The sequence below is a fragment of the Siniperca chuatsi genome, linkage group LG23 (assembly GCF_020085105.1).
Source record: "Siniperca chuatsi isolate FFG_IHB_CAS linkage group LG23, ASM2008510v1, whole genome shotgun sequence".
In the NCBI taxonomy this organism is placed as follows: Eukaryota; Metazoa; Chordata; class Actinopteri; order Centrarchiformes; family Sinipercidae; genus Siniperca; species Siniperca chuatsi.
In genome coordinates this window covers 16,787,184-17,052,822 of record NC_058064.1, presented here as the reverse complement: position 1 = coordinate 17,052,822, position 265,639 = coordinate 16,787,184, and the positions used below count along the sequence as shown (strand labels likewise).

General features: G+C 40.7%; 7 protein-coding genes, 1 long non-coding RNA gene and 16 other non-coding genes across 36 annotated transcripts in view; 21 read left to right on the top strand and 3 right to left on the bottom strand.

The window, feature by feature from the left end:
• The window catches only part of hcfc2 (host cell factor C2), an 11,948-nt gene extending 8,385 nt beyond the window's left edge, over positions 1-3,563 (top strand). For both annotated transcript variants that reach the window (XM_044187051.1, XM_044187052.1), the window contains exons 7-17: positions 1-69; positions 178-387; positions 622-686; positions 951-1,071; positions 1,370-1,426; positions 1,525-1,580; positions 1,656-1,799; positions 1,951-2,136; positions 2,307-2,604; positions 2,727-2,799; positions 2,894-3,563. The exon at positions 1-69 is cut by the window's left edge and continues 162 nt beyond it. In XM_044187051.1, coding sequence (XP_044042986.1) covers positions 1-69; positions 178-387; positions 622-686; positions 951-1,071; positions 1,370-1,426; positions 1,525-1,580; positions 1,656-1,799; positions 1,951-2,136; positions 2,307-2,604; positions 2,727-2,799; positions 2,894-2,903 — 1,289 coding nt within the window. In that variant the 3' untranslated portion in view covers positions 2,904-3,563. The remainder of the gene's footprint in view (positions 70-177; positions 388-621; positions 687-950; positions 1,072-1,369; positions 1,427-1,524; positions 1,581-1,655; positions 1,800-1,950; positions 2,137-2,306; positions 2,605-2,726; positions 2,800-2,893) is intronic.
• A 1,913-nt stretch (positions 3,564-5,476) lies between these two features.
• Positions 5,477-16,981, top strand: cep83 (centrosomal protein 83). Of its 5 annotated transcripts, none has more exons than XM_044187054.1 (16): positions 5,477-5,608; positions 7,225-7,416; positions 7,620-7,770; positions 7,956-8,048; positions 8,775-8,906; positions 9,040-9,291; positions 9,496-9,627; positions 12,029-12,143; positions 12,480-12,624; positions 12,887-13,036; positions 13,642-13,717; positions 14,518-14,675; positions 14,811-14,940; positions 15,035-15,138; positions 15,472-15,661; positions 16,386-16,981. In XM_044187054.1, the coding sequence occupies exons 1-16, from the start codon at positions 5,544-5,546 to the stop codon at positions 16,521-16,523; spliced, it is 2,223 nt and encodes a 740-aa protein (XP_044042989.1). In that variant the 5' UTR covers positions 5,477-5,543; the 3' UTR covers positions 16,524-16,981. The 5 variants fall into 5 exon arrangements, with proteins under 5 accessions (XP_044042989.1, XP_044042992.1, XP_044042990.1 ...); XM_044187057.1 differs by having other exon boundaries at positions 5,593-5,617; XM_044187055.1 differs by lacking the exon at positions 5,477-5,608 and adding an exon at positions 5,881-6,037.
• On the bottom strand, positions 16,881-44,666 carry plxnc1 (plexin C1). Of its 3 annotated transcripts, XM_044187049.1 has the most exons (32): positions 43,139-44,664; positions 41,717-41,839; positions 39,456-39,590; positions 39,260-39,360; positions 39,075-39,183; positions 38,821-38,986; positions 38,507-38,609; positions 37,683-37,758; positions 36,793-36,834; positions 36,530-36,663; positions 34,915-35,094; positions 32,103-32,211; positions 31,790-31,969; positions 31,541-31,708; positions 31,238-31,340; positions 31,010-31,111; positions 30,810-30,913; positions 30,652-30,693; positions 30,441-30,565; positions 29,711-29,909; positions 27,369-27,515; positions 23,831-23,999; positions 23,316-23,416; positions 22,255-22,330; positions 21,778-21,812; positions 21,520-21,615; positions 20,927-21,090; positions 20,598-20,745; positions 20,264-20,404; positions 20,102-20,176; positions 18,791-18,920; positions 18,315-18,491 (listed from the first exon to the last, which is right to left on the bottom strand). In XM_044187049.1, the coding sequence occupies exons 1-31, from the start codon at positions 44,153-44,155 to the stop codon at positions 18,816-18,818; spliced, it is 4,575 nt and encodes a 1,524-aa protein (XP_044042984.1). In that variant the 5' UTR covers positions 44,156-44,664; the 3' UTR covers positions 18,315-18,491; positions 18,791-18,815. The 3 variants fall into 3 exon arrangements, with proteins under 3 accessions (XP_044042983.1, XP_044042985.1, XP_044042984.1); XM_044187048.1 differs by having other exon boundaries at positions 16,881-18,920; XM_044187050.1 differs by lacking the exon at positions 34,915-35,094 and having other exon boundaries at positions 16,881-18,920; positions 43,139-44,666.
• A 1,783-nt stretch (positions 44,667-46,449) lies between these two features.
• Positions 46,450-59,023, top strand: LOC122871492 (plexin-C1-like). Its single transcript, XM_044186668.1, has 16 exons — positions 46,450-47,744; positions 48,376-48,498; positions 50,011-50,145; positions 50,241-50,341; positions 50,418-50,526; positions 50,615-50,780; positions 50,998-51,100; positions 51,857-51,932; positions 52,970-53,011; positions 53,141-53,274; positions 54,197-54,376; positions 56,194-56,302; positions 56,446-56,625; positions 56,707-56,874; positions 57,134-57,233; positions 57,918-59,023. The coding sequence occupies exons 1-16, from the start codon at positions 46,749-46,751 to the stop codon at positions 57,974-57,976; spliced, it is 2,781 nt and encodes a 926-aa protein (XP_044042603.1). The 5' UTR covers positions 46,450-46,748; the 3' UTR covers positions 57,977-59,023.
• Positions 59,024-62,227: 3,204 nt separating this feature from the next.
• rerg (RAS-like, estrogen-regulated, growth inhibitor) lies at positions 62,228-102,753 on the top strand. 5 transcript variants are annotated; one of them, XM_044186614.1, is made up of 5 exons: positions 62,228-62,540; positions 70,493-70,636; positions 91,976-92,032; positions 99,107-99,180; positions 101,325-102,753. In XM_044186614.1, the coding sequence occupies exons 2-5, from the start codon at positions 70,576-70,578 to the stop codon at positions 101,733-101,735; spliced, it is 603 nt and encodes a 200-aa protein (XP_044042549.1). In that variant the 5' UTR covers positions 62,228-62,540; positions 70,493-70,575; the 3' UTR covers positions 101,736-102,753. The 5 variants fall into 5 exon arrangements, with proteins under 5 accessions (XP_044042549.1, XP_044042548.1, XP_044042547.1 ...); XM_044186613.1 differs by having other exon boundaries at positions 62,228-62,576; XM_044186612.1 differs by having other exon boundaries at positions 62,243-62,397.
• Positions 102,754-103,864: 1,111 nt separating this feature from the next.
• On the bottom strand, positions 103,865-109,673 carry LOC122871459. The gene is made up of 2 exons (XR_006376873.1): positions 109,358-109,673; positions 103,865-104,082 (listed from the first exon to the last, which is right to left on the bottom strand). It is a non-coding gene; the product is annotated as an uncharacterized LOC122871459 (long non-coding RNA).
• Positions 109,674-113,390: 3,717 nt separating this feature from the next.
• LOC122871213 (synapsin-3-like) lies at positions 113,391-259,787 on the bottom strand. Its single transcript, XM_044186031.1, has 14 exons — positions 259,648-259,787; positions 245,303-245,772; positions 207,673-207,730; positions 194,660-194,751; positions 178,784-178,940; positions 176,547-176,636; positions 136,965-137,027; positions 130,893-131,035; positions 129,476-129,550; positions 129,130-129,232; positions 121,786-121,917; positions 120,147-120,165; positions 119,879-120,035; positions 113,391-119,395 (listed from the first exon to the last, which is right to left on the bottom strand). The coding sequence occupies exons 2-14, from the start codon at positions 245,707-245,709 to the stop codon at positions 119,272-119,274; spliced, it is 1,620 nt and encodes a 539-aa protein (XP_044041966.1). The 5' UTR covers positions 245,710-245,772; positions 259,648-259,787; the 3' UTR covers positions 113,391-119,271.
• On the top strand, positions 157,836-175,317 carry LOC122871214 (metalloproteinase inhibitor 3-like). Of its 2 annotated transcripts, XM_044186033.1 has the most exons (6): positions 157,836-158,213; positions 166,929-167,011; positions 168,266-168,377; positions 171,440-171,561; positions 172,463-172,579; positions 173,952-174,150. In XM_044186033.1, the coding sequence occupies exons 1-5, from the start codon at positions 158,084-158,086 to the stop codon at positions 172,535-172,537; spliced, it is 522 nt and encodes a 173-aa protein (XP_044041968.1). In that variant the 5' UTR covers positions 157,836-158,083; the 3' UTR covers positions 172,538-172,579; positions 173,952-174,150. The 2 variants fall into 2 exon arrangements, with proteins under 2 accessions (XP_044041968.1, XP_044041967.1); XM_044186032.1 differs by lacking the exon at positions 172,463-172,579 and having other exon boundaries at positions 157,916-158,213; positions 173,952-175,317.
• Positions 211,359-211,441, top strand: trnal-cag. Its single transcript has one exon. It is a non-coding gene; the product is annotated as a tRNA-Leu (tRNA).
• trnaq-cug lies at positions 221,575-221,646 on the top strand. The gene has a single exon. It is a non-coding gene; the product is annotated as a tRNA-Gln (tRNA).
• trnaq-cug lies at positions 223,451-223,522 on the top strand. Its single transcript has one exon. It is a non-coding gene; the product is annotated as a tRNA-Gln (tRNA).
• On the top strand, positions 225,425-225,496 carry trnaq-cug. The gene has a single exon. It is a non-coding gene; the product is annotated as a tRNA-Gln (tRNA).
• trnal-cag lies at positions 225,722-225,804 on the top strand. Its single transcript has one exon. It is a non-coding gene; the product is annotated as a tRNA-Leu (tRNA).
• Positions 227,415-227,486, top strand: trnaq-cug. The gene has a single exon. It is a non-coding gene; the product is annotated as a tRNA-Gln (tRNA).
• On the top strand, positions 227,702-227,784 carry trnal-cag. The gene has a single exon. It is a non-coding gene; the product is annotated as a tRNA-Leu (tRNA).
• trnaq-cug lies at positions 229,660-229,731 on the top strand. The gene has a single exon. It is a non-coding gene; the product is annotated as a tRNA-Gln (tRNA).
• Positions 229,957-230,039, top strand: trnal-cag. The gene has a single exon. It is a non-coding gene; the product is annotated as a tRNA-Leu (tRNA).
• trnaq-cug lies at positions 231,647-231,718 on the top strand. Its single transcript has one exon. It is a non-coding gene; the product is annotated as a tRNA-Gln (tRNA).
• trnal-cag lies at positions 231,934-232,016 on the top strand. Its single transcript has one exon. It is a non-coding gene; the product is annotated as a tRNA-Leu (tRNA).
• Positions 233,623-233,694, top strand: trnaq-cug. Its single transcript has one exon. It is a non-coding gene; the product is annotated as a tRNA-Gln (tRNA).
• Positions 233,909-233,990, top strand: trnal-cag. The gene has a single exon. It is a non-coding gene; the product is annotated as a tRNA-Leu (tRNA).
• Positions 234,637-234,708, top strand: trnaq-cug. The gene has a single exon. It is a non-coding gene; the product is annotated as a tRNA-Gln (tRNA).
• Positions 234,925-235,007, top strand: trnal-cag. Its single transcript has one exon. It is a non-coding gene; the product is annotated as a tRNA-Leu (tRNA).
• trnaq-cug lies at positions 235,654-235,725 on the top strand. The gene has a single exon. It is a non-coding gene; the product is annotated as a tRNA-Gln (tRNA).
• Positions 259,788-265,639: the final 5,852 nt, after the last annotated feature.

Below are 265,639 nucleotides of genomic sequence, written 5' to 3'. Positions count from 1 at the left end.
GCCGTGATGGATACTGCAAGAGCTGGAACTACCAGGTGTGCTGCAAGGACCTCTGGTACCTGGAGACAGGTGAGATCTGAGAGTGAGCTGTTAACAGCAGCTTTAAGTGATTAGTCATCGAAGTCTTGTTGATTTAGATTTTTGGACTCAGTGTAATATTCTGTATTCTGTCCTCAGACCGACCAGCCACCCCAGAGGCAGTGTTACTCATCAAGTCCACAGTCAGCATGCTTCATGTGGCGTGGCGCCCCCTGGCGGCAGCAGACTGCTACATCCTTCAGATCCAGCCTGTGTATCCTCCCAGCACTGCAGCCGGTCATCCACCAGCCAAACCAGTCGATCCAACTAGAACAGATGGGCTTCAGGGGAAGGAGGAAGCCTCTGCGGGTAAGGAGAGTGCACATATTCAGTTATCTCCTCAGTGAGGGCAGTGGACACAGCAAAAAAACATGGAAGAGTTGAAGAAGAAAAAATAGAGGTTACTAAACAAGCAGTTTCACCGCCTGACAAAATACATTAATGAGAAAAAAATAACCTATATCATGTTTCTCAGGGTGGGAAACATTACATAACGACATTTCTGGCACTACAGTGACATTTTGCTTAACTCTCCTTTCTCAGGTGTCCAGTCCCTTCAACTTCAAACTGAAGGAAACAGTAATAAAGAAGCGAAAGCATCAGCTCAGGTAGATGTAACTTACTTTACATGCTTGAATCTGTAACTAAAGATAATTTCTGCAGTAAACAAGAGAAGTTCTGCAAAAGAACTAGAAAAGTTTTTAATTGATCAAAGTTAGTAATACTGCAATGTGAAGGAACCCTGCCAGTTAGCACAGTTAAAAATTCACTGTAGTTTGGTGCTATTTTATGCACTGTTTTGTTTGTACCTTACTCTAGCAACGCTCCCTATTTAGAACAAATAACTCTTTCATTTTCTCCCTGAATTTCAGGATGCTTCAGCACAGCAGGAAGCTACAGTAAAATCATCCAATGGCTCAGCAGAGACCCTAACAGAAGGAGGGAGGGGCACTGGGAGAGCGACAGAGAAGGACTCTGATACAAAATGCTGCAGTAAGTTTTGTTGCCAAGTGACTGAATGCTGGATTACCGACAATGATTGTTGTGCTTCCACAAATGTAATTGTTAGGGACAATAAAATATGCAGTAGGTATGTTTGAAGTAACAAAGCTGCATCAGTTTGCATCATCATTTCCCACACAGCGTTAGGGAAACAACACACAGCAAGCTTTTACTCTAGAGCAACAGTCTGAACTGCCCTCATCGTCTTGTCCTCTCACTCCAGCTTTATGTTACTGCAGTTTCTCAGCTTTGGTTCTGAGCTTTTGCGCTCTCTGTGTGTCGGTTGTAGGTACTGGACAGGAGACACCAGCAACAGAGGTCAGCAGCTCAGCTCCGCACCAGCCAGGTAATGATGATGCTCGAGCTCAAACGTCAGTGATAAACCAGACTGCAGCAGGTTGCAGATTTGTGAAGCTCACTGTGGACGTTCCTTTGCTTTTACAGAGAAACAGCCTGTTTCAGCGGACAAGACAACAGATTTATACGCCCACACACACCAGGTCCGATACCGCACAGTAATTATTAGCTGTTTCGCTCGGCTTGGTCTGAACTAGACTATAAACTCTCACCTCCAGGTCAAGCAGAATCCAGAGGAAGCAGTGTGGTTTGATGTTGGCGTGTTCAAAACACTCTTCTCGGAAGTCAGCCACTACTTTCTACCTGCTGACAGTGACCAGGCGACCGCAGCCATCAGCAGCCGGCCCCCAAATACTAAAGAGGTTTAAAAATAAAAGTGTTCATCACATGGCTGTAATTTTTTATTCATGAAAGACCGTTTTTACTGTTATTTAATACATAGTGGGGTATTAATTCTCCATGAAGATGCCATTCAACCCTGTCCTGTGCTCATTGTTCTTGTTCTTCCTCCAGAGGAAGCTGCCAGGGCCTCAGGACTACCAGGGCAGAGAGAAGCAGGAGCTGGTTCCAGGTCAGACCTACAGGTTCAGAGTTGCAGGCATCAACTTCCTTGGCCAGGGAGACTTCAGCCCAGTCAGCGAGTTCAAGACCTGCCAACCTGGTTTCCCTGGAGCTCCCTCTGCTGTCAAAATTACCAAGGTGACATATCAAGGATATTCAGACACTGAAAGCAAGGAAATGTGATAAATCATCTGAGGAACATGGGGAAAATCAGTTAGTTTAGATCGTTTTCAGACTGAAAAACTGTTGAGAAATGAAGTTAGAGCTGCCGTCTTCATATTCCCTCTAATACTCCTTTTTCTGCACAGGCCAACGATTCGGTCCACATCACGTGGGAGGCTCCCCCCTCTCCATCAGGCCGGATCCTGGAGTACTCCATGTACATGGCTGTGAGGAAGAGCCGCTCCACCAGCACTGAGCGTCTGGGTCAGATGGCCTTCATCAGGATTTACCGCGGCACCAAGACATCTTGCTCGGTCAACTCCACCCACCTGGACAACGCCCACATCGACTGCTCCGCCTCCAACCGACCAGCTGTCGTGTTCCGCATAGCTGCTAAGAATGAGCAGGGCTACGGCCCAGCGACGCAGATCCGCTGGATTCAAGGTGGAGGAGCTCAAGTTTTTTATTTTTATTTTTTTTATAAAGTTTCTGCTCATTTGTCACATTAAATTAGTTTTTGTGGACAGATGCCAACTTGATTCCACCACCTGTTTCTGTCTTTTTAGATCCCAGTAAGTTGCGAGCATCTGCATCCAAAGCAGACAACAGTGCAGAGGCTGACCAGGATGCTGCTGACAGGTAACCAGAGTGACCTCTCATGATTTCTGTTCGTGTTCACTTTCTAAATTGGAATTTTTATTGAATTGTCTCTTAAATTTCTTTTTTCTTGCAGCTCCAGCTGAACATGTTTGGACCCAAGAAATCGAGTTTTGGAAAAGACAATATGTGCTCTCAGGAAGTTGCCGATGTACGCCACTCAGACGTTGTATATTTCCTAGATAGTTTTGTTAATTTATTTTTTTTATGTATTTAATAATATGTGATATGATGTAGACCAAACTACAGGTATGATTTCAGATGTAAACCCAAGAGCTTTTCATCAGCCACTGGTGCTTTATACAGCATGTCATGGTTTTGAATGAAACACAGGTGGTAAGTTGTTTTCAGGACCAGTGTACATCCGAAAGAAAATCTATTTTAGCGTGGACCACTTTTAATATCCTATCGACTCAGTGAGTTTATGAAATACCAATGATCTCTACAGTGGAATGTAATTGTTGTTTTATAATCAGATCGTTTACTATGATTCTGGTTTGGTTTGAGATCTTTAACGTGTGTTGTCACTGTATGTTACTACAAACATTTTCTGTATACATTACATTTCTGCATCACATTTGTTAGTTTATGATTTTGTTGCATTTCTTTTATTGTCGTTATTATCACCGGATTGTTTGAAGTTACAAGTTTAAGCAAAAAAAAGTCAGCCCTAAATCAAAAACTGACGCACTACTAATGTATCTGATATTAATTAAAGGTATCAATAATGCCAGATATTACATGAAGAGATTTGCGTATTGTATTATTATTCTCTTCCCTCTCCATCACATCTGGACTCAGATTATTACAGGCTTTTATAACTCGCGTGGTGAAGGAACACGTGCAGAGCTTACCATCCAGACCTCAAATCATTGAGACCAGAAGATGAAGATAAGGGTAAACTTTTATCGATCCCTGTGAGCAATCTTTATTGTCCCCAAGAGGGAATTCACTTCACAGCACTGCATATTCTGTGCCTCACTGATTATCATTTTAGATGCAGTGTGTGTGTAATGGAGTGTAATGGAATTTGTTCTCATTGGGGACAAATTAAATTGTTAATGGGTCTCGCCCATGGGTCAACACAGCATAATAATGGAACAGATACTTCGGTAAGCATGGTTTGCCATTTGGTCCAAACCGCACTTTGTCTGTGATAGTGCAGCCTGTCTTTCCCCACTGCTTTTTCCTCTGCTGTTGCTCTTGTCTGCAGTTCCTGCAAATCCGCTGTAGGTGTCAGAGGTTCATTAGTTAATGCAACACATTGAGTTTCTCTGCAGCAACCACAGCTCAAACAATTTGGCAGCCCAGCTGCTACAGAGTCAAACTTGCTGTAAAAATAGCTCACTGGTCTCAGTCTCCCCCCTTGTTCTTGTAGTAGCACAGAAGTCATGAACCCACTTGTTCTTTCTCTTCTAATTTGTCTCTTAATATCTCTATCTGTCTGAGAGAGAAGCTGCCGGTTGGTGGAAACCCAAATCCTTTTACCCAGATGTCCAGCTGGTCAATGCTGTGCTTACCATAACTGGTAATCATGTAGTTTATATTAGGGGATTTCAACTTGGGTGATAGCAGATTTGATTTTTCATTCTCAGAAGTTTTGTGATTGTTAGAATCCATATTTATTCTTTAACCCAGATTCTCTAACTACAATAAGTCTCTTTGTGCTCAATATTTTGGCTGGATTCTTAGGAGCGCTTCTGCCACTGTTAAGAGGAGAGAAAGGGACCTTAGGGCTGGCTGCTAGGGAAAAGTCAGATAGTTTACACTCACTTGAGAAAGAAAAAAGGACCCTTCAGTGCCTCTAAGAGCGGGCTGTTGTATTGTCTTCTCAGATGATCTATTTGGCATCCACGCCTTTTACTTACTGTTTCTTTTTTCACACATTCACTCTTTCATGCATCCGTTAATACACTCAAACGCATCAATATTTTCACACGTATCACTGTTTAGTTACTTCACACGACACACCCCAGGTCACCACTCACTCCCCCCCCACGTCTCCACCTTCCATGCCGGGGAGGTTGAGGTACAGAGTCCCAGACTCGAGCCGTGCACGGTCTTAACCTGCCGCTCCGAGCGCCCAAGTCCTCTCACAAGGAGTGAAAACACCGACAGCGCCAAACTGTAGTGGCAATTCTGCAGAATAAAGAAACACTCAAGGCAACCACTTGTCTTTCTGTAGGTTTACTTCAAGCGTCTGCAGACGGACTCAACAGCAGCAAAACACACATCAGTGTAATCAGCTCTGAATGAGTCCAGAGGGAAAGGATCATCAGTTATTTATCCAGTCTTCAGGGTCAGGCTCCTCAGCCCGGGGAGAAGAGTGTCCCTGAAGTCTGCATACAACAGTCAATAGGATGTTTTATAGTTCCATCTCATCATTATCAGTGTACTGTTCTCATCACGCAGTCCAAACAATCATACACAGATCAGTTATTGACGTCAAACAGTTATGTATAGCATCTGTATGTTATTATATAATCGTGTATGTTATACAATCATGCAGTCCGTTTGTTCTTGCCATTACAAGAGTAATTATTGAGAAGTGCAAGTGTATCATCTGAGTAATTGTAGTAGGTAATGGTGACCAGCTGATAGTGTGTAATCAGTGATTTTAGTAGTTGTCGGCGGAGCTTTTCCTCAGCATTCTTGGCTGGCTGTTCAGACAGCTGGTGGGTGTCCAGCTGTGGACTGACCTCCATCAACAGTATGCACCTGATTAGATGCACGTTGGTCCCTGGAGCTTTGCCCGGTTTGCCTCTACTCAGCTGATTTCCATATGCATGAAGTGAGCAGGGTGTGTTGGTTTTTGGGTTGGTATAACAGGGCATTTTTTTCTCATATCTGTGCAATGGAACACACGGTAAAATATATGCATACGCTCACTTTGCTACTTAATATTAGTAACCATTAATTAGTCGTATATGGATAAATAAATATAAAGTTAAAGTATATGTTGAACATATTCAGTCAATATGTAGAGAATTGTTACTAAAGCAGTTACATAGTTACTATGGTAACGTTGGGTAGTTATAAACTGTGTGGTAATATCAATGTGTAGACATCAAGTATGAAAATTGCCTTTTCAACGAGAGAAATGCACTTTGGGAAATATTCCCCATGATCCCACAGTTTGTAGTTTACAGATTAGCTAGCTAGCGCTGGCTAGAAAAGCAAATTGAAAGCAGGGAAGAAAGCAGTCCCAGTTGAACAGGAGGTAAGTGGCTTTTAGTAGCCAAGTGCGTAAAGTAAATGGCAGTGTGGTTTAACAATACTTTATGGGGTCGCAATTCGTTGCTTGAAACCCAAATGTGCGCCGGGTTGTACATAACGTTAGCCATGGTAGCAAGCTAAATTCAGTTGCGCTAACGTTAACTAACTCCAAGTTGCTGCTAAAGTTAGCTTGCCTGTAGCTAGCCGTTTAGCTTACCGCATCGCTCAGAATTTTGTCTGAATCGTAGTAGTTAGTTGTTTGCATTTTGATTGAGGAAACCTGACCGCGTCATGTTAATGGCGTTTAAAGTATATTGCCCCGAGAGTGTCCGATAACGGACGCACTAAAGTAGCTAGCTGGCTAGTTAGCATATTAAGTCGCGGGACACAGAGCGCGACATTTAAACCATCAATGCTTTTGACAAACTTGAGACGTCAGTTTGCAGTGATAACTCCTGAATCATAATCAGTCCGTAGACAATCTAAGGATATTATGAATTGTAAGCACAATTGTTGACCCACAGGTTAAACTTAATGTGTGTATCTAGTGTAGAGTAACGCTACTAAGCTAGTTTGTATTTGAAGGGAGAGCGACATCAACAAACCTCATCCAGTGCTCATTGACTTAAATAGTCTGGTTTTGTTTTCTAACAGCAAGATATATTTCTGGATGTTTGAGTCGCTATATGAAACTACAATTTGTGCAGTGAAGATAGCATTTTGAAGTTAATTGTTGTGTTAATTTATTCAGACCGAGTGACATTGGTCTGAAGATTGCCTCAGAGATTGGATGCTTGATGTTAAGTGGCTAAAGTGGTTTAGTAGTTGCAATCACAGACTCGGGGTATCCACAGCAGAGCCAGCAGCCAGGGAGTGGCGCTAACTAATCACTTGAGATTGATTCATTGCCTTGCCTTGACTGCTAAGAGGTTGTGATTTTAACAAGTAGCTGGGGGACTCTTCTCAAAGCCACCATGGTAACTAACTGACAACATAGCCAAGCCTATTTTTTCCCTCTTAAAGCACCTCACCACACTTACAGAGAGTGCAGGCAATTTTCCTCACTGTTAAAGAACAAAGGGCTTGCAGACAACCCCTATTCCTTTTTTCGCATACAGACACAGCAGTTCCTTTTTGCTTAGTTTACCCAGCTTTTCTTTATGTCCTCCTGTCTCTGACTCTTTCCTGCAGAGGTGAGATGATGCAGTCGACCCCTCTCCTCCCAAACCTGGAGCCTGGGATGGGGAAGTCTGCAGCCATGCTGGGGTTGTCTGCTGGGTTGGGGGGAGCAGAGATGGAGCTGCAGAAGATGCTAATCGATGAGAGGATGAAGTGCGAAAACCACAGGACCAACTACCAGACACTAAAGGCTGAACACACCAGGTACAGCTAAATCTGTTTTAATATGAACTTTTTTTAATCCTTTGGCAGTCCTTGTTTTTTTGTGTCATGTTGTGTATGAATTATGAGGGAACATACTGAATCAAACCCTGAAGAGATTCAGCCTTCACAGTTTCCCATGTGGTTCAGGTATCTGTTGGTACTTCACTGTGCTCAGTCTCAGCCCTGGCATCTTTTTTTTGTAGCTTGCAGGATGAGTTTACCCGGGCGCAGGGTGAACTGAAGCGCCTGCTGAGTGACAGACAGGCTCAGCAGGAGAAACTGCAGCTGCTGTTGGCTGAGCTCCGAGGAGAGCTGCTGGACAAAACCAGGGAGCTGGAGGAGCTTCGGCTGCAGGTAAACCAAACTCGAGAAGAAGAAAATCTCACACAACAAAACTTGTGGGAATGGAAACACATTCACAGATCTGGTGTGGCTGAGATTTTTGTTTTAATTTTTTAAATTGCCTCTGCAACTAAACTTGGACTGACTTTCTGGATGCAAATGTGTGTGTGTGTGTGTGTGTGTGTGTGTGTGACCAGGTGATGACCCCTCAGCGGCTGGAGTTACTCAGAGCTCAGGTGCAGCAGGAGATGGAGGCTCCAGTCAGAGAGAGGTTCAATAAACTAGAGGAGGTCAGTCAGTCTGTCTGTTTCTGTATCACAGGTCAGTAATATGTGACATCAGTTTTCTTTGTATTAACAGCAACTACTGACTGCAGTACCTGTGAGAGAGAACACTGGTGTCAGTGATAGTTACTCCCCGTTTACTTCTATTTTATGTCAGTTTGCAATTCCCCCTGTCATTATGTAATGCATGCAGATGAAATCATATTTTTCAACATTTTTACAATCTAAACTTAGTAGTGTTAAACCTAGCTTGACACGAATGGTTGTCCTGCCTAACAAAGATGCTCTAAATGAAAAGAAATGGATGTACTAATCGATTTTCAAGTGATTAATTCCTTGGGGAAACTTAAATTACTTTCCGTGGGAGTCAATGTGATTGACGGGAAGTCGTACATCGCTATGAAAACACTAAGCAGTGAAATAATGCTAACACAGAATGTTCCTTCATGTTTGCTGTTATGGATTATGTCACCATATGGAATAACGCACATGAATAAACAGCAGCAAATGGCTTCTGCTGAAGAAGGAAGTATTATCCTTTAATACCTGCTGCAAATTGGCGTTAGCAGCTGTGACTCTTAAATCCATAACAACGGTCAAGAGATTAGCATTGATTGACATTTGAAAGTCTGTGCTTTCAAGGGAATAGCAGCTCATTTCCATTGTGTCTGCCTGATTGCTCCCTCTCCTCACTGATTTGGGGTTAACGTGTGTATTTGTGGTTCTTTTTAGGAGACAGAGAAATACAGGTCAGAGTACAACAAGCTGCGGTATGAGTTCACCTTTCTCAAGTCCCAGTTTGACCACCAGAGAGAAGAACATGCTCGTATACTGGAGGAGAGGAGGATCCGCTATGAAGCAGAGGTAGGTTTGTTGTTTGGTTGGTCAACATTTTGGTTGTTTACGCTTTTCAGTTGAATTCTAGTGTGATATCAAATTGTTGTTATTCACTGGTAAAAATAGATGCTAATTTAAATGTCCCCCTTCCTGTTGTCAGATGTCTCGTCTGGAGAAGGATAGGGAGGACCTGGTGGCACAGTACCAGGGTTCAGACCCCCTGCGGGATGGGAAACGAGTGGAGGCTCTGCTGAGGGAGAAAGCCCAGTTCCACCTGCGCCTGAAGGGCCTGGAGGCAGAGGTGGCTGAGCTGCGCGCCCAGAAAGAAAACTCGGGCCAGCAGGCCGAGAACATCCAACGCATCCAGATCAGACAACTAACAGAGTCTCAGGCTGCAGTGAAGTCTCTGGAGGTGAGACAGCAGCAGTCCTGTTGTCATCTAACTCGACTTGGGATTCGATTTAAATTGCACTTTCTTCTGCTTTTGTCTGCTTCATGTTTTTCTTTTTTGCTGCAGCAATTATTAACCCTACCCACAGGATGATCACATTTCGTCTTGCATTACGATTTTGCTATAAATGGTATTGTTGGATCTGATTGGTTGTTGGTGTGACAGGCGGAGCGTCAGTCGTTGCGTCTGCAGCTGGAGCGGATGGAGAGTGAGCTTCACCTGACCCATGAGCAGAACAGCCAGCTCACAGGACGACTGCACAAAGCTGAGAGAGAGGTCAACTCCCTCACCTGCCAGGTATGCTGCTCTGTGACCTCTTACCCCGACCTCTGAGATTTATCGACCGTAATATCATGAGTATACACGAGACATTACCGAGCACTGTCTGGGCTTCTATGCCAGGTTAAGTGAAAAGGTTATGATGTGTCAAGCTGGTAAAGTTTGCCAATGATGAAGAAAAATGTAAACCCTTTTATCTATCCAGGTTTTGTTTACCTCCATGTATTCTTATTTTTATCAGAATCAGAAATACTTTATTGATCCCCGAGGGGAAACTGTTTCGTTACAGCTTCTCACTATCATGTCAGTGCACACAGGAATAGAAGTACTAAGCAAATCAAAATATAATACACTATAATACAGCTAAGATGAATTAAGTGCAAAGTGGATATAACTATAAAAGCTAAAATAAGTGTAAGTACCAAAGTTGATTTAGAGGTTAAGTACGTACGCTATAATACAATGTAATAATATAAGTAATAGTGCAATAATGAGTACTGTCAAATGAGGTGTAGCAGATTAACCGGATTATTAGACGGTGGATATTGCACAGCAGTAATAGAAGTATGCATAAATATAAATAACTTAAACTGAAAACAGATTATATTGCACCGGAGTATTAAACAGAGAATTTTGCATTCCAATTATGTCAAGTATTGCAGAGATGTTAATGATCCAATGTCCGGCTTAATGACTTACGGTCATACAGACTAACACTTAGAGGGAGGAGTTAAAAAGTTTGATGGCCACAGGCAGGAATGACTTCCTGTGGCGCTCTGTGGTGCATTTTGGGGGGATGAGTCTTCCGCTGAAGGTACTCCTTTGTTTGACCAGCACGTCATGGAGTGGGTGGGAGATGTTGTCCAAGATGGCATGTAGTTTGGCCAGCATCCTCCTCTCTGAGTCCAGCTCCACCCACACAATGTCATCGGCCTTACGGATCAGTTTGTTGAGTCTGTTAGTGTCCGCTACCCTCAACCTGCTGCCCCAGCATGCAACAGCATACCGGATAGCACTGGCCACTACAGACTCCTAAAACATCTTCAGCATTGTCCAGCAGATGTTGAAGGACCTCAGCCTCCTCAGAAAATAGAGGCGGCTCTGGCCCTTCCTGTAAAGAGCTTGAGTGTTCTTAGCCCAGTCCAGTTTATTGTCCATGTGTACTCCCAGGTACTTGTAATCCTCTACAATGTCCACACTGACCCCCTGGATGGAAACCGGGGTCACTGGTGCCTTGGCCCTTCGTTAGGTCTACAACCAGCTCCTTAGACTTTGTCGCATTGAGCTGCAGATGGTTCTGCTCACACCATGAGACAAAGTTCCCCACCACAGCCCTATACTCAGACTCACCACCGCTGATACATCCCACCACAGCAGAGTCATCAGAAAACTTCTGAAGGTGGCAGGACTCTGTGTGGTAGCTGTCTGTGGTGTAGATGGTGAAGAGGAAGGGAGAGAGGACAGTCCCCTGAGGGGCCCCAGTGTTGCTGACCACGCTGTCCGACACACAGTGCTGCAGACGCACATGCTGTGGTCTGCCAGTCAGGTAGTCCACAATCCAGGACATGAGGGGGGCATCCACCTGCGTTGCTGCCAGCTTCTCCCCCAGCAGGGCTGGCTGGATGGTGTTGCAAGCACTGGAGAAGTCAAAAAACATGATCCTCACCGTGCTTGCCAGCTTGTCCAGGTGGGTGTAGATGCGGTTCAGCAGGAAGATGATGGCGTCCTCAACTCCCAGCTGGGGCTGGTAGGCGAACTGAAGGGGGTGTTGAATCTGTTAAAGAACAGATGAAGTTCGCTGGCCCTGTCCAAGCTGCCTTCAACTCCTCTGCAGTGATGCTCTTCATGCCGCTCCAGACCTCGCTCATGTTGTTCTGCTGGAGTTTCCACTCCAGCTTCCTCTTGTACTTCTCCTTGACCTCCCTTAGGTTGGCCTGGATTGCCCTCATCTCCTCCCTATTACCATCAGTAAAGGCCCTCCTCTTGGCATTCAGGATGTCTTTGATGTCCTTTGTTATCCACAGTTTATTTGGATAACAATGGACCATCTTAGTTGGGACATTGCAGTCCACACAGAAGTTAATGTAGCCAGTGATGCACTCAGTGAGCCCATCAATGTCCTCTCCATGAGGCTCACAGAGTACATCCCAGTTTGTCACCTCAAAACATCCCTGCAGTGTCTCATAGGCCTCCTCTGACCATCTACTCACTGTCCTTGTGGTCGCAGGCTGCCTTTTAACCACAGGCACATAGCAGGGTTTGAGGTGAACCAGTGTTTTATGGTTATGAATTGTGCCTAAAATCCATCCAAATCTGGTTGAATTTTTAGAGATACTTTATGCATCTAATTTCTCACTGGTGTGAAACTTGAAACAAAAAAAGATAAATGATCTAATTTCTGGGTTTTACTGGTTCTCAGATTGAAAGCCTGAAGCATTCACATAAACTGGAGGTGGCCAGCATCAAACTGGAGTGTGCCCGCTCTAAAGGGGAGTTGGAGAGGGAGAGAGACACACTGCAGGGGCAGATTGACGGTATGGATCTCGTGCACACACACAAAACACTCGTCTCTCTCTGCAGTGAGAAATGGGCCGAGCTCTTTGCTTTCTGTTTCTGTCTCTATATTTCAGTTTTTCTCTTTCTCTTAACTACCTTTTGATTTTGTATTCAGTCCTTGGATGGATGTTAGTCATCTATCTCTCCCTCTAGTCAGTTATTTTATTTAACAAAAAAATCAACTGATCCAGACCTTCACGTCTCTCAAAGCACGGATTATATGTATCATTTGTTTCAAAGAAGAATACAGAATACTTGTAACTTTTGTGTTTCCCCATCACCCTCTGATTCTCATGGTAACTCGTGTGTCTCAGGTCTGCAGGCAGATGTTGAGGTGTTGAAGGCTGCGGTGGAGCGACACAAGGAAGTTCTGGTGGAGAAAGAGAGGGAGATGGTAAGGAAGGTGCAGTCCGCCCGCGAGGAGGAGGTCCGCAAAACTGCAGCCTTGCACGAGGAAAAGTGAGAATCACCTTAGTTTTATTTCAGTCACTGATATCAGTCATCTGCTGGTAGTTTTGCAGTTTAAATTAAAAGAAGTTTGAGTCCCTGGAAAAGATGGGAAGATACAGGAGCTGTTTGTTCTGTCCTTCACAGGCGTTGATTGGTACAAAATCAAAAAGATAATTTCTGTGTTACCACTGTGCAACTCATCTTCTTCTGTTAGTGTTACTGCTAGTGTACATTTCATTTTAGAGGATTTTCTATTGCTTTATGTTGTTAGGTTGGAGCTGGAGAACCGTCTCGCTGCTCTGGAACAGCAGAGGGCGCTGCAGGAAGCTGCAGATCACGCCCAGTCAGAGGAATGGGAGGAGCGTCTTCGTAGCACCCAACAAGGAGAGGAGTCAGCCCGCAGGGAACTGCAAAACCTGAGGTCAGCGTTGTACTGAATGTTGTTACTACAGCTGCCTTAGTCCGAGGAGAAAAACGGTCACAGCTAGCAGACATCAACGTGCTTATTTTTGATGCAATATCCACCATTGTTATCTGCTATATCTTAGCTAAGTGGTGATATTATACTTACCTATAGGTTCAGTTATCTTTTTAAATAAAAAAAATAATTGCACGTGGAGGCCACAGTTTATTTACTGAAACACATTTAGATGAAAGGAAACTTTGATGACTGGTATATGCAGTGCATTATCTCAAACTGTCTGTGGTTGACTGTGTTACATGGCCTCTCAGTTTCTGTTCTCATACAAACATTTCATGGTCAACTGCTCGAAATAATGGTGTGAAGATTAGACTGGCCCAGCTTGTGATGCTTTCTCTACCAGTTTGTCATCATTTAGTGAAAATTACAGCACAGTAATCTTTGAAGTTTGGTGTGTGATTCCCATTTGTGGACGACAAAAGGGAGAAATAATAAAATGAACAACCAGAGAAAGAGCTTTTCATTGTGATGCCATGTAATTTAATCTTTATACTCTTGAAGGAAATCCAGTGCCCTCATTAATGAAACTGTTTGGTGTCTTACAGAACCAAACTACAGCAGCAAAGCTCACAGATTGAGGAGCTTGAGAGACAGAAAGCGGAGATCACTGACCTACAGCAGGTAAGTCAACATCAACTAGCAGGATTTATTACAGCAGCTAGACTTATTTTACGGAATTGGAGGAGTCCACATAGACTACAATACACTGGGGTGGCTGAGGATGATTGCTGACTGCTTCTTTTGAGAGCATGATATGTTCATTTGCACTCCAGTACTATGTAGTGAATACTGCAATAACTCATCTACTGCACTGTTAACTATTTCCATAAATTGCACTAATTTATATTCATTGCACTGCTGTTCTGCCCAGTCTAATAATATATGATATCAGTATACTTCTGTTTATAGTAATGCCATCTGTATATAATGTCCATGGTACCACTTGTAAAATATCTTCATAATACTGCTCTACCCTGCATTTCTGCACACACTTTCTATCCTTCACTTGCTTATTGCACTTCTGGTTAGACCTAAACTGCATTTCATTGCCTTGTACTTGTACATGTGTAATGACAATAAAGTTGACTCTCATCTAAAAATAGCCAGAGTCAATGATACCAAAGGGACATTTAACCAGGTCTGGAATAATTTCCTGTTATACATTAAGAGTGTAGAGCCTTGATAGAAGAAGGCTGTTGTACAACAATGGAACAGTAAGATTTTAAGGGTTCTGTCCTAGTGGTTGTCTTATTTGTTTTTGATTTTGTTTATTATTTTGTTAATTTCTGTACATTTTCATGCCTCTATAGGAATGTTGCACTTTGTATATGATGGAAATGAATAAAAACTTAAATGGGGAAAAATCCAGGGGAGTTTGTATACCTGAAATAAATGTGATTTTTGTTTGTTTGACCCAACAGCAGAACCAGGAACTGGGTGTCCAGCTGGGGACGCTGTCTCACTCTGAAAGTGACCTGATGGAGACAAACCAGCGACTGAGAGAAACACTGGACAGAGTCAGGGAGGAGCTGAGGATGGCCCGAGCCCAGGCTGAGAGGTGCCAACACGAGGCAGAGAGGTACATCCGCTGCTCTGTCTTCAAATAAATCTGCAACATTTAAAAAGAGCAAACTACTCAATTAAAACACTGTTTCCTTCCCCTTTTTCTTCTCTCCGTGTGTGTTTTTTTTTCTTTTTTTTCTTCTTCCTCCAGGCTGGTGGAGAACCGTCAGGTGGAGTGGTTGGAGGAGAAACACAAGCTGCAGGAGCGAGATGCTGGGCTGCAGCAGAAATACTCTCAGGCCAAAGAAAAACTGCAGAGGGCAGCAGTGGCCCAGAAGAAGGTACGGCTGCTCCTTACGTCACAAATTTCAGCAGACTGTGAAAATGCATAATAACACTCTCTAATTGCTAAAAGTTTGTGTGTATGTTGTACAGAGGAAAATGCTGACAGAAAACAAAGAGAAGAGACTGCAGGAGAAGATCCAGCTGCTGGAGGCCAAGATAGAGGAGATGGAACTGGAAGCTGCTGCAGCCAAGAAGTAAACTTCAACGCTCTCATTTTATGAATGAAATAATACAGTTAAGTTAACCTGCCAGGAGCTGCTACTTCACTGCTCAAACCTGTTTTTCATTTTTATATGACATTTCTTGTAGGAAATGAGGCCCTGTGTGAAATATTCAACTAACTTAAAAGTTCAGTTGCTCATAAAGTGGATCTTTTTGTCCCCTAATATTAGACATTAACCATCCCTACAGGATAAGTTAGGAAACTACAAGGGAGCCAGTTATAGGCCTGCTTGAAAGCTGTCAGTTAGGGTGGAAAGTGGTCTAATTTCAAACACCAAACTTTAGCTTCTTTCGTCTCTGTCCAGACGTTCATCTTTCTCAGAGGAGCAAGCTCAACTCAGCAGACGGTTGAAGGAGCTGCAGCGACGACACAACGAGTTTCGACGCCTCCTATTGGGCGGCCAGGTTCCCTATAGTACTGGCCCCGCCTTCCTGACCTCCTCACCCACCCCCTTCCTCCTCCTGGGGTCTGAGGGGCTGTTACCCAACATACCAGTAAGCATAACTAGCAGTGAACAGAACGTTTTGCCTGTACTGTAGCTGAATGATAACACTGTGTAAATAGTTAAATAGCCACGAAAAAAAACAGTTAAAAAGGTAAAATTCCATCATAGAAAAGTCACAGAAACCAAGTTCTACACCCACAGGAAGTAGTCTAGAATGCAGTGCAGTTAACACAAGTCGAGTTTTGAGGAAATGAAATTCCCCACTCTCTTCATACACACACAAAACCCCCAGCTGAATGCAACAAGCTCACACCTCTGCGGGTTGTTAAAGGGCATTCCTTAAAATGTCAAGTCACTAACTGAAGCAGCCGTTTTCATACATGTTATGTATTGTGTGGCCCTTCTGAAGATCAGATATCACAAACAAACCCACATGGCAGAGGTTGAATGGTAAACAGCGGTGAAGCCGCATGCATGTGTGAAATACAAATTGATTGACCAAGGTGTGTGTGTGTACATGTACTTGCTACATAGTGAGGACTGGAACATGTTTTTTTTTTACCTAGAGTGAGTAACCCTAAGTTCCTAACCCTTAAAACTTGGTTTTAGACTTATAGTTGTGATGGTTAGGGTAAGGGGCTAGGGAATGCATTACATCAATGACTGTCCTTACTAGGACGTGTGTGGAAGAGAGCGGTAGGGAGAAGCATTAATGTAGCAAATAAGGCTGTGGTAACATCTGCTTGTCTTTCCCTTTTCCCTCCGTGCTGCAGGAGGAGCAGCATCAGAGGGAGCTGTCTCTGCTCCGTCGGAGGCTGGAGGACCTGGAAAGCGCCCAGCAGCAGCAGCTGGAGGAACTGGGATCTCTGGTGCACAGGGACCGGGACCCCACTCCCCAGCCTGACCTCTGACCTCTGACCCCCCCCCCACTACTTCCCATTGGACATTTGAAATACAGAATGAGGTGGTGTCGTGTTTGTCACATCAAGGACACTAGTGTTTTTATAAAAAAAATAGAAGCATTATTTATTGCTGTATTTCCACGCGAAAGGATTTTGTCAGCATTTGCATGTCTTTCCAATGTAATTTGAAATACTGCAGCACCTTTTTTTTATTATTTGAATTTTTTTTTTAGTACCCGTGACGTCCTCAGGGTTCGTTTTGTATTGAGATGTTTGTTGTTTACACACATTTGCTCTTAAGCCACTCTGGGGGAAAAAGTCTTTACACAGATGAGTCGATACAGAGGTTTAAGACACTACAGGCTGTGAATTGCACAATGTTTATACAGACTGTTGATGTCATTTCCGACAAGTTTTACTTGAATTGTATTGAAACAATAATGATTTACAGAGAAACTTTTTTCTGATATCTGTGGTTTTGACTTTGTGTTTGGCATCTTGAGTTATGGTCATAACAGTTAATGAAAAACAACCACTCTATTAATTGAACAGATTTGTTGCCACACTATACTGTGAAAATGCAGTATTGAACTAAATGTCCAGACACAAAACCGGTCAACAGATGTGTGACATACAGTTACAAAACTGCAGTAAAAGGGTCCTTTTAATATAAGCTACTGACGGTGGTATGTGCGTCACGTAAGCATCTTGCTTACGTGGCCATTTTACTGCCAAAAATGTCCCAGGATTCCAGCAGAGTTTCCAATAGACCTTTTTTGTTACGTCAGGGCAGAAAACCCTGAGAAGGCATTTTATCATAACACAAAAACTCCCCACTGACTCATGAAATTACTGCCAGGGTTAGCAGCTCCTTTCAGCTTCTCTGAAACTGCTTCTTAACTTAGTACCTCATCTCCATCTTAGTGGGGCATGATAAAATCTCCTCGGTCCTCTCCTGACAGCTTTCGTAAGAGTTTTCCTCTCACCATGTCTTTCATAGTTAAGGTATATACAGTGGGTACGGAAAGTATTCAGACCCCTTTAAAATTTTTTACTCTTTGTTTCATTGCAGCCATTTGCTAAAATCAAAAAAGTTCATTTTATTTTTCATTAATGTACACTCAGCACCCCATCTTGACAGAAAAAAACATAGAAATTTTTGCAAATTTATTAAAAAAAGAAAAACTGAAATATCACATGGTCATAAGTATTCAGACCTTTTGCTGTGACACTCATATTTAACTCACATGCTGTCCATTTCTTCTGATCCTCCTTGAGATGGTTCTACTCCTTCATTGGAGTCCAGCTGTGTTTAATTAAACTGATTGGACTTGATTAGGAAAGGCACACACCTGTCTATATAAGACCGTACAGCTCACAGTGCATGTCAGAGCAAACGAGAATCATGAGGTCGAAGGAACTGCCCACGGAGCTTAGCGTCAGAATTGTGGCAAGGCACGGCTCTGGCCAAGGTACAAAATAATTTCTGCAGCACTCAAGGTTCCTAAGAGCACAGTGCCTTTATGGCAGAGTGGCCCCGCGGAAGCCTGCATAGAGTTTGCCAAAAAACACACGAAGGACTCCCAGACTATGAGAAATAAGATCCTCTGGTCTGATGAGACCAAGATTGAACTTTTTGGCGTTAATTTTAAGCGGTGTGTGTGGAGAAAACCAGGCACTGCTCATCACCTGCCCAATACAATCCCAACAGTGAAACATGGTGGTGGCAGCATCATGTATGGGGGTGTTTTTCAGCTGCAGGGACAGGACGACTGGTTGCGATGGAAGGAAAGATGAATGCGGCCAAGTACAGAGATATCCTGGAAGAAAACCTCTTCCAGAGTGCTCAGGACTTCAGATTGGGCCGAAGGTTCACCTTCCAACAAGACAATGACCCTAAGCACACAGCTAAAATAACAAAGGAGTTGCTTCGGAAAATGGCTGTTCACCATCTAACCTGACGGAACTGGAAAGGATCTGCAAGGAAGAATGGCAGAGGATCCCCAAATCCAGGTGTGAAAAACTTGTTGCATCATTCCCAAGAAGACTCATGGCTGTTCTAGCTCAAAAGGGTGCTTCTACTCAATACTGAGCAAAGGGTCTGAATACTTAGGATTTCTGAATACTTATGAAATTTCTACATTTATTTTTTTTTTTTTCTGTCAAGATGGGGTGCTGAGTGTACATTGAGAAATAAAATGAACTTTTTTGATTTTAGCAAATGGCTGCAATGAAACAAAGTGAAACATTTAAAGGGGTCTGAATACTTTCCGTACCTACTGTAAATGAAGGGATGGTAGTTCAGTTCCAGGAGCAGCTTTTGAGTCCATCAAACAAGTTTTTAACATGATACAGTTGCTCCGTCAGTTCAGTAGGGGCTCCGTTTTGGTCCAGCTTCTCTTTGATCTGTAGAAAAGGCAAAAGCACCCAACAGAGTTATTGTAAGGCATTTTACAGGTAAATTAAAAATAAACTTTTTACTAGAATCTAGTCATAATCCTGTCAGTGGCATGAGATAGAGTCCAGGCACACCTTCCAATTCAAAGTGTCAGTCTATGTCATGAAAATGCTCATTTAAGCTTCTCTAGAAGACTTCAAAAACATTCAGCTTAAGCCTTTTACTGTGGTACTGTGCTGTTGAATGTTCATAAAAACAACCGGTTGGATTCTTTGAGCTTATTAGATAATGCTGCTTGTTTATAAAGCGGAATTATCATCCTAGGAATTCTCTGTAAAGACCCTAGTATTAGGTGTATTAGCCCTGTCATCTTAAGAATGCAGAGATATTGAAAACAAGTTAAATTCATCAGATAGTTTTGAAAAAGTGCCGTTGTGCATACGAGAACAGGAAATGACTGATAAATGAAGTAAAGGGAAATCAGAAGGTTCAAAATCTTATTTCCTCCACACCCGGTGTCTCATGTGACTGGCTGTTGCTGTTAATATCTTCTCAGATGTGCCTCCAAGAAGGGTAAGCTAGGACCAGTTGTGGTGCTCATGAAGCATAAATACATTTCTAATCTTATGACCGTACATCTTTCAACACCACATATTGTGATGCATATGATCCGATTTGACTTATGATTTCCATGTCAGCCTGAACATCTGCGTCTGTTCACACAGCAGCTAAAAGTTTCCTGGTTTAGATGTGTGGTCACCCACACACCACACAGACCTGATGATTTGCAGTTGGTGTGGAAAGCAAAAGACTCCTTTTTTAGCCCTCCCAATTCCAGTCTGAGACGTGATATTTATTTATTTCTTTTAATGACAAAATCGGACCCAAAATCAGACAACTTTTTATTTAGTGGTGACACTGAAATTTGTCAGTCTGTCACCCACAGCAGCTTTACTGAGGGGCATCAACATGGGTGACAGCGAGTGTTCACACTATTTACTAAACAAAACCAGGCGTGGCATCTCCAACATCATCATCAGTTCATATTGGCATCATCTAAGGCTTTCATTCTCCATTAAAAATCTAAAAACATCCAGTGATTTGGAACTAAACATGAAAACCTAACAGCAGTACCATGAAGGTAAAAAGGAAATGTGTGTGAGCTCGTCTCAAGATGAAAAGAACTGACCTCTGTGAAGTATCGCTGGATGAATTTGTAGAGCTCTCTGAGAGCTGCAGCTTCATTGAACTCGTTTTCATGTTTCTGAAATGAAAACAAACTCATCCATTCTCTGCTGGTCATCACAGTGCCACTTTTTTTTTAAAGATTCTGTACTGAAATGGACGTTACCTTTGACTCCTCCTGCAGGAAGTCCTTGAATTCGGAGTCTGTGATTGGAGACTGGTCTCTGATCTGCTTGTAGTAAGCCTTTACTTCCTGTTTGAACTTGGGAATGTCTTTGGCATAGAGGAGCTTGTTGGTTGGTGCATGCTGGAACACAATATTCAAAGGTATTTTTGCGTTCAGAAGTGCAAAACTCCTGTGGGTAGATGCATGATTTTGCTTTCACATTAGGGTTGATCCACTGTTGGTTCCATCTCTGCCTACTGTCTCAACAAACAAAGGAAAACTGGACTTCTTATACTTCTTCCTGCAATAATACATTTTGAGATTTGGACTTTACCTTCCCCAGTTGGGTCTCACTAAGAGAAAAGGAGTCCATGAAGGCCTGAGCGATGACAGACAGGCAGCCGTCCAAATTTGGAGTCTTCTCAATGTCGAAAACAAACTGGGGGTTTTTCAGGATGTTGACCCAGAAGCGCAGAGGCAAACTGGTAACGGCATGACAGTTACCAGGGAAGAAAAACAGGTTTTTAAGATTTGAACTTCAGCTTGGTCAAGGTCATATAAACCACTGCACTAGCATCCCTAATATACATCATACATCTTATTTATTCTGACTTTTTTTTTTTTTTCCCTCTGTCCACAGAGCTTTTGATGTCCCAGCCGTACCTGTTGGTCTTCCAGATGTGCCGGACATCTGGGTCGGTGATCTTCATGTTGTCTGCCTGAGTGTCCAGGAAGTCAAAGAAGTATTTGACAGCGTGCGTGGCTCTGCCGTGCGGAAGCCCCCAGATAGATCTGAACAGGTTCTCCACAAATGAATGCACTGCCACCTTGAAGAGAAAGAACAAGGTCGTGTTCTGCTGTCCCTCATAGTTCAGAGCAGTGAAAAGAAAAACAGTACACTGAAATACTAATGTTAAAGCAGTTGAAGGCAGAGAGCCGCAGAAGTGATATTTCAAGTTTCAAATTTAGTTTGAATGCCCTCCCCTCTGTAATTATATATAGCCCCACTCTCACCAGAACTCTCTGCACTGTCAAGTATTTATTTCCTCTCTTTAAAAAAAAAAAAGGACAGAGCCAGAGCTGCTGCTGCTCTGGCAACCTGCTGCTTATGCCGCACCTCCTGTGTAGACATGGTTAACAAAAATAGCATGCTTCCTCTGCAGGTGGTAAAAAATAAAGATGTAAGAGACAGTTTCTAGTTCTGCTAGTGTTGGTGTGTGTTAAAGTAGAATGAGGCATTGCGACTGGTTCCTTGCCTTGGTGGAGAGCAGCTTGGTGAGTTGCACTTCCTTCAGTTTTAACTTCTTCCTCTCTGGGTTCTTTCTGTGATCCTCGGCAACGTCAGGATCAATCTGCAGAAAAGAAACGAATCATTAAACAACCATTACATCAGTCAACCTCAATTTCTGTTATAATATTCAGTGATATCCATAAGTATGTGTAGTGATTAAAATGTTCCTGGCTTATAAACTGATTTGATGATTCACCTCTGCAAACATAAAACACAAACTTACCAAGTGGAAGTATTTTCCAGAGAAGTTCTCATCATCTAAAAAGGGGGAAAACAACAACCAGAAATCAACTGTGATCATTAGCAGAAATAATCAACTTCTTCTGCCATCTAGCATTTAGTTTAGGTGGTTCCAAATGTATTACAAAAGGTAAATATGCAACCGTTTTCAAAGATGGTGGATGAAAGTGTTGCACTTTACAGCTGGGATGTTAGCCAGTCTGCTATATTGTGTGTGTGTTTCTAAAAAAAACCGCTCAACCCAGTCAACATGTCAACACGTGTAATCTCAACTCAAGGTCCACCTGCTGGCTGTTTCTGAGCTTTCATCTCAAGATCTTCTGACTCGTGTCAAGTCATATCACGGGAACATGGTTTTCCATTTGCTGACCAACTCTTGTTAAAAAAAGCAAATAGGCATATTTCCCCAAACCAGTTCTTTAAGTGTAAAGTAAACAGTGTTTTCCTTCTCAGCTCTTACCCTTCAGGCTTCCCTGCGGACTCAGAGGAGGATGAGTTTTCCTAGAAAGCACTTTGATTGTCGCTCCATCAGGAACCTACAGTACAAACAGACCATCAAACAGAAAGGTTAATAAATGACATGAATTTGATTTTCAGAAACTTCATAGAAATTTCACAAAAATTTCACAGAATTGGAAACACTTATGTATTGTTTCTTGCTTGAGTAATCATGTGTAACAAAGGTTTTTTTTTTTTTTTTTTAAATTGCAGTTTGGCTTTGTAATACGGCCAACACAGTCCAGGCCATCACACAACTCATGTGTTGTTGTGTCTTTCCCAGGCTCTGATGGGACTCTGATAGATGGCAGACACATAGCACAAAAAAGACGCCATGATCCCATTAAGAAGCCATTATGAGCCACTCTTCCTCCAGTACGTTTTTCTTTTATATAAAAACTCTCGTCAGCTTTATTGACAAAGTGACATGGAGAAAAGCTTCTGAGAAGCTGGACACTGACTCAGTATGTCCAAATTCAATTATACAGGAAGCAATGAGTCTAAACTTAACAGCAAATGATGTAAAGTACATTTTTGAGTCGAGTCCCCAAACAACTGTGTTCAGCACTGACGTCACATTATCTGCCTTTTGGTATAACACCTCACAGACCACCTGGGTCTATAATGGGGTTTTGTGTGTGTATGTGCTGTGTCACCTTTTTGTTGTTCTTACATTTATAACAGCTACGCATCGCTGCTATTTGGGTTCTCCAGCATGTGAAACTATGAAGGCTTTTCCTGTCCGATTAAAGCTGTCGACGTTCAAAATATTAAAAGGGAGGTATTTGCAATGAGGGGTTTGTTATTTACGTTTTGAAACCAGTTTCTGTCAAGCCGTCATGCAAATATTATATGACAGAAAATACCTGTATGCATGCCTGTAGGCGGACAAAGCAACAATAATATTCTAAGTGAGAGGAGGGGAGTTGTGCTAACTGACACAGGCTCAGCTCTGCTCCCCTGCATGTTGTAGTGGCCATGTTTCTGTTTCAGCGTTTTTTTTTTAATACTCCCATTTCTCACCTTGTAGTGCTCGAGTGTGTTGAGCATCGTCACCTCCCCGATAACCTCCGAGCTCGCATCCACTTCCTTAAGAGGAACAAACGATCCATCCTTCTCATACTCTGGTGGGAAAATGTGACCAAGTTATGGTTAAACAGCGTGACAAGTCTTTTTTTTAAGACAGAAATCTTGAAAAATGGGTCACAGAGACATAGTTTGAGTTTGAGAGGCTTAGTAATTTCCTAAGACAGCTGGGCACTGTAGTTTGAGCCATTTTTGGGAACCATTTTCAGCCGCAGATTGTGTGTTCATGGCAATAAGGAACATGTCAACCAGTGCATCATGTGGCTCATTGATGTATTTTTTTAATAGTTTTTGGACAACAATGGAGCTCTGTGGCAATGAGGAAGAAATAGATCAGGCTTCAACTACCTAGACGAGACTTGTTAGTAGGATCAGGTCATTGTTGGTTTTGATCTTTAGTGTAATCTCAGTATTTAAAGACACGGGACTAAAGAGACTGGGCCGGTACTTACCGATACTAACGTGCCTGAGGGGGGTGTTGAAAGGGAAACCAAACTTGGCCTTGAAGGTGGACAGGATTTTCTCTTTGACTTGCTCTACTGTGTCACAGCTGAGAGCGTTGACCTCCAGAGGCTCGCTGACCTCTCCGTCACTGCCCACTGTAAAGAGCACCTTCAGCTTCTGTAGACAACAGACAGGACAAAATTGACATGTTATTGTATTTGCTAATTGCCGGCAATAATAATCACGAGATCTTTACAGCCAGCCAGATTTTAAACAACTCTCTCTAAATTTGTGTCCTAAATTCCATCAGTCATTCATGAGCTTACGTACACACTCAGATAGATGGTAGAATCTATGCTAGTGCATGTGTGAATGGTGATAAAAGCTTCCCAAACCAACACATGCACACAGCTACTTGCATGCATACTTGTCAAAAAACCACCTAAATAACCACTAATGCTAACCTCAGTTTTCCCATAATGCAGATGATAACCCAACCAAAGCCTCATCGAAACAACAGTAGTTTCATATACTAATACAAGAATCTTTTAGGTAAGGTGTGTTTAATGAAAGGCTTTTAAAGTAGTGCTGTACGAGTGATTGTATCAGTTTCCATCTTATCTCTTTTCTGCAATTTTGCGGCCATGGCATGCAAAGGCTAATGGATGGCAAGGAGCAGTAAAGTGAGATGGTTGTTAGATTAGATCAAACGCAGCAGAGAGAAGGAAATGTAAAGGAAGAGGAAAGAGAGAGTGAGGTGTTACTTTAGAAGCGTACTGGGGATAATCTAACAGATACATCGCTGTTGCAGGTTTGTAGACATTTGCAGTTTGTGTTCATGTGTTGACTACTGCAAATGTACATTTATGTGCTAGAATCTGAATAACATGAAGTATTTGCAGGTAGCACATGTACAAAAATGTCCCATAAGTGTCTGGCTGTGCGTTAGTAGCCGTTTGTCTTGTCAAATTACAAACGCATGTAGCTAGCATAATGTTAAACATTAGATATTGAATGTGAAATACAAGACGTTTGGCAGGATTACTGTTGCAATTAGCATGTTTCTTAAAACATGTAGAGACTAAAATATTACTACATAAGCAACAATCAAAGTTAGAATTTGGAACATCTTTAGGTATTATTCATTAAGAGTTTAACACGCTAAAAAGAAAAAGCTGATCTGCTTCATCAGGACTGTGAAAGTGAGGTTTAATCAGATTTGATCGACAGTTGCCTGGCAACATAATCAAAACAACTCAACGTCAGATACTCGTTCAAATATTGCTAACATTCTGATTGGTGCACAGAAATATGTGACATCACCTTTTTTCAGCGGAGACCTGCCCACTCCAAACTAAACACACAACTAACTTTGGAAGTAATTTTGTGTTTATGAAGGACCCCATCGTCAAATCAACATATACGTGTATCATCATCATCATCACCATATGTATTAATCAGGTCCATTGAATGCACCTTTAACCCACATTTGACCTTGTCATATGAGACTGATATCATTATTTACAGACTCCAGCAACTGTAGTTCCATAAAACTTAACTGTCAAACCCACAGAATTACAAAGAATTTGATTCTAGAAGTACAAAATAAAGTTCTGCTTCAGTTTCAGGTCTCTGTGCATGCCAACTCATGCTTGGCCACTCACTCGTATTTTCCTGCTCTCTCAGTTTTAATGATATTTAAAATGCTTTATTAAATTAATTTAAAATTATGTGTCGTACCCCTATGCTGTATCTGACTTGCATTGAATGGGGTCAAAAAGAGACACCTGCTCATGTGCCTGTAAGTGCAAACATACAGTATGTATACTGTATGTCAGCTTCCATCTAATACTTTAGATTCATTTTCTCTCATTTAATGCAATGGTTCCCAATATTTGCTACACAAAATTACATTAATTTTTTTCAGGCATTCCTCTAATCTTAATATAATATTACCTCTTCAGGCCTCTAAAAATTACTACTAGATTTAGTTTTACTTTCTGGTTGACTCACTCATAACACATAGACATGCGACTTTCGATAATGGGTCACAAGTTGACATTGCTTCATTTTAAGGGTTCACAAGCCCAAAAGGTTGAAAAGGAAAAAAGGTAAATCCTGTTATCCACTTGTCTCAGCTTAACGTGTATTTTTGTTCTTTTTTTTTTTAGCAACTCAATGTATTTTTTTCATTTCCATGCTAATAATACCCAAATTATAAAACAACCAAGACTAAACTACCTACGTCTGCATCTAGTGTCAGGAACTTCTCTATCTAGCTCTGAGGAGTAGGGTGTGTTCAAATGAAGCTTGTTCTAACAGTTTTGTGGGTTCACTGATGTGTTTAATCTGAGAAATGCTGAGATGTTCCTCTTCCTTGAATTAGGTGTTTTCATCAAGAGTCTGACTGCGAGTAGCTGCTTCCTTAAACAGATTTTGTCACAGATACAAATGTGATGTATTTTAGGGGTTCTCTTCATCAGAAGCAGCACTTCACTCTAAATGAAAGCGTGTATGCTCTCTTTCTTTTGGCTATTGGCTCCTACATCTGGGGGACATGTAACATTTGATTATTATTTAACAAAATCTTGTTTTTTCGTCCGAAGCATATATGCCAGTGAACTACTTTGGTTGAGCAAGTATTCAGTAAAAAAAAACCTTCAACACTGTGGGCATCTTCTTGTGCAAAGGATAGCTACTGATCAACCCAAGACTTTCTCAATATTTAGTTTCCTTTCAACATACTGAACAAATCTCTCATTGCTGTAGCCAAACATTTTTCACTTAATGTTTCACAGCAAGCAGATATTTCCTGCCAGTGGGATGAGATGGTACTGTTTTTCAGTTTCACTTGTGTTACCAAGGTCCTTGAAACTATGTCACAAACAGAAGCTATCAACTCCACTTGATAAGTCTGAGGTGGATAAACTGAATTTACCACAACAAAATAACTGTTTAGTAATCTGAGAGGGAACTAGTTTAGAACTTCTCTGTTGTGCAACATCTAGGAAATACATTTTTCAACATGCAGTAAATAAAGCCATGGCTTTGCATCTTCAAAAGGGCATTTAGATACATGGAGGAAGTGGTTTAGTAACAACTGGTGCGCACTCACAAGCTGCCTCTGTACTCATTGTGGCAAACAACCTTCATATACACACAATGAGGATGTTGTGTAAAATCAGTGTGAAAAAAAATCTGACCCACAATTTGGAAATGTAAATCATAGCATTATTTTTTGATAACGAAGTGTGTGTACTGGAAGATTGGGGGTACGGTGTATTTAAGTACAGTTTTGTGCTTTCCAAACTAACAGACTAAAAAAAAGAACTAAGAATTGGGAAGTGTTAATGATTACTTCCACATTACAAGGACAACTGACTAAACCTGTGACATACGCAAATGTACCATGCATAGTTTGTTTGGTAGTCATTCCATGAATGTGAAGTAAGTAAACCATCACACACGAAATTACCTCTTGTTTGGACTCAGAGCATTTGCAAACTTGAGATGTAAAAAGTGTGTGTGTGTTGTGTGTGTGTGTACCAGGGAGCTGAAGTCTTGAGCCTGCCACAGCAGCCAGTCCTCGCTGAGTGTGTACAGAGCTTTCTCTGTCACGCAGTCCACGGGCCCTTTTGCGGTCTGCTGCGCGAGAGCGCTAACCATCAGGAACAGGTGCTGGCCAACACTTTCCTGCACAAAACCAGAAACAGGAGCTCGCTCAGATGCTGTGGCAACTTTGTGGAAAGTTTAGTTTTTGACACTTTTGTATTTGGTTCAATCTGGTTTATACTTCCCAGTGACAAATGAGGCAGGGCTTGTGAACCAAAATTGAGTGTTAGACGCTGCCAGAATTTAGTAGTGACACACACATTTATGAACAAGAATCAGTTTGTACACATTGTAAGAGTCAAGTAAAAATACTGAATTGTGAACTACATACAGTATATAGGTAACATGAATAACTCCTCTGAGTGCATGATAGCTATACGGAGCTAATGTGCATAACCATGGTAATGTTTCCTTTAGATAAAGCTGTTATTAGGTACGTGGGCAGAGGTGGTTTAGAGTGGATAAGATGTGGTTTATCAAATGGGTTAAAGGGAAAATTCTGCATTTTTATGTGGATGTCCAGTCAGTGTTGATGGCAAATGTAGTCAATTGAAGCAATAAATTCCTCAGTGACGGCTGTATTGACAGAGAAAACAGAGTTCGCCAAATAGCTCTGCTGCATCCAGCGCTGTCATTTGACAGGACAGTGACATCGTTTGAGGCTAGGAAAAACTACAGGCTACTTCAGCTTGGAGTTCTAGTCTGCCTGCGGTGGGGGTTGGTTTAGAAACGGTTATTGTTATGATATTCACGGTAGAAGTGCAGACTCGGCAAGATTTGTTGTTATACGCGCAATGCATCTTAGTACATGTAGGAGAACTCAGCTGTGTGTCACGGGGTTAACATTTCACCTATTGATTGATCGACATCAGAGTGTATAGATCGACTATACATGCCTTGTTGCCACAACGGTGGCTTCTGGCCACTGAGGGACAGTCGGCTCACAACTATCATACCGAGGAGACTTACAGCTGGTTTTCTGGTTTTCCCTCTGATGTCCTCTGGCTGCTCTGCCTCAATTCTCTGTGATTTAATGAGTTTACCAACGAACAGATAGCTTCACTTGTTGCTAACTGTAACGTTAGCTGCCCTCAGCTAGTTAGCCGTGCAGCTGTGGTCTGATTACCTGACTCTCCCCGGAGGAGTGGGAGCTCGGAGCAACAGCGGTCCAAAGCACCTGTACTACAGGAGTAAACAGTGACACTCCCCCGGTGCTAACCGCTATAATAATTTTAGTATTATTTTTGGTGCATTTAATAGAATATACATTTATTTATTGAATCATTTATTTATTTCTTATTTTTGATTTTGGCAGTTCCGGTCGTCCTTTAGGCAAGAAATCCAAAGGAAAAAAAAATGCATAGCATATTTGAAGGACAAAAAGCAGATACTTTCATGTGCTCGGCTAAAAGGTTTATCCAAACAGTCCTCTTGCACTCCAGGAGTCATTTATCATGTAAATTGGGAAAGGCAGCCTTTCAACACTTGGATTCTGGTGCATGATCTCACACGATTGTGAGTTTAAGGCTGTGTTTGGAATCGCATACTAATGTACCATTCATACTAAGTATTATGTCAAATTGAGTATGTAGTGCGTTCCAACTGCACAATATGTGGATTTTGCGTACGTAAGAAATGCCCGGATGTATACTAGATTAGCAAGAACTTCTGGAGTGTGCGCCGTGAGTTTACTGGACATACTCAACCGCCCCAAAATGCATTGCATCTCTTCCGACAGCGCAATGGCGATCATGTGATGCAGCCACATGACTGTCTTGCTTGAGTATACTTACATACACTTGCATACTGATTGAATATGTAGTAGGCAGTACGTTAGTATGCGATTTCAAACACAGCATAAGAGTCTACAGCCATGATAGTGGCTCTGTGAGGCTGTCCATAGGTACTTTGAGCTAAATGCTAATGTCAACATGCTAACATTTGCTAATCAGCACTAAACACAAAGTACAGCTGAGGCTGATGGGGATGTCAATAGTTTTCAGGTATTTGGTCATAAACCAAAATTCGAGAAATTAAAATTTTAACATGGCAAAATTTGGACCTGATGACATGAAAAATCATGGGATCATTAAAGTTATTACAATTCATCTTGAGGAGAACATTAAAACGTCACGTCATGTAGTAGATGTTGAGATATTTCACTGGATACTTGAAAACCAAAGTTGTTAAGTTTCATCCTCTGGGCACCATGAATGTCTGTACAAAATTTCAAAGACAAGCAAGCAAAGACTAAAAGAGATGTAAGAGCAACTGACCCGGAGGAAGCCATAAAGGCAGATGGACATCCAGTTGGTCAGCAGTTTCTCCACAGTGGACTCGGTGCGTCGTAGCAGCAGTTTGGGCTGAGTGTTGCTGCTCTGATGCATGAGTGCCCTCAACAGATCCTCCATTACCTCGGTCAGGTATGATAAGTTGTTGTGGAGCGCTACGGTCAGTAATGACGCCAACGTACACCTGGAAGAGAGTAGATAAAAGGTGAGGAGAAAGAAGTAGCCAAGAACAGGATACAGGGCGGAACTAATCGGCACATTCAATTTTTACTTTTCAAGTCAATTTTATTTATATAGCGCCAATTCATAACAGAGGTTATCTCATTGCACTTTTCCAATAGAGCAGGTCTAAACCATACTCTTTATAATATTAATCAGTATTAATCAATAATGAAATGCATCGTTAGTTGCAGCCCTAACTGACATGAGTAAGCAACTGACAAGAAAATGAGTCATTAAAAAAAAAGACCCAAGGATGAAAGTGAAGGTGAATAAAATAGGATACACTAGAAGAAACCATGATAGGCAAGAATGGAACAACAATAATAACAAAACTGAAACTGAAGATAAAGAATATACAAGAGCAGACAAAAATAAAGTAAGTAATACCAGACCACAAAGGACGGTAGAAAAGTTAACGAGAGCCAGTAAGTCAGACACAAAATAGAATTTATCACAATGTATATACAATACACAGTAAACATCATAAACGCACTTGTCTTTGATGGTGAAGCTCTTCTGCTCCTCCAGAGCGTGCACCATAGATGTGAGGAAGAGCTGGTCCTGGATCAGCCTGGACAAGCCCTGGCAACACTCATCGAGCTGCACCTTCACCGCATCCTGATTTCAGGTCAGATACAACAGCAAATCACTGACAGGGTTACAAAGGGGTACCAACATCAATAACAGCTGGTGTCAAACCTTACCTGACCAATGTCTTTGATACACTCTGACATCAAAGATTCACTCTGAAAAACAATACCAAAAAGGTAGCTTTGATAATGTTATAATTAATATTTGGTCATAATTTACAGCACAAGTTTGTCAGGTATGAACATTTGCTTTCTTTCCAGCTCTACTGTACCTGTGAAAAAAAGATTCTGGAGGCAAAGTGCTTGTAGTCCAGGAAAGGAATCGCTCCAACATTTTCCATCAGGTCAGCTTTCTCTGTCTGCAGATCCACAAAACCTGTGGAGGACCGTTGCTTTTGTGGTCAATACTCAATACATGGGCTTTTAACCTTACCACTACACTACAGATGCATTGGGAAAATGTGTGACTGACCTTGTCTAATGTCATTCCTGATGTCGAGCTCCAGGTCTTCCATGAGCTTGTTCATCTTAACAGTGAGCTGCTTCTGTTTGCTTCGATAGACTATCGCCACCACTGAAAGACAAAACCAAGCAGACAAGAATTTTCCAAATAAAAATAGAAAACTGACCTGTATGTGTTTTTGAGGCTGGTGGTGGAACAAAATGGGTGAAATCACTTTACCCTACTTTGTGTACATACCAACAATAATGAATGGTATCAGCAGAAGGACAAGCAGCATCAGAAGGAACAGATATAATAAAGACCCAAGGTCCAGTGTTACTGTCTTGTCTCCATACATTATCTGTAAATAAGCAATAATCACAGTATATTTGAAAGGAATTTACAGAGCACAAATACATGTTTACTACTTGAAAAAAGTTAACTATTGCGTGGCAATATACTTCTGTGGACTTTGACATATTTGGTACTACACTGCACTGCAGTAACTACTATCACAATAAAGTATTGTCTAGCTTGGTGCAGTTTGAATAAAATATTTACCATTAACTGCTGAAACTTAGCGTCGGGTGTCCTTTGAATCTCACAGATGAAAAAGTCAGTCTCGTTACTGGTTTCTTTGGTTTCCATGATGCAGGGGAACTGTTTTCCTTCCTGAACGCCCCACACTGACAGCTCTGCTGTGGTCATCTCCAGTTTGTCTGCCTTTTTCTGAAACGACAACAGAAACAAACAAACTTTTCTGTATTCATGTTCTATATTTGTGCATGTGTGCTAAAAAATGTGCATTACCTGTATGGTGATGCGGACATCATCCCCCGTCCTTGTGGACGTGAAGCTAGTGAACTCGGGTTCTGGATAGTAGGTTATTGCTGTGGAGCAGGCCAAGGTTTCATTGGCTACTTTCAGAGACACAGTGCTTGTAAAAATCCCTCGAGTATTTCCAGCTGCAGGTGTGTCATAGGTGAGATTCTGCAGTGAAAACATTGTGTTATATATAATATTATACAATCTGTGTGGCATAGCATGACATGGTGAACTCAGCAATGTGATGTGGCATGATTAAAGAAAGATAACAATACATTGCGTGTGTCTACAGACCCACCTGATAGTTGCAGCTTCTGGGAAGTCTGACTTCCTGTGGGGCGTGGCTGTGTATGACCCCTTCCACAAACTCCAGGTGGGATCCCATGAGTGTGACCTTCCTCTTCCCACTACAGGACACAGAGCAGCAGCCAATCAGAGAAGAGGCAATTTAATACAGATTCAATACCAGAGAAAGCATATTCTTACCATGGTAGCCTAATGTGATGCTAAAAACACACATGTGGCTACCACTTGTGAATTTTATATAAGGCTTACCTACATATGAGAATATAAGTCATTAAAATCATTTCGAATCATCCTGTGATGATCATGAACATCCTGTCATGACAACTCGATTGTTGAGATATTCTGCTCAGGACCAAAGTGTTCGGCAGACTGAAAGACCAACCAGTATTGCTTTCTGAGGCCCTGCAGCTAACAGGGCAAAAACTAGTATACTGCTGACTAGCGCCCTAGTTCCTTCAAGAACTCGCATCAAGGCTGCATGAGCACAATGAAGGGAGCACCTTGAGTGACAAACCACCACGCTGGAAACTGCAATGTTGTCGCTTTGAGTAAGGACTGAGTTTCAGTGCAATGGCAGGGTGCTAAAATGCTAACATTGTGAAAAAAGCTCTGTTCTTCTTACACTCCTTCAACATGGTGTGACCAGCGATAACCACTCCAAAAATGTACAAGCAACAGAAAACCATAAAATATGCCAATAAGATCAAGTTCAGGGTAAACTGGCAATACTTACTCACCTCTTTATTGTTACATAATGGTGACAAATTAATGCCTATGGCCTTGTGATTATTTGACTTTTTATGCGTATTCTCTGGCTATATGTACATAAATTATAAAACTCTAAAGTATCTTGACTGTTGTATCTTTTACCGCTGTTGCTTGTTAAAAGGTGCAAAAACAAAGGCAGAAGTGACACTTTGAGTTGCTGGAACTAAAAAGGGAAGTGGTCATATTGTGAAAGACATTTCTTTTGGGAAGTAGCTGTCTTTCCTCAAAAGATGACCATCAACCTGTAACTGTTCCTCAGTTACTAACATTGTTCTCAAGAATAAGTCTCTATTGAAATTAATGACAAAGCACTGGGGGAGATCCAAAAATAGCCTTTCCACTGCCCTGTCTGATAGCGTGAGTGACAACATTGTGTTTTTCTATAATTAAAACCACATTTCCTGTCAACCCATGTTGCCTCATGACACCTCTCTATTGAAAGGGGCTGCAGAAGCTGATCCCAGTTATGGTCTTGTTTGTTCATAATCATTATTCTGCTTTCTCAGTAATGATTCGTTATGATTTATTGATGGTAGCATGCTACATGTGTCACTTTAAATTCATTGTCTATATAGAGATATCTCTCATATAGCAATGTAATAGAAAACTTTGTCCTTCACACTCCGCGGGTGGTCTCATCCTTCAAGCTCGGGTCCTCTACCAGAGGCCTGGGAGCTTGAGGGTTCTGCGCAGTATCTTTGCTGTTCCTAGTACTGCACTTTTCTGTACTGCGATGTCTGGTGTTCTTCCAGGGATCTGCTGTAGCCACTCCTCCAGTTTGGGGGTCACTGCCCCGAGTGCTCCGATGACCACGGGCACCACTGTCGCCTTCACCTTCCAGGCCTTCTCCAGCTCTTCTCTGAGCCAACGGTATTTCTCTAGTTTCTCATGCTCCTTTTTCCTGATGTTGCCATCACTTGGTATTGCCACGTCAACCACAACGGCTTTCCTCTGCTGTTTGTCCACCACCACGATGTCTGGTTAGTTCGCCATTACCATTCTGTCAGTCTGGATCTGGAAGTCCCACAGGATCTTGGCTCGGTCATTCTCTACCACCTTTGGAGGTGTTTCCCACTTTGACCTCGGGGTTTCCAGTCCATACTCAGTGCAGATGTTCCTGTACACTATGCCAGCCACTTGGTTATGGCGCTCCATGTATGCTTTTCCTGCCAGCATCTTACACCCTGCAGTTATGTGCTGGATTGTCTCAGGGGCCTCTTTGCACAGCCTACACCTTGGGTCTTGTCTGGTGTGGTAGATCTGGGCCTCTATTGCTCTGGTGCTCAGGGCCTGCTCCTGTGCAGCCATGATGAGTGCCTCTGTGCTGTCCTTCAGTCCGGCCTGCTCTAGCCATTGGTAGGATTTCTTGATATCAGCCACTTCAGTTATGTTCCGGTGGTACATGTAGGGGTTTGTCCTCCCATGATGGTCCCTCCTCCAGCACCTCTTCCTCTGTTCCCCATTGCCTGAGACATTCATTGAGCACGTCATCTGTTGGGGCCTTATCTTTGATGTACTTGTGGATCTTGGATGTTTCATCCTGGATAGTGGCTCTCACACTCACTAGTCCACGGCCGCCTTCCTTACGGCTAGCGTACAGTATCAGGGTGCTGGATTTGGGATAGACCCCTCCATTCTTGGTGACGAGCTATCGTGTCTTAACGTCTGTGGTCTGTATCTCTTCCTTTAGCCACCTTATTATTCCTGCAGGGTATCTGATGACTGGCAGGGCGTAGCTGTTTATATATATATATATATATATATATATATATATATATATATATATATATATATATATGTATATATATGTATATATATATATATATATATATATATATATATATATATATGTATATATATATATATAGTAGATAAATAGATAGACGTAAAATCTGAATGAGATCAGATTTCACATCATCACGGCCATCACATTATTCTTGGAAAGAAGTTGACCCAGTCATGTCTTATTTGATCTTTTTCCATCAGTCTGTATGCTAGTGTTGGGAATATAAAAATGCCAACCCATCCAGTCCTACCTGATCCAGGTGCTGCTGGGTGCAATGTTGGTGCAGGATGGTGATGACTGGTAGGTGATTTCAGCGTTGCCATGGCAACTACCATCTGGGAGGAGAACACATACTTTGACCACGCCTTTATTATCAGCACTGGGAATGTGGAACGTCAGATTCACACCAGTATTGTTCCATACAGGAGATCTGACCAGAGCACACAGGATGACACACAGAGAGAGAGAAACCAGTCAGTCTCACTGAGAGCAAGACTCACTTTTTAACACAGGGAACTAGTTAAAAACAGCATAACAACAATAATATGCAAACAACCTGAAAGCAGCCGGAGGCATAGCAGCAAAATCTGCCTCAATATAATCAAACATCAGTTTAAACTCACCAAGATGGTGTTTCATAAGCTTAACACATCCGAATGGTAATTCTACTGTTATTACAAAATATCTAAACACTAGCAAAAGATCGAATGGAGAATGCCTTTAACATAGCAAACAGCAAAACATCCATCCATCCATCCATCTTCTTCCGCTTATCCGGGGCCGGGTCGCGGGGGCAGCAGTCTAAGCAGGGACTCCCAGACTTCCTTCGCCCCAGACACTTCCTCCAGCTCCTCCGGGGGGATCCCGAGGCGTTCCCAGGCCAGCCGAGAGACATAGTCCCTCCAGCGTGTCCTGGGTCTTCCCCGGGGCCGCCTCCCGGTGGGACATGCCCAGAACACCTCCCGAGGGAGGCGTCCAGGAGGCATCCGGATCAGATGCCCTAGCCACCTCAGCTGGCTCCTCTCGACGTGGAGGAGCAGCGGCTCTACTCCGAGCTCCCCCCGTGTGACTGAGCTCCTCACCCTATCTCTAAGGGAGCGCCCAGCCACTCGGCGGAGGAAGCCCATTTCGGCCGCTTGTATCCGCGATCTTGTCCTTTCGGTCACTACCCAAAGCTCATGACCATAGGTGAGGGCAGGAGCGTAGATTGACCGGTAAATCGAGAGCTTTGTCTTTCGACTCAGCTCCTTCTTTACCACAACAAAACATTTGTGCCTAAAATCTGGGAAAAATTCTAAACAACTCTAAAGCAAGTCTATCAAGTCAAATCCTTCAAACATTACTGAAGAGATTCTGAATTAGCATAAATTCCTCAATCGCTAAAGCAGAAGCCCACTCAGCTTTAGTTTCAAGTTGACGCCCAGATACCAAAAGGTCTGTCTGAGCAACGAACACATGTCAGTTTTGAGGCTTACCTAAAGCTAAAAACGGGGCAGCTGACAAAACAGCAGCTACTCCGTTGACAATGAATGGGTTTCTGACTTGCTGTAACACCAAACTGAAGTTTAGAATATAGATTTGCTAGCATGCGTCAACCACAACGTGGGCCTCATTATAGGCTAGTGGAAGTACTTATGCAAAACCCTCTCACACAATCTCCCTGATTCTGTCTGAACCATAAATCCAGTTTCTGGCTTCAGGAAAGAGCGGTGCACACACAGTCCTGACTGGACAGTCACTGAAAGTATTGAGAGAACTGGCAATACTGTCAAATTGCAGAATATGTCAGTTTGTGATATGGGTGGCATTTCCCTATAATAATTGATAGCGGATGGATAATCTTAGTGGCCCACAAAGTGACTCACTCTTGTGGCGTGCAGTCCAGGTCCGCCTGGATCCTGACTCTGGTCACATCACTGAGGTTATGACCGGACAACACTGCGTGATTTCTGCCATGGAAAGACACGACGCTGGGACTGATGGAGGAGATCTCGGGTCTCTGACAGTAAAACACACAAAGATAATCAGTTTTAATGTGTTACCTTCTACTGACGTTTTAATCCCTGCTGAATGTGAATGCGCTGAGCATCAGGGAAGAATGTGTGTGAGAATTGAGGTTCAGACTCACAGAAAAGTTCATCCCTGACTCCATCATTTGGCAAACACTGTGCTGCAGGCGGAAGGGAGGGGAAGAAATGAAGCAGGTTTACATGACATTCGATTTTAAAAACAAAGGTACTATTAGAGTTGATTCAGGACCTGTTCCAGCTAACGGGAGCTTAGCTCAAAAACTGGAGACAGTAGAAAGCAGCCAGCCTGAGGTATATTCCAACAACTATAATGCTGTCTCTTATTTACATGTTGTGTGTGTTTTTTTTATCATGTGCAGAAACAGAAAATGAGATGTTTTGGTCTAACGAGCAGTTAGCTTAGCTACTGATCAGCAACAGCTGGGCCCAGTGAAGTGCACTCAGCAACTCATCCTGTCCTCATAGCGAAGCAGACAGCAGGGCGGGGAGTCAGCTGGTGACTAGCCTGCTAACGTTAGCTAAGACACAACATGTAAATAAGATTGTTTTGGTGTTGCCTTAAGGCGTTTCTTTTTGTAACTTTGATGGAAGCAAGCAAGTTTCGTCTTCTTTCCCCTTTCTGTTCTAAGCTAGGCTATATCCAGGCTAGGCTAGGCTAAGTAAATAAGAGAATTTCCCAAAATGTATTTCTTTAACATACAGATAACAAAAAATGAATATGTAAAGTTCCGAGCATTATAAATATATTTACAATAAAACTAAACAGATAAAGTGAATCTTTGCATGACTGAAGAAATTAATGTTTGGTATTCTTGAGAAAGGAATAAATTAGGAGTCTAGGATGAAAATTATAGCGGAATCAACTAATTTGCTAATTGCTCCAGTAGCTAACATGAATTATGTTGTTTTATACCTTATCTTGTTAAACATTTGTTGCTGGCAGGTGCAGAGTGTTAGATAAATACATAAAAAAAACATGCATAATTACATTCCCCACTCCCCGATTTCCCCAGGAACAGCCGTTTGTGCTCCAGCCACATCCAGCCTCGATACACTGCCGACACCTGAAGAGAAAACTAATGTTATCACCTATTGTTGTTGATAACACTTGGAAATGAATCATAATGACTTGATACAACACAAAGACCACAAGATAGTAATACTGTATATTCTTCCTGATGATGAAACACGACCATTGCCACCCATGTTGAATGAATGAGGCTAAGTGGAGGGATAAAAATGGGCTTAGTGCTCAAAATGTTTTGAAATCCTTTTTATCAATAATTGTTTTGAATCTTTCGCACAGCTGACAGATACATTTGGTATACCCAGGACCCATTTTTCTTTACATACAAGTCAAACATTTTGTGCATCGCCTTATAGGCTACCTCAGTTCCTGGAGAAACCCCCTCATTACCCTGTAGACACATTTCTGTCTTTAAGGCTCAGTGTCAGTTCTGTATTCTCTCATCTCAAACATAAGCTGCTCCCTCATGCCAACTATTAAACTGCACGGGAACAGGACCTAGATTTGAATTGTTGATGACATTTGCGACTTGCCCCTTAGCAAGATACACTCCTCTACTATGTATATGCGTGCGCCACGCACTTATACAGTTCAAAGTAGTACATTGTACTCATAGTTCCAAAACAAAACCAGCTAGAATTAACTCTGAGGTGGATCCTATCTATGACCTGATCATTTCATCAGTGATGCATCTGACTTTTTAAACTCTTTCAGCTCCATCTTCTATCGTTTATGTTAGAAATGATCTGTCTACTGAGATTTCTTGAAAATGGCAGTGGACTTACAGGACAGAAGTTGGCTGTCCCCTGATGTCAGGGCAGTTGGATATCTTCGGTTGTTCCAACAATTGTGTCGACCCAAGTCTAATCCTAACTGTGGCACGCAGGCCTGTTAAGTGAAAGTTATACAGTGAATGTTACAGCCTTGGTCATAATTTCCAGCAATGCACACGTTTTTATGCGATGTAACAATATAAAACGTGAGACGACACAGATTTGTCAATTTGAGAATTTTGTATCTGATACGATTCTTGTCATAGTGTGAAGGTCCTTGATTGTCAGGGATTTAATTATTATTATATTTAGCAAACATCACTGACCTTCAGCAGGAAGTGTGGCATTTGTAAGAATGCAGGTGCATTGTGGGAACTGTGGAGGAGGGCTTGTCCTGCTACAAAGCTCACTGGAGCTTGCAGAGAATTGACAGGCGAAGTTAGCCCGAGCCTTCAGGCCCACAGTCAGGTGTGTCTGGATGTTAAGTGTGATCTGAGAAATGTCGGGACGCGAGTGTTGAAAAGACAAATAACTGACAGTCACAACTGCTTCTAATTAAAAGCTTGTACGTAATCTGTACCTGGCCAGTGCTGTCCTTTACAACTTTGTAGGAAACCATTTTCTGTTGACGGGAATCATCAGGAATGGACAACCAGTCTGAATCTTGGCAGTCATCTTCGAATGTGCAACTAGGAAGAGAAAATGATGTTTTAACCAAGTTTAGAATTGTCTGAAGGTGTCAACAGCAGGTGTTGTTCCCCTGACCTTCTTTTAGAGCCGCACCAGACACAGTATGGATCCTGTGCAGACCAACAGTCCTGCACATTTGTGTATGTGCTGCACTTTGACACAGGTACGCGCTTCATCTAGAACAAAACACAAACGTTCAACAACACTTTGAAAGCATAGCTTACATAAGACATTGTAAATTCAAAAGTTTATACATGTACAATTCACTTACCTGGTTTCGAAATGGCACGTACACATGTTTACGGTCCACTTGATCCAGATGTATTTTGGGGAACACTTGGCGGTCGTCATTGGCCCTGTACAGCACCCTGGGACAGGTGGTGCGATAGTTCATGTCCACAGCAAGCTGACAACAAGAATGCAGCTTTGTTATGTTTCTGAGAGACCGAGCTGCTCTGCTGGTAGATATCAAAGGTTAAGGTTTAATGGGTGGATAACACTAGAATTACCGCCCGCGGTTGTATGCCTCCACCAACCAGTCAAGTTGCAGTTTACATCCACGTCTGTCCAGACTCATAATGTATGTAGAGAATACTTGGAAGGAATTGAATAAAAAGGTATAAAGTGTATTTTTGGCTAAATGGAAGTTATCACTATATTGATGATACATATGTATAATTCCATTAAATAGACATTGTTGAACTTATTTAATGAAGGATTATCATAGATGTATTGGCTAAACAGGTGCACATGTACTTGATTACTATGTGAAGACAGATTCTTATAGAGTATAGCTACACAAAATGTGGTGCTTTTGTTTTTTCCTGGCATTTTTAGATGCGAAACCTCTCTGCGGGCTGTAGGTGAAACTTACTCACTCGCTCACTCACAGGATCACGATTAGCTTTGTTGTTTGCAGTCACTGCTGCTGGGTCCGGTCTCAAAACCATCTGCATGTACGACTGTCTTTACTAATTCCTCAAAATAGAATGTGACAAAGGGTATTATGTACCAGTGTATTAGACAAGGCCTGTATGGACAACATAATGGGGAAATCAGTTGCTGTAGCAATCAGTGGCTGTGGTGATTCTGTAGAGGTAGAGTTGCATTTCCTGGTATTTCTGTGGTTCAGGCATCTCTTAGAGGTCAAGCCATTCAGTCCTAATGAGGACGCTGTGTTGACCTCTGACACCAGCACAGAAGTGTGTTGGAAACTCCATGCTGGTATTTCTGTCACTATGTCCACATCATGTCACTTGCACTGTGTTGCCTCACTGTACTACTACTACAAAACGCAAGATGTGTTGCAACTGTATCTTGTGCTGCTCAGGGTAAGTGTTTACGCAGAAGTGCCATGGTGATGCCTACAGCATCTCCCTCTTCAGATTCACCAGGGTATGTTCTGGAGTTTTTGAGGTTCCTTCACTTTCCCCACTTAGTGAGTTTCCCTCCTCTGGAGATCACCTGTCTGCACAGCTGGACCTAATTTCCCCAGTCAGTCTCAGTGTATATGGAGGGCAGCTTTTTGTCAGCCGATTTTGCCGTGTTGCTGTAGAATTGAAGCTGCTTTTGCTTGCTTGAGCTTGTGGCCAGTCGTCTGTGTTTGACTTGCATCTTGCCTCAGTGCCTGCCCTCCTGCCTCAGACCCCCTGTTGATCTGTTTGCCTGTTGACTGACTAATATTTTAAGTAAAGCTTCCTTGAACTCTGCCTGCCTTCTCAGAATATCTGCATTTGACCTTTGCTTCTGGTGAACTGTGACAGGAAATTCATCTTAGATGTTAGAGGTCTATGTGTTAGTTAGTTACAGGTCAGCACCTCGTCCACAGCTGCAACATCTCGCTAGAAACACTAGACACTTTGCGAAATTAAACTTGTGAAAGTAAACTGAGCATGAAAGAGCCTGTTGTGTCCAGCAGAGGGTTACTGTGGTGTGCTCCAAGACTTGTGTTCAATTCTTTAATCATGTGATTGAGCATGTATGAGGAGTCTCTGCAGAAAATGAATTGTTGTATCAAGGAGACGGAAAGAAGACGGAGGATGATGTGACGGAGAAGTGGCAGAGGAAATAAAGAAGCGGGTGACAGGACGCTGGTCAGTATCAACCAAAAGTAATGCAACAAACTGGACATTATTTTTCAGGCTCAACTAAGAAGAGTTCCAGACTGAAATGTCAATTTGCCAACGCCTCCTGCACTTATGCACGTCAAATAAAATCACATTATGGTTCCAATTTAAAGTTGTAATGGAAGCTTTTTAGAGCCTCTTCCTTCCTGCACTTGTTCAAGAAATAAATACTATGAGGTTTTTGCCATTCAATCTTACTAGGTGTATAGTCTGACACTGCCAATCGGCTAGTGAAAAATCTACTTTTCCAAGTCACAGTGTCTTTATGTTAATGTAGATACTAGTTAAATAATAGAACTAAACAGAGAGCCCTTGGTGCATGCTACCGCCTGTGTTGTTGAAGTACTGATTCTAAGTAAATATCATTCTTTCCTAATAATTGATGCATATCACTTTTTATACACACCTTAATGAGCTGCCCATCTCCCGTCCCAATGAAGAAAACCATCCAGGCCTTGTGTCTCACTGCCAGCACAGAGCTCATGTAGTTCTGCCTGAAGAGCACCGTCTTCGGCTTCAGAGTCTTTGGCTGAGAGACAAACACGTGGATCATCAGGTATTAATGGCTTCTTGAAGAGTAGAGCTTTGAAGCACTGAGGGTACTTGAAATAGCCTATCATTACTAAAAGCTCAATTAACGGCGTTGTTAGGTCAGTGGGCCATGACTTATAGTGAGTCACGTTGGTTGATTTTTTTGTTCCTTCATTGTGCCTTTGAATATGACATGCAACAGGGAAGCGCTGGCACATGCATTGCATAGCGTCAGCTAAAACAATGATGGGGCACACATCCCATTCAATATTATTTCTGTTTACATTCATCTATCACGCCCAATGACTGAAGCTCCAGTCCACCCAGCTAGTTTGCGTACCATAAATAACGCTTAATATGATTAACCTGACTTTGGATTTTACTCGGCCACAATTCAAGAAAATGAAATCAGTGCCACTTAACAAATAATGCTAAACAAACAGAATTTGTTAAATTAAACACTGAATTGGCAGTTAGGTACCAACAACTATATTTGCCATACTGCTAGTCTACACCTTGTTTCCAGCTAACAGCATCTCATTAAGTATATCTACAGTATGGATAACTAATATGCTGATAGTGAATTCATATCTGTGTAAGTGACAGGAGTGTGCAGTGACACTAACTGACATTTTCTTTATTTTGTCACCATCTCTGTAGCAGCCATCTCATAAACTGACCTCTCACCTTTTGAAGACATAAAATGCTGCTTTGATTGTGTAATAAGCCAGGCTTCAGTCAGCAAAACCTAGTCCCTTCCTCTAATACGCTAAGATTGCTCTTTGAAATAACTTTGACTCCTTATGTTTGTGTTAAATTATATTGTGGAAATGGTTGAGATTATGTAGAAACTTCTCTGGGGAAAAACTTCTAATCATTAATCATGATTTAATAGGGTATTTAGTCTCAAATTCTTATTTTATTTGAGTTTCCTTGCATTATTTTTCTAGCTTGTTAGAAATGTGCTCGTTCATTTCACTCTTAAAGCACTTTCTAAACTGTTATTAGAATATGAAATATATATTATATTATTATTAGTAGGTCTAATAATATGTTGTCAGGTGTCTTACAGCTGAAGTAAAATTGAAGTTTTCTGTATTGAATCCCAACATTAGATTGTTCCAACGCAGAGGAAACATTTTGTCTGTGAGGTGAAATCAGCCCATCTGATGTGTGTCTACTTTTGTGACTTTGTGGCAGCACAGAGTGATGAAGCGGTCTGCCTTTCACTGTTAACAGGTGGAAACAACAATATCCGATCACTCAGAAAACGTTTATTTATAATACAACGACCCACCGGCAGTGTTGCCTTGTCAGAACAGACGCTGCAGAAGTCTGGATCCGTATCGGCCTCTCCGGTGAGATCAGGGCTGATGTCAAACACTACCAGCTCGGTGTTGGTTTGTCCTCCGTCCACACTGAACACGCCGCTCCAGAGCACCGGCGGCCCACCCGGGATCACCGAGGAGGCCAGGAGTCTGCTGCCTTTACCAGCACCCTCAGAGATACTGAGAGTCGCGCCCCGCAGAGACTTCAGAGTCTGGGCTTTGCCTGTTTGTCCCTCGAGCCATATGAGACGGACTTTGTTGCTTTTGTCTTCTGAGGGCAGGTTGGAGAAAAGATAAATGATTAAACTGATCTGAAATCCATCCACAAACTCCACATGACCGTCACCTTCACGTTTGATCGCAGCGCCAGAAGACTCGCCAGTAGAGGAAAATATCGATCCGCTCTGATTGTTATTCGTATTATAAAGGTTCACCGCATCTAAATCAGAGATGCAGCTGGTCTTTGTGGACTTGTCTTCGGGTTGCTGTACAGCAGCCAGAATGTAAGTCTCGGTCCGGATCCGAGTCTTCACATCCACCAGGAAGCCGACGGACGCGCTGCTGTGCACTCCGGGCCCCACCTGGATGGGCTCCCTGTACAGCACATTGGAAATGTTCTTCGGGTCCAGCAGCTCGCAGTAGCCGCACTTGATCACACCGCAGCTGATCAGAGTGCCATTCTGAACAAACGGCAGCAAGATGTTGACACTGAAAGTTGCGTTCCACTCATCCGTCTCAGAAACCCGGTAAAACTGCGCGTCGTCTGACTGAGGCCCACCTTTCCAGATTCCTCTCTGGGTCAGACTCTGGACCAGAGTCAGGTCGTGGCTCAGCTGGTACAGCTTCTCCTCTGTAGCGATGTAAACCGTGTTGTTGGCCACGGCGAAGTGGCGGATATCTCCACTGAAGTGAAAGCCTCCACCCTCTTCCAGGCACCGGGCCGGTTCTCCCCAGAGAATGAACAACAGACCAGACAGCAGGATCATCTTCTTGCAGCGGTGGCAGCAAAGCGCTCACACACTGACGGTCTTCATGGCACTCCGCTCCCCGACACAGTGTCACTGGAGTCGTGCGTAAAAGCGCAGTGCGCCTCTGTTGAAAAGAGAAGTGCTGAAAGTAGGAGGAAACGCGCCCAGCGAAACCGAAAACTAACAGACTACCAGCATGATGAAATCCACCTCAAGAAGAACCAAAAGCCGTGGTGCGGAGGGCGAGGACATTTACGACCCTATTCATCAACTACGCGAGTGAATCGATTCTCAATAAGGCAGCAGAGACTTCTGATTGGCAGCTATCCGGATATGAGAATGGTCCCTACCCATCGTTACAAGAGATCTGACAGTGATTTGCATGGCACGTTTGATGCTCCTCCAGCATCTACAAGTCACTGAACACCCCCGTTTTAGGTGAGAGTCACAAATAAACCTAAAACGGAAAAACCTAACACGGCAGCGGCGGATGGCCGCCCATCATTGAGTCTGGTTCTGCTCGAGGTTTCTGCCTCTTAAAGGAAGTTTTTCCTTGCCACTGTCGCCAAATGCTTGCTTATGGGATTTGTTGGGTCTTTGTAAATAATATTATAAAGAGTACGGTCTAGACCTGCTCTATAGGAAAAGTGCAATGAGATAACTTCTGTTGTGAATTGGCGCTTTATAAATAAAACTGAATTGAAAATAGGCTTCAGTATGATTGCGTGTCGGCTGCAGAGAGCTCAGAGGAAATACAGTAAATGATGCCTCCCCATTTCCCTCAACAAATAGGACATTGGACCGTCTGGTGTCGTTGGTGAGCTGCATCCAGCTGACAGAATCCTGACAAAGGGTTATCTCTGGGTTTATGTGACTGTTTAATGCGCTTCAATAGTGTTTTCATCTCATGAATAAGCAGAGGGCATGTCCACTGACCCCTCCAAACCAGCAGTAACAGGTAACCAGCATTTAAAACTGCAATATGCAACTTTGTGCATGTTCAAACGGCAGAAAGCAAAGATGATCTCTATGACACAGTAGAGGGTGTTGGTTGCGTAAGCCCAAGCTTAAGACCTCCTATTAATAAAGAACTGTAGTTGCTTGAATGTGTTTGCAGTCACCACAGATAGTCCGGTATGAACTGGAGGAGAAGATGTCCTCAAATGGTGCTTTATTAACAGCCACACACATATAATGCAGCCACTCTGTATTAGACTATATTGGTTCAGATCTGTGAATTAACGTGGTTTCTGCAACATAAAAAGTAGGAATAACATGTAATAATTATCATACTAATCATGCAATTTACCACCAGTCCACCTGCATGAAACGGCTATATAACTACACTGAACAGAAATGTACATTTAAATGATGTGAACAGTAAGCAAACAGATAGCTTACTCAGTTATGAAAGCAAAGTTACTGCACTGAGGCCTTTTGAGTTGTAGCTGAGTTGAGCCACACATACAATAAATACATGAGGAGTGCACACAGAGCGCACGGACTTAAAGTTATTAATTTTAACAGGCTGGAAATAACAACAGTAATATTCTCAAACCTCCCAACAGAGTTATTTGTTAGGGCTTACAGTCTCATGGAAGCACAGGATTTCTCAGTCCACTAAAGTCTTGGAAAGGAAATAAAATATATATAAATCCTGCCAACGAGGCAAACCGCTTTAATGTGGTGAACTATCAGCAACACCGACTGACTGCTGCAGAGCGTGAAGCTGGAAAACTGGATACAGCAGTTATTGGTGTCCTTCCCTGATTGGCCAAGAACTTAATTGGTACTTAACTCCACGTGGTGGTGCAGAAATAAACCTACTGAAACAGGCTTTTCTATTTGTCCACAAGGAGGCGCTCAAGGATTATTTAAAGGGCCTAATGACCTTCTAACAATCTCTAACGCCTGGCTGACATCTAGTGTCAGCTATAGGAACTTCAGTCACAGAGTATGAAAACATGTCAGATTGTATTTTCAAATGATCGATTATGATTCAAAATATATCCAAAGTGACCAGTATACCCCCCCGCCTCATATGAACACTCATAAACCTAAAACTCAAAACCTAACACGGCAGCGGCGGAGGGCCGCCCACCTTTGAGTCTGGTTCTGTCCGAGGTTCTGCCTCTTAAAGGAGGTTTTTTCTTGCCACTGTCGCCAAATGCTTGCTCATGGTGAGATTTGTTGGGTCTCTGTAAATAATATTATAAACAGTACGGTCTAGACCTGCTCTGTAGGAAAAGTGCAATGAGATAACTTCTGTTGTGAATTGGCGCTTTATAAATAAAACTGAATTGAATATTCAGCCTCACGATGAATTAGCCCGAAACTATAGATTTTGTTCCAAAGCGCACTACAAGTTAAATCACCCTACCGAGCCGGAATGTCAGCCTCGGACGCGGACGTCAAAACCGCAAACTTTCATTATTACTATTAAAATTAATTACAGATAGTTTTCGCTTCCGCGATGTGCACGCTCTTCTCTGCACATTTCAACGGAGGCGCACTGCGCTTTTACGCACGACTCCAGTGACACTGTGTCGGGGAGCGGAGTGCCATGAAGACCGTCAGTGTGTGAGCGCTTTGCTGCCACCGCTGCAAGAAGATGATCCTGCTGCCTGGTCTGTTGTTCATTCTCTGGGGAGAACCGGCTCGGTGCCTGGAAGAGGGTGGAGGCTTTCAATTCAGTGGAGATATCCGCCACTTCGCCGTGGCCAACAACACGGTTTACATCGCTACAGAGGAGAAGCTGTACCAGCTGAGCCACGACCTGACTCTGGTCCAGAGTCTGACCCAGAGAGGAATCTGGAAAGGTGGGCCTCAGTCAGACGACGCGCAGTTTTACCGGGTTTCTGAGACGGATGAGTGGAACGCAACTTTCAGTGTCAACATCTTGCTGCCGTTTGTTCAGAATGGCACTCTGATCAGCTGCGGTGTGATCAAGTGCGGCTACTGCGAGCTGCTGGACCCGAAGAACATTTCCAATGTGCTGTACAGGGAGCACATCCAGGTGGGGCCCGGAGTGCACAGCAGCGCGTCCGTCGGCTTCCTGGTGGATGTAAAGACTCGGACCCGGACCGAGACTTACATTCTGACTGCCGTACAGTCCACAGAGTCCAGCTGCTTCTATAATTTAAATACGGTGAACCTTTATAATACGAATAACGATCAGAGAGGATCGATATTTTCCTCAGCTGGCGAGTCTTCTGGCGCTGCGATCAAACGTGAAGGTCATGTGGAGTTTGTGGATGGATTTCAGATCAGTTTAATCATTTATCTTTTCTCCAACCTGCCCTCAGAAGACAAAAGCAACAAAGTCCGTCTCATATGGCTCGAGGGACAAACAGGCAAAGCCCAGACTCTGAAGTCTCTGCGGGGCGCGACTCTCAGTATCTCTGAGGGTGCTGGTAAAGGCAGCAGACTCCTGGCCTCCTCGGTGATCCCGGGTGGGCCGCCGGTGCTCTGGAGCGGCGTGTTCAGTGTGGACGGAGAACAAACCAACACCGAGCTGGTAGTGTTTGACATCAGCCCTGATCTCACCGGAGAGGCCGATACGGATCCAGACTTCTGCAGCGTCTGTTCTGACAAGGCAACACCGCCGGTGGGTCCTGATTTTGTTCTCATCTTGAAAGTTCTAGCAAGTTATAATAATAAAAACCTAATGAACCTTGTTTGACTTATGGAGTTAAAGTAAACGTAAGACTATATTATACTATCCTATTAGATTAAATGACATCATTAAGGTTTTTCCCCACTGCAACGTGTGTGATTAAAGCCAGTTCTTGGTGCTCTATTTGTTTTCTGTGGGGACACAAACTCAAAGATTCCCATAATGTCAATTAATTCAAACTACGGAGACAAACAGTTATAAAATGTAGTTCTCTAAAAGCTCATTTAATAAAGCTTGTTTACTTCTTACAAAACAGTTTCATGGCTAAAAGAAAGGAGAGGTCAAATTAGTTGATGCTTTTTACTTTGAACTGTGGAGACACAAAAATAATGATCAACTGACAGTTACATATCACAGGATATTAACTGATTAAATATCATTAGTCATGACTAAGGTGTGTAGACATACTTAATTATGTAATATAGCAACACACATCTAATTAAACTTTGAGCAGTGATATTTTAATATGAAGTGCTCTCAATACCTCAAAGTTCTTCACTTCAGAATTCCATAAACACCATTTGGATCTGAAAGTGATAATAAATGTGTGTTTGTCTCTCAGCCAAAGACTCTGAAGCCGAAGACGGTGCTCTTCAGGCAGAACTACATGAGCTCTGTGCTGGCAGTGAGACACAAGGCCTGGATGGTTTTCTTCATTGGGACGGAAGATGGGCAGCTCATTAAGGTGTGTATAAAAAGTGATATGCATCAATTATTAGGAAAAAATGATATTTACTTAGAATCAGTACTTCAACAACACAGGCGGTAGCATGCACCAAGGGCTCTCTGTTTAGTTCTATTATTTAACTAGTATCTACATTAACATAAAGACACTGTGACTTGGAAAAGTAGATTTTTCACTAGCCGATTGGCAGTGTCAGACTATACACCTAGTAAGATTGAATGGCAAAAACCTCATAGTATTTATTTCTTGAACAAGTGTAGGAAGGAAGAGGCTCTAAAAAGCTTCCATTACAACTTTAAATTGGAACCATAATGTGATTTTATTTGATGTGCATAAGTGCAGGAGGCGTTGGCAAATTGACATTTCAGTCTGGAACTCTTCTTAGTTGAGCCTGAAAAATAACGTCCAGTTTCTTGCATTACTTTTGGCTGATACTGACCAGCTTCCAGTCACCCGCTTCTTTATTTCCTCTGCCACTTCTCCGTCACATCATCCTCCGTCTTCTTTCCGTCTCCTTGATACAACAATTCACTTTCTGCAGAGACTCCTCATACATGCTCAATCACATGATTAAAGAATTGAACACAAGTCTTGGAGCACACCACAGTAACCCTCTGCTGGACACAACAGGCTCTTTCATGCTCAGTTTACTTTCACAAGTTTAATTTCGCAAAGTGTCTAGTGTTTCTAGCGAGATGTTGCAGCTGTGGACGAGGTGCTGACCTGTAACTAACTAACACATAGACCTCTAACATCTAAGATGAATTTCCTGTCACAGTTCACCAGAAGCAAAGGTCAAATGCAGATATTCTGAGAAGGCAGGCAGAGTTCAAGGAAGCTTTACTTAAAATATTAGTCAGTCAACAGGCAAACAGATCAACAGGGGGTCTGAGGCAGGAGGGCAGGCACTGAGGCAAGATGCAAGTCAAACACAGACGACTGGCAACAAGCTCAAGCAGGCAAAAGCAGCTTCAATTCTACAGCAACACGGCAAAATCGGCTGACAAAAAGCTGCCCTCCATATACACTGAGACTGACTGGGGAAATTAGGTCCTACAGCCCGCAGAGAGGTTTCGCATCTAAAAATGCCAGGAAAAAACAAAAGCACCACATTTTGTGTAGCTATACTCTATAAGAATCTGTCTTCACATAGTAATCAAGTACATGTGCACCTGTTTAGCCAATACATCTATGATAATCCTTCATTAAATAAGTTCAACAATGTCTATTTAATGGAATTATACATATGTATCATCAATATAGTGATAACTTCCATTTAGCCAAAAAATACACTTTATACCTTTTTATTCAATTCCTTCCAAGTATTCACTACATACATTATGAGTCTGGACAGACGTGGATGTAAACTGCAACTTGACTGGTTGGTGGAGGCATACAACCGCGGGGCGGTAATTCTAGTGTTATCCACCCATTAAACCTTAACCTTTGATATCTACCAGCAGAGCAGCTCGGTCTCTCAGAAACATAACAAAGCTGCATTCTTGTTGTCAGCTTGCTGTGGACATGAACTATCGCACCACCTGTCCCAGGGTGCTGTACAGGGCCAATGACGACCGCCAAGTGTTCCCCAAAATACATCTGGATCAAGTGGACCGTAAACATGTGTACGTGCCATTTCGAAACCAGGTAAGTGAATTGTACATGTATAAACTTTTGAATTTACAATGTCTTATGTAAGCTATGCTTTCAAAGTGTTGTTGAACGTTTGTGTTTTGTTCTAGATGAAGCGCGTACCTGTGTCAAAGTGCAGCACATACACAAATGTGCAGGACTGTTGGTCTGCACAGGATCCATACTGTGTCTGGTGCGGCTCTAAAAGAAGGTCAGGGGAACAACACCTGCTGTTGACACCTTCAGACAATTCTAAACTTGGTTAAAACATCACTTTCTCTTCCTAGTTGCACATTCGAAGATGACTGCCAAGATTCAGACTGGTTGTCCATTCCTGATGATTCCCGTCAACAGAAAATGGTTTCCTACAAAGTTGTAAAGGACAGCACTGGCCAGGTACAGATTACGTACAAGCTTTTAATTAGAAGCAGTTGTGACTGTCAGTTATTTGTCTTTTCAACACTCGCGTCCCGACATTTCTCAGATCACACTTAACATCCAGACACACCTGACTGTGGGCCTGAAGGCTCGGGCTAACTTCGCCTGTCAATTCTCTGCAAGCTCCAGTGAGCTTTGTAGCAGGACAAGCCCTCCTCCACAGTTCCCACAATGCACCTGCATCCTTCAGAATGCCACACTTCCTGCTGAAGGTCAGTGATGTTTGCTAAATATAATAATCCAGTGAATTAAATCCCTGACAATCAAGGACCTTCACACTATGACAAGAATCGTATCAGATACAAAATTCTCAAATTGACAAATCTGTGTCGTCTCACGTTTTATATTGTTACATCGCATAAAAACGTGTGCATTGCTGGAAATTATGACCAAGGCTGTAACATTCACTGTATAACTTTCACTTAACAGGCCTGCGTGCCACAGTTAGGATTAGACTTGGGTCGACACAATTGTTGGAACAACCTAAGATATCCAACTGCCCTGACATCAGGGGACGGCCAACTTCTGTCCTGTAAGTCCACTGCCATTTTCAAGAAATCTCAGTAGACAGATCATTTCTAACATAAACGATAGAAGATGGAGCTGAAAGAGTTTAAAAAGTCAGATGCATCACTGATGAAATGATCAGGTCATAGATAGGATCCACCTCAGAGTTAATTCTAGCTGGTTTTGTTTTGGAACTATGAGTACAATGTACTACTTTGAACTGTATAAGTGCGTGGCGCACGCATATACATAGTAGAGGAGTGTATCTTGCTAAGGGGCAAGTCGCAAATGTCATCAACAATTCAAATCTAGGTCCTGTTCCCGTGCAGTTTAATAGTTGGCATGAGGGAGCAGCTTATGTTTGAGATGAGAGAATACAGAACTGACACTGAGCCTTAAAGACAGAAATGTGTCTACAGGGTAATGAGGGGGTTTCTCCAGGAACTGAGGTAGCCTATAAGGCGATGCACAAAATGTTTGCGATCTTTACTTGTAAGTAAAGAAAAATGGGTCCTGGGTATACCAAATGTATCTGTCAGCTGTGCGAAAGATTCAAAACAATTATTGATAAAAAGGATTTCAAAACATTTTGAGCACTAAGCCCATTTTTATCCCTCCACTTAGCCTCATTCATTCAACATGGGTGGCAATGGTCGTGTTTCATCATCAGGAAGAATATACAGTATTACTATCTTGTGGTCTTTGTGTTGTATCAAGTCATTATGATTCATTTCCAAGTGTTATCAACAACAATAGGTGATAACATTAGTTTTCTCTTCAGGTGTCGGCAGTGTATCGAGGCTGGATGTGGCTGGAGCACAAACGGCTGTTCCTGGGGAAATCGGGGAGTGGGGAATGTAATTATGCATGTTTTTTTATGTATTTATCTAACATAGGCTTTCCCAGACTTCATGCATGCTGTACATACATGCTATGTTTCCAAGTGCTACATTTGAACATCAGTGCAACACACCACATTCATTTAGAGACATTTTTTAAAATTGAAGACTACGAACGACACAGAACAGAGCTCTGAATTTCAAATATTTGTTATTACTAGTTACCAAGAATTGTTTCAACAGACTGTCAGCTCTGCACCTGCCAGCAACAAATGTTTAACAAGATAAGGTATACAACAACATAATTCATGTTAGCTACTGGAGCAATTAGCAAATTAGTTGATTCCGCTATAATTTGTATCCTAGACTCCTAATTTATTCCTTTCTCAAGAATACCAAACAGTCATTTCTTCAGTCATGCAAAGATTCACTTTATCTGTTTAGTTTTATTGTAAATATATTAATAATGCTCGGAACTTTACATATTCAATTTTTGTTATCTGTATGTTAAAGAAATACATTTTGGGAAATTCTCTTTTTTACTTAGCCTAGCCTAGCCTGGATATAGCCTAGCTTAGAACAAAAGGGGAAAGAAGACGAAACTTGCTTGCTTCCATCAAAGTTACAAAAAGAAACGCCTTAAGGCAACACCAAAACAATCTTATTTACATGTTGTGTCTTAGCTAACGTTAGCAGGCTAGTCACCAGCTGACTCCCCGCCCTGCTGTCTGCTTCGCTATGAGGACAGGATGAGTTGCTGAGTGCACTTCACTGGGCCCAGCTGTTGCTGTTGCTAAGCTAACTGCTCGTTGGACCAAAACGTCTCATTTTCTGTTTCTGCACATGTTAAAAAAACACACACAACATGTAAATAAGAGACAGCATTATAGTTGTTGGAATATACCTCAGGCTGGCTGCTTTCTACTGTCTCCAGTTTTTGAGCTAAACTCCCGTTAGCTGGAACAGGTCCTGAATCAACTCTAATAGTACCTTTGTTTTTAAAATCGAATGTCATGTAAACCTGTTTTATTTCTTCCCCTCCCTTCCGCCTGCAGCACAGTGTTTGCCAAATGATGGAGTCAGGGATGAACTTTTCTGTGAGTCTGAACCTCAATTCTCACACACATTCTTCCCTGATGCTCACCGCATTCACATTCAGTAGAGATTAAAACGTCAGTAGAAGGTAACACATTAAAACTGATTATCTTTGTGTGTTCTACTGTCAGAGACCCGAGATCTCCTCCATCAGTCCCAGCGTCGTGTCTTTCCATGGCAGAAATCACGCAGTGTTGTCCGGTCATAACCTCAGTGATGTGACCAGAGTCAGGATCCAGGCGGACCTGGACTGCACGCCACAAGAGTGAGTCACTTTGTGGGCCACTAAGATTATCCATCCACTGTCAATTATTATAGGGAAATGCCACCCATATCACAAACTGACATATTCTGCAATTTGACAGTATTGCCAGTTCTCTCAATACTTTCAGTGACTGTCCAGTCAGGACTGTGTGTGCACCACTCTTTCCTGAAGCCAGAAACTGGATTTGTGGTGTAAAATATGGTTCAGACAGAATCAGGGAGATTGTGTGTGAGGGTTTTGCATAAGTACTTCCACTAGCCTATAATGAGGCCCACGTTGTGGTTGACGCATGCTAGCAAATCTATATTCTAAACTTCAGTTTGGTGTTACAGCAAGTCAGAAACCCATTCATTGTCAACGGAGTAGCTGCTGTTTTACCAGCTGCCCCGTTTTTAGCTTTAGGTAAGCCTCAAAACTGACATGTGTTCGTTGCTCAGACAGACCTTTTGGTATCTGAGCGTCAACTTGAAACTAAAGCTGAGTGGGCTTCTGCTTTAGCGATTGAGGAATTCATGCTAATTCAGAATCTCTTCAGTAATGTTTGAAGGATTTGACTTGATAGACTTGCTTTAGAGTTGTTTAGAATTTTTCCCAGATTTTAGGCACAAATGTTTTGCTGTTTGCTATGTTAAAGGCATTCTCCATTTGATCTTTTGCTAGTGTTTAGATATTTTGTAATAACAGTAGAATTACCATTCGGATGTGTTAAGCTTATGAAACACCATCTTGGTGAGTTTAAACTGATGTTTGATTATATTGAGGCAGATTTTGCTGCTATGCCTCCGGCTGCTTTCAGGTTGTTTGCATATTATTGTTGTTTTGATGTTTTTAACTAGTTCCCTGCGTTAAAAAGTGAGTCTTGCTCTCAGTGAGACTGACTGGTTTCTCTCTCTCTGTGTGTCATCCTGTGTGCTCTGGTCAGATCTCCTGTATGGAACAACACTGGTGTGAATCTGACGTTCCACATTCCCAGTGCTGATAATAAAGGCGTGGTCAAAGTACGTGTTCTCCTCCCAGATGGTAGTTGCCATGGCAATGCTGAAATCACCTACCAGTCATCACCATCCTGCACCAACATTGCACCCAGCAGCACCTGGATCAGGTAGGACTGGATGGGTTGGCATTTTTATATTCCCAACACTAGCATACAGACTGATGGAAAAAGATCAAATAAGACATGACTGGGTCAACTTCTTTCCAAGAATAATGTGATGACTGTGATGACCGTTATGACGTGAAATCTGATCTCATTCAGATACAGTATTTCCAGCAGCTACCATGCTGCAGAAAATGCTTCAACAAACTAAAACTCGTTAACATTATGCTTGGTGTCAACTTTCCACACTGCTGATGTAGTCTCTCTCTCTCTCTCTGTCTCTCTGTCTCTCTCTCTGTCTCTCTCTCTCTCTCTCTCTTTCTATATATATATATATATATATATATATATATACGTACACGCAGTGAAACAAGATACGAGGAACAGAGCTTTCTTTTAATTTAGCATTTTGTCAATGTGTTTAACAAGAACTGTTTATCGTGGTGACTTCTTTCTCACATTATTTAAAATGTAAAAAGTTTAGCAGGTTTAGTCAAGTCAGCCCTCAAGTGCCAAGTGGAGGAGCTTAAAAATATTAAAACTATTAGCAAGTGCTGAGCTCCATTGGAGCTGGAACAAGAAAAGCCTTTATTATATTCAATGAATTTAAAGTGACACATGTAGCATGCTACCATCAATAAATCATAACCGAATCATTACTGAGAAAGCAGAATAATGATTATGAACAAACAAGACCATCACTGGGATCAGCTTCCGCAGCCCCTTTCAATAGAGAGGTGTTATGAGGCAACACGGGTTGACAGGAAATGTGGTTTTAATTAAAAACACAATGTTGTCACTCACGCTATCAGACAGGGCAGTGGAAAGGCTATTTTTGGATCCCCAGTGCTTCGTCACTAACTTCAATAGAGACTTATTCTTGAGAACAATGTTAGTAACTGAGGAACAGTTACAGGTTGATGGTCATCTTTTGAGGAAAGACAGCTACTTCCCAAAAGAAATGTCTTTCACAATATGACCACTTCCCTTTTTAGTTCCAGCAACTCAAAGTGTCACTTCTGCCTTTGTTTTTGCACCTTTTAACAAGCAACAGCGGTAAAAGATACAACAGTCAGGATACTTTAGAGTTTTATAATTTATGTACATATAGCCAGAGAATACGCATAAAAAGTCAAATAATCACAAGGCCATAGGCATTAATTTGTCACCATTATGTAACAATAAAGAGGTGAGTAAGTATTGCCAGTTTACCCTGAACTTGATCTTATTGGCATATTTTATGGTTTTCTGTTGCTTGTACATTTTTGGAGTGGTTATCGCTGGTCACACCATGTTGAAGGAGTGTAAGAAGAACAGAGCTTTTTCACAATGTTAGCATTTTAGCACCCTGCCATTGCACTGAAACTCAGTCCTTAATCAAAGCGACAACATTGCAGTTTCCAGCGTGGTGGTTTGTCACTCAAGGTGCTCCTTCATTGTGCTCATGCAGCCTTGATGCGAGTTCTTGAAGGAACTAGGGCGCTAGTCAGCAGTATACTAGTTTTTGCCCTGTTAGCTGCAGGGCCTCAGAAAGCAATACTGGTTGGTCTTTCAGTCTGCCGAACACTTTGGTCCTGAGCAGAATATCTCAACAATCGAGTTGTCATGACAGGATGTTCATGATCATCACAGGATGATTCGAAATGATTTTAATGACTTATATTCTCATATGTAGGTAAGCCTTATATAAAATTCACAAGTGGTAGCCACATGTGTGTTTTTAGCATCACATTAGGCTACCATGGTAAGAAAATGCTTTCTCTGGTATTGAATCTGTATTAAATTGCCTCTTCTCTGATTGGCTGTTGCTCTGTGTCCTGTAGTGGGAAGAGGAAGGTCATACTCATGGGATCCCACCTGGAGTTTGTGGAAGGGGTCATACACAGCCACGCCCCGCAGGAAGTCAGACTTCCCAGAAGCAGCAACTATCAGGTGGGTCTGTAGACACACGCAATGTATTGTTATCTTTCTTTAATCATGCCACATCACATCACATCACGTTGCTGAGTTCACCATGTCATGCTATGCCACACAGATTGTATAATATTATATATAACACAATGTTTTCACTGCAGAATCTCACCTATGACACACCTGCAGCTGGAAATACTCGAGGGATTTTTACAAGCACTGTGTCTCTGAAAGTAGCCAATGAAACCTTGGCCTGCTCCACAGCAATAACCTACTATCCAGAACCCGAGTTCACTAGCTTCACGTCCACAAGGACGGGGGATGATGTCCGCATCACCATACAGGTAATGCACATTTTTTAGCACACATGCACAAATATAGAACACGAATACAGGAAAGGCTGTTTGTTTCTGTTGTCGTTTCAGAAAAAGGCAGACAAACTGGAGATGACCACAGCAGAGCTGTCAGTGTGGGGCGTTCAGGAAGGAAAACAGTTCCCCTGCATCATGGAAACCAAAGAAACCAGTAACGAGACTGACTTTTTCATCTGTGAGATTCAAAGGACACCCGACGCTAAGTTTCAGCAGTTAATGGTAAATATTTTATTCAAACTGCACCAAGCTAGACAATACTTTATTGTGATAGTAAGCAGGACAAAGGTGGGTCATAGCACCAAATTACAGTAAATCACAGCAAAGTATACTAGTTTTCATGCAATGGCTTTCAAATTGTGCTGTTTACTTTAAAGTAATATTCATACATACAGTAAATATATTTTTGATCCACTGTTCTGGTGAGACGTTCCACTGTAAAATTCCTTTTTTTAATAGCAGTGCCATTATTGTTTTCCAGATAACATATGGTGACAAGGCAGTAACCCTAGGGCCTCCATCTTTATTAGATCAGGTCCTTCTGATACTGCGTATTGTGCTGATACCCTGTATTATTGTTGGTAAGTACACTTGACAGGAAGTGATTTTGGTCCAGTCAGTGTTGTCTCTCTGATATATACAGTGAAGTCTACATTTATCATCATATACATCAATGCAATCATTTCGACACCTGCTGTTTATATGAAAACCTGAACTTTAATTTATTTTAACAAGTTTCTCTTTAGATTTCATATCATTGTGTATGATTATGGTAAAGGATTGTTTTCTACTACTTTCAATAGAATCTAGGCATCCCATGGTGGTAAAAATACAAACTGAGAAGCTTTTCCACTCTGACAGTGACAGGTGTAGTACTGGAAGGAGGACTCCAAAGTATAAAGAGTAGAAACAGTCTTTACTGTCTAATGGCAGGAGGCAATACGATTCTGCAATTAAAGCCTACGGGCTGAGGCAGTTAGTCAGCAGACAAAACAAGCAGAGGGTTGACAGAACAAAATGCAACACAAGCACAAGACTGGAGCAATAAGGCAATAGGATATACTGTAGATGATGTCAGAAATATTGTCAAGATGTTGAATATCAATCCAAAATATCATCTATTGGCAGCTTCAAGCCAAAATCACTGGTATTAGCCTTAAAAACCCATCCAGGTCAAACATAAGATCTTTTTCTTTCCATTGCCGTTTTATGGATTCACTTCTATTTGTCTGTCTGGTTTAAATCAGTATCTGTTTGTTTTTCAGTGTTGGTGGTTATCTATCGATGGCAAAAGAAGCTCACTGCTGGGATGAACATGCTCTGACCATTAGGCGAAACCTGGCTACTCTTCTTCTAAAGCAACAGGCCATTAATGTCATAATGCACGACCTAAGGACCCAAATGCAGAACACAGGAAAGTGGAGAACTGGATAGTAGTGACAGTTTTTATTATAATACGGCAAGCAATGACAGGTTGACAAGAGCTCTTCCAGAGCGGGCGAGTCTGGTGTAGTCCGCTGTAGCCAGTAGTGACGTTAGTAGTCCACAGGACGGAGACGGTGAGTGTAGGTGGAGGAGTGTAGTGTGAGAGGACATATAGACCATATAAGCCTGTCTGTACCCTGTAATTATGTCATATGTGTGTACCCAGTGTCATTTATGTCTGGGTTCCCCCTAAATGCAGATTTGTTACCCCCTTATTCCTTGTCCTTCTTCGCTTGTACCCAGTGATAAGTACCCAGTCTGTTTCTTTCAGTGGCAAATCATTTACACTGTCATTTGCGTGCTGTAATCTAAAGCTTTACTGAAAGTCTCAGTACTGAGAAAGGCCTTGAACTCATCTTCCAGCAGCTTACTTCAGATGACTGAGAAAAGCAAGTGGATGGTTTAACATGTATTCAAGCCCTAGCAAGGCAACATGTACAATCACTGAAGGCTATTCTTTGCAAAGTTTGTGTGACTGTCATACAGGTGAAATACCTGTGCTCCAGTGTCCTGTGCTGCTAAGGCCACCCTGGGCGAGATTTATGCTCACCTGCAGAAGGCCATGGATGACAGGCTGTGCCCTGGTGATTAAGGTGTCTGAGTCCAACAGCTTCATCCAGCAGCAGGCCAGTCTGGCCCAAGACACCATGGTGCAGAACCGCCACCCCGGTCGTATAACGGCTCATTTAAGACACCATGGACACAACATGCTGCAGAAACTTACCACCACAGCACATACCCAAAACACTGGAAAGAGACGGTCCCAGAACAACACAGAGAATTGCTGAAAAGCTTAACACATGTACCTTGGCAAGTGACTGTAATTACTGTATATCAGTGTCAATGTGAACTGAATAAATGTCTTTCATGAATTGGATAAAACAAATGAGAGACTCACGTTCCTCAACCACAACACAAGATGACTTGAAGGTTTTATTGGATTTTTTTTTTTTACCAGAAAATGGATATGTTAAGACACTCTAACAGTGCCATTTGCTTGATGATCAGTTTGAAAGTTGCTGGGAGGTTTTAGTTTGATTATGTGAAACTGTCAAGGTCAGAGTATAAGTAAACCAGATTAGGTGAAAAGGAGTGTCTTAGCATTTTACTGGTTGAGCTGGTAGATAGATGTGATTCTAGTTAGACAAGAGAATGGCTTCATACAATAGTGTCTTTTTTAACGACTATTGTACAGGCAGATCAAGTCTGAGGTCTGAAGAGGTAAAAAAAATAAATAAATAATATATATACAGATCTGTTACTCTATACTCCAACACATACAGATATACTGTAGGTATTATAAATGCTACAATGTAGCAACAAGCATAAAACCTAAGGATTAAAAACTAACAACAGACACATAGTGAAATTATGGAAGCCCATTTCTGCCAATGTGATAAAAAAAGATCCTGTGAGTCATTATGAGAAACTTTATTGAAATAATGAGTTAGTACCTCAAAATAACGACTTAGTACCTCAAAATAATGACTTAGCATCTCATTATAATGACTTACAGGATCTTTTTTTTTAACGAACGAACTGATAATTAATGAATCCTTAATAGGTAGTTAGTGAATAACACAGAATGGAGGACTTTATAGTTGATAATAATGATTTGCTAGAGAACTGACTGGGATATACTATATTAATGAATCATCAGGTAATGATTACTTCATAAATATCTGTGAATTGATCATACTGACCACTTTCTTCATGAGTCGTTCCTGATTAACTCTGAACCAGCCAGTGAATGGAACAAAACTAGTAACGACTCATTCATGACTAATTACTTCAACAGTAGTTACTGTTTTTGGGTCCCCTAAAGTAAAGTGGAGCATCATACTGAGTAGTTACTAAGTAAGTAGTCCCTCGTTACTTCATCATTATCATACAATTACTTACTCTTTTTGTGTCATCATACTGAGTGCTTACTGAGTACTGAATCATTACTTAATTATTACCTCTCCATTAGTAAAACATTTTAGCAATAAGCGAGAAAGTGTGGGATTTCCTTTCATTGTTTTCAGATACAAGAACAGCCACTATACACACATTTGGTTCCACAACTATTTATTTATCTGCAGGAGACATGGGACGATGGCTGCTGTTGGTCGCAGGAGTAAACACACTGGTCTCTGCAGCCTGCAGTTCAGTGTGCCCGCCTGTTTCATCTGAACAACACGCTGGAAAAAAACAACAACATTTTTTCACTGAAACCAAGGGCACAATCCAACACAAATCCAACACCACCTAGTATAGTACTATAATACACCCATAAAGAACGCAACATAACAGTAGGCTAATAGGCTACAAGGGGCCCCGCCTATTAACAAGCCAAATAAGTGAAATACAGTCAACCATCAACACATAGCTACTCAGCTACTAAATATGGAAAAAATGGATTTGTTTTTCACTCACCATTGACTTCTTTATGAGGAAAGTGTTACTCCTTGCAGAGGTCCCCTTGCTGAATTCATCTGATTACATCCAGGTTCCTATTTCGTGGTGACAGTTCAGTACAGCAACATGGTTCATTAAGGTGCCACAGGCCTGGAAATGACCTTTCTGAACTGCAGGATGTTACAGGGACAGTCAGTGCCAGTTTCACTAATTTGGTGGCAGACATGTGCTTGGCCTTTTCCGTGGGTGTTTGGGCCCTGAAGCACCCACGGAATCACGCCTGACTCGCTGGTAGTGATGTAGCTACAGATAATTAGCACCTGAATCTGCAGCTCCCCTCAGCTTTACAGAGCTTTATAGTTTCAACTCATTGTTTAGCTGACCCGCCGTAACTTCACTTTGGTTCTTTGGTTCTCTCTCACGGCTCTCATAGTGTCATAGCAGGCAGCTGTTTTCAGAGAAAAAGCTCTAAGAAAAGCTACTGTAAGCTACCTGCTCAGCTCCAAACGGCAGACAGACAAAGTTAGAGCTGGTGAACACGGTAGAGCATTTAGCAGATAAAGAGCCAAATATTTCCCTCAGGAGTTGGTAGACCAAACGCAGTGCTAAAAAAGACTGAATGTTGGACTTACATTCATCAGGTGACCAGGAACACCACTCCAAATGAAAGATGATGTGCTCTGTAACTGCTGGATGTGTAAATAAACAACTTTTTGCCAACAAGTTCGCCATAACAACTTAGAAGGTGATAATATGTCAGTGTTGTGTTCAAAACTTGTTTCTGCTGCCCCTAAGTGGCCAAAAAAAATTCTGTTATTATTCTAGCTTGTTTCTTCACCATTTTCAGTACATTATCACACTACTAGACTCCAAACTGTGGTGTCACTACCATACACTGTTTATAGTTTGTGATCGCTCTGATCAATATTTTTTTATTATGGCCGAGTGCAGGTACTTTGAACGAAACTTGATGTGACCATGGCTTAACAGGTGCAACAAAACTAATCAAGGTCAGAAAGATGTCAATCAAGCACAGTCTGGACACACCCACACAGCAGAGGTCTCAGACAAAATAAGTGAAAATACCAGTGTGGCTGGACCATAGGAGTTAAAGGCCAGTTTGTTTTTACAGTTTTCTAAATCAGAATAATCATTTTAAATTTGTAAATCGGTGGCTGCTTCACTGACAATAAACGCAGTGTGGCGCTATAAGTACATAAAGTCATAAATACATTTTAATTTAAACCACATTTAGGAGCAAGAACTCAGAAAAACCTGATTAGTTTATAAAATAATTTAGCCGATGATCATTTTCATTGACTTCAAGAAGTCAAATTCCTATTCAACTTTAGAAACAGCAGCACTCGATAACTTTAGCATTTTTGACTAAACGTTCTGGTCATCATGTTCTCTCTCTGAGTTATTGAACATCAAAGTTTTTAGCCTTCCTGAAGTTTGAAGATGAAAAAAAAACTGCTTTTCACAAAATATAATCAAACCTCAGTCTCAGCAATTTATAGTCAGATCTTTGAATTAAGGTACAATGTGACGTTTAAATGGGCGGATTCCCCTTTATAAACCCGGAGCTTGCGCTGTCGCTTCTTGCCACTAGAGGTCGCTGTCATCCCTCAGTGTGGAGATGCAGCGGCACGCAGCAGCAGCTGCCCGGTCACAGGCAGCAGAGTGTCGGGAACTCCAGCAGCTCCGCTCCGTATATTTCTACTGACTCTCCGTCTTAGGGATTCATTCATCTCAGTCATAGCTGCTGCTCGGTCTGTCCGAACGGGATCTGTCCATCCAGCTGTATATCTCTCTCCTTCCATCCAGCGCTGCGCTGCGTCCGCATCTGCATCTGGGAAGGTCAGACACATCATTTTTAATCAGCGGACCTGACAACTTAAAAAAAACCCCACCTCTCTTCCTAATCAGCGTTTCATCACCGGGACATTATTACTGCATTGGGCTGTCGCTGGTGAGTCTTCCTGCCGGTGTTTTCATGTGAGGTGCGTCCCCCCCGGAGACAGCACTGCAACACTGAGGTGTGGAGATGATCAAACCTGTTGTCAGGCCAGGGGATTTCATATTTTAGCTGTCTCTCATGACATAAAAGGATATTTCTATGATATTTGGGGGACATTCTTCATCTGACTTTAAATGGACATTATCTTGCTTGATGTTCAGTTATCCTACATTCTACAGTGTCTCCGTTGTCTTTGCTTTCTTTAAGATAAACAGTACTGTAGCATTTTTAAAGTTGGACAAATCTTTGGGCTGTTAAATGGGAACACATAGAGTTTTCTGTAATACAATCCCAAGAGTGTATCTCCAGTTCGATCTTCATGAATAGGCAGTTTTATCTTTCCTTGCTGCTTGATCTCCCTCCACCTTCCCCTACTGGGTTCGAGGAAGTAACTGGCATTCATGAGCAGCTCCAAGTGTTGCATAATGGCCCACACCACAATGCGATTTAGGGTCAGTCAGCTCATCCTATACAGCTTGCCAAACTGGTAGTCCAGGGGACTCCCGGGGGTCCCGAAGAAGGTTGTGGAAGGGATGTCAGCAAAAATGAAGATGGTTTTGATATCACTGTTGTTTCTTTGACTTAAAATCAGCACGAGGAGGGAATGAAGGCTAGAAAAGATTACAGACATCCTCGAAAACAAGTTACAGCAACCCTCAGCTGACATGCACATATCAAGATAAAGTGCATCTAGTATAAAGCACAATTCTGAGGTACTTGTACTTCCAACTCCACTTACTAGTTACTTTGTAAATTAAGATTTTACATAGAAAATATACGATCATCTTAAAAAATGATGCAATTTTATAGATAAACTATAGGCTATACAACTGTAAAGTAGTTAAATCATCTCCACTCTGACAAACTACAACATTATAATGCTGTTAACACATTAATGCAAATATAACCGTAATACAATAATATAATAATTGCAATAATATAATGCTCTGGATGGGGCCATTTTGCATAATAAATACTTCTTTTGATACTTTAAAGGTACCCTGCGGAGATCTGAGTGCTACTAGCTGTGAGTTGTGTGCTGTGTGTTTTTATGAGTGGGTCACTGCTTTGTTTGTGTTGTGCTAAGAAACACTGAATGTAAATATAACTTGTTTGTTTACAAGAACTCCACAGGGCACCTTTAACTACATTTTGATGCCAATACTCCTAAAATTTTGAATAGAGGACTTTTACTTGTAAGATTTTACAAATTGGCATTTTGAAACTATAGCTTATTTTCTTTCCTCCGACAGTACTGAAAGACAAAATCTTCTCAGACAGGAGTGCCTTGCATTGAAAAGTTTTAATGAAACAGGGCCAGAGTGGTTCAAAGTCTATCAGTGTGAGGGCTTTTTTCTAGTTTTAGTAGGTATTTTAGACTAGTACTTACTTTACTTTTAAATGACTAAAATATAATTTGTTCTGTTTGAATAAGACATTGTAGCATTAGTTTCTCAGTGCACCAGCTCACTGTATGTATTTTGATGACAGGCCTGTGGTTTGCAGTCTTTCTATAGCCTGTGGTGCTGCCGGTCTCCTCCCATGGTTTGGAGCTCAGAGGTCTGTAATCTCCCTGAACCACAGCACCACCACCCAGATTCATTTCTCAGGGTAAAAATGACACAAAACCCAGCTGGGCACACAGCAGGAAAAAATATACACATGCCCAGTTTGACAGTTTGGATGGGGTTCCTGTAGAGCAGAGATCCATGGGTAAAAAAAAAGTGTGGATACTAGACAGAGGGCATCAGGTTCATTGGTGCATGCTCGATCCATGACCCTCGATCTCATGTATTTCAGGGTCATTTAAAAGGTAATTTTTTTCTTTCCCAACAGTAACTGACAACAGTTTTAGTCACAGAAACACTTCAGCTATGTAGACATTAAAGTAGTTCAACGTGATGAAAATAAATCTAAAGACACAGTAGAATGTCACATTCATTCAATTTTAAACACAAAATCAGCCTGACTCCTTTTTGTTTGATGTTTACATCGTTGGTACTGTACCCTTTGGCTTCAGTCTGAAAAGCAGAACCAGTTTTTACTTTGCCAGTCATATAGCAAGTTAGCTTTTACGTGGCACAGTTGAAACTGGTTTTCAGTCTGTACTGTAGCAGTGGTTACTGATTTGTGTCCTGGGTTCTTTCTGTATACGTTTGTCTTGTGCTTCTTTTGTAACACTGTAGTTACTACTTTTGATTTGTGTTTGTTGTAGCAATGTAGTTTGTACTAGTTGTTTTGAATGTGTCATTGTGACGATATGAGTAGGTGTACACACAAATTGTTCTTGTGGATCAGACTGGTTGTTTTGAATTTTTGCAATAGTCTGACTCATATTAATGTGCAGAGAGAGATACAGAGAGACAGCTAGTCTAGTATAATGATGCGTCGCACTTGGATTATTCCTTTATCGGAGACCTCACTGAAGGCCTTCTTCTTAAAGCTGCTATAATCAATATTTTCATATTAACAATGGATCAAATGATTATGTTTATGTGGAAGTGGTGGCTGTTGAGAAGCACCCACAGAAAATTCTCACCTGACTCTGTTGCTCCTCTCAGCTCTACAAAGCATTTTAGCATCTTTCAGCTCATTGTTTTGATTTTACGTCCCAAAACGTTACTGTTTTGGTTCACCGCTCTCATCAGGCCTGTTTCTAGCCGCAGCAGGCAGCAGTTTTCAGAGAAAAAGCTTTCAAAACCCACTGTACACTACCTGCCTAGCATGAAACGGCAGACAGACAAAGTTAGCGACTAGCTGGTGAACATAGCGGAGCACAGCAGCTAAAGAGCCAGATATTTCTCTCAGGAGTTAGTAAAGTTAAGTTGCAGCTCTACAGTCAGCTAAGAAGATCAAACTCAGTTTGATTGCGGTTTTAGAAGCGGTTTCGTGTTGCAATAAGAATATATGCTTTGAAGTTGTTGGTAGGTGATGTTTTCACTTTTGATTGACCTACACTAACAGTTTCTCCCTGATTCCAGTCTTTGTGCTAAGCTCAGTTAAACCCGTCATGGTGATTCTATCTCTGTACTGGATGAAAAGGTGGCAAATAAGCATGCCAGTGTTTCCCAAAATGCTGGATTGCTCCTTTAAATGCATGACCCGCCACTGGTGTACAGTATTTTCTGTCTTGTATCTCTTTAGCAACCTATTTACTTTCAGAAACATTTGCCTTTTAATATAATATTCTTATAACAATGTAGTTGGTCCTTTTGTTCTTTGGTTGATACTGTGGCACTGTGGTGAGTTATTTTTGTCTTGGACCAGTATGGACAATACAGTCACAATGTAACCATTTCTTGTTGTCTTGGGTGCGTGTGTTGTAGCACTGTAGTTGGCACATTTTATTGTAGAATTTGCTCTCTGTCCTCAAGTACGAAGTCCCAGATGTGTTGAGTTTAGCAGCCTCACTGATGCTGTTTATCCTGTGACTTCTGTAACTTGACTGATGTGTGTGAGGGTGCGTGTATGAGGGAGAGCGTCAGGATGATGGGTGGAGTGGGTGGAGGCCATAAATGGGAAAATGTGAAGAAGAATGACTGTGTCGGTGGGGAGACACTGCTATGTGTTCCTCTTCTTCGTGTCTCACTGGTGTTTCCCTGCTGCAGCGTGGGAGAGCGAGGGAACACTGCGGTGGTGTGTGTCTGCTTACAGTAATGTGTGCGGGATGTAAAACAGATAGAAAGCAAGAACGTAAATGCGAGAAACGAGGAGGGGAGACAGCTGCACAATGTCCGTTGTAATAGAAAATCCAAGCTGTTTATGTGGGTTGCTACCACTCCATTCATATTCTTTTTCCATTCTACACAATGTATTCCAAAGAAACGACTGAAGACATTCCCTCCACTCTTTCTCTCCTATAAGGTGATTTAACCTCAAACCCTATCTTTCTGTTATATTGCTGTTTACCCTTGTGGCTGTCTGTGCAATTGTTGCAAAAACCCTGTGCATGCATGGACCTACTGATTTTAGAGCTAAACATGAAAACAGATTCAGCAGTTGGTAGCAGTTGGTCGTTCATTTCTAATCCATATGCAGTGGCCATTAGTTACTACGGTTTCGAGGCTTCATCTGACCAGCAGCAAAGGAGTAGATGAGAATCGTCTGAGATGTGGGTGCGATTCGGGAACACACAACTATATGTTTTGGACCTGTCCGCAGCTGGAGATTATTGTATGGGTTTTTAAAAAAGGAATGGTTCGTCATTTAGGGAAATCCGCTAATTCGCTTTCTTGCCAAAGGTTAGATGAGAAAGTAGATATGACTCTCATGTGTATTTGCTAAACATGAAGCTACAACCAGCAGCCGGTTAGCTTAGCTTAGCATAAAGACTCGAAACGGGGAGAAGCAGCTACCCTGGTTCTGTTCAAAAGTAATAAAATCTGCCTACACCTGATTAATACGTTATATCTCGTTTGCTTAATCTGTACAAAAAACTGTATCCATCCATCCATCAAATCAAAATTGATTTATTGATTTATTGATTGATTTATGGCTGCTGGAGGGCTTTGTCTCTTCAACGTAAAGACATTGTTTTGGGGATCTTGCTGAAATGAGGAAATGGAGAACTTAAAGATTACAGCTAACCAAGCTTTTCGACAACTGATTTACCTCAGGTGGAAAAAGACTGTATCACCATCTCATAAATGTTCAAAACACCTCAAACTAAACAGGAAAGAGGGAACAAAATGTTACTGTTGTCACTGTTATTACCATTACAACATCACTTCAATATCACACACTGTTTTGACCGTGCTGTCTGGCTTGCAGTCCACATTAATAATGATAAAAACAATAATATTTAAAGACTTTGACGGCTGCCACGATGACCCTTGCTGAGAGAGAGACACAGAGATGGATGATCGACCTCCACTTGAGCTGCACCAAGTGGCACACAGCCACACCATATATGGGCGTGTGTGTGTTTGTACAAAAGGGAAACGGTTAGCTTAAACGCTGAGTGTGTGTGTGTGTGTGCGTGTGCGCTGCAGTGGATGAGGAAGGAAAGCGCTGGAAGTTTGCCACTTCATAACTTCAGCCAGTGTGAAGCTGGCTAACATGTTTCTGGCACTGACACACACACAAACACATTTTTCAGCTTTTATTTATCCAGACGGGGTGTACTGAACGTCTGTTTTCAGTTTTCTTCCATTTTTCTTGCTATATCTCATTTCAACCAAAAGAGACTAACAGAGGGATGAGTGAAGAGATTTTCTCGTGCGGTTTAATATACATAACAGCCACCGATGATAGATCACTTCACAAACATGGCTGACATACTTCAGCAGGCTATATATTGGTTCTCACAACTGCCAGAAATGTTTGGAAGCCAGTTTTCTGTCACCTTTGATCACTATTGAGTGTTTCATTATAGTGTGTAACACAATACAATGAACAGTTTAGGAATTACTGTTAGCTTTGGATAGCCAGATATTGTTTTGTGCCCCTTGATCACATTCGATTTTTTTTGTCGTGTAGTTGTTTAACAAGAGAAACAGAAAGATGTGTTTATATATATCATATGATATGAAAAACCATTAAATGCCCGTGAATGGTCAGACAGTTTGAGCCAATAGATATTTGGACTTGCCAAAACACATTAGTATGAAAAGTTCATATCTCCAAATTTTTTTTTCAGAAGTCCAAATCCACAAAGACTTTTCAGAAGAGGGTATCACTCTTTAAATGATGAACCATTAGCATCATGTTTTCAACAATGATGGCACGACATTGTCTGTTCACCTGCACTTCGATGCATTGCACGCACAATCTGACATTCTGATGGATGCAGATTCTGGCAGGTGATCAGTTTTAGTACTGTAAGATTAAAGTGCCGCCTTTGACACTGGAGACCATAACGTGCTAACTGACAGGCTGAAGCTTGGTGAAGTAGCGGGTACTTGTAGGGCTAGTTGATAAACTACTGTTGCTGGCGATCTAACATGCCAGTCAGCACGTAACTCCCTGTGAAACCACACCTTGTTGTTTTTACATTTCTGTTTTTGTACAGATTAAACAAACACAAGTTGTAACCTTATTTGCAGACATTGGAGTCTTGTCGTCAAAGTCAGGTTGCTAGACAACCAGTGGCGACACCAGGAAGTGACTGCATCCGGCCATGAATTAACCACAATGTCAGGTTTTTACCCTTCAGTTTTTGTATGGATTAAACAAACGAGATATAACATCTTAATTAGTGAGCTTCAGAGCTGGGGATTGAGCTAGGCTAGCTGTTTCCCACTGTTTTCAGTCTTTATGCTAAGCTAACCAGCTGCTGGCTGTAGCTTCATATTTACCGTACAAAAATAAGAGTGGTATCAATCTTCTCATCTAACTCTCGGCAAGAACGCAATAAGTGTATTTCACCAAATGTCCGGCAACTATTCCTTTGAATGCAAAAAAACAATGTGCCATTTTGTTTCAGTATGGACAGTGATTGGCTGGCCACATCGCTGTAATGCAACACATACAGAAAAGCAGAGCAAAGTTTTTGTTGAATTTTAAATAATAGTCAATGACAAATGACACTTTGACTTGTGGTTGTCACTGTGTTTCAGCTGCATTATGGGTCAGGTCGCCATGGATGATGACATACATCTCTACTGCTGTATTCTTGTCAGGAAGTATAACAACACAAGCCCCAGCCTTGTGTGTTTGTTGTTGTATTATCTCAGTCAGCATTGCTGCCACTTGGAAATGAACCATTCTTGAGCCATCCCAGGATTCCTCTGGAATCATTCCGATTTTAGATTTCAATTAGATTCTGGCTGTTTGCTTGTTTTGGGTTAAAAGTTGGAAGAGCAGCCAGGAGAAAAACAGAGTGTGTGGGGCAGAAGTTTAGAATTAATTACCCGGTGTGATAACTTTACAGTGGGTTGTTTTCTCATTAAACAGACCTGTGCTTGGTTGTTTTAACGGGCTGCAGTTTTCCTTTTGAATGCATGACTTCAGCTCTGCGCTCTTTCTCGTTCTTTCACATCTCTTACACACCTGCATGAAAAATCCCAGTTAGGAGGTCAACAACTCCCAAAAACGGATCGACACCGCAGTCTCTGTACTACATACTGCTCACTTTGGTATTTAAAGCTGAGGCCTTATTGATTTGTGATCTTTCTACGTCTTCTCTCTTGTGGATGAGCAGCTGTTCGCCTTCAGCTGATCAAATCTCTGCAGCCAGCAGACGACAGCAGCAGGGATACAGCGTGTGTTTCATCTGCAGCATTTACTTTGATGGACATACTGTGTATGTACTTCAAAGCGCAGCACAGTTGCACGTGACAGGGTGGGTGCTGTTATTAAAGTAAAATAAGTGGATCTTTTTTTTTGTGGTTTTCACACAGCAGACTGGTATGCGTCTGTTCCACATTACTGTGCACATGTAGAAATGCCCAGACATAATTTCATTAATCACTTAAGTCTCAAAAATGTAAACCGAAAAAATATAACAAAAACATGCTTGACTGCACTACAAGTAATGTTGCGCTGAAATCAGTACAAAAATATATTAGTAAGAATATACTTTTCTGATATGAGATATTCAGATATAAGATTTTTAATTATAATTTCAATATGAATCAATATTGAATTAGCCCTTCATTTGTACTGCAACTTCACAAACACTATTGTCTTTTGAAGTAACATGAATGTCATGTCTCCTGAGTTGAGAATCAAACTTAAAAGGGACGTCATTTTCCCTGGGAAGCGTATTTCGAGCTCTACATAGTCATATTTGAGGTGATACATATTCATACTGGTGGGACTCCCAGAGACAATGTATTTGATTGGCTGTGACTGAAACTCCCCTCAGTCTCCTTTCTGATACCGTCTTCCTTCCTTCGACCTTCAAGAAATATCAAGTTGTTGAGAATATCAAGTTCAAAACAATCAAGTTGTTAGCAAATGCATTGTAACGTATTGTCCCACATGTTTCCTCAGACGCTGCTTCCTGCTGTGTGGACGCGAGGATGGATGGCTGACCTCGGAGATCACTGATTGGTTCGCTGATCTTCGCTGCTGCCATGGCCAAAAGCCCGGAGGTGAAGCTGGCCGTCTTCGGCAGAGCTGGGGTGGGCAAGTCAGGTAAACTGCTGGAGTGTTTGTGTGTGTGTGTGTGTATTTATCACTTGCAGGTCCTCACAAAGGTGTCTCTCAATCTTTTGATGAAGTATTCTGATATTTTTGTGTGTGTTTGTGTTTATAGTTGTGCAGGTCATAATTGACAGGTAATTTTTTATTCTGTTCATTCAAAGATCCAAATACTAGAAGAAAGACGCCTTTGACTGGAAACAGGCTGATTTGACAGATTTGTACTCTTTATTTGCTTAGAGGCAACATTTAAAAGGCTTAAAGTTGGCTGCCTGGTACCTGCAGGTTTCATGGAGTGTGTTTTACCTCTTTCTGCCTCATTTATGTTGCCACTGTTCGTCTCACCGTGACCTCTGATTTCTAATGTTTTCCTCCGTCATCCTGTCAGTATTTTTATACTCTCCATTATTTCTCCTCTTACTCAGTTTGTTTGCGTAGTCAACATTACAGTAGGAGGTTGTTTTTGGTCTGGCTTAAATATCTTCACTCCCACAGATAAGTTAGCTGAGTCATTATCATTTGGTTTCAGCATTTTTCTATAAGCTGCTGCAGCTCGGCCTCAGCTGGCACCCTGTATGTTTTCTCCAGTAGCTAACACGGTAACACACACCATATGTTTCCTGCCGGCTTCAAATCAAGACAGATTGCTTCTGCGTAGGAATCAGCTGTTGGAAAACATGCTTCGGGATCACTTCCATGTTAAAGGAGGCCATTAAAATGCTTGAGGATGTTACCTTAAGTACTGTACTGAAAAGTATAATGACTGAGGAGTTCATAACCTTCAGCTGAAAGGAGTGTGGTTGTAAAACACGGCTGACGGTATCTTGTTCAGGAAACGGAGACCTTAAAGATCCAATCTGCAACTTCTTTCCTTGAACTCAGAAGCGTACTGTTAGCCCTGACCATCTCCTAATGAAATGCTCCCCCCCCAAAAAACTGTCACTCATCTTGATGAATTGTCATCTGCCCCTGATCTTTCATCATTGCTGTCATTTCTTCTCTCCCTGCCCCCCAGCTTTTACTGTGACTTTCTGCTCTGTGGCTGCTAACCTCATGTTCTCACAGCAGCAGAAACGCCACTCAAAATAATCACTGCTGATGATTTTTTAGCAAAAATATAGAAGCGGATAACCAGTTGAGGGTGCACTACATTGCATCTTACTTTTCAGGTATAAAGCCAGGTCATGGGCTGATATAGCCCCATCTGTGACCTCCATACGTGGTTGATTTGGTCACATAGCATTTCCTATACAAACCTTAGGGGAAAACTCAACACGTAACCTTTTAACCTGTTATCAGCGGGGTACATCTTCAAATGGATTTACATTTTATCATTCCTGGCAGACAGTAGACATCTGTGGGATCATAAAAATACATTTGAAGATGCAATCTGAAGATAGATAACAGGTTAAGCAAGACTAAAAGTCTACAGCCATGCTAGCAGCTCTGTGAGGCTGCACAGTGATGCACTGAGCTAAATGCTAATGTCAGCATCTTAACATACTCACAATGACAATGCCAACATGCTGATGTTTAGCAGGCATAATGTTTATTATGTTCACCATCATAGTTTAGCTTGCTAACATTTGCTAATTAGTACTAAACACAAAGTACAGCTGAGGGTGATGTAATCTCACCAGTTTTGCAGTCATAAAAGAAAGTATTGGACAAATTAAAATTTCGACCTGATGATGGGGCGGCATGAAAAGTCAGGGTATCACCATAGTCATTACAGTTCATCCTCAGGGGAAAATGAATGTCGAGAAAATAGTTGAGATATTTCAGTCTGGACTGGCTGACCAACGGACCCACTGACGTTTCCATCCCTACAGCCATGCTGATATCATGGCAAAAAAAAGGTTTCACTTTTCCCTTAAGCTATCTGCAGGTTTCATGGACTATATATAGGTCACAAACTGGGCTGATAGAGAGAGTCGTACTTAAAACAGGGAGTTTCAGACAGTTGTTGTCATGTCTTTGTTTCCTGACCTGATGTCTGGGCTGAAGGCAGTGAAGAACAGAGAAAATTAACTGACAAGCCTCAAGTCAAACGAGGATGTCGATATTCCAGTTCTCAACGTACTTGTGGTCTAGTTCTGGTGATAAACTTGTTATTTGCTTGCTGGAAAACACTCTTCAGTACCAACTGCCTCCCTTTTCACGTGGACATTTGATTTTCACGTGGACACTTGATTCTCACAGCTCTGCGGTTGCACGCAGACGCATGCCTCCCTTTGCTCTTTTTAATGCACAAAAACAGACACACAGCGGGATAGTAGTCATTGTTGTCACATCTGAAGCTACATGTAGCCCCGGTGATCCCTTCAACAATGAACGGCTCTCATCTAAACATAGCCCTTTAGTGGAAGCCCACAGATGCTAATGAATCAGCCTTCTTCTCAATGGGCAAACATCAGGACTCGGGCCGTAAAATACACTCCCACTTCATGCACAATATGAGAGGAGGAAAAAAAACAATGATGTTTAACAAATTTCACATGATGTTTTGAACCTCCTGTTGTGTTGGAGTGAGCTCCTTTGTAGTTGATAAATCTTTGTTTACTGTACTTCCATTTCAGCTAGAGAAGTTATATGCCTTGTATCTAAGCATTTAGAGCCTGTTCTAAACAAGGCCGCAGTTCAACCTCCCACCTGCCTACCCAGCTGAAGTGTCCCTGAGCAAGACACTTCCTGCTAGTTCTCTATCTGACCTCTGACCTCCTCATGTAGGAGGTGCTAGATAGGACTACTGTAATAAGTACAGTCTCATTACATTTTATCAAATAGAGCTAGATAGTGCTGAGAGGACTTGTTGATTAATCTGTTAGCCAACCGGCACAAAGTTCATCCACAACAGTGGTGATAATCGATTAATCAACTAAAAAAATGCTGCTTTTGAGCAGAAGCTGTTTGTTCCCCAGCTGGATGGGAAAAAAAATGCGTTCCCAACGAGTGGGAGCAGCCCTGCTGGGTGTCTTGGCGCGTTGGGGGTTTGCTGGGCCCTTCGTGATGTCTGAGCTGGACTCCTACAGAGCGATCCAGCCCTAATAAAGACCAGAGTGTATTAACTTAAGTGTGGCTGTTCTTGCCTTTTGCAGTCTCTTGGTTTATTGACTCAGCGGAGGGAAACTGGGCTTAGGAAATAAGATAAATTTGTCCAATTACTGTACCTCCGACTTGGTTCCTTCTAAACACACAAACATGTTTACACAAGCACAACCACACACAATGAGTTGATCCCATAAAATAAAGTACTCACTGTCAGGGTTTTGAGGACTAAATTGAGTAAATACTCGTCTTTTTGTCCCATGACCATATCTGTAATATTTTTTATTTGATTCTATTATTGATGCGTATATGAGAAAAAAAAAACAGCAGCAGATGATTTACTAGTTTGTGCTGTACTGCAGAGATCCAGACTCAGTGTCTGAGCTTGGAGCCACTCTCTCCCTCTTTGTCTTTGCTTTCAGCACCTCTGAGTGCTTGAAAATATACAATAATGATAAGTGTTCTTGCTGTTTTACCAGAATCTTTCTGACATTATTCTTGCAGAAAAATCAGTTTTGATAATGGTGATTCGTTCAAAAACAAAAACAGAAAATGTTTGCATGTCCATATAAACATTTATGAAGGTAAATGTGTTATTATTCAGCAATGGATCAAATGACTACATATAATGTGGGAGGTGTCGCTCATAGTGACAAACGTACAGAGAATTATAGGCCAATTCTGCAAAAATGTTTTAGCGTCTTTCAGCTCTTTTTTAAGTTTTACGGCCCGCAACTTTACTGTTTTGAGTCACTCTCACCGCTTTCATCAACTTTGTTTCGGCAGGCAGCTGTTTTCACAAAAAAGCTCTATTGTACCCTACCTGTCCAGCACCAAAAAGCAGACAGACAATGGTAGCGATGCGCAGGTGAGCATAGTGGAGCAGTAAGCAGCTAAACAGCCAGATGTTTCCCTCAGGAGTTAGTGGAGACCAAAAACAGAGCTAAAAGGAGAGTGAATATTGGACTTACATTCATCAGGGGGTCAGAGACACGACTCAAACTGAATGCTAATGTTCCTGCCGCTAGCTGACGATCAGTGGAACAACATGAAGCCAGCGTCAGGAGGTAGTGTTCCAAACTGGGACCTACTCGTAAAAACACACACAAAATATAGTGGTGACTTTGTGCAAACTATTAATTCATAATAAAAGAAACTTACAGAAAATGTTAGTCACTACCTGACTTTCATCAAATGATATGAATAAAATCTGGCTGTTTATTGCTGTGAAAACACTGGCACACATACACATTCACAAACAGTGAATAATGTGCTTCGAAAGATGGATGGATGCTCTTTTGGGAAATCAACTTTATGGGGTGCGAAGCGCCAGCTCGTAAAACATCTCGTCTCGTCGCTCCTCAAACATTCCGCCTCCCCTCAGCCTGTCTGACGGCCAGAAAGCAGAACAATAACAAAGGAGCAGGCCAACATGTGTCTGCCTCAAAAAATACTACTGTTTACCATCTCCAACGCCGGGAAGGGACCATGAATCAGCCTAATGTACATGTGAGTCTGGAGCATGATGTGAACAGTCATTCAGAGGGCAGGCAGGCGAGACAAAGCCACAAAAACAACAACAACAATAACACTAGACAGACTGACAGCTACTGTGTTGGACTGAGAAGTGACGCTGACATTCCTAAAATCTGTGTTTTTATTTGATTTGAATCGCCATCTTAGGTGTTGACCATTACTGTGGTTCTTCTGCAATCCACTCACACCAAACAAACTGTATCAGCTGATGTCTTCCTGAAATTAAATTGGGAACAAAGACTTGTTTTCTTGCTGGACGAAAATCAAGTGAAGGTCATATTCCTTCACCGTGAAAGCAGTAAGTGACAGAAGCACCAGTTGGATCAGCCTTTTTCCCCCTGTTCATCACATAAAAGGTTCTAGTCAAGTCTCCTCTGTCTAGTCCTTAGCTGCAGGGGAAACACATTACTTTCATTTAACCTCTGCGCTCCTTATTTGCATTTTTCCTGTCCATGAGTCACTGTTGTGTCACGGCAGTTAGAAAGAAACAAGACATTTAATATGAAAATGGCTTAGATTATTAGTCTAAAGACTTTCTGGCTGAGGAGCCTACAGTATGTGAGATAACATTACAACAAGGTCGAGTTTTTTATTTTTATTTATTTTTTGGTAGACGCTTTATTTATAATTTGGATTTTACATCCAATCTCTTCAGTCCCCTACCCCCTCCTCCCACCACCAGACCATGCCTAGACAAATCCCCGAGGCTCTTTAGAGTGGTGTACAGTAAAATAAAGTGAAAGATAGATCAAAGTATAATAAAATATACAAGGGAACTTTCCCTACAGTCACAACGAGTGTTAAAGGTTCACCAAATACCACTGACACTCACTAATCACACACAGGACAGGACATTATCTCGGGAGGTAATAAAATATTTAAAATTGTATAAAATTGTATTGTATTATGGACCTCAAATTCTTTTTCATGTAATACAGTCTATGAAGAGGACAATGTACAAGATAACAGCATGTCTCTAAATTATTTTGACAATATTACATCGTGAGCTCACGATAATGACTTTGAAATAGGTTTCCTGCTGAAAGATCAAATCACTGTTGCAGTGATCATGCTGCTTTCAAAATCAACTTCCTGTGATGCCTGCTGGAGGAAATGAAAGTCCTGGAAAGTAATTAAATAACACCCATCAGGCTTTCTGCACGTAGCTCCTCGCTCTGCACCGCCGAGCAATTAACAGGACGCAAAGGCACGATGCTCATCCTGCTGCTCAGGTTTCCAGGCACATCTTTGGCCTTTGACAGCTGAGAGATCCCACAGCTGTGAGGCTGGCTGGCTGTTTGACTCCCCTGATTACATTCTCTGGACTCTGAGCAGCCATAAGGTATGACTCATTGATTGCATTATGCTGTGTCACAAGTGCTCTAATCAGCGTGTCAGAGGTAGATTTGAGTCTTTTAGATACAGTATGAGATCTGAAAAGGTTCACGAGTGGCTTTCAGAGCTGCTGGAGTGATGTGAATGTTCTGATTAGGGGTGTGTCTGCTGTACAGAATGTTAAGTGACTTTTGTGTACTTGAGTGTGTTACATATGACATTACCAAACTTTAAACTTCATTCTTTTAAATTTTGTTTATTTGTTCAGTTTGGGTTGAGTTCAGAGCTCACGGCATCTTACTGCTGTGTGGGTGAAAAGTCAAGTAGGCCTTGGCAACAGTACAACCATACCCAGGTGTGTAAATGAAGAACACTAGATTTTGCCAAATTACCAAAAGTTTCAGGGCTATGTTGTGTTGTTGCGGGGAAGCTTTGGATGTGTGTTATCTTTGCGACAGACAGGGAAATAAAACGCTTTGGGGAAGTATTTTCGGGATGGGAAAGAAATTTGTTGGGATTAGGAAAGACAGGAACCTGCTGAAGCGAGACAAAGAAGTTATAAGTTGTTAATTCTTCACACAAGTGTTCACAGAGTTTTATCCAAGCTGCCTGTAATACAGAGAAAGAGACGTAGAGGACATCAAGTTCAGGTGTCAGTGTTTTTGAGCCTTGGATGGCATTTACAGTACATGTAGCTGTGTTTGTAGTGCTTCTTTCCATAAATAATCCCTTCCTTGGTTTTATATTGGGGGACAAAAATTGATGATTATGCATGATCGACAATAAGTAATAACACAAACCCAAGCAAGGAGGGAAAAATAAGTTTTTCACATTAAAGCTGCACTAACTAACTCTCACTGCTCTCATCAACTTTGTTTTGGCAACAGGCAGCTGTTTTCACAAAAAAATCTATGTTAATGTTGTCTTACAGATTGTTCTGCTGCCCCCAAGGGGCCCAAAAAAACCCAAAAACTTCTTTAATTGAATTCCATTAAAATATGTCCCACCCTCTTTTACATTCAATCAGCTGTGGCTACTGGCTTCTGGCATGACAGGGGGCCAGTGCCTCTCCCTTTAGTCACTAGTGTAAGAAAGAAGAGCACTGACTCATTGATTTTCCTAATTAGGTGTATTCTAAAATGGTAGCATTAAGCCTGTTACTATACATCAACATTAGCATGATGTACAGAAGCCAGTGGAGACAAATGGATGATTAAGCTGCCAGTGTCTTTCCCTTTGATCAGGTTAAGTTAATCTCTAACAGAAAACAGTGAATTTGATTAAGAAAGAATTGATTCAATCCTGATACATACAGCTGCATGAGTACTGAATGCTTTAATGTATCTCAGATGTATCAGATTATGATCTACATCACCTCTCTCTCTTACAGTAATGAACTCATCTGAATGATTAGAGGTTGGGGGCGAGCAGCATCTTAAGCATGTTAATTTAGCGTTAAAAATGAACACTAAAATGAGAAATTATCATTGGGCAATTGCAATTCTTCAGGCAGCTATAAGAACACATAAAAAATGAATTAAGACAACAAAGTAATACTGATTCTGTATTTGCTCAAAGAAAATTGGTGTCAATGTGAGCACATGCTCTTGACAACCGATTAAAGAAGTCATAATGAAAATAAATAGTTTTGCACCTTGGCAGGGTGTTCATGTTATATAATAATTTCTTCAGAAATTGAATGCCAAAAACGTACCTCTCATTCTGGTTATTCTCAAAATGAATGATGCTGATATCAGTTTTGATGAGTGTAAGCTACTAGTGTAAAGATTTTTTAGCTCTGCGAGGATTGACCGACATTGCGTGGATGGCAATGCCGGTCTGTCTGGCGGTCGGTCCACCACTTTGGTCCAGACCAGAGTTGCCAAGTCTGCTTATAATACGCAACTTTGGGCTTCTTCTTTTTTTAAATCGCTTGAAAAAAATCACGGGTTGCAGATTGCATTTTTTTGAGCTTGTAACAATGTTTACATTAGTGGTTGCTGTTTTCCCCAATGCATTGATTGTTGACACTGTCTACTCACAGACTTACAAATAAAATCAGTGCTGCGGTGTAATTCGCCATCCCACAAATCCCCACGTCAACCTATCCCCTCCTCCTCTCATTGGAGAAAAATCTGTCATGTCAGTCATGTTTTTGCTTTTCAAACTCAGAGTGGTTTCATTTTAATATGTTGCAGGCTCTTTTATCGAGCCTGTTTACACTGAAGCTGTAACAGGGCAAGTTATATTAATATTGGGCTTGTCTTGGGGCTTGTTTTTGAAGCTGCGGTTGCTTATTTGTCTGAAATATCTCAAGAACTATTGGATGGATTCCCATTAAATTTGTAACAGAGAAAGAATTCTAATGATTTTGGTGATCCCTTGAGTTTTCCTCTACTACAACCATGATACTGTCATTTTTGGTTCAGAGAGAAATCTCTCAACAACTAGATGGTTTGCATCAAAGTTTGTAGAGACATTCGTGTCCTTCAGAATGAATTGTAATCACGTTGGGGTTCCTCTGGCTTTTCGTCCAGTGCCCCCATGAGGTCAAATTTTTATTTTGTCCAGTACTTTGGTTTATGACCTACCTGCTAAACTAATAACATTCTCTTCTTCCTTAGCTGTATGATGTGTTAGCAAATGTTAGCATACTAACACACTAGTAACATGCTAAACATGGTGAACATTACCTGCTAAACATCAACATGTTAGCATTGTCATTGTGGGCGTCTGAGCATACTGACATTATCATTTAGCTCAAAGCACCGCTGTGCCCAAGTATAGTTTTACGAAACCACTAGGACGAGTGAGTTCAGACAGAAAGCAAAGCAAGTTTTCACCTTCGTCAGTCGTGCAAATTTGACCACTGGACCACTTGTGTAATCTGTGTTAATCTGCCCCAAACAGCCAATGTAATGTACGAACTGTCCAGACGTTAGCTGTAAACTAGCTAGCAACTGACTGAACTCAGAACTCACCTGGAACTTTGTTTCTTTTTGTTTCCTTTTTTCTCCAGTCTCCCTCCTTTTAGCTTTGGTCTCTGTATGTTTATAAAGTAATGCTCGGTTCATAAAGCCCAAAGCGAGATTTTTTATCTGAAGTTAAAACATTTTCAACTTTTCAACCTTTTCGTGTCAATTCGCATACACTTGTGTATTTTTATTTACTTTATATGCAAATGTTAGTTAATGCAATCATTGACTAACATTTGCTTTGTTACTGTACATAACTATTTATAGTTTTTGAGAGACATGTATGACCCGTGAACAAATGCCTGAATTGCATCTTTTAATTTCACCTACAACAATACATCTAACTAAGGGGCAGAACCTTTTGGACGGCAGGTAGACGCAGTCAGTCCATCTGTTACTGCAGCCTAACAGCTCTGAGACTTCATTAAAGGGGGGTATGCGATTCTAATCCAATACACGTCTTTTTGTCAAATTCAGCGAATATCTCCTCACGGTCCGCTAGCTGTCCGTTCTGTGTGTGCGCTGAAAAAAGGTCCGGTGTTTGTCCACAGCCCTGGCTCTGTAAATGGGAAACAAACAAAGTGACTCGGACCGAGCCACACAACACTATTCCAGCCATGATTTGTGTTTCAGGTAACATTAAATGACTCCCCCACGGACATTCAGCTTACTTTCTAGTTTGCCAAGATATGCTGTTGTTGTGATGTTAGCTGTAGTAGCAGGAGAGTTGTGAGTATCGCTGTCTGGAGCTGCTGTGCTGGCTCTGGGAAACCGTCTCGTCCTCTCTGGCTGTTAGCTTCGCAGCAGCAACTGTAGGGACAGTTTGCAAACCCACAACCTAGCTAACGTTAGTTACATTACTTGCTGTGTCGTTGTTCGCTCTGTATTTGTCATGGTATTGGATTTCTCCAGAATCGCATACCCCACCTTTAAATTGTCAGAGAACCTGAATTCCCTCGGCATGCCCACACTCTGTTCGTCTTTCTCCATCCTCCTCCACTTCTTCCTCTCCCGAACGCATTATCTGCTGCCTGGAGCTTGCTTTTGTCCTCAGAAAGGAACAGGGTGTCTCCATTCACCTTATCTGTTTGAGCTCTTTGAAGGCCATCTGCCTGTTTCGGTGTACAAACCTCCCCTCTCAGTGTTCGCTCTGCACACACACATTTAGCTAAAGACAGGATTTATTTCTGGAGAGAAGCTCCTGATAGCCAATGTTCTGTGCCTCTAGTCAGTATAAATATCAGCAAATGAATCCATCTTCCCTTGACACACACAAAGATGTTTGTAGTAGACCCATAAAGGGAAATGGCTGTGTCACAGGAAGGTGGGCTTCTTGAGTGGTTGTGCTTATTTCTACTGTTAAAATTATTTTTAGAGCACACCTCCGACTCTCCTCAGCCTCCACATATTGTCCGTTCCCCACCCGTGTACTCTGCCGCTGTCCTCGGGCCGGTGTGTGAGTCATCGCTGGTTATTTCCCTCCTTGCTTTTAACAACCTTACTCTCTGGAGATTAGCAGCGCTTTTAAAATTTCATGATAAATCCATTAAGTTGTTTTTTGCTTCTGAAGACGCATTATCAGCCAAGGTTCAGGTTAATGTTTAATATTCAGGGCCACTTTCAGCGACATTTGATTCATTTAACACTGTTCCCTCCCACCTCAAACCGTTTCTGTTTTTCTTTGTTCATTAGATCAGTTATGTAACACTTTCTGCTTTCCTGTTAATCATCTCCAAACTTTAATTTAAAGCTCTGCTCTGCATACACTTTCTGTCCACATTACAACAAACTGAGCTGCAAAACCAGGGTCCAGGGACTGTCCTCACATAAACAAAGGACAACATTGGTCAAATGCCTGTGCAAAACCTCTTAAGGGGAATTTATAATTGTGCGTTAAGGGGTTACGGTGTAGTTTGGTTTAGTTTATATATATATATATATATATATATATATATATATATATATATATATATATATATATATATACACACGTCATATGTGTTTTGGAAGGCACTGACAAACTAACTATTTTATTGTTTAATTTGGATCAGTCTTGGATGCATCCTAGACACTACCTCCTTTCTCCTTTATTTTAAATAGTGAGTAAGATTTTGTAATGTCAATCCAGGCTTTGTTTTTCAAATTTGTGCCTTCAGGACAATAAATTTCAAATACTTCCTACACAACTTCACATGTTCAGTTTACCAGAAGCACAATTAACTAAATTGTTAAAATCTGATCAAAAGGTCACATTTTGATCAGATTTTAACAATGGCTATTAGGTTTCATAGAAAGGGTAAAAACCAGTAAAAAATTTGATTTTCTAAGCCCATATTTGACTTCCATGAATACACGATTGACAAAATGTCCACAGTGATGATGTGAAAGTTTCCTTTTAAACTCTGCAGTGCTTACTGTAGTCACAGTGTGGACAAGGCCATTGTATAAACGCCGTAATACCCAGGTTGACAGTCTTCATGATGAAAATAGGTCTTTCCCTTTTTCTCAGCTGTTCCTTGTACACAGTGTGTCACCTTTATGTGTGTAATCACAGTGTAGATCGCTCTCTAAGGTGTGGTTGCCCTCATCTGCCTCACATATGGCTGTGGATGAATAGCGCTGTGGTGCTATTGTTAGAGACTAAATTAAAGGGATGAATGTGGTGTTACAATCTTCACGCCCTTCCTGTTTTAACCCCACAACTGCGAGCTTCTGTCCTTTTGCATCTTCAGAGATGTGAAATCAAAGCCTCTCTGGTGTCCCATTTTACAGAGCCGCGGGGCCCTGAGGTGAATGACTGCCTCTCTCTCTGCCATTGTGCGTTAATGGAGCTCGTCCAAAGTGGAGCGGAGGGGAGTTCCTCTGACCTTTACTGTCATTCAACGTGAACTTGATACATACAGTGACTGGCTGTGTTCAAACAAAGAGACATCCATCTTCATAGTGCTAAGGCAAAGTGCATTCAACCAGAGGTGTATTGAAAAGTTGGAGCACTGTATAAGGCAGATTAATGCTTCTCAGTGGGTGGACAAAAAAACGTTGAGTGAATCAGCAGTGCAAAAACTGGTTGCATGACAATCAGTATTTGTCACGCTCCAATACAAGTGGTCTGTCACAGCTCTCATGCTTAGCTTCAACTTGTTTGTTTGCTTTTTGTGTTGTGAAAAAGGATGAAATTTTAATGTTAGCATTAGCATGTTCGCAAACAACTGCCTATTTACACATACAGCAGGCACGTAGAGCCACGTTAGCATTCATTTGAGTCATGTTTCTGGTGACCTGACTGATGTAAGTCCACTATATAATATTTGGCTCTTCAGCAGCTAAATGCCCCTCTTCACCAGCTAGTTTCTAACTTTGTCTGCCTGCCGTGCTGCTGAGCAGGTAGTGTGCAGTATGTTTATTAGAGCTTTTTGTGATACTAAAAAAGCTGCCTGCTCTGGGTGGAAACAAGGTTAATGGGAGCAGTGAGATTGAACCAAAACAGTAGAGCTGTGGGCTGTAAAACCAAAACAATGAGCTGAAAGATGCTAAAACCCTCCCTTGAGCTGAGAGGAAGTCCAAAGTCAGGTAATAATTCTCTGCTTCTTTTACATTATCATCATCATCATCATTTTTATCATATATATACAATATTAAGTGCAACTTTATCAGTATCATACATGTCTTTAATTATACATATAAATGTTTATCTAGAAGGCAATATGAATTCCTATAACAGGGCTCTGTTAATTGTCTACCAATCTGTCAACACAATGCAAAGATTATCTTTCGGCCTTACCAACATTACCAGCGTAATTACACCGCTCATGATTGCAGCTAATCCCTCTGCATTAGAGATTTATAGAGGAAACGATTTAATGGCTCAGGAGAGTAAAACACTGCGCCTGGTTTAATTGCAGTTTGATTTATTATGAGAACTTGGCTTGAGGCGGCAAAACCAATCTAGCTGCCAAAATGCCATCTTGTGACGCAGGGAATGTGTTCACTGCACAACAAATGTAAATGGTAGGCTGTCTGCCAGCCACACACTGGAGGCTGCTCACACTGATATTATGAGAGATGTATTAATTTTCACTGCTGGTGTTCTCCTGGGCAACACTGGATGATTTATGATTCTTTGAAGTTTCAGAAAGCAATTAGCTAGTATGTTGACTACAGCTTAAGTGGTAACTCATTTGGTCTATTTTGGACAGGTAGGAAAATTGGCAAGTGGGGGATTGAAAGAGGTTCATACAAAACCCCTCAGCGATCTAGGGTTGTTCATTTAAAACATGTAATTTACTTATTGTTTACAAAAATAGGCCTAATTATTAATTATCCCATAGCTAATTACTAATTAAGCATGGCAGAACATGGAAAGCTGGTCTATTATTCTCAGAAGAGCAGTTGCACTGATTAGGCCCCACATCTCATTAATTTAAATGGTGTATGATAGCCAGGAATCTGCAAACCTCAGTAACTAATGAGTTTACGAGCATGGAGACGAAAAGTAATGAGTCCTTCTGATAATTGGCCAGCTGTAACCTGATCTGGAGACCAAGACAGATGATAAGATTTCTCATTACTGGTTTGGTATTTTGGGAAAAGATATTCTTCCTCAAGGATGCAAGTTACTCTTCTGGTCAGTGTGAACGGCAAAAATCTGCATTTTTTTCAATTCCCATCTGGATCACATGGATAATCAAATTCCTGAGGCGTAAGCAGCATGGAAAGCAATGACTCACAACAAAGGAGAGCAAAGCAGATAGCTGATTGCTCAGTTGACCATTTGCTCCCCCTTTAGTTACTGTGGCTACGGTTGTCAAGCTTTCCATTCTCACATGGCTCATATGCAGTTTATAATGATAACGGTGGCAAATGTATCACTCACAATTAGTAATTTATAAAACAAAGGGTCCTTGATTTCAGACAGAGGTACACAAAAATATGGTGTTGAAAGACTGAGGATAAAGCTGCACGCCCCAGACACACAGTCAGCATCGTCACCGTCTGATGATTCATGCAGAAGACATGGAAATAAACAGCATTGTTATTGCTGTGTAGCGGCATACTAGTCGTCCTAGTATTACAAGTATGATAAGGAAAATGTATGATCAGACTTTGTATTTTCAAGCAGTATGTTTTTACCAAAATGTTCTTTTTCATTGCTCAATTCTAGTGCTTTTGATTAGCTTAAAAAGGTCCTAAAAGTTTTGTTACATGTTTGATTTTGTCAGAACTTTGTGCTTTGTCTGCTGCATCTCTTCTCATCTGTTCAAAACTACTGTTTGGCTCAAAAGCTAAATTCCCCTGAACCCCAGCTCGCACAGAGTGAAATATTTGTTCCCAACTGGCCCAGACAGTGACGCCATCACTCGAGGGAGATGACATGTTTACTGTTGCCTTGTGTGTTATTGTTACTCTGCTCACTTTAGACTTCCCACATCCCTTCTTATGGGGTATTGGTTAAATGCTAAAATAAATATGAATGGAACCTGATTGGCGAGCTGTAATCTGATCTGGAAAGGGGCTGGGATGATAAGATGTCTGACTTGATCTCATTTATATTTGGCAGGAGACAGAGAGATTGAATATGTCTCCTGGCCCTCCCAGAAGTCCCTTTTCCACAGACATACATACATACTTACAGTGAAAAATACGGTTTGTGTCTATCCAGCAGTTCCAGAGAGGCTTGGTGTTGGTGGTTTGGGATGTAGATGTGCCCCAGAGAGGGCCTGGTGGTGAAAGGATCTCTGGGAAAGCTCTGAGACTGGGAACAGTGGCCTGACCTCCTGTTCAGGAAGTGGTTTGGGTGCTTTTGTAGCTAATTTGTCTGCCTGTTTCGAGCATCAGGGCTGTCACTTCTCGGTGCGTGTGAAGAAACACTCCCACAATACAATAATGTATATGTGTATTTACACACACTTCATTAGACACTATCATTCAGACACGGACACAAATGTAAAAATGGGTTTCCATCTGCTTTATCTTGCAAGAAATGACAAAACAAGGAGAATGTGCTGCTGCCGGTTTTTCATCCTTCCTTGGTAACAACTTTCTCCTGTGTGTATCGTTTGGTTAACATCATGTTGATTGGCTAATTATCCTTCAGTGGTGAAGCTTGAGCTTTGACAAAACTGGCTCTGCAATGCTGCAGGACTAAAATGCACTAAAATTAACTTGCAGGAAATCACAAATCAATAATTGCTGCACAAAGTGGTGCAATCTATAAGCCTGTTCTCAACATCTCTGGTAATAAGTGGTGAGGATATTGATTAGAACTGAGGGCCTGCATCAAAAATAGTAATTTCGGAGTCATTTAAGCAGTAGTAGAGTCTTACTTGACATAATTGGAACAAAAAAAAGTTGTGTAAGATTTTGTTTTAATGGTGGAAGGTTCCTGTTAATTGTCGTATTTCAACCCCTTAGTCTTTTACAAGCATTTGGGGCCACATTGTGTGTACATTATAGCCTCTAGTCTGCCAACACAGCAGCAGGACAGCGATTGTCTGCATTTCTTCTGACAGAAATGCAATGAAACCTCAGAAACAGCTCGTCTGGTTAATGATTCACCTCTCTTCTATTCATGTAAAACATGAGAGAAAACGCCAGCAGAGGAGCAAATTTACAACAAGTCTGATGACATCAATAATCATTCTAAATCAAATACAAGATTGAAATTTATGTACAACAGACTTTTTTTTCTTGATTATTTTTATGAGGTTTATTTTTATTTTTATTTCCTGCATTCTTAATATTTCTGAGCTCTCATGAGCTTAATAGAGATGAAGTTATTCATATAGTCAATGTGAACGTCCAGTGCATATACAGTATAAATATGAATCAAGCATCAAATGTATGTACGCTGCAATAAACAGGGTGTTTTCCATCAATACTGATGATGATAGAATCATTTTTATTCTACATCATGACTGGATTTAGTTACTGACTCATTTAATTATGTAGAATAATTAACTGAGTTTTCTTGATGCCAGTTAATCAAAATTGGTATTTTTCAATTACAGATAGGGAAAAATCTAAATTTAGCTTTAGTTTTAGCTAAGCCTATCCGCACCTATCTCACAGCTAGCTTTCGCTTAATGTAATAAACGCTCTTGATTAAGCTGTCTATAGCTGACTGTCTCTCTGGCAGACAGCTTCTACAGCCACAGGTTAGGTGAGCAGCAACAGCGCAGTCACTGCAGTTTGGTTTTTAGTTCAGTTTTGTAATTACTACAAAGTTGAAATGCTCACAAAAATTACACCATTCTATGGCACAATTTCTATACAGTAAATCAGATTCACTGCATTTGCCTTTGTTTTCAATTAAATACTGGTTCTTCTTTTCTTCTGCTGTCTGATTTTTCAGTCAGACCCAGTCTAACCATCCCCGTCTTAACTGCACCGCTGGCCTGTATGACATGAACTGACATGAACTGAACACAGTAGGTACAACGCTGGGAGAGGTCTACTTGTCAGCCAGTAAAGAGGTGTTTTTGTGGCCGAAGGGAACCAAAGAGCCGTGGGTGTCCGTCTGATGGCCTTGGGGAATCAATAGAGACTGTTCAATGAGTAACACAGCGCCAGCTCAGAACAGGGCCATGGGCGCCGCTAATTGCTCTTGCTTTGTTTGCAATTAGTCCAACATTCTGCTGCTAATGTGATTAGGTCACTTTGGACAAAAGCGGCTTTTGGCAAACACCTCCCGTGGATGATGTGTTTGACGCAAATCTGAAAACTCGGCACTCCTCCCTCCATCCACTCAGAGCGGCCCTGTGAAGTCTGGGCTGGAGAATTTGATAAAATCAGATCCTTTTTTTTTTTTACTCAGACTTCAGCTGCAGTATTTGTTGGGAAATATCAAGTTGTGGAAAACCAGCTTGCAGCTTTATAATGTGAGAAACGCACCAGCCCATCTCCAGAAGGCGACGGGGGTATTGATTTTGTCAACATGACAGATGCCAGTTAACATTTTTCAAACAGCCATAAGTAGCACACTGTATGTGTTGGAGGCGACACTGCCATGTTGGAGGAGTAACATTAGGGAATAAACACAACAGCGGCTCCTCCTCCACCCCAATTTTTACCCTAACACTGTACAAAATGTAGGGGTTTTGTGATAAAGATGCCTTAATGTCATCATTCCTCCATTGTGCCAATTAGCCACTGACAGTGCCAATTAGCCACTGACAATGACAAGTTAAAAGTAGGGGTTATTTCATTTTAAAATATAGTTTCCTGTCAGTTGCCAGGTGATGAAATCTACTGCTTGTGCACGGTGTCAGTGCCACAGGAGACCTGTCAGTACAGCGTGCTTGTCAAAGTGCCTCTCCTCAGCTCCCTTCCTGATACTGTATTGACACCTGCTACCTAAACAGACACCTGCTACTTAAACAGTAAACTCTTATCAACAAACATGAAGGAATGTCAAGCTGCATCCAAATCAGGGATTATTCAAGCTGCTACTGAGCACATCAAACTGATGTCCACATGAAAGAACACTTGGGAGTCTTGAGGGCTTTAAAGTGAGACTGTAACTTTTGAAAGAAACAAGACATTCTTCCTTTTACAAATGAAACGTTGGGTTCATAATAGTTTTGCAGCTACAGCCTTAACATGGTCTGGTATGACCAGTAGCTTATGGTGGCGAATGTTAGCTAATACTAGTGAACTTAAAGCTGCTATAATCAATATCGCTGTATTGTTAACAATAGATCAAATTACTATGTGTAATGTGAAAGTGCAGCTGGACGTGTAAATTGGCAACTGTTGGCTAACACGATGTGCTTAATAAAAAAGAATAATGAATGCAGATTTAAGTCAGATGTTACTGTATAACAGACAGTGGGGTTTCCTGATTTTATGTCTCTTTTATACTTGTGCTACTGTCACATGTTGCTTGAGCTGAGAGCACTGGGTTTTATTTTCATTTATAAAGCAAAGACTGTCTACCACCATTTATCGTTCATCAATTGTAGGTCATCTGACACACTTCAGTTTTGGTACTTTTGCACCCTTTTTAACTGCACTCTGATCTGCAATGTGTGGATGGAAAGCATTTATTCCTGCTCAGCTGTTTTTTTCATGATAGCGATGACGTTTTGAATGAACAAATCTTTTATGCCACGTCTCAACGCAGTCTTTCAAAAATAATTAATGTGCTACAGTAAATAAGGGGAGTTGCAAAGTTTTAAATGTGTGGCTCAATTTTAATCAATATAATCAATTAAACTGAAAAAAAGAAGAACAACAAAACTGGTGCTATGAGATTTCCACAGCAGAGATATGTACAGTATGACCTTGACAGGTGCAAAGAGGCTTCATTTTTATTTTATTTTATCAGCACTGTTATCAGCTTTCCTCTCCCTGCACACAGTCAGTGGTCTGCTCAGCATGGTGATACAGTGCATATTATTCCCCCTGCAAACCTTAAGTAAATCTGGGCCACAGTGTCCATATTGACATACATTAACAAAGGCTCCTCTCTTCCATGTGTACATTTCTTCGAGTGGCAGTGAAAAGCAGGAGATACAGTTACCTCTAATGAGAAAAGGACTTCACACCCCATTGGTTGTTCTGTCTGCCTGGAATCCAGGCCGCTGTAGCAGAAACACCACGAAATAAAGAGAAATTCAGCTCCGAACAGGAGAGGTAAATGTGCCTGGAGAAGAAACGTGCGCGTCAGTCTGCTTTCTCAAAAGCATGACAAATGATCTGCTGCTGTTCTGCTTTCATTGCTTTCAGGGAGTAACTGAAAGTTGCATGACACACTCTTCCTTTGCCTGAAAACACACTAAGTGTATTAGGAAAGAAAGGGAAATGTGGTTTACTGAGGAACGAAATCAACAAAACAGGGTTACAAGAAAAAAAAAGCTATATGTAACATGAAAACCCCTGCCTGACGCTCTGTACATGTTGAATTGACTCTATTCACTGGGCTCATGCTAATGAACAGGCAAACTGATGTTACATTGTGAAGTAAAAGAAATGTTTTGGCTGATAAAAAGAGACTAGGGTGAAGCTTTCCACAGCTACTCCATATGTGCGAATGACAAATTGAAACATTTGAGCACTGGACTCTCAGTCATCATCAAACACTGCCCTGAGCTCAAAGGCTGGACTTGAGTTCTTTGGGAGCGTAATGAAACGTGGCAGCGACACTCTGGCCAACATAATAGGTTTTCTTCCCCTTCCTTGTCGTGGCTAATTATGAGCGGAAAACAGGCCTGGCCAAGATGGATGTTTTTTTCCCCCAGTACAAAGGCAAAGCTGTTTCCTCATTGTCTCTTTTCTATAAGCAGCAGCTCAGTCAGTTGACATGAGGACACAGATACACGCCTGGACTCAAGTGGACCACTCAGGCCTATTGGGAGTCACTCAGGCACATGACAGCTCCTGCAGTGAAGCGGATTGAAAGTGTGAACGCTTGCTTGTTGGCGTGTTTTAGCAAACAATTAACAAAAAGGAAAAAAAAGGGTTCCTATATAAAAGTCTGGAAAGTGTGTTTATTCACATATTGCGTGGGCAAACAGGTGTGCAAAATAAAATTTTTACCAATCGTCTTCTTTCTACGTGGTTGTTGGGTCAACAGATGGCACAATGTCACGTTTGCCTTTTGGGAAGTTAAAGTGAGACTATGTAACTTCTGAAAGATAAAATAGAAAATTGTTCCTCTTACAAATTAAAAGTTGAATTCATGAGCAATGAAACGCACCCTTGCCCATCTCGATACACTCAGGGGCTTTGCTGCTACTGCCTTACTTGGTCTAATATGACCAGTAGCCAGTATGCTTCCACAGAAGAGCTTGTCGGATGGTCGAACAGATTCGGAAACCCCCTCCACACACACCTTTCAGACATCAGAACACTATGAATGCCTTCCAGGAGAGACTGTCTGAAAATGTGACAGAGTTAGACATTTTGTGAAAATAGCTTATTTGCTCTGTGAGATGTGAGATGAGATGAATACCTCTGGGCTTTATCTATGGAGCTAAAGCCAGGAGGCAGTTAGCCTAGCTTAGCATAAGAGCTGGAAAGAGGGGGAAACAGCTAGCCTGGCTCTGTCCAAAGTTAAAAAATCTACCTACCAGCACCTCTAAAGCTCATTAACTAATATGTTATATCTCAGTTGTTCATTCTGTACATAAACAAAAATGCTAGCTGTTTCCCCCTGCTTCCACTCTTTATGCTAAGCTAAGTGCCTCCTGACTCTACCTCCATGTTTCATGCACAGACATGAGTGTGGTATCAATCTCTTCATCTCACTCTTGTAAGACAGCTAATGAGTGTATTTCCCAACTATTCCATTAACTTACTAACATTGCTTTAACTTTTATAGAGTTTACTTTCTCTAGAAAAGACATTAATAAATAGCTGCATTAAGCTAACCACCTGCTTGCTTATGCTTGTGAAGCATCATATTAGGTAGCCTTTTATAATAGGTTGTTTCCTGATCTTGCTGGGAGTACATTTCCACTCTCCTAGAGGACAAAGAGGCTCAGTGGCATCATGCCTTCCCATTAATCCAACTAAACGGAGAAACGCTGCAGCAGCAGCAGCAGAACAGAGGCACACACCTCCTGCAGTGACTTCCTGGGGGGGTGAAGGGGACCATGATGCTTACTGTCTTAATTGGATATCATTGTATTGCTCAGTTGTGAAGTACAGAGGATGACAATATTATAGTAAACATCAGAGAAGGTTTGTGTGGACAAATCTAATACAGTGTGGATCTTGGCTTCTAGATGAAACAGGCCAAGTGCTGCTGGGAGCATCACAGCCCTAGTCCACATTTCAAATCGTTGTTTACAGGTACTTTTACTCTAACAAACAGCACACCGACTGTTTGGTTTGTATCTCTGTGAGGTACACGGGTAATGGCCTCCTACTTCTGTCTAAATGAAGGAGATCAACATTTCCATGTGGCTGATTACTTGTTGATGGTAAACCATTAAGAGAGTGAGTAACTGGCCTTCGGGCCATGTTGTTTTTTAAAATTTATGATGAAGGCTGATGCTGTAAAGAGCTGGCTAACTATCCCTTATAAGAGAAGCAGCTAATGATGAACTTCGAGAGCCGATGTTTCATCCTGAAGGAGCTCTTTTTTTAAATTAGCATTTAGATGAGAAGTGCATTAAGGTGGTTTCGATCTTGTGGCCTCTTGGTGGTTATCCACAGCTGATTAGCTATTGAAATAGACATGTTGTCAGTGGATGTGCATATTAGGACTGCAGCCTGATATAATCAGCACTATTATTAACTGATGGTCACGCACTTCGAGTTTATTTTTCATGTAGTGAAATCCACACTCAAGACACAATATGCAGTGTAACAAAATCCTATAATTCTACATAAATTCAACTGAACATATTCTGGAAACCATGAAAACTAACTAAACTAAGTTTTTCTTGTGCTGTTTTCATATTCTGAACATGTTATTATCTGTTGTTCTCTGCAGCCTTGGTGGTGAGATTCCTGACTAGACGCTTCATCTGGGAGTACGACCCGACACTTGGTAAGACAACAAGATATCGGTTTCTATCACTACTATTACTATGACCACTGGCACTACCATTACTACTGCTGCTGTCCCTTTTTCTATGACTACTGCAATGATAACTGCAGCAGTACTACTGCTGTTGCCATCAATACTACGTACCGCTACTACTGCTGCTGAAACCACTACTGGAACTATTACCACCTTTATTCATTTTTCTGTTAACATTTTTGTATCCATATCAGAGTCAAAGTAATAGTTTGACAATACTTGCTCTCTTGCAGAGTTAGATGAGAAGATACTGTAGATACCACTCTCATGTTTGTCCGCTAAATATGAAGCTAACACCGGCAGCCAGTTAGCTTAGTTTAGCATATAGGCTGGAAGCAGGGGGAAACAGCTAGCTTGGCTATCCTTCTACCAGCACCTCTATAGCTCACTAATTATTGTGTTATCTCGTTTTCTGTACATAGCCAAAGTGTAAAAATGTCAACTGGTGGTTTTATGGGAAGTTTTATGGCTGAAAATATTTCCTTTTTCAGGCACAATGGTTTCCTAAAATCTCTGCTGGCCCGGAAAGTAATAGTTTCAGCGCACAAGTCCTCATTAAGCCTCAAATTGATGTTTTTAAACTGCACACATTAAACAAACAAGACATGACAAGTTAATTAATGAGCTGTAGAGGTGTTGGTGTTTTTATTTTTTATTTTTTTGACATCATTGGATAGAGCCAGGCAAGCTGTTTTCCCTTGCTTCTACCCTTTATGCTAAGTTAAGCTAATCACCTGCTGGCTGTAGCTTAATATAGTGTGAAGATATGAGAGTGGTATCAATCTTCTCATCTAACTCTTCCCAAGAGAGCGAATAAGTGTATTTCCATAACTATTCCTTTACGGATTTATATACAAATACCTATTCTCTGATTCTCTGAAGAGTACCAAACGGTGTAAAAACAAGGACCAATATCAGGATAAAATGTTTTGGTTATTTCAAAAGCACAACATGATGCAACCAGGTTTAATGCAGAAGAGGGTTTTTTTCTGCCCTCCTCAGTGCATAATATAGAATTTACTTTTTTATTCACTGATGCAGATTTAGCCAGTTCCCCACGCTGTAATTACATGGCACATAGACCCATCTCCTCAGTAAGGTGCTTTTCATTTCCTGGATGTACACTGCTGTCAGGACCTCTGGATTGCTCACATGGTGCTCTCTTCAATACAATGCCTTTTTATGATGTGCAGCAGCTCGGTAGAGCGTAATTACCGGAATAAACAGACCACACTTGGGAGTACATTCTCTCTTTTTTTTTAAATCAATCACCCCTTCATGTAACGATGTGATGATCGCAATCTCATAGCCATTACACCCTCTGCTTCACATCACAACATACTGTGTGGCTGGGAGATTGTTGAAATACTTTTAGCTGCTAGGGCGACGACACAGGAACACTCATTTTCGAGGTACTGAATGACTTGTTTTTGTTTGGAATTTTAGGGCAGAACACAGACACCTGTTATTAACATGTTATAAGTAATAACGACATTTATTTTCTTTCCTCAGAATATAGCACAACAATAATAACCTAGATAGCTTTTGTGTAATAGCTGTAGTGTATTGTTTACTGTGCGTACCAGCTTAAACTTCAAGTAGTGTACATGGTTTAGCACACACACACACACAAAAAGCAGAAAGAAGCTGCCTCCGTGGTTACCACAAGAGTTGGTGTCACAACCAAGAAAGCAGAGCTTGAGGTGCATAATGGTACTAACAGCACCGTTAGAGGGTGTCTGTGACAAATCTGTCTGCCCGGCTGAAATTACCCATGAAGTGGTCGAAACGTTATTAAAAACCTATTATGGGCACATCGCACAGGTGGGGGGTGTGCAGGCAGAGTGCTGGTCTTAAAAACGCAGGATTACTGCCAGAACGTGGGCTTCACTTCATCTATCTCAATATGCCTTCCAGTGTCTACAGCTCACCATTCATCTCCATTTATTATCTACCTATTTATTTGGATCAGGGTTGTAAACAAGCTCAGATGTTCTTTTCTACGATGAGGAATCACTGGTGTTCCCAGGCCTGCTGGGGAAATGTAGTCCTTTCAGTGCAGGGCTAGGCGATCATGTGCCATGGACGGTTTTGTTTTTGTAGAATTTCATTCCAACAAAAGGCAATGCCAGATTTAGCTGATTAGCACATTTTCATTGATACTTTGCACAGGATTGCTCCAGCATGTCCTGGGTCTGTCCGAGCAGAGGTGTCTCGTACACCTCTAAAGGCAAGCACAAAATGGGGAATGGGTAGCAAGGGCAAATAGTAAGATATGTCTGTGTTATGAGAAATTCAGGACAAACTGTTGCTGGGTCCTTGAACCAGATCATCTACAGGTTCCTGTTCTTTTAAAACACTCTGGGTGAGAGCATCAGCTAAAAGCTTAATGCATAAAGGCTGAAATGACAAAGAAACTGGAATGCACATTTTGAATCTAGCAACAAAAGCAAGTCAGGTTTATTGATATTGTTAGACATCTACTAATTGACAGATAGAATAGACACTATCTGACATTGTGTATTTCTATTATTATTGGTAGTTGGAAACAGACTGGATCAGTTGTGTGTAAGTGACAACTAAGCGCTCTCCGAAAAGTCTCTGATGGTATGAAAGTTATGTGGAGTGCTTCACTGACAGGTGTCTCAGAGACCAAATTTACATTTGGAGGCTCCAGTGACTGCCGAGGTTGGATCTAGTCCAAATCCAAACAAAAATCCAGGGATCAAACGTTCTTTCAGACACCTGTGGGTGACTTCACTGACACTACGTCGGCAAAGAAGGAAGATAATGTGGTAAAGTGTGTGATTCAACTAGTTTGTTTTTAGTTTGTTAATTTTCTCATTTCTGCCCTTATTCAAACTCTAATCTATCAGGCACGTCTCATCAAACGGTGGCATCCACATGAAAATGTGAACAAGTAACAAGATTACACTTCAATCATCTGCTGACTCTGGCGTCTGTTTTGGGCTGGTACTAGCAGATACTGCAAGTGTGCACACACTCCCCAGATATCATAAGATGACCCGCTGGATCTAATTCGCTGTAGCACTATGGGAAACAGTAGCTGTTGAGAATGCAGATGCCCACTATATTGCAACAGTCATTTCTGTCCCTGCACACCATCCAGTTACAGAATCTAATATCCTTTGGCACACAGAAATGAACTCTGAGCTACTTCAACTGTGGTTTGGCATCACAACAGCAACAGTGCTTAATATTGTATCGCATATTGCAGAGGGAATTTCTAGTGTGAACATTTAGGAAATAAAGTGCTGTAGAGCAAAACATTTTTTTCTGGGTATTGGAGCAGTTTAGGGCAGCATGCGTCAAAGAGCTATATCAACAAACTTCTGTTTCCAGTTTTGACACTTTAAGTCTGGCGTGTCACTTTCTCTTTCTACCTTCTGCCAAAACAGCCTTCAGGCAGTTTAAATTATGAGGGATGAATTGCTTGCTGCCAGGAAAAGTACTGCTTTTGTTTCTCTCCATGACCTTTAGATTGGATGGTGGGGCTGGTTAAATCATCCCGGCCCTGCCCCCCTGTCAGTGCATTTAGCAGCAAATACACGGAGGGGTGGACGTGGACAGATTGGGCGCTGTTTGCAGCTGACAGTGATGACTGCTGAAATAGGCTGTCCCACGGGTCACTGTGTGAGACTCTGGTTCTCCTCCTGACAGATGCTCCTCATGCCTCCAGCCAAACATCTATAAATCACCACTCAACTTCCGCCTCTGGCTATCTGTGTCATTTCATTTACGTCACAGGATGCAGTTTATCCCCCAGAGAGGTGCGCACACCTGGGAAACGGGGACACACACACACACACACACACACACGCGAGCAGAGACTGGAGCAACAACAAGCTTCGAATCTGCTATTTTAAACTCTCTTTTCAATGAGAATCTGAATCTTTGTGACAGGTTTTTACTATTGTTTGTGGTTTTGAGTTTTTGATCTTATCACTAAGCTTTTTGACTACAGCTGGTACCAATCTAGCAATTGAGTCATGAAGGGAAAAAGGTCATTTAAAAGTTTTAGAATTAATTCAGAGTTCATTGTTAGACAATTAGATTTGCCTCCTCATATTAACGATTTAATATTCATTAAATACTTAAATCTTTAAAATTCAGTGGGTGGTCATAAGTTTAAATATAATTTATTGAAGTTAATAGTATATACATTTACAATGAACTGTCTTATGGCTTACAACATAAAACATAAATATTGTAAAAGCCTAAAATGTCCTTTCATTGCTAAGATGTTAGCTTAGATGTGTTAACAACAAGACACAGATGTTACCTGACCAGATGTTAGTTAACCAGCTAATAAAAATATGTCTAAGTTTTGTTGAGATGGACATCTGCTCATAGAGCTGATGGCAACATGGCTGCCACAGAGGCAGGGTTTACATCTCCTGAGAAGCCCTTTGTTATAGTGCTGGCTAAAAACTAACAAACGATTCTTTTATTGCGTGTTCGATTCGTTCCAGGCCTGCACTGGTACGTACTGCCTCCAGGATATAGCCATATGCTCGCACTCTAAAGTCCGACACTGACAAAAGCTCTCGCTTTCTCGGCTTTTATGTTACCAAACTACCTGCCAGTCACACAAATGGAAGCATTACAACTTTACAAACTCAGTACTGTGTGACAAAGTTAAGCTTGCTTTAAAAGGCACAGTTCACCCCAAAATGAAAAATACATATTTTCCCTCTTACCTGTGGTGCTATTTATCCATCAAGATTGTTTTGGTGTGAGTTGCTGAGTTTTGGAGATATCGGCCGTAGAGATGTCTGACTTTTTTAAATATAATGGGACTATATGGAACTTGGCTTGTGGTGCTCAAAGCGCCAAAAAAAATAACTTAAAAAAACTCAACAGCAATGTCTCTTTCCAGAAATCATGACCCGGTTACTCCACAGATTTGTTGTGAGCAGTTTCATGTAGGAACTTTAATCAGTGCAGGTAGTAACTGACTGAGACATGTTTTCCCTCGGGGCTTACCGTAGCTGTACACGCTTGCTGCTGAGACTGTTCAGTGCTACAAACGTATACTTGATTTGACCTGATTCAACTTGGCTGCTGCTGATACTAGCTCTTGTACATACCATGGATGTATTATTAGAACTGGATACGGCGCCGCTGCTCAGCCTTGCTTCCAGTTTTTTCCAAAAAACCCAAAATTCCTGCATCCCAAAAAGCATTTTCCCCATAGGCCACCGTTATAAAAGAGAAATCTGTAAACCTGTTGACAGGACATCTCAAACTGCAAACAATGACTCGTTTATGACTCTTTCTATTATGAATTTTTGATCAGTGGAGGTTTTACATTTGTAAAACTTTCCTCGAGCCGAGAAAAGCGATTTAAAAATCCGTGACGTCATCACAATGTAAAGTCTAAAAAACTGCATACCCCGGAAGTAAACCTGGAAGCTAGAACCTGTCTTTGGCGTATGCGCCAGGTGTGCAATTGTCATTGGATTGAATAAGCGCCATCTTGGGGTCCGGTATCCAGTTCTAATAATACATTCATGGTGCATACTCGCTGCCCTCTACACTTCCTGTACATGCTGAACTGCAGCCGTATGCTGAAGAATAACGAAGAGACATGTCAGTTCTTATTTCTGCTGCTGTCATGAAACAGCAATGAATTTTAAACAGAAAAATTTAAAAGCGATGGGAGGAACAAGACGGAAGTCTGTTGATTTCTTTTAATGTAGATTTCTTGACTTGCTAAGCTTTCTAATATTCTCCCTTCACAAAAGAACCATGCATCAAGAAATAGCAGAGCAGACAGGACATGAGTCACAAGCTGGAAGCAATTGTAACTATATTCACAAAATCAAAGAGCTGGCTTAAGCCCTCTGGTTGAGATGATGGCAAAATCCAGCAGAATCTCTCCTTTACAAGGAGGGTTTCAGAGGCTTCAGTGCTCTCTGCGAGGTGTTTACACAGATGGGATTTTTACAAGGGGGCAATTCAGGAGATAATTCCTGTGCTGTCCGAGGTGGAATGAAAGGTCACGGTCATAGTTCAAACCTGTGTTCCTGTGCCAGGAATAAGAAGCTCTTATCCTCTTAAACCAGCTATAGGTGAAGCTCAGGTCGTTTCAGGTCATTGCAGGGCTCAGGCACCAGCCAGTAACCAGGAAGGAAAATGGAAACGTGATGTCCTTTTTAAACAATGCAGTGTCTGTCTGAGCCAGGCCGAAGCCAGCGTTTCTCCTTGTTTTGACCTCTAACAGAAGCTCCCCGCTTTAAAGCGCTTAATCAGTGACTCCAGTATAACATCACACGTAGGTCTCTGACATGTTTCAAAGCCTTTGGTCTGGCTGTATCACGCTGGGCACCAGGTAGCAAAGGACACGCAGGCAGTGCGGAGGGCAAAGTCATTCAAGCAGAGCAGTGAAGTCATGCTTGCATTAGCTGATCAGCTGTAGCAATGCATCATCTGGTCAGCTACCAGCTGATTAGTAACACCCAATCACATTCATAATTTCCACTGACTTCTAGCCTGGCTGTGGACTCTTATTCTTGTTGTTATTGTCGACTTGCTAAGATGTAATGTTCATTTATGTTTACAGCTATCTCTGTATCTGTACCATAGTGTGTTATGTGGGGACATTTGTTCTTCCAGCAGAATCCTTGTAGCTGCTCCAACTCTTTGAGAGCTCCCTCAAAGAGCAGAGCAAAACCCAAGCTTACGTTAACAATGCTTACCAATATTATAGAAGATAAGATTAGATAAGATGCAAACGTTTGGTATGTAAAAGTCTTGCACACAGTAATCATCAATTTTAATGTGTGATCATTTGAATCATTCATAAAAATAGTAGGCGGAATTATAGTCACCGTTTCAACAGTGATGACTTATTGTCCACACATTTCAAAAGTCTTCGTAGTGTTATGTAATTTAGTAACTCAAACAACTCCCATGTTAGGAGCCATGTGTCACCATTCTCAATTGATGATTCACATCGGATTGAATTTCTAAAAACTGCATTAACTCTTTTTTTTTGTGTGTGTGTGTGTTTTACAGAATCAACATATCGTCATCAAGCCAACATTGACGATGAGGTTGTCACCATGGAGATTCTGGACACTGCAGGGCAGGTGAGACAAATTATCCCTGTCCCGAATCCACTTTTGTGTCAGACATTTGTCAGAAATATATAGACCTTTAGTAGTTTACATGTTTGTGTACTGTAAGTGTATGAACAAAGTGAAGTATCTGCCAACACAACTGATTTAATGATGCTGTGCATCCAGAGATGTAATGGATGTAAATTAAAATGACCTGAAGTACAGTTAAAGAGGTTCTTTCATTAGACCCCCTTCCTGGTAAATGCCTGCATATTTCAAACTCTATGCCCCGAGTTTGTAACACAGACTAAATAGTCTCAGGTCTAATTCTGTCTCAAGAAATTCCGTGAGTTACCAAACATTTGGTCATTTTAAATAAGTATTATGTTGTTCCCAGTGAAAAGAATAGAAAACAAAATGAAACTCATTTTCTATATTACTGAAAAGGTTAGATGATGAATAAATAATTAAAAATGAACACACATGCATTTTCAGAAGTCACAATGGACATGTATGCAGCTGCCATGCACTGCAAAAACAATCCATACTTTCAAACATTCAGTTGAGTATTGAAATTTAAACATTTATTCTTCTTAAAAAAAGTGAGATGGCTCCAATTGTTTCTAATGCAAAATCAACATGAATGCTTGGGTATCACCGTGCCCTTACTGCCTTTTCTTGGAGATATTTGACGCTTATTTTGCAAAGACACTTGTTTGAAGAATTGTATGAGTGGATATGAGACTGAATGGCACTTTAAGATGGTAATTTCCTGCAGTCTGACAGAAGCATTGCAGGATCCTGGCCATGAGGGAGAGCTTGAGTAAGTCCTCTGGCTGAAGATAAATATGCTGCAGTGCTGCGTAGGTGTTCTGTTGGCAGCTGATTTCCCCAGCGACACCTCAGCCAAGTCATCTCTCTCTCAGCGCACTGTAGTCTATTTTCAGGATGAGGTCTGGATGTTTCCAGACATGGCTGCGTCAGATTTCAGGCCACTCCTCACTCTGACTGTATCAAAGCATTGTGCTAACTCTATCATGATTTGTGGAGGTGAAGTCTTCATGGTAGCTCATAAATTCAGAGTTCAAAAGTCGGACATGTATACAAACGTCAAACTTTCTTGTCTCTCCTCTGGAGGGATGTGGTATGTGGAAGTGTCCCCTATCAATAACTGCGAGATCAGGATCTGTGTGCCTCCCTCCAGTCAGGTTACGATTTAAAGTCTGCCACATGACCAGTTAAGTCCTGTTATAACTGGACGGACTGTTTCTGCTTCAACATGATCAAACTGGAAGCACATGCCTGAATGTTCACGTTCCTGAGACGGCTGCAGAATTAAATTTCTGTTTAAGCAGGTGTGGCAGAGAGCAAGAGTCAGGAACTGAAGCCAAATGCTTCTCCATGAAGAAACTAGATGTGTTACATACGCTAACATGGCTGAAAACTGCCAAGGCTCAATCTTTTTTTTTAAATGTAAAAAAAAAAGGAATAGAAAGATGAAGTGTGGGTTGACTGAAAATTCTGGCTTCAAACTGTCACCTAAGCAAGAACAATTAAATTTTTTTTTTTTTTCTTGACAACTGGATGATTTTTGACTTGTTTTGAAAAGGTTCTGATCATAAAATTTAAAAGACTAGTTCTATATTTTGGGAAATTTACTTTGCTGAGAGTCACATAAGAAGGTCGATACCACTCCGATTCTGTATGGTAAAAATGAAACAAGCTAGCATCCGGTTAACTTAGCACAAAGACTGGAAACAGGTAGCCTGACTGCCCAAAGGTAACATAATCCAGCACCTCAAAGCTCACTAATTGTCACGGTATATGTCTTTCATATCTTGTTAATTTTTATCACAGCAAAAACAGTTTTACAGAGTAAGTCAATGCTCCCAGGCAAGAAATAGTCCGGCACATAAAAACCCCCGTAAAAACCACAACTTGACGATTTTACACTTCATTTTGTACAGATTGAATCAATGAGATATAGGGAATATAGTGATTAGTGAATTTTATTTTATTTCCTTTGAATAGAGCCAGGCTCGCTGTTTCCCCCTGTTTCCAGTCTTTATGCTAAGCTAAGCTAACTGGCTGCAGCTTCGAACTATTCCTTTAAGAATCTTCAAAATTGGAGTTACAATTAAGTTTAATACCAATTTCTTTTGTCTTCATCCCAGGAGGACATCCAGCAGAAGGAGGGCCACATGCGTTGGGGGGACGGATTTGTCATAGTGTATGACATCACAGACCGGGGAAGCTTTGAGGAGATAGCGCCACTCCGAAGTCTCCTAGAGGAGGTGAAGAAGCCGAAAAATGTCCCTCTGGTCCTTGTGGGCAACAAGTCCGATCTGGATCACGTCCGGCAGGTGGGCACAGAGGAAGGCGAGCGGCTGGCTGCTGAAATGGCGTGTGCCTTCTACGAATGTTCAGCATGTGCCAATGAGGGTGGCGCCGTGGCCGAGGCTTTCCATGAGCTGTGCCGTGAGGTGAGGCGCCGCAAGGCTGTGCAGGGCAAGGCCAGACGCCGCAGCTCCACCACACACGTCAAACAGGCCATCAACAAGATGCTGACCAAGATCAGCAGCTAGGGAAGAGCCAGACTACTGTCCTTAGACACAAGAAATGTACATTTTCTCATGTAAATGTTTCAAGCAATTATTGGCTCAGAAATGGACTGATTTATGTGGAATATGTTATGAATACTTATTCTCTGATCATTTTCCATCAACAATGCTCCCAAGTGCAATACCTTGTCCTTCTGGAAGAGGTAAACGATGATGTCATGCTCATTTGGATCAAAATAATTCTGGATACTGGTGATATGAGATGTTTCATGATGAATCACTGATATGGTGAGGTTCTCAACTTTTTTCTTTCTAACTCTCTTTAAATCAATAAATAAGCCAGATGGTAGTCTGAAAATGATGCATGCAAGCTGTCCTATTTAGCATGCAAAGAATCCAAGCATTTATTGACGTCAAACGGGAAGATTCGTAGTTTCCTCCCTGTATCTTGTCTGTAGGGGGATATTGTGATGTGCTTCGGCCCTCGTGTGTAACTGTTCTGTCAGCGGTGGTCAAAGAAAAATAAGATCAGAGAACTATTAGATAAAAGTAGATCCACTGATCATCCCCCATGTGAACCGTAGAAAAATACCCAGAGTTGTCAATACCTGTCCTTCAAACAAACCTAAAATCCACAATGTTCTGTTGACATTAAATGTTCTGCAGTGGTTCCCTGTGTTTGTCCACAACATGTGTACACGAGATCTTCTCCTGAAGGAACCAAAGCACAGGTTCAAGGCTCATGAGAGAACATTTTTGCTGTTTTCTCTAAACCTACAAAAGGAAACAGTCGCCATCCATCCCAACATGTCACATTCCAGGGATGTTCTTCATGGCTGTAATTTTAATACTGTAAACTACAGTACGTATGACATGGTACACTGCCTTAAGCACTGCTGTGTCTTAGGTGTGTACAGAACCCAAAGGCATCTACATACTGTAAGTGTTGAAATGTAATATGTTTTTTTTCTTTACGTATGTGACCTTGTATCATCAAAACAACCAGCTGAGCACTTGTAATTAAAAACTGAGATATATCCCACCAGTTTGTCTCTTTATGAGTCCATATGTTTGCCTGACATCAATGTAAGTGTCATCGCCGGGTGCAGGATGTTCCACAGAAGCACTTAGCGGTGTACAAAGTTTCAAATAATAACCATTGTGATTGATATGGACGCCTTCAGCCAGACCATCAAATGTCACATGTACATAGTGACAGTATCCAGACGCGCAGAACAGTGACTGTTTAACATCAAATTTATATCCAAGTCCTAAAAATCATTTGCAACATAGGGTTCATCTGGCTTTGTAAGGCATATGCCAATATTTTGTGCCAATGTTCATGTTTTAAATCTCAACCTTTTTCCTTCTGCATGTAAAATTATTCAACAAAACTTAAGTGCACAAAAATAAAAGAAAAAAGTAAAATATCCTGTCAGACAACACAGGCTAAGAGCTGACATTAGTGAAAAGTGTTACCACATAATTTGGGGGTGCTCAGTGATTTGATGGTTTAATAGGTAAATAGAATTTGGTGTCTGTGTAAGTTTCGTTTTCGTGAGGAATAGTGTTTAAGCCTAATCATTATTTTCAGTCTAATCAAATGAAACAACCTGAAAAGTGGAAATCATCCTTTGGCTGAACTGTTTATTATATACCGTACGGTTCAGCATGGTGGTATTTAGAGACAATGGGCCCCTGGGCACACAGACATATAAAAGGCCCCCCTTCTTCTACCAAAGCACCGTACCCATGCGCCATTTGCAGTCATTTTACATATTTTCCAACCTGATTTGCAGGTTAACCCTACTGTAACTCTAAAGTTCTGGTTGAAACTGCACCTGAATTTCAGTGTTTTGTTCACGCTGCAGAAGTGGAGAGGTTTTCTAACTTCTCTCCAAATCTTAATGGCCACAACAGATCCACACTGAAACTCTTCTCTGCAAATATACACAAAATTATAGGAAACTATTAAAGGAAACTTGTGTTGTAGGTCATATTTTGTTAAAGTAGAACTACTCAGCTGTCAAACATATTCAAATTACTTCAGTAACTGAATTAACTAAAATACAATAAAAATCAATGTCAGATCAAACTTGATATTGGCAAATTTAAAAGACCAGGAGCAAAAAACAGGATCTGGACATCTCTGCTCTTGACTGAGCCCTTGGCTTTTTCTTTTTTCTTTTTCTAACGTTAATAACTTCAGTCACTTCAGTCTGTTGCTTTGGGGGTCCCCGACCGCTTGGACTCCTGTGTCTGTGCCCGGTATGCCCGTTCAATAATCCCTCCATGAGCTGCAGTCTCACAAGCAGAAAAGGGTGAGAACCATTGATGTAGGTCAGCACATCTTACTGTTTTCAGCATGGGTCTGAAACACACACACACACACACACACACACACACACACACACACAAACAGATATTCTGTCAGAAATACAACAGAAGAGCAACTAGTGTATCTGTTTTTAGCACAACCAAACAAACTTGCATCGCTTTTATGAAGTCAGTCAATAATAATTACACCTGCGATCTGATTTCAGTTCTGACAGTGTAAAGAGGGTGAAGAGTAAACAGTGAGGTTATCAATACGATAAAATTGTGCTGGATTACATGCATGTACCATTTTCCTGTGAATTCCTTGTGCCCAGGCAATCTGAATGCACTACAGGAATGGCGGACTCCGCCACTACCAATACAACCTAAACGATATAGAGAAATAATTACTGAATGTAAATACATTGAAAAAAATGCAAAACCATAAATAGTTTCAGAAATGGGGTTACATTTCATGAAAACCTTAAGGATTATAACTTCAACTGAAATTAATTGAAATTATTTCTGACAAAGAGGTCTGTAGGTGGCCTACAAATACCACTTATAGAACTACAGTATTTCTAACTCCCATCAATCATTCCTTTTGTAATGAATCAAAACATCCATGTTGCAAATAATTCCCTGTACACGCTATACATGCTGATTTATACACACACTCTCTCTCTCTCTCTCTCTCTCTCTCTCTCTCTCTCACACACACACACACACACACACACACACACACACACATCTCAGAGGAAAAGTTTCCTTCTCATGTTATAGTCACTGATAATACTGGGTGGATTCTTGATACTGTTGCAGCTCACCATTTCAGCAGTCCAGCAGCATTTTCTGGCCAATATGGATGTCAAAATATAAACCTCCTTTTCATTTTTATTGCATTGAGAGCTGAAATTAAAACATATTCACGCAAACTCTCTCTTACTTTCCTATTTAGTAGCCAAGAAAATTAAATCCGTTACCAACTTCTGACACAGTACTGTATTAAAAAGGGAAACCTCCCACTAAATACACCCTATTACTTCAAATAGATTGCTGGCTCAGGGAGAGGATACACAAACAAAAACTGCTTTCTTTAGTTTGGGTGAAGCAGAAAGGAATGGCCCAGCTATCTGGCAGATAATTACTAGAGGCAAAAATCCCATAATAACCAGGGAAAGGAGCCAGAGTGCTCCTCCTCATCCTGACCAGCTGGAGACTGTAAAGGACAGTTCCAGGTTTTGCCATCACTGTAATATGAATTCTGACTGTTTAAAGATGCTTTAAAACTAGCTGTGCTCCCCTTCAGTTCCAAACAGCACATAAAAAACCCGTCTAATTTAGTTAGTTGAGATGATGGATGTGGTGAGATTGTTGTATTTTTACTTCTGACACTGACACACAGGCTGGTGGGCGGGTCGATCAGCTCCAATCACCATCCAGCAGTTTTGAATGCTGCTGGAACTTTGACCTTCAGCTGTACTGGCCAGAGGGTCATTCTCCAGATTTGATGCCCCAGGTGGCCAATAGTCTCTGTAGACTTTAGTGTGTGCTGTGCAACCACATGGCCGAGAGTGCACACAGACACACATTATTTCTCTGCAGCATTAGCGGAAATATCCAGACACAACATTTGAATCAGACAAAAAAAAGTTTTGAGCAAGCAAAATCTCTGAAAACCAGCTTTTTTTTGTGGTGGACACAATGCGATAATTGCATACCTCACTATTTCACGTTTTCTGTGATTGAGTTTGAAGCATTAATTGATTTTTTTGGCCACTAGGTATCTAATATTTACTCTCCTTTCAGCTCTGTTTTGATCTCCACCAACTCCTGAGGAAAATATCTGGCTCTTTAGCTGCTAAATGCTCCACTATGTTCACCAGCTAGCTGCTAACCTTGTCTGTCATTTGCTGCTGGCAGCTGGAAATTAGATATTTTTAATATAAAAATATCGATTAGTGCAGCTTTAATATCAACATTTTTCGATTAAATGATCATATATGAAAAAATAAAAGTTACTTGGATATAAGTAACTGAGTATGAGTATGTGTATGGCCTTCACTGGTCACGCTGTCTTGCTATGGTTGGAGAGAGACGTGTTTAAGACACCCCAGAAGGGAGGGGGCTGGGGTGTGTAACCTCTCTGCAATTTCCTGTCATGCTGTGATGCTGTTGGTGATAAGTGGGGTCGTGAGTTCGAGGCGCTGTGGGCCCACTTGCCAATCTCCATCGCTCTGAAGAAAGACAAACACATGGTGGCTTTGTTGGAAAGGGCGACTGCAATGGGTAAAAGACACTCTATTCAGACAGGGGGGGAGAGATAAGGAAATCACTGAGGGGGAATGAATGAAGGTTGAAGAAGATTGATCCCACACAGTTCTCACTGCCAGCAGGGTCTGCTTCTGGGTTGATGGGACGCAAGCGCTGCTGAGCACGAAGATGTGTGACTGCAACTTGCCTGGGTTTGAGTTCACACAGTTCTCATCTCTGACATCAATATAAGGTAGATGGGAGGAGGGAGCAGAGGAGGAGATGAGATATCCAGGGCGTGAGTGCCATGCTCGGTGAAACTTCACGGCAGGCCCAGGAGGAAATATTTCCCCCCTGTGGCTGTAATTTGGCTCTCTGTGCATCACTGTGCTATAGACACGTTGATGCCATTTTTGTTGGTGGAATTATCAAAATCAAATACAATTAAATCACCTGCTGCCTCTTGGATGGTTAGATACTCCTGTCTGCATATACACGTGTAAATATGTTCATAACTGTTTGAGTACAATTCTGCGTAGACTGTACTATCTGGCCACACAGCGTTGCTCAGTGTCATGGAATTGTAGGTGTTCAATTTTCCATTTTTTTTTTCCGGAGCACTTCATGGACTTAGCATAAAAGTTGAGTTTCAGAGTTCATTCTTGACCTTGGAAACAGAAGATGACAAAACAATCTCACCTCATCTGCTGATGAAGGTCATGTAATGTGGTCAAAAGCTCCCTAAGAGCTACTAAATAGTGATATGGTCAAAAGGTCCAGAAGAACTTTGAATGGACCTTGAGGCGAGCATATTTCTGATTTTTGTGTGTTATTTTTTTTTTCAATCCGTTACCCATCACTGCCAGTTTAAAGTCCTTGAACTGAGAACCCACTGTTTATAACCCAGCTAGGGGAAAATATAACACTCTTGGAAAGGACGTGACTCTCTGGTGGTGCTACTAACATCTCTGGAGGGAAACAAATTTCTCAGAGCGAAAATAATTCCCATATCCCTGGGATATGGGAATTATTGAGGCTGATATCCCCATACATCCTGTTTAGACATGCAATAATGGGGAAAATTAGCTCTACAGTGATTTTGGCACACTCGTAAATAAGCATGTGACGACATTTTGAGTGTCAGGCAGAATAACTGAGATAAAAACACAGCAGAAGGTAATTTATTGTAAAATCAATAAAAGTGATTTTGGATATTCACGTGTACTGTATGTTTATTTGTTGTGAACTCATTTGGCAGCAGACACGTTTTCGAGACCCTCTTAATTGAAATTTTCCATTTTAAGGAAGAGCAGGGGAAAAATAGAAAGGAAAGCATCAGAGTTTCATAGGAGAGGAAATGAAAGGCCTCCACAGAGGGCTAACGTTCCCTCTGTAAACAGGCCGACTCTCCACAGCTCTTCTCTCCTCTTCAGCCCAATCTCTGACAAACAACACATACTTCTTCCCCGAGGGCTGGCGATACACTGACAAGCTGTTTAAGTTGCACTTGAAGAGTTTGTTTCCACAGTGCTATACAATGCATCCGCTTTAGAGGAGAAAAACAGTTCATCTTCCAGTGTCTTTTAAATGTTAGTCTGTGTAAGTCTTTCATCAACTTCAGACTGTTTCTTAACAATAATTGTCATATTTTACAATGAAATGTACTTTGTAACGCTTTCACACACAAATTAATGAACTCATGAAAGATCCACTAATTTAAAAAGTGTCAATTATTTTTGGTGAAATATTGCATACAGTACCTAAAAATTCAAACATGTGATAATTTTTTATGGAGAGCTGTAAAAAGAGTGTTTCTGATTATTCCTAATGATTTTGGTGACCTCCTTGGACCTTTTCTGTAGGGCCACCAAAAGCTAAAAATATCACTTGGTTTGTACACAAGAAATATCAACATTTCAAGGGGGTATTGCCACGACATGTACTGATCACATCAGTACATTTTTTTTAACCAGAGGATGACCATTCCCACTTTAGACACACAGTGACCTTTATGTTAGTGCCACCTTCAGGATAAAATCTCAACTTTTCACATGAGATATCTAAAAAATCTAATAGATAACTGAAATGAAATCTGACGAGCACGTTCCTGCTCCCGAGAGGAGAAAGCCTTTTGATTTTAAAGCAATAGTTTGACATTTTGGGAAACACACTTATTTGCTTTCTTGCAGAGAATTAGGATATAGAAACTAAATAGGAATCTAGAGACAGCAGGTGGTTAGCCTAGCTTCCAGTATTTATGCTAAGCTAACCATCACCTGGCTATTGCTTCATATTTAACGGACAGACATGAGAGGGGTATTGATCTTCTCATCTAACTCTTGGCAAAAAAGCGAATTAGCCTATTTCTCAAAATGTGCAACTATTCCTTTAATGAGCCCATGACTTATCTTGTACTGGTAGTTTTTGAAAATTACTGAATGATGGCGTCAGTGGACCTTTCTACCAGGGTGAATATAGTGCTATGGAATCACAATGAAGTGGTGTGTAGTACAGTATACAAACCATTTATGGTTTGAAATGTCAAATCCGGCAGTATACAAGCCCGTCACATTCATGGTCAGAGAAGCAGCAGCCTGAAGATATCCTATAAGGCATTTCACATGATAAAGACAACATGCTTTGTGGAAAATCTCCTCTTAAATCTACATGCAGAGCGCTGTTAGTGTGCCGCATTCATTTTTTTTTTGCTTTACCCATGGTGGCATCTGATCATGCAGATAGATTTGGATTTATGTGCTGATGTTTTGAGATATCTATCTTTGAGGTTTCTGCTGTCAGCCCAGTATCATGGAAATGAATGGAATTCACCGGGAGAGTTTTCATTGGAACTACTTTCCTTACCGTAGAAAGAGTCCCGATAAAAACTATAAACAGCGACGTATGTGGATCAGCCTCACTAACCAAGACACTGTTTCCATAAAGACATACTGCTGATGAGTTTTTAAAAGTTATTTGTCAGTGCTTTGGATAAAACAAACACATTTTAATTGCCATACATTGTGTGTTTCTTTCAGTTTGTGTGTGTGTGTGTGTGAGTGTGTGATTTGGGCGAATACCTTTGCATAATGTCTTGACCCAACATCCTGACACAGGAAAGGCATGAGATTAAAGATGGAAGATGGGAATTTAACTTGTGGCTCGGGATGTAGAGCAGGTCGTCCAGTTATGCGGGGCGGGTGGTTCGATCCCCGGCTCCTCCTGGTCGCATGTCGAAGTGTCCTTGGGAAAAACACTGAACTCCACACTGCTCCGGATGGTTAGGCCAGTGCCTTACAACTACATTTCGTCAGTCTTAATCTCTTTATGTGTCCATAAACATGGAAACATGACGGCAGTAGAAATGTGATGAACTGTGGCAACCAAAGAAGAGGATTTCCATCTCTCCGTTTCGTTCTCTATCCTGTGCTCTATGAAGCATTGCAGTTGCCATGGCAACCAAGGCCTTTCCTTGTTTTAAAGATACTCACTATGGTGACCAAGGCATTGTTGTAGAGTAGGCAGGTCTGAGAGGGAAAAAAGGGTTTCTCACACACATACACACACTCTCAAGTGTGCTAATACAGTACACTTACAGGTACATGCACACAAACCCACCCACATGTGCACAGGTACCGCGGTTAAATGATGTGATGAAAGCATGTGATGCATGCTGAGACCTTCAGGGTCTGACATATAAATTGAGCTGAATAAAATAGAGCAAAGGTTAAATATGGAGCTCCACTCCACCCTTTAAAATCAATGCTCCCTTTCCTGAGGGCTGTATAGTTACACACTTCTACCTGCAGCATGGGGATGAATCATCAGCTTTCATGAGAAAATAGGATTTGTAGTCATCAGAGTGAACAACATCGTAAAACAATGGTAAAAGCTTTCATAAAATCCAAAAGTCAGGCTGATTTCTGCTCTGTTCTTCTGAAACTCCGGCAGTACTACACCACCCGCAATCCACACAATGGAATTGTTTTTGTGGTAACCTACGGCCCTCAGGCAGCAGCCTTGTACCCACAGCTGCACCACAGGAGTGCCACTGTCTCACAGTTAAGTACAACCTTGTGCTTCAACAACATTTAATACAATACTTAGTGAGTTTTGTTTTTAGTTTTTATTGTTTGGTGGTTTAGTTCCTTGTTGCTAAGCAACATTTGGTTGCATCCTTCCTGTTCACATTTACCTGGACAAGTCCAGCTCTGATACTGTGGGATTCAAGCTGCATTAATGCATTTTTGGTCACTGGACGGCAGAAGAACACCCTGACATACGTTAGTGTGCTGCATTGCCTTATAAAGTTAACTTGGCTAATGTGTAAGCAAACAATTACCTTTTTACACAGACCAACATTAGCATTCATTCTGAGTTGTGTGTGTGGCCACCTGATGAATGTCAGTCCAATATTCCCTTGGGTTTGGTCTCCACCAACTCTTGAGAAAAATATCTTATTGGATGTTGCTAACTCTGTAAAACAAAACAAAAAATGAGCTGAAAGACTGTAAAACACTGAGGGGAACTGCTGAGTTGGGTGATAATCCTTTGTGGGTTTGTCACTACGGGTGAAAACTTTTGCTTTACACAGTCATTTTTAACATTGTTAATATAAAAACTATTGATTAGTTCAGCTGTAATATTTCTGCAGGATTCACATTATTTGGGGATGTTTTTGTCATGTCTTATGCAAATGCAGCTTTTCTCTTTATAACTGTCGAGTAAGAGTGCAAGACTCTGCTGTATATTTTTTGAGTGCCATAAAACTGTGTAACATAGGAAAATGGAAAATAAATTCATGCGAAATCAATTTCTTTAAGAGCCCGTAGCCGTGTTTGTTGAATCCATCAACCTATTATTCTGCAGGTAACTCACATTCCACAAGATGAAAGATCATGTCCACAGGAAAGAGGTAGAATGAGGATAGATGGGTTTTGTTTGGGAGGACAACGCCCCCTTCTGGTGTATTTATTCACCAAAGGAGTGTGTAACAAACTCTGATTTCCACCCAAAACAGAACATCAAGATGGGACGTGGAGATTAAAGACACAAAATTCAGATGATTATTTCCCTTTTTCTGAGAAAATAGATACAGTACAAAACAGTGTTGTGGAGATGGAGCCAGAGTGTTTACAGGCATGGTGGCTGCAGACAGGCAGGGACCTGCGGCAGATGAGCGATTTGACATTCCACTTTAAGAATGCAAGAAATCACTGGCAGCAGATTACCATCAGGCTGCCAGTGGCCTGGTATGCAACACGTGTCTCAGAGTGGGAAACAAATGTGAAGCACAGGACAAACTGTGAGGACGTTTCAGGGTTCAGGGTGTCGTAGAGGGTCAAAGGTCGACTGGGGTTTTGAAGGATAATACCGAACCTGAATACCTACAGGAAGAGAGTTTAATCCCTTTTTAAGGATAACTGAAATACATATACTGTGTGAGGTGAGTTCTTTGTGAACATGGTAGTTAATTGCATTGAACTGATAAAAATTGAAGATAAGATCATTTCCAGGAGAAGCATAATGTAATGTTATGTAATGTACTGTACTTTATCTCTAAATCGCTGGGTAAATCAGCTGCTGTTGAATGTAGTCAGGGTGGTCTGCTGTCTACAACCTCCACATACTGTACAGGCTGCGGCGTTTTTAGTCTTAACAAGTCTTTTAGTCTTTTATTAAACTCATCATCACTTTATTTTCTTCTTTGAGACCAGCTGGAAGGACAACAAATGTTATCATAAGGAGTGAAGCAAACATGAGGGGGAAGCTTTAATTCACTACCTTGTTTACAGTTAAAACCACTTTACTTCAGATTAACTCTGATGGTTTACAAGAATGTTGCAAGTCTGCTGGACACATGTCTTTACCTTTCTTTGTAGGATATATTGTACTATTAATGATGATAAGTATTTCTACATTTATTATTTAAGGAAGGTTTTAGCTAGATGTGTCTAAGATATGGAGCAGATATGTGCGGAGTGTGTGGAGTATTTGCAAGCTCATTTAATGACAGTGCACCTTTTTTGGTTACGTGCTTTGTATTTATCAGTAGTGGGATGCTGCAGACATGTGGGATGTTTAGCATCATTAAGTTTTGTTAATTTTCTCATTAACATAGGAATTCAGATACCACTCTGTTTACAGTTACAGTAATTTGTATTGATTTAATTAAATAAATTACAATATTCAATCATTTTAAAAAATAACTTATCATGTAAAGATTCCCTGCGTTCAGATATTAAAAGGTGTAGGCAAAGTCTCATTAGTCTGTTTATTATGGTCCATGATGGTCTAAATGCAGCTTCAGATACTTTAAATATCACTTCATACTATTTCTGGCATAAAATTATAAACTTAAAGCTGCACTAATCAATATTTTTATGATGCCAATGGATCAATAATGTGAAAGACGAACCCACAGCAAAAAAAATCCTGATAAGTCAGTGTTGTGTAGCTTGTTTCGTTGCACCCAAGTGAGCAAAGATTCGGTTAATTCAGGTTTAAAAATGATAATGATGTCTAAAGATACTGACACCTATTAAAAATTATCACATCTATGAATACACTTCCAAACTTGCAATTTTTTTCCTTAAAGTGGTGTAAACTATTTTGGAAACTGAACATTTTCAGTTTGATGGGCACATTCAGACATGAACTGGTCTCAGAAATATCTGAGTGATGATGCCATTGTTTGAAAAGTAATAATGTGTGCAGTGTATATTCACGACTGAATGTGTTTCATATTACCTCTGAAACATTAGTGCCTAACAAAATTAATTTGAAAGCTTGACGTGAAGTGGGCAGCAGATGAAAGGCATCACTGGAGTCCAGCAGGTTTCCCTCTCTGTGGCCTCGTGGTGCCAATCAGCTTTTAACACGCCGAGCTTCACGCCAAGAGGAATAAAATGCAGTAGTAATCCAAGATGAAGGGATTTTGGGATTATCACCACATATTCTGAAAGTTGCGTGTTTCAAACAGGACTTTTTAAAAGTAGAGTAAGAGCCAGGATTTCTGCTATAATGACCATAAATGGAGAAAAACATTCAAATCTTCACATGTGGAGCTCTGCGGATGACTGGTAGATAGAAACTGGAATGCACAACCACAGGTATAATAAAAGTTGTTACCTTTAATAACAGAAATCTTGATTTTCAGACAAAAGAACAAAAATACAGAAAACAAAATAATCTTAATACTAATAAATTACAGAAACACATGAGATGCATCACACTTCTCACAAATAAGCAGCCAGACATTAAGATCACATAACGACCAAATTTACACACCTGAGGCACACAGGAGGGGTTGGTTTTCATGCCACATTTACACCAATATACAGAACGTTAATACACTTAAAATACCATACAATACCATCCACCATTCAGCAAAGAGGAAGGGACATAGTGGACTGAAAGATAGGCAAATAAACCTGTGCAATGACATTATATCTCTCATTTACAAATGGCACATTTAAAGTGGACTTGATTTTCCTTGCAGCATTAGCTGTACTTAATGGCAAGTCTCTGTGGCTGCATATTCAATTCAGTGTTAGATTATGTATCAGTTCAACACACCTGAAGTTGAGCCTGTGACTGAACCATGTCATGACTAAAAGAAAAAGAAATGTAAAACATAGCAGAGTATTGCCTTTTCTCCAAATTATGTCACGTTTAACTGAAATCACGTGATAAGAGAAAAGATGGGGTGAAGTGATGCAACTCTGTCTCACAAAGTCCTGCACACACTGTTAAAGAACAGGGATGCAGCATCTGTGACATCAACAACGGGTTTTTAAAGATACGTTTTTGAAGGTAGTTGTTTTCGGAGCTGAGGCTGTGATAGGCTGAGACAGCTGTCAATCAAGCAAAAGACCTCAAAAGATATCTCTATTTAAACCTCAGTTTCTTCTTGATGTGAAAATTCCTGTCAAACGTATTGCTCTAATGCCCACTACATGCTGGCACCAAAAAAGCAAGAAACAAAAATAGGTACCAGGGCCGGATTAGCCTGCTAGGGGGCCCCGGGGCAAAAATGAGCTGTGGGCCTCAACGGCATCTTCTTTCCAGAAATACAAAGTCAAAAATGTTAAGGATTTTGTAGTTTTATGCATTGCACCAAATTATAGTTCCGTTAAAGGGTTACTAAGACTTAATAAAGGAGTATGTTTGGGGAGTGGTTGGGTGACCGCGTCTTCATCCACATCCCACATCTCCATCCTGCTGCCTATGTTGGATGTTGCAGGAAATCTAGACGCCGATCTTCCACAGGTTGATGTCACAGACACTACATTGTTGTTTTTCTAAGGTCCATGTATCAAACTAATCCCTTCTGGCTGAGGGAGCAATTGTCTCTCCCTTTTCTTGCACTAACACGCTCTTAATTATGATCTGAAACACTGCTCGTTTCACAAAATCTTTTCCAGTGCTACCACTCTATAGTCAGTTTCTGCAGAACTTGAGGTAGAAACACATAAACTTTGCAGCTCAGTTCGAATTGAGTCAAATCAAAAATATCAGGTGTGTTGTGCTGTAGCAGCTGAATGAGAGACTTAGTCTGGCCCTAAATTAAAAAAAGCAAACCTACACTGGTGAGAAACTAAAATCATCTGACATCTGGTCATTGAATATAATCTGACCCAGTAGATGGGTATATGTATGGCATCAGCTGGATCCTAAACTGCATTTTTACACCCAAATTGCAGTAAAACTGAGAAAAGTGACATCAAAGTTCATCCTGACACAAGTACTAGTAGCACATAATTAAAATATAATAATCTGTGTCTCTTGATTTTAACTCAAAATCAAAAACAGTTACTACTGTGAGCCTCTGCAGGACAGGCCTCCTAAAATCCTTAAAGTAAACAGACACAGTGATTTAAGGTAATATGTCAGTTTATCAGTGATGTCACAGCCATTATTGCGTGGCACATAAATCCTCATGGTTTGGTTATGGCTTATCACACTAAGTGGTATGCATCATTACAATAAACACAAAACAATGTGATTTAAACCATCAAGGGGTCTCACAATGAAATGCTAATTTGGTCCATTTTGACACAGTGCCAAAGGTGATGAAACGCTTGCAAAAGTGCTCAATGACAATACACTGCATTAAGTCAGAGATAAAGCTGACTGCAGATCAGAATTTTGCTTTTACAAACAATCCTTAAGGCAGAATTATTACAACCAATGCCTGGTTGGAGCAAGCAGAAGAATCACAGTGTTGTCAAACAAATGGCAATAAAGTAAAAGATCACTAGCACAGACTTCTTGATGTTGGCAGATGAGCAGGTTAATTAATCATTCACTAAACCCCTGCCCTGCACAGCGTTTGTCCAAAAACAAAACTACAGGGAATTGATTAAACAGTGTGTTTATCTGCTTTAATGTAAGCAGCTAACTTTAGCATGTCCGGCGAGCTAGCTTACTGCCTACACCGGTAACCTAAACCTGTGTTATTTCCAGGGATAAGGAGTATTTCATTTGACATTACTTGGGGGGTTGTAGGTTACATTAAAAAAAAAAAGAAAAGAAAGGAAAGAAAAAATCCCCACTAGACTAGAAACCCCAGCCAACATTACCCGAGATAGCATTAAGTTTGCAAAACATATTTTTTAGTCCTCATCTTAAAAGCGTTTACTCTCATTACATTAAAGAGTAACTTAAATCGAGTCAGCTGGAAACATTAAGAAGTCAGGTAGACAACATTTTCAACCAACTCATGGAGCTAACGTTAGCTTAATTAGCTAGCTATCTGACAGCTGATAACATCTGTTAGTGACAGTTGTCATTTCAGCTGAGAAATGTCATTTCACTGAAAAGCTGCTTTTTACTGAAATCAAGGACCCACTGTTTCAAAAATGTCACTCAAACACTTAAAGTGATAAAACTTTCACCATTATCATTGTAAACTGCATATTTACCGAACAAGAATGGAAAGCTTGACAGGTAGCAACAGTAACTATGAGGGCGGGGCTTAGCAAACAGTCAATTAACTAGACTAACAACTGTGATTCCCACTGACGATAAATATAAATCAATCCGAATATTTTTCCCTCCAGAGGAACTGTTTGTAGAAGGAATACTACAATCCCGATCATTGCTTAATACGGTTTTTGGTAACGAGCACTATAGTGTGTATTCAAGCTAAGGCATTGCGCTTATTTAGCGTAATGAACAAACAATGTTAGTTCTTTCATATTTCTGCCAGTGAGACTGGAAGGCAAAACACCAAATAAAAGCCTGGTAAAAGTAGTAACAGCTTCTCTTAAAGTGTCACGCTTCGTAGTTTGAAATCAAAATGACGTAAAACCTATTATCACCATAATTATTGCAGAAATGGGCAGTTCTTTTTTGTGGTTGGTATCATTATTAATCATAATGGCAAATTTACAACTTTACACACACATACACACCCACACACACCATCATAAATTTTATACAGCTTCATGCATTTGAATAAATTTTACCTTAAAATGTAGGCCATTATTGTTATTATTATTATTATTATTATTGTTGTTGTTGTGAAAAGAACAATAACAGCTTTGGAATCATGACAGGTCCATTTAAACTACTGCGTACTGCTCACAGATATTCAAATGTCCCCTCAGTAACGCACTGCAGTCACACTGATTTCTGTTTGGGGCATTTGAACAAAAAATAGGATGGACTATGGATTATAATTCATTTTTTTGTCCAGGTCCCTCTAAATGAAACGATAGAAAAAAAACATATCTAGGCTCATTCACAGATGAGCCTAGATATGTAGCACAGGTAATTAAAGAGCCAACTACAAGACGGCTTCATAATTTCCTGCTAAAAGAGCAATTTACAGATTATTAGATTGTGAATGCGCTCTGCATGGAAAGCCAAATATACAGTCAATCTCCTCCTGTAAGCTTGATGCAACAAACTGTTGCACTGTGAATGCACAAAGGAATTATTTTAGGAAAAAAATTACATTGCTAACAATTTACTTTACGGTCCTTGTAGTTTCCTAATTATTTCTTTGAAATAGAAGAACGTTGTTTCAGAATCAGAAATACTTTATTGATCCCCGAAGGTTTCCTGGTATCTTAAACTTCTTTTACCAATATTTTAGCATAAAATGAGGGTTCCATCAAATAAATGACTATTTACATAGATTATAATGGATCTTTGTCAATTTGTTTAGTCATTAAATCTGAAGACATTAACATTTCCTGGTTGTGGATAACTATGACATAAGTACTTTCTCAAAACAGTCTATATTTTCGCTATAATTTGCACCAAATTACATTGGAACTTCATACGAAGTTATTAAGAAATTACAGCACCCATAAAATAAAGGGTTACCATTGTTTTCGCTGTGGAATAGAATAGAATAGTTACGATCATGAGCTTGTGTTGGTTTTCTGTTAGAAAACACCAATTGGACTCTACGTACGACATTCACTAAACATTTACATGCAGCTCCAAAGCAGGATCGACGTTGGAAGAGGACGTCTGCTTTGCTACCATTGCAGATGTTGCATGCACACCATTTGACCAAAAGCAAAAACAGGATGATGAGAAATGATCTGCAATCCCAGCTGACGCTGGAGAACAAAGGAGAATAAAGATACAAGATGTGATGTTACACAACCAAACCTTTTCTGACTCAGTGGAAATTTAAGCACATTAAAAGTCTGAAAATATTACATCGTCACTGTTCGCCTTTAAACACATAGCAGTAGTAATTATGATACAAATCCCCCACAGAAAATACACCATAGTGCTATTCACAAAGCACAAAACAGTAAGAAAAAGAAGAATTGCAGGGGAAGATCTGTGGGCTGTGATGGAAGACGATGGCTGTAAGCCAGTACAGCATTTGCACCTTGCGAAATCACAAGCTCAAAGGTTGGTTCGCTGTGTGATTGTTTTCTAGACCCAGTGCAGGGGGGGATTTTTTCTGTTTTTATGTAAAAGCACTTTGGTAATGTTAGGCAGAGGAGTTACTACGTAAGCCAATATGTGTCTACAGCACATGGATGTCTGAGAAATGTGGCTGCTGGCAAGATGCTCAAAATCGCTGGTGAACCGTGAGGATTCAGTACATTTCTCATGAGTTAACCGGAACAGTTTCAGATAAGAATATTGCCGTAGACATCTGCAAACAGTTTGGAAGCTGTGAGTCAATTAAAATAATTAAAAGAAATTTATTTTAATAAATAAATGTATATATCAACAAATCCGACGTGACCCAATAATGAACAGTTTCACTGGTTGAACAGAATGCAGGAAAACGACTATATACCAAGCAGTATGAGCTAGATTACGAATATTTACTGTAATTATTCACCACTAGAAAGGACAAGCCGGCATTTACGTGTTTTTATAGATGCTATTCAACTCTGTTTGAACTTTAAACACACCAAATTACAGCATCAAGGTGCCTGAAAATGTGTCAGTCCTCTAACATGATGACTGCAGTGCTGTTCTATAAAAACATGATTATGGGTATAAGGAGACAGATGCAGAAGCATGTAGGGAAAGCCAAATTAATGGCTGGACTGATACTTATATGGATCTATTTCTTCACCTGTTCTTAAGTGGCATGAACAGCAAAGAGGAAACAGACAAGATCATCAAGCTGAGTAAAAGTTAGCGAACTTTAAATGGGATTTGATTCTGCACCTGCACTGACATCCTACATCTCTTAAAATCTCCTGTAAGGAAGACAGATGCAAATATGTCAGTTTTTAAAATTGGACATCTTCAGTCAACACCTTGGTGGCCTTCATCTAAGAACCCCAAAATCCACTGGCCTTTCTAATGATAAATGAATCGTTGATCTGAGGACAGCAGGTTGCACCAGGTTTTAAACTTCACAAACAGTGAGAAGGAAAGGGCAGGAACAGGAAGCAGAGGCTCTGAGGAGGAAGGACACTCCATAACAGATTAACCAGTCAGGGTTTTTTTTTTTCCGAACCTGACAAATGACAGGATGAGAAAGCTTCTGGGGAGGCTTTTAGTCAGAGAAGAGGCTGGCGAAGGACTGTCGGAGGCTGCGGATGGTCTCAGCTTTGGCCTCGTCGTCAGTCTGGCTTCCTCGTAATGTTTCTGTGAAGGTGTTGGTCAGCGACTGGGATTTGCTGTGCAGTAAAGGGAACGGTATTTTAGTTACACATTTTTCAGTGAAAGAGGAGAGGTGAAAGGTCAGATGCAAAGAAAAGCCGTCATTATGAATGTGACCTTCACACGACAAATGTTTCCTATACAGCACCAGAGTTATGGTACGTAAGAGCAAGATCTGCCTGGCGAAATTTACTCAATCAGATTGACTATTATGATTAAAAACAAAATTTAAGATGAGGCTCTTCCTCCCTGACAAGAGTAAAAATGTAATAGTTGAAATAGTCAAAATTAAAATAATTATTTGGCACATTTATCTTATACTGGTTCGCCTCGCGACACTGTCCAGGGTGTGCCCTGCCTAAGGCCCGAAGTCACTGGGATATAGTCACCCGCGACCCCTGGGGACCAAGCGGTGAAAATGGATGGATGGATGGATCTTATACTGATGGTATCATGGATCATATTGGTGTGCTATTAGTGGGACCCCAGTGTGGACTTACTTCAGCTGTGGTGACTGTTTCTGAGCTCCAGGCCCGGAGGAGGCAGGGATGGGACCAGGCTGGAAGGCCTGGCTGGGTGAGGTGGTGGCTGACCGGGCTCGCTGAGGTGAACCCTGGGCCGACTGGGATGGAGAGGCGGAACCAGAGCGGTGTCCCCCTGCAGTGGGTACACACAAATTCCATGTAGATTAGTCGTTTTACTCTTCCATTACACTGCTGCAGCCAGTATTCTGCTGCAGTTATAAACAAACAAAAAAGTGTTTCCTACCTCGTCTGGGCTGTGTGGTCTGCGGATGAAGGGACACAAGGACAGAGTCATTACTGAGTCATGCACATGGACACCAAAAATGCAGATGCACTGGTGAACCATTGTCAGACACGAAAATGATTTCTTACATTACATTGCAAACAAAGAACTTTGTCTCAACAAATAAAATCTGCCACACACAAGGTTCCCTTCCTAAAACACCGCTCAGATTATAATCATTCATCTGGAGGAACAAATCAGAAATGTAGGACATTTAACTAAGAACTGTAGTCCTAAAATCATGATATAATGAGCAATAAAACATTAAATGGACTTCATCTTCAATTTCACCTAAATCACATAAAGTATTTTCTTTTCATGGAGACCAATAAACCTGCTTGTTTCTGCTCTAATGGTAATACACCTGAACGAGACAGTGCACACAGAGATATTTGACTTTTATGCTTCACGTATGGCTGTAGTTGTTTTTCATCAGACAACATGTATAACTACAACACAATACCTTCAAAAGTTATATTTCTTGGATAAAATCTGTGAGAAGGTAGTGTGTGAGTAATCAGTTGGAGCATTAGAAGTCACGGTCATGGTGAACTAACGGCAGCAGGGACATTAGCAGACATAGTAATAACAGTCGTTACTGTATACAGGGATTTTTCTCATTTGATTTAATTAGTGTAGCTGTTCGCATCGTGAATTTATATTGTCTTTAATTCTTTCTTAGTAATATAATTAATATCTGCATAAATAGTTACATTGACAACTTTGAAGAGGACAACAGCTCTGTCTCTGTGTCAGGGTTTTATTAATGTGTATATTAGAAGTTCAGTTGGGGTACATGATTGAACAAGTTGTACCAATTTAACACTGTTATATTATTTTGACATGTTGTGAGGAGGACATTACAATCTTTTGTAAGTCAAGAGGAAGGTTCAAAGAAAACATTAGTAACCTTGGGGAAGGCCTTGCTTTTAACAAATTTCATCTCCCCTCAACACCATGCATGTATTACGAAGAACTTGATACTACGATCAAAGATGGCACCCGTTCATTCCTATGAAAGTTGATTACTGGGCGCATATGCTGAGAAAGTCTCCGCGGGCTTCCTCACGCTTCCGCGTTTTTGGCTCATAGAGCATGAGCACTATAGTCCTTCTCCAGTCGAGCTGGTTGACGTCCGAGACTTCCACTGTATAGTATACCATTGACAGGTCTAGTAATATTAACAGTATTAGTAAAAGTAGCAATAGTGGTAGTAATAACAGTAGTAATATCAGTGATAGTTTTAGTAATGGTAGAAGTAGTGGTAAATAATAGTGGTTTATTATAGTAGTACAAGAATAATAGCAATTTTTAATGATAACAGTTTTATTAATATTAATAATACTAGTATTAACAACAGTTATGTTTATAGTTACAGTAGTTACAATAATGGTAGTAACAGGTAACAGTAATGGTCATAGCACTACTATAATAAGAGGTAATATGACTGTAGTAGTAACAGTGGTATTAGTATTAATTGCAGTATATCAACAGTACGGTTAATAACATTAACAGTAGTTACAGTAGTAATACTTATAGCAGTAGTATTAATTAACTATGTATATAAAGGTGATGTTTCAGACATAATGTACTGATGTACCTTGACAGAGGAGGGCTGAGGTGTGGAAACTCCCAGCAGCACGTGGGCCATCTTGTTGATGACCAGCTCTGTGATCAGCTGTTTATCTTCCTCCACGTGTTCACCAATCAGGGGCATGGAGCTGTCCATCACCTACAGAGACAGAAAAACAACCAATCAGGTTCCTGGATGGCTGTCTCAGCAGAAAGCTTTACGCCACCGAACTGAAACTTTAGAATTCCTCCACTAGATGGCAGTATTATATCTCTTATCATGAAGATGAGACGTGCTCAGACCCTAAATGATGTCAGTGGTAATGGACTCTGTGGTGTTTTGCCAGCAATGATGAGTCATTTTCCGTCATTTTATCTCAGACAATATAAGCTATACAACACTCTGCTGGCCTTAAATACAATTTATTGCCGGATGAACTGAGCATGACACTGACTTTTGTTCCCATGCATCATACTCCTCAGAAAGCCCTTGTCTGCATATGTCCAACTACATCCTCCAACAGAGGTGCCGCACCACTGTGAAGTAGTTCAACAGTGTTTAATCGGGTGCAAAATTGACAAAAACAGGGTAGGATAGGACAGAATTTCTCTCTGATGTTTGCTTTTTTCTTTTAAAATCCTCCGAAGACTCCAGCCCCTCAACCCTCTCTGATAACAAATCACATGAACCAAAGTAAAAAGGGAAACTGTGCATGTGCAGCTTGAGATGATGTATAGCTTCATTTTAAGGGCTCAGGAGATAAAAATGTTGAGATCTCCTGACCTATTCTCCATTTAAGCAGCGGTTAAACTGAATAATAATATTTGAACACACAAATCTCATCTTTCAAACTAAAAGCTATTTTTCTGTACCACCCTCTGATTTGCAAAAATGACCCAAAATTAGAATTTCCAGTGAGCAGCAGATAAAACGTGACTCCATCTGTAAATATTATGTTGCCCTGGGTATGACTTGGAAGGGCACAGACCACATCCATTGCCATACACAAATAATTAACCTCAAAGAAAAAAAAAACAACTTTCCCACCACTTGAGCTCACATGCACATACACGTGTACTGCAGAACCACAGAGCACATGGGGCTCAGAGACTGTCCTCCTCCCTGAAGACCAAAACAAACAGGAGCAGCAAAGTGTGGCTGCTGGCACTGCTGGCTGGGATGCAGATGCCCACGCCCCGGCCACAGGCTGTAAACACAGCGCCAGGCATGCATGTGCTGATCCTCTTGTACACAGTGTACACCAAGCAGAGACCAACCATGTGCTGCAGAGAGCGTGCAGCGATCCCATTGCAAACAAACACTGCATCAGCTCATGTCACTAAACGGGCTTCCCCTTTTCTCTGGTAGAAGTTGCTTTTAATAGTGGCATCAGTTCAATTCAGTTTTAACATACTTTATTCGTCCCTGAAGAGCAATTCCAGGCAAGCTGGTTTGGAAACATAAAAACACACAATTCATGTGGTGTGGTGTTTTGTTAGATTGAAATCATGTCACCTTTGATGGCACAAGGCAATACTGATGTACACAATGACTTTCCAGAGCCAGGGACCTGATGTTGCTAATGTTGCACTCTTAAAAGTTGCTCTTTAGGCTTGTTTCACACCGTTAGGAACATATCTACAGAATATCTATATATATATCTATAATATAGATAGCTACAGAACCATACAGAACCTGCAGGGCTACAACTTCCAATTATTTTTATTATTGATTAATCTGTCTAAAAAAGCAAAAGAATTGTTAAAAATGCTCATCACAAGCTCTGCGAGCCCAAGGTGATGTCTTCAGATGTTTTGTTTTGTCTGAGCAACATCACAAAACCAAAAGCTGGTCCTGGATGATACGACAGTAAATAGTTCTCATCCTAAATGCCTTTTCTCTTGTAACTTTAAACGAAAACATACTGTTTGAAAATACAAACAAGTATTCGAAACATTGGAAACATTAAAAAGTCAGCCGTAGACAGCGTTTTCAACCAAGTCACAGAGCTAACGTTAGCTTAATTAGCTAGCTAGGTACAACTGATAAAATCTGCTATTGAGTTGTCATCTCACTTGGCAAAGTCGGTGGCTAAAAATAAGCTGCTTTGTTTACCTCTGTCTGAAATCAAGAACCCATCGTTTCAAAAATGACTGAATTTTGATGGTAAATCTGCCACAGTTATTATTGTAAACTGCCTATGTGCCGTGGGAGAACAAAAAGCTTGACAGACGCAGCAACAGTAACTGAGGGGGATGTGGATAAGCAAAGGGTCAATTAAAGAACCATTTAAAAGTCTGATGAAATTCCAAAATATGTTATTTTACATGCACTGTATGAAAATCCCACTCTTTTTTGCTATAGTATGTGAAAGTTTTTTTATATACTCTGCAGAGCATATAAAAGTTCCATCCAATAAAACATGACTGATGATTTTGGTAAGACCCAGCCAAGCCATCCTTGATCAATTCTCAAGTAGGTCCCTTTAGTTAAGCCCTTCCTGATGTTAAATCCTCTCCCAACATCATGTTTCATGTGGAAACGCATCAAACCACAGAGTAAAATTAAAATCATGTTTCACGCATTCTTGAACGTAATGAATCCAGAGAATCCGGAGTATTGAAAAAACATTTCAAATCCACACTGTGTTTTTATGTGCCAGGGTTTCTTACTTCTTTCCTTTGTTTTTCAGAGTAGTTTGAGATCCAACCATCTGGGTTCATACTGTTCTGCACAGAACCACTACCCATACCAGGGAACCCTTTAAAGCCCTTCCTTTTCTGTGTGTACCCAGCTACTTGGCTAGGATTTGGTGGTGAGGTGGGGCGTTGCACAGTGTTTTGGCCAGTTGAGTCATTACCACAGGGGACTGAGCACAGGCCTGGCAGGCGACCGCCAGGCCCCACTTCAAACGACGTGTGGTGGCAAGCAGAGCCGGGATCCACCCTGCTGATTTATTAGGATACAGAGTCATCTGGCAGAAGACTGGAGCTGCCACTGGCCTTTTCAGCACTCGAACATAGAGGTGTTATTTTGCCCTTTTATTGAGCTGCACAGTGTTCTGTCTGGACAATATACCCTGCTGCATGGGAAAGTTCACAGAGCACAACATATGAAATGTGCTCATTCAAAAATGATAGCGCAGTGACGGTACAGGGATGGGCAGAGGGGGAAGTTTTCCTGGGAAAATAAACGTAGCTTTAAGATAGCAGCGTTCCTCCCCTCTTGCTAGCTGAATGATTTTTATGATTCATGATTTTTAAAGATAAAAAAGCTCATGGATCTGAGCTCATCTTATTGAGTACCTTGTATACTCACTGGTATACAAGGTGTATCCTTAAACTCTATTTAATGTATCTCCTTTCACCTCTCTCTGACTGTATCTTTCAAATAGCTCAGGTAATAATCATGTTATGGTTGCCACGTTATGCTGTGTCATGAGTCATTTTGTCAAGTAAAATCATGTCATGGTATTGAGTCATGTCAAGTTATGCCATGTGTGTGTTGTCTCCATTCCATGATTTGTTGGTCATGGTTTTTAAAGGCTGCATGAAATAAAAAATACCTTTTCCAAATACATGTATCATGAATCATTTAATCATAAGGCCATTATTTTCCTTCCTGTAAAGTGATTGTTGCTGTTTTGTGTTGTTGTATTGTATGGGTGTTCATGTTGACTAGTGTCAAATGTGCCATGGCATTTGTCCTACTGTTGGGTTGCATCATGTAACGTGATGTATGTCATATTGTGTTGTGTCAATATGACACTGCATTCATATGAAATCATTATAATCATGTAATGTGGCATCATATTATGCTGTTCTGTCTTGTCACGTCATGCCACGCCATGTCACATCACAACATCTCCATCATATGTAAACCTTTTCATAACAGGACTAAGAGTTTACAGCTATGCTAGCAGCTTTATGAGGCTGTACTGAGGCACAGCGATTCAAAAACGCTGCATACTAACAGGCTAACAATGACAATGCTAATATGTTGATATTTAGTAGGTATAATGTTTACCATACTGTCTTTAGCATGCTAACTTTTGCTAATTAGCACTAAACAAAAAGTACAGCCAAGGCTGATGGGAATGACCTCAGTTTTGCAAGTAGGCTAATATAACAGCATTGGAAGTATTGGACACATTAAAAGGTTGACCTGATGATAGCACTATATAGAAAGTGAAGGAATCCCCAGTGATTACAATTCATCCTGAGTGGTCATGAATGTATGAAATCCATCCAATAGTTGTTGAGACATTTCAATCAAAACCACAAGTCTGATGGTGCTAGAGGAAAAGTAAGGGGATCACCAAAGTCTTTATGATACATCATCTGGAAACCATGCATGTCTGTACAAAATTTTGTATCTAGTACATGATGAGATATTTCATGGGATAAGTGAAAATTTTGACTTTCTATGGCGCTAGATGAAAAGTCAGGGGATCACAAAAGATGTATCCTCTGGGGAACATCAATATCTGTACCACATTTCATGGCAATCCATCCAATAGTTGTCAAGCTATTTTACTAAAAGTTAAATATGTCAACCTGCTGGTGGCGCTAGAGGAAAAGTCAGGGGAACATAAAAGTTATTGGGCTTGTCAGAAACCAAAATTTCATGGCTATCCATCCAATAGTTAAGATATTTCAGTCTGGACCAAAGAGGTGAACCGACAGACCTACATCGCCATCACTAGCTGCTATGCCCACATTATGTTAAATGATATTTGAAGTACATCATGTCATGTTATGTCATGTCATGCTAGTCCACTGTTGCATCGTGTCAGATCACTTCATGACATATTGTTATGTCAACTATGTCTTGCCATGGCATATCATGTCTTGCCATCGTTGTACAGTGTTAAATTGTGTCCTATCATTAAGTTGCATAATGTAATTTTATGTCATGTCATATTGATTTTCTATTGACATGTTATATTGTTGTGTTGTATAATTACTGTCATGTAATTTAACATTAAGCTGTGCCGTGTCAGAATGTTGTGGGATGTCACGTCACAAAATCTTCCATTGTCTGAACGCTTTTTCACTGAATTGACACAAAGCTGGAGCTTGCTTCAGGTTAATACCAGCTGCAGTAAACTGTTAATGAAGTGCCTCTGAGCAGCTCATTATTTTTCATTAGGGAGAGGTGTCATGGCTGATGTCTTTGTCTGGAACAAAAAACAGATTCCCACTGTGATGAACCACCAGCTCTTCCCTGTCGCAGTTAATTAAATTCCATCATGCTGAAGGGTTAGAGAGAGACAGCTAGATAGAGCAGTCAAGGAGGAGGAAGTGTTGCTCATCAGAGAACATTGTTACTCGACTGTGTCACCAGTTTCTCTGTCCAAACAGTCAGACTCTAAGACTACACATCTCTGGGGAGCTGGTAGATATTGCCTGAGATAGTTTGAGTTTAAGTGTGATGCCATGGTCTCAACCTAAATATGGGCACATCAGACATCCCAGACCGGCCTGTTTCCTTACATTTGAAAACATAGGAGACTGCTCTAAAAACAGATGATACAACTATTTGTCTCCTGTTTCTCTCCTGGGTATAATCCTCGATGGAAAATTCCCCCACATATCATCCTCTTACATAGTATATGATCAGGTATTCCTGAGCAAAGGTAATGTTACGATTCGTCTCTGTACTGTTCTCTCAACCTGCCTCTTATACACTTCAGCTACTGATTTCCTGTTTTGCAACGACCCCCATACAACAGGACTGAACCTGCCTGAGCATTTTAACAGTTTTTTATGTGCCAGTGGAGAAAGTGACAACAATACTGATAGGAGACTGAGATGTCCATTCCATTTGAGAGAAAGCAAGTCATGCCCCTTACTCAAATCTCAACCATCTTGTCGCTGAATTGCATTCTAGTCTATTTTCAGCTCGTGTAGAAGTTGAAATTGGTTCCCGTGCCTCTTCTATGATATTTTTCTTCCTGTATGATTGTTGAATACTGGGGCAAAATGGCAGAGATTTCTTCTGGCCAAGTGACATCATCACCTTGTTAGCAAACATGTTAGCAAACAGTTGAATATTTACACGTCCAGCAGAGCAACATTAGCATTCATCTGGCCACCAAGTCCAATAATCCTTCTACTTTTAGCTCCCTTTTGGTTTCCACCATCTTCTGAGGGGAATATCTAGCTCTTTAGCAGCTAAATGCTCTACTGTGTTCCCTAGCTAGTTGCTAACTTTGTGTTCCCTTTGGTGCTGGGCAAGTAGCATACAGTGGTTTTATCAGAGCTATTTTGCTGAAAACAGCTGCCTACTGTGGCTGGAAATGGGGTTGAGGTTTGGTCTCCTTTAATGATGCTAAGTTTGTCTGTTTGCTGTTTGGTGCTGGGCAGCTAGTGTACAGTATCAATGCATTTTTGCTGGAAATTGCCTGCTGTGTTTAGAAACAATGCTAATTACAACAGTGACATTGAACCAAAACAGTAAAGTTGTGGGCCGTAAAATCAAAACAATTAGCTAGAAGATGCTAAAACGCTCCGTAGACCCGAGGGAAACTGCAGTCAGGTGATAATTCTCTGTGGTTTAATTACTATGAGCAACCCCTTTCAACTGACACATAGTCAGTAGATCAGTGGTTAATGTAAAAATATTGATTAGAGCAGCTTTAACAATGTGATATTACAGGCCCTTGAATGCATTCATTTCCAGCACAGGTGAAACCAGTGGGAGTTTAACCCTAACCCAGGCAGTGTTACCACCATACTCATCCCATTGAGGAATGAAACCCCACATTTGAAGTTATTTTGGAGGAAAACCTCCAAATTAGTTGCGCCAGGTCATGCACCAGCCATTTTATTTGTCTACAAACTGGAAACTGCACGGTACCAGTGGGCACAAAATAAACAGGCTGTGTTGGTAGACGCAGTGAGTCAACCACTGACTCCTGATGTTGATTTCATTCTCCAGCCTGTGTTTGGTCTACGGACTAATATTTCTTTCAAGGCAGATCACGTACCATCAAGTCTAGCTACACCCTTCCCTGATGACTTTCACCTTGATACAAGAAATATTATCAGCAGGGAAGGAGACTGAATCCAAGGTAATGTTTACACTGTATTGGCGTTGTACCATGGAATCCTACCAACGCAGCAAACATTTGGAACATGTTTTCCATCTATTCACCCACCCAAAAATCCAAATTTTTGATGAAGTTTCAAATTAATCTAGTAAATATTTAAGAGACTTTAGTGTTTGGTTCCAAAATACACTGAAGGTGCAAAATAGTAGGTACATCTTCCTGCTATCAAATTTTTGCTTTTTCTTGAAACTCTGTCTTTAATTTTCCACCAGGGAAGCTCAGACTGAAGTTGGGGGTTATTCTGAAAACAAACTGACCTCAATGATATAGTCGTTGCCGTCTTTTCCATGGACGGCCTTCACTGCACAGATGTCTAGGCCACCAAACATCTCAGCGCAGGAGTCCACCCACATACGATATCTGGAACACAGTGACACCAATAACTGATAAATCAATTATTAAAGACCCAATAATCTCTGGAGATATCATGAAAGCGGGTTGGACTTCACAGGGCTCGCAGTTACAAATAAACTTCAACTATAATATATATATATGTGAGATTTAGCAAAAAGATAGATGTTTTTGAAGGTATAAAATATATAAAAGGTAGAAAATTGTCAAAACAGGTCTGCATTTTCCAACCGTGTCTCTGAGTCAGCTCACCTGTCAGTCATTGCAATCTGTTCCAACATGGCAGAGCCTGTGTTAGCCTTCCAATTCCCAGAGATGGACGTTCTCCTGTAAATCCAAGGAAAACATCAACAAATGAATGAACCTGCCTCCAGTCAAAAAGCTACAATGTTCCACCAAGACTTAATCACTCACAACTCTTGTTTGTGTAGCTGAATAGAAAACCACATGGGAGAAGCTATCGTCACTTAATCAGTGATGATGATTGCCATCCACACCTACATTATGTTTGTGTCAGAGCCATTTAAAGACATGCTTTCATGGTGAGGCCAGGGGGAAATTAGATGAGATAAGGCTTGGCTACTCTGTTCCTCTGCTTTTGGTCAAGTAATTGTTTTGATACAGACGTGAAAGTTAAGAGGGTGTTGACTCATATTCTTTGTTGCTATATGGTCGGCTGAATTTACAGAAAAAGGTCTCTTGCTTCCAAATGGGTGTGTGGGTTTGAAGTAGGAATGAGACCATGACTTTATGAGAGTGCAGACATCTCAGAATCTAATAGCAATTCTTGATATTTTTGTCTATAAAGAACTTAGTGAAAATAAACAATGTATTATAATATTGTACATGAATCGAGTGACAAGCACAACTTGCAACATCAAAGTGTTGTACTCTGATGCTAACTGAGTGATGGGTGCTGGCTTCTAATGACTGATTATGTGACATATTTTGTGTTATCTGTTTTCTGATGTTTACGTTTTTGTTATTGCTGCCTATCTTGGCCTTTACCTCTGTTAGGCCTTTTTGGTTAAATCAAGATTGAACAAAACAAAAGTCACAAGTTTCTGGAGAGTTTTATAATGTAGTGTAGACCATTAGTATAGCCTTTTTCCACCGCAGGAACTTTTCCAGGGGCCCATGACCCATTTGAGGAACTCAGGAACTTTAACGCCGTTTTGACTGCAGGTCCCAGCAACTTCACTTAGTTCCACAGCCATAGTTTCTAGTACCAGAAAAGTCCCTGCTCCAGGGTTAGTACTTTCTGATAGCCCAGGAACTATCGGGGTGAGTGAAAATCACGCCTGAAACACAGCCTCACTATTTTAATCCGACATCAGACTAATCTGCCCGATCTTTTTCAAATGCGGTGGCGAGGCAAACAAAAATGTGTAAACACGTTCTTTTTTAGTTCCTGTGTGCTCTGTAGTTCCTGGAACTGTTTACTATGTACTGTCTAATGATGGTTTAAATGCTGTTTCAGAGGAGTTTCCACTCTGACAAGAAGAACAGTGATTTTCTGATGTGAACAGTGATTTTCTGATGTGAAAGTGGCCCCAACTGTAGATACTGGCCGAAAATATTAGCTTTATATGCAGCTTCACTACATCTGTAATGGTGTCAGCCATCAAATGTATCAAATGTATGATGCTGGTAGAGTGAAACATCTTACATGTAAGCCTTGTAGTTGTTGCCAATCTTCTGGATGCGGATATCGTACTTGGACTGGACGTAGGGCTCAGTGGTGGCGTAGGTCCCGGCTAGAGCCACCACGCTGGTGATGTCCTGGAAGTCCTGTTGGTTTTCAACTTTGATCTGTGGGAGAGACGCCACTCGTTAGTGAGCGGCTAATTAAAAAGTGTGCAGTCAAAGCTGGCAGTGGCCACTTAGAATCCCACAGGAATTTCACACTTGTACACTGGTGGGATAATGAAGGGTCCCTGGATGGAAACATTGCCAGGGGCGGCTTTGAACTACGTCACCTCACTCCCATCAAGTGATTAGACTGTAGACTGTGGACACAGACTGAAGGGAAATGACGCAATGGGAACCCATGAACACAAAACATGACTCTTACATAAAACTCAAAGGTATTTTTCACCATAACTTTTAGATAATTAGGTAACGATGAGGTGTGACATTGTAACATAGGAAGGAAACAACTAGTTGCCCCTCAGTGGTAGTCTGCAAGACTCTCATTTATTTATTTCTACACTCCATCTTGGATACAAAAGCTCTCACTGGCTTCTTCACTACAATTCCCAGGGATCACCTGTCGTTTCAACAGCCTTAGTTTGATGTCTTCTTCTTTGGATTTTCTGTGGATGATGTTTTTGTAGGTGGTGCTGTTTTCTTTGTCTTATTTAACTATGTTGATACACTGATTTATGAAGTGTATTCCATCAGGTCATGGGAAATGGGGCTTCTTGGCAGACAAACTCATCAATCGGCCGCTTTAATGTATCAAACCGTCATCAAACCAAAATGGACCAGAGCCTACTGGTTTTCCCTCTCACTGGTATCATCACAGGTCTACAGGGAAGTGGTATTTGCCAACTCGATAGAGAAACCTCTGTTTTTTGTCAGGGATTTCTCTTCTGAAGGTGAGTTTGAGTGTAGGTTTAAACTTAGTGGGTGTTCAGGTCATCAACTCACTTTAAAATGGTATGGAAATGTGATTGCAGTTGTCTGTTGATCTAAACTAGGATTCATGTCTTTTCTAGTGGTGTATTAGAGTACACTAGTTTTGCCTCAGATGCTAATATACAGTAAGTTATGTAGATACCATAGGCTACTAAGTTCAGTGTAAGTTCAATCAAGTCATAAAAGAAATGGCTACATTGTGCCATAGATGAAGTAAAAACAGTTCAGTTACTGTCATACTGATCAGTATGGAGTATGGAATGTAAAGCACAAATGGAAATTAGACACTTTGTGAGGTCTTAGAAAACAGTTTAATGCCGTGTTTATAAGGGTTTAAGTTTAATGCACTTTCACACACAAAGAAATCCCAAAACCGCTTAAGAAGAAATACAAATTGTCCGGGTGGAACAAAGAAATCCCAAGGAGCTTTTAAAAATGATGCAACCCTCACGAAAAAATGTGGGAAAACAAATGAAGCAAAACTGAGCAAGAGCAAGAATGGTAGCAAAACAATAAAAGTAGGCTTAAATGTTTAAAAGAAGGGCGGGCAACTTTGATGGTTAATGTGGTCCAATAAACAGTGTTGTTACTTTGATGGGTAATAAAATGAAAACGATTGTTGGAACCCACATAAAAAGCTCTTCTATTGCAACTAAATCCATTAGTTTTTCTATTTCTAACTCTTAAGAACTATTTTCTTAAGAGTTAGAGCACATGCTCTGGTGTCCATATTGGAGAACCTCAGACAAATTACGGTTTCTTTGAACCTTTGTACCAGTTGACGGTTCATTTTGAGTTGAGATAATGTTAGCTTATTAAGTCCTAAATATATCTTATTTCAGTGGATGCACCCTTGTATGCTAGTACATGTAGATGATGCCACTGGCTGATAGCTGTAAAACAATCACAGTAAAATGGCATTCACAGCTTGTCACTTTGATAATTTTATGCATTTGCATGTCATTATGCATGTCAGACATAATGGAGTTTGCTAGCATTTTAAAGTGTTAACCAATGTGCTATCACTTGTGAACTGGTTTTATTGGCTTGAGTTTTCATATAAGCCTACCTCTACAGCAGTGATTCCCAACCAGGTGTACTTCTGCAGTTACCAGGGGGTACGTGGAAAAATTGTGAAGCTCAGCTAATTTGAAAAAATAGAAATTATGATTTGATAATATATATCTACATATTTCTGTTTAGGAGAAAAATCAACACACAAGTAAGATTAAACATTTGTGTGATGCTGATCTTTATAGTTATTGTCACAATACTACGGTAGTCTGCACAAGACATGCCTCAGTTTTCCACCAACCTGAGTCAATTGTAAGTTGATTAAAATTACAGTAAGACTAGTTAGAAAAAAGACAGCAAAAAGCTAAAAGCTTTTCAAATGGTTGAAACACCCAGTTTCTGTCACTCCAAATGGCAGTAGTACAAATGCAAACTTGGCCAAAACTATTGAACAATAACATAAAGCCATCCCAGCTATCAAAGGGGTAAGTAAAACAAGAAGTAATTCACACCATGCGTATTTAAATGTTCATCTGTGAACAGTAGCACAAGCAAAGAAGGGCAATACAGTCACAAAACTAATTCAGTAATATCAGTTACACAGAAATATCGACCTAAAGGTTGCTCAAATTAGCTAGTATTAGCCACCATTAGCGACTAGTCACACCAGACCAAGTAGGCAGTAGCAGCAAAACCTTGTCTATCCTATTCTTTTATAAATGACATACTGTAAAGGTATGTGTATGTACTATGAAGTTATTATAAATTGATGCATTCAGCTAACTCCTTTATACTGTGACTGTTGCTAACAGAGTGACACTGAGGCTGAACACTGAACCTTGACCGTTTACAGTAAGCGGGCAGAAGTTGAAACAAGATAATCAAGTGAATGAAGGGAAGTGACTCACAGTTCACATCATGGCTCGAGAGGTAGAATCTGATAGCTAGTGCCAGGTCTGAGCTGTAAGCACACAAATCCAGCCAGAGATTTACGCAATTCCTTGGAGAAACTAAACAAACCGTATTGATGCAAACAGAAAATAAAAAGGTAAGCCAGAGAAGGTGAAACACTGGCATAGAGATGAACAGCGCCTGGTGGAAAAACCCATGTCATACTGATCAGTATGCAGACTAAATGTCATAGCCTACTAGCTGAAATACAGAGCCTGACAGGTCTAAAAACACGTAATGGGAAAATTGGGTGTAAAGCCTCACTCTGCTACTGTTATGTCATTAACATTTATCAAATGAAAGAGGCTAAATGAGTAGACACATTTGATATGTATAGCCTATTAAAATGTGACCATACAAACATTATCAATATGCAGTTAATATTAAAACCTCACACCAGTGGTGTTGTTAGCGTTTGTTAGCCCTTTCAGTGACCAGCACTCTGTATGTTACACTGTGATTCACGCTGCGTTGCTTATGCCAGCCTTAGGATTAAAAAAACAATCAAAATCCAATTTTAACAACAGAAACAGTCTATGCCAGATTTTTCAGTAACATAACTAACTATCAAACTATGCTCCTTTCTTCTTTTTGACCGGACATACGTATGTAAGAGGATATCATGTGTGAATCACAGGTAACGTGTGAAGTCCTGAGGTCACAGATGGGGTTATTGTTTTCTGTGAATACAAGACCACAATTCCCTTAAACCGAGATTATGTAACTTTTGCTGAACAGCGGCCACTCTAGCCACAAGTGTTAATTACAGGATAATGGAACATTGAATTTCCCTTAAATTTCCATAATTTTCTTGAGCCACTTGCCTGAGAGCGAGGGAAATGAGACCACATGCAGGAAACAACAAATATGTCTCCTGGTGAGATAGTGTTCATTTTTGCTTTATTTTTGTGATAAAACCATTGAAATGTTCATGTGTGACATGATTAAACGTAATCAAACAGCAACACAAGTAGAGAAAAGTCATTAAGTTAGTGAACTGTCACTTATACAGCAATATCTATTTAAAGTTTCCTAACATTAGCTAACATTAGCCACCATAAACTACTGGTCATACCAGACCATGTAAGGCTGTAGCAGCAAAACCCCTGAATATGTCAAATTGAGCGAGGGTGTGATTTATTGCTTCTGAGCTCAGATTTTTTATTTTTAAGAGGAAAGTTATGTTATATGTTGTTTTAAAAAAGTTACATAGGTTTGCTTTAAGGCATTTTTCCTTAATTTCAGAATAAACTTGCTGAAAGTAACTTTGCCTTGGAAGAACAGTGCCCTCTTCCTGTTTTGTACTATAAAGAAATTCAAGTCAACCTAGTCACAGTGGAAAATGCTGAGTAGGGTTTTACAGTTCTCTCATTTATCTTTACAGTAACAATGATAAAGGCCCCAAATTCATGTGGTAATGATATAGAACTAAAGTACTACATGTTGCATCTTTAAGTTATGGTTCATGTAATATTATATATAGGCAGTGTTTATGTAAGTAAATGTGGTATTAGCAAGTTAGAAATGCAAGTTAATTTTTTTGGGTCCACTTACAAAAGCATTACAGGTTTCTGTCAAACACAAACAAAACAGCAATGACTTAAATCCCACGTGTCCGTTCTCAGAGCTCTGTGAGGTCTGAGGGGTTAAACGGGATCCTGCTCTACAAGGTCCCCTAGAGCCTTATGGGGAATTCTATACCATGTCTGGCTCCTGAACAGGAAACCAAGCCCATCCAGACAGACGAGGGCAAAAGACATATAGGAATTGTCGCCCCCTGTGAATCCAAATAACTGGCGGGAGAGAGAGAGATGTGTTTGGGAGAAAAAGTGTGCAGACTTTCTTATTGCTTTATCAATTGTGTAACTCCACATCTTCGAATAAATAAATTACAAAAGCTAAATATACAATACATTTTGGAAACAAATTCTCCACACTGTTCATCGCTCATTATGTAATCAACAGAAATGATATCACACATCACACTTGTACACTGGCGGGAAAATGAAGGGATAACATCCGTCTACAGTTCTTTCCATGCAGCAATCATGTTAGATCGTCTGAAACTGTTAGGCGGCCAGACTGTTGTGTAAGAGAACATCAAAAGTGAAACTACCAGAGGACTGTACTCAGACTTTATCAGTGGTGAGTCTGTCTGTGTGTGCTCTTCTGCAACACTACGCACTTTACAGCCTGATTATAACTGTGATTTGGACATCATGACTGAACACTGGTGTGTACAAACAAGAAAAGATGGGGATTTAGGTTTCTGATCTCTTACCTCCTGTTTGAACCTCAGACCAGTCAAAGTTGTTGTGATAATATCACGTTTGATTTGCATGACTGGAATCAAGACAAATTTAAGTGGGAGCCTGTAACCTGAGCTGGTAAAGGTGGAAATCTGAACTTGTGTGCTTGTCTGAAAAAGTCAGTTGTTGCAAGTGTGACGCAGACTCTTTTCACGATGAGTTAGGATTTTAATAGTCCTCTACTGTCTTCCTGTCTTAAAGGAATAGTTAGACATTTTGAGAAATATACTTAATCACTTTCTTGCCAAATGAGCAGAGTGATACCACTCTCATATTTGTCTGCTAAATATGAAGCTATATGGAGACAGTTAGCTTAGTTTAGCTCAGCATAAAATGGAAACAGCTACCCAAAGGTTAACCACCTCTAAAGCTTACTAATTAGAGGTAATGGTATGCATATTTTTGCTACCTTTGGCGAAGCCAAGCTAGCTGTTTCCCCTTGTTTTCATTAAGCTACAGCCAGGACACTGTTAGCTTACCTTAGCTTACTATTTAGCATACAGACATACGAGAGGCATCAATCTTCTCATCTAAGTCTCAGCAACAAAGTGAATAAGTGCATTTTGCAAAATGCAACTAGTCCTTTTAGAGGAAACCTCCTGATTTAAAGTTGAATTTTTAACCATAATTTCTGTAACCCTAAACCCAATTTTCAGTTGTTTCTAAGCAAGGGATTAGATACCAATACATTTCATCTAATGTAAGGGTTAGGTTTCAAAGTTCAGGGTTAATTTTAAAGTCTGGGGTTTAAACATTTGGTTCTGGCAAAGATGAAAGAACAAAGTATGTTTGTGAGTGTTTTTGTCTGTATATTTCAAGGAACTTACCTTTCCCATGCCAGCATGGGCGTGCCCCATCTTGACCACCACGGGGTAGGAAGGGGTTGTAACCTGCAGACAAGAGCAACAGCAGATTATTAGCTGGTGTGATAGCCTTGGTCTTTCCATAGCTGGGTGGGGGTCTGGAGTTTGTATTTGCTTTCTTGGCATCTAAATAGCACTCCTATACAATTTGAGTTACAATGAGTGCTAAAGTAGAAAAGACTACAATTCCTGAGCCAACAACAGAGTTATAGGTCAGTTTTTGTATGCACTTTTTCAATTTGTGAAGGGGGCATGTTAAAGCTAAAAAAGGGGGTGTTAAGACTCTTTAAACATGCTTTAACTGATTTTTTTTGACCACTTGACAGTGACACACACAGACAAATTATCACCCTATAAAGTTCATATTTTAGCGAACAAGTTAGAAGAATGCTAATTATTTACACATACAGCAGATATGGAGCAAAATTAGCATTCACTTGGACTTTTTCTGGCCACCTGATAGATTACGAGTCTAATAATCTAATATTCACTCACTTCACATTTAGCTTCTGGTTTCTTTTAGGGAAATATCTGGCTCTTTAGCAGCTAATACTAAATTTGAACTTTTTGTTTGTTTGTGTTTAATGCTGGGCAACTAGCGTACTGTTGGTTTATCAGACTTTTTGCGCTGAAAACTTTCTAAAAAATCAACACTAATGAGAGCAGTGAGAGTGAACCAAAACAATGACCAGAAAGATGGTTGGCTGTTGTCCTGAGGAGAACTGAAGGGTTGGGAGATATTTCTTTGTATGTTACCACGAGTGACACCTTTACACATTACACAAAGTCATTTTTATATATTTTGAAGATAAAAAGATTGATTATTGCAACTTTAAATGAAATGCTAATGTCAATATGTTAGAAAAAGAATGAAAAAAAGGGGATTAAATGTGCTTTAAGCCCACTTTTACCTCAAGATTGGAACCTACAGAATAATAGTTAGAAGTTCAGGGATTGTTGGTGTCAACAGTTTGGAAAAGGATGTCAAACTGAGTAGGGACATTCAGAACTGTACTTGGTGCTCTAAATATACAGTAAGACTGACATGTGGTAAACACCACATTCAGAGACAACCAAAACCGGAAAACTATTTCCTTTGCAACTGATTTGGATGTGTACATGACAACTGTCCAGAACCATGGCCTTGTAAAGAAACGCACTGGCTCTCATGCCATCCCACTGAACTTAAAGCTGCCCAGTTTAGGAGGTAGAGTGGAGTCGGAAGAATGTTGGTTTATTTCACAAAAGAGCAAGGTTCTGGGAAGCTGGGTGGAAGACCGCAGCTCACTGGGATGGGTTTGTACAAACCAGACAGACCACTAGCTATGCTATTTCTCATAGTTTGTAGAAATGAAGTGGGTGAAACATCAACAGATTACTTCAAACCTCCCTGTGGTTTAAACGCCCCTTGATAAATCCACTGATATGATTGTAAACGGGATGTAAGAGGGACTTTTCCAGTTTCAAAAGCACTTTTTCCACTCTTGTGTGTAATAGCTCTTAGGCAGCAATGCCAGGTTATGTAAGTGGCTCTTCGGTCAGGTTTACAGCAATTATGATGAAGAACAAACAGTACTTTTGTGATAATTTATTGGTGTTTAAATAAAGATGCTGCACACTTACATACATAAGCATCCACCATTTGCATGGAGTTTTGCACTAAATAATGTGCTCCTTCAGTGTGGGTTTCAGGTATACTTTTAGACAGATGTGACCATTGCTGAAGACCCATTCCCCCCCCCCCAATGTTTTAGAAATTCAGAATGCTTTCATGCATGTTGCATTTTCACATAGGCATGTAGATGTAAGAATCCAAAAGTTTACACAAGGTTTACAGTGATTATCTCTGCGGGCACCTCGCGGTGAAGCCCACAATTAAATAAACATAGTACCAGAAGATGTTCAGGCGAGAGGCAGAAGGCCAGATCATGCATGGAGATATAAGCTCAGGCCTGCGCGGAAGAGGGGAACACCAAACAGCTGCTATCACTTCATCCAAACCCTCCCCGACAGTTGACAGGACTGTACATCCTAATGTTGCTGTCAGCTTGTTCTTGCAGAGCCTTGAACAGACAACGAGCTGCTTGAGGGCGTGAGCGCCGCTTCTGTTGACAGGTTCTGACAGTACAGGCCTGGCCGACATGCTGCCAAGATAAAGTGTACTCTAATTGTCTCCATTATCACTTCACAAGTGCCAGAATACAGAAGGGAGGTGAGACTGTATCAAGAAGTCCACTTTGTAATCCAAAGCGCTGTACTGTATGAAGCAGTTAGTAGAGTGTGGAAAATGACAACTTTAACTTCAAATCTTACAATTGATACAAACTAAATCATTATGAAGATATTGGTAGTCATAGATACAATGTGATTCAGGCAGTGACAGATTTTATTTAGTTTTCACTCAGTACTCTGGCACACTGGATTGAAATGAAACAATGATGACGTTAAGTTATGATACTATTTATGGTCAGCAACAGCCACTCACTGGATTTACATTCTGTACCTCTCTATACAGTAGTTTTCATTGTAAGTGGCAGAGTCCACCATTATTGCACGGGATTCAAATTGCCTTCACACATACAAAGGACTTAGATCTTAAGGATTACAACTTTAAAGTGCTGCCTTTCAGTTTTAAGGGTGTTTTGATAAGGCTGGACTACCAACCAGGCAAAGTGAGCAACTGCCCCGGGGCCCCAGAACTCCAGGAGCCCTGAAAAACTCTAGGTTTACTTTGTGCCAACTGGTCTGAGCCAATTTAATTGAAAATTAGTTTGGGAATATGCACCAATAAGCACAATATCAGCTGACATGATAAGGGCCTTCAGGTGGTTACGGCTTTATTATCTGATCTTGATGCCCTGTCTTGAAAACGTTCATTGTTTCAAAATCTACTTTTAACGTCACTACTTCATTTATGCGCCTATATGTTGCATATCCTCAAATTAATGTGTTTAATTAAATTAACACACAGCAAATCTGGGGTAAAGTAGTGTTGCAGAATAGAAAAACTTTTGGCATTGTACAGAAAGTCTGAGTAACGGGCTAAAGTGGGCCCACCAGGCCATTTTTTCCAACGATTTTGCGCAAAATGGGCCATGGGCCATCAAGCAAATCACATAAGCACTAACTCCTCATCCCTTTTTAAACTTGTAGTCTTCGGCCCCAACCAACGTTGCCTAATGTGACATCACTTACCAGGTAATTTATCAGACTTTACATAGCTACTACTGTGAATGTCCATATAATTTTGTCTAAACTCTTATGACTTGGCTTACAACATGTGTTTTATGTTTTACAAAGAGTAGGCTATATGAGGCCAGGCAAGTTAAAAAATTCTACAGCAGTTACGCGTGTGCGTCACATGACGGATGATGAGATGCCTGAGGTTTAGCAAGTATCTGAGAAGAGCACAGCAGGACAGTGTGGATGTCTGTTTGTCTGCTGGAGAGTGTTTTGGGTGGAAGGGGCTGTAGCCACCCACTCTGTCTGGACATTTTCCTTCCAGTCATTCCCATCAGTGTGGCAATGACGGCAGATGCTGAACATGTTGGGGAGAGATGACCACTTCCTCTGCCCCTGATGAAACTGGAGAGTCAGACAGAGACGTGCTCTCACTACTGTTTTCTGATGGACTCACAGACCACAAAAAATGCACTATCATTGATATTACAATTCCAGGGGAATATAACATAAATATAAGACATAAGACTGCCTCAATTCAAGAACATTGGTAGTCAGACTGTCTGCAGGTTCATTCTGACTGTTCCAGAGTCTGCATATTGGCTGTTTAAAAGCCCGGTCACGCCAGAAAGTGGCACAGCGAGCTAACCAGTAACACCCTAGCAAGTCACAATATCTCTCCATGGTTCTTTCGTTTTGTCTGTACTGTGCTGTTTAATTCTTACTGACATTTTGTTCTCAGGATTGTACATAATTTCATTCAGTATAGAGTCATTGAAGGGATATGAAAGCTCTCTGAGCTGCTGAACTCGCTAGGTGTCAGTTAGCAAGTTCGTTAGTTTGGTCACTAAGGAGACAATACAGTAACAAGCTCAGCTAACAAGCTGAGATAGCAGCATGATTTTGCCATAAAATTTTGCCTTTTTAAATGCTGGTGTGATTAGTTGATCAGTCTGCAAAATCTGTGTGATGTTTCAAAATTTTGACTTTTTAATTACAAAATTTGTTGGTAACACTTTATTTGAAGGGGTGTGCATAAGACTGACATGACACCTGTCATGAACATGAAGGAGTCTTTATGAAAGTTTATGACTGTTGTCATTAAGTGTCACTCTCAGCAGTGTCTCTCACTCAGCAGGATAACCGTTAACTGCTGATAACTGTAGCTGTCGTAGCTAGCTAGCTTGGTTAGCCACGCAGCTAGCCTTCCTATTAACTGAATTAACCCCCGGAGTGCCAGGAGCCAAACCCGGCAAGAAAACCACCTCGGTACTGTATTCCCAAAATTGGCATCAGTCAGTCTTGGAGGTTGTGTTTAGTCCTGGTCCAGCCGTGTTCTGTAAATGACACTTAATGACAACAGTCATGAGCATTCATAAAGACTCCTTCATGTTCATGACAGGTGTCATGTCATGGTTATGACGGTGTCATGTCAGTCGTAGTACACCCCTTCAAACAAAGTGTTACCAATTTGTTTTATGTAATGGTGTTTAATCACTACTTTTGACCTGTACTCTCATCTTGGTTTTATACATATTTTTTAAATAAATATTATTATTTTGGTGGTATTATTTGGAACTTATTATTTTCCTTCCCTTCATATATTTCTCTGTTCCAGCTGTAATAGAGCAGAGTTAGAAAACATTCTGTGTCACTGGTGTGAACAGCGGTTGAAACCTTTCCTTCAGACATAAGAATTATGCTAATTATTGGGAAGAGTCTTTATTTTACAGTGATTGATATTTTAATGAGATTGTTCAACAAAACAAGTTTCCGACCTTAAAAACGCCTTGGTGGCCATTAGCACCCGTGAGCTCTCAGATGTGGAAATTTTGGTTAAAAACTTCAGTTTAATGTTTCATTCCATCTGCACGCGCACCACTCGGCCTTTTGTTCCCAGCAGAAATCTGTAAAAAGCATCCAGTGTGGTAAAGACGTTAAGAAGTCATATGCTAAAAAACCTAATTATATGGTGGGAGATTTCATCAGTCTAGGTTTTATTTCATAACACACAGGCTCCCTTCATTTACAGTAAATGTGCCATGATGGAAATACTTCAGGGAAGCCCATCCACCCCCACACATCCCCTCCCTCCGGCTGTATATGCAAAGCTTGTTGTAAGTGTCTGAGGTGAATCATGCTTCCCTAACTTCAAAACACCCCCATGTGACATTCCAATCCCAAACACTTTCATATACTGGACTGGAATTTTCCAGATCCCACTGTGCACATTTAAAACCTAAGGGACCCACAATAGAAGGATTGTATCCATTACTTACATATTTATAGACCCAAACAAGATTTGTTTCTTTCACCTCTATCATATATTAGGACCAATCACAACCAAAAACTTCCCTACAAGCTGACAAAACAATTAGCACAAGTTCCATTTAGTAGCTGTTCTGGAGCTTTTGATCATATCATACGATCTTCCTCTGCAAATAAGAGAAATCCTTAAAGTACTTCCATGACAATTGGACAAAGTCCATCTGCTGAGGAAGAATGTGTAATACTCTCAAAAGCTCCAGAGCAGCTACTAAATGGACCTTGTGGTGAGATTGTTCTGTCAACTACTGTTCCCAAGGTCAAACCTTATATCGCTATCGCTATCTCAAACCTCTACCACTATAAACTGGAAGAAAATTGATACAAAGATTGATGAAGATTGACACACCTTGATTTAAAAATTGATTTGGAAATATATTTAAGATTAAGCTGAAACTGTTATATACTATAAAGCTGTTTAACTGCCGAAACGAAGCCCTATGGGAACATTCAGTTTGGGGATTTTTTTAGGCTTTAAATGCTATAATCAACTTTAAGCTTTAAAACAGCATTAATTGATTTCTTGTCTGCTTGGGGCCAGCGGAACAACCAATGACCACAGCTTTGGATATTATCACTGTAAAAAGTTGTTATGGCAAACATGTTAGCAAACACTTGACCATTTACACATTCTGCAGACATGGAGCAACATTAGCATTCATTTGGAGTCATGTTTCTGGCCCCTGGTGAATGTAAGTCCAATATTCAGTCTCCTTTTAGCTCTGTTTTGGTATCTACCAACTGCGGAGGGAAATGTCTGGCTCTTTAGCTGCTAAATGCTCCATTATGTCGCTATCTTTTTCTGTTTGGTGCTGGGCAGGTAGTGCAGTGGGTTTATTAGAGCATTTTTGTTGAGAACAGCTGCCTGCTGAGTCTTGAAACCGGTGACAAGAGTGAACCAAAACAGTAAGCCGTAAAACTAAAACAAAGAGCTGAGAGACGCTAAAACGCTCTGTAGAGCTGAGAGGAACAGCAGGGTTGGGTGATAAGTCTCTGTGGGTACATCACTAGGAGTGACCCTACTAAAATTACAAATAGTCATTTGATTCATTAAAATAAAAAATATTGAAATGACTACAATATAGTGCATCTTTAAAAGAACTGTGACCTAGGCAACTAGTTTTGCAACAACACTGACCAAACTAACTTCCTACTGAATTACTACAGCCTGTCAGTGACTTAAGTATAGTCACACTGTCACAAAGAGGAAAGGAAAACCATGAAACTTATATGTGTATTTCTAAAGCAGAGCACAGGCCTGACATTTGATCAGCAACCCTATTAGTCCATTCTAATTATATACATTTTGTGCTATAAGGGATGAATTTAATTCATAGACTAAAGTAAAATAAGAAAATAAAACTACAGTTAAGTATTAAACACAAAGCCAAGCAAAAATGGGTCACACATATACCTTCTCCAATGAAAAGCATGTAGAGTGTAGTGGAGTGCTTCAGTTGGTGAGCAGAAGGAGTTGAATCATTCCTTTGGGGCACATGCATTATCCAACAAAACACATGGTGCATCCATCCTGCATTTATGATCTCTTAATTTTTATTATGGCCACTCAAACCTGCCACATCAAGGAGAAGACATGAGGCGCAATGGTTTGGGCAGACGACGAGAGCAGGGGACCCCGACCCAGAATCCTTTTCAAGAGTCTAACCGCAGTGGGACCAAAGACTGCTTGCCCACATCAAACCCTGCCTGCGGATTAAGTGAGCCTCAAGAGACCAATAATGTTTATCATGCAAGTCCCAGCTAAGTTACTGACTGAATTAATACACCTGACAGGAATGGATTCAGCTGTCTTTGAAAGTGTTGCATGTAAACGTTTGGGTCGTTCAAATGAAGGCACTTTCACTTTGAACCAATACAAATTGTAGTGAAATTAAACATTCATTACAACAAAAATCCTTGGGAATACATACTTTATACTATGATGATGGGTACAACAGCTCAGTATGTAAGTGCAGATGAGCCTTTTGAACACATTAACTAGTGGAGGTGTAGCATTTCAGCTTTCTGAATATATATAGAGCAATAAAACTGAAGAATCAAGGGAAGGTAACCGTATCACCGTAACAGGCACCAGTTATTGTCATCAGTAAGCTGTGATTAGAGGAACTAAATTTTACAATTTTAAAGATTCAATTCATTTCTTTTGCACCAAAACAGTTGCTTCTTGATGCTATCAAAAACATCCCTGCTTCACTTTGTTTGTATTTCCACAGTAATGAGAGCGTCAAAAGGCACTTGAATGCTATATGTACATTCACATATACATGTATGTGTAAGAAATATCTTGCTGAATACCACTCTCATATCTGTACGCTAAATTTAAGGCTACAGCCAGAAGCCGATTAGCTTAGCTTTGCATAAATACTGGAAGCAAGGAGAAACAGCTAGCCTGGGTCTGTCCAAAGGTAAAAAATATGCCTACCAGCACCCCTAAAGGTCACTAATTAATATTTATCTTGTTTGTTTAATCCGCACAAAAACCAAAGTGTAAAAACGACAAGCTATGGTTTTTATGGGGGGTAACTTTTTTACCATTAGACAGAGCCAGGCTAGCTGTTACCCCCTGTTTTAGCCTTTATGCTATGCTAAGCTAACCGACTACTGGCTTCAAATTAATATTGAGACATGAGTGGTATGAATCTTCTCATCTAACTCTGAGCAAGAAAGCAAATCAGCCAATTCCACAAAATGTCACACTATTCCTTTAATCAGAAGTTAACGGCTTATTACCATGAACTTTCAAATATAAAGTGAAATTTCAGCTACCACTTTTCACAAACCTCCAACACTCCTCATACTATATTGTGGACAATGTAGTACCGTCTATCTTTTACTGCTCATGTCAACATTAGGCCCTTATTTTATAACAAATATTGTCTTGTATGCAGTGATTTTTTCAAATGAAAAATTCCAAAGGTACAGGTGTTGTTGATCCTTATTTGTATAGAAGATGAACTGAAATGAGTTTCAAGTGAACAAAACAGCAGCAGGATAAATTCCTAAGATTGTAAACCTTCGAAAACATTTTTTTACACATGTTCCCAAACTAAGTGATAAGCAAGACACATACAGTAGTTTCTGGATATGCGCCCATAACAGATATTTACAAGTTGTCATGGTAACCCTCCTAGGCTAACATCTGCCCAAAACTGCAACTAACCATAGATGCCCATTGTGTTAAAGTGTATACAGTAAAGGCCGTCTAATGGGACATGGTAATTATTGTTGTGGAATTTAAGCTCATCTGGCTTCCATTAGGGTCCATTTGGTGTATTTCCATGAGGCAGACAGCTGTCTGGGATACACAACTTATTACTGAGGATAGAAGTTTCCAGGGCGGACGCTGAGGTGCTGATGGAGAAGTGACAGAGATGGTTAGAGGCGTCTTTTGGTGGTCAAGCCACCTGCTTTGTCATCACAACTTGATCCAAAAGTGATTTGGAGAGGAAGAAACGTACAATACAGTATAACGCTTTATCTTTACAAGGGTCTTTGCATTCCGGGAAAATGAAACAGAAGCAATTTGTTGAACCATCCGTACCGAGTATGTTTTCTATTACAAGTTGAGTCAGTGTCCAATCACCAAAGCAACAGTTGCATGATATCACTACAGGTGTCACCAAAATCAAGAAAAAGAATCTTGTTTATTGTTTTGTGGAAGTTGCTATGACTGTCTGTATCATTCTGGAGGTCTCACTCAAGTACAGACCATTTAAAATGCTGGCAGTATCTACTTATTACATCAAAACCAAAATCAACAAACAGCAGCGTGTACTGCCAAAACCTTTAATATACTGCATAAATATTAATGATTAGGTCAGTGTTTGATGCTGTGCCCAGCTCTTGTCTTTCATGTGCACATAATTTAGTAATTATTTTTTAGCCAGGCTAGCGGCATGAATGGCAATGTCGGTCAGTAGGTTGGTCCAGACAGTCATGGTCGCCAGAGGTAATATCTCACCGACTTTGGTGATCCTCTGACTTTTACCTCTAACACCACCAGTAAGTCTAATTACATTCATTCATTTACTTTGTGATATAGAGGGATGATGGGCTTTGCACATACTGTATGTATAGAAGTGGAGTTACATCCTTGTCTCTTTGCTCAGTAGGAGACTACTGAGACAGCTAATGTAGTTTGACATGTTTACAATGTTTTATTTACTGTGTTTCTACAACTTCCTTCACATTGTCTTCACTATCAACAGTCTCCAGTTGTAGGAGAAAACACAAGCAGCCCAAGCTGACCAAGCACAGGTCTTGTGGCCTCCACGTGGCATCTCTATAGCCACCGTAGTCCCCACATGTAGTTGCGCAAGACTCCTAAGCTACACTGTAACCTTGCGCAACTATAAATCCCCCTTTATGCTGTCTTCAAGAATATTCTGACAAAGACTGCTCTTATGAGAGAGTTGCTTGTAATATTTCAGTGATCTCACAGGTGGTTAATATTACAGATGGTTAACCAATATCACTTAATAACAGAACACAGCCACTACTTGAGTCCAGTCCATTCACTTTAAATAAACACAGATTTATTTGAAAGTCAGTGTTAAGTACATGTCCAGACTGTACTAAAGCAGAGCTATTTCAGTCCAGCTTCTCTGTGGTCGTGCTGTAATAGGGACCTGGACAGGCCTTATTAGCACTAATCAATTCACTAACCTACATTCCTGCTTCAGAAGAAAAAGGACAGACGGGCCTCGGGCGAGCCAATCCTGCAAAAACCATCAATGCTGTGCCACATTCCTCTCAGTCTAAAAGGAAAAGTGATGTTTCTTTCCCATTTTCCAGGAGCTCCTGCAGTATTAGGTCTCGGAAAAGGCTGAGCAGAAATGAGGTGACTGTGTGCAGTTTTGGATTCCCTGTCCCATGATCCATGGAATCATTCAGTCAATCCTTTCAGCTTAGTGATGCTGGCGAAAACAATCATGGATCCAAACCTGCATCTGTGAGCAACGTGACCGGTACGCAGACAGGCAGTCTGCAGTCTTTCTTTGAATAATTCCTTCCTGTACTATGTCCTGCCCCAATATCCTGTTTTCACAGAAAATATGAAATGAAGGAAGCTGGATGCTCTATACATGCAACTTCATTGTAACATTCAGGATACAAAGCAGATGTTAGAGTCTGAATCTGATGGTGCAGATGGAGTGTTGCTTTAACTACCAGTACGCTGGGCTTTACTCAGTGGTTTACCACAGTTTCATGCAACATTGTCAAGAAAATTACAGTTTGCCGAAGCATCAATTAAATCCCACAAAGTTGGTATCAAAAGCAGAAAAGGGCAGAGTGGGAAGTTAAATTTACTTCACCTGTAAACCATGTAATCTAGACCCAGGGGTTAAAATCATTCATTCATTGCCTGAGAATCATCCCTTTGTACGTATTCTTCAGTATCAAAGTAATTCAGTGATAGTTGTCTGTACATCCATGGGTTCACTGCAAACAGGAACTGCTAATAGCTAATTCAGCATACTTTTTTTGGTGCCGAAAACCCGAGGTGCAACAGGTGCAAACAGAGAAGCTGCATTCTGGATTTCTAAACTCAAAAAGGCATTGCACACTCACTCAATTGTCTCTACATGACATATTAAGAAATGTTTCCTGCTTTCTGTCACCGATAAGGCGCAGTGAATGAAAGGATACATGAGGCGTCAGCAACTTCTTTGACAGCGGAGGAAGGAAAGGCGGGCTTCTGCAGAGTGCATACCAGGGCTCAGCCCAAATGTCAGCACCGCCACTGTTTTCAATTAAGACCCGGTAGGGAGGAGAGAGGAGAAACATCAAGGAGGAAGATGTTTTGGAACAGCTGGATGTGGCATACCTAGTCTGTACTTATACCAGCTATGCAAGCAGCAGGAATGGGTGGTACTCTGTAATACACTACAGCAATATTAAAGTAAGTGTGATACACTTAGTTATCATAAATAAAGCAATCAGGCTGTACAATCCTCTAAATATAGTTTAATAAGAGAAAATGTTCAGGAATTTATCATCTCCATCTGGATTTGCATCAAAATACACATGGTGATAATCATGCTGATTAGCTGATGGCAGCCACGATTTTTGGAGAACTAACACGAGGATGACTTGTGCGAAATCTAAAGCGAAACAGACTAAGAACCACAGAGTAATGTTCTTTTAAATGTATCATGTTACTGTGGTGCAATCGATTGGTGAAATGCCATCAAAGTTTGCAGGGTGGTTGTAGATATGTGCCCCAGTTGCCTAAATGGACTATATTGAAAGGCCACACATAGAAGAATTTAGCAATTACAGGAAAATGGTATGGAATCTTGAAAAACAAGATAGGTTGAATTTCATAGCAATTTCTGAGTGTTTATTTTTATTTATCTATTTATTTTTTCAAAAACTCATTTTGGCAACTAGTATTGCTAGAAATGTTGATATACTGAAATAATTATCATGAACCAAGGAATACAGACCATTTCTGCTTCTATGCCTTATGATTTAGGAGTTAGTTATGAGCAGTTGTATAAATGCAAACTTTTGAACTTTTGAATATTGGTACAAAATAGGTAGAATATTTCAATTGAATATGCACATTTGACACTGAGGCCTGAACTATACAGTATTAAACTATAACTATTTAACTATAGTGAGTAAAAGCAAATTTTAAAAAAGAACAAGAAAATAAACCTAATTTTGTGTAGCATTATTTTGTTTTTTCTTGTTTCCTACCACAGTAATATTCTGTGGACCCCTTAGATTCATCTTGTGACCCCTTCTGGGTTCCGACCCTCATGTTGGGAACCACAGCTCTACAGAAATGTTGACATGAAATAATCACTACATAACACCAGACTGAGAAGGGATTGGGGACATTTGTATTAGTTCAACAAAGGTACCTATTTCTAAATGAAATGAACAACTCCAGAAGAATCAAAGGAACAAACACAACAGAAGGTCGAGTGTTTGTGATATGACTCGGATAACGGGAAGAGATCCCCTCTGCAAGTTTAACAAAGGCGCTGTTATTGTGAGCTATCTAAACACCATTATGAACAGGGCACAAAAATCATTGCGTTATGTGACTGTGTTTCCATGCTGTGCGTAAATGTTTGTGTAGAGTCTCCTGTCTGGTTAATGGGGGATTCCACCCCATAAAAATAAATGTGCAATGACTTACCTCCTGCTGTGGTTTGTCCAGCAAATCATGGTCAACTATAGTCAACAAAGCCCACACCCTCTGGTCTCAGCCAGGGGAAGGTTCATCACTCCCCACAGAAACCCTGACCCTCCCAAAAGAACAACTTTTAAAGGGAAAACTATTTGTCATAGCTCAAAACAAATGTTGGTGAAGTATGTGGGATTTTATTTTCTTCGGTGGACAACTTAGCAAATGCAGACATTGATGATGTCATGTCCAGATATTTATTCAGCAAAAAAATGTTTCAGTGATCTACAACAGCGGTTCCCAACCTAGGAGTCGAGACAAATTCCCAAGAGGTCCCAAGATAAATTTAAGGGGTCACACGAAAATTAAAAGTTCAAGTTCTCCTTTGTTTTTCTTGTTAATCATAGAGCAGGAATTGTGTTTTGGGCCATCTGAAATGTAAGTTCAGTATTCACTCTTCTTTTAGCTCAGTTTTACTCTCCACCAACTCCTGAGGGAAATATCTGGCTCTTTAACTGCAAATATTCACCAGCTAGTCGCTAACTTTGTCTACTTTTTGCTGAAAATATCTTCCTATAGAAGCGTAAGACTGAACCAGAACAGTAAAACTACAGTCTGTAGAACCAAAACAATAAGCTGAAAGATGCTAAAATGCTCCATAGAACTGAGGGGAAACGGCAGTGTTGGGTGCTAATTCTCTGTGGATTTGTTACTACAAGTGACACCTTTCACATTACACATAGTCATTTGACCAATTGTAATATAAAAAATATTTTTATATAATTGATGTTGATATAAAAAATATTAACTAGTGCAGCTTTAAAACATTAACATCCATTCAAAATAAGACGGTGTAGTGATTCTGAAAACAGTGTCCAGATGACTATGACTGAAACCTTTTCTACGATTAACATCGATTGTAGAAGAGGCAAAGAGGCCAATTTCTCTCTACAGTACTATGCTGCTTTGCTACTGCAAGTAGAAAAAAATAGACCATAATGCAGTGCAACAAGCGAGGCTGAGCATAGTGAATGTACTTTGAAGACTTTGAATAGAATATGGCTTACAAATATTGCTTGAACGAAGAGTAAATCCACAGGTCTCACATTCTGTTTTTTGTTGAAATGTTTAATGATAAACACTCATTTTTGTGGTATTTTCCACTTCCCACAGAGACAGTTCTTAAAATAATAGCTCTTCTTAAAACAAAGATCAGATCACTGATTCCTAAACAGTAACTCATTAATTGCCTCAGTTTCCTGCCAAACATGATGGGTAGCTAACATAGCTCTCTAATAGTTTTGCAATGAAACTCTACATTTGCTTAGACAAGAGAAAGAAACTGACAGGGGTGTCCTGACAGTGCAATGTAATTCTAAATTTAAGGCTGCCTGAGTCCCTCCACCCTCAGAGTGTGTGACGTCAGCACCCTATGGACACTGTTGACACCCTTGAACTCTGACCTGCTGGTGACTCACTGGTTCTCCCTCGACCATCTTCCCTAAATTAAGTTTCACTCTCCTCCTCACACACACTTTTTCCATCTGCTGCTCAGGTTTCTGAGCAACACTGGCTTTTTATAGTTTTCTGAGCAGAAGAAACACTGGTATGATTTCCTGTATCTCCCAAATGAACTCTACTTGAGGCAAATTAATAGGGCACGCTATGATACTAAGAAGGAATAACACACTGGTTTATAGAGGACCAGTATGTGTAAACACACTTCTCAGTTTGTGAAGTGAAGTGGTTATCTGAGAAACAAGTTTTGCTTTAAGTCTCAATCTTTCTAAGAGCCCATTACTGCTTCCTTTGGTGTTTCTGCTGATGAGGTATAAGTGACAAGTATAGTACACTGGTACACTGGTACACAGGTTTCTTGTGCTAGCTGGAGGGGTGTAGCTAGCTAGCATTGTGGTATCACGACGCAGTATTGGCAGTTAATTGTCTATAAGTTAAGACTTATTTTGAATAGTATTTATTGATTTTTTGGCCATTTGGCAAAAAAGGGCCAAAAATACAAATACTGTACAACTGTATGCCCTCCACATTTCCACTGGCCTTAGTGAAACATGCTAACACAGCATAGAGCAATATTAGCATTAATTTAGAATTGTGTTTCTGTCTCTCCTTTTAGCTTTGTTTTGTTCTTCACCAAATCCTGAAGGAAATATTTGGCTCTTTAAGCTGCAAATGATCCTCTACATTCACCAGCTAGTTGTTAACTTTGTTTGTTAGCCATTTGGTGCTGGGCATTTAGTGTACAGTCAGAACCTTTTCACTTAAAACAGCTACTTGCTCTGTTGAAAAAGAGGTTGATGAGAACGCTGACAGTGAACCCAAAGAGTAAAGTTGTGGGCCGTAAAACCAATACAAATGAGCTGAAAGACGCTAAAACACTCTGTAGAACTGAGTGGAAGTGCAGAGTCAGGTGATAATTCTCTGTGGGTTTGTCACTATGAGTGACAACTCTCACATTACATATAGTGATTAAACACATTGCTAATATAGACATTTTGAATCCTTTAAATTGTGAATTGAAGTTTTTCCTACATGACTGAACTGTTCATTTAGGCTTCATGCAACTGACACCACTTATTTGTGAATGAAGAGCACAAACATTTCCACATTGTTACTTTTGCCTTATAAATACATCATCCCAAAGAATGGGTGTAATTGTTAAAAAAAAAAGATTTAAAAAAATAATAATTTTTATGTTTATTTACATGAAAATGTCACAGATTACTGCTATGTTGACCTAGGTTTGGAAGTGCAATATAAAAGCATTAAAAGACTAAAGCTAACAGCCATTTTGTTTTTACTGTGCTCAGCATCGGACCCAGTTTAGGCATTCCCTCAACCTTAAGGAATTCCTCAAAGCTATTTCCATGCTGTCATATGCCCATGTTTATGGTTAGGCCTGGTGTCTCGTGCTGTACTACAACGTAGTCATTTTGTGGGGTTTCCTGACCGCACATGCACCAAATATGTACAGTAGAATACAACAGAGGACCCTGCATCTGAGCAGCGAGCGCTGTGGTTGCATTTGGCCCGCCTGAGTAGGAAGTTACTGACCGTTCATCATATTTTATTGCAGGGGGAGTCCCATTGTGAGCGGGATCATGGGTCAGGGCCATGTTTGTGTTTCCTTCTCTGATGTCTTAACTCCACATCAGATGACAGACGTGTTGGAGCATCTGTTGAAATGTTCAGTGGAATGGACGGACTGAACGGCTAAAGAAAGCACCACCAGGCCTTGATATCACTTCCTATTCAGCTGGGAGGGTGGAGACGTGAACGCCACTCAAACAACCAATATCTCACTGTACTGACAGCTCTCAGATACTGAGCTTTGAGCTCATTTCCAACAATTCAGCCTCCATCATTCAGATAAAAGCAACAATGATAGCTAAGAGTATCTAATGTCACGTCATTCCAAACCAAATTAATTCTGACAGCACTTGTGTCCTTTCTGTCTTAATTGGGTGTTTCTTAGTTTAGGCTACTTTCCTAGAAATTCAGAAAGGAAATGGCTGAAGTAAACAGGCTCGCACTTCCTTCTACTTGTCCATTAGTGTGTTGGGTAAACAGGGTTGCAGTCTAACACCACTTGCGTTTTCAATTTAAATTATTGGGTCGAATTGAATTGAATTTAGCATTTTCTGAGCAGTGAAGAAAAGTATTCTTTTGGTACCAAATAACAGCACTGAGGGGAGCAGTTTATAAGCTATTCAGCTTCATTTGTTCTTAGCTGTATAAAGATGTGACGACAAAATTATGCCCACTAAAGGAACCCGAAAAATGTCTTTCCTCTCTTATTAACTTGTCGTGTGAACCTAAAAAAACCAAATGCCAAAATTACATTAAAGTTGCACTAATGGCAGCTTTAATGGCAGCATCCTGTCAGCAGACAGACAAAGTTAGCGACTATAGATGGTGAACATAGTGGAGCATTTAGGAGCTAAAGAGCCATATATTTCGCTCAGGAGTTGGTAGAGACCAATAAAGAGCTTCAACTAGAATAACTATTATTATTACTATTAGACTTACAACTCAAAATGAATACTAATATTGCTATGTATCTGAAGGATGTGTAAATAGGCTTTGTTCACAGGTTCGCCATAACAACTTTATATGGTGATAATGTGTCAATGTTGTGATTACAGCTTGTTGCGCTGCCCTCAAGTGGCCAAAACCTGAAGACACAAACAATTAATGCTGCCTTAAATTCAACCTTTTCACTAAGAAACTCAGACCAAAAAAAGCGATTTATTGGTGGCCATGCCAAATCTTGAGGGATTAAGTTGGCGAAAAAGTGTCTCCATTTTTACTGTTATTTGTTCTTTTATACATATACCAGAATGGAACTTTTATTGTTCATACACTGATAACTGTGATAAAACACTTCGATTTGATAAGCTTCACCCTTATTAAATACACTGGGAAAATCCTGTGCTGATTATATTATGTAATATCACCATCCTACCCATAACCTTACAACCTACATTAATAGCAGCAGTCAGTATTACATTCAGTGGACTACAGGTGCTTCCTCTATGTCAAATCAGCCACCCAAGAAGTTGGAGAAAGAGCCATTGCCAAACCACTAGATCCTAAATCCTCCTCACGACCTGAGAACTGAGGTCAACACTTTTTGCAACTAGGAGACATCCAATTACTGTTTTCCTCCTGTGACACGACTTCCACTACCCGTCCTCCTCACAGCACAGAGCTGCAGAGCAGGGGTCGTGCTGTCTGCCCCACTTAACTGGAATGGCATGTGGGCTGTGCAACAGGGCCGAGTGAGTCAGGGCTGGACGTTGTCCCTCAGTGACCGTCACTCCCGGCGGTGCTATCTTTTCAAGTTTTGCCTCTTCCTGTGTCTCTTTAGCGGCTTGTCAGTCAGATGAAAGGTATTTCCTCTGAGTCACAACTCTGTTCTCTTTTGTCAACCCAGAACCATGCAAAACCTCCGGTACACAATGCTGTTGTCTCCTCCCCCCAGGCGGCCGGCCAGCCTCATAACAGGCCTTTTTCTATAATTGGACTTTTTCAGATGAAACGCACTTTGCTCTGCATTATGCTTACAGTATGTTGGCCTAGTTTGGCAACATCATTTCCAGAGGGTCCTAAGTTGTTGTTTTTTTTCAGTTGCGTGGCTCAAGTCATAGTTACAAGATGTGAGAGACACATATAACCAGAAAATTCTGGAGACTCTCTTCCGTTTTATCTTGTTCCATTTCTGACAGTAAAGTTAAAGTAGAGCATGTAGTTTTGCATATAAGTGGCCCATGATTTTGCTACAATATTCAAACATAGTGACCTTGTTGTTGGGCTGAGACATAGAACAAGGCTTCATCTATCTTATTGCGGTCTAAACTATCCTGTGAGGACAGCTGCAAGCCAAGAAGACACATTGATCCCACACACATATGGTGAGCAGCTCTCCCTATTCAACTGTTCACTCTTAAAGGAAAATTCACCCTCACATACTCTTAAACATAATAAATCATTTTTTAATACTTGCTACATTCCAAGAAAGACTTTGTGATGAAGTGCTGCACTTTAGTTTGCCTTTATTTTGAAGCCACTTTCCATCAACCTGCCTCATAAACTTCTACTTCAGTTTGCAACTTCCTACATTTTCAAGAAGGCCTGTTGACAGAAACCAGAGGACGAGGTTGAACTTGTTGCTTTCTGTCCAGGGAGTACAAACAGACAGAATTGCGAGAGGAAGACAGGGTTCAACGTTAATGTTTTTTTTCAATTGCCCGGTTGGGCAAGTGGGTCAGAAATCTAAACCTGTTTCTAATGTTAAGCTAACTCTTGATGGTCAGTCCCATCCAAAACCACAATATCCCTCTCTAAAATTACAATGTCAAACTCTTCTTCTTTAATTTCAATAATGATGAGTGTTAAAGGGTGGACTTTCCTTTAAAGCTATTGATGCAATAATGTAATCCCTTATTAGGTCTGTTTCCTTCTCTTAGCCTGATTGTTATTTTTGGGATAAATGTTAGGAATGCAGGACTGTTTTACCTCTTTATGCATGAGCGAAGTCACACGTAAGAAGTGAAACACTCCTTTCCCCAGCCCCTCTGTGGGTCAGAACCTTTCTGTTTTCATCACCTCATTTTGGCATTCAAAATGCAAACCCACCTGTCACACAAATCTGTTGGTTCAGACTTCAGGTTGGAGGCTGAAATAATACCTGACTGGGCATTATCAATGGTTAACAACAGCTAAGCAGCTGACGTGTTTCCGGTAATGTCTAACGTTGAGCCATCCAACCTGCTCTGGACCTGCAGATGAGACCGTACCTCTGATAAAACATGACGTCCATGAGGGTGATGTTGAATTTCCACAGATGGTAAATTTCTGGTTGTTCCTATCTGCTGGACTGAAACCAGAAATGTGCTGATGTACTGTACCTGAATGCATTGCTGAACAAACACTGGCTTATTTTCTGGGTAATAGTGAAAGGACAAAAACATAGTGGATGATGTATTCTTGATATAAGTCTGAGTCATGGGTGAAGGGTGAATGGAAACAGTGAAATCATTCATGGCAGTTCCTGTCTGTTATTTTAGTCTAAAATAATATATCCTGTTTGTTTTATTGTAAGCTCAAGTTGATCATTCTATCTGTAAAGCAAGGACAAAATAGTCCCATTAAGTGTCCAATAAATGACTTAATTTTCTTAATATCAAATTTATGAGAAAAGCAGTCACCTTTTCCAATGATTATATTGAAATTAAACTCACTTTTAAAACAGAAATTTGCAGCACAAGCTTATCAGTGCCAAGTACAAAATAAATCCATATCTGGCCATGGAGGTTCTTTAAACTGAGATAACTGTTAATGAAGGCACATTAAGGGTCAGAGTTCCCTGACCTGATTATTTCTGGCTTGGTTATATAACTGTGAGTAGCGTCAACTCTTAACATAGCTCGGTCTCTGCAGATAAGCCTCCGCAGCGATAATGCAGCTCCACTCAGGTCCATGAACACAGTCAGGAAGGAGAGAATAGAGGGTTTAATTGGCTAATTTGACTGATCGTGCCCTGCAAGTAACTGGAGTGAATCCATTTCAGAATAAAATCTGACCAAGTGAGGCTGCGAGAGCTGCCTGCAAGGCCATACTAGCAGCCACAGGTAGCACTGAAATGTCAAAGAAAACTGGAGAATCCTTTTGCCTTCACAGCTATTGTTTCTAACTGTTAAGAGATAAACAGTCATCTGGTTGCCTCTGATTGCTGCTGCAGCCTGAAAGAATGTGCAGGCTGCACCCTGTATTCAATATACTGTAAGTATTACTAATTAAGGGGGCGTCATGGGTGGGCAGGATGACTAAGTGAGACTCTGAGTGAGAAGTGAGCAAAAGGAAAATGCTTTTAACAAAATCAAAGAATAAAGTATTTTGTATTATTTTGTTTATACTTTAAATCACTTATTAAACAATTCATCGAGAAAATAATTGGCTGATTACTCCATAATGAAAATGATCGTTAGTTGCAGCTCTAAAATATATTTGTATAAAAAATAGAAAATCAATATATATAATACAGATAAACTGTATTTCATGGACAGTCTAGTACAGATATGATTGGTATATCGTTGCTATCTATGTATATCCATATGGGGGGGACACCTGAGATAAAGGTCAATTTCACACAAATGTGTAGCCAGTTATGTGAAACTGTGTGTGACCTATTTCTGTTTGTAATATCAGTTTAACACTCATTTCAATATCTATCCACTTATTGCAAAGTTTATGTAATTTATGTTAGGCTACATTATTGAATAGTTTTGGTTATTTATACTGCAGCATAGGAAGAATTACCATTAAGTACCAAAACGGATGCATTATTTTTCGAGCCAACCTTAGTATGTTGTTCTATAGGCTACATCTTTTAAGTTTGCTGTAGCCCATCTCAAACCACTCTCAGGACCATTTTTCACTCTCACTGTGTCGGAAAATAAGAACAAGTATAAATACGCATAAACATGTTTTAGCCAGTCTGTACACCTTTGAAACATATTGTCTCTCTATCTGTTTTTTTTTTGTTGTTGTTGTTGTTGTTTGTTTTTTGTGTCCATCTGGGAAAATAAGTGGAAGCAGGGTAAAGTTCCAGTATGTCATCGTGTCTGTGAGTCCTAATGGCATCACCGGCCGCTGATTGGCCGCCCCGCCCGCGAGCTGCAGAGGTGGAGAGGGGCGTGAACATCTCTCCGGCGCGCTATATGTACGGCTGTGCGCCTCTGCGGGATCAGGGGGAAACGCACAAGCGAGGCGACAACAACCAGAGCACAGACTTGGACATTACCCACAGCCTACTACTACTACTACTACTACAGCAGCCGGACGGACTCCATACGCTTTATTCCAGCCGTAGAGAGGAGTGAAAAAGTTTGGAGAAATGCAGTCAGTGTACCAGCACCTGATCAGCCTACTGTTTATCTTCAGCAGCCTGCAGGTTAACCAGCTGACGGAGGGCTGCTCCTGCGCTCTGACTCACCCGCAAGACGCCTTCTGCAACTCCGACATAGGTATGTAACGGGTTATATCGACCCTTTTACTGCCGTTTTTCTTCCTTTCAACCGAGAGCAGATGTTGAGATAAAAGTGCTGCCTGTTAGTCAATACAGGAGAGAGGACGGATCTGCAATCAGTTTACTGTATGCACGTCATTTAATAAAGCTTGTTTTCAGCAAAATCTCTCTTGAGTAGGAGGGAACATAACTTGCAATTAAGATCTATGGAGACATCAACTACTTTTTCACTCAAAAGTGCTACTTCTGCTTGTGTCATTTTCCAGAATACTATTAGAATGTATTATGGCTCTCTCCAGCATATAACTACTCAGAGTCAGGTGTTCACTGTTTAATTTAACTATTGTAATAAAACAAACTTCTGTAGTTTTTGGTCCATGAAGGACACCAGTGATGCTTCTTAAAGTGATGGCTGTTACACTAAGTTAAGGGTTCCCTAACGTTTCCATGCTTTTCATCCCAAATTGATAAAGTTATGATTTCATCATATATTTTCTTTATCTTTTCAAGCAACAGGAATATTTTTTATGGCTCAAAGGTGAAGTATGTGTGGTGTGAATTGACAGCAGTCGATAACAGGATCCACAGTCAGCTTAGATGTTTCAAATCATGCTTACTAGTGTGCACACACTGGTATTTCTCTGTCAGACAGCCACCAGGTTGTAACTCAGATATGCCCGGCCTCTGGTTCACAAACACTGGGGACGAGGGGTGTTTCCATAGCTTGTTTTACTGCCTGGTTATGCTTTCTCTGACTCCCCAGAATAATATGAATTTAGGATCTGGTTTGCCCTGGAACGCCAGTCCAACCTGGCCTCTGGGTGAAATGTTTGAGATGGGGCAGGAGGGCCACTGATTTCTTGGGAGGAAGGAGCTGTTTGTGGGGTGACATGAGTTTCTCTGACTGAACGAACAAATACAATCACATGTGCAAAGGCAGAAGCTGATAAGTCTTTTTGAGTGCAGCTGATATTTTGCTTCAATATCATTTGACCCAAAAAACCATCATGAGGCTCTCTAAAACCCTGACACATAATCGAACAATAATCTCTCAGTCTAAACTGAGCACACACACACACACACACCCTGCAGCCATGTGTGCAGCCCCTGTGTTCGCCCTGTCGCCTAGTGTCGACTAACACGTTACAAGGGAAGTCCTAGTTTCTGCAGCAAAGCCCCTATACACACACACACACATACACACACACACACACACTCAGATGTCACTTTTAATCATGTTGCACTTACTACTGCTCACCAGTAGAGGCTGATAATGATAGATTACAAATCTCTTATTGATGCTCTGATGAAATGAAAATGACATTTTTCATGTTAAATACACATACAAAATCACACTAAGAAATATTTTTTTCAACACACAGTCATGAGAGTGGTATCAATCTTCTCATCACACTCAAAACAAATACCAAACTATTGAACTATTCCTTTAATTATGATCTACTATAAATAGGTGAAAATATAAACCCTTAATAACCAATAATACAACATATTTTTGCACATCTTTAACTGATCCCCTGTTGGTTTACACTTTTGAATGATCCCATCACTACAACAAGAAATACTTCACATTAAGGACATACCGTGCCTTTTTAAAATGGAGTTTTATTAGCAGTGTCCTATTTACTCATTACATCATCACCGCGCTACAAGGCTTTCCTTTTCCAAAGGTTCCTGCAAATGCAGCCAAGAAAATTAGGCTTCTTTGCCCAAATTTGGAGGACACAAGCAGTGTATTTTTATTTTTTTTTGTAGGCGTAAGCCACTTCTTTTAGTTCTAATGTGGGTGGGGGCTCATGATGATGCAATGGTGAATCCTCTGTAGAGACTTAGAGGGGAGGAGGTGCAGGTTTAGCCTGCTAGCCTTCTGAGGACCCCACCTTTTTCTAAGGGGAAACATGTGAAATAGGACAGATATTAAGGACCCAAAATGGGAACTCTGTCTCTTGCTCTTTGGTAACCCCTGATCAACCAGGCCTGTGGGAGCGTCTTCAGCCAAGTGACCCGGTTGAAGTGAGTGAAAATGCCACTTCCACAAACACTCATGCAATGCCTTTCACAGTCCCTCAGATCTTCAGATAGCTCATGGTGTTGGCACCCGCTGTGACTTGCCAGTGTAGAATGTGGGACTGACTTCAATGGGTGCAGTGATCAGTTGTGAGCCCCACAAATCCCATTTCCAAGGTCCTGGCTTAGCTCAAAGTTTGCTTTGAATGCTCGCGGTCCCTCGTATAACTCGGTCCTCTAAGGGAAACACTTCTGAAACACCGGTTGGATGCAGAGCACAAACGTCACAGCTAGTAACATTCATTAATATGGGTCAACTTTACATATACTGCATTTTCAGTCAAAGTTAGAATTGGGATCCTGGACTTCCTTAACTGGAATGAACAAAGTCCAGACTTTCAGATTTTTGATGGAACCTGAATGGGAATGGTTTGAAGTGATCCAGCCTTAGCTTCTATTGTTTCCATGTATGGCTTAAAATACAGGTTATCCCCAGGCTAATGTTAAAGCAAAGATGTCAGGTGTCCAAATATGTTAAAATAGACACAGCATTCAGCACTACATTGCATCAGTTTAGAGATATAATGTGAATGTGTACAGGACACGTTCTAGTTGTGATCCTCCCATCCTGGTTCATTCTAGAAAACAAAAGTATGGTGTTGAAATGCTAAAGCAGCTAGGGAGAAACTCTGTAATTCTCACTGTCGACATCAAAGGTGACAGGGCTGAATCTTCCCAATTTAAGACCCGTAGTTGAGTTCTAAGCGTTTTGCTCTTGTTTTCTTGGCCCTGACCCATAATCACCCGCAGGCACTTCACTGGATGAATCACAATTAGGTTAAAGGGTTATTGGAGGTTGTCTCTCTTTATTTGACACATATAAAATGAAATATTCAAGAGCATGATGGTGCTCTAAGAACAGATGGCTGTAGTTTCTGGTTAAGTTTTTTTTAGTGTCTGGCTTTCCCTTCATCTGATGGTGGTATGTTGGAGAGGCTTGGAATGCATTTGGGTCAATTTCCTTGGCTACCATTTGAGTACTTGCTAAATTATTATTGCAATTTTTGTGGTTTGTATTCAGAGAACTACAAGTGTGAAATCCTCCACAGTGCATTTGGCCAGGTTACAGTAACTCTGTTCTGATCATGTTAGAGACATCCTGTCGGTTATCCCTGCTAACATACCTGGGCACCAGGCAATGACCTGGCTGCGTTCTTGTGCAGAGACCTAGTTGGCTGCTATTAGGCAGCTGGGTTAAAGCAGCCCATTCACAAGGGGAAATGAGCGGTGCTTGTTTTTTCCAAAGACTTCCGAAAGCAGGATTAGAGGCCCGGCAGTAAACTTTGACCTTGAGATTTAATATTGCTCCGTAATGACGCTAGTTCCCAAGTGTTAGGGGTGATGAGAGCAAACCTTTACATGCTTGCACTGTGAACCAGGTCAGTTGCTGAGGATTAGCGTGATGTGTGTGTGTGTGTGTGTGTGTATGCTCGGGTTGGGATTGAGGATCCCGCCCTGCTTTGGGTATTTTGTTGCATAGAGGAGCTTTGTCAAACAAGTGCAGCACAGCAGGTTTAGAGCGATGCATGGCCTGAGGCTTTGTGACAGCGCTCTCTTGGTACCAATACATTCTCCTCCTTCTACTAATGAGTTATGTAGTGTTTAGTTAAATCACTACTCCCTCTGCCAGCCGGCCCCCTCCTCATCTGCAGGTCAACAGGTGACAGATGATAACCTGAGCGAAGCCAGGACTCCTGTTATGAGAAGCATTGTGTAAACTTGGATCAGATATCTGTAGTTTTCCAAAAAGTGAGCTAAAATACGAGATGTCAAAGGCTCTGGATTCCGTACAAGCCTGCGATGTTCGTCCCCTGAGCCAGGCATATCAAATCTCCAGTCCAGCCCTCCCTTCTCTGATGACCACACAGCCACTGGGGTTCACTGTTTTAAACAGGAGGCCAGCACAGGGGCCATGGACATCAGTTTAGCAAACATTCATGATCATACAATGACTATTACACCACAAACCAATGATTTGATCACATTCAGTTGTACTTTTAAAAGGAAGCATTGAGTAATTTGACCTTTATCGACCTTGCAACAATTGAAATACAGTTTATTGGTCACCAGAATGTCCCTTTTATCTGTGGTTGCCTGTAACTGTCTGACTTTAACAAATCAGAGCAGCAGTACAAGCTAATTAATCCCAGCAGAGATTGAACTACAAACAGGAATTTCATTTGATAATTTTGTCATTTAAACAACAGTTATGTAATCACCTGACCAACAAGTCTAAAAAGAAAAGATGAGAGGCAGCCAGCGAGAAAGAGACACGGCAAGTGAATGAATAACAAAGATAAAAAGAGAGAGAGATATGAAAAGCAGGCACCAAGGTAGCAAGGATGCACAGATAACGCCAGGCCAACTGTCAAGGCTTCAGCAGCTGGTTGTGACTCTCTTTTTCCAGTGCACTCAAAGATACTCACTCATTCGGAGACAGGGCTTCGTTGTGAAGGAATTTATTTTAAATACTTTGGCAAAGCTTACTAAAGAAATCAATTTTAGCTTAGACAACAAGTGTTTTTGAGGTCAGCTAGCATGACTAGCTAAATGACTAGCTGCTTAAAGATTCCCATGCCTTAATCCAACAGCTTCTAGTGAAAAGGAATTTTTTTTTTTTAAGCTGAAATGTGTAGCTGTTTTTTGAAAGATTGAACTCCAGGCAAAGTAATTATCGCCCTTGATCAATTTTTGCGTCAGCAAGCTTTAGCTAGATATTTGTGTAACTGACATTACTGAGTCAGATTTCTGACTCTTCTGTACTATTTACAATGTTACACTACAATATGTGCATGAAAAGTTACATAGTCACTTTAAATCTGACCAAATTTAATGGCTGACTGTTAGAACCCTATGGTAAATTTATAAATTATGTGAAATGAACACTCCTGGACTTTCCTTATTGTGACATGAACAGACCACAGTAGTATCAGAGGTACTGATAAAAGCTCAGTTCATACTTCATAGGATGCCTGTGCATTTTGCTAACCAGTAAGTGGAAGTTACAGGCTTTATGCTCCAGCGTTTCAGAGGATTCAGTTTCAGTGTTTATTTTTGAGCGAGGTAGTGTGTCCTGAGAATTCCTCTTCCTCCCACTCGCCTCCTCACACTTGGACCACTTTCTGCATACTAAAATCACCGTCACTCGCCCTGTGCCTCGCTTTCTTTCTCTGCCTCACACACACACACACACACACACACACACACACACACACACACACACAGATGAGTAACCTTATTCTTGTCATGCCTGCTGTTTGCCACTTTGTACGTAGGCTGAAATAGATGTTTAACTAAATTACATGCTCACCTTAAGATTTAGCATTTGCATTCACGCTTGTGTAATCCTCTGCTTTAGGCAAGGTACTGAGTGAAAAATGGATTCATTTCTTCTTTTTTTCTTTTCTGTCAGACCCTGGTTACCTCTCTTATCATGAAAAGCCTCCCACTCTTGAAAATGTATGTCAGATCCTCTGCAGAAGATGAATAGTTGTGCGTCACTGCACTAGGCTGTAATTCCTCATGTTTAGCAAAGTAAGAGGCAGAATGACTCTTACATTACAGTATAGAGTAGCTGATAGATATTTCAACTTGACAATATTAACTATTGGGTTATTAATCAGAATCAGAAATACTTTATTGATCCCCGAGGGGAAACTCTTTTGTTACAGCTTCTCACTATCACGTCAGTGCACACAGGAATAGAAGTACTAAGCAAATCAAAATATAATACACTATAATACAGCTAAGTTAAATTAAGTACAAAGTGGATATAAGTATAAAAGCTAAAATAAGTGTAAGTGGATCTATTGCTATATGGGCTTGTTGAAAAGGGGGAAAATTATATTTAAATTATATTAACAGTCGTAGGCTACACAGTATGAGACTCTCAAGTTAGTAGCTCACCATGGAAGTTGACAGCATGTCAAAATTGAAAACTATGTACAATGGCTGCAGTCTCATTATATTTCCTTTCACAAACAGGAAGAGTATTCAAATTTTAACATAAATCTTCTGTCTCCAGAGCAGCTGAGGCCCTTCACACATTCCTTTGGGTGATGGCATCATCACCGGCCAATTATTGGCTGCCGTCCAACAAGAGGGGTCCTATCTGGGTGTACTTCAGTAAAATCAGCTGACCTGTGGCCCTTCAAACACGAACATTTGTTTCTCCTGTGTGTTGGTTTTGAGGTCAGGGCAGAGTAAGAAACTAGGTTTTGAGGTGACTTGAAAATAACGGCAGCAGTGTATTTAACAGAGGCAAAAGTATCCTGTTATATCGGCACATTCCTCTGTAATTGTTCCCCGGTTCCTCTGTAATTACAGCGGCAAACGTCTGTCAAACAGCATTTGGGTACATTTAGCAGAGGTCCATGAGGCAATAGCGCTCTTTGGTTCATATTAAAAAAGTTGACAGATTAATGGGTCAAATGTTCTGCAGCAAGTCATTGTGAAAGGTCAGAATGCGGAGAGCAGGCAGGGAGTTGGTACATTAATACCAAAAGGTCTGAAATGACATGCATTTGCCTTGGTTGTGTGATTTCTTGTGAAGCAGTCAGTCAAAGTGAGTACAACACAATGTTGGCAGGTGGAAAAAAAATCACCTAAACGCTCTGCTGAAGAGTGTTACCTCACAAGTTTGAAAGATTTTTCCAATTGTGCAGTGCTGCATGATTCGAGTTCATATGAATGAAAACCAATTTGTTTGAATATTTTCGAACAAAACCCATGTTTCCCAATCCTAAACTACATTGTAGTATTGCCTCACATGGGTGACGAGCAAACAGTGGAGTCACGAATTTCAAACAATAGGATTATTAGCCACACTAGTGGCGTAGCTTGAGGGACGGATTCAGTACAGATATCCATGGTGCCCAGAGGATGAATCCTAATGACTTTGGTGATCTCCTGACTTTTTATCTGCTGCCACCATGAGGTTAACAGTTGTGGTTTTCAGCAAAATACTATTTGATGAAATTTATACACACATTTGTGGTCTCCACAGGATGAATTGTAATAACTTTGGTGAACTTCTGACTTTTCATCTAGCGCCATCATCAGGTCAAAATATCACTTTGTCCAATACTCAACCTCAGCTGGACTCTGAGTTAAGTGCAAATTAGCTAATGTTTGCATGTTAACACACTAAACTAAGATGGTGACCATGATAAACATTACCTGCTAAATATCAGAATGTTAGCATTGTCATTGTAAGTGTGTTAGCATGCTCACGTTAGCATTTAGCTCAAAGTGCCTAAGTGTAGCCTCAGAGCCGTGAGATCTCATCTGACCCCCCTTTGTCCTATTGTCATAAACAAATTGAAAAGAACTATCCATTATATTTCACACTGTCACTGATGATCAGAAACATTCAAATACATCAAATTAAATTTAAAATCAACCAAGTAAAGTACACTGTATTTTTATTGGTAAGTTGTTGGATGGCCACATTCCTTTTTAATTTGTTCATACTGGCTCAAAATAAGATTTTTGGGGTTATTTAAATAAGCGCTTGGTTCAAATTGGGGTCTTCATGTCCAAAATAAATTTGTGGTCACCACTTTTGGGTGGCCGTGCTGTAACTGCTTCCTGTTTGAGTTTTATTTTTATGCCCATTTCCATTTGCCTGGAAGTAGAACAGCTAGACAAATACAGACCAAACAGAAGATGCCACATGCCTCATTTCTTTCTCCAGTCAAAAAAGAATGAAAGGCCTTCTCATTTCTTTCTTTCTGGGAAATGTGAGCCCCCGAAGAATGTGTAAGGAAATTCCACTGGGAGAAGATAACAAACATAGCCAGTGTTAGTTGTGTCTGAGGCTGGTCGGCTGTGGGCAGCAGGTGAACTTCAGAGGATTGAACGCTTATGCAGGGCCCGCAGCTCTGGTTAGACTCTATTCACCAGCTCAAATTATCACTAATTTCTACACTCCCAGCTCCCTGGCCCTCCACAATAAGCCCCCTTACTCTGACATGAGTGAAAGCAAACAAATCAAACTGGCCACCAAGCGTTTTCACCTTGCCAAGGTTTACATGAGGGTCCAGCACATAGATAAGATCTTTTTCAAGTCCTGATCCCAATATAGAAGGAAACACACACTGCACCTTTTGTCCTTATATGACTCTGTTCCGGTGTTTTTAACCAGCCAAAAGCTTATTGGAGTAACGTTTTGCCAATTCTGATCTGAATAATAACAGCTACAAAATCAAAACCAAGGTACAAAAAGTGGATGTGACTTTCCTGTGATTGCTACAAGCTCCATCTTAGATTTGAGCAGGCATACAAAAAATCCTGGGCACCAGCAGTGATATTGAAGCTTTGGTACATGGACAAGGCCTTTTTTACTCTTTTCCTCTAATTTCTATATCAAACTCAAAAGTCCCTGTAGTGTTTTTTCCCATTGGCAGCAGCAACAGCAGCAATGCAGAAAATCGGATAAATGGATTAACTGTGGTGCCAATGTCCTGAAATGGTATTTATAATGGGTTTGCTAATGCCTCCTACTGGCCAAGGCACTGTGTTATTTGATGGATTGGAGAAGAAAGCTCAAAGTTATACGTTAGAGGAATGTGACCGTTTGTTCTGATCATTTCAAAGTCACTGACCGGTCTGTGTTTCCTCTCCACAGTGATTCGAGCTAAAGTGGTGGGCAAGAAGCTCCTGAGAGATGGACCTTTTGGAACGATGCGCTACACGGTCAAGCAAATGAAGGTGAGAACGTCAATCCTCTGCTGAAGATACAAACAAGATATAACTTAATTAATTAATTAATTAATTAATTAGTGGTTTAACACTGTAGGTGGATTTCTTTTTACTTCAGACAAAGCCAGGCTAGCTGCTTCCCCCTTCTTTCAGTCTTTATGATAAGCTAAGCTAACCGTACTGGGTCTAGCTTCTTAATGAGCTCGCAGAGCTGTTTCTGAAATAAGAAACAAACCTTATTTTTCTTCCATTCAATAAAACTCTCCTATATCAAAAGGACAGGCACATAAAATGTCACACACTAGATGTGGCAGGAACTCTTTAGTTACAAGACCGTCTCTCCGCCCCTTCAGCTGCTGTGTGATAGCTGAAAAACAATTTGGGATACTTAGCCTGAAAGCCTGTTCTTCACTTCCTCTATATTCTTACATAACGCTGCATATTTCTGACAGATCCTGACATCGGCCTGCTGCTCAGACAGGAGCCAGGCCGGAGGATTAGCGGGCTTACAGGCATTACAGCTCAACCAAACTCCTTGCTCCGAGTGTAAACATTTCAACAGAGTCATGCGCTGCGTCAGTACAATCCCAGTTTGTACAAAAGCATTAAGTGGCCTCTTGTTAGTCAAGCGCACCCATCATCACTGTAAGGATTATCCTCAGGAATCAGATGTGACTATTGCATATCTTGTGTTATTTAATTGTATTACAGTCTGCTGGTTTATACTGCAAACAGTGTTTTTTCTCGTGGGTTATAATAGAATACAATTCCCTCCAAATTTCAACAAATCCTATGAGACGAATGCCTTTGGCTTTCCGAAACCTCCGCAGTTTCGGGCTTAAGTAACAGTTTGTTCTGCTTTTCTGGGAGCGACGCGTCTAAACAGGGATTTCCTGTTGTTCCCAGACAAATAAATTACACTGAAAAAAACAGTTCTCAGGGCAAACACTGACTGTTGGCTCTGCATAACTGAGCTGAATAGAAGGAGCTGAAGTCAACGGTTCAGCAATGACCTTGCCAAAGCATCAAAGTCGAAGCACATTATACAATGTAATCATGTTATCTATGATTTAGTTAAGGGCAGAGCCTAATACTGCTTCTCCCGTGAGGCATTCCTTAAGGAATGTCATCTGATAAAGCCGGCGTACTGTTTTCATTCCTGATTATTTGTGAGGAATCAGAGGCGTAGTGCCAGGGTTAGGGCTACAACATTGCACTTTTTACTCAGGTTTTGACTCCAATTTTGTTTCTCATGTCTTGCAGATGTACAAAGGATTCGAAAAAGTCCAGCACGTGCAGTTCATTTACACAGACGCCTCAGAGAGTTTGTGCGGCGTTAAGTTTGACATCAACAAGTACCAGTACCTGATCACAGGTAAGCTGACTGTCTGACTGTTTTTTTATCAAAGTTAAGTTACACATATCCCTGAATGTTACTAAATGCTTGTATGTGGTTGATTGGTTAATGGAAAAATATGCCAATTAAAAAAGGTTGTTTTTTTGCCACTTGTCAGAAAAAGTAATCCTCAGCCTGTAGAACAGTTGTATAGCAGTCAAGTCTGACTTAACATATGCCTACGAACAGTGGCCACTGTGACCACAGTAACAATTACAGGATGGTAAAGGCTAAAACATAGTATCAGTACCACATGTAGACAAGTTTAACTGCCTTGTTGCATTTCTTAACCTATCTGTGGTAAAATATTCTAAACTCAAGATTCACTTACTTAGGTTTTCCGGGAGTTTTTGACCATATTCTTTGACCTTCTTAAGTGAATGGAGCTATCTCAGGTGTCATCACGTGACCTAAGTAGAGAAATGCATTCACATGATGACAGGATGACACCCAAGAAAGTCCCATTCACTGAAGAAGTCCATAAGATATGATTAAAAGCTCTGGGCAAAACTTAGTAAATGTTGCTATATTTCTAAACTATTTACAGAACTGCTTCAGAATTGAGCTTCAGAGCAATGTTTTTGATCACAAGAGTAAGAACTATTAACAGAACAAGTTTTCTTTATAAAAGTTGCTATATTAACGAGTACAAATATTGACACATTATACTCTGATGATACTCGTAAAAAGTACATTATCTGTACCGGATACTCGTTTCAGCCGAGTACTCACTCAACCCTATTAAATACACAACTTGCTGAACAGCTCCTCCCGTAAACTGTAAAGAGAAGTAAGGGCACATATTTTCTACTCACTCTCATTGTACGCTTCTGCAGTATTCATAAAAGATGACAGTTACTGAGGATGAGATGCCTGTGGGATTACATATTTGGGGGAAAAACAACAGAAAAGTGGTTTATTTTATCTGTATTTCAGATCTTTGCTTCAGTTCAAATTGAACTCCCAAGTTTGTGACATGACAACCCCCTAAAAACAAAATCCGTTTCAACCAGAGATGCTGAAAACATTTCAGTCAGGTTACTGTTGCCAATAAACGCTTGTTCCTTCTCAGAGGCCTTTAAAAGTCTTTCTAGCAGCTTTGTGAGTTTGTTTGGCCTAACGTGCTCGCTCAGTCCTCTCCTCCCCAAGGACATTTGTCCTGTGACACAAACTTTCCCACTATTTATAACCTACCATTTGCCACTGTGCAAAATAGGCAAAGCAGGGCCCCTTTTTAACATTTTTGCACTCATTTCCCTGAACTTCTCAGGCCATAAAGCAGTTTTCTTTTTCTCACAACTTTTAATTAACAGCTAGCATAATGAGTTGCTATTTCCAGCAGAGGTGCAGTTTACTTTGAACTCTGCTGTGCTTGGTGTGTATAACAGTTGCTAAGGCCCGACTTATACTGTAACTACACCCCATAGTGCAAGTGAACGAGCTGGCGTTGCCAGGCATCGACGGCTATGTTTACCCAGTCCTGGTGTGAGTGACATCACTGACGTATTTCACTGCTCTCAGGGCGTCTATAATAAGTCCTGCATATGATCAAGACTGCATTATGGGCAATTTAAACGCACCAGGGCCTGAGAGACGAGCTGCTTGGCTCTCCTTTGATCAAGCCTTTAGTTCTCCGGTCCTGATTAGTATTTTAGGAGCATGTCACACACTCAGCACCATGTAATAAGCCTGCGAGTGACTCCAGTAATTCCAGTGCGGGGATCAGGCTGAGCGGGAGGTTCAGGGGGGTCGAAGAAGCACATATTTGTGAGCTGTCAAATTCCTGCGTGGTGACAACACGGTGAAGAAGACATATGGTGACAAATCATGACGTTCCTGAGAGTTCGCAGGCCGCCATGGTGCACCTGTCTCAGGAGTCGGTAAGCCGCCAACGGTACAGTGCTAAAAATAGACGTCTGCTGACCTTTGGATATTCAGAAATAGGGGTGTTGGTTTAATATGGGCTTACTGTATGAGATTGTCTTACCATACATAAACAAGTTGGATTGCTTGAGTATGTTTATATTATCCCTTGTTACATGCAGAGGAGTTTGAAATTAGACAAATACCACAATAGCATGAGTACATTCGTATTCGGAAGAATAAGTGATGATTTTTTCCCCAAAAGGAGCTACCCGCAATATGACGCCAACTTTGATTAAGTGACTGCCAATGAGATTTATATTAGTAAAGTTATTAGCTTTCTTAAAGCAAACACTAGAAATCTGGATCTATCCTGTATTGGCAATGTCGGTCAATTGCTTCACTACTTTGTTCCAAACTGAAATATCTCAACAACGTTTGGATGGAGTGCCATGACATTTTGTACAGACATTTCTGGGTTCCCAGATGACGAATCCTAATGATGTTGGTGATCACCTGACATTTCCTCTAGGGCTACCAGCAGGTTGACATTTGTGATTTTGAGTGAAATTTCTCAACTATTGGATGGATTGCCATGGCATTTGGCACACACATTCATGTTCCCATTAGGATGAATTGTAGTAACTCTGGTGATCCCTCAACTTTTCCCCAAATACCTACAACAATAACATGACATTCCCATCACTCAGCTGTAGCTGCTGTTTGTGTTTAGCGCCAATGAGCATGGTAAACATTATACCTGCTAAACATATGCATGTTAGCATTGTCATTGTGAGCATGTTAGTATGCTGATGTTAGCATTTAGCTCAAAGCACCGTACAAAGTACAACCTCACAGAACAGCTAGCATGGCTGTAGACCACCAGGTCATTATCTAATGTGATAATTTTAAGATGCACCTTTCATGCCAAGAATTAGCTTTTTAAAAAAGCACCTGTTTTATCAGCCTTTCAGCAGCTGTCTACACTGGTGTCTGCAAAAGAGAGAAGAGTCCTATACTCACTACCTGATAAGCTGGAATCAGGTGTTGACACTTGAATCAAAATTTAAGAATTAAATCCCAACAGTCTCTGAAGTTTCCAAGTGGCACTTCAAAAATGTATTTTTTCAAAAGCAGACAAATCTTATAGATTCAACCTCCATTCTTTTCTTCCTCAGGTCGAGTGTACGATGGCAAGGTCTACACAGGGCTGTGCAACTTCAATGAGCGGTGGGAGCGCCTCTCATTGGCCCAGAAGAAAGGCATCAACCATCGCTACCAGCTGGGCTGCAACTGCAGGGTGAGTGGAAACCAGCAACCCCAGCCCGGCAAGGACAAGAAAGTTGAGGGAAGAGGAGGCAGGAGGAGAATCAAAAGAAGGAGGAGCTAGAGCTTACTGCTCCTTCATTTTACAACTAAAACTGAATATAAAACTACTGCAATGGGTTGATCGCGTATATAAAGTCCACTAGAGTGCTTATTAATGATTACAGGAGGAAGGAAATACTTCTATTATCCATGGTGCCTTTGTATGTGAAGGGTCAAATACATTCAGGCTCATTAATGCTACTGTTCGACTTCTATTGCAAATGTGATAAGCCAACAAATAGACACTGAGCAAAAATCATTTACCTAAACGACCTTCATGGTTACATGGCTGCTGTGCTGTATTATTGTTATTGAGACTCAATTATGAGTCAAATTTCCACTATTATACTGTACATCATGGATGTTCAGAAATAGAGAGAAAACAAGTTTTACCACCACCACTGGGAGTTATTTAATAACAGCTCTGGAATCAGCTCAAGTCTTCATTCCCAGTTTTATGTGACTCAAACATGTAGCCTGCTGCTGTGCAGCTGCTGACCCGCCTCGTAAACGTCCTACTGTACAGCAGTGTTCTGGACATCTGCTAACACCATCGGCCCCTATCAGTGGATCAGCAGAGAGACCTATTTGTTCCCAGTGTGAGCCAGCGCCTGTAAACTGTGTTCAGTATGTACATGGCAGCAGCCCAGAGGCATCCAGAGAAGGCCATCGATCAACTGAGACTTCAGTCTGAGAGTTAGTAAGCACAGGCAGGCATAAACATCATCACACTTATCAAACGCACTCCGCCGTCCTCCGCATTCCTCCACAAATGATGATTTACTGCACTGGAAAGCAGGAAGCATGTCGGTAAAGAAAATTATTCTCCACAGATCATTAAAACCACTCAAACCAGGAAGTTATGTCGAACATCTCTGAACCATGGAGGACAGACTCTCCAGGCTTGAATAACAAAAACACCCAAAATGGGAAGTGTGCCCTCTAACATGGTAATTGAATTTGCTGGCTCGTTCAGATTCAGATAAGTGCAGCTCTATGCAGCTGATGACTCACTTTTGCTGTCACTAAACACAGTGTTTCCATTTCACCTCTCTGAGTACATATGTGAATCTTCCTGTCAATCCATGTCATATATTCATCCGTGAAGCTGCTTTTTGTGTGAGCACCTGGAGGTGTGACGCACGAAAGAGGCTCAGTAAAATCTAATTAAATCATTGACAAACAAAAACATCACTGCTTCAGGAAGATGGCTGACATTCATTTACCATTCCACAGCACAAAGCATATGAATGCCAGGGTACGCTTACGAAAAGCAGTAGAGCAAAGATGAGATTCCATGTTCTAGATGTTTCACCATGCGCATGTTCACCCTTTTATATTTTAACCAAATCATATACTCACTTCCTTTCTTTGATGATCCAAGCTTATTTCTCTTGTACAATTGTGAGGTTTTTTCATATGTTAATGGCTCATTAAGCTAATTCTACTTTGGCCTTTGCACAAACTTCTAGACTGTAGCCTCACTGTTGTTGAAGTTGCATGGTACTATCAATTACAATTAGTTTAACAAGAAAATAAGCCCAATATGTCATTTAGCAACATTACAGGAATGTCCTTCATTTTGGTAAATATACTTATTTGCTTTCTTGGCAAGATTTAGGTGTAGAGATCAACAGATCTCACATCTGTATGCAAAATTTGAAGCTAGAGCCAGGAGACCGTTAGCTTACTTCAGCATTAAGACTGTAAGCAGGAGAAACAGCTAGATTGGCTCTATCCAAAGTACCTACCAGCTCACTAAGTAACACATTAAACAAACAAGATACAACTTGTTAATTAGTGATTTAGAGGTGCTAAAGGTGAATTTTTTTTTTTTTGCTTTGGAAACATGGGGAAACAGTAGGTCTTTCCAGTCTTTATGCTAGCTAAGCTAACTGCCTGCTGGCTCTTAATTCATATTTAGTGTACAGACATGAGACTGGTCTTTTCTTATCTAACTCACTAAGAAAACAAATAAACCTATTTCCCAAAATGTCAAACTATGACTATTCTTTTAAAGTTAACCTAACACACCAAAATCTTTTTGAAATGTAAGTGTAATAAAATTATTTTAAGTATGAAGGCATAAAATTCATCAATTGATCATATTAGAGAGACATATGAAGAAAAGAAGGGAAAAAAAGAGAAAAGGAAGGGGGGATTTGAGTTTCAAAATATATTATGGTTTATTACAGTAAGAAGGAAATGGAGATACATTACCATTTAAATAAAAAACACAGTGAGTCTACACTAGTTGTTGCTAGTATCCAGTTTTGTTTCCTGCTTCATGGCTACATTTTTAGTCTGCTTCTGTCTCTGTAGATTAAGCCCTGCCACTACCTGCCCTGCTTCGTGACCTCAAAGAACGAGTGCCTATGGACGGACATGCTGTCTCACTTTGGCTATCCCGGCTACCAGTCCCGGCATTACGCCTGCATCCAGCAGAAGGAGGGCTACTGCAGCTGGTACCGGGGCATGACTGGACGCGACAAAACCACCATCAACGCCACCGACCCCTGAACCCCAACGCACCCTGCTCGAAATCCACTGCCACCTCCCTAACTCCGTCCCATCCCGATCACTTCTAGAGCATTACACGACTCTTAAAGCTCACTGGCCTGGGTGACAGCTTCTTTAAAGGGGCAAGAAAAGATTAAATCCATTACAGTGCCTGTTTTGTAGCACTTCCAGTAGAAAACAATACCTTTTTTTTGTTGTGCTGATCACCCTGGTGAACTCTATTATCATTTTCCCAAACCACAAATCAAACTTGCACCAAACTGTCTCTTTAGGGTTCAGTGGTGTTAAAAAGTTGACAAAGACAGACAGTTAAAAGGCCAATGAGAAGTGTAAGACCTCGATCAAGCTCTATTGGGATCTTCAGAATTTAAGAACTAATCTCCAAAACAAGCAGTGAGCTGGACACAATTAAAAGTATCAATAAATATCATTGGTGTTAATTAGCGACCTGCAGTTAGCCTACTGCTAAAATAGTATTATGTTCATTGTGTGCATTGAGGCAGTTTATCTTTTAAAAAGCAAGGCATCTCAAAACTAAAGGTCATGAAGTATCATGAATTTCAATCATAGATTGAAGTATAGCCAATGATTACTATGTAAATTTGAGATGTAAAGCTGTTTCATTGTTGCTACTGACCTGCGCTTGCTAGCATTAGACTTGTGCAACAATACAGAGCAGAGCCAAGAATCTTTTCCAAAATACAGATCGAGTGCCAATGTGAGGTATGATCTCTGAAAGATATACCTCTTATTTCGGCTTCAAAACCTTTTTTTAAAAATGGTATTGTTTTACAGTGAAGTATACATCGATTATGTTCACAGTTTTTACTGTAACATGTGTCTTTATGGATGGTAGTATCTCTGCTTACCTGAATGTTTGCAATGTAACTCATTTTGCAGTTATATCACAAACAACACCCTTTCTGTTCAGCACTGATGAATATCAGAGAAATGCTAAAAACGTCTGTCTGTAACAGTGCCAACGCAGGGAAGAGCTCATTTTTTGCTGTATATAATATAAGCTACAGAAATGAACTATCAACTCAGCTGAAACCTCTGTAATACATTTATTTATATGTTTATTGGATTACACATTAACCATGTGGTATATCTGCAAAAGAAAAAAAAAAGACAAAATATATAATAACAGGTCAAAACTACATTGGGACAACCATCACAGCCTGTGCAACTGTCCAGAATGAAGGACCAGCATCTCCAATGGTATGGTACTTATGGTACTTTTTTTTGTTAGCTTGATCATATTTGCCCTGACTGGTACTCTTCACCAATCCAGTGAAAGTCAAGTATAATCAGAGGTTTCAGACAATGAGATATTTTGTAAGTGTATATTCAATCTTTTTGTATTTAACTATTTCAAATGGACATTATATATATATATATATATATATATATATATATATATATATATATATATATATATATATATATATATATATGAAAGTAACAATATTGTCACTAAATTCATTCTTCTTCACCTGTTCCCATCCAGGGTTTTTTCTTTTTTCCCAGTGCCGTACCTTCAGTCCATTCCATTAACAGACACAGATTTGCCATAAAAGGGAGTAACAGCCTCCTTCATCACTGACATTAAAAGAATATTGCATTGCTAACACAGGCAGCACTGAGGACACAAACCTCTGTGGTTTTGACCAAGTTGGTTGTTTTCAAAAGAGTATCAGATCATACCAGAGGAGGAAGACAGCGATGGTTTGTATCTGATACTGAATAACTAACTTTTAGTTTTAGTTTTTAAGTAAACTTCTGAATAGTCTTCAGCTTGTCGGCCTTCTCTTGATAATGAATCTTTTGGCTTGAGCATGCAACATACAGAGTCATGATATGGTATCATTGTGTTTTTAAGAGGATACAAGAAAAGATAATAATTACTAGCATTAGAGGGAAAATACTTTGTGTAAAGCAAACAAGTGTACGCCAGTGGGGATTCTTTTTTTGTACAAAACATCTCTGTCTGTTAAATGTGATGACAAGGCTTTTTCTCCAGCTGTGGCATTTCTGTGTCACTATTTCTGTGGTTCATGTTTGTGTAAATATACTGTCTGCTTAACACGGAAACACTTGGTCAAGTTTGATCCTTAAAAAAAACCCAATCCAATCAAGGAAGCTGTGTACAGTCTGTGTGTAAACACTGATTCCTGAAGTGTGTGTGTGTGTGTGTGTGTGTTTGGGGGGGGGTCCTTGTAGGGGTTATAGAAATCTTTGACTTAATTTCTGTGTTTTTTATTTTTATAATAAAGATTTAATGAAAAATGGGCCACACAAGGTTTATGGTGATTTTTTTGTTTGTTTGTTTTTGTGCAAGTGTGCGTCTGTGCTCTGTATTGTTTAAATGAAGAATAATATCTGCGAGGCACTCACCATCTGCGTGTGGTTGGGATAGAAGGTTTGTTCATTCAGGGGGAATTTTTCCGGACCAAGGGAGTGGTAGAGCTTAATCATCTGAGAAAACTGCAAGCAGAAGTAAACAAGACAGTCAGACGTCAACAAGAGAGGCTAGAGAGAAGCTTTTAGAAGTTACACCTGTGTTCACAGCACGACATTTATAACCAGAGGACACATTGCATGATGGATCATCGAGACCTCAACATCTGGGGATTTGGATGGCATTGGGGTGTTTTGTTTGAATTGATGATATTTTTCTGGCCCTCACAGATGCTTATAAAATGTGACCCAGCACAGTTAGACCCAGCTCTGACTGTGGAGGTCTGAACTCCTGTTGCCCTAAAAGGAAAATCTATTTTCAGATGCTTTCAGAGTTATTTTATGTTGAGGTGTTGTAATTTTCCTTTCTGGTGGACCTACTTCCTCTTACCTGCCTTACCTACTTCAGTTAATGGTTTTGAACTTGTTGCCTCCAGCTGTGGGTTAGCATAACAGTGAGGTTAGCGTGACGTCGTAGCTGCGTTGTATTATGGGAAATTTTCTGCTACAGTGCATGTAGAAATGTTTCTCTACCTCTTTTATAAGGAGTGTGTTTTTCCCGGTGTGATTGTAGAATGTCAAAATGGCAGCTCTAAAAAGAAGCCCTTACTCTGATTCTGAGGCTCTGACAACAAAAGCTGCCAATACCAAACTAACAACTAAATAGATCCCCAGTAACAGACGGGAGAGCGTTTTAGCCTTATTAACTTAATTTCATATATACTTTACATTGTTGCCAACCATTTTCCAAACATAGCATGGATTTTTTGATTGATTTCCTACTCTCCAGGCCATTGGTTTTAATTTATTTCAGTATGCTAAAAAATTAAAAATGTATCTATTTATTGAGACATGAACGTTGCTTCAGATACAGTAGCTAACCTGCAGTCACCTCAAAGTGACATTATCATTGTGTGGTAATGCAGTTAGTACAGTGGTTCCCCAACTGGGGGGCACTGAGGCAATGAATCTGATCATTTGGGAACAAACAAGAGTAGGCTAGCAAGGTTAGCATGATTCAGGTTAGCATGATTTATTCAGAGAGCAAAAAGACATGGAAAGTACAAAATACACACAATTTTGACAGAAAAGAAAAGAAAAACGTGTGATCCTTGCTGAACAAACACACCAGTCAAATCCAAAATATGAAGAAGCCTATCTTTCTCTAGAGCAGTGATTCCCAAAGTGGGTGCCGCGGCACCCTGGGGTGCGTTAAGGACAGGACAAGGGTACCGCTAGATGTATCAATTATATTGTTAATTTATTTTTTAATAACATTTCACCACATAAAAAATCTGCAATATTTACATTAACTATGTTTTATGTTATGTTTTTAAACATATCAAAACAGAAGAAAAAGCAATGAATATCAAAATCACTGTATTAAAAACTCAGACTTAATATGCAATTATGCTGCAGCTAATGACATGACAAATCACGGTTGCTGGTTGTCATAGCAACACATTACACTTACACAGAAAATTAATGACCGTCAGAGCAGTGATGGAAAGATTCGACATGATAAACAGAGCTCAAAGAAATGCTGATACATCTCATATATATATATATGTATATATATATGTATATATATATGTGTATATATATATGTATATATATATATATATATATATGTGTGTATATATATATATATATGTGTGTGTATATATATATATATGTATATATATATATATTATCTTATTATATTATTATCTTATCAAATAATATTGATAAACTGATATAATACGATAAAATAACATTAAATCTAAAATTATAAGAATCTTAAAATGTTTTTGGCTTCTAAAGGGGGACATGACAGCCGAAGTTTGGGAACCAAAGGAACAGACTTATTTGCAAAGAGTGAGTTACGATTCAATAATGATGGATAGTGATGGATTACCTATCTCAAGCAACGTTCAGTTCTCTGTGATTTGATTTTCACTGAGCATCAAAATAAATAGAACATTGTGGTTATCTGAAAACGTATGGTATCGCTTTATAAAATAGCACAGACTGAGTAATAATGTGTGGTAGTGGAGGCCACTCGCTCCACCGACTCCAGAGACAGATGTTACATCTCCCTTTAATAGCCCAAATAAATCAGTCAGAGACAGCCACGAGGGAGGGACTCACGACACCTTTGTGTGGGTTAAAGAAAGCAGTTAAAGATTGCTTACCACCCAAGGTTTGCTGCAGAAGTTGTAGATGGAGAATAGAGAGTTGATGCTTGGGACACCGCCGAAATGCAGGCCGATCACAAGGTTCCTGAAGTCCTCACCGGGGATCATGCTATAGGCATGCTGGCGAATCAGGGCAAAGTCTGGCTTGAAGGACCTGCAACAGCATGGACATGGAAATGAAAGCCATCAGATAGTGGAATTTGGCATGGTTTGGGTTACCAATCTGCAAGGTTTTGGGAGAGTGAAAACTGACTTAATGTATTCTATGGTAGTGGTTGGTCAGTCCACCACTTTGGTCCAGACTGACCAAAGTATTGAAGAAGAATTTGATGGATTGCCATGAAATTTGGCACAGACATTCATGTTATGCTCAGGGTGAATTGTAAAAAGTTTGGTGATCCCCTGACTAATCATCTAGTGCCATCTTCATGTCCAAATTTATCACCAAATACCTGCAATTGACGGCATTCCCATCAACCGTACTGTTTTTTGTGCTAATTCGCAAATGTTAGCATGCTAACATGCTAAACGAAAATGGTGAATGTGGGAAACATTATCCCTGCTAAACATCAACATGTTAGCATTGTTTTTGTGGGCATGTTAGCATGCTGATGTTAGCATTTAGCTCAAAGCATCTCTGTGCCTAAGTACAGCCTCACAGAGTTGCTAGCATGGCTGCAGACTCATTTTCCTCCTGGTTTTGCTGAGTCAAAAATTTGTGGGGGAATCTTTCACTCTAAGACCAAACCTTCATCCACAGGTCTTTTTTTGGAATGTGGCAAGTGACGTAGGAGGAAAAAAGCTGAGGAATATTTACTTTCTGTGCTATATTCAACTTTAGATTTAAGTAAATTCAAGGTTATCCACTCTTTTTCAAAGGCTTTTAGTCCTGACATCTGACTTTTTGAATTTTGAAGCAAGGATATAAAACTTTACCCTCGAAGCAGTCGAGTACCCTTGTAAATGCCCTCCACCCCACACAGTTGGTCAAGTTGCCATCCCAACATCTCTCAGTTATCTGTCACCTGTCCTGAGGATGGGGTCTCAGGACAGGTTACGTGTAAACAGGAAGAGGACATTTACATGTAACACAAAACATTGTCCTGTCTGCCTGAAAAGTATTTTCATTTGGACTCAGACATATACAATGATAAATTTCCCTTTTTCAACAGAGGATTTTTTTTAAACGAAAGTTTTAAAAGAATCACATTTTTGTTTAACACCTCTAACCTGACTGTGCTTGGGTCAGACATCTCAACCACAATGGCTCCTCCTGGGCCGACAGCTCTGTCAGCACATTAACACACTGTATCTGAGCCTTGTGTTTACAGCCAAGGGCTCCATTTTTCAGCGACTGTGTCAGGCTGAAGGGGTGAAGAAATGCTCCTCGGTGCACCTAATCTTTTTGGACCATCTATCCAATTAACACAGCCTAATCCTTCCTTTACAAACTGTTGTGGGAGCTGGGCCAAGCATCCCATCAGGCACCTGGAGGCCACATTTAAAGCAGCCTACATTTCACATTAACACAGGAAATTCACTTTGACTGCAGTCATGTTTTATCTATTATTGTTTTCAGTTTTGATTCAGGTATTGTGCAACTGCGAACGTTTCAGATTCCTGTCATTTACTGCACTTTTTAAAATCTCTCATCCTTGCAATTTTTGTTTCACGGTAACATGCTCTTATTTTGATTTTTATTGGTTTGATCAGTTAAGTGTGTGATGTGGAGAGCTGTTAAAAGATACAATTTACTTGCATTATTTATACTTTAGATTTCTACACTGCAAATCTATTTTCCCAAACAGTAAAATGTTTCTGAATCATACATTATAGATTTTTAAAATAAATTTACAGTACATAGTGTACTTTTTGTACATACAGCATAAGTGTGTTTTGCCTTACATGATTATGACTTTTCATATAGATTTCAGACAGGCCTACACTTAAACTATTTGTATTGTATATACCAATTTAGTACTACACACTTAATGTTTCCATGCAGATTAGTAGATTAGTACCATACTTGACATACAAAACTAAACTAGCGTATACAGAAAATAAAGTATAATCCTTTATGAAGTCTATATAAAAGGGGTCATAATCAATTAAGACAAATGACACATTGTATTTTCATATAGAAAGAATAGAAATCATACATTTTACATGAACAAATACAGGATTTTTACATATGGTTTTCAAACAAGATATACTGTATAACTGTGTAAAGTCAAAATCCGGTCATTTAACAGAAAGGGCACTTTAAAACAATCAAAATTTGTAATCAAAATTACAAATAAAATTGCATAATTTAAGCTGCATTCATTAAATTTCTTAGCTAGTCGCTAACTTTGTCTTTGTTTGGCTGATCTCTGAAATCAGCTGCCTGCTGCAGCTGGAAATTAGGTTGCTGAGAGCAGTGAGAAAGAACCCAAACAGTAAAGTTGCGGTCCATAAAACAAAACAATGAGGTGACCCTAAAATGCTACGTAGAGCTGAGGAGAACTTCAGAGTCACCTGATAATTCTTTGTGGGTTTGTCACTACAAATTATCCTTTTCACATTACACAAAATAATTTGATCTGATGTAAAATATAAAAATATTGATACATGCAGCTTTAATAATTCAAATGAAAGTAAAAATGTCTGTATATGTTTTTCGCAGGTGAACAGCAGCTTCACAAAGCTTTTGCTAAATGACTTCTGTTAACTTGCAGACACAGACACTTGCACATCACACATTCACAATAAAACTGTGCATGCATATATGCACAGGTATACACACACAGGAGGTAAAGGGTTGCAGGTTGTAGGGTAAAATTACAGCCAGGCCCTCAAACAGGTTCTGGGTCTTCAAGTGTTGCTTATGTTAGATGGCATGGACAAGGCTGGCAGGATGACTGAGGAGTGATCTGGTCTCGGCGACAGAGCGACTACAGCTGTTCCTCCCTGCTGCTGCACTCACCCGCAGTGGCAACAGACCAAAGGCTCTGCTATTTATACTGGATGAAGCTGTTTATTGAGGCTCCAGAACCAAACCAGACTCGACAGTTCATGTGAAACACAAGTTCCTGATAAATGCATGGGCTGATTTGAGTAACATGCTGTTTCTAGCAAACACCGAAGTTAAAAGAGAACAACATTCTGCTTAAGAGTGTGCATGGGAAGTTTAGCGCTGCATGAGCCAAGACATTGATTTAAAATATACCTGTCCTACCATCCAATTGGAAAACCTTTCAATTCAGATTGGAGGGGTTGAATGCAGGTATGGAAGCAAGTAGGGCTGCAAATAACTATTATTTTCATTACTGATTAATCTGCCAATTAATTTCTCAATTCACCGGTTCATTATTCTATTCATTGTTCTATAAAATACCTCCTCTCTTTGCTGCCATTTCCAGTCACCTCTCAACTGCCCACTATCAAATAAATGCAAAATGCATTTTTGCCAATTTATTTGTTTATTCAATCAATTAATTGACAACTCACTCCAGAAACAAGTTCTATGTAGGCATTAATACAGTTGCAAAAAAGTTAATCTCACTGGGTCTTCTCTTGTGGGATTCACATTAAACATGGTCACCAGTACGTTCGTCAGAGTACGTTCAGGAAGAGTTCCATTCACGATAAATGCAAAATTGTATGGATGTTAGGGATTCATGACCAAAATTAAATGCATACATATCCTCACAGCACTTGATACTCCAACAGTGACATTTTCCATCTGTCTGATACTGTATATTCACAATGCAGATGTTAAGTAGTAAGGACAACCTCTTATCCCTTGTTTTTATCTATTATGATCTGTTCACTCAAAACTGTTTTCTCTACGTGATGCTAAGCTCATGCATGCACAAAACCAGGTAGACTACACCTTTGTGCTACCTCATTATCACAGAAAGGCCAGATGCAGAAGACGTTCAGCTCAGTGGGATGGCTTTCACTGGGCTACAGTTAATGGAGTCATTGCCCTATAGCAGCAGAGTATTACTGAGGTTTGTCACCCATTAACTTTGTTTTTCTGTCTCTTCACTCGGACTCATTCTGCGGAAGCAGGGCTCCCTGCGGGTCAGAGATTACACTAAAGCTGCACATCTATGCTTCACAGTCATCACTTCACGGGCGATATGCTAATGCACCCTTTGAATGGGTTATCAGTGGTGCAATAAAGGTTGGAATCATGAGCCCACTTGAACAGTACATTGAACAAGATAGGTACAGACGTGCTGGAAAAAATATTCATCTTAAAAAAGTAATTCTTATAGTCAAGTCAAATCTGTGAAAAGGGTAACATCATATTAATCTTTAGAACAGTTTGTCTCAAGTGTCTTAATACTAGTGAATCTGCCTTATTTGATGTTGATATTGTCATTTATTTCTAGACATGAAATATGTTTCAACTAGGAAAATTTTATTCACAAAATTTTGAATTATTTCACACTACTGACTGATTTTTGACTTGTCTAAAAAATGTTAAATAATATTGAAAGTGACACTGCATAACTGTACTTGATGTATGTGTGAGTCATGGGCTATTTATAGTGAACTGCAGCATGCTTCAAAACATTAAAATACTTAAAGCTGCTACAATCCCCTGAAAAAGGATTTAATGACTATGTGTAGGTGCTAGTTGTTGCTCTTAGTGATGAGCCCACAGAGATTTATTACCAGACTCTGCATTTTCCCTCAGGTCTACAGTGCATTTTAGCTTCTTACAGCTCATTGTTTTGGTTTTACAGCCAGCAAATTGAATTTTTTGGGTCTCACACTTTTGTGTCATTTCCAGACACATTAGCCACTTGTTTTCCATGAAAAACCCCTGATAAACTCACTGTACGCTACCTGCCCAGCACCAAATGGCAGACAGACAAAGTTAGCGACAAGCTAGTGAACACAGTGGAGCATTTAGCAGCTAGAGCCAGATATTTCTCTCAGGGGTTGGTGAAGACCAAAACAGAGCTAAAAGGAGAGTGAATATTGGAATTAAATTAATCAGGTGACCAGAAACATGACATGAAATGAACGCTGATGTCGCACCATATCAACTTTATATGTGATAACATTTCAGTCTTGTGTTTACAGCTTGTTTCCAATGCCCCTTATGGTAAGAATTAAAATTTGTTAAAGCCAGTAATGAATAGTAGGTAACACTCAAAGTGCCAATAAAAATGTTTAAAGCCAGAAAGGAGTTCACCACCCTTTATATCTGTCTGGTTATAATACACTGCAAGCCTTACAGTTGTGTAAGGACATTTTACAATATACAGTACAACAGTGCCAACTGGATGTTTTGACCAGAATTCCTAAAGCAGAAAACTATTCAAACCCAAGACAATATGCTCCAGATCCATTTATCATACAGAATCTCTGACCTTCTAATGGGCTCCACAGGGAACATTTGTCTTCATAACGGCCCTGTGCCTGGCTCAAAGGCTGGTAAGGGCCTTATCTTCGTCCCATCAGTCTGTCTCTCAATGATAAGGATAATCGGGGTAGAACTCGGTGGGAATGCCACAAATGTCAAACAGTACATACCAAGGACCTGCGCAGCACTTGTACACAATGGTGCATTGTGCTGAACTGGCTCTCCCACATCGGAGGGAAATGCACCTTAGAGAGAAAAATCTGTGCTTTCCTGTTACAAGGACAGACACTATAGCAAAACAAAAAACTCTACATAGTGCCACAAAATTGTCATGTAAGCTCATACCAAAATAGAAGTCTTTTTATGGTGTAAAAAACTGAAAGTTCAACATTTTGCTCTCTTTCTGGAAGATGACAGGCTTGCTACCACTCTCATGTCTACGAGTTAAGTATGGAGCTGTAGCTGGGAGTGAATAGCTCGCTTAGCATTAAGGGGGAAACAGCTAGCCTAGCTCTCTCAAAAGTTTAAAAAATTGCCTATCAATAAAGCTCACAAATTAACAGGTATCGCTTTTGTTTAATCCATACACAAATAGTACTTCAAAAAAGACAATTTGTATTTTTAGGGGGAGTTACATGCTTATGCAGTATTTTTAGTGGAGTCTGCTGCACAGAATTATTATGTTCATATCAAAGCATTTAGACTACAATTACAGGCAACTAAGTGGGAAAAATGTTTACGTCAGGCTCCGGCTTGTAATATCGAGATAGAAATTTTGTTGTTGTTGACTAGCTTTTTCCCCCTTCTTCCAGCGCGGAAGAAGGGGGAAGCTAATCCACTTCCGGCTTTAGCTGCATTTAACGCACCGGCATGAGAGGGGTGTAAAGCTTCTCATCTAACTCTCAGAAAGAAAGCAAATAAGCATATTTCCCAAAATGTCAAACTATTTCAAAGTGTTATCATGGTACGCTTCTTTAAGAGACAACAGTTTGAAAAGTACTTGAGCTTCAATGGTCAAAACTTCTATAGCATGACATCAGTAAACTGCCACAGAGACTGGACTTTAGTGACTTTAGATTTATCTCAATGGGGCTCCCACTCGGTTCTCTTTGTTGCAACCTCACTTTTTCTTTAAGGCCAACAAAGTTGCCACATTATACATTAACATTATAATCTTGCCTTGTGCAACTTCAAGAATATAATAACTGTTGCAAATCCAAATCAATTAAATTGATTATTTACATATGAGAAGGATTGCCTTGTCTTGCTTTTTGGCAGCACTGTAGCAGAGCACTCTTGCATTTATATAACAAAATGTTTAGTCCCGTCAAACATTAAACAAATATATTAGCTTTGGGCTTTACTCTAATACTTTTTCTGGCGCTCTGCTAATAAAAACTTTGTATGCTTTTGTTAAATGATAAACATCGTCAATCAGAAACAACTGGAGAGGGTTTTCCAAAACCCCCTCTGTCCACTGTACAATTTTGCGAAAATCAACATTTTTGTTTATTTTAACTGGTAGATTGAGATTCACTTGGCTGACGGTAGGAAACAAATTGAAATGTCTGAGTAAAGTTTGATCAAAGGTGGACAGTGTGACTTTTGGAAAAGCACTCTTCAACTGAAAAAGGGAATAACGTTGAAAATGTTTTAAATGTAAACAAATAAAGCAATACAGCTTAGCTTTGCATCTAATCACAATCAATGTTGTACATTGGATTTTAAGAATTTTGAGTCCTATACTTCATTAAGGTTATGTTAAGTTTACCTCAAACATATCAGACAGTTCTTTGATTGGGTTTTTATCTAGAACTGCACGCATAGAGTGTCCAAAGAACCTTGAAGAACCCTCCATTCTCTGTGTGAACAGTGACTCCCTGTAGCCTAGGATCATGTTGTGGTCCCCTGGCCTGGATCTAAGACTCCCTGTGGTTGTGGGTGTGGCTCCAGGCCCAGTGGCACCAAAGCAACCTGGCAGTGGCTCAGATCCTGGGCGGTGGCCCGGTCAGGGCTGCCAAAGCTCTGGATCGCCTCCAGCTGCGATCGCACTCCAGGGCTCATCTCCACATCGCACCAAAGGAAGCAAAGGTTGCACAGAAAACAAAGGATGCATGCCAACAACTAAAATAACAAAGACTTGTAGATTCATTTGAATTACACCTCTACAATCCAAACAGGAGAGGGTGTAACTTAGGCACATCTACTAGCAAAACAAATTAGAGAATGTTTAGTTGCTTAACAGTGATTGTGTTGAGGATTTGGAGAAGAGTCCCATGGGAGGCAGATATATTGAAGATAGGAGCTGCAAGAGCAATAGAGCACCAAATGACCTCTGGCAGAAGGGGAAATGAGTGTTGTTAGGAGTTTGAGTGAATTAGCGGGGCCATTTGTATTCATGGCTATATTACAAAAGCACGGATGGTGGAGTGGGCCTCACGGCCGCTGTATTCTTTCATTACAGTCACTGCGCTCCTAAAGGAAACCACCCTCAGGCCTCTTAAAGCCATGTCTAAACTCAGCGTGTCTGTGAGCGGGATTTATTTGCTCGGTAACAAGATGAACCTGTCCAAGGTATTAGGTGTTGAGGCTGCTCCAGGCAGACAGTTTCTTCACTGATTAAAATGGGTTTTCACCGGGGTCGGGGTGTGTGTGTGTGTGTGTGTGTGTGTGTGTGTGTGTGAGAGAGAATCATCTCTGTGTGGTCTAAGCAGTAAATCGTCACCTGAGGTAACCAAAGGAGGAGAGTCTTGTTATGTGTTCTGTAGGGATTGGAAAGGAAAGAGGGTTGGCCCTGTCTGGCTGAGACTGGTATCTTTCAGGACAGAAAATTAAACAGAAGGAGAGAAAAAAAGAAGAAATCAGACAAGGGTCTGCTAATGTAATCTGGTTGCCTCCCTCCCTCCATCTATGGGGCCGGGAACGACGAGGAATGTGACGAGGCTGTCCGACCTTGGCGAGATCAGGAACCACACACATGGCAAAAACGTCAAGTAATTCAGGGTATTGTTTAAACCAATTTAGAGAACTTTCTCAAATCCATTCAGCTAATCTAAAATATTTTTATATATTTACAGAAAATGAATTGCATTTGGGACTGTTGAGCGCTGACATTGTACATAATAACTGTTATACTAATATGAAAGGCATGTAAGTCTATTACTTCTGGTTGCCCTTTCCAAATTTGGCTCTTGGTGACGATTTCAATGAACATAAGCTAAAGTGACTTTATACATCCATTGACACTTAAGCTGAAGTCAGCTCAGTTAAAGGAATACTGTTTTTCAACATTATTTCCATGTCTTTGAGAGGTGTCCTGTGGAGTTTATGACCACTAGTAGCACAATGGAGCAATGTTTTTACAAGAGTGTCCCAGTTTTGTTTGTATTATGTGGGGCTGTGCAAGGTGGTGCAATTTATATCCTTCCACCAACAGCTGGTGGCGGTAACACGCCAAGAAACATAGCAATGCATCAACAGAGACAGTGAAGAAGAAGACTTGTGGCAAGCAAACATGGATATAAACAATACAGGATTTGAAATATTTAAAAAATTGCTTTGCAAATGTTAAATGAGGATGGAAATGCTTTCAGCACCTTTTTTGTTAGACCTCAAGGATTCAAACAATATGTTTTGGTGAGAAACAGTAAATGTAAACTTTTGTTTGCTTACAAGAAAACTCCACAGGGCACATTTACGGCCTTTTCACAACGGGGACGAAAGGAAAAAACTAAACAAAAATGTGGAATATCCGCTGACGATTTTTTGCGTTCAAACCTTTCACACCAAGTCTGACACGAATATTCGCTTTCCATGCATTCCACCGAAAATTAAAGCTTTGTACCCGCACACAGTCATTGATTCATCCTTGTCATGGAGTTTTCAAGCAGCAGCAGTAGCGGCGACTAGTTTCTAATGTATCTTTTGACTCAAAAAAAAACATTGGATGGGAACATTGGGTACATCCATTATTACAAGAGAGAAAGTAGAGTGGAGAGTATCATCGACTGGTACAGGAGCTAAAAATGTACCATGGGCGCTTCAGGGGCTATTTTAGGATGACTGTTGGGCAGTTCAAGACGCCCCTAGAGATGGTGGTCCCCTCCATCAAAAAACCACCAACTACAGAGAGCCAATATATCCTGAACAGCATCTGGTCATGCGTTTCAGGTGAGTCATCTACGTTTTAATTTGTTATGATATCGATTGGCGAGGATGTTTGACATGATCACATACAGTGACTAGCGTTAGCGTTAGCAATCGTGAGCAGTAACGGTTACAAACCGTGGTGTTGTGTTCACTGACGGTTGTTAGAGAAACAGTCGACCAATCACAGCTTAGTACCCAGCAAGCAATTTTGCATTTAAAAGACATCTAATAGTCATCTATACGTAGACCTGACGTCTAGGCTAAAACAATTTGGGCTGTCAATGAAAGTTTAGCAGACGTCTAATCATAGCCCAAGTATAGCCTAGCCATTAGTTAGCAACTGATGGCAACAGTCCTAGCAATATGTGCACATCAAATCGTTTCCTATGGTATTTATTGATTATGAAGCTTTCTTGAATTATTTACATTCTGTTCATTCTTGATTTCTGTGAGGTTAGTGCCATGGTTTGACTGGAGTAAAAGCTAAATAAAAGCTACTTTGAGTAAAGATTTGTTGTTGTTGTTGTTATTTATTGGTTATGATGCCATTGTTAGCTGTTGTCAGTTACACCAAAAACCTCACCGGTTTCACTGATTAGTTTGCTTACTGTTCTGTAATGAACTATCATATCGGACACCTTCAGGATTGTCATGAAATTGATTTTGAGAGTGGATTTTTTAAGTATATCATAAAATTCTTCTGTATCTGAAAAATATAATAAGTAAAACATCCATATCTGAAGCTAATAAGGGATTATGATCAAAAGATTAATGGAAGTTAATGGATGACTAAATGTGTTAATAGTATAATGATTACTTCATGATGCAAAATCTGTCAAAGTGCTGTGAATTAAGAAATAAATCAGCTTGCTTGGTTAGAATTAAGCATGTTTCATTGAAATTCAGTATTAGTGTAGGTATCAGTGTCCTCACAGGTACAATAATGTGAGCAGCTAGTGTTAATAAGGCCCTCTAAGAGCAATAAATGTTTTTTTTATTGAATTCTGAAGTTTGTTGTGCTGAACTACAAACAGTTTAAAACTTCCACCTCACATTTACTTTTACATCCACATTTTAGCCATCTAGCTGATGCTGCGACGAAACTACTTCCAATGATTGCAACAGTAAAACAAGCTCAATAAACTCCTCAATCACCAACTGTTAACACACCCACTCCCCGGCATTAATCACCACTAATTAATCAATGGCTTTTATTAACCACGCCAGGAGCTGTGTAAGGACGGTGGAGGACAGAAACGTTCCTCTGTGGTTTATCATACTTTGGCTGCTGTGATCCGACTTTCAGCCAGACCAGTGTTCTTACTTGGAGCCGAGCAGCTCGCTGGAGGTTTTGGCAGCAGAGAGCGGAGAAGCCAAAGGGCTGACTACAGCAGTGCAGCAGGGAACAACAAGCCATAACTACTGTACCTTGTGGCGTGTCGCTCTGCTGTACTGTAGGCTGTGCAGTGCGTGCCACGTTTCACGTCGCACACAGTGGTGGCAAAATTGCATGTAAGCTGCACTTTTTATGCCCTGGAAGCAGGAACCAGCAGTCAGGCTTTGTTGCATCTTTTTATTTAGTTGTTGTTTTGGCTCATCAAGACACATCTGTGAGGAAAGTGATGGTATGGTAGTAATATGAAAAAGTATGGTAGTAATATGAAAACCAAGCCAGTAAACACAATCAACTAAAATATGATGCAAAAATGATGATCCTTAAGACCTGACACTGACATGCATTTTGTTTGTAGACCTGGGGCCAGAACTTTGCACAGGTTCACAACCAAAACTCTGTATGCACAAAGCCAGACATTTAAATATGCATATGCATGCTTCTGTTTCATAAATATCAATCATTGTGAAACTGGGTGCACGTGCAAAAGCCTGATTTCCAGTCCTGCAGTTAGCCATACATGGATGTAGACACACCATTAATAATCATTTTGCATATCAATATTTCTGTTTTCTTTAGACCGTTGAATGTAATAAAAAAACAGCAAAGAGGAAGAGCATTTTCACTGATTGTGTCGCAGTGTTGAGGTCCTCCAACAGTATCAGAGCAGTCGTTATTACAGGCAACCAATGCACGCGGCTGTGAAAATTAATTAATGATAATATGGGTGGTATTACAATTAATACATCACATGTACCAGTCATCGGCAGTGATATCTGTTATTATCATCATCAAAAATTGAGAAGGTAATCAGTGATTAAGATTATAACACTCATATTGAAACAAGACTCTACAAAGTGCTTCACAATAAAGTTTATTAAGAAAAGAACATAAATAGAGTGACATAAAATTATGCCTCCAATGTAAAAAAATAACAATAATAAAAATGAGCTCACATCATTTAAAAATGTTTATATTGCACATTTGACTACCATGATTTAAATTGCAAGGTGCGTAGATTCGCAAAAAATCATTCATTCAGTCTCTCACCATGTTTTTCCATTTTCACTTTACAATATTACACTGAGTTCCCTCTACACGTGTAGAGGGAACACGTGTACGCACATTCTGACTTTCTGAATACCAGTTTTTGTGTGGTGAGATAGCATATGCATGTTTCTTGTGCGTATGCATCATTGAAACATCTGGCCCCTGGTCTCATTAAATTCACACCTAGCACACACCATCTCCCCAAAGCGATCAGTATCCTGACAGTCCAGGTTCAAAGTTAAGTCTTGTTTAAGCTCAGATGCACTTCTTTTACACTTTGATGCTAAAGGTGGCTAAATGTTTATGTGATCACATTCAAAGCTAGTTTGGATGACTGAATCTTTACATTTACACCTGCATATTATACATGTGCTCTGATTACAGAGCAGTCACTAGATGCACTGTAATCAGTATGCATGTTGATGTCAGATGTAAAGACAGATGGAACCAACAGTGTACAAACCCTAAACAAGATAAACAAGAATCTGATTCCCACACATTATATATAACCTGTTTTCCTAGTTTAACTCTTAAGTTATCATGTGAGATCCATTGTCTCCATTCCATTGGGTGCCTTTAATCGTACAGTAGATTCATATTTTTGTACTGCGTAGCAAACATGGCACAAGTGAGAGAAACCTCACTGCATAATCAACCCTGAAACCACAGAACTGTGAGAAAGTGTGCTGCTGCATGGAGTCAGCAGATGAGATGTGTTCAGAGAGCATGCCTGTGGACAGAGGTCAGAGGTCAGAGTGCTGTGAACAGCCAGAAGACACGTGGAAGAGCAGGAACCTGCTTTAAATATACACTACAGTGTAAATGTGCCCGTATGCATGTGTGCAGCCATCACATGATCACACACACACACAGAAAAATGTAATCAGACAGAGTGCATTTAGTTTGTGCTTGGGAAACTAGTGTTATGTCTGTCCTGTGTCTATCTGTGGACGTATTACAACATTCTTCTGGCTGAGAATGAAACACATTGCTATCAAATAAGAATGAATAGCTTTCATTGGCTATAACCTATCACAAGGACATATTTGAATCTGTTTACACTCTGGGGTTTTTAGCTGATCTTTTATCCAGAGAAACTTTCAGCATCTTACTCAATGAAAGATAACAACTTTTGGGAGTTTGAACTTGTGACTTTGACTGCCAGCTACAAACAACCATTATACTATTTGTAGTCAAGTTCAGAGTCATAAATGACAAGCTAAACCACAACAAATTGGCAGTGAATGTCAGTGTTTGTGAACAAGGCAGCAGTCAGACCATCTGCAGCCAATTTGGCTCCTCTATCATTACAGCAATATCACCAAAAAAATTGTCAACACACACAATGACCTCTGTGTCGATTCTGACAATAGGTTGCATTGTAACATCAGTCGTGTTACTGCTCCTGTAATTATACTCGCTTGATTTCCCACAGCACTGCATGGTGAGGCCATTTCCGGTACAAATGCTATTTTCACCACTGATAAGAAAGTTAGTTTACAAATTCACGTGGAGTCCAGGCCAAAACACAGATTATCTGATTATTCCCCAAGAAGGCTAAAACGAGGACTAGTGGGCTGACACTGGCTGGCATGTGAAGGAGAGAGCTAGCTGAGGGGTAAATATAACAACCAGATAAGAAAAAAGACATCTGAAAAAAATGGTTGTACTGCAGGTGTAGGTGAGGAAGTAGTAGTACTATTTGCAGCAAAAATATTGATCTCTATACTAAAGTTTTTTTTTCCTATTATCCTCCAAGTGTAGGTTAACTAACTAACTAGGCACTAATGGCTTTCATGGAATGATAATAAAAAGTAATTTGTGTTACCAAATGATAAATAATTCAATGCCTATGTTATAAAGGGGATTATGATATAGGGGGATTAATAGTTCAGATCCAAAATGTACTTAAAAGATTATTGGAGGTCATATTATAAAAAAAAACCCCGGCTCTGTTCTATTCAAGTGTCTCAGTGAGTCATTAAAGTGTCACAGTGAGCCAACATGTACAATGCCAGGACCCTGAAACTGAAGCAGCTAAATGGAATTCAGCCCTCATTAATTGTATTATTTACACCTGTGATTTTCCTGCTGTGACAAAATGTCTTTCGTGAAAAAATTTATATTTAGATGATGCAGCATACAGTTTAGCAACAACATTTTTTTTACTTTAATTGTAATCCTCCCATTCCAAAAGCTTTGATTAAATTGAAGCCAAAAGACTTCATAACTTTTTATATCAATTATGTATATTACTCTGCCATTTAATACCCCTACTTTTTGTTAAACCTGTATTAACTGATTTTTTGGTCACTTTGGGGCAGCGGAAACAAGCTATAAACACAACACTGACATATTATCACCTTTTAAGTTGATATAGCAAGCTTGTTTGCAGTTGCTTATTCACACATCCATCAGATATGGAGCATGCTAATGCCAATGTTAGCATTCATTTGGAACCACGTATCTGTCCACCTGATCTAAGTCCATTATTCGCTCGCCTTTTTAGCTCAGTTTTTGGTCTCCACTAACTCGTGAAGGAAATATCTGGTTCTTCAGCTGCTAAATTATGTCCACAACCTAGCTGCTAACTTTGTCTGTCTTTTGCTTCAGGCTGGGCAGGTAGCGTACAGTCAGGTTTTAGAGTGATTTTGCTGAAAAAAGATGCCTGCTGTGGCTGGAAACAATGCTGATGAGAGCTGTGAGAGTGAACCAAAACAGTAAAGTTGTGGGGGTAAACCGAACAATGAGCTGAAAGATGCTAATCACTCTGTAGAGCTGAGGGGAACTGTCGGTTGATAATTACTGTGGCTTTGTCATGAGCGTCCCCTTCTATATTAAAAGTAGTCATGTGACCCATTGTTAATGTAAAAATATTGATCATAGCTGCTTTAAAACTGTGATGTCAGATTTTTTTATATTGATTTTGTTAATAAAATTGGTTGTTGTGGTTGTTTTTTAATGTACTAATGGCATTCATAGCGTAGGTTGAGGCAGGAGCATGAAGACATCTTTGCCACCCAGATCAGCTGATCATCAGTGATCTGCTTGAGTTCCAACTTAAGAGAGTCTATTTAAACACCCAGCTTCACGTGTCTAACTGTTTCTGCTACAGGAGTTGCTTACTGGCCAGAGGCCACCTCTGCTACTGCAATATGGGAAGGTTTTTTTAAAATTTCAGATGAACCCAAATTACCCAAATGCTCAACAGTTAGCCAAATATAGCATAGAAATGACTCATGTGTTTTGAGTTTGATTGAGACAATGTATTCTTTGCTGTGAATATGGACATTAAGGTGATGTATAAATTGTCAGCCCACAATAGCTGTAATAATGGGTTATATGACTCAAAAGTAATCTGATTTCTAGACAGTGAATATAAGTACATGCGCACAGACTAGCTTAACTAGCTTCAAACAAACATCCTGGTTACCACAAGAGTTGGCATGGAAACCAATGGCCTAATGGGAATTATTAGTATTGTCAGAGTGCTGATCAGACTGCTTATCTTAAACTCCTGGTTGTATAACGTAATGAATTTTTCAATACGAAATAGCAAATTTGGTGACATTGTGAGAATTAGAGCTAAAACAATGTTCAAAGGCACATGAAAACAGTGGAAGAGGTGACGAGATTAAATATTTTGAATCCTTCCTTTTTCAACATTGTCACAAAATTTCCCACCAAGGTTGAAATAGGGTAAGAAGTCTTTTTTTAGTTTTCCGATGGCATAATCACATTACAGCCTTGATTTCTCCGAGTGCAAGCAATGTTATATAGAGTATACACAGTAATGCTCACTGCCACTGAGAGAAAAGAACTGGAGTCTTTGTGTAGGCTCACTGAGGCAGATTACAGATTGCATGGGCAAATGCGTCAAAGGACTCAAGTGCTCTTGCGTCCTCAAGCATCTTACCTGACCACTTTGGTGCCACCTTTGTTGACCTGCATGTCCATCATACATCCCGAGTTGACGTAGGAGGCCAGGTTGATCTCTGAGAACTCCGCCTGGGGAGCACAAAGAAAAAAGATTCAACATACTGTATAAAGTCAAGTTGGTCTACGGTAATTGAACTCACTGACTCAGTACTCCAATGAACAAAAGGTCTTTCTGACAGATATTCATTTTAAAAAGTGAAAGTAAAAACATTCTCTTGTTTTCATACCTTTGACTCATGAAAGTCATATGATGAAGCTACAGATGTAGGCTCTAGCTCTTTAATATCTTTCCTATAAAGAAGAGAAAAAAAAGTACCTCCGACCACCAAGACAGTACAGACAATAGATTCTTTCATGTTGACTTCATTTTACATTTCTGCATTTGCACACCAGTGAGAAAAAGACAAGAGTCAGAGACAGAAAGAGTGGTGAGAGGAGGCAAATTGAGTTATCCCCAGTCTGCGGCCTCCAGGACAGTGAGAGCCTTGTGAAAGGCTGTAGCCCAGCTACCTAATGACTTAGTCAAACTCCCAGAGATACTCGAAAGGAGGGGCGACAGTCGACTTCTGGGAATGGACTTTCTAGATGGACAAAGACCAGAGAAGGACAATTCAATTTTCTTGCTAATGATTGTCACTGCAGTCGAGAAATGTATTGATGTTAATGCTCTTGACTGAATTCAGCATTCCTGAAATGAACTTTTCTTCTGTCACATTAATGCTCACAATTCATTTTCACAAAAGGTTTCTTATTAAATAGTGAAAATTCAGTGTGAGAAATAAGTGTTTGTTGTCTGTTTTTTTAATTCAACTGATGTTCATTCTAGCGTCTTTTTGTCAGTATTATAATACACATTGTCAAAACACACTTACTGTAACTCAAAATATAGTTTAAAGAGCAACTTAGCAGTAGCTGAAAAGTGATGTAGAAGTTTACTTCTACAGGGTGTGCCCGTACATTGTGACATCACTGTTGGGTGTGGTTACAGGTGCAACAGAGCACTCTTCTGTCGGAAGTGCATCAAACTAACATTATTTTTAATTTTCTGCGATACTTTGCTTTATGACCAAATACCTGCAAAACATGTATGACATTCCCATCAGCCTCAGCCTGTACATTATGTTTAGTGCTAATTAGCTATTGTTAGCATGTGAACATGCTAATCTTAGATGGTGAACATGGTAAACATTATACTAAACATTACATCAGCATGTTAACATTGTCATTGGTAGCATGTTAGCATGCTGCTGTTAGCATTTAGCTCAAAACCACTGATAAAAGGAATGCTGTGAACAGTGAACATCACCTGCAAATGTAGTCTGACTTGTCATAAACATCTGACTTCTTCTGTGGCACTGATGGCTAATAAAGTTGAGGTATAATACAACACAGTATAATACAAGTTTTAAAACGTGTATATATTTACAACAAAAGGGCTTATGGATGATTGTCTCATGAAGGACAACCAGTAGCCACACTGCAAGAAGGCTACATGTGTAGTAAACATGTCTGTATAGCACAGTCATACAATTTTAGCTACTAATATAATTATAGTTTGCTAAATGTTTAAGAAGCTGTTCTTGATTATGGTTGTGGCACAAAGGAAACAGCCCCAGAAAAAAATTCAGCATTCTGCCAGATACCCTGCTTCACTCTGAACATGCTCTCCATGTTTCCTCAGAAGGGAAGTGGAGGTACAGTATTTCTGAGTGCTGCTTGGCTCACAGAGAATGATTCAGTCAGTCTAACACACTGCTGAATCAACATATATCCCATGTTCCCTGACAGGGTGCAACATCAAGGCTGCATCATCGTAAACTCCAGCTACAGAAAGCCCTGGAGGGATGCTAAACAGCAGCCAGTTGACCCTTATACATAAAACGCTGCCATTTGTTAGTCTTCACATCACTTTTAAGTAGGAGAAGAGACACTAATGTAGTTTAGATTTAATGGGCCCTAAACAAGCAGCCTGCTGACTCTCTGTGGAAAAACAAAAATTCAATTTGACATGACGTGGTCGACTACCAAACACAACACTACAAAAAGAACATGGCTGCATTTCATTTGTCTGTGAGTAAACCTGAGTCAGCAATGGACCAGATTCAATCATTTACTCCCTCTTAACACTGCATAAAAGGGAAGCTGTGTTTAATAATGAAATGTTACTCAAAGGAAAAACATAATCAAATGCAAATGCCATTCATGCATGTGCCATACTGAGGCCAGGAGTTCAGCTCTGTTTATCAGCTCTGCTATTAATGTCACGTGACCACAGCAGACTGCCACTGAACACAGAAAAACACAATCACAATGTATGTCAGAACTGCTTTTGGCTGGAGAGCCTGACCCAAAATTATTGTAATTGCATCAGTGTGTATCATACTCCACGGGCTACGTCTGAAGAGATTATTACCATAACAAAAAAATCAACCTCTACAGTAGATTTTAATTTACTGAGTACTATACTATAGCATTTCATGCTATAGAAGTGATTTTATAAAGTGATCTTAAAATGTTAAGTTTATTTTGGTTGAATAGAATCATTTATGCTATTCAAATATTTCAGGGAGCAAATTCCTTCTCAAAAGGATATATTGCATTTTGGAGTGAAGCCCTGCACACATGTGCAGCACATGACTAATAGCATATGGCAGTCAGCCAATCAAAGACATAGGTTTGTGACTGAAGGGTCGATGGATTAAAACCATGGACTGGCTATGTAAAAATAAGTAAAAGCTTAATCACACGGCATGGAACCCTTTATAGCTTATAACATTTGCATGAAGCCTTTGTGTAGACTCAAGAACTTTGAAAAAGTTATCTTCTAATTGCAAAGATACTTAGTATCACAGTTTATTTTTATCCCCTGTACAATCTGAAAAATGGGGCACTGTGATTTTGACATTGTTTTCCTGCTTGATAGTTGAGTGGATCAACTTAGAGCTTTAAAGCTGCTCTAATCAAATTTTTGATATTAACAATTAGTCAAATGACTGTGTAATGTGAAAGATGTTACTCATGACAAACCCACAGGGAATTATCACTCAACTCTACAATTCCTCTCAGTTCCACTGAGCATTTTAGCATCCAAACTACACACCATCTTGGACAGTGTCTCCCACCCGCTCCATGACGTGCTGGTCAAGCAAAGGAGCACCTTCAGCGGAAGACCCACCAAAAAGCACCACAGAGCGCCACAGGAAGTCATTCCTGCCTGTGGCCATCAAACTATTTAACTTCCTCTAAGGGTTAGTCTGTTTGACCCTAGGTCTTGACCCTAGGTCACTAAACTGGACATTGAGCATTACATCTCCGCCATATTTAATAATAATTGTACAATATTCTGTGTACTACTCCCGTGCAATATTAGTTTTCCCATGTTAGTTTTTCATTTTATTGTATTGATATTATATACCTCTACTACTCTTGACAGTACATGCACCTCAACTTATTACTATTACTATTACTTATTACATATTTGGTGACACTGTATTTTAAACTGTACTTTCATCATCAACGAGTAAACTCACTTGGTACTCGACACTTAGTTTATCTTATACTTATACCGACCTGATACTTAATTTATTTTCTGACCTGTTTTATAGTGTTTATAGTGTATCATATCGTTTTCTAGTACTTCTCCTGTGTGCACTGACATAAAGGCAAGCTACTGTAACAAAGAGTTTCCCTACGGGGATCAATAAAGTATTTCTGATTCTGATTCTGATTTAGCAGTAGACAGACAAAGTTGGCAACTAGCCGGTGTACAGCTTACATTTGTCCAAATCAATGATAATGTTGCTCTGTCTGTTAAATGTGTAAATAGAGAACTGCTTGCTAACATGTTAGTATGTCAACTTTACAAGGTAATAGCATGTCAGTGTTGTGTTTACAGCTTGTTGTGCTGCCCCCACGTGGCCAAAAACATCAATTAATGCAGGTATAAAGAGTAAAAGCCAGAGGTACCACAGTCTTAAAGAGGAAAAAGCAGCAGTTTAAAACTACACTGGAAATTCAGGAAACTTTATCTTGAATTATTTTTGTTTATGAACATTTTGTGATTTGCACACAAAACCTACAGCTGGCACAATAAAGAGCAGCTGTTTGAATGTCAGCAAGCTAATCATTAGCTGATGCTGTGATAGCCTCACAACAACGCAAACCTGCAGTTGTAGGCTTCAACAAACAGGCAACACGTTTCATTTAGATCAGCCTTCAAAAACACCACATGGATAGGGATGGAAGCAAATCTTCCAGCTGACCCTCTACTCAACCCAGCTCCTGCCAATTTGCATAGCAAGTTAAGTCCTTTGCTATCTTCATATTCTCATACTGTGATCATCATTTGAGACTTTAAGCCTGCTTTACCAAGCTTTATATGGGCTTTCATCTACATAAAAAGGAAATACTATCAGCAATATTCTCTCAGGGATAAATTTCCCTTTCACCCTGCACTGTGGCCCATGTAAATTCTGTATGGGGGAGTGAGTTGGTTTTGAATTGTGCCAATGTAACGAAACTGGGGGGTTTTGCCAAGAGAAAAAACACCCACTTCTTTTATTTATTGTGTTGCACTCTAAGAGGAAGAGCAGGGGGCGAGTAAATGCCGTAATCTTATTTAGGGGACAATGAGGCGCCACTCACACTCAATGTGCCTCAATGACATACACTTGGCTCCATTCCTTTTCTCAGCTCTTCTCTACTGATAACCGCCTCTGAAAGAAACATCTGTGTGCTCAGCAGCACATGCCTTGCTAAGAAAGACTGCATAACAAACCCAAATGCACACTCAAACACACAGACACTCATATGCACATGTACACATCCTTCATCATTGCATCTCCTAAACAAATCCCATCCCAAACACAGGGGACTACATTGACTTTTGCTGCGACCAGATAAAATCAGAGAGTGAGAAGGGCTGAGCATTACACGTCATTTCTGATTGGCTGCTTCTGGGTAAGAGGAGTGCTAACAACCACTGTCATTGGGCAGTAATGGATGAAGTGGCTAGTGCAGGGCACAGGCCCAGAAGCCAGAGCAGGAGGCTTTTCACAGCACCATGGTTACCATCACGGTAACACATTCAGACACTTGTCTTGGAGCAGCTCAGCCCTGGGAAAGGAAAATGGGAAGTGATACATGGGACAACTGCATCCAGAGCTGACTCTTCTCATTTCAAAAATAGCTTTCAGCCAACTTTTTAGGAGGAACAAAAATACGGAAGACAGTATGGTTGCGATGTCTTTAGCTGAATATTTCACCTTACTGAGGAGCTTGTATTTCTGTTGTTTGTTCTTCAACTATAATCTGCAACTTTTTCTGGCAGCAAGATAACTATAAAAAGATAAACGTTCTAAAGAAAATGTAAACAGGTCAAAATGTCTTAAAATGTTATTTCATTGAATGTGAAATATTACAAGGAAGTTGTAGTTTGGGTTGAAGCATTTCAAGTCAGTTTAAGTTGAGGCATTGAATGAGCTAAGGTTTCAGTTGAAGTCTTAGAGCTGAAAGCAGCTGAAATCAATTGAAGTGTAGTGGCTGAAAGAATTAGAAATTTCAGTTTGAAGTTTAAGCCCTGTAGACAGGTGAGTGGTCAGTTTGAGTAGTAGTAGTAGCTGAATAGTTTGCACAAGCTGAAAGCAGCTGAACTGTTGGCTGAAGAAAAGAAAGCAGCTAAAATGCCTGTCCAAGTCTAAGCTATGGAAATGTTGACATGTAAGAATATTGAACCACCAGGTGAAGTGTAAGTTGAACTGTCATTTGAAGAATTAGAGATAAAAGTTGGAACGTCACTTGAACTGTAAACCATGAAAGCAGTTGTAATTTCAGTTGAAGCACTAGAGATAGTTGAAGTGTGTGCACTGTAAAAAGTGGAGTGAGTGCATGTAAACAATGACAACAGTTCAAATGTCAAATGAAGTAGTTCAACTATCAGCTATAGAGTAAGAATCAGTTGAAGTGTCACTTGAAATGTCAGTTAAAGAGTAAGACATGAAAGCAGCTAAAATGTCAGTCAATGTCTAATCCATTAAAGCAGTTGAAATTATTGGTTAATGAGTAAGCACTGAAAGCAGTTGAACTGTCATATGAAGAGTAAGAGATTAAAGCAGTTGAACTGTCAGCTGTAAAGTAAGAAATAGAAAATCTAAAAAAACAATAAAGATTCAATACTGAAAATAAAGTTTATTTTTTCGTGATGATTATGGAAAAGAGCACTTGAATACAATGTATCACATTATTAAGATTTCTAATTACAAAGCCAGGTATTATAAGGAACCAACTGTTTACACAGATCTAGGCCATAATTAACCTTACTGAACTTTCCTTTTTCCACTCCACAAATGCCTATTATATTCCTTTTAACACTGACATTGTTCCACTGATAGTTCTTTTTTTAATTTTTGGTCCCAAGAGGACAACCAAACTGAAAAAGCTGATAAAATCGTTCTAGCCCAGATGGAGCCTCTTATTGTGTGGTTTCCTTTCTTCTGAAAATAGATGCTTTTTCTGTGACACAAAATGCTTATTTTATTGCTTCACCTCTTTAGTTTCAATAGGGAAAACCTTGACCAACCAAGACCTGGATGAAATACAGCTTTGAATAGAGCTGTTCCATTACTTTTGGATTGTAATGCATGCTTACTGGGGAATAAGAATGTGCAAAAATTGTCTGGCAAGTGGTAAGCTGACATGTTAAGAGTTATAGGAGATGAAGCTATTCAGTTTCGTTTACAAATGTTATGAGAGAACAGACTGTAATGATTTGATTTGTAGCTGCAGGGCAGAATTTTTTGTTGACTACCTCTGAATTTTTAGTAACCCTTGATAAACTCGGTTGAATCACATACTGTTGCAATTGAGAAGTCTGAAGTACAGTGGTCCATTCATGTGCACCATAGAGAAGTATTTGCCGCTAATCACTACCACCTTGTACAACAGTGAAATAATCCATTGAGGCACTAAATGTTGAAATCTAAGACATATGCTAAATGCAACAGGGCATGGGGGCAGCTGGATCAGTCAAATGTCTGCAGCAAGTACCAAACCAAATCATCTGTCTTGATCAAGTTCTACCCAGATGCCCTATGTCATGTGCAAATACCAGCCAAAAAAGGCTACGGATAACATACAGCCAACTGCCTGTGAGCTGCCATGACTGCAGCAGAAAGGAGTGTGGACAGCGCTGAGGTCATATGCCTGCTGAGCAGATGTTGGCCTGCCCGACCCAAACCACACATGGTCCAGCAACCGTGAAGAACTGCCCCTTGTTCTTTCACAAACAACAAACCCCTTCAAATTTAACTGCCTAATTTGTCCAATTGTGTAAATTGCAGTGTTTATGACTTTGCAGGGCTTGTGGGTAGCAAACAGGCATTTTGTTTGGCAGCCTTTTGTTGAGTGTCATCATGTCTGCAATCAACTTTGATTACAGCAGGTGAACATTCATTTCGACATTTTTCACAGTGGACTAATTTTAAAAGTGTGAAACATCACATGCAGGGTGACAACTTTCAGTGCACCTGATCTCTGGGTCCAAGTGTAAAGTGGCAAGCATATGTGTCCAGAAGCTGGCAGCGATGCAGGTGGATGCCCCCCACGTGTCCTGGATTGTTGACTACCTGACTGGCAGACCACAGCATGTGCGTCTGCAGCACTGTGTGTCAGACAGCGTGGTCAGCTACACTGGGCCCCCTCAGGGGACTGTCCTCTCTCCCTTCCTCTTCACCATCTACACCACAGACTTCAGCTACCACACAGAGTCCTGCCACCTTCAGAAGATTTCTGATGACTCTGCTGTGGTGGGATGTATCAGCGGTGGTGAGTCTGAGTATAGGGCTGTGGTGGGTAACTTTGTCTCACGGTGTGAGCAGAACCATCTGCAGCTCAATACGACAAAGTCTAAGGAGCTTGTTGTAGACCTACGAAGGGCCAAGGCACCAGTGACCCCGGTTTCCATCCAGGGGGTCAGTGTGGACATTGTAGAGGATTACAAGTACCTGGGAGTACACATGGACAATAAACTGGACTCTTTACAGGAAGGGCCAGAGCCACCTCTGTTTGGCCGAGGTCCTTCAACATCTGCTGGACAATGCTAAAGATGTTTTATGAGTCTGTGGTGGCCAGTGCTATCCTGTATGTTGTTGCATGCTGGGGCAGCAGGTTGAGGGTAGCGGACGCTAACAGACTCAACAAACTGCTCCGTAAGGCCAGTGACATTGTGGGGTTGGAGCTGGACTCTCTGGCGGTGGTGTCAGAGAGGAGGATGCTGGCCAAACTACATGCCATCTTGGACAGTGTTTCCCACCCACTCCATAACGTGCTGGTCAAACAAAGGAGTACCTTCAGCAGAAGACTCATCCCCCCAAAAAGTACCACAGAGCGCCACAGGAAATCATTCCTGCCTGTGGCCATCAAACTCTTTAACTCCTCCCTCTAAGTGTCAGTCTATATGACCCTAAGTGATTAAACTGGACATTCATCATTAACATCTCTGCAATACTTGACATAATTGTGCAATATTCTGGGTTAATACTGCTGTGCAATATACTCTGTTTTCAGTTTAATTTATTGAAATGTATTCATACTTCTATTACTGCTGTGCAATATCCTCCATCTCATTATAATCTTAATAAGCTACACTTAACTTTACAGTTCATGGATTATTACTTTATACCGTATTATTATCATCAACCGGTAAACTCACTTTGTACTTCGCACTTATTTTAATTTTATACTTGTACCCACTTGGTACTTATCTGACCTGCATTATAGTGTATTATAGTGTATTATATTTTTTGCTTAGTACTTCTATTCCTGTGTGCACTGACATGATAGTGAGCTGCTCTAACAAAAGAGTTTCCCCTTGGGGATCAATAAAGTATTTCTGATTCTGATTCTGAAATCGGTTGAGTCAGTGGGACAAATTATCTTCAGCCACCTGAGGAAATATTTATAAAGAAAATAACACACAAGTGGGTCAGAAGCTGGGCTCTACCTTTAAACTGAGACTATGTAACTTTTGAAAGGAGAAACAACACAAATTTCCTCTTATAAATGAAAAGTTGAATACTTGAACAATAAAACCCACCCTTGCTCACTTCAATGAACTCAGTGGTTTGTCTGCTATGGTCTTACTTGGTCTGGTATGATCAGTAGCAATGGCTAATGTTAGCTAATGTTAGCATTCTTGATGTAAATATTGCTATAAAACAGATTACTGACTTTACAAGTCACTGGCTTTGTAGCTGTTTTCAGGTTTTTTCTTTTAGCATTATCCCATAATTTTCACATGTGGCAGAAAAAGTTACAAAGCCTCACTTTAAAGGACTTATCCTTCATTTTTATGATCATATCAATTTGGGCTAAATTTACAGACATAATTGAAGAGTTGTTCCTAGTTATCAGCATTTTGTGTTTTTCACCTGGTCATAATTGAAAATATAGGTCAGTTTTACTTGTTGCATACAAGTTTACGGATGTAAAAAAAAACAACTAACAGAAGCAGAAAACATTAACTTGACTTGTTGTTTTGTGTTTGTTCATCTATCAAAGAAATGCTTATCATTTTGAGAGTCATAACAGGTTCCAGTCCTTTCTCTTCATTACTGTGTGTATTCAGTTTTGGTGGGGGGGTTTACATTTGGATCATAGTTTGCGCCTTTAAATAAAAATTTAAATATTTCAGGAAATATGCTTATTCTCTTTCTTGCAGAGAGTTAGATGAGAAGATTGATGCCACTCTCATGCCTCTGTGTTAAGTGTGTAGCTGGAGTTATGCTAGCTTGGCATAAAGACCGGAGGCAGGAGAACAGCTAGCCTGGCTCCTAAAAAAAAGAAAATTGACACATTGTATTTTGTTTGTTTAATCCATACACAAACCGAAATGTAAGAACAAAAAAATGTGATTTTACAGGGAGTAACTTGTAACTATTTCAGCTGTGTTTAGTGCTATTTCAACTTTGTGTTTAGTGCTAATGCTATCATGCTAAACTTTGATGATGAACATGGTATAGATTACATGCTTAATATCAGCATTTTAACATCGTCATTGTGAGCATGTTAGCATGCTGACAGTAGCATTTAGCCCAAAGCACCACTGTGCACAAGTCCAGCCTCACAAAGCTGGTAGGATTATGACATGATTGCAAAAAAAGAAGAGGTACATACCAGAGAGAAAACTGTATGACGGTATTTTTTTGTTTTGTTTTCTTTGTCTTGGTTTTATCGGTTTTCTGGATCTCATGATTTCAATGAGTCACAGGCTCATGATATATGAGCACTCACCTAATGTAACTCTACATTAATTCTCCTTTCAAACCACAAGGGATTAAGTGACAGAGTGAGAGTGAAAGAAGTTAATATACAACTCCCAGTTCTATTCATGTTAAGTGTAATAGAGACCTTTTTGCATTTGGCTCTGACGTTACGTGTCAGTGAGACCCTGTCTTTACATTTCTGGCTGAGTTTTTATTTGGAATCAAAAAAGGTATGCTGTCTGACAGTGAGGATCGCATGGCATGTTTTTGGCACTCAGATCATCAAGAACTACTACTGATTTTTCATAATTTTGTAACAAAGCAATGGCTCAAGCCTGTTTTTATCAGTCACTTAGTAGCGCAAAGAACCACCACCGGTGCTCACATGAGCATTTGTTCATAGGATAAAAAGCGTTACCTGGTGGACATAGGACCTCAGGTGTCTGCTAAATGTAACTTCAAAGCGGGTCATGTAAATGAGAAGGAATGATCCACAACAAAACAGTGGCTTGGGTAGGTACAGGTGGCAGCGTAGCCTTAATGACAGATATTACATTCAGGAATCAAAGCCAAGTCTCTTTCTCTTTGATGCAGATCGGCATCAGGCCTCCCCACTGCAGCATCACATGCTGTGGTGAGTCTGTGCTGGAGTCCAGAGATGGTACCTTATATGGCAGCAACTAAGCCAGAGAAGAGTTATGTTAGTTTGGGGCTTGTGAGCACTGGTTCAGAGAGCTTGAACAGCATGAACCTGATAGATGACAGCTAGCATATGTTGGGCAAGGTCATTGTCCATCCAACTAAGATAGAAATGATTACAATATTTTAACATTTTATGGTAAATATAAAACATCCTTTAGAGATGTTTTGAACTAAAATTAGAAAGATATTTACTATAGTAAATAAATGTAAAATGCATAAAATGTAGGTAGCAGCTTTTAACTACTAAGATTGCTTTTACCTTAATGTTGGTGCCATGTTTCAGTGTTGGTGCAGGCCATTGAAAAACATCTATTCAATGCCAAAATGATTGCTGGGTAGAGATGTTAAAAAGCCAACAAGAAAGTGGGATTGAAGAGAGAGGGAGAAAGTGCAATGGGTCTCTCTGCTTTTATTGTCATCCCCTAAAAGGGTTCATCTCAGCATGTCACTAACTTCTCACACAGAGATTGGGTTTCCATTATCCTAAGGCTCTCAGTGAGGTGCACTAACAGCCTATGAAGAGTCTGGCTGCTGAAGGCAATTAGCGACTGACTTGTTATCGTCAACGCGGAGAGCATCTGGGAAACAGTGGAGGGTCCAACAAGATCTAAGTAGGTCAGTTGGAGCTCTAGCTGAGCTTTGGGGGGGCTCTTATGGTCCCCATCACTATCAACTTAAGGGGCCTAATTAACTCTGCCAAATTTTTATTGAGGTTCAAAATTTGTGACACCACAAAAAAATCCATGTAAGTTTACATTTAATAGAAAAATCTTGACTCTTATTCCAACCGCACCCCGTCCCAGATAGCGGATGTGACCACAACAGTAGAGAGTTGAGCAAATAGGCTATAAAATCACCGGTCGAGGTTTTTGTGGTCCCTTTTTCCTTCTCTCATAAAAACCCACCACTCCATTTCAAAGACAGCCCCAGTCTCAACAATGGTTTGCAGATGTATAACTGAACAGTTATTTGAAGTAGATTAGATGTTATCTACACACTGTAAATACTGTATGTCTAGACTTATACACATATTTCTGTGCATACTGTAAATCATATTGACACAATCGTATTGAATTAAAATCAGGCTACTTTAAAGGAATAGTTCAACAGTTGGGGAAATGTGCTTCTTTGCTTGCTTGCCGAGAGTTAAGTGAGAAGACTGATACATGTCTGTCCGTTAAGTATGGAGCTAGAGCTAGGCAGTGATAGCTTAGCATAAAGACTAGAAGCAGGGGGAAACAGCTAGTAAAAAATAGTAAATAGTTAATAGTTCAACAAGAAAGAGTTAAAGCACATAACTCCCCATAAAAACACAAATTATCATTGTTACACAGGCTAGCTGTTTCCACCTGCTTCCAGTCTTTATACTAAGCTAACCTAACCTGGGCATTAGCTCCATACTTAACGCACAGACATGAGAGTGGTATTGATCTTCTCATCTAACTCTTGGCAAGAAAGTCAATAAGCATATTTCCCAAAATGTCAAACTATTCCTTTAAAGTAAAGTTTAAATGTATATTTAAAGTAGCTTGTTGGATATAAAAGGTCAGGGTTGCCATAATCAAATTCCCAACAGTCTAGTCTTGTATTTTCAGGGTGTGTATAATAGATTTCAGAAGGCGACTCATCCCAGTGGCACAGTTTTTAATATTGTGAAAAAATTGCCATGGTATAAGAGCGATAATTCAGTCTGAGATGTTCTGATACAGAAAAATAATGCACTCAGCTCAAGAAACAGCCATTTTTTCTATACTGGTACACCTTGTCGTTATTATCACTTTCATAGTTAGCGTGAGTTAGCAAACTTGCACTCATTGAGGTTTACTTCAGGCAATTAGATAATTTCTGCCTCAGAAATAATCTATTAAAAATATTCTGTTCGATGAAATTCAGTGGCTAAAAACTGAAGGTCATCCACAATATTATTTAATTAAATGCTGACTGAATAACTAAGCAGTTTTGTCATAGTTTTGAAATGATTCATTAAAATATCTAACTAAGCAGAATTTATGTAAAAAATCCACCATACCTGCTCCACCCGGATCTCATACTCTCCGTTCAGCTTCTTCCCTCGAAAATACTTTGCCCTGCAAAAAAAAACAGAAGACAATTTGTCAAGGAATTGACAAAGAGTATGCTTTTCTTAGACAGTTAGAGCCTTTTATTTAATTAATAATCTACAGATATGACATTTCCTTAATGGAGACCAATCAAATAGTATACATTACTATATTGCAAGGATTGATTTGTCTATCTTTAGGTATGTGTACTTCAACTTGTGGATTCCTCCCCTGCAACAACAGTACAGTATGTGCTCCAAACACTCCTTACAGACAAAACAACCTTAAAATATCCTTTGTTTATTTGATTGAAGGAGAGCTGAAATTTCAACAGACCTTCCAAAATACCTTGTGAGCAGGCAAAATAATGACTCATGTTTTCCATAATTACAGAATCTGACCTTTCGGGGCTTCAAGTAAACGGAATCTTTTGACAAAGAGTAACTAGTGAAATACAGTGCTTTTAATAAAGAGAACTCACTGGTGGAAGGATAGTCCCTGTGTGTGTGTGACAGCAGTTTGTGATCAAGGTGAAACTAAACGCCAGTGGCAACATTTAATTAATTTAATTAGTAACTGTTCCTGCTCTAAAGTTTAGGAGCCATCTGACGGTGAAAAAAATACAGGAATCATCCAGCACTGATGCACTTGTTTTCTTGCAGCCCAAACCTGTGAATGTCCAGTTACTGGAAGAGTTATCTCCCAAACCATCTGACCTGCAGTATTTAGATCAACTGAGGGACATATGTGGATTCACTGTGCCATTTAAAGCTTGAGTTCATATACAGAAAATACACAGTGGAAAGTTGATATTGTTGTTGTTTACATTTAGTTCATTTAAGTGCACTTTGCACAATTAAACTTCTTTATTCTTGTTTTGCTAACATGTCATCCCACCAGAGTCAAAACCAATCAGATTCCAATTCCTGTAACTTCAGCCGGGCACGATTGTCTTCTATGCACGCTTCTTCTCTGATGTTTGGACAGTTGAATAGATACTCTAGCAACTTAGTCTTACTCTAACCCTTACATAAAGTTGGGGGGCACGCAAGAGACATTATAGACAAACAGTGGAGTTTCCTGACTTTGCGAGTGGACAAGGATTTTGTGAACACTCCAATACACAATGGACAGTGCACAGTGGATTATGGGATACTGAGTGTCCTCCACTAAAATCAATTGCTTTGTAGAATCCAGCCCAGACGCTACAATTTACACAGTGAGCTACCAGCCTGGATTTGGAGGCAAATCTGATGGATTGCTTTATGGCAGGGGTTCCCACCTTGTTTTGCACCACAGATCATTCTGTATTGACAATGTTACCCTACCTCCTGAAAAAGAAACCCTTGAGCTTTCTCAACCTCTTAAAGTTTTTGCTTTTTACTCATGTTAGCAAACAGTAATAAGAACACAGAACATGCAGATTGAGTAGCTACTTTAAGTAGGTGAGGCAGACTAATGACCTTGTGTTCTGACGAATTTAGTTCAAAATCTTTATCCTGTTGTAGGAGTGACGGAGAAAGATGCAGTACACAGAGATCATGCCAAGATCATTGTCATTACTGAATAAATAAAGTATTAAGTTATTCAGCTTTCATGCCGAATCAGATTGTCATGGCCCAATACAGTCCACGGCCCGGGGATTGGGAACCACTGCTTTACAGCAGAAATCAGAGAGAGTGTGACGTTCTAACAGTGCAAACTGAGCAGAAGCTTTCAGAGTTTTCCATGACATGAGCCTTACCAAGCAACAGGATTTATGGGAAATGAGGTCTTAATTTGGAGAAACACTACAACTGAAGATACATACTTGCTCTAATTTGACTAATGCTTTAATTTGACATAGGAGATAAATACTTAAAAATGGAGAGCCCCTTTAGCTTTTGGATTTAGAATTCTCTAAAGCACATTTTCCGGCATTTTATTGTTAATAGCCATGTTGTTTTCCAGTGCTCTGTGGGTCTCAACATTGACCTCTCACCCCTTGCAGGAGTGGGACAGTTATCAATCTGTTGAAGGCTTCAGGCTGGAGCTGTGTGTAACTGAGGATATAGGCTACATGCTAGAGGCCTTCAGTTACTGGGACAGGCTTTTTGGGATTTAGAGTGCCTCTCAACCTACTCACACCAAAACACATTTTCCTTTTTCAGCGTTTTTCTCAAAGCCTCTCACCAAACAAAGCCTCTTTCTCTCCTCCCCTTGTCTTCTCCATGACCGCCTCTTTGTTTTTCATCTCCCTACATCTTTCCTTTTAGGTCTGTTCATTAATGTTCATTACAGCCACTGAGGGGGATCTTGTTCTTAACATCTCCCAGCTGTTGGGAGAAAGTTTTGGGTCTCTAGCTGTCTCATTTGCTGTAATTTTGGAAGCCGTGAATCTTCAGCATGACAATGCCCCCATCACCCTGGACCACCACCACAGAACATGAGGCTGGACCCGCAGGTTCACCGCCTAAAAATGACATATTTTGCATTACCTTGAAATGCATACCAGTCGTCACTCCAAGTGATCAATTTAATTTACAGGACGCTGGGCTCTCTGGTTTGAACAACCACTTTATATGTGTTCAAACTTAAACATTCAGCGCCGCAAAGAGGTCTGGGATTTCCTTCTCTCAGTCGTGCACTCACCCACTATATAAATACAATGAAGCTGAATTCCTTGTTTTACCATGAGAATATGTTCTTTCTTTTGTGTACCACTAATAAGCATGTGAGTGATATATGTAGACAAAACCAACTGCCCCTGCAGGGTGTTTTTACAGTTATCCCTACTTCTATTTGTATCCACTCCACTAAACTTGATGTTGTTCTAATACTGCTGCGTTTACAAAGGAGATTTTCACTGCTGGACACATATTTACATGGAGATTAAATTCCCAATCTGTTAGTTTAGCTCTTGTTTTCTCCTATGAAAGATGCAAGGTTCCCAGTAAGAGGAAACCGTTAAAGTTTTTTCAGAAATGTCTGTCAATAACTGATTTTCAGGCCACTTAGCGGCAGCAGAAGAAAACTGTAAACACATCACAGACATCACCTTTTAAGTTGATATGGCGAAAATGTTAGCAAGGTGCCTATTTACACATCCGGCAGTTACGAAGCAACATGATCATTCAGATGAAGTCGAGTTTATGTCCACCCGACAAATTTAAGTCCAATATTTACTCTCCTTTTACCTCTGTTTTTGGTCTCCATCAACTCTTGGATATCTGGATCTTTAGCTGCTAATACATATGTTCCTTAGCTAGCTGCTAACGTTGTCTGTCTGCTGTTTGGTGCTGGACAGGTAATGTACAATGCGTTAATCAAGTCAGAACAGAAGTCAAAGTGTGTCAGCATGGTGGCATGTAGTATCAGGTAGAAGTGAGACATGAAACAACCAATTCCAAAATTGACAGTACTGACAAGGTCAGAAGGAGGCGACTCCATCAGAAGTACTTGTCGGATGGCCAAAGATTGTCATAAACCCCCTCCCCCGACAGCTTTCCGATGCCTTTCATGTCTCATGTATGCCTTAATAACATACATGGTGATATCATGTAAGAAACTGTTTCAGAACAATCTGGAGAGGCGGTGTAGAGGTTCCATTGTGTAATGGTTAATGTACTTTATCATGCTATGTAGCAACATTTCCACTAAACGGGACCTGTCTGGAGTCAGGATGGCCGAGCGGTCGAAGGCGCTGCGTTCAGGTCGCAGTCTCCACTGGAGGCGTGGGTTCGAATCCCACTTCTGACAGCGAGTGTTTCAAAGCAACCGTTGCCTGTAACATCATACTGGGAAAGAAAAGTCAGCCGTTCTTGCCATAGACCGTAGAGGTTCCATGGTGTAATGATTTGCAGTCTGGACTGTGAATCCAGCAATCACAACTAAATTTATAGTAGGATTACAGGCAAAAGGCCTCGCGGGCATTCAGGTAGCAGTGAGAAACATGAAACAACTGAGTGGTCAATCGGTCATGATGTGGACCAATCCACGTGAACGATCTCTAATTCCAAAATTGACCTTACTGACAAAGTCTTTATCGTGATATGTAGCAACATTTCCACTAAATAGGTGCTGGCTGCAGTCAGAGGAACCATTGCCTGTAACATCATACTGGGAAAGAAAGTAGTAGGCTGACAAGGTCAGAAGGAGGCGAATGGTTTTGAGTTACATGACGGATGCACACTTTGAATTCTGTCTTGTACTCATCATAAAAATGAGGTTTCACCGAGATGTAAACTCGGATTGCTGCATTTAGAGTCCACAGTGCACAAAATGAAGGGGCCAGTATACTCCATCAGAAGTACTTGTCGGATGGCCAAGATTTTCGAAACCCCTCCCCGACAGCTTGCCGATGCCTTTCATGTCTCTGCATTGTTCTGCGCTATTTAAATGAGGCATACCATTGTAAATTCAATGGGTTATAATGCTACCATTGACAGGGAAGGTGAAGTTCATCGGACTTGTCCAGGATGGAATTTGGAACCCCGGTAACAGTGCCAGTCCGCATCTGTAGAATGGTTCTGAACCTAATTTTATTGGACCAGCTATTGATAGCACTTCCAAATTATATAGGATACCAAAAGTCTTACGGTATTAAATCATCAAGTTTGGGCTCGTAATTTTAATGGTTTAAAGACTTCTAAATTTCTGGAAGAAACCAGCTTTCCCATTATGAGGTTCCTAGGAAAAGGCCTTACCCAATCAAAGAATTGTAGGTAGGTAGGCAAGGTGGCAACATCAAAAATGGGGTCAATGTAAGGACCAGTGAACATCCGGAAGATTAGATTACAGAAATTGAACCATACGAATCCACGGGAAGTTTGCCCTCCCAATCCGTGATTCTTTTCAAAATTATCATAAATGTGAATGCTCCAAACAAAAGTCCTTGGGTAAATTCGCATTGGATGAATGGACAATCAGGGAATTTTGAGGACGATTCCATTATTCGGTCCATGATAGGCAGAATGTTAACTAATGCAGTATGCACATTTAGGAATTTCAGTAAGTCTTAGTAGTTGGTGAAATAGATTAATTTCATTTAATAAGTCAAATGATAGGGCATTCCAACCGAATTGTCGAAATGGTAGTGTCAAAGTCCAAATGGGGGGTTGACCATTACCTATTCTTAAACATGAATACGGAATAGTTATGATGGAGTTAGGAGGAAATTTATTTCCAGCAAGATTGAAAACCGAACCAAGCTTCGAGCTTCAGTTTGATAAAACTAATGGAATAAAAAGTCACGTTTTGGAAATTAGTACGACGAATTCCAATTAATATTAAGTCTTATGGATAACAACAAAAAATAGGTTCGGGCCAGGTTCGTGGATTAGTTAATGAAATGCAACTTTAGTATGGACCATTCATAAATAGGCTCTCAAGATGTAACCGATTGCCGATTTGAAAAGTCCCGTGACAAATGAAGGGCCACTTCTCCCGAAAATCATAAGTGAATTATAAAAATTTAGCGTTCCAATGAACCAGTGGGTCACTGGGAAAATAAGGGATTTCCCATCAATCTAGATATAGAATAAAACCCACATTGTCTAGAGTCGAAACATGATGTACACTGAAATGGGCCGCAGGTTTGGAATGTTATTGGAATCAACATTAATCTTAATGACTTTCAAATTGCTTAAAAAATTGTTTACCGGGAATGGATACTAAGGCTCAAGAGCGCAGTTGCACAAATTTTTGGGAGGCCAATTTGAACCCCCAACTTCCATAGTTTACATGTTGTAAATTATGGGCCTTTATAAAGGTGACCTTTCTAGGTGCAGGTCTCCCTGCTGTATTCACGTTGGCTGAACACATCTGGCACAATAAAAAGTAATCCTGACAAGGTCCTGGGAAAAGTGGAGTGCGAATATATTATGGGATAATTGTCGTGGCTGTGAATACATAAAAAATTTGGTACACAGGGACGGCTCAGTCCAAAAGCAACCAGGTATTTCGTTCAATAAATACCAATCATTAAAACCTTACGAAACCATTTCCTGTAAGGGTTTACGAAATTGCTGACAATCCAGGAAAAATTCATCATAAGATTGTAACGTGGGAAAATTTTAAAATTGCACGCGATAACCTTGCTGCTAAATAACATGGTGAATAATAGGACATGGGGTTGAAGTTTAGTTCCATGGTGTGGCCTTGACTTGCCTTAAATCATAAAAAAGGTAACTGATTAACAAATGATAATCCAATCATTGAATTGTCTTTATCCATAAAGATTTCGTGAAACGGGTTCTGATTGCCCGGTGCCAAAGTAGGCCATTCCTGAAACTTCATGGAAGTAATCCAGTGGCGCTCCCAAAGGGGCCTTTGATACATGCGGAGCTCACCTGAGTGATCCAATGTTGTTTGACCGATGTAAACCATTTTATGAAGTCCGGAAAAATGGGAACAGAACATAAGTTTGTTAATGCGAAGGTTCTGCCTTCAAGGTTCGATGGAAACCTTAAAAGGGAATTGGCACTGCCAATCATAACGATCTTGGATTAAAATGACGTTTGCAATCCTTTAATGTTTGATTGGGAAATTCCCTAAATCTCTAAATTGAAGTTAATTCCAAAAGACATTACTCAAGTCTTGTGATGCGAATTTTAAATCGGACACGCCTTCTTTATCTCTAAAAAAGGTACAGTGCAAAGGTAAGGTAAGGATTATGGGCACTTTAATCTACTTGATAAGAAAGATAAATATTCGGAGGCAAGACTTTAGAGAAGAATGAGCTTACAGTAGCGGATGTATATTTGAATTATTTTGGTGCCTTCAGTAAGGGAACAGCCGAATTCATTCTGAAATTATGATATAGAGCAAAGTTTACAACAGGGCCATGGAATGTCTGCTCATCCATGAGTCTCCGGGGGGAACGATTTTAAGTCAAGCAACCATTGCGTGAATCATCTCTAGAATCTTTCGAGGCGTTAAGATAGCCTCGAAGTTGCCATGTTATTAATTTAAATATCATAATGTGAATTCAAACACCTCGATAGGGCGGAAAGCGGAAGATTCGTCGGCAGTTGGCAATGAAATTTTGAAGTAACAGCTGGATTCCACATTGAAAATGTGACCTTCTAAAGTGGGTTCTATGAATGATTGTACACCGATTACTAAATTTTAAGTGGTACAAAATAGGGGCCCTATTCAAATACATTTGAAAGTTAGGATGTCAAATTCATAAATAGTTGGGCAAACGGAACATTGCCTTAATCAATGGAAAATGTACTGACAAGTCAAGGAGGGAACATCCATACGTGACCGAATCGTAGTTTGAACCCCAAAGTTCAAGTTTATCTCTTAGAATATTCCAAGGTTCCGAAGACCGGAAACCATTGGCCTTGGGAATGTTTGGGAATTCACAATGGTCAGTGGCCTGCAACAATGAAGGATGCATTTGACAAGGTCAAAGGGCAAATGGTTACTTCATAGCCAAGGCATGCTTCTTACTTGTGGGTAAAATTGGCCAAAGTCTGGATTCATAGATCCCAATGACTAAATATAGAGAATCCAAAAGGGACTGTCGAGGGATGGTTTGGGATTCAGCGTCTCCTTTATTTCTAATTCTACATGGTTTTACCATTAAACGGATTCCAACAGAGGATGTGTAATCAATTGCTGAGAGTCCCAGTAAATAATTTGGTACGGGCCGAAGTATTATGAGGGTTGCGAGTTTTGGATTGGGATAACATTAACCGGTATTCATAAAGTGGCTCACCGAGGACTCAATTCCATTATTCAATGAAATAAGGCAATTCCTGAAATGTGAATAGTAAATCATTCCATAGAATCGCAAGGGCTGGGAAATTCAAAGGTGGTGCAAGTAAGCAATGCCTTAAATTCTGTGAAAAATAAAGGTTTCAGAAAGGCATTTAGTTCATCACATAATGGGCTATTCATAGAAATTGGTTAATTAAGTTTGTGAATTTCCCGGCCAATCAGGACCAGTTAAATCTCGGGAACTGACAGAGGAAAGCAAACCCCGCGCTGATATGCCATCTCTTTGTATTTATGGGAACTGGATCGGCTTCCAAGCTTGGCCTTCTGATAATTTCATTGATTATCAGAAAATTTTAAACCTAAGGCCGTTAGTAGTGGTGAAGGATGGTTACGGTCTTGCAATTCTTCCTTGACCATTCTAGTAAAGGATTCCAGTCCAATCCTTCTAGGGAGTCCCCAGTGCCAAGTCCATTCTACAGAATTTTAGTGACATCCAGAACAACATTATAAAGTAGCTGCTGGCCAGCCCAGGGATTCGTACTGGAACTGAAAAAAGGCTGACAAAGTAAAAGGGTTCCATTAAGATTGGAATGCGGTTTTCGGAACCTTAAAATTCCAGAAACCCTTCGTGCTAAATCATAGGTAATTCAGAATGGACCATCCCATGAACATCCTAATTCCAAATTGACCTTCTGACAACGAAATCTAGTAAAAAATTTATAATAGGTCGGCCTTGCTCACGTGAAATCATCAATCAATTGCTTATGAAAGTCTTTACGTGAATGAAGAACATTTCACAAATAGGTCCCAAGGCTCATGCTTTCAGGAAAAATGCCTGAAATCAAAACGGTTTGGACATGACGGAGGGTATTATGATTCTGCAATTTCCACAAAAATAGTTGGATTACACAGGATGCCGCTTGACAATGGCAAGTGTAAGGCAAATGACCTCAGAGATTTCAAAAGATTTCGGATTACCAATCCAAATCCAAAGTGGGGCCCATTTTCCATAAATACTTTCGGTTAATGAGAAAGGCCTTTCCATATGGGTTCATGGTGAAATTTGGCACTTGACTCTGGAAAAGTAGGGAAATTCGGGGAACATTACGGGAGCAATTTAGTGCCCAAGTTGACGATGGACTTTGAATTGCTCTCTAAAATAGTTACGGGAAACAGACTTTAATTCCCGTCTTTGACCTATATAAGAGATTTCCAGGGTGTATGATCATCTGATGGGCTCCGGCTCAAAACTAACCTTATCAGGTAAAAAGACTTGCGGCACAGAAGAATCCCGCGTTTTGCATGTCCGGATTCCAAATTTAATTCTGCTTTCTTCCTAAAAATCACAGTTAAATAGATTTCATAGGTTAAGGCCAAATGGGGTTAAGCATCAAATTGAAACGAGGGAATGGATAACAAATGGATTCTAAAGTTGGCATCAGTTTGGTAATGACATTTAAATATCTGTTTAAATGATTCATTAAATAGCATTATGAAAGGTTTCCCGAAAGATTACTCAGATGTACTGCATTTTCCAAGTTGGAAAGGGACAGCCAATAACGGGAGTTCTGCAGGACATAATTTTTGAAACCTAAAAGGTTTCGAAACCAGGGCATTGGTCAATGGGGCTATTCAGCTGATGAAGTAATCATAATGATTTGCAGGAAACCATCCTGTAAATAAGGCCAGTTGGTGGCCTTGATTTAAACAGGTGCATGTGACTGTTACAAAGCCATCTTATAAAATTTTCCTGTATTACATGTGAAATTTGGAACCTGCTATAGGGGCGAACCTCGAAATTGATGCAGATTTAATCCATCTCATTTATGTTTGACCATTGACTTTATCCCAACTTCCTGTGTAATGATCGGCGGCCTGCCTTTTAGGTTAGGCACTGGGTTATCAGAACATTTAACTAATATTTATGTAGGCACCGGAAAATTCCACCAAAGGGACTCGGGCCTATGGATTGGTGATTCCTGGGTTGGCATCAATTTTATCCATTAAATATAGCGGTTAACTAGGTTGCCATTAGGTCTGACAAAGAAGCAAAACCATGTCCGGTCAAAGATGGGTGGAAAAAGTGCACCTTTTTCATACTAAAAGGTTCCAGTAAAATTTGCCTTAATCCATAAATAGGGAAATCTAATCAGTAATGTGGATTATAAGAAACCTGAACATCTTCGAAAATGCCCAAAAGGTTTGAAATCAAAGGATGGTGCAATCCAAGGAGAATTGGTACATAACAAATTTGTTTTGACTCAAAAATCTGTACCAATTCAGTTTCCATGGTAAATGAGCATTTACTCAAGAAATGGGGAATTCAACTCGAATTTCTTTAGGTTGAAATATGACTTCATTTAAAAGCTCTTGCATAGTGCATTCCTTTACATGAAAGAGGGCTGCGTGAAGCAGGGAAATTAAGGGATAATACGTTACATTAAGGTTAGAGTATCGGTTGAGCATTTAACGCTCACAAAATGGAGGGGGTTATGGCTTTCGGTGCAAGTACCTGGGACACTTCCGACTCTTTAAAAAATGGTGATACATGAATGATTTCCCTTAGGTCCCTGAGGAGGGGTTCTCATGGAAGTATGCAGTCAGAATGGAAATTCCACAAATCAGGGCGCGGATTTTGACAGGCGAACCTCGTTTGAATTCATAATGGAAATGAAAAAGCCTGAATCAAGGGCAGAATGGTTACCTCTGAAGATCTCTTTGAATTCCGTCAAATCCCTAAATGAGTTTGAGGAACTATGCTTGCAATCCAATCTAAATGGGCTGGATATGACCAAGTTACTTTATGGGGGATATTGAAACAAACGATATTCCATTAAATGCTTTCATGCGAAAATCATCCGTGCACATTTGAAAGTCAGAGGGTTCTGCAAAGGTAAAGAGGTCCATGGTGTAGTTCTCTGGACTGAATCGTTTAAATCCTTGACCATTAAAAATGGAACAAAGGGTTGCCATTGTGTAGGTGGGAATGTTATTAATGGACCAGCAACCTTATAGATTGGGCTCCGGAAATAGGTTACCATAAACTAAATATGGCATGGTCAAGTGACCATTAGGCCTTAATCAACATTCCTAAAGGGACTTGCGGAGGCGTGAAGGGTGTGCTTTCCATGAGGAATCCAGGCTTTGCACTTCTGGAACATCATCAAAAAGTGCTTCTGGAATTGGTAACCTGGGAAAATGGTGAAGGAGGCGAACAACATAATAGTAGGTGCAAAATCCTGCGAATCGAAAACATAAACACCGCCTGCATTTGCATCCCATTCTCTATTAAAAATACTGGGTACTGAAGTGCTTTATGATAGGGCCCAGGAAGATTCAATTCCGGACTTGATAGAACCATCTGTAAAATCCCAATGCGGCTAGTGGAACTGTGCAAGGGGAAGGTTAAGCATGCATTTGATGACTTGTTCTTTGTACTCATCAAAAAAGAGTTCCCGAGATTTAATCCAATTGTAATATTAGTCCAAAGTCCACACCAAAGAAGGATTACCCTTCAAAGGTCTTGGGTGGAGGGAATTTGCAACATCCCTAAGGTGGTCATCAGGGAACTTGTTAAATAAACCTGGAAATATTGGCAGAAAAAGGTTCCCTGAAGAGTTCATGGTGAGCAGGCATGAACCAGAACCTAATTTTGTGGATCCAGGCAAACCTCGGAAGGTGCAAGTATTAACGAGGTCAATCTGGTGAATTGATTGTCCATCATAACAGGTCCAAGTTAAATTCGTCTGACTTTAACCAAATCACAAAATTTCCCTATAGGCCTGGTCCGGGAATGATGTACATTTAGTGACCTTTAACTTGACGAGCTCTTTAATGGCTTGAGGCCAAATTACCAAATCTTGGTAGATCAAGGAAGAATTCCATAACTCTGAAGAAATTCTAAGTGAATGCGAAAGCAATCCCTTCAGGTGGTCGGCGATCAGGACAGTTCGACCCTCGTAACGCTTGGGAAAGAAATGCCTGGAACATTTATGTAAAAATTTCGGTCGTTGAAACTCCGTGGGAGTTCCAGTTGAGTAATCACATAATGTTTATATAGCATTCCAAGGACTGCCGACAGGGTTCATGGTGGAAATGATTACGGAACCAACATCCAGTCAAATGTGGAACCACTTAAAACCAATTTTATTGCCAATTTCTTTTATTGATTATGGACGTCCATCTATTATAGGGCTGCACCGGATATTCTAAAAATTACCATTAATGTATATTGCAAATTACATTTACAAATGTTCTGGCGCCAGAGGAACCTTGCCTTAAGGCGCTCAACGGTAGCTGGTCGAATTCCGGACTTCATCCAAGTTTTCGAAGGCAATTTAAACCTCCGGACATCATGGGAAGAAATCCACTCTCTTGCATGAGAGAGGTTCATGGGTAAATGACGTTACCAAAATTTTAGGATACAAATTTAGAAGACCTTACACGGCGAGGTTTTCCCGTGAACATCTCATAAGCAAATGCAAACCAACCGTTTGTAATTGCACATTCTAATGGCATGTTCAATCTAACGCCTATTAAAGATTACTTTCTGAAAGTTTATCTGTTGTAACATTTCCATTAGGTGCTTTCGTGAGACATTCCAAACGTGGTACTTTCATTCAAATGACAGTTAGTAGCCTCATGGGAGGGTTAATCCCAAAGGCTGGGTTGGCAAGCCATGGAACACTTGAAAATCCCTTTACGGAATTAGAAATGCTGAATACGGAGACAGTTCCAACTACATTGTAGATTCAGCCGGGTCAATAGAGTTACAAAAACCCGGGTCAAGCTGTGCACCGACTTTAATTCCAATCCTCTACATCTTACTGTATTGACTTACACAACGGGTGCCTACGTGATGACAATTCAAATTACATTACTGTACAACTTTACTCTGAATTGCAAATTCATTAAAGGCCGGTCGGAATTCACATTTACAAAGGGTTAGGCAAACCATGGCGAAATCACTCTAATATGGTAAGCAAATTTGGAAACACTGAAACCGCGCCTGCTTTCGAGGCCTTGAGATCTCAGGTTCCAAATCATACATAATGTAATTAGGAAAAGGAAACTGGTTAAAAGAACTGAAAGCAATTATTGGTTGGAACCGATTAACGAATCATTCCAAACCTTGAACTCTTTAAGGAATGCAACTAAATAGGTGCTGGCTGCAATCCAAGTGAATGATCTCTAATTCCAAAATTGACATTACTGACAACGTCTTTATCGTGATATGTAGCAACATTTCCACTAAATAGGTGCTGGCTGCAGTCAGAGGAACCATTGCCTGTAACATCATACTGGGAAAGAAAGTAGTAGGCTGACAAGGTCAGAAGGAGGCGAATGGTTTTGAGTTACATGACGGATGCACACTTTGAATTCTGTCTTGTACTCATCATAAAAATGAGGTTTCACCGAGATGTAAACTCAGATTGCTGCATTTAGAGTCCACAGTGCACAAAATGAAGGGGCCAGTATACTCCATCAGAAGTACTTGTCGGATGGCCGAAGATTTTCGAAACCCCTCCCCGACAGCTTGCCGATGCCTTTCATGTCTCTGCATAAATATCATACATGGTGATATCATGAAAAGTCAGCCGTTCTTGCCATAGACCGTAGAGGTTCCATGGTGTAATGATTTGCAGTCTGGACTGTGAATCCAGCAATCACAACTAAATTTATAGTAGGAGTACAGGCAAAAGGCCTCGCGGGCATTCAGGTAGCAGTGAGTGGCGAATGGTTTTGAGTTACATGACGGATGCACACTTTGAATTCTGTCTTGTACTCATCATAAAAATGAGGTTTCACCGAGATGTAAACTCAGATTGCTGCATTTAGAGTCCACAGTGCACAAAATGAAGGGGCCACTATACTCCATCAGAAGTACTTGTCGGAGGGTGATATGATGATATGTAGCAACATTTCCACTAAATAGGTGCTGGCTGCAGTCAGAGGAACCATTGCCTGTAACATCATACTGGGAAAGAAAGTAGTAGGCTGACAAGGTCAGAAGGAGGCGATATCACTCCATCAGAAGTACTTGTCGGATGGCCGAAGATTTTCGAAACCCCCTCCCCGACAGCTTGCCGATGCCTTTCATGTCTCTGCATAAATATCATACATGGTGATATCATGCAAGAAACTGCCTGTTAAACCAGTACAGGGGTTCCATGGTGTAATGGTTAGCACTCTGGACTCTGAATCCAGCGATCCGAGTTCAAATCTCGGTGGAACCTGACTTTAAGCAGGAATGCAACCTATCCGCTGCTAGATAATGCCACATCTTCGTTTTATGTGGACATGTTGACTTTTTATCGTGACCAACGGCGTGCCTTACTAGATGAGCTTGCGTTGCGGCAAAAGTTGAGCCATAATACTGTATATCATTACATGTTTAATGTACTTTATCATGATATGTAGCAACATTTCAGGTCGCAGTCTCCACTGGAGGCGTGGGTTCGAATCCCACTTCTGACAGCTAGGGTTTAAAAGCAACCATTGCCTGGAACATCATACTGGGAAAGAAAAGTCAGCCGTTCTTGCCATTGACCGTAGAGGTTCCATGGTGTAATGATTTGCAGTCTGGACTGTGAATCCAGCAATCACAACTATATTTATAGTAGGATTACAGGCAAAAGGCCTCGCGGGCATTCAGGTAGCAGTGAGAAACATGAAACAACCGAGGGGTCAATTGGTCATGATGTGGACCAATCCACGTGAACGATCTCTAATTCCAAAATTGACCTTACTGACAACGTCTTTATCGTGATATGTAGCAACATTTCCACTAAATAGGTGCTGGCTGCAATCCAGTGAATGATCTCTAATTCCAAAATTGACATTACTGACAACGTCTTTATCGTGATATGTAGCAACATTTCCACTAAATAGGTGCTGGCTGCAGTCAGAGGAACCATTGCCTGTAACATCATACTGGGAAAGAAAGTAGTAGGCTGACAAGGTCAGAAGGAGGCGAATGGTTTTGAGTTACATGACGGATGCACACTTTGAATTCTGTCTTGTACTCATCATAAAAATGAGGTTTCACCGAGATGTAAACTCAGATTGCACCAGATGTATACTCCACTCTTGATGGTGATATGCATGATATGTAGGAACATTTCCACTAAATAGGTGCTGGCTGCAGTCAGAGGAACCATTGCCTGTAACATCATACTGGGAAAGAAAGTAGTAGGCTGACAAGTCAGAAGGAGGCGAATGGTTTTGAGTTACATGACGGATGCACACTTTGAATTCTGTCTTGTACTCATCATAAAAATGAGGTTTCACCGAGATGTAAACTCAGATTGCTGCATTTAGAGTCCACAGTGCACAAAAAGAAGGGGCCAGTATACTCCATCAGAAGTACTTGTCGGATGGCCGAAGATTTTCGAAACCCCTCCCCGACAGCTTGCCGATGCCTTTCATGTCTCTGCATAAATATCATACATGGTGATATCATGAAAAGTCAGCCGTTCTTGCCATAGACCGTAGAGGTTCCATGGTGTAATGATTTGCAGTCTGGACTGTGAATCCAGCAATCACAACTAAATTTATAGTAGGAGTACAGGCAAAAGGCCTCGCGGGCATTCAGGTAGCAGTGAGTGGCGAATGGTTTTGAGTTACATGACGGATGCACACTTTGAATTCTGTCTTGTACTCATCATAAAAATGAGGTTTCACCGAGATGTAAACTCAGATTGCTGCATTTAGAGTCCACAGTGCACAAAATGAAGGGGCCACTATACTCCATCAGAAGTACTTGTCGGAGGGTGATATGATGATATGTAGCAACATTTCCACTAAATAGGTGCTGGCTGCAGTCAGAGGAACCATTGCCTGTAACATCATACTGGGAAAGAAAGTAGTAGGCTGACAAGGTCAGAAGGAGGCGATATCACTCCATCAGAAGTACTTGTCGGATGGCCGAAGATTTTCGGAAACCCCTTCCCCCGACAGCTTGCCGATGCCTTTCATGTCTCTGCATAAATATCATACATGGTGATATCATGCAAGAAACTGCCTGTTAAACCAGTACAGGGTTCCATGGTGTAACGGTTAGCACTCTGGACTCTGAATCCAGCGATCCGAGTTCAAATCTCGGTGGAACCTGACTTTAAGCAGGAATGCAACCTATCCGCTGCTAGATAATGCCACATCTTCGTTTTATGTGGACATGTTGACTTTTATCGTGACCAACGGCGTGCCTTACTAGCTGAGCTTGCGTTGCGGCAAACGTTGAGCCATAACACTGTATATCAAGACATGTTTAATGTACTTTATCATGATATGTAGCAAAATTTCCACTAAACGGGACCTGTCTGCAGTCAGGATGGCGGCGGGGTCGGCGCGCTGCGTTCAGGTCGCAGTCTCCACTGGAGGCGTGGGTTCGAATCCCACTTCTGACAGCTAGTGTTTAAAAGCAACCATTTCCTGGAACATCATACTGGGAAAGAAAAGTCAGCCGTTCTTGCCATTGACCGTAGAGGTTCCATGGTGTAATGATTTGCAGTCTGGACTGTGAATCCAGCAATCACAACTATATTTATAGTAGGATTACAGGCAAAAAGGCCTCGCGGGCATTCAGGTAGCAGTGAGAAACATGAAACAACCGAGGGGTCAATTGGTCATGATGTGGACCAATCCACGTGAACGATCTCTAATTCCAAAATTGACCTTACTGACAACGTCTTTATCGTGATATGTAGCAACATTTCCACTAAATAGGTGCTGGCTGCAATCCACGTGAATGATCTCTAATTCCAAAATTGACATTACTGACAACGTCTTTATCGTGATATGTAGCAACATTTCCACTAAATAGGTGCTGGCTGCAGTCAGAGGAACCATTGCCTGTAACATCATACTGGGAAAGAAAGTAGTAGGCTGACAAGGTCAGAAGGAGGCGAATGGTTTTGAGTTACATGACGGATGCACACTTTGAATTCTGTCTTGTACTCATCATAAAAATTAGGTTTCACCGAGATGTAAACTCAGATTGCTGCATTTAGAGTCCACAGTGCACAAAATGAAGGGGCCAGTATACTCCATCAGAAGTACTTGTCGGATGGTGATATGATGATATGTAGGAACATTTCCACTAAATAGGTGCTGGCTGCAGTCAGAGGAACCATTGCCTGTAACATCATACTGGGAAAGAAAGTAGTAGGCTGACAAGGTCAGAAGGAGGCGAATGGTTTTGAGTTACATGACGGATGCACACTTTGAATTCTGTCTTGTACTCATCATAAAAATGAGGTTTCACCGAGATGTAAACTCAGGATTGCTGCATTTAGAGTCCACAGTGCACAAAATGAAGGGGCCAGTATACTCCATCAGAAGTACTTGTCGGATGGCCGAAGATTTTCGGAAACCCCTCCCCGACAGTTGCCGATGCCTTTCATGTCTCTGCATAAATATCATACATGGTGATATCATGAAAAGTCAGCCGTTCTTGCCATAGACCGTAGAGGTTCCATGGTGTAATGATTTGCAGTCTGGACTGTGAATCCAGCAATCACAACTAAATTTATAGTAGGAGTACAGGCAAAAGGCCTCGCGGGCATTCAGGTAGCAGTGAGTGGCGAATGGTTTTGAGTTACATGACGGATGCACACTTTGAATTCTGTCTTGTACTCATCATAAAAATGAGGTTTCACCGAGATGTAAACTCAGATTGCTGCATTTAGAGTCCACAGTGCACAAAATGAAGGGGCCACTATACTCCATCAGAAGTACTTGTCGGAGGGTGATATGATGATATGTAGCAACATTTCCACTAAATAGGTGCTGGCTGCAGTCAGAGGAACCATTGCCTGTAACATCATACTGGGAAAGAAAGTAGTAGGCTGACAAGGTCAGAAGGAGGCGATATCACTCCATCAGAAGTACTTGTCGGATGGCCGAAGATTTTCGAAACCCCTCCGACACAGCTTGCCGATGCCTTTCATGTCTCTGCATAAATATCATACATGGTGATATCATGCAAGAAACTGCCTGTTAAACCAGTACAGGGGTTCCATGGTGTAATGGTTAGCACTCTGGACTCTGAATCCAGCGATCCGAGTTCAAATCTCGGTGGAACCTGAGTTTAAGCAGGAGTGCAACCTGTCCGCTGCTGGATAATCCCAGACCTTCGTCTGATGGTGTTTTATGTGGACATTTTGACTTTGTTTCCTGACCAACGCAGCGCCTTACTAGATGAGCTTGAGTTGCGGCAAACGTTGAGCCATAACACTGTATATCATGACGTGTTTAATGTACTTTTTCATGATATGTAGCAAAATTTCCACTAAATAGAGGCTGGATGCGGTCAGGATGGCCGAGCGGTCGAAGGCGCTGCGTTCAGGTCGCAGTCTCCACTGGAGGCGTGGGTTCGAATCCCACTTCTGACAGCTGCTTTTTCCGTGGAACCATTGCCTGTAACGTCAAACTGGGAAAGAAAAGTCAGCCGTTCTTGCCATTGACCGTAGAGGTTCCATGGTGTAATGATTTGCAGTCTGGACTGTGAATCCAGCAATCACAACTATATTTATAGTAGGATTACAGGCAAAAGGCCTCGCGGGCATTCAGGTAGCAGTGAGAAACATGAAACAACCGAGGGGTCAATTGGTCATGATGTGGACCAATCCACGTGAGCGATCTCTAATTCCAAAATTGACCTTACTGACAACGTCTTTATCGTGATATGTAGCAACATTTCCACTAAATAGGTGCTGGCTGCAATCCACGTGAATGATCTCTAATTCCAAAATTGACATTACTGACAACGTCTTTATCGTGATATGTAGCAACATTTCCACTAAATAGGTGCTGGCTGCAGTCAGAGGAACCATTGCCTGTAACATCATACTGGGAAAGAAAGTAGTAGGCTGACAAGGTCAGAAGGAGGCGAATGGTTTTGAGTTACATGACGGATGCACACTTTGAATTCTGTCTTGTACTCATCATAAAAATTAGGTTTCACCGAGATGTAAACTCAGATTGCTGCATTTAGAGTCCACAGTGCACAAAATGAAGGGGCCAGTATACTCCATCAGAAGTACTTGTCGGATGGTGATATGATGATATGTAGGAACATTTCCACTAAATAGGTGCTGGCTGCAGTCAGAGGAACCATTGCCTGTAACATCATACTGGGAAAGAAAGTAGTAGGCTGACAAGGTCAGAAGGAGGCGAATGGTTTTGAGTTACATGACGGATGCACACTTTGAATTCTGTCTTGTACTCATCATAAAAATGAGGTTTCACCGAGATGTAAACTCGGATTGCTGCATTTAGAGTCCACAGTGCACAAAATGAAGGGGCCAGTATACTCCATCAGAAGTACTTGTCGGATGGCCGAAGATTTTCGGAAACCCCCTCCCCCGACAGCTTGCCGATGCCTTTCATGTCTCTGCATAAATATCATACATGGTGATATCATGAAAAGTCAGCCGTTCTTGCCATAGACCGTAGAGGTTCCATGGTGTAATGATTTGCAGTCTGGACTGTGAATCCAGCAATCACAACTAAATTTATAGTAGGAGTACAGGCAAAAGGCCTCGCGGGCATTCAGGTAGCAGTGAGTGGCGAATGGTTTTGAGTTACATGACGGATGCACACTTTGAATTCTGTCTTGTACTCATCATAAAAATGAGGTTTCACCGAGATGTAAACTCAGATTGCTGCATTTAGAGTCCACAGTGCACAAAATGAAGGGGCCACTATACTCCATCAGAAGTACTTGTCGGAGGGTGATATGATGATATGTAGCAACATTTCCACTAAATAGGTGCTGGCTGCAGTCAGAGGAACCATTGCCTGTAACATCATACTGGGAAAGAAAGTAGTAGGCTGACAAGGTCAGAAGGAGGCGATATCACTCCATCAGAAGTACTTGTCGGATGGCCGAAGATTTTCGGAAACCCCCTCCCCCGACAGCTTGCCGATGCCTTTCATGTCTCTGCATAAATATCATACATGGTGATATCATGCAAGAAACTGCCTGTTAAACCAGTACAGGGGTTCCATGGTGTAATGGTTAGCACTCTGGACTCTGAATCCAGCGATCCGAGTTCAAATCTCGGTGGAACCTGACTTTAAGCAGGAATGCAACCTATCCGCTGCTAGATAATGCCACATCTTCGTTTTATGTGGACATGTTGACTTTTTATCGTGACCAACGGCGTGCCTTACTAGATGAGCTTGCGTTGCGGCAAAAGTTGAGCCATAATACTGTATATCATTACATGTTTAATGTACTTTATCATGATATGTAGCAACATTTCCACTAAACGGGACCTGTCTGCAGTCAGGATGGCCGAGCGGTCGAAGGCACTGCGTTCAGGTCGCAGTCTCCACTGGAGGCGTGGGTTCGAATCCCACTGCTGACAGCTAGTGTTTAAAAGCAACCATTGCCTGGAACATCATACTGGGAAAGAAAAGTCAGCCGTTCTTGCCATTGACCGTAGAGGTTCCGTGGTGTAATGATTTGCAGTCTGGACTGTGAATCCAGCAATCACAACTATATTTATAGTAGGATTACAGGCAAAAGGCCTCGCGGGCATTCAGGTAGCAGTGAGAAACATGAAACAACCGAGGGGTCAATTGGTCATGATGTGGACCAATCCACGTGAACGATCTCTAATTCCAAAATTGACCTTACTGACAACGTCTTTATCGTGATATGTAGCAACATTTCCACTAAATAGGTGCTGGCTGCAATCCACGTGAATGATCTCTAATTCCAAAATTGACATTACTGACAACGTCTTTATCGTGATATGTAGCAACATTTCCACTAAATAGGTGCTGGCTGCAGTCAGAGGAACCATTGCCTGTAACATCATACTGGGAAAGAAAGTAGTAGGCTGACAAGGTCAGAAGGAGGCGAATGGTTTTGAGTTACATGACGGATGCACACTTTGAATTCTGTCTTGTACTCATCATAAAAATGAGGTTTCACCGAGATGTAAACTCAGATTGCTGCATTTAGAGTCCACAGTGCACAAAATGAAGGGGCCAGTATACTCCATCAGAAGTACTTGTCGGATGGCCGAAGATTTTCGGAAACCCCCTCCCCCGACAGCTTGCCGATGCCTTTCATGTCTCTGCATAAATATCATACATGGTGATATCATGAAAAGTCAGCCGTTCTTGCCATAGACCGTAGAGGTTCCATGGTGTAATGATTTGCAGTCTGGACTGTGAATCCAGCAATCACAACTAAATTTATAGTAGGAGTACAGGCAAAAGGCCTCAGGGGCATTCAGGTAGCAGTGAGTGGCGAAGGGTTTTGAGATACATGACGGATGCACACTTGGAATTCTGTCTTGTACTCATCATAAAAATGAGGTTTCACCGAGATGTAAACTCAGATTGCTGCATTTAGAGTCCACAGTGCACAAAATGAAGGGGCCACTATACTCCATCAGAAGTACTTGTCGGAGGGTGATATGATGATATGTAGCAACATTTCCACTAAATAGGTGCTGGCTGCAGTCAGAGGAACCATTGCCTGTAACATCATACTGGGAAAGAAAGTAGTAGGCTGACAAGGTCAGAAGGAGGCGATATCACTCCATCAGAAGTACTTGTCGGATGGCCGAAGATTTTCGGAAACCCCCTCCCCCGACAGCTTGCCGATGCCTTTCATGTCTCTGCATAAATATCATACATGGTGATATCATGAAAAGTCAGCCGTTCTTGCCATAGACCGTAGAGGTTCCATGGTGTAATGATTTGCAGTCTGGACTGTGAATCCAGCAATCACAACTAAATTTATAGTAGGAGTACAGGCAAAAGGCCTCGCGGGCATTCAGGTAGCAGTGAGTGGCGAATGGTTTTGAGTTACATGACGGATGCACACTTTGAATTCTGTCTTGTACTCATCATAAAAATGAGGTTTCACCGAGATGTAAACTCAGATTGCTGCATTTAGAGTCCACAGTGCACAAAATGAAGGGGCCACTATACTCCATCAGAAGTACTTGTCGGAGGGTGATATGATGATATGTAGCAACATTTCCACTAAATAGGTGCTGGCTGCAGTCAGAGGAACCATTGCCTGTAACATCATACTGGGAAAGAAAGTAGTAGGCTGACAAGGTCAGAAGGAGGCGATATCACTCCATCAGAAGTACTTGTCGGATGGCCGAAGATTTTCGGAAACCCCTTCCCCCGACAGCTTGCCGATGCCTTTCATGTCTCTGCATAAATATCATACATGGTGATATCATGCAAGAAACTGCCTGTTAAACCAGTACAGGGGTTCCATGGTGTAATGGTTAGCACTCTGGACTCTGAATCCAGCGATCTGAGTTCAAATCTCGGTGGAACCTGACTTTAAGCAGGAGTGCAACCTGTCCGCTGCTGGATAATCCCAGACCTTCGTCTGATGGTGTTTTATGTGGACATTTTGACTTTGTTTCCTGACCAACGGCGTGCCTTACTAGATGAGCTTGCGTTGCGGCAAAAGTTGAGCCATAATACTGTATATCATTACATGTTTAATGTACTTTATCATGATATGTAGCAACATTTCCACTAAACGGGACCTGTCTGCAGTCAGGATGGCCGAGCGGTCGAAGGCGCTGCGTTCAGGTCGCAGTCTCCACTGGAGGCGTGGGTTCGAATCCCACTTCTGACAGCTAGTGTTTAAAAGCAACCATTGCCTGGAACATCATACTGGGAAAGAAAAGTCAGCCGTTCTTGCCATTGACCGTAGAGGTTCCATGGTGTAATGATTTGCAGTCTGGACTGTGAATCCAGCAATCACAACTATATTTATAGTAGGATTACAGGCAAAAGGCCTCGCGGGCATTCAGGTAGCAGTGAGAAACATGAAACAACCGAGGGTCAATTGGTCATGATGTGGACCAATCCACGTGAACGATCTCTAATTCCAAAATTGACCTTACTGACAACGTCTTTATCGTGATATGTAGCAACATTTCCACTAAATAGGTGCTGGCTGCAATCCACGTGAATGATCTCTAATTCCAAAATTGACATTACTGACAACGTCTTTATCGTGATATGTAGCAACATTTCCACTAAATAGGTGCTGGCTGCAGTCAGAGGAACCATTGCCTGTAACATCATACTGGGAAAGAAAGTAGTAGGCTGACAAGGTCAGAAGGAGGCGAATGGTTTTGAGTTACATGACGGATGCACACTTTGAATTCTGTCTTGTACTCATCATAAAAATGAGGTTTCACCGAGATGTAAACTCAGATTGCTGCATTTAGAGTCCACAGTGCACAAAATGAAGGGGCCAGTATACTCCATCAGAAGTACTTGTCGGATGGTGATATGATGATATGTAGGAACATTTCCACTAAATAGGTGCTGGCTGCAGTCAGAGGAACCATTGCCTGTAACATCATACTGGGAAAGAAAGTAGTAGGCTGACAAGGTCAGAAGGAGGCGAATGGTTTTGAGTTACATGACGGATGCACACTTTGAATTCTGTCTTGTACTCATCATAAAAATGAGGTTTCACCGAGATGTAAACTCGGATTGCTGCATTTAGAGTCCACAGTGCACAAAATGAAGGGGCCAGTATACTCCATCAGAAGTACTTGTCGGATGGCCGAAGATTTTCGGAAACCCCCACCCCCGACAGCTTGCCGATGCCTTTCATGTCTCTGCATAAATATCATACATGGTGATATCATGAAAAGTCAGCCGTTCTTGCCATAGACCGTAGAGGTTCCATGGTGTAATGATTTGCAGTCTGGACTGTGAATCCAGCAATCACAACTAAATTTATAGTAGGAGTACAGGAAAAAGGCCTCGCGGGCATTCAGGTAGCAGTGAGTGGCGAATGGTTTTGAGTTACATGACGGATGCACACTTTGAATTCTGTCTTGTACTCATCATAAAAATGAGGTTTCACCGAGATGTAAACTCAGATTGCTGCATTTAGAGTCCACAGTGCACAAAATGAAGGGGCCACTATACTCCATCAGAAGTACTTGTCGGAGGGTGATATGATGATATGTAGCAACATTTCCACTAAATAGGTGCTGGCTGCAGTCAGAGGAACCATTGCCTGTAACATCATACTGGGAAAGAAAGTAGTAGGCTGACAAGGTCAGAAGGAGGCGATATCACTCCATCAGAAGTACTTGTCGGATGGCCGAAGATTTTCGAAACCCCCTCCCCGACAGCTTGCCGATGCCTTTCATGTCTCTGCATAAATATCATACATGGTGATATCATGCAAGAAACTGCCTGTTAAACCAGTACAGGGGTTCCATGGTGTAATGGTTAGCACTCTGGACTCTGAATCCAGCGATCCGAGTTCAAATCTCGGTGGAACCTGACTTTAAGCAGGAATGCAACCTATCCGCTGCTAGATAATGCCACATCTTCGTTTTATGTGGACATTTTGACTTTGTTTCCTGACCAACGGCGTGCCTTACTAGATGAGCTTGCGTTGCGGCAAAAGTTGAGCCATAATACTGTATATCATTACATGTTTAATGTACTTTATCATGATATGTAGCAACATTTCCACTAAACGGGACCTGTCTGCAGTCAGGATGGCCGAGCGGTCGAAGGCGCTGCGTTCAGGTCGCAGTCTCCACTGGAGGCGTGGGTTCGAATCCCACTGCTGACAGCTAGTGTTTAAAAGCAACCATTGCCTGGAACATCATACTGGGAAAGAAAAGTCAGCCGTTCTTGCCATTGACCGTAGAGGTTCCATGGTGTAATGATTTGCAGTCTGGACTGTGAATCCAGCAATCACAACTATATTTATAGTAGGATTACAGGCAAAAGGCCTCGCGGGCATTCAGGTAGCAGTGAGAAACATGAAACAACCGAGGGGTCAATTGGTCATGATGTGGACCAATCCACGTGAACGATCTCTAATTCCAAAATTGACCTTACTGACGACGTCTTTATCGTGATATGTAGCAACATTTCCACTAAATAGGTGCTGGCTGCAATCCACGTGAATGATCTCTAATTCCAAAATTGACATTACTGACAACGTCTTTATCGTGATATGTAGCAACATTTCCACTAAATAGGTGCTGGCTGCAGTCAGAGGAACCATTGCCTGTAACATCATACTGGGAAAGAAAGTAGTAGGCTGACAAGGTCAGAAGGAGGCGAATGGTTTTGAGTTACATGACGGATGCACACTTTGAATTCTGTCTTGTACTCATCATAAAAATGAGGTTTCACCGAGATGTAAACTCAGATTGCTGCATTTAGAGTCCACAGTGCACAAAATGAAGGGGCCAGTATACTCCATCAGAAGTACTTGTCGGATGGTGATATGATGATATGTAGGAACATTTCCACTAAATAGGTGCTGGCTGCAGTCAGAGGAACCATTGCCTGTAACATCATACTGGGAAAGAAAGTAGTAGGCTGACAAGGTCAGAAGGAGGCGAATGGTTTTGAGTTACATGATGGATGCACACTTTGAATTCTGTCTTGTACTCATCATAAAAATGAGGTTTCACCGAGATGTAAACTCGGATTGCTGCATTTAGAGTCCACAGTGCACAAAATGAAGGGGCCAGTATACTCCATCAGAAGTACTTGTCGGATGGCCGAAGATTTTCGGAAACCCCCTCCCCCGACAGCTTGCCGATGCCTTTCATGTCTCTGCATAAATATCATACATGGTGATATCATGAAAAGTCAGCCGTTCTTGCCATAGACCGTAGAGGTTCCATGGTGTAATGATTTGCAGTCTGGACTGTGAATCCAGCAATCACAACTAAATTTATAGTAGGAGTACAGGCAAAAGGCCTCGCGGGCATTCAGGTAGCAGTGAGTGGCGAATGGTTTTGAGTTACATGACGGATGCACACTTTGAATTCTGTCTTGTACTCATCATAAAAATGAGGTTTCACCGAGATGTAAACTCAGATTGCTGCATTTAGAGTCCACAGTGCACAAAATGAAGGGGCCACTATACTCCATCAGAAGTACTTGTCGGAGGGTGATATGATGATATGTAGCAACATTTCCACTAAATAGGTGCTGGCTGCAGTCAGAGGAACCATTGCCTGTAACATCATACTGGGAAAGAAAGTAGTAGGCTGACAAGGTCAGAAGGAGGCGATATCACTCCATCAGAAGTACTTGTCGGATGGCGAAGATTTTCGAAACCCCCTCCCCGACAGCTTGCCGATGCCTTTCATGTCTCTGCATAAATATCATACATGGTGATATCATGCAAGAAACTGCCTGTTAAACCAGTACAGGGTTCCATGGTGTAATGATTAGCACTCTGGACTCTGAATCCAGCGATCCGAGTTCAAATCTCGGTGGAACCTGACTTTAAGCAGGAATGCAACCTATCCGCTGCTAGATAATGCCACATCTTCGTTTTATGTGGACATGTTGACTTTTATCGTGACCAACGGCGTGCCTTACTAGATGAGCTTGCGTTGCGGCAAAAGTTGAGCCATAATACTGTATATCATTACATGTTTAATGTACTTTATCATGATATGTAGCAACATTTCCACTAAACGGGACCTGTCTGCAGTCAGGATGGCGAGCGGTCGAAGGCGCTGCGTTCAGGTCGCAGTCTCCACTGGAGGCGTGGGTTCGAATCCCACTGCTGACAGCTAGTGTTTAAAAGCAACCATTGCCTGGAACATCATACTGGGAAAGAAAAGTCAGCCGTTCTTGCCATTGACCGTAGAGGTTCCATGGTGTAATGATTTGCAGTCTGGACTGTGAATCCAGCAATCACAACTATATTTATAGTAGGATTACAGGCAAAAGGCCTCGCGGGCATTCAGGTAGCAGTGAGAAACATGAAACAACCGAGGGGTCAATTGGTCATGATGTGGACCAATCCACGTGAACGATCTCTAATTCCAAAATTGACCTTACTGACAACGTCTTTATCGTGATATGTAGCAACATTTCCACTAAATAGGTGCTGGCTGCAATCCACGTGAATGATCTCTAATTCCAAAATTGACATTACTGACAACGTCTTTATCGTGATATGTAGCAACATTTCCACTAAATAGGTGCTGGCTGCAGTCAGAGGAACCATTGCCTGTAACATCATACTGGGAAAGAAAGTAGTAGGCTGACAAGGTCAGAAGGAGGCGATATCACTCCATCAGAAGTACTTGTCGGATGGCCGAAGATTTTCGGAAACCCCCTCCCCCGACAGCTTGCCGATGCCTTTCATGTCTCTGCATAAATATCATACATGGTGATATCATGCAAGAAACTGCCTGTTAAACCAGTACAGGGGTTCCATGGTGTAATGGTTAGCACTCTGGACTCTGAATCCAGCGATCCGAGTTCAAATCTCGGTGGAACCTGACTTTAAGCAGGAATGCAACCTATCCGCTGCTAGATAATGCCACATCTTCGTTTTATGTGGACATGTTGACTTTTTATCGTGACCAACGGCGTGCCTTACTAGATGAGCTTGCGTTGCGGCAAAGTGTTGAGCCATAACACTGTATATCATGACATGTTTAATGTACTTTATCATGATATGTAGCAACATTTCCACTAAACGGGACCTGTCTGCAGTCAGGATGGCCGAGCGGTCGAAGGCGCTGCGTTCAGGTCGCAGTCTCCACTGGAGGCGTGGGTTCGAATCCCACTTCTGACAGCTAGGGTTTAAAAGCAACCATTGCCTGGAACATCATACTGGGAAAGAAAAGTCAGCCGTTCTTGCCATTGACCGTAGAGGTTCCATGGTGTAATGATTTGCAGTCTGGACTGTGAATCCAGCAATCACAACTATATTTATAGTAGGATTACAGGCAAAAGGCCTCGCGGGCATTCAGGTAGCAGTGAGAAACATGAAACAACCGAGGGGTCAATTGGTCATGATGTGGACCAATCCACGTGAACGATCTCTAATTCCAAAATTGACCTTACTGACAACGTCTTTATCGTGATATGTAGCAACATTTCCACTAAATAGGTGCTGGCTGCAATCCACGTGAATGATCTCTAATTCCAAAATTGACATTACTGACAACGTCTTTATCGTGATATGTAGCAACATTTCCACTAAATAGGTGCTGGCTGCAGTCAGAGGAACCATTGCCTGTAACATCATACTGGGAAAGAAAGTAGTAGGCTGACAAGGTCAGAAGGAGGCGATATCACTCCATCAGAAGTACTTGTCGGATGGCCGAAGATTTTCGGAAACCCCCTCCCCCGACAGCTTGCCGATGCCTTTCAGGTCTCTGCATAAATAACATACATGGTGATATCATGCAAGAAACTGCCTGTTAAAAGTGTACAGTGGTTCCATGGTGTAATGGTTAGCACTCTGGACTCTGAATCCAGCAATCTGAGTTCAAATCTCGGTGGAACCTGACTTTAAGCAGGAATGCAACCTATCCATTGCTAGATAATGCCACATCTTCCTTCTATGTGGACATTTTGACTTTGTATCATGACCAACACCGCGCCTTACTAGATGAGCTTGTGTTGATGCAAAAGTTGCGCCATAATTCTGTATATCATGACATGTCAGTTAGGGAACAAGGGAAAATATACGTTGTGAGTACTACCACTACAGCATTCGCGATGCTGCGTTCAGACGTACAGATTCAAAGTAGTAGGCTGTCCCTGGCCTCCCATGAACCCCTAACTGCTGCAACGCCAGGTCCCATTCACAATGTATGGTAACCTATCTCTATCCCAGCTTTTTAATCCGTATGTGTGAAAGGCAACAAATCAAGTATTAACCTTTGTAAAGTTTGCATTCTAGAATGTGTTTGTATACAGTAGTGACAGTGTCTTCGCAGAGAGCAAGACCACCGCTGAGCCTCTCTCTCCCCACTGATGTCGACCACTGCTTCCCTTTGCTGCCACTCAAAGGAACAGTATTGCCATTACAGCCGCCGATAGTGTGGGTCCAGTTCCATCAGTATCCGAGCTTGAGAGGACTTTTCCGGATAACCCAAACAGACTGACGCTTACAATCGCTAACCAAAAGCAATTTTCAAGTAAGAGGCTTATGTCTGGGCAGAGATAGATTTTATAACTGTGTGTTAGTTCATCCAAGCTTCATTGTTGTGAATTGTGCTTTGCTTATTTTGGAGAGTAACGGACCGCCGTGTCGTAATTGCTATGTTTCTCTTTGTGTTAGAACATTCCATTTTGTATCGGTACCACGCCGCTGGGCCGTTTAACTGTGTTAGCTTTAGCCACTGTGGAAGCTAATAACTGTGCTTTATCAGACCAAAGTCCAGTAACACGGTTGGTGAATGAAAGTTTGCTGCTGGGTTACTATGTGATAAAGGGGCAGCTATTGTGCTTTACCACGGCATTTGAGATTCCTTGTGCCTTACTCTGTGTGCTTTCTTTCTCTTTACTCTCCACTAACCCACACGCCTTTACAAGTACATATACACTTACACACACATCTTATATGTCCAGATATCGTGAGAGCATAGCTAAGCTGACCGCTATCTTGAGGACAATTAGAGCTTGTCCTCCTTTTCGGCTCTGTCCCTTTGTTTAATTTTCACGGGTCTGCCTTCCATTTTGGCTCTGTGCGTGACAAAGCCCACGTGGTCATGTCCGCCATCTTCCTTGCACCCCCCCTCTCTATTGTCTCCCACACACACACACACACACACACATACCGACCCCACCCCCACACACACATCTTAAATGCTTGCTGATTGTTGTATGCTTATTGTGTTTAGACTAGACGGTAGTGGTTGTTGACTGAAGTTATTGATTGGTAATACGATGTGTTGAGACAGTCCTCCTATGAAACATAGGTCATTTCAGCAAGTGCCCCATGATGACATACTTTACGTTCAAGTGACAAAGCCCTCTAGCGGCCATAGTAATTATGACGGGGGAAAAGGAACAATTCTGGTGACATTATTATAGAGCGACAAAGTCTGCATAGGGAGGAGGTTGGGATGGATGGATTGTTAAACAAAACATCAGACTTAAACACGGGAGACCAACAGTCAACATTGTTGACTAACAGTGTTAGTCTATATGACCATAATTCATAAAACTGGACATTGATCATTAACATCACTGCAATACTTGACATAATTGTGCAATATTCTGTGTTGATATTGCTGTGCAATATACTCTTTTCAGTTTAAAATTCCCTATTTATTGATATTTATTCATACTTCTATTACTACTGTGCAATATCCACCGTCTCATTATAATCTTAATAGGCTACACTTAACTTGACAGTTCACGCACTATTACTTACTACTTGTATTATTACATTGTATTATTATACCGTACATACTTATCATCAACCGGTAAATCCACTTTGTACTTTACACTTATTTTAATTTTATACTTATACCCACTTGGTACTTAATTTATCTGACCTGTATTACAGTGTATTATATTCCCCTAAACTTAAACTTAACAAAATGAAGTAATTTTAACCCTAACCACGATGTTTCCCTTTCCCTCCACACACCCATCCAAAGGCTGCTTCGATTCCGACATTGGAAAGGTGTTTTAGATTCTGTTAGATGATCCAACAAGCACTTCATTTTATACCTACTGAGGCCTTCATACTCTGCTGGTGAGTTGAAAAGAAGCAGGTAACACAATGTGGATCAATGGAAGCGCATGGCTGTCTACACTCTCCATAGGCCAACAGTGGAGCTGGCAGTAACAAGAGCCACAATACAGGGCAACTGACCATTCCAAAGTGTAAAAAACTGGGGGAAAAATATGTAATTTTCAAGGTTAACTGTTTAACACTGTGAAGACACACCATCCCCCTCGCTTTCATCAAAATCTGACCAGCGAAGTCTGGGATGTCATTGTTTATGCCTTCCAGCACTCCAATCTGATCAAAAGACATGGTTAGAGATAATGGGATAAAGCTGTCCTGATAAAGTAAATGTATGTCTTCACTTTTTAAGTACTTTTTTAAATAGTTCTGATACTTTGTAATGTTGGTCTGCTGGTGTTTGCACTTTGCAATTTTTTAACTTTTGCCCTGTTCATGAGGTACAGCATGGATTGCTAACTGCCAAAAGAAGATTTTCTGTTTCTTTTTGCCCTTGAGATGTTCAGCAGTGAGTGGGCTCTCTCCTTTTTCTTTAGACAAAACATGAAATTAAATCTTCATATGGCTAAGGGCAACCAGAGGATCTCATAGTACTCTGCTATGTACATGAAGAAGTAAACACTTTGCCAGAGCGGAGCTGAATTGAGCAATCAGTTGATCGTATCATTCAGAACACAGTGCAAACAGACTGACAGCTTCTTGGAAACACGTCTAACATGTCAGCCTGAGAAGAAGGGAGAGTGAGCGACACAGAGACAGAAAAGGAGGGATTGTCGGTGGTGGCGGTGATGCTCTCAGAGACTTTGCCTCAGTGCTGTGTACTGCTATTGTGCATCAGTCATTGCTGGAGGCCAAGTCTGTCAGGACAGAGCAGCGTTTCCCCAGAGACCTCAGCCTCTCTGCTGGAATGCCCAAGAGGAAATTCAACCCCAAGGCAGGGAGCGATGGATGGACAGACATCCTCGCCATCCACTCTGATACCTTCACCGAGCCTTCAAGTCAGGACAATTCAGAAAGACTTCTCTATGTGACTAGTAACCTGTCCTGCATCACCAGGGGATTCAGAGGATTTACTTTTATATTTTCCCTGATATGATATGTCTTAAAAATATTGATCTGCACATTTTCAACACACAGCTGTGTCGTTGCCTTGGATGCTGAGAGAGAATAGGTAGTGGTGGATGGTTACAGTTTATTGTGATTACTTATCTGGTGGACATTTGCCAATGAAATAGAGTAAAGTTCTGCTGTGGCTTTAGCCATATATTAGAGTTTTTCCTCCAGATAAAACAGTTTTGTTGGCTGTTGTGGCCCCAGTTAAACCGGTGACCACAGATGGGAGAGATCAATGTTGATTTATGGAAATGCATGAAAAACACAATGCATCTGTTTAGAGGGTGACTGCTGGAAGACTCGTGTAACACATGGTGGCTTTAGAAATAAAAACAAGATTACATCTGGAATCACTACAGGGCCGTCAAGTAAATTAGAAATTTGGCCAGTGTGGTTGAAACTTTTATCTTGACTTTTTCAGCAACCCAGCACAGAGATTTCACCAGCAAACCAGAATACAGTTTGCCTATTTCCTCATGTTCCACGAATCAACAACAGGCCTCAGTTGTCCTAAAAGCAGGTTTCACATTGTCCTAAAAACCAACACTGTGCTTGAAAAAGCCATGAAACAGACACGTTGCCAAAGCAGCAGCCAAATATTTGGTCTTTTTTTACGGGTTGAGCTTTAACTGTTAAGCTGCTGCTTCATGCTCTTCCTGCACCTTTTGAAGTGGCCAGTGAGATTCACTGACTGCTCACAACTCTTGGATTTAGAGTCATTTTTGAGCTTTTTGAAATGACCTTCAGGCATGCATTAATATTAACTCAGTGCTGTTGCCATGTAATCTTTACTTCACTCTCATGGCTAACATTTGTCAGTGATATTTTTTATAAAAACTACCACAGAAAGGGTAGATCTGGAGATAAAGCAGAACAAAGTGCATAATGCAGACTGAGAGGCTTCTTTTATATTGTTGTAAAGAGACATTTAAGTGTTCTTCTATTTGTTCCAAACAAACTTAAAACCCATCACTCTGCAGCAGAAAAGAGCTACCAGACAGAGAGTAAAGAGTGTAATGTGTGTCTTGGTGGTGATTTATGATTTAGGGAGTGTTCGCTTGATTGACAAGGATCTAAGCCTATCACAGTTAGCTGTAATGGTTGCTGCTTGCTCATCCTACCTCAACTCTAACCAGACTCTTCCCCTTCGACCAAGCCAAACACCTATGGGTGACATCACTGATGCTGAGAGACAAAACTGAGAAAAGTGTACCACTATATTTGTTTACATTTAAGCAAATTGGCACCATTTAAAGTATGCTGAATAAGCTGTTAGCAGTTCCTGTTTGCAATGCACCCATGGCTGTACAGATAACTATCTTAGCTGGATTATTTTGATACTGAAGAAAACTTAAAAATGTGATGATTCTCAGGCAAGTTCTGGAGTTATCTGGAACATATTGTTTTCTATTATTTCTAAGCAGATTTATGGACATTAGTTCACAGTGGACATCAGCAATAATGATATCCTCGGAAAGTGTAAGTCACATCTAAAAAATGTGTATCATGTCTGTGTGTTCATATTTGACTGAGTTATGTCTCAGAGACAAAGTGCGATTTTTGAACCGAATTGTGGCAATTGGGTTAAACTACCTTAACTGCCTCCATGAGCTGTGCTTCAGAGTCACTGCTGCTGCTGCAACTGTTAATTGTGTTGGTGAGTGAGCCAAACTACAATAACTAACATCCCATTGTTTTTAGAAAACCAGCATGCACCTGTCCCTTTCACCTCATGCATCATCTTTGCCTCACATCTCTACCCTTCGACTCTCCTGCGCCTCTCCAGGGTCTCCTCACAGTTTTAAAACCTCTGGTCTAAGGTTGACAATAGCAATGGGAAATGGGTATTGGTGTCAATGTCAGTGCTAATTATTACATTCAAGCTGCAACTGCCTGTTTTCTAAATGGCAAAGTTGTGACGATGAACTCCAGAAAACCTGTAGGATGATGTCCCAGAAGTCATGGTCTGGGGTAAATGACACCAAAGTGATGAGGAAGAAAAAGACTGGTGAGTGCAGCTTTCTCTGATTGAAGACTAAAGAACTCAGTCTGAGTTTAGTGTGGAGTTTACTCTTAAGTTTGGATTGGTCTAAGTTTTTGGTTTAAGTTAATATGGACAAACCCCATCCTGTCACAGTCAACTTCAAAGTCAGTCCAAAAAATGTGTCTTAATGCAGTTAATATGCATTTGTATAAGAATCATTTCAGTGTGAAGTAGTGTTTCAGTCTGTGTTTGTGGCTAATATCCTGTTTTGATTGGGAAGAGCTGATCTAAGTGCTGATTGTTACAACAGCAGAGGAAGAGAGTTTCATATAAACATCAGAGGCTATCACACATCACCATCTGCTGGCCAATGCCCTTCACTTCTACACAGAAATATCAAAGCGTGAGAAAACTGTTGAGCATTTCTCTGTGAAGCTGAAGTTGAACTACAATGCCACTCAGTGGCCAGAAAGGGAACAGGCTAAATTACAAATCAAATCAAACAAAATCAATGTAATCTAATCTAAAAAAATACATTTTAAATAAAAATGTATGAAATTATAAAAAATGTAGCTTTCCTGGATCCATGTTCAATGGCCATTTCCATTTGAGACAGGAACCGCTGGAGTGGCAGACACCCCTCAGTTCCACAGACTCAGAATCAGAATCAGAAATACTTTATTGATCCCCGAGGAGAAACTCTTTTGCTACAGCAGCTCACTATCACGTCAGTGCACACAGGAATAGAAGTACTAAGTAAAAAATATAATACACTATAATACAGGTCAGAAAATAAATTAAGTACCAAGTGGGTATAAGTATAAAATAAAATAAGTGTGAAGTACAAAGTGGGTTTACCGGTTGATGATAATAATACGGTATAAGGTAATAGTGCAGAGGGTCTCTTCCCAAAAAGGCCCCCAAAACATGGGTTAATCCAGCCATGGAGATGACAGTAGTTTGCTTTATAGGAACAGCCAGCATTACAAGCACTACGCAACAACTTCACTCACTTCTCATGTCTCTTTTCTTATGCTGCTTCAGTTGCGCTCGACTTTTAAAAAGGGGCACCATTGTCACAAGGAGTACTGTTCAGTCTGTGAAAACAGTTGTATAATGTCATTTGAGAGTGTGGAATAAAATCTGAAAAAAAATAACCCTGATGACATTGTCTCTACTGTATTTTTGCTTTTTGTTGTCTTCTTATTTTAATTTAACTCTTAACTTTATCTTAATTTTGTCTTGCTTTTGTTTGGCCTTCTGTTGTTATATTGCCTTCTGAGTATGTTGCCTTTGCTTTGTCTTTTAAAGCAAAGGGGTCTAATAAAAGATACTATCCAGTTGCATTATGGGAAATCTAGGATAAGCTTGATACTGGGGACTAACGTCCCTTTATGAAAGTGACATACTAAATTGCTGCAGTACCTTTAATGTTCAGTAAAGACAGAAAAATATATATTGTAAGGATGATTTAATATGTGAGGTTTTCAGAGCTCCTTTGAATTTGGTCACTATCTCACATTGATTTAACATAAAAGAATTGAAAAAATCTGTCAGTGATGACACCCATCACTTGATTTGCATCCAGAAAAATCTCATGGACACATATTTACCTTACTTTAAGAAAGTAACCTTTGCAGGCTTTAATCAAAATAAAGAAAATTATCATTAAGGTATTTTCTGCAGTGTTACCTGGAATGTTGCTTAAAATGGAAAACAGATGTTTATGTCACTGAGTACAGGAAGGCCCAGTTAAGAAAATCTATGCAGTGTATATTAGGATGTCCCAAATCTACTACTGTATGTTCGCCAAAAAGGAATAAGTGAAAATAAATGAATGGAAAATGAAGAGGTTCTTTAGAAAAATGAGACACCTACAACTACAACTACTCTAACTATATTGTGCAAAAAAGGCACAATCTACATGGCACAATTTGGAATTATAATACAATGCAATCCAATACAAACTATGGCTTTGGAAATGAACATAGAATATAATGAACCTATTTTAGTCACAATCCAAACAACTCAACATTAAAAACTTCACAAAGGTAGGATTAATGCAGGGCTGTTGCGGTAGATTATATTGTACAGGTGTTACTATTACTCTGTCAACCCTGTCCTTGAGAAAAATTACCTTATTTTTGGTTCATGTACTGAAAAAGCAAGCAACCGCTTGTCAAAGCCTCCTTTATTCTCTCTTTTTGTAAGTAACTGAGTTTGTTTAGGTAAAAACCCCTGCTGTTCTCTCAAGAGTGAGGATGGTCCCTCAGAGAGTCGGAGTGAGCCTGGATGCCTCAGTGGGTGGATGATCCTCTGACGACTCATTTCAGAAACACCAGGATGTGAAGAGGAATGGGTACTTTGGGGATTTCAGCCAGCCGGATTAAAGAAAAGAGGCAGCCCGGCTTTTCAGAATATTGAGAGCAATCTTGGTGCTTTTGACACAGCTGTCAGCGGGGCGCTTTAATTTAGTGATGATTTTTAGACCCCGGCCTGGTCTCCCCGCTGAACCTCAGATACAGATACTTCGGTACACAATAATCCCTGCTAATTGTGTAGATAAATTCAAAGGGCTGGAAATAGCTAATAACAGTTTCACTGAGCTTGATTTGCCAACAAATGTCAGGCAACCGAATAACAATTCATGAAATGGAAGCGTGGCTTATTGATTCAGGAAGACAAACATGATAAACTGGCTGCTGCATGTCTTGACTGCAGCTCTGGAAATCAATTCCTCCACAGTGTGCAGCAAAATACAGCTGATATCAGCCTCTAGCATGCATGTATGTTCTGTTGCTGAAAGATGAACCCATCTCTTCTCATTAAAGTTCATCACCAGAGCAAAGGGCCATCGTCTTGTTACCATGACAATTTCTATTCCAGCACAGAGAGCCATGATATAAGCCTGCAAAAGCCAAGGACGTACGACTCTATCATAAACAATAAGACGTCTCACGCCTTTCAAAACTGAACCAGGAGATTGTTTTTGATGATTGTTTTTGAAAAAACAAAGGTAAGCAATTTTTCACTCCTCAGCCACAATTTCTCTTCATATGCTGACAGATTTTGATGGTTAATTAGCTTACTGACACTGATAAGTTTTCTTCAAAAGCAACATGTTAAAGGATAATTTTTTTGGGAACACTTATTTCCTTTCTTGCCGAGAGTTAGATGAGAAGATCAGTCTCACGTCGTGCATTAAGTATCGGGCTGGAGCACGGAGGTGGTTAGCGTCGCTAAGCATAAAGACCGAAAATGGGGAAACAGCTAGCCTGGCTCTGTCGAAAGTTCAGAAATACTCAAACAAAATGTAAAAACTACAATTTGTGGTTGTAGGGGGAGTTATATAATGTGACTACACAACAAACAACAGTTCCTGTCCACGTAGCACTTCTGTTTAAGAGAATTCAGGGTCCCGCTAAGAAAATTCCAGCACGTAACTCCCCGAAGAAAAAATTAATTGTATATTTCTGACAACAAATAAGCTACAACATGTTAATTAGTGATCTTTAAAAGTGTTTAGCATATTTTTTTACTTTGGACAGAGCCAGGCTAGCTGTTTACCCTTGCTTCCAGTCGTTATGCTAAGCTAAGCTAACAGCCTCCTGTCTTAAGCTCCATACTTAACACGCAGACATGAGTGGTATCAATCTTCTCATCTAACTCTCAGCAAGAAAGCAAATAATCGTATTTCCCAAAAAATATCAAACTGTTCTTTTAATGACTTAAGAAATACAACATATTGGTTAAATACTGTTTGTAATAAAGATTCCACACAGGTTGAGCTAAAGAAAGCCCAGGGATACAGTATGCTAAAGAAGTGCTCACTTATTCAATTTAAAAAAACATACCTTTTTAAAACAAGGGTTGAGCTATAATTTTTTCCCCCCAGATACTACTCTGCACCATGTAACAGAACTGTAGTGACGTTACTTCCAGTCAGTAAAGATGGCTAGTGAGCTATGATTGGTTTTTGTGATCCATTGTGGATTTTTCAAGGGAGCTAAACTTAAAATATAAGGAAATGCAATAATTTTGGTATTGGCACACTCTAAAACAAATAACTCACAGGTTCATTATCTGTTGAACTAGGAACTGGTTTGAGAAAAGTCAGAGACGAGTAATTTGAATGCACAAAAGTAAAACTGGAATTTAAATGATTTCCCTTCTAGACATGAGCAGCATAATTCAGAAAACATGCAACAAAATGTAAAAATATACCTTTGTTTGTTCAACACACCACCCGCATGGACGCTAACACCATGAGACTTCCACTCACCAGTCTGTGTGCTGATCATCGATGACCAGCAGGATCTTGGGCTTGCGTATGGCAGGTTTAGGTGGCTGACTGCTTCCTGTTGAGGCTCCTTCAGCTCCTGTTGCTGCTGATTTGGCATGGGCAGCGGCAGCGACATTTTGGGCCATCTGAGCACTCTTCACCACGCTGGAGAAGGAGCTGAGGAAGCTCCCTGAGCCCGAAGTCGAGCCCGAAGTCGGGCCTGAGGCTGAGCCCGAGCCCTGGGTCTGACTCGGGATGCTCGGAGGCTGCCGCCTCTCTGTGGCCGGGGAAGCGGGAGATGAAGTGGATGAACCTGGAGGGGTTGGCCTCTGCAGATCCATCATGTAGCCATTGGGGAGGTTGGCCACAAAGCTGCTGTCTGACAGGCGCCGGCGGAGGTAGTTCATGGTGATGAGCTGGTGGGTCAGTCAGGCCAGAGGAGGTGAGGGGTGAGGGGAATGCCTGAAATCCTGCACAAGAGACAAAGGAAGGGAGAAAGGATCTGTTCACAATCAGTTTTGCAATGCTGTTAATATCTGATTATTTGTCTCACCCCAACATTCTCCTTTAACAAAAAAAACCCATCATATTAAAGCTGCACTAATCAATATTTATATATTAACAATGGAATAAATGACTACATATCATGGGAACATGGGTCACTCGTTGATGATCCCACAGAGAATTATCACCTGACTCTGCAGCTCCGTTTTAGCATCTTCCGGCTCATTGTTATGATTTTACGGCCCATAATTTTCCTGTTCTGGTTCAGTCTTAACACTCTCATCAACTTTGTTTCCAGCCGCAGCAGGCAGCTGTTTTCAGCGGAAAAAACTCTAATAAACGCACTGTACGCTAAAAATGCGTAAACGAAAGTTAGCAACTAGCTTCTGAATACAGCCAGATATTTCCCTGAGGAGCTGGTGGAGACCAGAACAAAGCTAAAAGGAGAGTGCATATTGGACATGCATTCGTCAGGTGGTCAGACAAACAACACAAAGTGAATGCTAGTGTTGCTCTTTTAGGCAACTGTTTGCTGGTTTACTAGCCCATTTTTCACAAATTTTACAAGGTGATAATATGTCAGTGTTGTGTTTACAGCTTGTTGTGCTGTTCCCAAGTGACAAAAGTGTTATTCATGCAGGCAGCTCTCAAAATGCTGTTTAACTGTGGCTTTCATGCAGTTTCTCAAGTGAGTAAAAGAATGTTAGGATATTATCACGATGAATGAAGAATTTCATTATGAGCGTTCAACAAGCTGCAGTACATGTAGGTATATTCCTCAGGATTAGATTTTGTGTCACATATAAATTTAGTTCAGATGGAAATTGTTAAACATGTGATGCTTTTCTGCTTTCTGATGTTCACACTAATTAACAAACATCAGATTGAGGTGAAGAGCCAGACCTGGAAAACATTCATTTGCAAGGTGCCAAACAAAAGCTGATATACTGTTATATTGAAAAGGTGTTTTGACCACTATGAATCTGCTAATCCTGATTAGCATAAGATTATGTTACCCATGCAGGGTGGGACAGAAACTGCTGGCAAATAATGCAGTGACACGGCAGTGATGATGCAAAGTTGGAGCAGTGATTCACAGCTCATTTCTTTGTAAAGCAGATAGAGCCCGCCGGGAGAAAGGAAACAGTTATATAACACATGGAACTCAGCGTGACAGAGAAGAAACATTCAAACAGATTAGCTATCAAACTGTAACAAAGCAAGCATGCTAGCGGAGGGGAAAAGAAACCCCTAAACCTGATTAAAACTAGGCCGCTCTCATAGTAAATGGTGCTTGGATGAGATGAAAGTGCATTTCTTATTGAGGCATCACGTCTCAGGCAGATGTGCCTAGTCTTTGCGGCAGTGTTTTTGTAGTTAAAGGGGGAGGAGGGTCTAACAAGCCCGCAGCGGGAGGTAAAGGATGTGGGGCAAATGTTTTATCTTGACAATGTAGACAGACAATCACCATCAGGTAGTCTTTATGCAGAGTGAAAGTTGTAGCTTCTGCCAAGAAACTGAACTCAGACATGTGAACCTGAACTCTGAGCTCTATAGCGGGTGTAAAGTATTATTATAAGTAGCAGTGCTGATCATAGCTGTTGTAGCAGTGGTGTAATAATGTTTGCCGGCCTCCAGAGAGGTCAGAGGTCAGCAGCTACATGGAGTATAGCTCCATTTCAGAAGATATTCAAAACACCGCAGTATAACACAATACAGTTCAACAGCAACACGAACTACAGCTTCCAAAATGACCATAAAATGAAATTAACATCTCTCTAAAATAGTATCAACAAAAACTGATTATAACCTTCATGAAGGTAGGAATTATTGCAGGGCTCTTACATTAGACTGTATTAGTTTTAGCTAGGTGTTCCTAATAAACAGGCAAACTTATGGGCAAATTCATAAAGAATAAATTGCGGCCGCTATCTGCACCGTCTCAAGGTCTGATTCACAAAATATATTGCGCTAATGACATTTCAGTGCAAACACGCCCATTAAGTTTTGCAGCTGAGTCCAATTTGCCATTGTTTTGCATCTGTTAAATGTTCATCTGCAATTTTCTGTAGTGGTCCCAGTAATATTTGTTCTTAAGGTATACTGAAGCAGCATATCACATGACATGGTTAAGCAACGTTTGAGTCAAAAAATGTTACAAATGCAGATGCAAGAACAAAAGATGTTTGATTTGAAAGAGAACTTATTCAAATTATAAGTATAATTATCTAATAACTCCCCTGCTCTTCCATTCGTTTCTATGTGTGGGATGTCTCTTATTTTTCTATGATTCACTCTGTATGGAGGGATTGTTACTTGGGGTGCGCTCTCCCTCATGCCTCTGGGCGCATGGAGAGCTGTGTTCTCTCCTACTCTCCTCCATGCTGGACTGTTACACTGCCTAACCATCGTCTCCATTTCTCACAGCACAGGTTTTATGTTGTTTTACAGTTTCAATCCCTCATGGTGAATATCAGGTATTGTACTGTCTATGTGCCACCTGTGCACATATGGTGTACTGTGATGCACTAATGCTTCGCCTGGCAACAGTCACTGCTGCCATGATCACTGGAAAGTCCGGGTGTGACGCCCCTTTATAAATGTGCTTCAGTTACCACCAACTTTCAGAAGACGGTAATAATTTCACTCTAACTGCGTGTGGCTATTAGCCTGGTGTTTGTGTATTTGACCTTGTTTTTCAATAACGCTCATTTGCATAGAAAGGGGCCAATTTTGCACCAAATGTGTGCATATTACCTAATTTACATACCTGCAAATCGCACCGGAGCACTGAGATTCTATTTGTTTGGAAGCGCAGTTAGGGGTGCAGTTCACCCTTTGTGGGTGCTTTGAGAATTACACGGCTTCTTTTTTTCATATTTATGCAGGTTTAGCAGCCGCAAAAAGCTGCACAATCCTTTTGTTAATTCACCCCTTAGTGTATTACCACCTTATAAAGTTGTTGTGGCTAAGGTGCTGGCAAACAGTTGCTTATTTACACATTCAGCTGACACAGGGCGACATTAGCATTCATTTGGAGTCGTGTTTCTGGCCTCCTGGCTAATTTAAGTCCATTATTTACTCTCCATTTAGCTTGTGTTTTGGTCTCCACCAACTCCTGAGAGAAATATCTGGCTCTAAATAGTAAATGCTCCACTGTCTTTTCCTGTCTGCTGTTTGCTGCTGGGCAGGTAGTGTACAATGGATTTATCAGGTCTCTTTTGCTGAAAACAGCTGCCTGCTGCTGCTGAAAACAAGGTTCTTGAGAGGAGTAAGAGTGAATCAAAACAGTTAAGTTGCATAAAATCAAAACAATGAGCTGAAAGACAATAAAAAAACAGCTGAGTGGTGATAATGCTCTGAGGGTTTGTCACTACGAATGACCCTTTTAACATTAAATTAAGTTCCATCGTATCCTTGCGAACAATGAATGAGGGACTACACCGACCGTATTAAGTTATTTAACCCATTGCTAAAACTTTATTTATAGAGCACTTATTAAAACAAAGTACAAAGTGCTTCACAGAGAGAGAAATAAAATACCTCAGTGAATAAAATTCATTAAAAAAATAAATAAAATAAACAGAAAGCTCTGGTAAGATCAGGATATGCTCTCCGATAAAAATGTGTTTTGAGAAGAGACTTAAACGAAGACACTGACTCAGACAACCTAATTTCTTCGGGCAAGTTGTTCCAGAGCCTCGGGGCCCTGATGGCAAAAGCTCTGTCCCCCTTAGTTTTCATCCTGGACTCAGGAACAGACAGGAGACCCCTGCCCGAAGATCTCAAACTACGCGAAGGTTCATAAGGGATTAAAAGGTTTAAAATATAATCTGGAGCCAGGCCATGAAGAGCCTTACAAGTAATCAATAAGATATTAAAATCAATTCTAAAACAAACAGGGAGCCAATGTAAAGAGGCTAAAACAGGTGTGATGTGGTCATACTTCTTGGTCCTGGTTAAAAGCCAAGCAGCTGAGTTCTGTACAGTCTGCAGTCGTTTCAAAGTTTTTTTTATTAAAACAAGACATTAACAGTGCACGTTATGTTAATGGTAATGACAGAACATGTCACAGTGCAATGGTGTTGCTCACTGATATGTTTTTAATAGTTTTTGAACAACAGTGGAGGTCTATGGCAGAGAGGAATAAGCTATATCAGCTATATCTGCTGTTGCATGCTGGGGCAGCAGGTTGAGGGTAGTGGACACTAACAGACTCAACAAACTGATCTGAAGGCCAGTGACATTGTTGGGGTGAAGCTGGACTCAGAGAGGAGGATGCTGGCCAAACTACATGCCATCTTGGACAACATCTCCCACCCACTCCATGACGTGCTGGTCAAACAAAGGAGTACCTTCAGCGGAAGACTCATCCCCCCAAAATGCACCACAGAGCGCCACAGGAAGTCATTCCTGCCTGTGGCCATCAAACTCTTTAACTCCTCCCTCTAAGTGTCAGTCTATATGACCATAAGTGATTAAACTGGACATTTATCATTAACATCTCTGCAATACTTGAAATAATTGTGCAATATTCTCTGTTTAATACTCCGGTGCAATATACTCTTTTTTCAGTTTAAGTTATTTATATTTATTCATACTTCTATTACTGCTGTGCAATATCCACCGTCTAATAATCATCTTAATAAGTTACACTTAACCTGACAGTACTCATTATTGCACTATTACTTATTACTTATATTATTACATTGTATTATTATTCGTACTCATTCGTACTCAGTATTCATATGTACATACCTCTAAATCCACTTTGTACTTACACTTATTTTAGCTTTTATACTTATATCCACTTTGTACTTAATTTATCTTAGCTGTATTATAGTGTATTATATTTTGATTTGCTTAGTACTTCTATTCCTGTGTGCACTGACGTGATAGTGAGAAGCTGTAACAAAAGAGTTTCCCCTCAGGGATCAATAAAGTATTTCTGATTCTGATTCTGATTGTTAGTAGGATCAATTCATTGTTGGTTTGGATCTTTACTTGGTCTTTGTTTGCAATAAAAATATAGAATATTATCAATATATAATATAAATATTTTAATGCTTGAGTTTGGATTCAGTGTTTTGCCCAGGGGCATTTCAGCAAGCAGATGCTTGTTGTCATGAGGAATAACACTAAAATGCGAGATGCAATATGCCTTCCAGCGGCCGGGCTGAACAGCCTATCCTATCACGGAGGGAAGGGGCTTCCCCCTGGGAATTATGCTTATGTGTCAACCACCACAAAGCTCTTACAGAACAAACTAGCAGGGCTTAAGTCAAATTATAGAAAATTGCTAGAAAACAGACAGAATAAAGACGAACAACAAGCAGTGGCAATTACAGTCACAGGGCAACTGATTGCTAGCTCAGCCCCCTTTGTAACAACTTGATTCCATTGGACAGATAAGGAGCTGTCTGCTGAAATACTGAAAATCACTATCTTTACACCACTGGCACATTCCCCACTTTCTCAACACCCTATAAGCTGCTTTCTTTCTGTGCCTGAGCACATCTAACACTATTAAATCCTTAAAGACTTTGCCTCTTAGTTCTCCCTGCAGTATATCCACACTGGGAAGAAACCACAGGAACCCCATGCTCTGTTTCGGCTGACCTGGTGGCAAACATTAGTGATAAGAGTTTGTTAAAAAGGAGCAAGTAGCAGAAAGAGACATACATACAGCGATAGGACAAAAGGAAACCCTTGGTTTTATCCACAAATGTATGATCTTTCAATAATCTTTGTGTGGTAAGAGTCTGTTGGGGCTGACTATAAAAAGCAATAGAACGGATGTGGCTGTCAAATCATATTTAATGCTCAATATTTACAGACTGCACTCCACCCTGATAGAAACATATAATTGAAAGCTGGTGAGTGGTACTGTAAGTAGTGTATGAAGGAGATATTAGAGAAGTCCTTAAACTCTAACAGCAAACAGGACTTTGGCTCAGCAGTAATCACAGGCTTTGCTCTATAATGATGGGGACGAGCAGGATAATGCCACACCAGATTCTGGGACCCCTGCTGGTGTACAGTGTGCGTTGGAGTGTGCGTGTTACTTCTTCTATATTTAACAATCTTGTAATTGATGAAGACACAGCTTAAGGGAGATAGCCCTTCCTTCCTGTTGATCTCAAATTGTTTCATGTTTCGCTCTTCATGTTTTGCATCCTGATTGTGAATCTAATGAATCTATCACATACTCTGAATGGCTGTTCTGTGAATTTACGCATCAAGGCCTGTTAGAATTGTTGACTAATTAGTTGACTAATTACTAAGGACTTGCAGTAGTAGCATTGCATCTTCTCTGACAATGTAGCATCCTGTTTCTCACCTTACATGTCCAAATTATGCAATAATGACTAATATGTGCTTTCAAATGTAACAGCGAACGCACCAGAAGCTGATTTTCTTAATGAGATCAATTAAGTGAGACGTACTCGAGTGTTACTTCTGAATAATAGATGTGCTCCTCAATAATGTTTTCAAGTACCAGCCTCTTGTAAATACTGTCTCATAGCTTGAATAAAAATATGTATTTATTTTTGGAAGTGTAGGAAATTGGTGGTAAGGGGTCTGGATGCCCATGGTGTCCACTGTTTTTTCTGTTAGTAGACTCTAAAACGCTGGGAGTTTAGCATCGGTTACGGTGACGGACGCACCTGCAGCCACAACTTGGTAATACCATTTCCACTCACTTTTACTTGAAGTTTACATTCAGTTACAGGCAACTTTCACATAATTAAACAACCGACATGATTTGATTTTGCATTTCGGTTTATTCGCATTTTTTGACATGCATCGTTTCTAGATGAAGCGCACATATTTAGTTAAGTTTGTATTGTCAACACTTAAGTTCTGTTATCTTTAAGTTGCATTCATATCATTTTCTTTCTATTGAGTTACCGTGCTGCTGATTTGGGGGGCACCTGGCCTCCACCATGCAAAAGATTGACTATATACTATACCTGGGCAATGGACTATACCAAACACATGACAAAGCAATGGGGGGTTTGGGGAGAGAGCCTTTTGTTTGTGTATTAGAAGATAATTTTGTAGAGTTATTTTGTTTCCATTTTGCATATTTTGAACATGGCACACATCTAGTGTTTATTTTAAGTTAATTTAGTTATTGTGTTTTGTCCACCCCTCATGTCTGTTAAATGGTTTGGCCAGTCAGTTTATATGTTCCCCTCATGTGTCATTAGTTAGGTCAGTTTTGTCTTTGTTCAGGTTAGTTTTTCTGGGTAAATAAAAGCCTACCTTTTTTGAATTCCAAAACTTTGGGTTTTGGACTGTTGGTCGGACAAAACAAGAGATTGAAATTTTGATTTTTCACTATTTTCTGACATTTTCTGTCAGAATTTTCTGACAACAAGCAATAAATGGATTAATCGAGAAAATAAGTGGCAGATTAATCAATGATGAAAATGACAGCAATGAAAGTAAACAGACTAAATACATGACTTTAATACATGGATGTTAGAGCTGAAACAATCAGTCACTTAATCGATTAACAGAAAATTAATCGACAAATATTCTAATAATCATTTTTTATGTGAAAGTAGCACAAATAGATTAGTTCCAGCTCCTGAAATATGAATATTTGCTGTTTGTCTTAGTCTTTTTGGATAGTACACAGAAAATCTTTGGGTAGTGGACTGTTGAATGCAGAAAACAATCAATTTAAACATGTCACTTTAGGGTAAGGAGAAATTGTGATGGGCATTTTTCACCATTTTTTGACATTTCACATACCAAACCATTAACTGACAAAATGATAAATCGAGAAAATACTCATTTGTAACATACTAGATCAATCACTCTGTTATATGTATGATTTTAATGCAAAATGAAGGAAACAGACAAAAAAATGACACAAAAAGAAATTCTACTCACAAATACCTTTTAAAAACCCTCATCTCACATTATGTTTATACTATTCAATACTATTTACTATGACGTGTTTAATATTTAACAACTTTATATGAGCATAAATGTTAATCTAAAATGATAACCACCTTTAGCATCATTGCCCAGGCTCTTACTACCCTCCTCACAGCCCACAACACACACAGTCATTGTCCAACACTGGTAAACTGTAACAAGCTTAAAGGGATCAGTGTGTGTCTGCTGTGCAGCGTGACACCACAAGCAGTCAAACATGGCTTTTATTATTCATGACAGTCTGAGCTTGGGGGGTGGGAGTATAACCAGTTAGAGCAGAGGGTCGCTGGACTCAAGTCAAAGCGAGGAAAATTTAATTAAAGGTGGGATAGCAGAGGGCCGAATTGCTGGGATGGGAGGTGGCGTTCAACCTGCCCCGTGGCATACTGGGGGATTATAATAAACGTGTGGGACTCGCTGCCAGATGGATGTTCATGACAGTCACTATCCTGGAGTTTTACAGTAAAATTCCCTGTAGTCACAGCTGTTTGTTGTCATGGTTACCATAGATTGTAATTTTATTCATCGATGTTGGTCTGTCTATCCAATACTTCCAGGTCCAGAGCATGATATCTCAACAGCCACTGAACAGACTGGAATGACATTTTATACAAATATTCATGGTCCCCAGAGGATGATACCTATAGATTTTGATGATTTCCTGTCCTTCCCTTTAGCACCAACATCAGGCCCAAATGCCCCCTTGACCAATACTTTGGACTGTGAAGGTATCTCAAAAGCCAGTTTTTTCTATGAAATTCGCTATGGATATTCATGGTCCCCAGAGGATGAATCCTAATGTTTTTGGTGACCATGTCTAACATCACAATTGGTCCAAAATCTCCACAGAAAACAGAAAATATCTAAAAATATCTAAATGTAATAATTAGACTGCCATAAACAGAGCCCACATATGCTTTTCAGGCCCTTTTGAATTTGTTATTTCCTTGACCTCTTTTGTAATTCCATCCTGGCTCCAGGCTCTAAGAATAATGAAATCATTGTTATGTTTGTCCAATGCTTTTGAGTTGTACATGCTACTGATCGTTGTGTGTCGTGCATTGTCCTTTGCTCCTGTTGTTCATATCCCATGGGCGCCGGCATCTTCATTCTAATAGTTCCTATACTGTTTGTTTATTGTACTTTGCAAATGAAAGGATTCTGACTGTAACAATAAAACAATCAATTTTACACCAGCAGATGAGCTACAGTGTTTCTACAGTCGCTTAGCAACCCGCTCCTTATTTTACTTATGTACATGATCCTACATGTCGTCCAGAAGCCAAACTAAGTAACACACTGCTCTTACTTTTCAGGGAACAGCGATGGTAACATTATGACTCATCATTGTGTGTCTAGCACTCTGCCACCCTCATAATGTTGCTACTAGGAGTGCACTAAGAGGCTAAATATCCCATGAAAAACATTTCTGAAGAGCTTTGTTCTAACAAACTGTCATCATATATTAATAATAGCAATATTAAGGCTCCAGTCTCGAATAAATGAAGGACCTATGGATCGATATCAAACCTGTAATATAAGTGTACAGTGTAAGATGGCATCTGAAAACGTTCTGCATTTTGTTACACATTTTTACTCTACATTTACACTGTATTTGATGCATGCCATTGAATGGGGTAGATTATGAGTGTGTGTGAGAGTGTGTGTGTGTATCTCTATAACTGGGCGTTTAGACTGCCGCCGGCGAGAGCGTCAAAGTGACCAGAAGTAATTTATTTTCTATGTGAGCCGGCGGCAAGGAGCGGCGTGGTGTGTCTTGGACGGTGTGTGGGCGTCGAGGGAAGTTGAAGTCTGGGCAACTTTATGGTAATGAGCTATGACGCGGTTCGGCAGCAACCAATCGGAATTTAGAAATCCTGCGCTTGTATTTTATTACCAAGCATTTGAACTAACTTTGCCACCTACAGTATTTCATCTACGTCGGAGCGTCCACGAATCTTTCTTCAGTGTTGTTGGCAGGGCAGGCAGAGCAAATTATGAAGCATTCGCCAGCGGCGGTCTGAACGCACAGTAAGGGTAACATTAGCAAGTATTCTACTGGCATTTTGGAAGCCATTTCTGGGATTTCTCTAAAAAAATAGCTCATAGTTGATATTTAGTGTTCATAATCCAAAACTAAAGTCCATTTGTGCCAATAGTCAACATCTTTAAATCAAATCAATTTCATGGAAAACACGGCAATATTTAGTGTTTCCTCCAAAACTGAACTCAATTCTTTAGACAATTTAGAGTATCATGATACACTAAAACAAATGACTGAATCCCAGCCTAATTAAATTCCTACCCACATTAAGGGCGGGCAACTCTTTAAGGCTGATTAACACACCACTGGTCAGAGAAGTCTGGGACACATTACAACAAAACAAAGAAAATGTGAAAAGAAAATGAAGTTTTGCTGCATCTATTTCAGACTTTTTTGCCACAAATATGCTCCACAAGAAACACCACATCGGAGGTGTACTATACTGATAGAACAATATCATATACTTCAGTAATGGCTGTTTTTGGTATGAATTTAAAGCAAAAATCTTGAACTTCCTGCATGTTGTCGCCTCTGCTGTGGCGAGACATCTACAGAAGAGATGGTGTTGAGTTATTGTGGGAGGTTGTGTGGAAGCCTGCTGCTAATCAGCCATTGCAAAACTTGTAAAATGCCAGCTTGTGAGGACACTATTAGGCTTAGGCTGTTGATTTCAGCGCTAGAATATGCAAACATGCTGTTAAATGCTTTCAGCGCACTGCTTCTATTTTGTACTGACTTTACAGGCATTTTCTAACAGGACAAGTGCAACCAGAGAAGACATAATAAGATAATGGGGAACATAGGCCTAATTACGATTACAATACTTTACCACACACAGATCGACTTATAAATGAAAAACAATGGAGCTTAAAACCAAATCTGAAAATCTTGCTGCTTTCTGCACATGCAGAACCACCCAACAGGAATGAGAAAGTCATCCTTGAACTGTGCACCTCGACGACTGCAGTGACAGAATGTGCTCGGCAACACAACAGTCTCAGCTCACTGTGAGAGTGTCTGCAGCAGCAGCAGCAGCAGCAGCAGCAGCAGCAGCAGCGACGAGCTGGTGAGGCGAGGAGTCACAGCCGAGTCACCACGCAGTGACCTCACTGCACTTCTCCCTGCAGACGCCACATTAGTATCCACACACACACACACACACACATAGACAATGAGGCAGGAGGTAGAACCAACCTCAGACCTTTCTTTCTCCCTATTCATGCGGAACTATACCAGAGATTAGACATGTTCACTCAAAACAATCTCAAGCGACAACTTCTCTCAGCTCGGGAAAGACCCAAATCTCATTCACTGGTCAAGCCAAACATCAGTGGGAGGAGCCAAATAACCATAGGTTTCATTGGACTGAAGCTCAACAAACTAGACAAGAGCACAAGCAAATACAAGCATACCATTTTATGATTTTGATGAAAAAATGCAAGAATTCTGAAGATACTGAACAACAAAATATTGGCTTTCAGCACTTCAAAAGAAAGCTATAGCCCTACTTAATACAATACACTATCCATTCCATTCATATCTAAGTTAGGACTAACAGGCTGCTGATGAATCATTTCCATATAAACAGCATCAGCAGCATATTGATTCAAAGCTCCATTCAGAACAAACCAGCCCCCACATTACTACAACTTGTTTCTACATCAAAGTCTCCTTCTATCAAGTCTGGTGCACACCGAGAAGCACCGAACCAGCTGATTAAGGACAAAAAGGTCACTGTTATTGTGCATTTCACGAGAAAAAAAAGGGGGATCATTAGTGGCTGCAGCCGCCCTTTCATGCTGAGGAGCATCTGTTGGAGGACAAAACAGATAACTGGTTATGGAGGGAACACTTGTGTCTGCCTCCTGATTGCCTGATAAATATTTCATGGTTTGTATGTGGGAGATGCCATACTACCATTATCATCAATATTCAGAGCTGAGCTGTAACTCTGCAAACATATGGAGGTAGAGTCATTTCTGAGCTAAAAATAAAGTTACAATAAATCTGTATACACTTAAATCCCCTGAAAACTATGTTTCATATGTCAAGTTTTTCTCTACAACATTAAATATCAGTTACTAAATAAGCAACAATCAGAGTTAAAGTTTGGAAAAAAACATCTTTAGGTATTAAAAACTCTAATTTTTAATATCTTCCATCAGGACTGTGTGGGTGTGGTTTGATTAGATTTGATTGACAGCAGCCTGGCAACAAAAGCAAATGACCCCACGACCTTCATAAGATTCTGATTCAAATATTCCTAAATTCTGATTTGTGAAGAGAAATATGTGACATCACCTCTTTCTAACTGAGCCCTGCCCACTTTAAATCCAGTTAGAAGAGCACAGAGACTGAAATACAGTACACTTTAAAATGAATAACTTTGGCAGAAAATGTGCGTTCATGTAGGACCCAATCACTCAAAAGAAGCTCATTTAAAAAAAAAGTCTCAGGGCCTTTGAGTGGTGATTGTACTCACTTCTTGTAAAATATCCTTAAAGTGTCTATAATCAATATTTTTATATTAACAACGACTCACACGAATACTTGTATATGAAAGAAGTCACTCATAGTGACAAACCCACAGAGAATTATCACCTGACTCTGCAACTCCCTTGAGTTCTACAGAGCATTTTAGCGTCTTTAAGCTCATCGTTTTGGTTTTCTGGCCCGCAGCTTTATTGTTGTGCTTCACTCTCACCGCTCTCATTAGCATTGGTTTTTGCAGCAGTAGGCAGCTGTTCTGGGGCAAAAGTTCTAAAAACTCACTGTACGCTATACCTGCTCAGCACCAAACAGCAGACACAGTTAGCGACTAGCACACTGGAGCATTTAGTAGCTAAAGAGCCAGATATTTTTCTCAGGAATTGGTGGAGAGCAAAACAGAGCTAAAAGGAGTGGGAATCTTGGACATTTGCCAGGTGGCCAGAAACACAACTCCAAATTAATGCTAATGTTGCTCCATGGCTACTTGATGTGTAATCAGGCAACTGTTTGCTAATAATATATTAAAAGATGATAATAATAATAATAATAATAATAATTATATGTCAACTATGTGTTCACAGCTTGTTTCCGCTGCCCCCAAGTGGCCAAAAAACAGCTTTTTGCAGGGTTCAATTAAACCAACAGTAGTGATCACTTAGCCTACACCATGGGATGGGCATAGACCTTTTCAATACTAATAGGGTTATAATTTAGAATATTCCGTGTGGGTTGTTAGGCATACGTTGTAAAATAGCCAATAAATAACAAACTGCCCATTATCTTGAGTCAAAATGTTACCCACTGGACATTTAATTAGGGCTAAAAAAAAAGGCTTTTCTGCATCAGCTTCTTATCTCTAAATGGGATAAGAATAATAATATCATAATATCAATTACTGTGATAGAGATTGACAGCTGCCTCAAAATGCGAGTAAACTGACTTTATAATCCACCGTCTCCCCCGGTCACAATCATGAAATGGATACCCCCACCTTCCCCACCTCCCTCCCCTAATGAAATGCTCAGCGGAGGAGTGACTGGACTGTGGGCTGCAGAGCCATGGCTGAGGGAATCCCTGCACAAACCTGCTGTAGTACATCACCAAGCTGTCAAACAATTCACACCAGTCTGACACAGCAAAACACAAAAGACTGCGCTCACAGGTCAAACCCCATCTTATCCGAGGAACAATAATAATTTTTTTTTTAAAAATACCCGGAAAAGATAAGCCTCATTGTGTGAAGCAGCTGATTTCTCCAGAAGGAGAAGCCCGCAGCAGGAAACAAACACACGGAGACAAATACTGGAAACAAAACGTGGGAATGATGCTGAGAATAAATGCGCACATAATTTACCTGAGCAGTTGTCAGTGATGAGCAAGTGTCGGATGAGGACCCTTCTTCTTCTTCTTCTTCTTCTGCTGATGCTGCTGCTTCTTCTTCTGCGCTCAGATCCACGGTCCTTCTCAGCCTCCCAGCCAAGCCCCCCACCCCTCGTCTCTCTCTCTCTCTCTCTCTCTCTCTCTCTCTCTCTCTCTCTCTCTCTCTGTCTCTCTTTCCACAATGCATGCCGGGAACGTGAGGGGTGTAGTGTTGTGCATTCATTACCGCATTCGGTCCATGAAGCTCATTGGCCAACAGGAGAATTGAGGGAGCATGTGTCAGTAAAGCGAAAGGGAATAAAAAGAGAAGCAGGAAAAAAAAGAGAAATAGAATAAAAAAGAATCACAATAATTTAATATTCTTGTGATTTACTTAAATACTTGGTTGTTTTGTTGGCCTTAGCACTCTGAAATCTATCTAAAATTTCTCAAATGTATTTTCGTTTAAAAAATATCGATAGGCTATATTTCATATAAAGAATGTAGTTTTTTGATTATTGACAGTGGTATTTTTCTCATTCAGACCGTCATGGGTTGCCACAGCTGGACCACACCTGTCAATGATACATTTTAGTTGAAGATCAATCTGAACATGATGTGATCATGTTTTTGTTTAAAGCTGCACTAATCAATATATTTTATATCAACAATGGATCAAATGACTAGGCCTGTGTGTAAAAGGGGCACTTCAGGGCCTTTGAGTGGCGATTGTACTCACTTCTTGTAAAATATCCTTAAAGTGTCTATAATCAATATTTTTACGTTAACAATGGCTCACACGAATACTTGTATATGAAAGAAGTCACTCATAGTGACAAACCCACAGAGAATTATCACCTGACTCTGCAACTCCCTTGAGTTCTACAGAGCATTTTGGCGTCTTTAAGCTCATCGTTTTGGTTTTCTGGCCCGCAGCTTTATTGTTGTGCTTCACTCTCACCGCTCTCATTAGCATTGGTTTTTGCAGCAGTAGGCAGCTGTTTTGGGGAGAAAAGTTCTTAAAACTCACTGTACGCTATACCTGCTCAGCACCAAACAGCAGACACAGTTAGCGACTAGCACACTGGAGCATTTAGTAGCTAAAGAGCCAGATATTTTTCTCAGGAATTGGTGGAGAGCAAAACAGAGCTAAAAGGAGTGGGAATCTTGGACTTACATTCACCAGGTGGACACAAACATGGCAAGGTAATGTTGCTCCATGTCTGCTGGATGTGTCAATATTGTTTTGACAGGTTTTCCCACTACTCCCCAAGTGGCCAATAAATGAATGAATACTGCTTTAAATTGTGCGTTAAGGTTTCCTCTCATGTCCAATTACTACCTTTTTGACAAAATAATTAATGAACCCAACATTACTGGAAAGTTAAATGATTGAGATGTTTGTCAGGCTGATATCCAGCAGAGGTAAATATTTGATGACGGCACTCAGGCTCAGAAGAACAAGTCGACCCACAGCTATCACTGATGTAACAGAGACTAATGACAACATCATTAATCTCTTTTAACCCACAGTCTGCAGCCATGACGTTTGCTGAGAGTTTGCTGCTCTGAAAGAATATTCTCTGTGGGGTCAAAAGCTAATTTCTTTATAGCTGATACCATGAAGGTATAGTTCGTCATTTTGGTAATTTTTTTAATATTTGATCATATGTTTCATTTCAGAAGTCCATTGGGTATCTAACTGATCACGTCAGAATGTCTGAATAATAACGAGAACATACAGAGCATAATGATGCCACTGCAGTTTCCAGTCAACAGGATCATAAACCCAAAGCTGGATTAAGAAAATGTAATTAATTGATGGATAACTGTGTGAGTGAATGTACAAATCTTGGGATTGTGTTGGAGCTAATTACACTTTAATGAGAAGCTGTGGTCCAGCTTCCAGCCCTCTGGAGGTAAACAGCATATTCACAGATGCTGCGATAGCAACTAATTATTTCCACATTTAATGATACACTGCAGTGGAATCCTTCATCAGCATTAAGTTGGATATGTATAGGCAAAGACCAAATCAACTTTTGTAGGTATGTTTTAGCTGCCTCATTTCAGCTTCGAGCGTCTCTTTGGTCGTTCAATGGTGTCAGCAGGAATTCATGACAAAACCAACTCTGCTATGAATGCATGTCTGTGTAAAAAAAAAAAAAAAAGAGAGAGACAAGAACAGAGACACAGGCTGCATAACAAAAAGTACAGTATAAATGTTGTCATCCAATCACAGCAAGACACATCCGCATACAGCAGCTGCACAAAAATAGAAACTAAGATGAGGGTGCGGCCTCAGAGGATTGGTAGTCTCTATCTCACAGCAGTAGTTTATCCACATTACATTAAGACCACATTTCCCATTATCCCAGTTGCTTCCTGTCCTTTGTCCCTTAAACAGCACATTTTATTACAAGTAGAAGTATACAATAGTAGACGTAGAAGTCGTAGTAGAACTATACAAAAAATAAAATACAAGAAAGTGCGACAGCAACAAAAGGAAAACACTCAGCAGTTTACTATAGTGAGCAGCTTTGGACACTTATGAATTATCATCATGTTGTGTCATTACTGACAGGTGTATAGTTGCACAACAGTAATTTCGTATTCCATAAAATGTAGAATTTATTTTAGACACAGTCCAAGTCTACAGCCATGCTAGCACCTCTGTGAGGCCGTACTTTGGCTCAGCAGTGCTTTGAGCTAAATGCTAACATCAGCATGCTAACATACTCACAATGACAGTGCTAACATGTCTAGGAGGTTTGATGTTTAACATGTTCTCCATCCTAATTTAGCTTGTTAGCATGCTACATTTGCTAAATAGCACTGAACACATTAGCTGCGGCTGATAGGAATGTGATTAGTTTTTCATAATTCTCATTATGCCGCTAGATGAAAAGTTGACCAAAGATTTTACAATTCATTCTGAGGGGGACATGAATGTCTAAACAAAATGTCATGATAATCTATCCAATAGTTGTCAAGAGATTTCACTAAAACACTAAAATTTCAACCTCACGGTGGCACTGGAGGGAAATCAGGGAACCTTTAAAGTCGTTACGACACATTGTCTGTACAAAATCTGATGTCACTCCATCTGTTACTGAGATATTTCAGCCTGGACCAAAGTGGTGGACTGACATTTTATTTATAGAGCGCTTTTTAGGTAGGCTACTGAAAGACACTTTACATATGTTAAAAAGATCATATAAAAACAACACACTAAAAATGTATCAATATATCACACAACAGAGTTTTGATTAGTGATTTGAACATGAACAGTCTCTGATGTGTTTGGGGAGAGTTCAAGAGGGAGGGGACAGCTATGGAGAAGGCTCTGTCGCCCCAGGTCCGGTGCTTGGTCCTGAGTGATGGAGACAAGAGGTTGGCATCAGTCCCCTAGGCCCCTGGGTGCCTATAGCGTGAGCTAATCACTAGGGCCCCCCAGACCCCTCAGCACTTACAATGTGAGGGCCCCTGGGCCTCTTGGTGTTTAAAATGTGAGCTGACCACTACTGCCCCCCAGACCCCTCAGCGCTTACAATTTGAGGTCTCTCTGTACTTAAAGCGTGAGTTGACCACTAGGGCCCCCAGGCCCCTCAGTGCATACACCTGGGCCCCTTGGTACATACAGTATATGATTAAAACAAGAGCCTCTCTGAGAGTACAGTGCTTCTGTAAAACTGAGCCACTGGTTGCAACGCTACAATGTGCTGTGACAAGATACAATATTCACCAACAAGTTCATTCTGGATAACAGGACAGTTTGAAGGGCGCGCTGGTGCGGTAGTCTATTTTGGATCTAGTGAAGGCATGGATTAAAGTTTCGGCGGCAGGGAAGAAGAGTGATGGGCGGATTCTGGTGATTTGATTGATGTGGTGTTCGAAGGAGAGGTTGCTAATGAAAATTACTCCGAGGTTGCATAGTAATAAGAAAAGAAAAGAAAAAAACAAGAAACAAACCTTACACTTACAAACCTCACACCCCTAACACAGACACACACACACAGTAAGTAATCATAAGTCTGAGAAAATAAAGCTTTCAGCTCTGAGCTTTGGCTGTTATCCCTGGTAGAACAACGCCCTCCTCCAGTTTCGTGCTTAAAGCAATCAAGCAAAAAATAATCAGCTGATCAATAGGTGTGGTATTGATCTATTGAGGCTGCACATACAGTACATCTGCTGACCGCAGCTGTTATTGAAATCACCACAAACATTTCAGAAACTCAACAAAAACTTCTCCTGCTATCAGCCAAATAAAGATCTGACTCACTTCCACTCACCCTGGGGTTTTGCCACTATAGCATTCTTCCATCAGCTGGAACAAAACCACCATGACTCAGCAGAAACATAAACACCTCAAACACCAGGAGGGGTGCACACAAACAAAGGGAAAGGAGTCATATTTAATTCATACTCTCTTGCAATGCAGAAAAACCAGATTTTCCGATATGCTGCGGCCTGGAAGCTCCGCGCAGCCGGCTCTGGAGGATCTGCTCTGTCTACCAGGAAGCGACAGCCAGGGCAAGACACAGCAGCCGCCACGGGCACACATCAGACAGGAAGTAGCTGCTTAGGCTGGTTAATGTCAGTGGATATTTACTGTCACTGGGTGGGCTGTTGCATCCTGCAGGGCACAGCTGCATTTCCCATAGGACAGCTTCAGCGTAATGGGCAGCAAACGCATAATGAAGCACGGGTGGCAGAGAAATGGATGCAGTGGTAATGAGAGCCGAATCCATTTTCACCCTGGGAATTGTCTCTTCATACTCTACTGCACCATCAGCATCAGAGCTGTTATGTTATGTCATGTTAGTTTGGTTATCATTAATACAAACTGTTCAAAGCTCAAAAAACAACACAATATTATTTTTAAATAACACAGGATTGCATACATGATATTAAGAAAGCTGGAATAAGGTTTTAAACATTGTTTCTATTAATTCAGTATATATATATATATATATATATATATATCCCACAAACCCAGTACATCACTGTCAGACCAGAAACTATGGTAGCCTATGAGGACCCGATAAGGAGCCCTTTTGGATCTGATAATGTCAGAGGTCCTGTAAATTTATGGAACTGGGTCCCTGATCGTTTGTGGACCTGCTGTCCTCTCTTAATTTAAATTCTTTCTGCATGGGTACATTTTCTGAAATAAAAAATAATTCACAAATTCACCAGCTAGCTAAACGGCAGATTTTGTGGCTATTGATGGTCCAGCTCCCAAGTGCAAACATGGAATTTTCTCAAGAAGTTTTACAGGTATGATCAGTGTAAGCAAGCAAGCTACCTCTAAATATGGATCTGGCTCGGGATAACTTAATTCACTTGTGGCAGTAACCCCAGTCTGGTTACGTTTTTAAAACTTTTATTCTGTTGATGGGTAGACTTTATCTTCTAACGCGAGAGACTTCAGAAGTAAAATCCAAAGTATACTGGAGCACACAGACTTGAGGCAACAAACTTTATTAAATGATGCTTTGACGCCTTCATCAGAGTCAAACTAAACAGAGACTCACATTCTCTTAAATAACCTCCCCTAATTAGGGATTCATTCAGCACAGGCTGGAAAATTAGGGAGGAACAAATATGCATTTTGGCAGGGTTCATACTTACATAGTATTAGAAAAGAGAAAAGTAAAAGTTAAATACATAATTTACATTACATCAATAAGCAAGTCCTTTGAAATGTATCCGAATTGATAATAATAGATAGCTAGTATCAAAACGCTATAAATATCTAAGATACCACTCTCACAATAAGGAACTCCTCAGCATAAACTAGAAAAGTGGCACTGTATCAGTGACAATCATAAATAGCCTGTATCAAGCAACATGGCATAATAAAAACAAGTAAGGCTTGGTTTAAGGCCACAAGAACCAAGTCAAGCGCCTCATTATGATGGTTCAACAGTGTTAAGTTCATTAATCCAGAAAGTTTCTCTACGTAGCAATCTATTGATAATATC

Excerpts from the sequence above, each read along its gene's own strand:
- cep83 (XM_044187054.1), top strand. The coding sequence starts at position 5,544 with ATGCACGTTGGTCCCTGGAGCTTTGCCCGGTTTGCCTCTACTCAGCTG. Across the intron at positions 5,609-7,224 it reads CTGATTTCCATATGCATGAA|AGGTGAGATGATGCAGTCGA; the intron begins GTGAGCAGGGTG and ends TCTTTCCTGCAG. Across the intron at positions 14,941-15,034 it reads CAGCAGTGGCCCAGAAGAAG|AGGAAAATGCTGACAGAAAA; the intron begins GTACGGCTGCTC and ends TATGTTGTACAG.
- plxnc1 (XM_044187048.1), bottom strand. The coding sequence starts at position 44,155 with ATGATCCTGCTGTCTGGTCTGTTGTTCATTCTCTGGGGAGAACCGGCC. Across the intron at positions 39,361-39,455 it reads ACGTGCCATTTCGAAACCAG|ATGAAGCGCGTACCTGTGTC; the intron begins GTAAGTGAATTG and ends GTTTTGTTCTAG. Across the intron at positions 36,664-36,792 it reads AGTCAGGGATGAACTTTTCT|AGACCCGAGATCTCCTCCAT; the intron begins GTGAGTCTGAAC and ends TTTTACTGTCAG.
- LOC122871492 (XM_044186668.1), top strand. The coding sequence starts at position 46,749 with ATGATCCTGCTGCCTGGTCTGTTGTTCATTCTCTGGGGAGAACCGGCT. Across the intron at positions 50,146-50,240 it reads ACGTGCCATTTCGAAACCAG|ATGAAGCGCGTACCTGTGTC; the intron begins GTAAGTGAATTG and ends GTTTTGTTCTAG. Across the intron at positions 51,933-52,969 it reads GAAATCGGGGAGTGGGGAAT|CACAGTGTTTGCCAAATGAT; the intron begins GTAATTATGCAT and ends TTCCGCCTGCAG.
- rerg (XM_044186614.1), top strand. The coding sequence starts at position 70,576 with ATGGCCAAAAGCCCGGAGGTGAAGCTGGCCGTCTTCGGCAGAGCTGGG. Across the intron at positions 70,637-91,975 it reads AGCTGGGGTGGGCAAGTCAG|CCTTGGTGGTGAGATTCCTG; the intron begins GTAAACTGCTGG and ends TGTTCTCTGCAG. Across the intron at positions 99,181-101,324 it reads TTCTGGACACTGCAGGGCAG|GAGGACATCCAGCAGAAGGA; the intron begins GTGAGACAAATT and ends TCTTCATCCCAG.
- LOC122871214 (XM_044186032.1), top strand. The coding sequence starts at position 158,084 with ATGCAGTCAGTGTACCAGCACCTGATCAGCCTACTGTTTATCTTCAGC. Across the intron at positions 167,012-168,265 it reads ACACGGTCAAGCAAATGAAG|ATGTACAAAGGATTCGAAAA; the intron begins GTGAGAACGTCA and ends CATGTCTTGCAG. Across the intron at positions 168,378-171,439 it reads GTACCAGTACCTGATCACAG|GTCGAGTGTACGATGGCAAG; the intron begins GTAAGCTGACTG and ends TTTCTTCCTCAG.
- LOC122871213 (XM_044186031.1), bottom strand. The coding sequence starts at position 245,709 with ATGAACTACCTCCGCCGGCGCCTGTCAGACAGCAGCTTTGTGGCCAAC. Across the intron at positions 194,752-207,672 it reads ATGAGATCCGGGTGGAGCAG|GCGGAGTTCTCAGAGATCAA; the intron begins GTATGGTGGATT and ends TGTGCTCCCCAG. Across the intron at positions 178,941-194,659 it reads GGTGGCACCAAAGTGGTCAG|GTCCTTCAAGCCAGACTTTG; the intron begins GTAAGATGCTTG and ends ATGCTGTTGCAG.